We start from the raw sequence: 252,922 nt of genomic DNA on the forward strand, positions 1-252,922 counted from the left end.
TAAAAGTCCCTGTCTTAGGTCAGTTAGGATCACCACTTATTTTAAGAATGTGAAAAGTCAGAAAATAGTGATTTATTAAGAGTGATTTATTTCAGCTCTGATTTCTTTCATCATATTCCCAGTGGATCAGAAGTTTACATACACTCAATTAGTATTTGGTAGTATTGCCTATAAATTGTTTAACTTGGGTCAAACGTTTCGGGTAGCCTTCCACAAGCTTCCCACAATAGGTGGGGGAATTTGGCCCATTCCTCCTGACAGAGCTGGTGTAACTGAGCCAGGTTCGTAGGCCTCCTTGCTCGCACACACTTTTTCAGTTCTGCCCACAAATATTCGATAGGATTGAGGTCAGGGTTTTGTGATGGCCTCTCCAATACCTTGACTTTGTTGTCCTTAAGCCATTTTGCTAAAACTTTGGAAGTATGCTTGGGGTCATTGTCCATTTAGAAAACCCATTTGCCACCAAGCTTAAACTGATGTCTAGATGTGGCTTCAATATATCCACATAATTTTCCTCCCTCATGATGCCATCTATTTTGTGAAGTGCACCAGTCCCTCCTGCAGCAAAGCACCCCCACAACATGATGCTGCCACCCCTATGCTTCACGGTTGGGATTGTGTTCTTCAGCTTGCAGGGCTCCCCCTTTTTCCTCCAAACATAACAATGGTCATTATGGCCAAACAGTTCTACTTTTGTTTCATCAGACCAGAAGACATTTCTCCAAAAAGTACAATCTTTGTCCCCAATACTTATTTTCCACCATAATTTGCAAATAAATTCATTAAAAATCCTACAATGTGATTTTCTGGATTTGTTTCTCTCATTTTGTCTGTCATAGTTGAAGTGTACCTATGATGAAAATTACAGGCCTCTCTCATCTTTTTAAGTGGAAGAACTTGCACAATTGGTGGCTGACTAAATACTTTTTTGCCCCACTGTACTGTATCTGCTGTCCTGCTCCTGACTCCTCTACACCAGCTACACACAGACCATATTACAATATATATATATTTTGTACCTATTTCCTCCAGCATCTTCCCAAGGTCCTTTGCTGTTGTTCTGTTATTGATTTGCACTTTTTGCACCAAAGTATGTTCATCTCTAGGAGACAGAACGTGTCTCCTTCCTGAGCGGTATGACAGCCGTGTGATCCCATGGTGTTTATACTTGCGTACTATTGTTTGTACAGATTAATTTGTACAGATGAATTTGGTACCTTCAGGCATTTGGAAATTGCTCCCAAGAATGAACCTGACTTGTGGAGGTATTGGCTGATTTCTTTTGATTTCCCCATGATGTCAAGCAAAGAGGCACTACGTTTGAAGGTAGGCCTTGGAATACATCCACAGCTACACCTCCAATTGACTCAAATGATGTCAATTAGCCTATCAGAAGCTTCTAAAGCCATGACATCATTTTCTGGAATTTTCCAAGCTGTTTAAAGGCACAGTCAACTTAGTGCATGTAAACTCCTGACCCACCGAAATTGTGATATAAGTTAAATAATCTGTCATTAAACAATTGAAAATTATTACTTGTGTCATGCACAAAGTAGATGTCCTAACCAACTTGCCAAAACTATAGTTTGTTAAGAAGACATTTGTGGAGTGGTTGAAAAACGAGTTTTAAGGATTCCAACCTAAGTGTATGTAAACTTCCAACTTCAACTGTACATGATTTCATATGTGTTATTTCATAGTTTTTATGTCTTTACTATTGTTCTACAATGCAGAAAATAGTAAAAATAAAGAAAAACCTTTGAATGAGTAGGTGCTTCAAAACTTTTGTCTGATACTGTGAGGTCATCTTTCATACATTGTACAGAGGCTTGAGCAAAGAAATTTAATGAAAAAAGGCAAATACGCTACTTACTGTTTAAGAAAGATACATAGCCAGAATAGTGGTGTTTCATTGTGAAGCTACAATAATATTAATATTGCATTGCATTATGATTGCTCATGTTTAATTTTCAATGGGCAAGCTTGAATTGTCATAAATTCATACAACTATTATACCCATGCATATTATTCAATTAAACTGATGTTCAAGAAAGCTTGGTTTGAATATGCTATGATAATAGTATTAATGCATTTCTCTCTTCTTGCAGGGGATTATATTGGTGAACTCTAGCCCCCAGATGCCCAAGCCTCAAATCCAGAACTGTGGGGAGACATCAACACTTGTTATTTATTTTAATACATTTGAACCCTTTTATTGGTTTTCCTGTATCTGTGCATGAATCCTTACAACACAGTCAATGCAACAACAATACGAAATGAAAGATAATATGAACATAAAGTAAATTAATAAACATTTTAGCATCCCCAAGTGTGGGACATCAACGAGATTAACATTGAAGAGCTTGTTCAGTACATGAGGGAAAACTATGTCATGACAGCCACAGGTTTTTTTATACGCAGGACAGGAGTTCACAGGTTTTTGATCCAGCCTTTAACACCTCATTAAACTAATTGTGGTCCAAATTGAAGATGATGAATAGTTGAACATGGGGTTTGCTGGGCAGGTATAAAGAACTCGCACAGTGCAGTAACCTGGGGCAGAAATCACTCACGTCTATATTTTTAGAATGCGCTTCATGTGTTACAATGAGGTGACAATTCTGCATGGTAGAGAATAATGTGTGGATCTACTTCTAACATAGTGATGTTTCACACTGCTGAATAAGCTCCTGGATAGGGTGATTTTTCTGGTGGACGGGAGGTTCCCAAGTTCTTTGCATCTGTCTGGGTAATGGGGTGGGATGTGCTTCAATCTGAGGAGAACTGAGCAGAAACATAATGCCAAGGGAGGAGAAATTAACCTCACTGATCAAAAAAGAACCTAAACTACCTTTGTTCATGTGCAATGGTTTTGGTTTTTTGTTTGCATATTTATAGGCTTGATCAAGTTGCCACCTATTTATTTTTAATTTATCATTTCATTATTCAAATTAGTTTCTTTACATGCAATGGTGAAACACAGGGGGAAAGTGACAAGAAGATAGTTAGCTAATGTTCGGTAAAAAGATCGCGTCCGAAGAGCCTGACTAGCGGGCTGATAAACAGCAGTGACTCAACATTTTAATTCAAAATTCATATGAAAAGTAATTTGAACATCTTAACATCACTTGGAGAATAAACACACCTAACACTTACATTTACCGAAATGATTCCTTATTCCTCTAAAACATTGTCTCCCAAGCGGGGACTTCAGTCCGTCATTATTTCAGAGGTTTTTGGGAATTTTCGATGTGTCGCTAGGTGTCATGGGAAAGCCTCCCTGGTGAAGGGAATGAAGAAGTATGCTCCCACGCTTCCCTTTTCGCGTTCTTATGTTTGGAATCACACTTGAGAAATGACAGTTGACTTCGGTACTCGCGATACGCTCTACGTAGAACACAAGTACGCATTTAGGAACACAGCCATGGTTGAATCTTTCATTTTTTAACATACTGTACATGTTTCTTTTTCAAACAGGGAGGCTTCTTTGATCACCACTCCTCAAAGTATTCAGCAACTGCAATCTGTCCCTGGGATGGGGGTTTTCTTTTATTATTGCAGATAAGCACACATGTTGTAGTGTTTTTAGACAAGAACAGACACGTGTGAAGTGTTGGTCAGAATAGAATAGAAATGTTCAAGAATCAGTTGAATTAATGAAATTAATCTTTACAAAACACACTCAGTTGTGTATGATTACTTTGGAGAATGTTCACATGGTGCATTGCACTGTCATACATCATTTTGCTAAGCTGACTTTAATACTTATTTTTAGTTCCATTCATTTGCAAATGACAGTGTTGTAGCCAAAACCACATGGAGATGTCACAGTGAATATACATGGCAAGACTCACTGTGTGTCAGGATTTGACCAGGGTTGTTCCGGTTTTTGGTCACTAGATGCCCCCATTGTGCCTTTTGACCTTTTGTTTTCCCTTGATCCCCATTATTATTTGCACCTGTGCCTCGTTTCCGCTGATTGTATTTAAACCCTTTGTTTTCCTCTGTTCTTTGCTCTATGTTTGTATGTTAGCACCCAGCCCTAGTACTCTGAGAACTCTTGTTGATCCCGGTGGACTCTCTTGTGGAATTCTGTTTTTTGTTCTTGTTTGTTTGTTTGTTTTTTGAGTATCTTTTGAGGCTTTTTGTGCTTTACCTTCCACCTTGTGGATTTACCTTTTTTGTCTTGGAGGATTACCTTTGTTCTTGTAGGATTCCTTTTGAGGTTGTGGAGTTACATGTTTTCCTGAAGAACTTCACTTTTTACTTCATTAAATACACCGTCTCAAGTACTGCTGTGTCTGCCTCATCTTCTGGGTTCTGCCGACTATTCGTGGCTCAGTTGGTTAAGTGACTGTTTCTCACTCCGGAGACCCGGGTTCGTAACCGGGTCCTGACAGAAACACAGAGCCAAAAATGAACCCAGAGGCAGCCAGTTCCCAGGACCTTGTTGCTATGCTGTCCCACCACCAGGAGACTGTCCAACGCCACGAAGCCGCCCTGGTTCAGCAAGAGGCCTTAATGGCTAGACATTCTCATCTTCTGTTGGAGATGCTGACTTCCATAAAGCAGATATCTGATCGACTTACCCCGGCAACAGTTCCCGTCCCAGTACCTCAGATTCACGTACCCATGGCAGTTAACCCTCTGGCTGAACCTCGTCTTCCACCTCCCCAACGGTTCTCAGGTGATCCAAGTGCTTGTAAAGGGTTTTTCACCCAATGTTCTCTCTCCTTCGAGCTGCAACCCACGTCGTTCCCCACCGATCGGTCTAAGATCGCATATATCATCACCCTGCTGTCGGAAAAAGCCCTGGCCTGGGCTACTGCTGTGTGGGATGCCCATAGTTCCTGCTGTGCCAGCTACTCTGCCTTTGCTGAGGAATTCAAACGAGTGTTTCAAGGCCCAAGCATTGGTCCTGACTCAGCCAAATAGCTCCTGACTCTCCACCAAGGTCGGCGCAGCGTGACGGACTATGCCATCCAGTTCCGCATGGTGGCAGCAGCGAGTGGCTGGAACAAAGAGGCGCTCACGGTGTGCTTTCTGAAAGGCCTTTCCAACACTATCCAAGATGAACTGGCCACTCGGGAACCACTGGACAATCTCGAGTCCCTGATCAAGTTGGCCTCACGCATTGACCAGCGTCTGAGAGAGAGAGAACTCAACCGTAGACCTCTAGCCCCTATCAGTCCCAGCTGGTTCTGCCGACTATTCGTGGCTCAGTTGGTTAAGTGACTGTTTCTCACTCCGGAGACCCGGGTTCGTAACCAGGTCCTGACACTGTGTACACTCACTGTACACTGCACATTTCTCTTAAGCAGGCCTTGGTGGTTAGTGATGTTTTATCAAACCTTTGGGGTGCATATGGCTGCTAATAGTGACGCTGTAATTTAGGGAACGCATACTGTAATTGATGACCCATTAATAAGAGGGAGGGGTTAGTTACGCTTTCAATAGTAGCCAAATTGAGTAAATCAGTCCAATTCGATTTTTTAAAATGCAGGACAAAACACTGTGGATCATTAAATTCAGGCACAGGCCATCCAGCGCTGGTTGTCTTCGCCAGGAATCCTCTTGGGAATTACAGAGCTAATTATAGAGAGTAATGGAGAGGGAGTGTATTGTGTGTGACAAACCAAGCTTCTTTTGTGGGGTTGGTCAGCAGTCGGTGGCAACAGCAAGTTATGTGTGAGAGAGAGAGAGATCAACACAAGTTAGTATTCCTCTATAGAGAAATACTGGGCTGATTTCAATGTTATTCAACATAATAGAATTTTCAATATATACATAATTTATGTAGAACAGACATGCTTCTAGAATCTAATGTCATATACCGTAGAAGTCTGCTACCCAGCATTCCTACCTACAGTGTACATAACGTTGCACCCTCCTGAACACAAACCTGGTCTGCTCTGCTACAGTTATCTGCACATCTAAGTGTTCCTTCTACAGCCTCAATCTCAGGGGAGAAAAGGTCTGTGGCTCTCTGTCACAGTTATTAAGACTCATTGTGTGCTGTACCCTGTGACTTAATAAGCATTCCTAACCCTTACCAGAGATGAATTCACACACACCGATCAATAAGGAGACCATACGATTTATAAAAAATTCAAGATCCTGCTCATTCCGTACGAGCTGGGAGGAGTTGTTACTCTCATCAGTTGGTTCACTCATCCTCCCCCTTAACCCATAAACAGCTAGGAAATACAAAACTGACTGGGCTTGTCACACATGTTTAAAATGATACGCTGTAAATCCTGTTTCCATAGCTTTGTATGAATTTGAGAGCAGTTACATATCCCCAAGCCCATCTGTTTACCAAACAAAGTGGCAAGGTCAGCTGTTGAAATGGCAGATTGTGGTCTTAACGCTTTGAAAATGTCAAGTATAACTTGCCAACAAAAGTAGCATATGCCAGTGAACAGGTAGTGACAACCTGTGGTAGAGCATAAATAAGCAATCTGTGACTTTCTGGCAAAAGTGTCCTTTTACTAATTTGAGCAAAATCATCCTTCATTTTGAGACATGGCATACTTGTGAGAATGTGACAGTTCACCCCAAACTGAGCTTTCCTACTTTTCTTTAAACTACTGAATGTGAATTCATTGGATGTGGCATTTTGGGTTAACATTTAAACAACAAATGAAGACAAATCTTCAGTAATATACCGTTGAAGTTGTACATTTGCATACACCTTTGCCAAATACATTTAAACTCAGTTTTTCACAATTCCTGACATTTATTCCTAGTAAAAATTATCTATGTTAGGTCAGTTAGGATCACCATTTTATTTTAGGAATGTGAAATGTCAGAATAATAGTAGAGAGAATTATTTATTTCAGCTTTTATTTCTTTCATCACATTCCCAGAGGCTAATAAGTTTACATACACTCAAATAGTATTTGGTAGCATTGCCTGCAAATTGTTTAACTTGGGTCAAATGTTTCAGGTAGCCTTCCACAAACTTCCCACAAAAAGTTGGGTGAATGTGGGCCCATCCTGCTAGAGTGTGTAACTGAGTCAGGTTTGGTGTAACTGAGTCAGGTTTGTAGGCCTCCTCGCTCGCACATGCTTTTTCAGTTCTGCCCACACATTTTTGATAGAATTTAGTTCAGTGCTTTGTGATGGCTACTCCAATACCTTGGCTTTGTTGTCCATTTAGAAGACCCATTTGCGGCCAAGTTTTAACTTCCTGACTGACGTCTTGCGATGTTGCTTCAATATATCCACCACATTTTCCTTCCTTATGATGCCATCTATTTTGTGAAGTGCACCAGTCCCTCCTGCAGCAAAGCACCCCCACAACATGATGCTGCCACCCCCGTGCTTCACGGTTGGGATGGTGTTCTTCGGCTTGGAAGCCTCCCCCTTTTTCCTCCAAACATAACAATGGTCATTAAGGCCAAACAGTTATACTTTTGTTTCATCAGGCCAAAGGACATTTCTCCCAAAAGTACGATCTTCATCCCCATTTGCAGATGCAAACCGTAGTCTGGCTTTTTCATGGTGGTTTTGGAGCAGTGGCTTCTTCCTTGCTGAGCGGCCTTTCAGGTTATGTCAATATAGGACTCGTTTTACTGTGAATATAGATACTTTGTACCCTTTTCCTCCATAGTACAAACATACTATTGTTTGTACAGATGAAAGTGGTACCTTCAGGTGTTTGGAAATTGGTCTAAAAACCAAGGACTTGGCTGATTTCTTTTGATTTTCCCATGATGTCAAGCACTGAGTTTTTCAGGTAGGCCTTGAAATACATCCACAGGTACACCTACAATTGACACAAATCATGTCAATTAGCCAACCAGAAGCTTCTAACGCCATGACATCATTTTCTGGAATGTTCCAAGCTGTTTAAAGGCACAGTCAACTTAGTATATGTAAACTTCTGACCCACTGGAATTGTGATACAGTGAATTATAAGTAAAATAATCTGTCTGTAAACAAAAATGACTTAATTAAGTAGATGTCCTAACTGACTTGCCAAAACTATATTTTGTTGACAAGAAATTTGTGGAGTGGTTGAAAAACTATTTTTAATGACTCCAACCTAAGTGTATGTAAACTGTATAATCGTTTGTTACAGTAAATATGTGAGAGATAGTTCCATTGAAGCATAAGCAATTAGGTTTTGTCCTGATGGTGTCTGTCACGTTTTGTCTTATATTGTCTTGTCATTATGCTTTCCCTTCTGTTCGTTTCCCCCTGCTGGTCTTATTAGGTTCGTTCCCTTTTTCTATCCCTCTCTCTCCCCCTCCCTCTCTCTCCTCTCTCTATCGTTCCGTTCCTGCTCCCAGCTGTTCCTCATTCTCCTAAACTCACTCATTTAGTCTTTTCACACCTGTCCCCTATTTTGTCGTCTGATTAGAGTCCCTATTTCTCCCCTTGTTTTCCGCTTCTGTCCTTGTCGGATCCTTATATGATGTTCGCTGTGCTGTGTCATTGTCTCGCCCTGTCGTGTCTTGTCTCCTTCAGATGCTGCGTGTGAGCAGGTGTCTAAGTCTGCTACGGTCGGTGCCTTCCCGAGGCAACCTGCAGTCAATGGTCGAGTCTCCAGTCTGTCCTCGTCACTACGAGTGGATTTTAGTTTTTCATGTTTTGTTTTCTTCTTATATTGTCCAGGAGTATACTTTTGCCAGTTACTGGAATAAAGACTCTGTTTTCGCTAAGTCGCTTTTGGGTCCTCATTCACCTGCATAACAGTGTCAACTAGTGAAAAGTCTAATCATTCCTTCCCCGTTTTTACACTGCGCAAGACCTGCAGAGTAGGGATTAGTATTTTCCCCAAAATCTTTCAAGATTCAGAATCAGGAATAATTCATATTTAACCCGAGAGTCCCGGAAATATAGCAAAAATCTGAAGTGCCCATTTAAAGCGTTTAATACCAAGATATGGTCACTATGCCATGGTTATACCCAAATAAGGGCGCTGCGCTACATTGTCAGCACTGCTACGTAGGCTAACGATTTCACAGCTAATTAACTTGATATTACTTAATGATAGAGTAACTAGTTATCATTCTCCTCAATTCTTCAGTGCATTTCAGCAATAGGCTTAGGCCTATTTCGACAGAGAGCGCGCACAGGACACACCCCAAGAAGTCTATAGCATTGTCCAATCATACAAACATTGTAATGGCAGTCAAACAAAATATAAAATTACCAAAGTTTGCAAAGCTTGCTAGATAACTTATAATGAATGACAGAATCTCCTATTTGGCAAAATCAAGTTGATGATTATAACAGATCAGCTCATGAATAACTTGGAGATGGAAAGGACATTTTTCAAATAACAAGCTATCTTAACAGGGACTAACTCCGGGGGCCCAACTCCAATCTCAAACCGTTTGTTGATCACATTCTCTGTAAAAACTCTCATATGGGCAGCAATACGCGACAGAGCAGAGAAGCAGGGGGAAACCACAAATGTCACTCAACTAACAGAGAGTCACTGACCAACAACCAAAATGAAACAGGTGGGGGTTTTTGCCCAAGAAGAAGTAAAAAAAAAACACACACCAAACTTAGACAGGATTCAAACCAAAAAGGTGGAGCACAACAAAATCAGATCACAGATTGTTTTTCTAGAAATCAAAATGAGGCATGCCACATCACATCACTCTAGACAACTGGAGTGCTGAGCCAGCCACGCTTAAATAGCAAGATTGCAGAGGTGTAACAAATACTGACCAACAAGGTGACGCCAATCGGTGCTCCCTATGTGCTAACGAGCTATGTGTGCTGAAGTCCAACCCCAAAACGTAAATGGGAAAAACCAAAGCCTGTAACACTAGACAGCACAGAGAAACAGGATAAATGTTATAGTGGTATTATGACATACACAGGCAAGACTTGCTTTGATAATGCAACCTATGGGTTAAAGAATGAAGTTAGACATTTTCATGCGAGACAGGAGTCAGGATTCTGGGTTTCAGTGGGATTAGGTCGATAGGAAAATAGCCTGGGCTCGATATAAGACTGTTTCAGACTTCTATGTGAGTCCATAGATAAATAGTACACTTGATTTAGTCTACATTATTGCATGCTAAATGTTTCTGATCAGTGATAGATGAGCAAATGAATAGATGAGCTATACCACTTATACCACTTAACCAGCCAGAGATCAATTAACCAAATACACAGACAGAGATTCAGTGAAACAAAATCCCATTGATTGATTATCAGACAGATCATAGGCTTTTGGTCCGCAGTAGGACAGGCTACTATGCGAGTGCAATGCAAAATCTACTTGTATAACACGCTTGCAAAATGTTCTGATAAGCTAATATATGAGCAAACTAGAATAAAGATGATCATCACCACTCACCTCAAGTTAGCTAACGTTTCCTCAGCCTAAGTTTGACAACAAAAAAATTCAAACGGAGATTCAGTGAGAACAAAAATTTGACATTGATTGATTTATCTGTAGAAGTCCCCCACACGTGTCTCAAAGCAGACTAATGGCTATTTCCTTCCTTCCTCACTCCGCTGGCACCTGCCTTTTTGTTCTCGACACCAGTTTAAATGAATATGACCTACTGTTTTCTAGAAATCTGTCTTTTTTTCAGGTTTGGGCTCATTTATTTTCTGTGACTTCGGACCAGGCCTGGGCTCAGGCTTCAGCTCACCGTGCTTGTGTCGGACCGTGATCGAGTTTTCAGTTCTGATGAGCACTCTAAACTGCATTCAAGTCCCCTGTGCAGCCCAGCAGTGTCAATTATGCGTGTGATTTGAATTTTTTGGCAACTTTGTGTGAAGTAAATACACTAGGCTAAAGGCTTCCAAGTGACAACCTGCTTGGATAATATGCCATTACATTTTTTGCCAATCTGCTGCTGCGCTTGTGTATTTGTGGAATCGCATCATTGGTGGAAAATGTAATTTCCGGGGTCTTATAAGTTTTTTTGAGGGGGTGAAGAGTGCTTGCAGAACAATCTCGGGATCCCGGTTACCGGTGTTAATCCCTACTGCAGAGGCTGCATTGTTAGTTATTGTGGATATCATTGTGAATTAGCCCAATGCATCATAGCCATCCTGAGGTTTAACCCCATTTAACTCAAATTTCAACCCATCAATTCAAACCCATCAGGAGAAAAAAGCAAAGGTCTGAATCGAAGTAAGAATGTACCATTATGAGAGGGCCATGTTTGGTGTTTGAGATAAAATTGAGAATGCCCAACCTTTTCCAGCCAAGCACCACACTATCAGTCACGGTGCAGCAAAGAGGCCATCTGGGATTTACTTGGCCTGATGGCTGCTCAGCCAATTGATCAATTGGCAATTCAAAGAGAGGCTGTGACCCTTCCCCAGCCTCCCTTCTCAATCCGGGCTCAGACATGAAAGAGGTGTGCTCCAAAGGACTGTTGCCAGAGTCCACCATAAATCGATAACTCAGAATAATCGGCAGAACTTCAAAAATAAACTTCCATTGTATTAAAGTCAACCTTGGTTGGCATGACGAAACGTATGTTTCTAATGACGGCATAGAAAGACCTGGGGTTCTTCTTATAAAACTTGGAAAGCTAATGTTGACCCATTAGAATTATACAACAGTTGACAGGGGTAGTTTTACTGGATAAAATGCATTTGTGGCTTGAATATTGTTTTATAATTAAGTTGACGGTTACAGAACTTGATAGACAGCTTGGGGCTGCAATGTTTAGCGAATGCTAAGAACATCCTTTCAATTTCTTATTTATTGGCATTGGAACTGAAGGCTACAGTGTCAGGAGATTTTGCATCAGTTCATTTATGTAAAGTTCTTTTTGATGTTTAAAAAAATATATAATCTCTATTCAACAACCCCGGACTCACAAGATGCCCCTTTACCAGGAACTGCTCGTTTTCTCAACTCACAGTAGGTTCTATGTTACAAAATGGATGCAATGTATGAAATATCTACAGGAGGAAATGCCCGTTTTTAGGAAAGGTTGAAATGTATGTCTAATTGATCTCTATTCACCCAGATCTCCATACTCCCAAGAGTGACACACAGTGTCGTTAGAGTAGTGTAAGCTCTCAGTGTTTAATTGGCTGAGTGGACACCCATGCAGGAACATGGAGGAAGTGCTTAGTAGCAGAAACCTCCAGTATGTCTGTCAAAGAGCCAATTAAGCTTATGGTGCAGGATCCTCTGTCTTCCTCACTAAAAGAGCTCACTAAAGGTAAAGAGAGGGACAAGAAGATTAATCCAAACACTGCACTTGTTAAGTGGCCCTCTATCTTACTGTAGGCATAACTACTTATGTGTTGTTGTCACTGGTATAAAATATCACTACAGGTAAGACCAATATGGGGGTAGTCTATATGTGGAGTTGGTTCCGCAAACACTACACAACCAAAAGTATGTGGACACCAGCATGTCGAATATCTCATTCCAAAATCATGGGAATTAATATGGAGTTGGTCCACCCTTTGCTGCTATAACAACCTCTACTCTTCTGGGAAGGCTTTCCACTAGATGTTGGAACATTGCTGTGGGGACATTCTTCCATTCAGTCACAAGAGCATTAGTGTGGCCGGGGAGTGATTTTGGCCGATTAGGCCTGGCTCGCAGTCGGCATTCCAATTCCAAGGTGTTAGATGGGATTGAGGTCAGGGCTCTGTGCAGGCCAGTCAAATTCTTCAAATGCGATCTCAACAAACCTCGCTTTGTTTTTGTTTTGACCTCGCTTTGTGCACTTGGGCATTGTCATGCTGAAATAGGAAAGTCCCCAAACTGTTGCACAGAACTGTCTAGAAATGTCATTGTATGTTGTAGAGTTCAGATTTCCCTTCACTGGAAATAAGGGGCCTAGCCCGAACCATGAAAAACAGTCCCAGACCATTAATCCTCCTCCACCAAACTTTACAGTTGTCACTATGTATTCGGGCAGGTAGCGTCCTCCTGGCATTCACCAATTGGCCCTCCTGGCATCCTCCTATTGGCATCCACCAATAAAGCTCGCGCCATTTGGCTCCTAGATGGTGAAGCATGATTCATCACTCTAGAGAACGCATGTCCACTGCTCCACAGTCCAATGGCACGAGCTTTACACCACACTAGCCGACACTTCGCATTGCATGTGGTGATCTTAGGCTTGTTTTTGGCTGCTGGGCCATGCTCTAGCAGGGCAGAAATTGGACAAACTGACTTGGAAAGGTCGCATCCATTGACGGTGCCATGTTGAAAGTCACTGAGCTCTTCAGTAAGACCATTCTACTGCCAATGTTTGTCTATGGAGATCGCATGGCTGTGTGCTGGATTTTATACACCTGTCAGCAATGGGTGTGGCTGAAATAGCCAAATCCACTATTTTGAAGGTACACATACTTTTGTATATATAGCGCAGTTCCCTGAGGAATAGTGTGCAAAAATAACAATATGCCGGGAGTATTTCTAAAAAGCAGTGATGATACTAGAGACTGCTTGGCTGTCGTAAGTCAGCCAAAACTCTAATATAGCAATTATTGAGCTGAAGAACAGTGTGCGTCCAAGGACAACCATCATCATAACCTGTAAACTTTACAGTGTGAGACATGTCCTTTGCTGTCAGTGCCAAAACTCTTTGAAATAATAAAGTGAGACTGAAGTTGACATGTTTAGTTAATGTGATATTCCAATCTACAGGTATCTGCCAAAATAAAGGAAACACCAATATAAAGTATTTTAATGGGGCGTTGGGCCACCACGAGACAGAACAGCTTCAATGCACCTTGGCATAGATTCTACAAGTGTCTGGAACTCTATTGGAGGGATGCAAAGCCATTCTTCCATGAGAAATTCCATAATTTGGGGTTTTGTTGATGGTGCGAGTAAACGCTGTCTCAAGCGCCGCTCCAGAATCTCCACAAATTATTCAATTGGGTTGCGATCTGGTGACCGAGACGGCTATGGCATATGGTTTACATCATTTTCATGCTCATCAAACCATTCATTGAACACATTTGCCCTATATATGGGGGCATTGTAATCCTTTGGGGGCAAAGCCATGGTAGCCAAAATAATGGCCAAAGTAGTGGCCTGCCCAGCATTTTTTTTTACATGACCCTAAGTATGATGGGATGTTAATCGATGAATTAACACAGGAACCACACCCGTGTTGAAACACCTGCTTTCAATACATACGTTATATCCCTCATTTACTCAAGTGTTTCCATTATTTTGGCAGTTACCTGTATCTCCTGTGACCACCGTCAATATACTGTACATCACCATTTATGAACATTTACTGATATGGAACAACTGTAGAGAGATAATTTGCAGTTAATGCAAACAGTTAGCAGCAAAATAATAGTGATAATATTTTAATAATACCCACAATGTGTGGGTATATGATAAAGATACGTTAAAGATACTGAGTATTTACAGCGCATTTGGAAAGTTTTCAGACCCCTTTACCTTTTCTACATTTTGTCACGTTGCAGCATAAAATGTATTTAAAAAATGTCTCTCCTTAATCTCAAAACAATACAACATAATGACAAAACAAAAACATCAGATTTACATAACTATTCAGACCCTTTACTCAGTACTTTGTTGAAGCACCTTTGTCAGCGATTACAGCCTTGAGTCTTCTTGGGTATGACGCTACAATTTTATTTGTCACAAGGGCCGAATACAATGCTTACTTACAAGCCCTTAACCAACAATGCAGTTTTCAGAAAAAAATAAATAAAATAAAAGTAACAAATGGTAAAATAACAATAGCGAGGCTATATACAGGGGAGTACAGGTACAAAGTCAATGTGCGGGTACACCGGTTAGTTGAGGTAATTGAGGTAATAGGTACATGTAGGTAGAGTTAAAGTGACTATTCATAGATGAAAAACAGAGACTAGCTGTTCAGGAGTCTTATGGCTTTGGGGTAGAAGTTGTTAGAAGTCTTTTGGACCTAGACTTGGTGCTCTGGTTTCACTTGCTGTGCGGTAGCAGAGAGAACAGTCTATGACTAAACTGGTTGGAGTCTTTGACAATTTTTAGGGCCTTCCTCTGACACTGCCTGATATAGAGGTCCTGGATGGCAGGAAGCTTGGCCCCCAGTGATGTACTGTGTGTTCCGCACTATCCTCTGTAGTGCCTTGCAGTCGAAGGCCGAGCAGTTGCCAGTCCAGGCAGTGATGCAACCAGTCAGGATAATCTCAATGGTGAAATTGTATAACTTTTGAGGATCTGAAGACCCATGCCAAATCTATTCAGTCTCCCGAGGTGGAATAGGCTTTGTCCTGTCCTCTTCACAACTGTCTTGGTGTGTTTGGACTGTGATAGTTTGTTGTTGATGTGGACACCAAGGAACTTGAAGCTCTCAACCTGCTCCACTACAGCCCCGTCGATGAGAATGGGGGCATGCTCAGTCCTCCTTTTCCTGTCATCCACAATCATCTTCTTTGTCTTGATCACGTTGAGGGAGAGGTTGTTGTCCTTGCACCACACGGCCAGGTCTCTGACCTCCTCCCTATAGGCTCTCTCATCGTTTTCGGTGATCAGGTCTACCACTGTTGTGTCGGCAAATGTGATGATGGAGTTGTAGTTGTGCCTGGCCATGAAGTCATGAGTGAACAGGGAGTAGAGGAGGGGACTGAGCGAGCATCCCCGTGGGGCCAAAATATACAAGATGGCACATCTGTATTTGGGGAGTTTATCCTATTATTCACTGCAGATCCTCTCAAGCTCTGTCAGGTTGGATGGGGAGTGTTGCTGCAAAGCTATTTTAATGTCTCTCCAGAGAAGTTCGATTGGGTTAAAGTCCGGGCTCTGGCTGGGACTTTGGGTTGTTGTCCTGTTGCAAGGTGAACCTTCACCTCAGTCTGAGGTCCTGAGCACTTTGGAGCAGGTTTTCATCAAGGATCTCTCTGTACTTTGCTCCGTTCATCTTTGCCTCGATCCTGACTAGTCTCCCAGTCCATGCTGCTGAAAACATCCCCACAGTATGATGCTGCCACCACCATGCTTCACCGTAGGGATGGTGCCAGGTTTTCTCCAGATGTAACGCATTCAGGCAAAAGAGTTCAATCCTGGTTTCATCAGACCAGAGAATCTTGTTTCTCATGGTCTGAGAGTCTTTAGGGGCCTTTTGCAAACTCCAAGCTGGCTGTCGTGTGCCTGTCAAGTGACTTCCGTCCGGCAACTATACCACAAAGGCCTACTTGGTGGTGTGCTGCAGAAATTTTCGTCCTTCTGGAAGGTTCTCCCATCTCCACAGAGAAACTCTCGATCTTTGTCAGAGTGACCATCGTGTTCTTGGTCACCTGCCTGACCAAGTCCCTTTTCCCCCGATTTCTCAGTTTGGCCAGGTGGCCAGTTCTAGGAGTGTTCGAGAGTTGGTGGTTCCAAACTTCTTCCATTATCGAATAATGGAGGTCACTGTGTTCCTGGGGACCTTCAATGCTGCAGAAATGCTTTGGTACTTTTTTTGTGCCTTGACACAATCCTGTCTCGGAGCTCAACAGACAATTTCTTCAACCTCATGACTTGGGTTTTGCTCTGAAATGCACTGTCAACTGTGGGACCTTTTATAGACAGATTTGTGCCTTTCCAAATCATGTCCAATCAATTCAATTTACCACAGGCGGATCAAGTTGTAGAAACATTTCAAGGGTGATCAATGGAAACAGGATCCACCAGAGCTCAATTTCGAGCCTCATAGCAAAGGATCTGAAAACTTATGTAAATGAGGTATTTCTGTTTTTTTAATGTTTAATTCATTAGCGAACATTTCTGAAAGCCAGTTTTTGCTTTGACATTATGGGGTAATGTGTGTAGATTGTTGGGGAAATGTTTTTATTTAAACAAGTTTAGAATAAGACATCACAAAATTAGGAAAAAGTCAAGGGGTATGAAAACTTTCCAAAAGCACTGTATGTTTGCATCTGTTTCTGAGGACAAGCACTCATGTTCTCTCAGCTTCATCTAGTGAAATTAGATCATCAACCAGGGAAAAGTATGCATCGAATGCCAATGGAATTAATCACTCAAACGTTATACCTAGCTTCCTTTCTTCAGTAGAAAACGCAGAAATATTCATTACATGGTTCAGAAGTTTTCACTTGTAGCTTTTATGGATCTTGCTACGCCTGTACCAATGGCTGTATTGATTCCCTTAATTGGTTTTCAAAATTCTGGCACATACGGCACCTTGCAAAAGTATTCATCCCCCTTGGCATTTTAACCAATTTTTCCTGCATTACAACCTGTAATTTAAATAGATTTTTATTTGGATTTCATGCAATAGACATACACAAAATAGTCAAAATTGGTGAAGTGAAATTACTTGTTAAAAAAATTCTGAAAAGAAAAACGGAAAAGTGGTGTGTGCATATGTATTCACCCCCTTTGCTATGAAGCCCCTAAATAAGATCTGGTGCAACCAATTACCTTCAGAAGTGACATAATTAGCTAAATAAAGTCCACCTGTGTGGAATCTAAGTGTCAAATGATCTGTCACATGATCTCAGTATATATACAGCTGTTCTAAAAGCCCCCAGAATCTGCAACACCATTAAGCAAGGGGCATCACCAAGCAACCGGCACCATGAAGACCAACGAGCTCTCCAAACAGGCCAGGGACAAAGTTGTGGTGAAGTACAGATCAGGGTTGGGTTATAAAAAAAATATCAGAAGCTTTGAACATCCCACGGAGCACCATTAAATCCATTATTACAAAATGGAAAGAATATGGCACCAAAACAAACCTGCCAAGAGAGGGACGCCCACCAAAACTCATAGACCAGGCAAGGAGGGCATTAATCAGAGAGGCAACAAAGAGGCCAAATATAACCCTGAAGGAGCTGCAAAGATCCACAGCGGTGATTGGCGTATCTGTCCATAGGACCACTTTAAGCAATCAACTCCATAGAGCTGGGCTTTATGAAAGAGTGTCCAGAGAAAAGCCATTGCTTAAACAACAAATAAGCAAAAATGTTTGGTGTTCGCCAAAAGGCTTGTGGGAGACTCCCCAAACACATGGAAGAAGGTACTCTGGTCAGATGAGATAAAAATGTAGTTTTTTGTCCAGTAAGGAAAACGCTATGTCTGGTGCAAACCCAACACCTCGCATCACCTCAAGAACACCATCCCCACAGTGAAGCACGGTGGTGGCAGCATCATGCTGTGGGGATGTTTTTCCTCGGCAGGGACTTGGAAACAGGTCAGAATTGAAGGAATGATGGATGGCACTAAATACAGGGAAATTCTTGAGGGAAACCTGTTTCAGTCTTCCAGATATTTGAGACTGGGACGGAGGCTCACCTTCCAGCAGGACAATGACCCCAAGCATACTGCTAAAGCAACACTGTGGTTTAAAGGGAAACATTTAAATGTCTTGGAATGGCTTAGTCAAAGCCCAGACCTCAATCCAATTGAGAATCTGTGGTATGAATTAAAGATTGCTGTACACCAACGGAACCCATCCAACTTGAAGGAGCTGGAGCTTTGACTTTGGGGGAGTGAATAGTTATCCACACTCAAGTTCAGATTTGTTTGTCTTATTTCTTGTTTGTTACACACAACAACAACAAAATTGCATCTTCAAAAAGTGGTTGGCATGTTGTTTAAATCAAATGATACAAACCCCCCTGAAATTATATTTTAATTCCAGGTTGTAAGGAAACTAAATAGGACAAATGCCAAGGGGGTGAATACTTTGGCAAGCCACTGTACTGTTTTTTGGCACTCATTCGTGCTATTTTGAACAGGACAAAAACATAATGAAACAAAAATGATATGAGAGAGAAGGAAATCCGAAACACACAAAAGTAGAAAATGTTGCAATGCAGTAGTAATTGCAATTGAATATTCAATTCAATTTCAATTACTACTGAGGCAATTTACGGTAGAGAAATTAATATTCAATTCTCTGGCAGTCCAAAAGTCAGTCCATCCCCATTTTTTTTTCTCAGGTTTAAGTAAAATGTTAAAACTAAACATTTGCATTATGTTCACAGTAATACTCAAATTATTTTGCCATGACTGTATATAGTTTGCTTCAGGGGAAATTCTACAGCAATATTGTTTGTTTTGTTTTGAGACCATGGAGTTTTTGGGTGCTCTAGATTATTTTTCATAGTTTGCTTTAAGGCTTCATACATTCTTAACATAATTTGCCTACTTACCATCCTGGTGTATTTTGGATGTGTGCTCAATTCAGGTCAAGGCCATCACACAACTGTTATGCCTTATGGATGATGCATTGGGTATCATTTCCATCTAAATTGAGGTAAACCACATACATCATATCCCACTCTCATATTTAACCTCATCCAACAATCCTAAACATTTCCAAAACATTCCTTTATTATAAATAAAGTATTTGTATAAAAATGTGCATGCTTAAACCATTGCATTTACAGATTTCACAACTCAAGGCTACAATTCAGTTAGCTGATACAGAGACAAACTCATCTCGCAATGTAGTTCAGACCACGTAAGACACGAATGAGAAATCTTCACAACCACAAATTACAGAAAATTAGAATAACAAACTAACTAACATGGTTGATCGCAACAATTTCTATTTAAATTCTCTTTTGCTTTCCTCTTCTATTCCCCACCCTCATTTTGTCAAGTCTCTTGAATTGTTTGTTTAGCGTTTTGTCTGCTTCCAGCAGGCCCATTAGCTCTGTCTGTGAACATGAAAGAGCAGACATATTTATGTTGACTGCCATGCTCTCAGTCGTTATTTGGACTCTGAGCAATATCAATGTCTCATGCTTGTTGTAACGCCCTGTCATTGGTGAATCTGACATATCCAAGTCTGCATGTGGAATTCCTCAGTAATTCTCTATTCAGTGCTTCTCTCTTCAGGTGGCATGATTGGTGTAGCTGACATACTTTGTTTTGGTTGATGGCACTATAAAGGCAAAAATAGAGAAGATGTTAGTTTCCTGGAGTGTAGTCCCTCTGTACTCAATTTACTGTTTCAGTCCTTCCCTTAATGCATTATCCCATGATCGAATAGTCTCGATGGAATGTTGAGGATACTAATGGCTTTCCACCATCAACGTAAACTAGAACAATTGGCTATGTGGACTAATCACTCACAATGAAATGACATTTTGAGATGTATTCATGTATTCATTTGTGAAATTATCCACAATTAGGCAAAAAGGCAACAAATTAGAAAGCAAATCAAATCTTATTGGTCACATATGCATGGTTAGCAGATGTTAATGCAAGTGCAGAGAAATGCTTGTTCTTCTAGTTCCAACAGTGCAATAATATCTAACAAGTAATCTAACAATTCCCCAACAAACACCCAATACACACAAATCTAACAAGTAAAATTTCTTCAGCCTCTTGAGGTTGAAGAGGCGCTGTTGCACCTTCTTCATCACACTGTCTGTGTGGTTGGACCATTTCAGTTTGTCTGTGATGTGTAAGCCTCAGAACTTAAAACATTCCACCTTCTCCACTGCTGTCCCTTCGATGTGGATAGGGGGTGCTCCCTCTGCTGTTTCCTGAAGTCCACGATCATCTCCTTTGTTTTGTTGACTTGTTAACAAGTGTAAATGTTCTACTCACGTCATCCACTGAGAAGGAGAGGAGGGGGCCGCAGTCTTTGTTGGCGATCCACAAAGGTGGCACTGTATTATCCGACTATCCTACCGATCCTTGACTTCGGCGATGTCATTTACAAAATAGCCTCCAACACTCTACTCAGCAAATTGGATGCAATCTATCACAGTGCCATCCGTTTTGTCTCCAAAGCCCCATATACCACCCTACACTGCGACCTGTATGCTCTCGTTGGCTGGCCCTCGCTTCATATTCGTCACCAAACCCACTGGCTCAGGGTAATCTATAAGTCTTTGCTAGGTAAAGCCCCGCCTTATCTCAGCTCACTGGTCACCATAGCAGCACCCACCCATAGCACGTGCTCCAGCAGGTATATTTCAGTGGTCACCCCCAAAGCCAATTCCTATTTTGGCCGCCTTTCCTTCCAGTTCTCTGCTGACAATGACTGGAACAAATTGCAAAAATCACTGAAGCTGGAGACTCATATCTCCCTCACTAACTTAGAGCATCAGCTCTCAGAGCAGCTCACAGATCATTGCACCTGTACATAGCCCATCTGTAAATAGCCCATCCAACTACCTACCTCATCCCCGTATTGTTTTTTTGCTCCTTTGCACCCCAGTATCTCGACCTGCACATTTATCTTCTGCACACCTTTCACTCCAGAGTTAATTTTTAAATTGTAATTACTTCACCACTACGGCCTATTTATTGCCTTATTATTTACCGCCCCAATCTTACCTCATTTGCACACTGTATATAGATGTGTTCTATTGTGTTATTGACTCTACATTTGTTTATTCCATGTGTAACTCTGTGTTGTTGTTTGTGTTGCTGTGACTATAACTGGTAGGTAGAATGGCCAACATTTGGTTGTAAGGAATTCTAGGTCGGGTGAGCAGACTTGATTCCTGTATGTTGTTATGATCCTTCTAGACCTATTGGCTGCCTTCGATACTGTGAACCATCAGATCCTCCTCTCCACCCTCCGCGCCGAGTTGGGCATCTCCGGCGCGGCCCACGCTTGGATTGCGTCCTACCTGACAGGTCGCTCCTACCAGGTGGCGTGGCGAGAATCTGTCTCCTCACCACGCGCTCTCACCACTGGTGTCCCCCAGGGCTCTGTTCTAGGCCCTCTCCTATTCTCGCTATACACCAAGTCACTTGGCTCTGTCATAACCTCACATGGTCTCTCCTATCATTGCTATGCAGACGACACACAATTAATCTTCTCCTTTCCCCCTTCTGATGACCAGGTGGCAAATCTCTGCATGTCTGGCAGACATATCAGTGTGGATGACGGATCACCACCTCAAGCTGAACCTCGGCAAGACGGAGCTGCTCTTCCTCCCGGGGAAGGACTGCCCGTTCCATGATCTCGCCATCACGGTTGACAACTCCATTGTGTCCTCCTCCCAGAGCGCTAAGAACCTTGGCGTGATCCTGGACAACACCCTGTCGTTCTCAACTAACATCAAGGCGGTGGCCCGTTCCTGTAGGTTCATGCTCTACAACATCCGCAGAGTACGACCCTGTCTCACACAGGAAGCGGCGCAGGTCCTAATCCAGGCACTTGTCATCTCCCGTCTGGATTACTGCAACTCGCTGTTGGCTGGGCTCCCTGCCTGTGCCATTAAACCCCTACAACTCATCCAGAACGCCGCAGCCCGTCTGGTGTTCAACCTTCCCAAGTTCTCTCACGTCACCCCGCTCCTCCGCTCTCTCCACTGGCTTCCAGTTGAAGCTCGCATCCACTACAAGACCATGGTGCTTGCCTACGGAGCTGTGAGGGGAACGGCACCTCAGTACCTCCAGGCTCTGATCAGGCCCTACACCCAAACAAGGGCACTGCGTTCATCCACCTCTGGCCTGCTCGCCTCCCTACCACTGAGGAAGTACAGTTCCCGCTCAGCCCAGTCAAAACTGTTCGCTGCTCTGGCCCCCCAATGGTGGAACAAACTCCCTCACGACGCCAGGACAGCGGAGTCAATCACCACCTTCCGGAGACACCTGAAACCCCACCTCTTTAAGGAATACCTAGGATAGGATAAGTAATCCTTCTCACCCCCCCTTTAAGATTTAGATGCACTATTGTAAAGTGACTGTTCCACTGGATGTCATAAGGTGAATGCACCAATTTGTAAGTCGCTCTGGATAAGAGCGTCTGCTAAATGACTTAAATGTAATGTAAATGCAACAGAGAACTAAATGAGGAGTTTGCGACGCAGAGCAATTATAATTTAACAGAGCACTTAACACGCCTGACCTACTTGACACACAGACACACTTTCAAAGAACAAAACCATTTATTTGAGTTGTTGAAGTGACCCACTAGTTCTGCATTATATCACATTGCAGTGGATCGTGTACCACTGCTTGGTGCATAAGTGTCAGTTGATCCTATGACTCTTTCCGTTTCCCAGTGGAGAACAGCTTTTGTACCATGACTTCTATGGCTTCAGTTCTGTATTTGTTGCTTCAAGGTAGGAGAAACTATAGAAACTATAGAGCTGAATGCACCAATTTGTAAGTCGCTCTGGATAAGAGCGTCTGCTAAATGACTTAAATGTAAATGTAAATGTAATGTAAATTACACCAAGAGTTGATAATCATAAAGCATACAACCCCTCCCTTCCTCTTCCCAGAGAGTTGTTTATCTCTGTCGGCGCACGGAGATGCCCGGTGGCTGAACCGTTTCCGACCACGTATCCCGAGAGAGCCATGTTTCCGTGAAACAGACAATGTTACAATCTCTGATGTCTCTCTGGAAGGCAACCTACGCTTCGCAACCTACGCTTCGAATTTCGTCTACCTTATTGTCAAGAGACTGGACATTGGCGAGTAGTATACTTGGGAGCGGAGATCGATGAGCCCATTTTCAAAACCTGACCAGAAGACCCCTCCGTCTGCCCCTTCTGTGTTGCCGTTGTTTTCGCTCAGCTGCTGGGATTAGATCCATTGTCCTGGGTGGTGGTCTGGAGAGAGGATCTGCTTCGGGAAAGTCGTATTCCTGGTCGTAATATTGGTAGGCTGACATTGCTCTTATATCTAATAGTTCTTCCCGGCTGAATGTACAGTGCCTTGCGAAAGTATTCGGCCCCCTTGAACTTTGCGACCTTTTGCCACATTTCAGGCTTCAAACATAAAGATATAAAACTGTATTTTTTGGGGAAGAATCAACAACAAGTGGGACACAATCATTAAGTGGAACGACATTTATTGCCCAATTTTTCAGTTTTTGATTTGTTAAAAAAGTTTGAAATATCCAATAAATGTCATTCCACTTCATGATTGCATACAAATTATTTTCTACAAGCTGATTTCAACAACGATATTTCAGATACTATAGATATAGCTGAGGAACTGTGGTTGATTTTACTGTGGTTGTACCTAACATAAGCTCAACCCTCTACAAAAAATTAACTTAAAGGTGAAAAAAATGGGGTCGGTGGAATAATATGTTACGAAGTAGGGGATCACGTCTTTATACTCACTACTGGCATCCATGCCCTCGCAGATTTCTGTCTTCACCTCTCCATTGGGTCGCTCGGAGGCCAGCTGGGACAGCTTGCTGGTCATGGTGGCGACGGTGACGATGGCCTTGAAGGTGCGCTTGCGCTTGGGAACATTCTGCTCCGGGTGGAAGATGATGATGTAAACCTTGGGCATGTAGAGCATCCCCAGAGAGACGGAGGCGCTCAGGCTGAGGGAGATGGTCAGCGTGGCTGTCTGGATGTACATCTGACGAGAGACAGATTGACAGAGAAAGAGTAAGAGAGAAAGAAGGAGAGATCAGTCAATGAGTCTGAGGTGCTTCAAAGAGAGTCCTGGGGAGATAAACGTGTGATCCCTGACACAACACATTTGGAAAAGAAGGTTCCAAAAGGGTTATTTGGCTGTCCGCGTATAACTCTTTTTGGATCCAGGTAGAAACCTTTTGGGTTCCATGTAGAATCCTCTTTGGAAAGGGCTCTAAACGCAACCTCAAAAGGTTCTACCTGGAGCCAAAAAGGGTTCTTCAAAGGGTTCTCCTATGGGGACAGCCAAAGAATCCTTTTAGGCTCCAGATAGCACCTTTTTTTCTAAAAAGCAGCTTGAATTAATCCAATCACATTGTAACACATTACATATTTTCTTTGTATTTGGCAATTGCTTTTTTCTGAGGACATAATAGTGAGGTCTATTGAGCGTACTGGGATTTAACTCAAAACACCAGTACACAACCTAGTTGCTGTCCACTTGTCATGCACATTGTGTTCCAACCTAGTATTACAGATTGTGAAATAAATATACATTTCTTATTGGAAATTCGTGACAGGCAAACAAACTTTTTTTGTGTGCAGTACACGAAGTTGTATTCAGTGCATTTCAATCCCAGATAAAAAAGAGTAGGTTACTTAAGCCCTTATGCCAGAGGTTGGTCGGGAAGAAATGGGTGGGAGTATAATGCAAGCTTCTATCAACCCAAACATTGTGTATTTGAATCACATCCTGGACAACTTTAGCATTTTAGCAACTTTGCAACCCTCACCCTAACCTAACCCTTTTACTACTTAGATAGCATGTTGCCTAACCCTAACCTTAACACGTAACCATAACCCCACCCCTAGTTTAGCTCAGTAGCCACCTAGCTAGCCTTTCTAACATTAGCCACTTAGCTAACATAGCTAAAATTTGCCACAACAAATTGGAATTTGTGTAATGTACTTGAATACGTTATGAAGAATGAAAATCATGTAATACATACGAAATGCGTTTTGAAGAAAAGTGTAATACACACAAAAAAGTGTGCCTGTCACAAATGTCCAATAAGTAATTTGTGTCTATTTCACAATAATCTGTGATAGTGTGTTCACATGGAACATTCAAACTTGCAGTACACTATTCAGGTTTCTTATAACCACTTAAATCAAACCCATCCAACCACTGACAACCCCGACTGCATGTACACAATTCTACTCTTCTCCCACCTGTTGAACTTAACCAAGCATTACAAGCTCATGTTTCATTGACTTATTTCCAATGTTACAGTACACCCCCAAGAGGCTGAGAGAAAATAACCGCTTATGCGAACACATCTGCACACATGCCAAACACTCCGGCTCCTGCTTAGACACCACCTGAGTAGTCATAGCAACAGCATTAAGAAAATTCAACACAACCAATGGCACTCTCATTGAGCAGTAAACTGACAAGTGAGAATTCTCAGAGGGTATTTGCTCAGCCATATCTGTACATTTGGTGTGGCAGAGAATGAAGAGGAACTGGCAACAGGTGGCACATCTCGCTTGAGTCTGAACATCTCCACAGTGGAAGCCATCCATCACACATCAAGGTATCATTCTGAGAATGTATGGTAGACATTCAAGCATAAAGCCATTTAGAGGGCCTCGAGACAAACATCTAGGAATGATTTATATTGTGAGAACAAAGCTTATATTACACACTCTGTCAGGCGTAGATTTCAAGGACAGCCATATTGGTGCACAAACATGAAGCCACACTTACATAGGTGATGCAATTAGTATCCCGTGGCTCAAACCCCTTAAGGTTATCTTACAAGGCCCAGTGCAGTCAAAAACACGATTTACCTGTGTTGTATTTATCTTTACACATTATGAGGTTGGAATAACAATAATAATAATACAATTATGATAATACCCTTTTAGTGTAAGAGTTGTTTGAAAAGGCCGTTTGAAATGTCAGCCTTTTTTTTGCGGGATGGAGTTTCTAAATTAGTTGGAGTTTCAATAAGACCAATAAGAAATAGAGTTCCAAATCTCTCTGCCATTAACAGCTAGTTTTCAGTTTACCCCACCCCACTCAGAACATTTAAATTGAAATAATCACAGTAAGGTACTTCATTGTTACCCAGAAATGATTTGATATTGAGATAAATTGGACCTTTAAGTTAATCTTTTGACTGCAGAGTGTTTTACAGTGGGTCTCCATTTGGGTATGGTTTGCAAGTCCTAGTTTGAACCAGCTCAGCAGCTTCTTTAGATCTATAATAAGAGTGATGGGGTCCGCTTCAAAAGGCAAGAACTGAGGAACAATCACCTTCTGTTTTAGGTCAGCCAGGAATCTGGGGCATGAAGCTCAGTGACATTTATCACCTGAACCTGCTGAGGTGGCTATTGCAGAGATAGGAGAGAATGACTAATAAACACGTCACAAGCACATGGTCATATGCACACTGTTTGGAATAGTAGTGGGGGGGTTAGCAGGAGTCTAATTGAATGTACAGGTAGGTAGAGATATACACTGAACAAAAATATAAATGTAACATGTAAGATGATGTTCCCATGTTTCATGAGCTGAAATAAAAGTTTCCCGAAATGTTCCATACACACAAAAAGCTTATTTCTCTAAAAGTTTGTGCACAAATTTGTTTAGATCCCTCTTTGTGAGCATTTCTCCTTTTCCAAGATAATCCGTCCACTTGAAAGGTGTGGCATATCAAGATTAAGTAACGTCCACCACAGCTGTTGAATATTCAATTGATGCCGCCATCAATGTCATTTCAGAGAATTTGTATGTACGTTCAACTGGCTTCACAACCACAGACCACGTGTACCCACTCCAACCTCAACATTCTGCTTTTTCACCTGCGGGATCGTCTGAGACCAGCCACCCGGACAGCTGATGAAACTCTGGGTTTGCACCACTGAAGAATGTCAGAAACCGTCTCAGGGAAGCTCAGCTGCGTGCTCGTCTTCCTGACCAGGGTCTTGCCCTGACTGCAATTCGGAGTCATAACCGACTTTATTGGGCAAATGTTCACCGTCAATAGCACACTGGAGAAGTGTGCTCTTCACGGATGAATCCCGGTTTCAACTGTACCAGGCAGATGGCAGACAGCGTGTACGGCGTCGTGTGGGTGAGCAGTTTGCCGATGTTAACATTGTGAACAGAGTGCCCCATGGTGGTGGTGGGGCTATGGTATGGGCAGGCATAAGCTTGGGACAATGAACAAAATTGTATTTTATCGATGGCAATTTGAATGCACAGAGATACCATGACGAGCTCCTGAAGCCCACTGTCGTACCATTCATCCGCTGGCATCACCTCATGTTTCAGCATGATAATGCACAGCCCAACCATCCTTAACTCCATGCAAACTCATGAAAAAAAGTACATTTAAAATATATTTTTAGATAATTATGATATGTGAAATATTTCAAAAATCTATATTTTATTTAATACATTTTAAATACATTCTAACATATATTACAGAATATATTGAAATTGTATTATAAAATGTATATGACAAAATATGTAAATTTCCTCAGAAAATGTATTTAATTAATTTTTAATAATATAAATCAATATATTTGGTGACTATATTTATAATATGTATTTTGAAATGTTTTGTAAAATATTAAATAATATTTGGATTTAAAAACAACATAAGACAATCTCGCACGACAATACATCTCGTGGGAGGCCAAAAAGCACGACAACAAAGCCACATCCTCAACAAGCCACAGCTCCAAGTCTTCCAATAGGCTGCCAAAACGACTATATATTTTGTCAAAATGCATTTTTATTGTACTTCAAACATACCAAAAGCATAACAATATTGAATATTAATGCTACACATACTCCAGATATCTCAACTAGTCTAAAGAAGGCCAGATTTATTGCTTCTTTAACCAGAACACAGTTTTCAGCTGTGCTAACATAATTGCAAAAGGGTTTGCTAATGATCAATTCTCTAACACAACGTGCAATTGGAACACAGGAGTGATGGTTGCTGATAGTGGGCCTCTGTACGCCTATGTAGATATTCCATATAAAATCTGCCGTTTCCAGCTACAATAGTCATTTACAACATTAACAACGTCTACACTGTATTTCTGATCAATTTGATGTTATTTTAATGGACAAAAAATATCAAAATTTTCTTTCAAAAACAAGGAAATGTTTAAGTGACCCAAAACTTTTGAACGGTAGTGTATATTTTTACCGCTTGCGATGGGATAACTTGTTTTTTATGAAGTTGAACATGTGCTTTTTATGACAGAATGTAAAAATTAGGTGAAATCAAAAGCATGACAATTTAACTTATAGCTAATTATTAACATTTTGGATTGTTGGCCTAACAAAAATACCTCCACTGTTCAATACTTAATCCTTAAGAGTCTATTGACGCACCCCGGTGGATGTCTAATTATCATAATAAAACAATACTCCATCAAAATCAGTTTAAGCTAGAGATATGTTTTTTTTTGCATGTGCTGCTTCTAAAGCCAACACGTCCATCTATGTCGGCCTTCTGCATCTGCTGTGTAAGGTGATCAAGCACAGCAGTGTTTGTCAGACCATGAGATATCCAGAAAATTGGTCTTCTCACAAAAACGTCTGTGGACAAACTAATATATATACAGAAGTGTGGAGGTAGTTTGTGCCAACAAAAAATGGGGGTAAATATGTGTAAAAAACAAAAATATTTCTTCAGCTTTCTTATATCTCCTAGATATAGGAAAGAGACTCAAAATCTTATTTCTTATGATTTATATTTTAACTGTCTGTTTTTCCATTTATGAATGTGTTTTTTAAATTGGATCTAAGTAGAGACTTCGAGCTAGACAATGGTATATCATACACTGCAGTTGGGAAACAATGGGAAAGTAATTCTGCTTTGAAAGTTGATAAACTTGTAACCTCACTTTTGAGAAACTGGGCTTTGAATGTTTTGGTACCTACTAGAGAGCTCTTTTTTGTCTGCACCTATTCAGCATTATTTTATTTTTTTACCCTCTTAAGCTTTAGCCCCATTCATCTCTTCGCATGTGAGCTCATGTACTAAACAACCAAAGATTGCCAGACCAAAGGCTGGTCTATACTACGGATGTGTTCGTAAATTTAATCTGGAGTGCCAGAGTATGGTCTGTGCATTTGTTTGTTTTGCCAACATTTACTGACACTGGCCATATTCAATGGGCGTTGAGCATTGAATATGTACTTTCTGCCCCAAAAAAGTTGAAACTTTACTTTCAGCCAACGTGCTCTTTCTAACAAATTTGAGGACAAAATGCAAGGAATACTAATGCCAAACATGATAGTTTATGATTAAATTAACTGAAAGGACAGTAGATCTCCAGGAAGAGGGTTGGACAGCCCTGGTTTAGAGAGGAGGAAACTCCACCCAAAGTGGGGTATTTAAACTACTACTGGTGTGAATATGTATTTTGTCTCATGCAGCTGTTTTAACCCAAAGGGTGAATAAAACTTGGTTTAAGCTTTACTAATCGTCCGTGAATTTTAATAGGTTCATTTAGAATCTAAAACGTAAAACCCTAGACTGTGTAAGACCTGGACATCTATTCTTGAGGCAAAATCATCAACTAGCAATCTATTGGTAAGTGGTTTCATACATCCTGTCCAGAGCGAGGATGTACAAGATGCTAGTAATGGAAACAAAGTTTTAGAACGGGTGATATTTCATTCATAAGTAAACTTACAATTGAATTCTGAATTATTCTCGACAGAATTCCAGTCAGTCATTGATTTTATATATTTGTCACCAAACCCACTGGCTCCAGGTCATCTATGTCTTTGCTAGGTAACGCTCCGCCTTATCTCAGCTCACTGGTCACCATAGCAACACCCACATGTGCACGCGCTCCAGCAGGTATATTTCACTGGTCATCCCCAAAGCCAACACCTTTGGCCACCTTTCTTTCCAGTTCTCTGCTGCCAATGACTGGAACGAAATACAAAAAAAATCACCTTAGTTGGAGACTTATATCTGTCAGAGCAGCTTACCGATCGCTGCAGCTGTACACAGCCCATCTGTAAATAGCCCATCCAACCAACTACCTCCCTCATCCCCATATTTGTTTTTTTCTGCTCTTTTGCACATCAGTATTTCTACTTGCACATCCTCATCTGCACATCTATCACTCCAGTGTTAATTGGTCAATTTTAATTACTTCGCCACTATGGCCTATTTATTGCCTTACCTCCTTACTTCATTTCCACACACTGTATACAGATTTTCTATTGTGTTATTGACAAAAAAGTAAATACCTTTAGCCATAGCTGTGTTTCTTATTTCAGAGATGAGCAGACACAACATATCACTCTGAATAATAAACCTGTTTGTCAGGTTTCTCATTCTCAGTAAACAACCCAGTCTTTGTTCACCACAGATTAGAAACAATTCCCTCTAGCTTGAAAAAACAACAACATTGACATATAATACTGGGTCAATATAAGAGACTAGCATCATATTTTAGACTACAGACTGCAACCAGCTCTACCAATAAAGAGAGAAAAATCAGGTATAATCACCATCTGGCAAAACAGTGATGGGTACACTTTTAATTATTTGGTCCCTAGTGAGTTGCTCTCGTGGAGTATAGTGTATAGAATAAGCTTACCATTGAACAGCAAGGTAATGAACAGTAACAATTATCAACCATTTCTATCTTACATTAAATTGGAACAATATTACAAAAATTGATTAGGACTACGTATGGCTTGGTTAGTAAGGACTTTCTATAACGCAATCATATTTTTGCAATATTTGTGACCTATGTAAGCCAATGTTCAGCTATCAAATGCCTGGCCACATCTACTCAAATCCAAGCTGTCATTTACTGCATTTGTTTCACGCCATCCAAAATCGGTAACGAAGTGAGAAGAGATTCCTAATGCACTGTACTGTACTAATGAGATCGGGTCCAAAAAAATTGTGGGGGAAGAAAACAAAGCCTTTCTTTGCTAAACCAGATACTCAACTCAGGGGCTCAATTTAATAGACTGAAGCAGCTTCCAGTAGAAAACTTAAATGGAAAAATCACTCTCTGAATTCATCCAGACTATTTACTGCAGCCTATGAAATAATTTGAAATCGTCCAGTATGCTGCAGTACTTGGACCAATTGAATGTTTTGTATTGCCATGTGATTTGCTCGAGGGATTTGCTCGATCATTATGTGTGGTATGACACTGACTGAAAATGTGCATTGCAATCCCATGGGAAGATCAAATAGGCAATATTAAGATTGAGGTAGAGTCTCCTCAGCTTATTCACAGATACCATGTACCTCCCGGAAAATCATATGCAGCATTCTAAAGGTGAAAATAGTTGAGAACAACCATATCATTAGCAATTTAATTCCACATGTCATTACATGGCCAACATTCAGTGCAGAGAACTGAAGTGATGGTACTTAATTAAGTTGATTGGCTAGTAAACAGCAGGGGTCAAAATAATTACTGACCTTAAAGTGTGATAAAACACAACACCAACACCTTGCCTACCACCTCTATCACCAAAGAGCCCCTGAGGTTCACAACATATTAGCCAAATGGGTGATGAATTCCGCACAATGGATTACTGACATTTACACTGTAGACAACACATGTTTGTGTTCCCATTAGTCATAGAACTGATGAGGATTACAACTGTCTGATGACAAGCCAAACCTCACACCTGAGCCAGCACGTAATATTATAGACCACATCTACGCATGAGTAAGCCATTCTTTTCTGTCCAATCAAGAGCTAAGAACCCTCACTAGCTCCTGGCTTAAGAGCAACTAGTCTCACTACAGCAAGGATCTCTAGATAAAAGAGTTGAAAATAATAATATTCAGCTTTACATTTGATCAGATTGATCAGATCTTATTCACTTGTGTAAGAGGTGGAGGTGCCAGTCAATGCATACAGAATAAGATGAACAGCATAACTGACTGTGTTACATAGCCAAATACAATCACACAATCAAAGCACACTCACCCTTTCTGCTGACTGTGCCGTCCCAAAGAAGATAGGTATAAAAGCTAACCAAATTATACAGGTAGTATACATAGTAAATCCAATAGGCTTTGCCTCGTTGAAGGTCTCTGGCACTCCCCTGGTCTTGATGGCGTAAACAGTGCATGTGACCATCAAGAGAATACTGTATCCAAGCGAGCAGATGAGTGAGAGGTCCGAGATGTCACACTTGAGCACCCCACGGGCGTTCTCAGGGTCCTGCGTGCGCTGCTCGCCATAGTCCACCACCATGTGTGGCGGGTCAGTGGCAAACCACACAAAAACACCCAGTAACTGAACTGAGATCAGGCTGAAGGTAATGACCAGCTGGGAGGCTGGGGAGATGAACCGTGGTGCAGTAACAGCCTTCTTGCCCTGCTCGAAGATGCGGTGGATGCGGTTTGTTTTGGTAAGCAAAGCTGCGTAGCTGAAGCACATTCCCAGGCCCAGGAAGATGCGCCTGATGGAGCAAACGGCAACGTCAGGAGCTGCGATCATGGGGAAGGTGATAGCATAGCACAGAAAGATACCCGTAAGCAAAACATAGCTCATCTCCCGGCCCGAGGCCCGGACAATGGGCGTGTCGTGGTAGCGCACAAAGGTGACAATGACGAAGGTGGTAACCAGAATGCCCAGGACAGAGATGAAGACAGGCACCACTGCCCAGGGTGAGTGCCACTCCAGCTTGATGATGGGGATAGGTTGGCACCCAGTGTGGTTCTGGTCGGGTCGTTGCTCATATGGGCACAGCTCGCAAATGAACTCACTGGCCTGGAAGTGGTAGCCCTCACAGCGCTCGCAGTGCCAGCAACATGGTACTCCCTTCACCACCTTCTTTCTCTCACCCATCTTGCAGGGCAGGCTGCACACAGAGGCAGGCACAGAGGGGTCTCCACTGGTCCACTGCATGGCATCCATCTGAGTGGGGCAGAACATGTGTTACATTGATCTTAAAGATGGGCAAGAACTACAAGAAGATGACTCATTAACATTGACATAATTTATCAACATCATCAGTTGGTAGTGCAACGCCAGGGTTGTGGGTTCGACTCCCACGGGGGACCAGTATGACAAAAATGTAAAAGAACGTAAATGTGTGCACTCACTACGTAAGTCGCTCATTTCAAATCTTATTTTTTCACTGTTGGCAAATAAGTTCAATTGATTGTTTGAAAGTTATTTAATAGGTATTGTAGAAAATGAGTCCCCATGGATGTTAATGTGATTTATCAACAAGTAACATTATTAAGACCTGCATACAATAACAAGACAAAGCCGTTACCAATTCGTCCTTACATTTAGGTGTAGCTGGTTGGTCCAGTGGCCGATGACCTTGTACTCTGCTGTTGACCTGTTGTTGATCTGGTACTGAAAGATATCATAGCGTCCTGGAGCATCGCCATTCTCGTTAAATGTGACAGGAGTCCCAGCACTTCCTGTAAAATAGGAAACACTTAACATTACTGAAAAATATACATACATTTGGAGAAAATATTACTGAAACAATAAACTTGGCTGGTGGTGCTATCACAACATAAAGTATCTTCAGTGTTTACCCATGGGTATGGTATCTAAAAATAAAAAATAATATGAAGACAAAATGTTTTGTGACAAAACAGATGAAGAATGCACTGCCATTGTAATATGTAAGTATCTCTCGAGGTTGTTTATCAGTGTACTTGTCAAAGATGCAGTCAACCAAATGGATTATCTGTAAGTATTTATTACAATCTACACTGACAAGTTTCAAATTCCTTTCAAGTAGCTCTCTTGTCTCTCAGATGACTTTCTTACAGTAACATTGCTCACACCTTGGCTCCTTAAAACCTGCAAAATCCAACACAGTTGAGAAGGAAGAGGAGAGACATATTAAAAATATGCATCTCAGGAAAGCCATGTATTGTTACATTTGCTGGAGAGAAGTTGAGAGGATTGGGCCTGAAGTAAAGAGATTTGACTTGTCTCCAAAACAGCACCCACAGCTCTGTTCAGATGTTTCGCTTCCTGTGTCTGTCTATGATAATTTCATCCATTCACACACTTTCCCACTGCACACACCTATCACCCACTTTCATTTGTGCAGTGGCTTGGCAGAGAGAAGCAAATTAAACAGGAAACATATTCCTGATTGTTTGGCTATGTACAGCACATCTAGCTGCCTTTCACTGCAGACCACAAGTCTGAGTTGCAAAGAAAAAGCCATATCTCAGACTCGCTTATAAAAATAAAAGATTAAGATGGGCAAAAGAACACAGACACTTGACAGAGGAACTCTGCCTAAAAGTCCAGCATCCCAGAGCCGTCTCCTCACTGTTGATGTTGAGACTGGCGTTTTGCGGGTACTATTTAAAGAAGCTGCCAGTTGAGGACTTGTGAGGTGTCTGTTTCTCAAACTAGACACTCTAACATACCTGTCCTCTTGCTCAGTTGTGCACCGGGGCCTCCCACTCCTCTTTCTATTCTGGTTAGTGCCAGTTGTCGCTCTTATGTGAAGGGAGTAGTAAACAGCGTTGTACGAGATCTTCAGTTTCTTGGCAATTTCTCAGAACAAGAATAGACTGCCGAGTTTCAGAAGAAAGTTATTTCTTTGCGGCCATTTTTAGCCTGTAATCGAACCCACAAACACAACGTGCCAGTGGAACACAGGAGTGATGGTTGCTGATAATGGCCCTCTGTATGCCTATGTATATATTCCATTAAAAAAACGGCAGTTTCCAGCTACAATAGTGATTTATAACATTAACAACGTCTACACTGTATTTCTGATCAATTTTATGCTATTTTAATGGACACATTTCTTTGCTTTTCTTTCAAAAACAAGGACATTTCTAAGTGACATGTACGTTGACTTAGTGTAAACATTTAGCTGACTGATTAACCAGCAACAATTAGCTTGAATTGTGTATCACTGCATTTGACATGATATACATTCATATATAAAGTTGATCAATATCTCGGGTTCAAGTGGTGTTGAAGAACGGAACCACCCGTGACTTAGACAATGACTCATAATGTCCCATTTTAAAAAACCAGGCATCCTCATTCATAACTGTTCTGCACTTCAATCAGCCCCTTGCCTGGAACTTGAACAAATGTGACTAAATTTCTTTATAGTGCGACTCTGGGGCTCTTGACATCGATGATTAGGTGATTGGGCGATGCGTTGATTGAACCAATCCCAGACATAATCACAGGTTGACCCACACTCAAGCCTCCAATTACCCACGCAGCCTCCGAAGTAGATTCCTTTAGAAACGAAATCCAGAGCAACAGCATATTGTAATAAAAGAGCAGACACCCTCTGTAATTATGATTAGTGGGTGGGCTCACGTTTGGATTATATTCAAGCCCTACTTGCTACAACATGAATAAATGCATGGAAAATCGCATCTGCACAGCGATGAATCACCGCACCATCCTCGGGATCCAGATCCCCCAAGCAAAATCATGTTGATATTCCCAAAATATATCTCTATATGATGATGGCACAGACAATCTGGTAGTATATTTGAGTATTTAGTATGATCCCTATTAGCTGCTGCGAAGGCAGCCCCTACTCTTCCTGGGGTCCAAACAGGAACAAAACATCACAACAAAACAATAGTCAACATCATAAATAAAACAATACATAACACAAGACATTGTACACTATAAAAATGTACACTGCTCTACCATGACAAATGTATGATATAAAATGTACAATATTACAACGATACATTATACAATGTCTGTGTTATTTTATGTTGCTTTTTTATTCGATTTTACAGCTAGCTTGAGTTACCTGATGTGGAAGAGACTTCCATGTGGCCATGGCTCTATGTAGTACTGTGCATTTTCCCATCCTCTGTTCTGGACTTAGGGACTGTGAAGAGTGGCATGTCTTGTGGGGTACGTATTGGTGTCTGAGCTATGTGAACAGACAGTTCTGTGCTTTCAACATTCAGCGTTGCAGTCAAATAAAATCAAATGCATTTATATAGCCCTTCGTACATCAGCTGATATCTCAAAGTGCTCTCCTCAACTTTGAGCCAGGAGAGATTGACATGCATGTTCTTGATAGTAGCCCTCTGTGTACATTTAAGGGCCAGCCATGCAGCGCTGTTCTGGGCCAACCGTAAAATGCTTATGTCCTTCTTTGCAGCACTTGACCATATTACTGGGTAGTAGTCCAGGTATGATCAAACTTCACTCTTAGAAAAAAGTGTTCTTTGGGGTTCTATTTAGAACCTTTTGGTACTTTGGATGAGAATAAATAACATTTTACTAAAAAGGTTATATATACAGTACCTAAAGAATCTTGAGAGTTCTATCCCTACCCCATGGTGTAATGGGGAATCGGATTTCAAGAAAACAACAGCTAACAAAGCTAACCCAGTCACATCAAACTCTGAAATGACAGCTAACATTCCCTTTAAATTTGTTACAGCTGTTTTACATTTATATGAATGTAGTTATATAAATAACACCATTAGCTATGTAAGGCAGGGGGGAGATCAAATTCCTATTTTGCAACATTGTTGCCAAGGTCTGAATGGCAAATAGCAAGGTTCATGCAAACCTGTGCTATTGCAAAGTAAATGTTTGCTAGAAGCAAGAGGAAATTGTGTGTTTAATAAAAGCATACATTTTTAGGGTGCATTTGTAAATTCACCCTGGCTATCTACTTCGATTTCAGAGCCCTCTCGTCTGAGTGTGCCAGAGCGCAGAAAAACTGATGAGTTTATGAAGGCTCAACACCAGTTGAATATGACCGGTGTCAGTAAACGTTGGCAAAAAAAAACATAATTAAATTGTTGGCAGCAGCAGTTAGAGTCACCAACGCTCTAGATAACATAAAACAGCCTATCCAGCTCTGGTAGGGTGAGTAAAATGGTCATGACACTCAAACAAAACTGTTTACTTCTGAATATCACATTAGCACTGTCCGAAAAACCTGATTCAAATTCGACACAAACCTTCAAATAGGTATGTAATCACACATGATATAAACTCTTTGTAGTGTTTTATTTACATTTTAGAGCCGATAAGGTGACACGTTGGACAGATTGAGTGAAAAAAAAAAGCTATTTTCCCACACAACATATCTCCTTCTCACTGTCACGCATTAGTTTGGCTTCCCCACCCTCCATTTTTTAAAACTTTTTTGGTGCGCTAAAATACGGTCAATAGTACGGACCGAGAAGATGTACAAAAGTAAGTGAGTTTACAGCTTGACTGCAGTTGTGAAGCCAGAACGCTCGGACCAAACCTACACTTCAGCCAGTGTCCAGTGAACGCTCTGAGAGCGAAACGTTCTGAATTTAAGAACTGACAATCTGACAACGCTCTGGATTTACAAATGCCCAGAGGGAACTCTGAGCACACTCTGGCACTCCAGATTGAATTTGACGAATGCACCCTTAGATTTAAAAAAAGGGCTTCTTTATAGAACCTTGTGTTCAATTCCAAATGTAACTGCCATTCCGAGTCAAAAACCAACTGCCATTCCAGAATAAAGATGCAAGAGGATGGTGGTTGAACCAACTTGCAAGTAGCCTACCAATAAGCACATTATTTTTCAATGTATTAAGGTAAGGAAAGTTGATTAATTAATTCAAATATATGAAGCCAAAGTCATATGATAAAGTGCAGGCTAGATAAATAAAATGTAAACATTTTTCGAATTTGAGCACATTTGTAAGCTAGCTAGGCTAAAGCTAGGCTACTTTAATTTGCCACTTTACAAGCTAGCCAGCCAACTCTTTCAAATAATGTTGTATTTATTATGGGATATGCCAAGGATATGGGATATGCCATTAATACAGGAAACGAGTTGAGGACAGAGGAGCCTCTTAAAGAAGAAGTTACAGGTCTGTGAGAGTCGGAAATCTTGCTTGTTTGTAGGTGACCAAATACTTATTTTCCACCATAATTTGCAAATAAATTCATGAAAAATCCAACAATGTGATTTTCAGGATTTGTTTTCTCATTTTGTCGGTCATAGTTGAAGTGTACCTATGATGAAATTTACAGGGCTCTCTCATCTTTTGGTGGCTGACTAAGTACTTTTTTGCCCCACTGTATGTATGAATTATTTAGAATAAATTATGTATAATAAGTCTTGGTGATTCAATAGCCTAGTTAATCGTTACATTACTTTTAACACACTATCTCTATGATTTGCTCAGTCTAGCTGTAACCCAGAAGTATTAGAGGCAGAGGATCTCTCTTTTGGCTGCTGCTGACAGCAACTTCATGTAAGTTGTTATTTTTATTTTTTCCATTTAACCTTTATTTAACTAGATCTTCCACATCATAATAATTATGTCTGCATAATATTTTCTTTTAATTTTGGCAGATTAACTCTTGCTTATTTCTAAAGATGGTGGTTTTGCTCCTTTTTTGTTCTTGTCTGGAACCAGTCAGGCAACAACACAACACTGTTTGGGTGGGTTGAGAACGGAGCAGTAGCCACATCTTTGTTGTTCGCTGTAACTAATGTATTGTATTGTATTGTAGAGAAGTCAGCAAGAGGAGATATGCGTCATCATTCAAACGAACAGATGCCTCCCTGGCCACCAGTGCACATTTCCAACAACGGTGTCACGCTCTGACCTTTATTTCCTTTGTTTTGTCATTATTTAGTATGGTCAGGGCGTGAGTTGGGGTGGGCAGTCTGTTTGTTTTTCTATGATTTGGGTATTTCTATGTTTCGGCCTAGTATGGTTCTCAATCAGAGGCAGGTGTCATTAGTTGTCTCTGATTGAGAATCATACTTAGGTAGCCTGAGTTTCACTGTGTGTTTGTGGGTGATTGTTCCTGTCTCTGTGTTTGCACCAGATAGGGCTGTTTTGGGTTATCATGTTTCTTGTTTTGTTTTGTTGTGTTCGTGTTTATCTTTGAATTAAACATGAATCAGAATAACCACGCTGTGCTTTGGTCCGCCTCTCCATCAATGGAAGAAATCCCTTAGAAATGGAAAATTCAAAGAACTATGCTGGTATTATTTTGTCCATTATCTAATTGTTTATTAATGTTATATTCTTAACAAAAAAATATTCCTATTCAATAGTGGTGGCCATAATTCATAAATGGCACCATGCAAGGTTCTACATGGAACCATTTTGGTTCAATGAAGAAGAACCTCTAGAGTTCTGATCAAAGAACCCTATAAAAGGGTTCTATACAGTATATAACTTTTAGGGGTTCCATATATGAAGCAAGCGATAGAACCCTTTTTGGTTCTATAAGGAATCTTTTTTTTCAAAGAATGTAGGATGTGTCTGGTTGATTGTGATGTCAAGAAAGCAGAGTGGCGCTTTATCACGGACAGACCTCTCCCCAACTTAGCAATCGTTGTTTCTTGACATGTTTCTTGATATCAGTCTTGATGATTGGAAACAAGCCCCAGTCACACTGAGATAACAAAGCTACAGCAGAATGAATGTCAGACACTTTTTCATGGAACCAGAATAGTGCTCTCAAGTGTGACCTTAGGTCCTCCAGGTAATGACTGATCCCTGTTGACAGACTGAACCTTGACATTGCAAAAAAAACACACAAATCTGTGTTCTCAGTGCTGGTATGAGAATGATAGGCCTATGGATGATAGTGGATGACAAAATAGTGAGGGATCCGCACATTGCTCTAATTCTTCTAAATCGTTTTTGTTACTGCTAACGTAAAACATGTTGATATACATTGCATACAGTATCTTTGCATTTAGCATGGGTGAAAATGTGTGCACCTCCCTTTCAGTTGAGTTTGAACGAAAACTAGCCAATGCATAAATCTCAAGGTAGACCTACTGGGGTGGCAACAGCAGTGTTGGAGAATGAAGGGATATGAATAGAGAAGCATGTGGAGGCGGCACAGAAATAATGTGAAATACTGCAAGGACTCTTTGTCTCGCATGTATGCACGCGCACACACTTTACCTATCCCTTCAAATTGCTGTCACAGCCATGGGTAATTGTTAAGCTAAGACTAGTGATGAGTGATTCACATGCCACATACAAGGGTTTTATGTTCAAGATCAACCTTGTTGTGGACCTTGATTTAAGCAACTCATCACAATCCAGCATGCTAAAAGCTTGACTTTATGGCAGGGTGGAAGGTAGCCTAGAGGTAGAGAGGCGAGGCAGCAACCGAAGGTTTGCCAGTTTGAATACTGGGTCAGACAGGAAATATCTGGTGGGAATTGAGCTGGCAACCGGAGGGCTGCTGGTTTCAAATCCTAGATGCCATTGCCTGCTGTTGTGCCCTTGAGCAATGCACTGAACCCCCCCACAACAACTGGGATAAAGTGGAAGTCAAATTTCGGTTGGACCTTACCTGAATAAAGTGATTTGAATCTTAATCTAAGGTTAGAAAAAGAGCTTTTGTAAAAGTAATGCGTTGACAGATGACACTGAACTGTAGGTGGGCTTGATGATCTGTAAAGAAAGAATAATAACACGTGCATGCTGTGAATGGTGTACTGTGTTGCTTCAGAAATGGGTTATTGTTACAAGGCCTTTCAAAACCATGGCAATCTGATTCGTGCAGCTATACGCTCCTTACAAAACTCTTCCGGATAACACTGTATGGAAACAATATTTTTTGTTTGGTGGAAGGAGCGCTACAGCCACATTGTCAATCAAAATGATGGACGAGTGTTATTGTACAGTAGGTCATGTAGACACTAGTAACTCTCTGACTCTGGGGACACGTCCACATTTCATGTACCTCCAATGGAGGTTGAATGTCCACACATATTTCATTTAATCTATTGGCAGTGCAAACATGCAATATACAATATATCCAAAGTAATGGGTGGGAAAAGTGTTTTCAAGTGTTCCCAAAATAATGGAAACACTTGAGAAAATGAGGGATGCAAAGTATATTGAAAGCAGGTGAGTTAATTAAGCAATTAAAATCCCATCATGCTTAGGGTCTTGTATAAAAATGCTGGGCAGGCCATTATTTTGGCTACCATGCCTATGCCCCCATAGGATGACAATGCCCCCATCCACATGGCACGACTGGTCACTGAATGGTTTGATGAGCATGAAAATAATGTAAACCATATGCCATGGCCAACTCATTCACCAAATCTCAACCCAACTGAACACTTCTGGGACATTCTGGAGCGGCACCTGAGACAGCTTTTCTATCTACAAAAAAAAATAAAAAATATGAAATGTCTTGTGGAAGAATGGTGTTTACATCCCTCCAATAGTGTTTCAGACCCTTGTGGAATCTATGCCAACGGGGAATTGAAGTTGTTTCTAGCTCGTGGGGGCCCAATGCCATATTAAGACACTTTATGTTGCCGTTTCCTTCATTTAGGCAGATACCTGTATATTATCAGCTACAATTTCCCTATTAAAGTGCCAACAGTGTCATGTATCTAATGCCAGCCCAGCTGTCAGCAAATAAGGTGAGAGTAGTCATTGCCAAGAGGCTTAATGTTCTATTAATTCACAGATGGTGATTTAATAGATGCCAGACTGAAGCAACATTCTTTAGGACATTGACAGGCAGCGGGCATTAGGAATGAGAAAAAGCAGTGGGAGATTTCTAGCTTATTGAATTCATCTCCCCACTATTGATTATGCCTTGGTTACACAGAGGGCTCGGGGATGGGAGAGTAAATGTGTTGTTCATTCTGCAACATGCTCCATAGGGCTAGCAATTTGTTTGTTTGTTTGTTTTCTCCAAAGGAAAGCGTGAATAATGTGATAAAGCAAAAACGCACCAAAACTGCAAATGGACTTTTTTCACTCTTTAGTTCAAATTCATGTAAACTAATGCAATAAATTACCCTGATGGCTATTCTGTTTTTATTTTCTCTAGTAGTCATATTCAAAACAATATTCCGTTTGTTTTATAACAGTGAATGTTAGCATTAGAAACAAATAGTCCCGTATGCTCATTCTCTATTAGCTTCTCAATGCTAATCTTAAAATAAGCGTATGCAAGAGGAAAGTTGTTGGGTTAGCAATTAGCCTCTGGCTATAGTCAAAGTCACAGTCAAAGTGTTGCTTTGATGTCCGATTTGGTACGTTTCAAACTCTGATTATGGGTAACCCTTATGCTCTGCTTACAGAAAACCAGTGTGGCAAAAAACCTCTGACGCTCATATGTGATGTGTGTGTTCATATGGCACTCATATAGGCTACATTAAGCGTGGAATACTCAGGCAGGAACAGATAGACAGATACAGACTATAAAATACCCAAAGGTTTCCTTCCTCCTGGAATATTTGATGTATTTCATACACTTAGGCACCCCTGCAGGCTCAATCAAGAGTAGCACACACAAACACACACTGTATTCCCACATCCCTTTCCCCTCTTCTCTTGAATTTATCAATCTGCATTATTTATTAAAAGATTCTCCGGCAAAACATTCATCCTACACGTAGAATTGAAAGTGCAAGCAAACATCACTTTTTCCTCTTTTTGTTTCCCTACTTCTCATTTAATTTAATGATCAAGGCACACACAAAAGATAGTGTTTCATCATTCAACGCAGCAGTAACGTGGGTTTGACTGAACACAGACATGCAATTTCAGCCCTGCGGTCATATTCATTGCTAATTCAATGTTTTTTCCCCCGAAAATAACACAGTACAGTTCCACATTCATCAAGCTTGGCAGAGATATGAATCCCTTCAAGGTTTGAAGATTGTTAAAAAAATCTCCTGAAGCTTTACTAGTTCTGCATGTTTGCCATGAAAAGCTAGTCAGCATGCCTATTTCCCCGCCCCATATCGTTCCCTAGCCCATTGCCTGAGAAGAAGATAACATAATTATTCAAATCTGCCATTCCCTCTCAGGTAGCGAGCTGGAAGGAGAGCCACTTGGAGATATATAGAAACTTTCCCGACTGAATTATTACAATTTTGAGGCAGATCAAGGCAAAGCGTGCCTAACAGGATACAACACAGTCTGGTCTTAGTTTAAGGACTGAGAAATATTCCCAAATTGGAGGTAGGGCCTTTGTCCTGAAAGGATGGGCCACATTCTTGAAAAAAAGTGAATAGTGCACGTAGATTAAATAACTGACTCATTCAGCACTACGAGTATAAAGAAATCCATTTTCAAAACCTTAGCTTCCACAGGGTCCGAGCATGGGGAGAGATATGCGAAGTGTGTATTATTTCTTTCTTCCTTTATCCAAGCAAGTCCATCTCACCACACGCTTGGAAAAGGATATCAACCTTGAAAATCTATGCAGAAATTATAGGCAAGAGATGAAGGTGTACCGGCTTTATCTAGCCTCTCATCAAACCCATTTAATAGGTACTTTGGTGTAGAATTACAAAAGTACTGGGCCAACATTAAATTAATCACACTGTTATCTCACACCACTGAACAGGAGCGGTCTTCAGCTCTGCATGTGTTCCAAGCTGGAGAGATAAGAGGGACATATAGACGACTGTATCTGTGTCGTACCTGTGAATCAACAATCTAGCACACATGACAAAAACACAATAGCAGGAGAAAGCCATTCCTACCTGCGCAATAGTTACTGTATAATCCAGTAACTATGTAGTATTAAGTAATGGCAACAGAGTGTGTTCTTAGCTTACAAACAATAAGTACCTTGTAAATAATACAATGTTTCCATAGAGGATTCGAATAATGGAACACCCAATACTGTCTATGGTAGGGATTGAAATAAATTAAAATACAACAATTGATAAAGAAATAAACTACATGGGCCTCCCGAGTGGCACAGCGGTTTAAGGCATGACTCGACCTTCGCCTCCCAAGCCCACTGGGGAGTTTCAGCGATGAGACAATATTGAAATTGGGAAGATAAATAAATAAATAAATAAACTACAACTACACTATACCATTGAAGATATGGAATGTTGTAAAATAATTTGTATTTGACTTTCTATTCATAGTATTCATACATTTATAAGAAGAAAGGATAATTATTGAAATGATACATCTTCAAATATAAGGAACTGGAACACAGAAGTACTTCAAACTGGAAATTAGGTAGTAATGAACATAGTAGGGTTAAAAACACAGCAAACAGAGAAAAATAGAAGGCACGGTATGTGGGTCTGTGATAGTGTACTATGATGGAAATTGGGGTGTGCGTTTTTGTGTTTGGAAAAGTGTGGAGTTAAGTGAATGAAAAAGAAAAATGGTTGCAAATGTCAGAGATATTTGATATACATTTTAAAATGAATTATAAATATTATCTATTTATTGTCCTATCATGATGGAACGGTCCCCAACCGTATACCCTAGACAACCACCTGAGTGACCAACACCCTAATGATAAGTCCTTATCTGTTTTATAGGCCTGCTACAAGTAGCCCAAACACAGCCAAGACAGAAAGATAAATGCGGTCAGAGATCCACTAAAGCAGCACAGTCCACTCAAGTGTCTGAGCCTGCCTGGCTGGGTTGGTCCAACAAAGCCAAAGCCCCCAGATGGGTGAGAATAATATACAAGGAGTTTCTCGAAGCTGCTAATGAGAACCTTGATGACCTTGTACCTAGCCGGTGGGAATTTCCGTGTGGTGCCCCCACCCAGGTAGTGGCAGTGCTGGCAACACTAGCTGCAGTGACCCATGGGGATAGGGCTCACAATCCGACAATCAGAGAAGGGGCAAATTATTGTAGCCCTGGTGGCACAAAATAATCAAAAAGTCTGACTGCACAGAGATGCTTGGGAAAATGTTCATAATGGGGGACCAGAGTTTGTATGTTTCAGGGTGGAGGTGGGTTGTAACGGGAGCTCCATCAGCCAGGACTTGACATTGGTTTATAAAATCTCCTTATTCTTGCTCAATTTTGCATGCCTTTTCAAACAGCTAAAACTGTATATGCATTCACACATGAAGTCTTCTCTTGAGTTGTGCTCTGGGAATTCAAGGCACACTCAACCAGCATGGCTACCACACCATTTTGCAGTGATATGCCATCCCATCTGGTTTGCGCTTAGTGGGAATATCATTTGTTTTTCAACAGGACAATGAACCAACACACCTCCAGGCTGTGTAAGGGCTATTTGACCAAGAATGAGAGTGATGGAGTGCTGCATCAGATGACCTGGCCTCCACAATCACCTGACCTCAACCCAATTGAGATGGTTTGCGACGAATTGGACCGCAGAGTGAAGGAAAAGCAGCCAACAAGTGCTCAGCATATGTGGGAACTCCTTCAAGACTGTTGGAAAGCATTCCAGGTAGAGTTGGTTGCAAGAATGCCAAACTGGGCAAAGCTGTCATAAAGGCAAAGGGTGGCTACTTTGAAAAATCTAAAATATATTTTGATTTGTTTAACACGTTCTTGGTTAGAACTTGTGGATATATGGAGGATTAAATATCCTGACCTAGTGAGATATACATGGCGGAGGTTCAATCAATCGAATCGTCTTGACTACTTTCTTATGTCATTCTCTCTGGCACCAAAAGTTTTAAAAAGTGTTGATAGGGGACAGAAAGTGGTCGGATCATCAAATAATTGGCATATACACTACTCTTACAGAATTTCCACGTTGGTGAGGATATTAAAAATGTAATCAAAGCCTATTGGATGAAAACTTGTTTTTAACCAGGACAGAAAAAATCATAACTGACTTTTCCCCCGAAATAATATAGGTACAACAGTAAAAAGACAGTGAAAATAACTTTAGCGAGGCTACATGCAGGCACCGGTTAGTCATGCTGATTGAGGTAGTATGTACATGTAAATATGGTTAAAGTGACTATTCATATATGATAAACAGAGAGTAGCAGTAGCGTAAAAGAAGGGTTGGTGGGACACAATGCAGATAGCCCGGTTAGCCAATGTGCGGGGGTACTGGTTGGTCGGGCTAATTGAGGTAGTATGTACATGAATGTATAGTTAAAGTGACTATACATATATGATAAACGGAGAGTAGCAGCACCGTTTTTTTTCTTTTAATAATGTCAAATTGTACAGCTGTACAGAAAGACTCATGCGAAGTGCAAATTACAAAGGATTAACCTCTTGATGCAATTGAAGCATTTAAGGCTGGGAAAACTCCAGGGCTGGATGGCATACCAGTGGAGGTATACCAAACCTTTTTTTGATGTACTCAGAGGACTGTTATTAGCATGTTTTAACCACTCCTATAAAATGGTAGATTATCAGATACTCAACAAGAAGGTCTGATTTCATTATTACTGAAACAGGACCCTAGTGGTGAATATAAAGCTCCAGTCCATTAAAAAAAATTGGAGGCCCCTTACACTTCAGTGTCGTGATGCAAAAATTCTAGCAAAATGCACAGCGCATAGAATTAAAGAGGTATTGTCTGATATTATTCATCCTAATCAGACAGGCTTTTTAAATGAACAATATATTGGAGATATTATAAGTACTGGAAACAACATAACACTATGAAAAATCGGGGAAACCATTCCTGAGATTGAAGAGTTTTTTGATCAAGTATGACTGGAATTTATATATACAGTGCATTCGGAAGTATTGTTACATGGCAGCCTTATTTCTAAAATATATATACTTTTTTAAACATCCCTCATCAATCTATACCCAAGATGAGAAAGTAAAGGAGCAAACGCATTAGTCAGTAATAGCAGACACTGTATGGAGAGTAAGGATGAAGAGGACGAGGAGGATGAAAAGGGGTAGAAAAAGATGAACTGATCGGAAGGTGGGTTAAAAAAAGAGTGACGGCCAGAAAAAGAGAGGAAAGGGGGAGTAAGGTGGATAATGAAGAGAGAAGAACAGAGGAGGAAAGGGGGAGTAAGGTGGATAATGAAGAGAGAAGAACAGAGGAGGAAAGGGGGAGTAAGGTGGATAATGAAGAGAGAAGAACAGAGGAGGAAAGGGGGAGTAAGGTGGATAATGAAGAGAGAAGAACAGAGGAGGAAAGTGTATATTACAGAAATTAAGAGGTCAAGGCTAAGAAATTGAATTCATGAACCGGTGCTTAAGGAAGAGGAATTGCAGTAATATCGAAGAAGTGGCTATGGAGGTACTGCATAACAACAATGAAGTGGAAACAAAGGGGGACAATAATGGAAATGTGGAGAGAGTTTACATAATAATCCTAGTGTGATGAGGAAGAATTAGAAAGTGTTTCAAAAGTTCAAAAACTGAAATTAAATAGTTGAACAAGTGTATGACACAAATGGCTGGGGAGGTATTATGATGATGTTGAAAATAGTCCTTACCATTGAAGTTTACTGCCCGGATGAAGGTCAGTAGTTCCTTGCCGTCAATGTTGTGCATGCGTGGGCACAGGCCTATGTTCCCTGAGCAGAGCTCGCGGTGCATGCGGTGTAGGGCGTGGGCCATGGCATAAACCGCGTCCATCACAAACTGTACCTTCCCCTCCTGTTCATAGGTTGAGTCACGACCCACCTTCTCCAGTCCTGGACAAGAGGAGAAAGACACCAACATAAATTCCACTGGTCAATAGACAGTCATGTTGTTGACTGTCAATTCCCAAGTATTCACACGTGTACCTAGTAGGTGTAAATTGAAGAGTAAGGCAGTCAAATACTTAAGACTCTCACGTTCGTGATCTAGTCAATATGAATATCCCTGACTTTTTCACACATTCCTTGTGTAAATGATTACATCTCACTTTGGAAAACAACATCTCACAATACATACAGTACATCTCACCATGGCCACAACACCAACCTCTGTAATTTGTTCTAATTACAACAATCGTATAAATAATAAAAACATGTGTTTTGTCCACAATAAGAAAATTAAATACAATATTTCTCCAGCATTGATCAAAGTTCAGAATACTTATATTATTGACCTGACTGACTATTATTTATTATTATTATTATTCTAATAGCACCTGCCTCTTTGCCAATGAGTGAGTGGAATCATGAACAGTGATTTGTTATGTGATTTGTTATGTTTGCTTGCGTCCTCCAGATTTGCCGCACAAATGTGTCTTTTAGCAGCACATTCACCGCTCTTTCGAATGGCTAACTCCGCCCTCTAGCGGCACAGGCTGGTGGCCTGACATGTGAAACGAACTAAACCAAACTCGTAGTCAGCTCACAAGAGAAAACGGCTAAACTAGACACGCTGCTGACCATGTGGTTGCGAGATGCAGGACAAAAAGCCATTTTAAAACTGTCCCGCGACACCTGCCATGTAGACAGACATTCCACAAACAAACAAAAAGCGACTTAGAGAATGAGCGCACAACTGGTAGTCGTTTATACAGTTGAAGTCGGAAGTTTACATGCACCTCAGCCAAATACATTTAAACTCATTTTCACAATTCCTGACGTTTAATCCTAGTAATAATTCCCACATCACGTCTTAGGTCAGTTAGGATCACCACTTGATTTTAAGAATGTGACATGTCAGAATAATAGTAGAGAGAATGTTTATTTAAGCTTTTATTTCTTTCATCACATTCCCAGTGGGTCAGAAGTTTACATACACTCAATTAGTATTTGGTTGCATTGCCTTTAAATTGTTTAGCTTGGGTCAAACGTTTCGGGTAGCCTTCCACAAGCTCCCCACAATATGTTGGGGGAATTTTGGCCCATTCCTCCTGACAGAGCTGGTGTAACTGAGTCAGGTTTGTAGGCCTCCTTGCTCGCACATGCCTTTTCACTTCTGCCCACAAATTTTCGATAGGATTGAGGTCAGGGCTTTGTGATGGCCACTCCAATACCTTGACTTTGTTGTCCTTAAGCCATTTTGCCACAACTTTGGAAGTTTGCTTGGGGTCATTGTCCATTTAGAAGACCCATTTGCGACCTAGATTTAACTTCCTGACTGATGTCTTGAGATGTTGCTTCAATATATCCACAACATTGATGGCACATAATGCCATCTATTTTGTGAAATGCACCAGTCCCTCCTGCAGCAAAGCACCTCCACAACATGTTGCTGCCTCCCCCGTGCTTCATGGTTGGGATGGTGTCTTCGGCTTGCAAGGCTCCCCTTTTTCCTCCAAACATAACAATGGTCATTATGACCAAACAGTTCTATTTTTGTTTCATCAGACCGGAGGAAATTTCTCCAAAAAGTACGATCTTTGTCCCCATGTGAGGTGTAAACCGTAGGCTGGCTTTTTTATGGCGGTTTTGGAACAGTGGCGTCTTCTTTGCTGAGTAGCCTTTCAGGTTCTGTCGCTATAGGACTCGTTTTACTGTGGATATAGATACTTTTGTACCTGTTTCATCCAGCATCTTCACAAGGTCCTTTGCTGTTGTTCTGGGATTGATTTGCAATTCTCGCACCAAAGTACGTTCATCTCTAGGAGACAGAACGCGTCTCCTTCCTGAGCGGTATGACAGCTGCGTGGTCCCATGGTGTTTATACTATTGTTTGTACAGATGAACGTGGGACCTTCAGGCATTTGGAAATTGCTCCCAAGGATGAACAAGACTTGTGGAAGTCTACAATTATTTTCTGAGGTCTTTGCTGATTTCTTTTGATTTTCCCATGATGTCAAGCAGAGGCACTGAGTTTGAAGGTAGGCTTTGAAATAAATCCACAGGTGCACATCCAATTGACTCAAATGATGTCAATTAGCCTATCAGAAGCTTTTAAAGCAATGACATCATTTTCTGGAATTTTCCAAGCTGTTTAAAGGCACAGTCAACTTAGAGTATGTAAACTATATCTGGCCATGTTTTTAAGGTAATTGTCCTGCTGAAAGGTGAATTTGTCTCCCAGTGTCTGTTGGAAAGCAGGTTGAAGTTTTCCTCTAGGATTTTGCCTGTGCTTAGCAATATTCCATTTACCCCCCCCAAAAAAAGACTATTTAGTCCTTAACGATGACAAGCATGCACCTAACATGATGCAGCCACTTCCATGTTTGAAAATATGAAGAGTGGTACTCAGTTATTTGTTGTGTTGGATATACCCCAAACATCACGCTTTGCTTTTTTTGTTTTGTTGCTGTATTACTTTAGTGCCTTTTTGCAAACAGGATCCATGTTTTTGGAATATGTTTATTGTGTACAGGCTTCCTTTTTACTCTGTAATTTCTGTTAGTAATGTGAAGTACCTACAATGTTGTTGGGTAATTATCATAGCCACAGCCATTATCACATTGTCACAGCCATTAAACTCTGTTTTAAAACCCCTATTAACCCCATGGTAAAATCCCTGAGTGGTTTCCTTCCTCTCCGGCAAAGGAGTTATCAAGGGAGCCTGTATCTTTGTAGTGGCTTGTAACGTAGATGCTGGAAGTCAAGAAGCAGGTGGTAAGTTTAATATAACAACGATTATGGACCTACACAAGTAGCATCCAGGCATGAACAAACAGATACAATACTGCCTGGGGAAGGAACCTAAGGGAGTGCCAGATAAAGGGGAGGTAATGAGTGAGGTAATGGTGAACAGGTGTGCGTGATGAAGCGCAGGTGTGCGTAATGATGAAAGCCAGGTTCGCATAATGATGATTCCCAGGACTGGTGGTTAGGTAAACCAGTGAAGTCGAATGCTGGAGAGGAGGAGCAGTAGTAGATGTGACATGACTGAGTGTATTCATACACCATCCAAAGTGTAATTAATAACTGCACCATGCTCCAATGGATAGTCAATGTCTGCTTTTTTTGTTACATACCAATAGGTGCCCTTTGCAAACCATTGGCAAACCTGGTCTTTGAATCTGTGCTTGAAATTCACTGCTCGACTGAGGGACCTTGAAGATAATTTTATGTGTGAGGTACAGAGATGGGGTAGTCATTTCAAATCATGCGTGAGGTGAGGTACAGAGATGGGGTAGTCATTTTGAATAATGTTAAACACTATTAATGCACACATACGAATCCAGAGTCCATACAAACTATTATGTGATTTGTTTTTACTGCTGAACTTAAGTTAAATAATTGACTCAAGACATTGCAGATTTTCATTTTGAATTTTTAAACATTTCTAAAAACATAATTCAACAACATTTCAATTTAATCCATATTAAATTCAGGCTGTAACAATAAAATGTGGAAAAAGTTAAGGAGTAATCATTTTGACACCACGGGGTGAGATCTTGCGTGGAGCCCCAGATCGAGGGAGATTATCAGTGGTCTTGTATGTCTTCCATTTCCTAATAATTGCTCCCACAGTTGATTTCTTCAAACCAAGCTGCTTACCTATTGCAGATTCAGTCTTCCCAGCCTGATGCAGGTCTACAATTTTGTTTCTGGTGTCCTTTGACAGCTCTTTGGTCTTGGCCATAGTGGAGTTTGTAGTGTGACTGTTTGAGGTTGTGGATAGGTGTCTTTTATAATGATAACAAGTTCAAACAGGTGCCATTAAAACAGGTAACGAGTGGAGGACAGATGAGCCTCTTGAAGAAGAAGTTACAGGTCTGTGAGAGCCAGAAATCTTGATTGTTTGCAGGTGACCAAGTACTTATTTTCCACCATAGTTTGCAAATAAATTCATTAAAAATCCTACAATGTGATTTTCTGGATATTTTTTTTCTCATTTTGTCTGTCATAGTTGAAGTGTACCTATGATGAAAATTACAGGCCTCTCTCATCTCTCTAAGTGGGAGAACTTGCACAATTGGTGGCTGACTAAATACTTTTTTGCCCCACTGTATATAGAAATGCATACTTTCTTACTCATAACTGGTTTGGTGTGCTATAACTTATTTTTATAGGAATCAGTATGCACATACTGTACTTGCACTGGCCAAGTTTGCTAGTCATTAGTTTGCCTTGAGGATATTACTTCAGAACACCTCAATAATTAGTTAAGTATGAGGAATTCAAAGCATTTGCAAATTACACTGGAAAATTAAAAAAGCCTGCATTATATAAGATGGGTCTCTCATCAAAAACCAATGAAAGATGATTTCTCATTACTCAAGAGGGGTTAACATACTTGTGCCCTCTAATAATAGAGTGAGGTATCCCACTATGGGATATACCCATTTTCTGGGGGAGAACACTAAACGCTCCAATCACACAACATCTGTCATAGACAGACAGGAAGTGTGGCGCCTAGTGGGGGACCCCGCTCTATAAAAGTTGCCACCATCCCGCCCTCTGACATGTTCTCAAGCATATCTTTCTTCCTTTGTGCTCTTGCGAACAGGGAAATGCGATGATATACCTAACTCTATTATCAGAGAACCGGGGTTGCGCTAGTAACCTTAAGATCTCTTTCAAAAATGTGTTTTGTTATCTCACTATGGGATATAGCCAACTCCTGTATCACCGATATGATCTCTGGAGCCAGGAAGTCCCGACGGACTCTTCCCTCTAGCTGAGGACTGTATGTGCCAAGCAGATGCAGTGATGTCCATTTTGTAAAAATCTCAAAAGTATGAGGTGTAGTCAATGTACCGAATAACAAATCTCTTGCACAGAGATGCCTAAAAGGAACAATCTTTTTTTCATCAGTCCACTGTTGGTACAGTCCGAAATGTGTGTGAATGTGGGACCTTTGTCTGTGAAAACTGTGAGCTAATCTTTTTACACAGCACATTCCCAGTCTACAGAACCCCTCTAGAAATTGTTGGCTGTGTTACATGAAATATAGAAAGGGGAACAGGGCCTGGTTTGTTTGTGTGGCAGCTGAATGCTAGGGCAAATGATTTTGCATCATAGATGAACAAACATGTTTAGGTTATGGCACTGTAGTGAGTGTGACTCATTGCAGAAATAGGCACTAGCAAAGGGACTCAGATGTAGCTCAGACTCAGAAATTTTACCTCTCTTGCATGTTTTCCTTTCCGGCATGTTCCCTCTCCCTTGTAGGTTTTCCCTTTCTTATCAAAGACATCCTGCGTGCCAGCCTCCTTTTATGTTTAATTCCTCGCTGTGGATGTTAAAGATTTTGGAAATGTTCTCGTTCCCGACTCTTTGTTTAATAGACCATATGTCAAGCCTGCTCTTGCTCCCCATCTCTTGCGCTCGAGGGTGCCAGGCGGCACATCATTACGCACACTTGTCACCATCGTTATGCGCACCAGTGCTTCTTTGGACTCACCTGAACTCCATTTCTTTGTTGATTGTACCTCCTATATCTGTCTGTTCCTCAATTTGATCCCTGTGTCACCATTGATGCCGTTATGTTTTCCCATGTCCTTGTTTCTTGTCTGTTATCCATTAAATGTTTACTCCCTGTACTTGCTTCTCGTCTCCCAACGTCTGTCCTTACAGAATGCTGACACCACAATTTGAAGCATCAGGGAGGTTTTTGTTGGTGACGTCAGGTTTGGTTGCCGCTGCCGGGGGAACCAGGAATACCTCAGCTGGCTCGAGAGGTTTCCTTCCCTTGGTTGGCTCAGCAGGCTCCCATCCCACGTCATGCCTCAGCCAGCTCGTCGGGCTCCCACGCCTCAGCTGGCTCATCAGGCTCCCATCCCACGTCATGCCTCAGCCAGCTCGTCGGGCTCCCACGCCTCAGCTGGCTCATCAGGCTCCCATCCCACGTCATGCCTCAGCCAGCTCGTCGGGCTCCCACGCCTCAGCTGGCTCATCAGGTTCCCATACCACGTCATGCCTCAGCCAGCTCGTCGGGCTCCCACGCCTCAGCTGGCTCATCAGGTTCCCATACCACTTGTCACCATTGTTACAGGCACCGGCGCTTCGTTGGACTCCATTACTTTGTTGATTCCTCCTCCTATATCTGTTTGTTCCTTGGTTTGATCCCCATGTCAGCATTGGTGTTGTTATGTTTCCCCTGTCCAGATGCTGCCGTTGTCTGTTTCTTGTCTGTTATCCATTAAATGTTCACTCCCTGTACTTGCTTCTCGTCTCCCAGTGTCTGTACTTACACTATATGCTAGTTGAATGGATAAACTGTAATTGTAAAAGCTAATAATTGTTATATGCCTTATTTGTTTCATATTTTGTCATTTCAGTTTGATTTGAATGTTGTATATGGTTGGCGATTTAAATGTCTTAATTTTCAGGTTTGAATGAGACAATGTATTCCCCTAAAATGTTTCTTTCAATAAAGTTCTTGTTTTATAAAAATTATATCTTTTCTTATCATATATATTCAACTAAATGTTATTTGTATTTTTTGTTTGTTATGTGTTTTATATACTATCCAGATAAAGTTTCTCATCACATAACTTTCCATAGAATTTGACAAAAATACCATCGGTCACTAAAACATCAGTAACGCATTCACATTAAAATATATTTCTCTTCTGATTTCAGATGATCAATCCTTACAAAATAAAGGAGACTCAATATGCTCCAAGTTGTTCTCTGTCGTCATGAGACATTTTTGTAAATGGCAGTTGTTTGGGAGAAAAGCATTGGTTTTCATATGAGATACACATGTTCACAGGTGTTTTTCTTGGCTGATTACAATTTGATGTGGTGCTATTGTATGTCATATCATTTAAAATAACTGTTTCTCAGCTTTTAAAATATGTATCATGTTTTCATGTAAGGTTTGACATCAGCTAGTTATTCCCATTTATGCACGACGATGTCATGGTCCAGTAAAAAAAAATGGTTTCCTGACTTTCCGAGCAGGAAAGGGTTAAATCGTTCAGTATTAGCAATAGTAAATAAGAGTCTGGTTGCAGCAGTTGTGAATCATGTGTAGCAAGAATGTATGTGTGCATGTGTTTGTGTGGTTGTTTGCGTGAGTGAGTGCATGTGTGCTAAGGTGCGGAGAGTCAGTGCAGTTGGTCAGTTGAGTTCAAGTGTTCAGCAGTCTGATGGCTTGTAGATATAAACTATATCTGAGCCTGTTGGTACCAGACATCTTGCTCTGATACCATCTGCCCCTCAGGCACCGTTTCAAATAATAGTCCCGGATGGGTGGGAACATCACCCCACTGATGTACTGGGCCGTCTTCACCATCGGCTGGATGGCCTTGTGGTCGTGGCAATGGAGCAATTCCCATACCAGGCCGTGATGTACCTATTCAGGACGCTCTTGATATTACATTGTGGCATGAATTTCTTCAGCTGCCTTAGGAAGAAGAGGTGCTGTTGCTCCCTCTTGACAATATCGGTGGTGTTGTTGGTTCATGTCTAGTCAACAGTGATGTGGACGCTGAGGAACTTAAAACTGCTAACTCTCTCTGCTTCAGTCCTGTTGATGTGGATCGGGGTGTGTTCCCTCTGCTGATTGAAGTCAACAATCAACTGCTTTGTTTTGCTGACCATGAGGGAAAGGTTGTCCTGGCAACACAATGCCAGGTCACTTACCTCCTCCCTATAGGCTGGCTCATCATTATCGGGCCTTCAACTGTGGTTATCAGGCCTTCAACCGTGAAATCATCAGCAAATGTGATGATGGAGTTGGTGTCGTGAAAAGTGCAAAGCCACACAGTTGTGGGTGAACAGGGAGTACAGCAGAGGGCTGAGTACACACCCATGGGGGGCCCCTATGTTAAGAGTCAGTGTGGAGGAGGTGCTTTTGCCAATCCTCAAAGCCTGTGATCTTCCTGTCAAGAAGTCCAGGATCCAGTTGCAGAGGGTAGTGTCCAGACCCAGGGCTCTGAGCTTGGAGGGAACAATAGTGTTGGATGCTGAACTGTAGTCAATGACCAGCATTCTCACATAGGTGTTCCCCTTGTCCAGATTTGTTAGGGCCATGTGAATAGTGATGGAAATGGCATCTTCTGTGGATCTGTTGGAGCAGTAGGCAAATTAGTGGGTCCAGTGTGCCTGGCATGCTGGCCTTGATGTGGGCCAGCTTCTTGTATTACTTAATGATGACGGGGTGATAGGGCGATGGGGCGATATTCATTTGGGTGACATCAATAAGGGATCATAGCTTTCACCTGGTCAGTCTATGTCATGTAAAGCACAGGGGTTCCTAATGTTTTGTACACTCTGTATATATACACACCTTCAAATTTGTGGATTCGGCTATTTAAGCCACACCCGTTTCTGACAAGTGTATGAAATCAAGCACAGAGCCATTCAATCTCCATTGACAAACATTGGTAGTAGAATGGCCTTACTGAATAGTTCAGTGACATTCAACGCGGCACCGGCATTTTATTCATTTTATTTAACTAGGCAAGTCAGTTAAGAACACAATCTTATTTTACAATGACGGCCTAATCATGTCATCCTTCCAACAATTCAGTTCATCAAAATTCTCCCCTGTTAGAGCTGCCCCAGTCAACTGTAAGCGCTGTTATTATGAAGTGGAAACATCTAAGAACAACAACGGCTCAACCACGAAGTTGTAGGCCACACAAGCTCCGAGAATGGAACTGCCAAGTGTCAAAGCGCGTAGAGCGTAAAATCAGGTGATTGCTACATGCCCTTTTGCATAATGCCAACTGCAACGTTTGGTGGAGGAGCAATAATGGTCTGGGGCTGTTTTTCATGGTTCGGGCTAGGCCCCTTTTTTATAAATTTTTATTTCACCTTTATTTAACCAGGTAGGCAAGTTGAGAACAAGTTCTCATTTACAATTGCGACCTGACCCCATAGCTCCAGTGAAGGAAAAGCTTGACGCTACAGTATACAATGACCTTCTAGACTATGCTTTGCTTCCAACTTTGTGGTAACAGTTTGAGGAAGGCCCTTTCCTGTTTCAGCATGACCTGTGCACGAAGCGAGGTCCATATGGAAATGGTTTGCCGAGATCTGTGTGGAAGAACTTAACTGGCCTGACCTCAACTCCATCGAAAACCTTTGGGATGAATTGGAACGCAGACTGTGAACCAGGGCTAATCTCCCAACATCAGTGCCCAACCACACTAATGCTCTTATGGCTGAATGGAAGCAAGTCCCTGCAGCAATGTTCTAACATCTAGTGGAAAGCCCTCCCAAAAGAGTTGAAGCTGTTATACCAGCAGAGGGGGGACCAACTCCATATTAATGCCCATGATTTTGGAATGAGATGTTCAACGAGTGCAAGTTGACACAATAACTGTTAGCAAAGGTGTTAGCTAGAGAAGACTTGCTGGATGTTGCAGGGATTTGTAGTTTTGCATGATGTCTACTACGATGCTAATTAGCATTTTTGAATCTGTTATGCTGGTGAATGAGGACCCAAAAGCGACTTAACGAAAACAGAGTCTTTATTCCAGTATATGACAAAAGTAGTTATCCTGGAAAAATCAAGTAGAAAACAAAACAGGAAAAAACTTAAATCCACTCGTAGTAACGAGGACAGACTGGAGACTCGACCATTGACTGCAGGTTGCTTCGGGAAGGCACCGACCGTAGCAGACTTAGACACCTGCTCACACGCAGCAACTGAAGGAGACAAAACACGACAGGGCGAGACAAGGACACAGAACAGCCAACATCATACAAGGATCCGACAAGGACAGAAGCGGAAAACAAGGGGAGAAATAGGGACGCTAATCAGAGGGCAAAATAGGGGACAGGTGTGAAAAGAGTAAATGAGTGAGTTAGGAGAATGAGGAACAGCTGGGAGCAGGAACGGAACGATAGAGAGAAGAGAGAGAGGGAGGGGGAGAGAGAGGGATAGAAAAAGGGAACGAACCTAATAAGACCAGCAGGGGGAAACGAACAGAAGGGAAAGCACAAAGACAAGACATGACAATATATGACAAAACATGACAGAATCTGTGAGTAAATAGAGCGGAATATATTGATTAAAGTCACCTTGTCCATAAGAGATCAAAATGGTTATAAAAATGTCACGCCAATGTAAGGCTACACAAAACATAGCCCTTATTTTAAGTGTTTCTAAAATCCCCTATGGGAAGACATTAATGGTGGAAAACCGATTGGAACCATTTCCATGTTTGAACACTAGGTTTTATGAGTATTATGACACCTCCACGTTGAGGCTCGACGCTCTCTACACTTGACAGACAACTTAATCACGGGTCCTGGCATTTCAATTAAACATCACTTACGAGGGCAAATGTATTACCTCTGTACAGGACAGACTAGTTTCTGTTTTCCATTTTCTATCATGCCCTGGGGTTCAATTAGATTAGAAAATTAGATAAATGAAAAACTATTTACAGAGATAGTCTTGTGTGATGAGATAAGTTGAAAAAGAATCAACAGCACTAATTTCAGCTAATATAAGGCTCTGACAAGCCTGAATATATTTACATTAATAGCTTATTGTTATACTCCCCATTGTTATTTACTAACATCAAAAATGTGTCAGATTCTGTCAACGTAGCAATAATAATGACATGCTTCTAGGTCTAGCATTGTTTCGCAAGATTTTTTATAGAATACATAGAAATACTAAGCAGACAACATTGAATGGATTGTGTAGGTACTGACATTACAGGTTAAATATGTCTCCTTCAATCGGTCTAGCCTTCAGTACTATGCTTCAATAGTATGCATTGAACTCAACTCAAAAGTAAACTATTAAAAGTATGTCGACACCTGCTCATTGAACATCAAATTCCAAGATCATGGGCATTAATATAGAGTTGGTCCCCTCTTTGCTGCTATAAAAGCGACCACTCTTCTGGGAAGGATTTCCACTAGATGTTGGAACATTGCTGGGAGACTTGCTTCTATTCTGCCATGAGCATTAGTGAGGTCGGGCACTGATGTTGGGCGGTGGAAGACGTGTCCCCTCTCTCTGGTCAGTCTCACCGGAGGAAAGGAAGGAGTGAGCTGGGACCGTGAGAAACGGTTGGGAAATAAATCGTTTTCAACGGTCGACCAACTCGGAATTCCAAGTCGGAAACTTGGGCATCTTTCTAGAGCTCCAACTTTTCGACCTGAAGATCACTGATGTCGTGATTTGACCTCGTTCACCATCAGATGCAGGTACCATCAGTCCAGTAAAATAAAAATGCTAATTGTTTCAATTCATGCTCCACAGTGCCTCACAAGTGCTAAACCAACTAATTTATTTTGTTATCGAAGCTGAAATATAAATGGTCTGATTAACAATATTGGCAGGCCAATCATATAGCCAATATGATGTGATTATGTATTAGGCCTACTGCCAAAACCTCATTCATACAGAACTGTTTGTGTGAGGTTAATGTACAAAAAAAATCTGAGCAGTAGATCTCAGCTTGCTTTTTGACTGCGAAAGTGATCTTGACTCAGAAAAGGTTGGTGACCACTGGTCTAGAATGTCATTGTATGCTGTAGCATTAAAATTTCCCTTCACTGGAACTAAGGGGCCTAGCCTGAACCATGAAAAACAGCCCCAGACCATCTTTCCTCCTCTACCAAACTGTACAGTTGGCACTAGGCATTGGGCAGGTAGTGTTCTCCTGGCATCCACAAAAATCAGATTAATCAGTCGGACGACCAGATGGTGAAGCGGGATTCATCACTCCAGAGAACGCGTTTATACTGTTCCAGAGTCCAATGGTGGAGAGCTTTACACCTCTCCAGCCGACGCTTGGCATTGCGCATGGTTATGTTTGGCTTGTGTGCAGCTGCTCGACAATGGAAACCCATTTCATGAAGCTCCCGACGAACAGTTTGTTTGCTGGCGGTGCTTCCAGAGGCAGTTTGGAACTCGGTAGTGAGTGTTGCAACCAAGGACAGATGATTTTTACGCGCTAAGCGCTTCACCATATGGCGGTCCCGTTCTCTGAGCTTTTGTGACCTCAAGTGGAGACTTTAGCATGTAAATTTTGGTGGAGCAAACACAAAAAAATGTGGGATGCATGCCAGAAAAGCCACTACACAACACAACACAACACTAAACAATACATTAATTGCACTATAACAGTGGTACCCACAAACTGTTAAGGCCTCCACAAAGCTGTCCCAACAGAATAGCTTTCTTTTCAGCACCATGGAGTGAATCCTTGTTACCGGTAAACATGGCTTTCAGCAGAGCCTTGTCTAGCAGCGAAACAGTAAATTCAGCTTAATTTACTGCCTTTAAAAAACAGCTGATATGGCTGATTTGCTTTAACAAATGTGGTTTCTACAACAATTGACATGTACAAACTATGCATAAGGGAACAACAAGAGGATAAGGGACAATCCAAAATGTTGAATAAAACATTAATCAGCGAGCTCGGACGGACAGCAACAGCATTCAGAACATGGGCCATTCTTACAGTATTCTCTCGGTACACAAAGTCAGAGCCGTAGGATAAGTATAGGGGGCATTTAAGTAGACAATGAACGCTCTTACAATATTCAATGAATACATTTCTCTAAAACAGGCTATAGGCTAGATATGCACCACAAAGTCAGAACAGTAGGCTACATTATGAGGGGGAAATGGACCAAATTATTAAGGTGAAGCACATGGGCTACTAACAGCTTACTTTCTTAGCTACAGTATAAATATCTCCCTGGCATATTACATAATTTATGCAGCAGCATACAATACATTTTTGGAGTCACCTTGTTCTGCTGTGCTCACTTAAACAGGAAGGTGGCGCGGCGGTCCTTCTTGTGAGTACATTTTGTCATCAAACTTTGTCATCAAAGTATGGCATTATCTGGATTTATGGAACTTTCAAGACAACTGGGAACTCTGAAAAAAACAAGGTTGAATCAGGTCGGAAAGTGATCTTCAGGTTGGAGCTCTAGAAAGAGGCCGGAGTTCCTGACTTGGAATTCCGAGTTGGATTACGTATTTTCCCAGTTGTCTTGAACTCACTAAAGTCTGAGATTCCCCAGTTTCCAGTTGTCTTGAACGTGGCAGAAGTCATGCTGGATTGACAGCATCGCCAATGTATTCAACCTTTTCTGGCCCAGGGTGTTGCATGTGAATGTTCATCCTTTTAATTAAGCTTGGAAAAAAACCAGACTAGGACCACACACCCACTCCACTGAATAGCATGCAAGTGATTGCTTTGAAAAGCTTGCAGTTAACCACTGATTCCTTCCAAACCACTCATTGTTAAATTGCGATTTCCAACTTGTTGTGTAATGTTTATGTCCAATGAACAATGAGCACCGATACATTTTATGTATAATTTCTCATCATCATTGAAAATAATTTGCAAGTAGATTATCGACTTGATTCATGATGAGGACAGCCTGTCTAGCTTCCTAGCTAAGATTTTGAAAGTATGATATTGACATTATCAATCCAATCAAAGCTTCGGTAGATACAGTGCATTCGGAACGAATTCAGACCTCTTGACCTTTTCCACATGTTGTTATATTAGACTTACTCTAAAACGGAATACATCATTTTTTTTCTTCATCAATCTACACACAAAACCCTATAATGACAAAGCAAAAACTGTTTTCTATCATTTTTAGCAAATGCATTAACAATAAAAAACTGAAATATAACATTTACATAAGTATTCAGACCCTTTACTCAGTACTTTATTGAAGCACCTTTGGCAGCGATTACAGCCTTGAGTCTTCTTGGGTATGACGCTACAAGCTTGGCAAACCTGTATTTGGGGAATTTCTCCCATTCTTCTCTGCAGATCCTCTCAAGCTCTGTCAGGTTGGATGGGGAGCGTCGCTGCACAGCTATTTGCAGGTCTCTTCAGACATGTTAGATCAGCATCAAGTCTGGGTTTTGGATAGGCCACTCAAGGACATTCAGAGACACTCCTACGTTGTCTTGGCTCTGTGCTTAGGGTCGTTGTCCCATTGGAAGGTAAACCTTCGCCCCAGTCTGAAGTCCATAGTGTTCTGAAACAGGTTTTCATCAAAGATCTCTATGTACTTTGCTCCATTTATCTTTCCCTCAATCCTGATTAGTCTCCCAGTCCCTACCACTGAAAAACATCCCCACAGTATGATGCTGCCACCTACATGCTTCACCGTAGGGATGGTGCCAGGTTTCCTCCAGACATGACACATGGCATTCATCAGTCTTGGTTTTATTAGACCAGAGAATCTTGTTTCTCATGGTCTGAGAGTCTAGGTGCCTTTTTGCAAACTCCAAGCGAGCTGTCATTGCCTTTTACTGAGGAGTGTCTTCCGTCTGGCCACTCTACCATAAAGGCCTGATTGGTGGAGAGCTACAGAGATGGTTGTCCTTCTGGAAGTTTCTCCCATCTCCAAAGAAGAACTCTGGAGCTCTGTCAGAGTCACCACCGGGTTCTTGTTCACCTCCCTGACCAAGGCACTTCCTCCCTCGATTTCAATAATGATCAATGGAAACAGGATCCACCTGAGCTCAATTTCAAGTCTCATAGCAAAGGGTCTGAATAATTATGTAAATAAGGTATTCTGTTTTTGTTTTTTAATAACTTTGTAAAAATGTCTAAAAACCTGTTTTCGCTTCATCATTATAGGACATTGTGTGTAGATTGCTGCGGAAATGGTTTTATGTAATCCATTTTAGAATAAGCCTGTAACTTAACAAAATGTGGAAAAAGTCAAGCGGTCTGAATACATTCCAAAGGCACTGTATATCATTCCATTCACAGGGGCTCTGCTAATGTCTTTCTGTTTTGCTCATTAAGATATTTAATATTTAGAATGCTTTTAAACTAGCAAATGTGCAATTACACACTGGCCCAGTGTATTTTGTTGCCTTGCACATGTCTCTATTTGAATTACAGCAGCCTGCTACGAATGCCGTGAAGGGAGGTGGGAGTTGTGTGTTTTTGTATTTTTTTTCTACATAGAAAATGTATACATTAGCAATTAAAGATATATACAATTCAGGCATGATATTTGCATATCCTTGTCAGATCTCCTGTTTATTGGCAAGGAGGAAGTAGCCCTAAGGAATTTTTCAGGATACTGGCAGAACACCGCTAATAAAAGTCCTCAGACTACCAGTGCCACTTATTTTCCACTCTTATCTGGGTTCATTGTTTTTATGACTGTATTCTGTCCAAGATGTTGAGATCTATTTCCTACAACCATCTGACTTTACTGAGTGCCTATACAAGGCCTATAAAAAAATATAAATGTAAGGCTATTCATTCCAAAGCCTTCAAAGCCCTATCGTCCTGTCTAATCCAGTAAACATAGACCAGTACTCTCCAAACCTGTTCCTGGAGCACTACTCTCCTGTAGGTTTTTACTCCAACCTCAGTTATAACTAATCTGATTCAGTTTATCAACCAGCTAATTATCAGAATCAGGTGCACTAGATTAGTGTTGGGCTGAAAATCAGGTAGGATGTTAATGGCCAGTGTACAGTCGAAGCAAAAAGTTTGAGAATGACACAAATATTAATTTCCACAAAGTTTGTTGCTTCAGTGTCTTTAGATATTTTTGTCAGATGTTACAATGGAATACTGCAGTATAATTACAAGAATTTCATAAGTGTCAAATGCTTTTATTGACAATTTCATGAAGTTGATGCAGAGTCAATATTTGCAGTGTTGACCCTTCTTTTTCAAGACCTCTGCAATCCGCCCTGGCATTCTGTCAATTAACTTCTGGGCCACATCATGTGTCATTCTCAAAACTTTTGGCCACGACTGTATTGTAAGTCAGACCTATATTCTGTCCGACCCACACTATCGCTCCTAAGAGATTGGCTGGTGTTAGAAACCCTTCGCATCAATTCACTTCAGCTTCGCCATTCCTTTCAAAGGGGAATGTCAAGAGCAGGCCTTTGATACTATAAAAAGCTTGGGAAGATGTCTGGCGGGAGATGTAACATATTAACCTATAAGACTCTTTGAAGAAAATCCCTAATCAAAAGTGTACGTTCCAAAATGTTCCTGAGCGCTGTGCACTTAGCTTCCATCTCCAACCTCCAATAGAAGGTGACTCCTCCCCTGACTGTCACTCTGCTTTCAAATCAAGAAGCCAAGTCATTAGAGGGAAGAGAACCAGTAGACAAAAATGGAGGGAAAGGGCGACAGACTGGGTTTTTGTCAAGATTACGTTTGATCTGGATATGTTTGGAATCAAGCACACAAGAGTGCAAAGATGTGGCATCAATGGGCAGGACAAAATGTCTGCCAAGAGTAAGCTTTCATGTGACTCCAACCTCTTTCAGGGAATTTGTTCAGTATTTTGTATCTTTGCATGCTTGAAGGGGGCTCCCAGGTGGCACAGCGGTCTTAAGGCACTGCCTCTCAGTGCTAGAGGCGTCATTACAGACCCTGGTTCAATACCAGCCTGTATCACAACTGGCCGTGATTGGGAGTCCCATAGGGCGGTGCACAATTAACCCAGTGTCATCTGGGTTTGGATGGGGTAGGCCGTCAATTGTAAATAAGAATTTGTTCTTAACTGACTTGCCTGGTTAAATCAAATTTAAAAAGGGGAAGAGAACAGTAGCAACCTTTTTCGAAAGAGGATACAAATTGGCTACTTTGCTCGGCTGAGGTAAAGTGCATCAAAGCAGAAATCTGTAATAAAATATTTATAATTAAGTCCAATTGACATCTGCCTGCTTTCTTTGTCTCCGGGCAGTCTGCATTGATTCTGATCCACATTGTTGGTTAAAGCTGCAATCGTACCAATCTTGCTCCGGTTTAGTTTTCTATTCTTACTGCCATTGTTCAAGGTTAGAATACATCAGAAACACATCACAAAGTCATAACTGAAGGCATGAAGTGATTGTGCCGTAAATATTGAAAGCTCAGGGCATCTGTGGACAAGTCTGTCTGTTGCATAATAGGAAAGCTAAATTGAAATATGTGGACATAAACAAGCTGTGGCCTAAAACAAGGGAAAATACTCCATCACATTACTGAGTTACTGTATGTAATCCTTGATGAGCAAAACATTTTTTATTAAAAAAATAATAACAATACTGAGCTATATTGCATGCATACAATATGCATATATACCACTAACCACTATTAGCTCAATAATGACAAAGTTCAAAACCACTGGAACAGTGGTAAACATGCCTGGTACAGGTCACATGCGTAACTTGTCAGATGTTCTAGAGGCAAAGAAGGGCCACAGTTGGAGAATTACAGAAATTGTTTGAATCTTTGGGTCACCAAGTCTCTTAATCTACAATTACTGTTGACGCCACTTACATGCCAATAGGCTCTTTGGAAAGGTTGCGAGAAAATAAACTTTAATGACAGTAACAAATGTAAATGCCTGGAGCTTGCTAACGGCATTAGTACTTGGATTGGAACCAGGTGCTATGCTCCTATGAGAAAAAATCACATCAAAATCCACAAATTGTAAATTGCCCAAAGATTAGCATTTTGCAATGGCCATCTCAGTCCCTGTACTTGAACCCTATTGAAAACCTGTGGTTTTGATTGAAGAGGGCAGTCCATAAGTGCAGACTGAAGGATATCAAGGACCTGGAAAGATTCTGTAATTCTGTATAGAGGAATGGTCTAAGAGACTTCCCAATGTGTTCTCCCATCTCATAAAACATTATAGAAAAAGGTTCAGTGTCGTTATCCATGCAAGGGGAGGGTGCAGAAGGTGACAACAATTATTTATACACATATTTTTGAGAAAAAAATCATTTACTTATTCAACAAAATTAGTATAATAAAACATAATTTTAACATTGTTTGGAGCTTAGCTCAGTATTAGTATGATTTATTTTATATAGTCTTTTTTTTGTTGCTCATCTTTAACAATTTTGGATGTGACTGTAGTAGGTATACCAGTATCTATACCAATATTTAATTGAAACACTAGTTATTTTTTTCTTCAATTGTTCATTTTGACTAAGTGCCTATGTGCTTAGTTCTAATGAAATCACATGACTATACGGGGGAAAGTATGATGACATTAACAGTAGGGACAAAGAGGAGGGGAAAAAACAATATGCAGTCATTGCATGGGATTTCCTTGCTTGGATGAGTGGTAGGAGTTATTGTATTGCTTTAAAAAACAATGGACACACTCATTTAGGGGTGGCAGGTAGCCTCGTGGTTAGAGCGTTGGACTAGTAACCGGAAGGTTGCAAGATCAAATCCCTGAGCTGATAAGATACAAATCTGTCATTCTGCCCCTGAACAAGGCAGTTAACCCACTGTTCCTAGGCTGTCATTGAAAATAAGATTTTTTTCTTAACTGACTTGCCTAGTTAAACAAAGCTAAAAAAATAAAAATAAAATTAGAGATGGGAAATGAGGTGCTTAGAGCTACTGTACAGACTGTGAACATGTCTACAGCTCATCACCAGAGACGAATGCTGACAATATCACCAGCAGCGCACGGACAGCATGATGGAATGTAGACACCGTTCCCTCTGACCTTAGGCCATTGTGTCAATAAAGATATTGAATTATCCTGATTAATTACCATCAATGATCAAGGCCCTTCAAGACCATCCCCACAAAGCCATAGAGCATGTTCAAATGTTTCCCTCAAGTGACTCTCTCTCTCTGTCTCCCCCCCTCTCTTTCTCTCCCCTCTCTTGCTACCCCCCCCCTCTCACTCTCTCTTTCAGACTCTAATACATGAAAATCAATAGGACCACAAAAGGGTGTTTACCCCTTATTTACTGTGATTTATGGACCAAAATGCCCACATAGCCTGAAGACAAGGAAATGTAACAAAACACTAGAAAGAATAAGGAACACAATACGGTAAGGGTTCATTGGAAATCATTATCACGGAATACAATTCACTACCATTTTGCCTGAGGATGAGGATGAGGATGAGATTGATGCTGGCCCCGGAGTTCTGTCAAGAAATAACAAAAAATGACAGTTTGTAATTTGAAGTGACAGCTATTTAATTGCGTGAAAACCTCCATTTAATATATGACGTGTCAAAACCAGAGAGCATTTGCACCATAGAGCTGAAGTATATCCCTTTCGATATTGAGTTCCTTTTGATTCCCTGTCCTCCGCTACTAAAGATAAGTGCTCACATAGTATTCAATGTTATCAACACCGCAAGATACTGAAAAACTGAGCAACAGAGAACTAAATGAGGAGTTTGCGACGCAGAGCAATTATAATTTAACAGAGCACTTAACACGCCTGACCTACTTGACACACAGACACACTTTCAAAGAACAAAACCATTTATTTGAGTTGTTGAAGTGACCCACTAGTTCTGCATTATATCACATTGCAGTGGATCGTGTACCACTGCTTGGTGCATAAGTGTCAGTTGATCCTATGACTCTTTCCGTTTCCCAGTGGAGAACAGCTTTTGTACCATGACTTCTATGGCTTCAGTTCTGTATTTGTTGCTTCAAGGTAGGAGAAACTATAGAGCTGTTCCACCAGTGATGTTGAGTGTGTGTTTGTGACTGAACATTCTGCCTTGGGGTATCTGGACAAGCCTTTGTTTCCTGGTGGGCAATTGAGGCTGGAAGTGGGTGGCGGCCAGGCGGGTTGCCCAACTTAATAGTGAAGAGGAAACACTGCAGGATAAGAACTACATAAGAAGCAAGTGGATACATCTGTGATTGTATAATGGCACTTTGCACTGCGGTATGACTAAACCTTAGCCTCACATAGGATGTAATGAGAGAAGAGAGCATAGCTGTGACGCAACGCTAAATCAAACATCATTGACATTTCACAGGATACAGTATCTGATGGTAATGTCTGAGAGCACTTACTGTATGACAACGAAGGTGCATCCATTTCACGGTTTCCTGTTTACTCCGTCTATGTGATGACACACAAGTCTGTGCACACATTTGCTTACATAGACAGATACACATACTGTAAGTACACACGCAAATGTTCATATACAGTACCAGTCAAAAGTTTGGACACACCTACTCAATCCATGGCTTTTCTTTCTTTTTACTATTTTATACATTGTAGAATAATAGTGAAGAATTCAAAACTATGAAATAACACATATGGAATCATGTAGTAACCAAAAAAGTGTTAAACAAATTTGTCACACCCTGATCTGTTTCACCTGTCCTTGTGATTGTCTTCACCCCCCTCCAGGTATCACCCATCTTCCCCATTACCCCCAATGTATTTATACCTGTGTTCTCTGTTTGTCTGTTGACAGTTCGTCCTGTCTTGCCAAGTCAACCAGCATTTTTCCAAGCTCCTGTTTTTCCTAGTCTATCTTTTCTAGTCCTCCCGGTTCTGACCTTTTGCCTGCCCTGACATCTAGCCCGCCTGCCTGACCATTCTGCCTAGGCCTGACCTCGAGCCTGCCTGACCATTCTGCCTAGACCTGACCTCGAGCCTGCCTGACCATTCTGCCTAGGCCTGACCTCGAGCCTGCCTGACCATTCTGCCTAGGCCTGACCTCGAGCCTGCCTGCCGCCCTGTACTGTTCAGACTCTGACCTGGTTATGAACTCTTGCCTGTCTTCGACCTGCCTCTTGCCTGCCCCTCGTCGTTCAATAAATATCAGAGACTCGAACCATCTGCATCTGGGTCTCGCCTTGTGTCTTTATAAAATCTAAATATATTTACAATTTGAGATTCTGCAAAGTAGCCACCCTTTGCCTTGATGGCAGCTTTGCACACTCTTGGCATATTTTGACTGGTACTGTATGTCTGCACCAAACACCTGGTTCTAAACACAAAATGCATTCTTCAGCATGTCAGCACTTTTCCTTTTCTTTATAGGTTTAAGAGAGGGATGGGGATATTGTGTGATATTGCAATGGCCACAAACAAAAAAATAAGCACACACACGTGCACACACACACACGCTCACACGCACCAACACACATATGGACAATGATCAGAGGTGGTGCTGATTCAGCCGTTTGTCTTGTTGCATGACTACTCTGCAGACAGCGACAGCTCCAGATAAAAGATGCCCATGCAGCTCCTCTCCTCACGGCACTAAAACTCAATCTCGAGTTGCTAATAAAATTTACTCAAGCTGCTCCCCTCGCTCCCACACCAGGGAAAGAATAGAGTGAAAAAGCCCGGAGTGCTTTTGACAGGGGCAAACAGATTTCAAACCATCTACCTTGCTCAGGCAAAATTACATGAGCTTTATAATGGAGAGAGATACGAACATGGGGGTATTTTTGGAAAGCTGAGATTGGTGTTTCTTTTTTCTTCTCCCCTCGGTCCTGTTGCTGCCTGGCTACTCTCACCGTGCGTTTACCAAATCCTGTTTGGTGTGTCTGCCAGGTCTCCAAAGGATTTGTCCCAAAGTGCCTGTGTTCCAGAAAAACTCCTCAAAATCATCAAGGATTACATTTTTTTTCGCCCACACAGTGGGGACATTGTCGTCAGCACAATGCGACTCTCAGTAGACAAGCGCTGTATATGCTAAGCTTAGTGATGTGGAATTCATTTTGGAACACCCTCGGGCTGATCTGGCTGTCTCCCTCAGTCGGCTTAAGTGCAAGACCTTTTTATAATTTTCTGCACACAATAGTTAGTATGTGCCACTTGCTTTCGCTTGATCATGGCGCATCCGCTTTGTTAATGACAGAATCCACTGCCTTTTTTGTCACGCTGTCGTGATTTGATGCCTTCCCTACTGAGTTAAAAAAAAGAAGATAATAACCAGGCGATCTGGCTGTGTTGTTAACAGACGAATCTATCAGCACTGCAGCGTTGTGTGCATCCTATTGCAGATAAGGAGAGAGAGGGGGGGGGGGGGGGGGGGGGGCGCGAGTGAGAGAGAGAGAGAGCACGGCGACAACAGCTCCATAATTATTCTCATTACTTCAAGTCACCGTGTCAGAACAATAAGTGTCGTCTGGGATATGGGCGACGGACAGCCGTCTGCCTCTGCATATCTCCAGTCACCAAAAAAAGCTCAAACACAGAAACATAATGAATTCAAACACTATGTAAAGTTTCCCTGCACACACACACTCAAAGAAATACATTTACACAGAATGTTTGGATCCGATGCCTTTGTCTCCAGAGGTCTTTAACACAAACACATGCATCCACATCTTCAGACATACAGCATGTCTCTGCAAAATGGCTGCTTGCGCCTGGGAGAGTTACTGTACATTCGCAGAGTGCTACATACGGATGTTTCCCATTTCAAGCTAGAGCAAACCCTTTCCACTACATATTCCCAGAGATATTGAAAGTGAAAATTCCAGTGGAATGAAATTACAGTGCCCTAACTGGAGTTATAAGTTATAATGATGGCTGGAACAGAGCTTATGGAATGGCATCAAACACATGGGAACCAGTCCATCTATTCCGCTCTGGCCATTACCATGAGCCCGTCCTTCCCAAGTAAGGTACCACCAACTTCCTGTGCCATCCATCCATCACCTCTTGGCTACCAAAAGCATGGCATTGATTGGCTGGGGTGTGAGATGGTCCAGACTATCATGGTTAGGGTCTGTATAGCATTGGGATGAATTTACACCCCAGCAACAGACTATTGCCTCTCTGTTGTTCACTGTCTAATCTCTGCAGTGCACTGTTTAAACAGTCAGGTTTGCACTGAGGGAACGCACAGACCTCTGCCGGAGGGTACTTCCTCTTCCTCGTCCCCAGATAATATGCTCTTCTCTCAGGGCTTAAGAAAGAACATGCTGTACCTGTGCATTTCTTGGGGCTCCCAGGTCGCTTGCCATGCATCCCTAACTTGCACGCAAAGTTTTCTTCCCAAAATTCCGCGAACCACGCGTTCCTTCTGTTGTTGGAGAGGGAGCGACTCCGGAAGTAACGGTCGAAGGCTGAGATAAGGATGAAAATTGAGGAGAACAATAAAAACAGAGACAAAATAAACTTATTTCAGCCTGAAGCCACATCCAATAACACAAAAGTGTTGTACATCTCACAGTGCTTCAAACACATGTATTATTTCCCATTGTTTGCTGAGTAGGGTCAATAAGGCTCAGTGTCTCCTGTTCTCTCACCGTCCACGGAGGCTCTCTTGGGGAGGATGGTGATAGCCCCCTCTGCCACTCTCTCCTGCTGGACCACAGGGGAGATCTTGGACCCCCAGCTGTCTGAGCCAACCCAAAGGAAGTGACCAGTCTCGTTGTTGCGTTTGGCCGCGTCCAGGATACGCCTGTGAGAAGAAGACAAAGTTGTTACATTCCGAATCAATTAATTTTGATTCACTGAATTTAAATGAACTTAATTCCGATTCACTTCTTGTATATGTTCGACCCCAACCGCAACATCATCCAACAGCATACCACCCTGCATCCCACCACTGGCTTGCCACTGATGCTAAGTAGGGTCGGTCCTGAATGGGAGATCAGATGCTGCTGGAAGTGTTGTGGAGAGCCAGTAGGAGGCACTCTTTCCTCTCGTCTAAAAAAAGATCCCAATTCCCCAGGGTGGTGAATGGGGATATTTCCCTGTGTAGGGTACTGTCTTTTTGATGAGAATTAAAGGGGTGGCCTGACTATCTGTGGTCACTAAAAGATCCCATGCCACTTAGCGTAAGAGTAGGGGTGTTAACCCTTTTTCCTGGCTAAATTGCCAATCTGGCCCTCATACTGTACCATCATGGCCACCTAACCGTCCCCAGCTTCCAATTGGCTCATTCATCCCCCCTCCTCTCCCCTATAACTATTCCCCAGGTCATTGCTGTAAATGAAAATGTGGTATAAAATAATGATGGTTAAATTAAATAATTAAATAAATTAAATAATGGTTATATAATGGTTCAATTAAAAAAATAATATATATATAAAATTATAAAGAGAGAGGGAAAGATATTCAACTGTCATTGTCCAAACTGAGATACGTATCCAATATCTCCAACGATCCAGCTAAGCTTTGCTAACCTGATGGCTTCCATATAGCTATTTAAAGAAATTGGTAAATGTGGAAGGAAACCATATTACAGTTTTGATTCCTGCAAAGCCACCCTCACCAGACGTTCTCAACTCCTCCTCAGTTCAACCTCAGGGAGATCCGGTCTAATATAACCATTTTAAGAAAGATCTGTGGCTCTACCCAGTCCTCTGGAGTTTGGGAAACTGAGTTTACTTATTACCCTCAGGTGCTGAGCTTTCGGTTGAGGAGCATTAGAAATATTGTTTTTTTCTCCATCTTTCGAGTTGCAGGTGTTCAGTGGAGACAGCTTTCATTCGAGTTCTAGTATTCAAATGTGCAGATGATCATTGCCACTTAATTCAATCTTATTCAGATCAAGGCGAGATAACCAGAGTTCTTTATGTGCTGAAAGGAACTGCAATACAATGCACTCCACCGCATAGACAGGTCGTCTTACCTATAGTGTCCCGGAGTTAATCGGAACATTGTTATCTCAATCCACAGTGAAGGGTTTGTGGATTAATTGATGGAGGATAAACACTGTTTTTAACTTGATGGCGACTAGAGTGCACTGACTGAAGGAGTGCACTGACTGTGTGTGTGTGTGTGTGTGTGTGTGTGTGTGTGTGTGTGTGTGTGTGTGTGTGTGTGTGTGTGTGTGTGTGTGTGTGTGTGTGTGTGTGTGTGTGTGTGTGTGTGTGTGTGTGTGTGTGTGTGTGTGTGTGTGTGTGTGTGTGTGTGTGTGTGTGTGTGTGTGTGTGTGTGTGTGTGTGTGTGTGTGTGTGTGTGTGTGTGTGTGACAGAGACACACACCTAATGTCGTCCTCATTGGCAAACATGATGACGGCTCGGGCGTTGGAGGTCTCAAGCAATCGCAGAATAAGCTTGTCAAACTCCCCCGGCTTGGGCTCCCTGGGGATCTTCAGAGACTGGGCAATGCACACACCACCTGTGGGGAGAGGAGGAGGGAGGGAATTAGAGAGAGGAGAGATGGACAAAGGGAAGGGATGAAAGAGAGAAGGAAGTGGAATGGTGGACGGGGAGGGGTAAAAGAGAGAGCAGTAGAGGTATGGAGGGGGGGGTGAGAGAAGGGGTTGAAGGCGTAGAGAGGGAAAGATGGTGAGAAAGAGAGAGGGGGAAGATAGAGGGTTGGAAAGAAAGAGAAGTGGAGGGGTTGCAAGAGAAGTAGTGAGGAGGGCGATGTGAGGGATGAGTGTGAAAGAGAGGAATGGAGGGGTGGAGATACGTAGGAGCAAGAGAGCGATAGGAGTGAAGATGGGAATGTGTTGAGGAGAGCAAGACAGAGAGCCAAAAAGAGTGGATGAGAGAGAGGTGAGGTAGATAAGAGAAGAAGGTGGGAATGAGAGAGCAAGTAGAGGGGGAGAGGAAATGAAAGTGAAGATGAGGACGTACAAGATGAAGGAGAGATGAGGGATGGATTTGAGGAGGAGAGAGGACAGAGTGGATAAGAAGAAAATGGAGAGGAGAGAAAATAGACAGGGAAAGACAGTGAAGGGTCATGGCAGAGAGAACAGGTATAGAGAGAGATGGAGGAAGGGAGGGAGACAGTGGGAGAGAAACAGACCATCACTATCTGATTCATTCATGTGGACAGTAGCAGAATACAGATGAGGGAGCCAGAGAAATCCTTCCTTCCATCCGTCCAGTCCCTCCATCCACTCTTGAGTGTGAGAACTGCATTACATTTCAGATGATATCAAATTGTATCACTTGGTTTTAGGTGTTTAAAAAACATTAGGTGGTGCCTGACAGACTGTATTATCGACTTATGTGCTTAGCTTGATTTGTTTGCACTCAAAAACCTCTGCCAGATGTGACGAATCCATCACAGGGAATATAAATAAACAGCACTTGATAAGGCGCGTCGGTGCATCAACAGGAGAAGTCCTCCCTCTTAAATTGGGTCCATAATAACCTTCCATAATTTTCAGACTTCTCTATTATATCATTAGGCTCTCTGCTCTGACTTAAGCGATGATCTCCCCTTGGAATCCAATCTCTTGTTACGGTCCGTCTGCAACAGTTCCATCTCTTTGTGTCTCTTCCAGCTCCACCAGGGGAGCCATCTCGCCACATTACTGTCCCAAACACAACTAGTTATTAACCCTAAATTGATACCTTTTTAAGGGTAATGGCCAATCTGCTTCCCCTGGTGTTCCCAACCTCCAAATTATTATGCTTAGCTGTTGTCATCTATATCATTGTTGGGTGTAATTAAGGGAGTTTGGGGGATGTTCGTGTGCGTCACTTCTCTGAGGGGCGCCATGATGGGATGTTGTCTGAAGGAAATCGCTGATAAAACTTCAAAATGAATGCGACATAATCTAGTAAACACTTCTGAAAGTTTAATTAAATGTATGACTAAATGTTGTCTCGGAGGGTACAGTAAACAAGGTTTAGAGCTAGCTGTTTCGTGACTTGCTGTGACCTTCCACCCTCAGCCACCTGCCAGCACACCATGCAGAGGGAACATTGTACACACATTAATCTATCGCTATCGCCTAGAAGGCTTGTTTTTCTTTGGAGGCCAAGAAGGAGCTGGTACGATGTACATTACTGCCGCTTTTAGATTTTAGTGATGTTATATATATGCAGGCCTCAACCACTACCCTGAGAGCACTTGATTCAGTGTATCATGCAGCCCTCAGGTTCATTACAAATCAAACACGTCTAACACATCCTAGTGATCTCTACAGCGCTGTTGGCTGGTCGTCATTGACCTTGCGTAGGCGTTAACACTGGTATACACTGATTTATAAGGCCATATTGGGTAAAATGCCATTTTATCTCTGTTCTTTTTTAGTCAGGTTGGTAAATAAATATCAATTATGGTCCCATTCTCATTTGCTTCTAACAGAACCAAACATTAGAACAGGTCATGGTAGAAATAGTTTTAGTTACTTAGCTCCGTGGTCCTGGAATTCTCTCCTGAACATTTTAAAATCTGATGATCTATTTTCGGTGGTGGAGTTTGAACACTTGATCGATGTACATATCATAGAAGAGTGTAACTGTCTTTAGGACGGCGGTTTTTAGTCAAGACTTTCTAGTTTTTAACGTAATGTGTAATTGTTGTACTGTATGCGTGTTTATCGTTTTGTTTAACGTTGTGTTGGTGTATGTAAGTTGTTTTGTCTGAAACGCTGTTTCCCCCTGCTGCTATTGGACCAGGTCTCTCTTGGAAAAGAGATGTTATCTCAATGAGGAAAAACCTGTATCAATTAAGGTCAAATAAAAAATACAAAAAAGGGCTGTCAGAAAATCACCAGCCTTTTACACCGTGGATTTATGAAACCTCTCACCAAATCTGTTCTGCTATGTTGCCATTTCCACTATATAGCCTTTCAAGTTGAAATACCATAGGACTCCCCAGTTAGAGTGCTCAGAGTAGATCTCCATCAAATCCATTTCAAGTACTGTGTACCTGTTCATGAAACGACACTCCTTTTAGCTTCAATATTTCCATTTTTATCTGTAACCTGTATTCAATCGACCATGCATGTTTTTATGTCAATGTCTTCAAATATCTATCTTGCAGGGTGGAAGTAGCATCTGTGTGTGAACACCCACTAAATCAAAAATCAATTCCAATTCCCAATTTGATTAATTGTTATCTAATGAATGGGCAGATTCCCCATGTCACTACATAGTAATTAAACCACTACATGATCGTGCCTCGCTCAGCGCTGCAAAGTGGGGAAAGGTCTTTTGCCTGATTAATATAAAATATTGATTACAATTTGTATGAAATAATTGGTCATTCATTACTTACATCACCTATTACAGCCCTGTGAAAACCACACGGCGAGGGGGTTGCCTCTAATGATGGCATGAAAATGTAGGAGTGTACCGGCTCTGTGTTAAGGAGAGTCTGATTCTCACAGTGTAATGTGTTCCTTTTGTAAGCTACCTATCCTCATGAAATATGAATGAAGGCTGCCGAGCTCGGCTAGTAGCAGTGGCTATCGGGGGATATCGCAGTACCCAGGCACTGCAGGAATCAGGACTCATTGCAGCCAATTGGGACTTGATGTGGAATATCAAATTATAGGGGGGAGGTGACAATATCAAGCCAGGCAGGGATTTCATGTGTTAATATCCCGTGTTCTGCTAACAAGTCTGTTCTGTATGGAATACGGCACGCCATACCCATGTTACGGTGTTGTATAGTTTTGATAAAGGTTGGAAAATCAAGCGATTTGCACACTGTTGTTGCTCATTAGGGGTAAAGGGGTTTGCAGCACTACAGGGAACATTATTATTCTGGTGGTATGAAATTGACATTCCTTCATGTAACAATACTATTTATATGTTGCTTGAAGATATTTCCTCAAGAAACAACACTTATGTGTTGTTTTTCACTGGGATCAAATTAATTCAGGCAGTATTATATGTTAAAGTGAAAAGGTGTTGTGCTGATACTGCTAATAACACCACTACGAATAAATATCATCAGAAAACCTCCAGTTTTCACTTTGTCAAGTGACAATAAAACCATGTAACCTATTAACATTATAGTAGTTACACGATGTACAGCTGAAGTCAGAAGTTTACAGACACTTAGGTTGGAGTCATTAAAACTCATTTTTCAACCACTCAACAAATGTCTTGTTAACAAACTAAAGTTTTGGCAAGTCGGTTAGGACATCTACCTTGTGTATGACACAAGTAATTTTTCCAACTATGGTTTACAGACAGATTATTTCACTTATAATTCACTGTATCACAATTCCAGTGGGTCAGAATTTTACATACACTAAGTTGACTGTGCCCATAGCTTGGAAAATTCCTAAAAATAATGTCATTGCTTTAGAAGCTTCAGATAGGCTAATTGACATAATTTGAGTCATTTGGAGGTGTACCTGTGGAGGTATTTCAAGGCCTACCTTCAAACTCAGTGCTTCTTTGCTTGACATCATGAGAAATTCAAAATAATTCAGCTAAGACCTCCACAAGTCTTGTTCATCCTTTGGAGCAATTTACAAATGCCTGAAGGTACCACGTTCATCTGTACAAACAATAGTACGCAAGTATAGACACCATGGGTCCACGCAGCCGTTATACCGCTCAGGAAGGAGACGGGTTCTGTCTCCTAGAGATTAACATTTGGTGCAAAGGGTAAAAATCAATCCCAGAACAACAGCAAAAGACCTTGTGAAGATGCTGGAATAAACAGGTATAAAGGTTTCTATATCCACAGTAAAACGTGTCCTATATCAACATAACCTGAAAGGCCACTCAGCAAGGAAGAAGCCACTGCTCCAAAACCGCCATAAAAAAAGCCAGACTATGATTTGCATCTGCACATGGGGACAAAGATTGTAATGTTGGAGAAATGTCCTCTGGTCTGATGAAACAAAAATAGAATTGTTTGGCTATAATGGCCATCGTTATGTTTGGAGGAAAAAGCAGGAGGCTTGCAAGCTGAAGAATGGCTAAGGACAAAAAATGGCTTAAGGACAACAAAGTCAAGGTATTGGAGTGGCCATCACAAAGCCCTGACCTCAATCCTATAACAAAACTATGAGCAGAACTGAAAAAGTGTGTGCGAGCAAGGAGGCCTACAAATCTGACTCAGTACCACCAGCTCTGTCAGGAGGAATGGGCCAAAATTCACCCAACTTTTTGTGGGAAGCTTGTGGAAGGCTCCACGAAACGTTTGACCCACGTTAACCAATTTAAAGGCAATGCTACCAAATACTATTTGAGTGTATGTAAACCTTTGACCCACTGGGAATATGAAAGCTTAAATAAATCACTCTCTACTATTATTCGGAAATGTCACGTTCTTAAAATAAAGTGGTGATCCTAACTGACCTAAAACAGGGCCTTTTTACTAGGATTAAATGTCAGGAATTGTGAAAAACTGAGTTTAAATGTATTTGGCTAAGGTGTATGTAAACTTCCAACTTCAACTGTAGTTACAGATAGGTTGGTGCAATAGCAGAGTACGTAGTTATGTATTCTCTGTACACCACAGGAGGTTGGTGGCACCTTAATAGGGGAGGACGGGCTCGTGGTAATGGCTGGAGCCGAATCAGTAGAATGGTATCAAATACATCAAACACATGGTTTTCATGTGTTTGATGACATTTCATTCGCTCCGTTCCTGCCATTATTATGAGCCATGCTCTCCTCAGCAGCCACCTGTGCTGTAAACCATTACACTTGCATCACAGTATATCAGACTTTTTTCTGCAAAGAAAAACATAAAGCAACATGGGTACTTCACCGACCTCTGCACAATTGACACTTCGTCTTCATTCTTTACAGAAATAGCATTTTACAACCCAGTAGCGTACTGCTAAGTCTTGCTCCTTGTCTCTTAACCCACATAAGAGGTCCATGTTTGCCTCTAAAAAAAGTTTACCGTTGTCATATCACTACTTCCAGTAGAGATAATCACAGGCCTTTGAAGTTTTTCTTTGAGTTTTTGCCTCGGACAAGGAAGTTACAGTACAGCAGTTGTCACCGACTGATCATTTGTGACCGACTGGTCGATCTCCAAGACATTTCTAGTCGATCACCAAACATTTCTGTAAAAAATCCAATGATCAAGCCTTGTGTTCCTATTTTTTATTTTATATTTGTCTCGCATTGTTGGAGGTAGGTGCACCTGATTCAGCTGGCTCTTCCTACTTCTACTCGCCTTACAACCAACACTGCAGCTGTAATGAGTGAGTAGGAAAGTGTACCGATAGACTTGCATTGTTATTATTAGAAGCTTGGGTCTTTTTTAATGTCAAGGAATATTTAACGATCTCTGTTCATAGGAGTAACATTCATTTGTGCATGAGGTAGAAATAATGATGTGCAACTCAAGTTTCGCCATCAGTTGGAAGACGGTGTCCCTTTTTGGTCAGTGTCAGCGAAGGTAAGGGAGAGCAGTGAGACTGACCGTCAGATGCAGGCACCACCAGCACAGTAATATTAAAAGCACATTATTTAAATGTATGGTCACTCAACTGTGCCTCACAAGTAATACAACAACTGATCTATTACCAGTGTTGAAATATATATATTTTTAAATGGTCAAAACAAAAATGCATTGGCAGGGCAATTCAAGCAAAGCTAATATGCGGTGATAATGTATTTGGCCTATAGCCTACTGCACAACTCTCATTAACGCAGTACTGTTTTTAATAGGTTAATGTTGCATAGGCGTATGTTTTCTAAGTGGTTTCGGAAAAAAATCTCAGCGGTAAATCTCGGCTTGCAATTTGCCTCAAAGTGATCTTGACTCACAAAAGGTTGATGACCACTGCAGTACAGCATCACAAGCTCTATGAGAGCGACTGTTCACAGTTCATTTCCACAGAAAGACTTGTCTGGCACGGAAAAGCAGGCACATTGACTGTAGTGGCGTCAGCCATTGAAAGACTCACAAATAATTGCTGCACTTGTGTTTGTGGTAGGTATTCAAATCTATTTATTGTGCAAATAACTTTTTGTCCAATTGATTTTCTACAGGCCAGATGGGTATGAAGCTAGCTGAAAGCAAATAAACCCTTCTTGCTCATGAGTATGTGATGAGACAATAGCACTCTGTGGCCTGAGTTTAGCTGAGGTGGGCTATAAGAGGCCTCTTGAAAAACATAGCCTGCAGATATAGGGGAACTTTTACGTCTGGCGTTTCTCTCTTTTTAAGAGGATGGTTACATCAGCCCCAAGAATATGCCATTTCAAGCACTCTGTGCAGACTGCGTGGTGAGAGATGCAGAATGCTGCAGTGATATCGAACCCCTCGAAACTCCTTCAGCCCAAACATTCTCAGATGTCGTGTCTGAGAGTGAGATGGCCCTCTAAACCCACTCTCTCAAACCCTGCCACAAGGCTGCCAGCACAGGCATTACATTATGTAAAATGAAAAACTTCTAGCCTCCACAGATTTACATGTAGTGGAAACCTGGAAATATCCACAAAGTCTATGCTCTTGGGTACCAAAACAACTTTGAAATTGAAAGGCGTTGTTCGCATTGCAACAAAAGGGTATCAAATGCTTTTATGGCACTAATGCTAAGATGATAAATGGCAAGACTATTAACTTATCTCTTGGTATGAAAAAGCATGTGACTATGACGATGTTAGTGGTGTGGTTATAGCCTCTTTACCTATTTTATCCCAGTCTGTCATTTGCATGTTTTGGGATTTCTCTTATTGGCACGTGTACCTTATTCTTCATAATATGACAGATTAAAATGTTGACATTTCATACTGTACGCTATATCCTACTCTGCTTCTGTGACTTCATTTGCATACAAATTACATTGCTTTACCTTGTGAGGCGCACAGATTTATACAATCCGGGAATGGATGCCAAAAAGGGGGGGTGGTCACATTGCCGAGATACTTTCAATTCAAAACCTCAATTCCGGAGCACTTATCAGGTGCTATGGAATACAGAGAGGGAATACAGAAAGCGTTGCATAAACACTCAGGCTTGACAAGGTCAGTGATGAGTCAGTAAAAGCAGGTTTGCACTGAATGAAATATCAGCCGTTCGCACCGAGCGCCTAGCTCTCTGGATCCACTGACAAATTGGAGACGGCAACAACTTTTGTGTCCCAATTAGGTAAGGGGATAGGTTATAATTTCTTAAAGCTTCCATTTTGCTCTGAAAAAGGGATGAATAGAGAGAGAGAGAGAGAGAGAGAGAGAGAGAGAGAGAGAGAGAGAGAGAGAGAGAGAGAGAGAGAGAGAGAGAGAGAGAGAGAGAGAGAGAGAGAGATCAATGGGTACTTATCAACAAAACATTTTATATTACTTGCACATTAAGCTAGGGATAACTATTGTTGTTTGACTTGTTCCATTGGGAAGAATGGCCTGTGTATATGTTAATCAATGGATTGGAGCAATGATACAGTAGCTGCTGCAAAGAGCTAAATGTTTCAGAGTTATGCTAGGTTTTGATCAAGTCTCTGTTCAGATTATTGGAATCTAGCTCCATCCCTTCAGTCTATGCTGATCTAAACATGCCAGCTAGAGGTCTTCATGGGTCCACCAGACCCGAAATTCCGAGATCCGACCGGGGCCCGAGCGGGTTCGGATCCTTAATTCAAACTTTTATCTTGGATCTGGGTCGGGTCTGACATATTGCCACAGGTTTCAGGTATGTGCAATTACACTTCATATACCCGTCCTTTGGACCCGTCCTTTTAGGTGTGAGGTGATAACTGTGCGAGTCTGTTACCAATTGAAACTCAATAAAACGTAGGCCTATACTGTATGTTAGAAATTGTTTCCAGATGCTCACCTTTACGTGTGCCTGCAGCTGAGGAGAGAGAGGGTGAGAGAGGCAAACTGACGGCCACAATCAACGACTGTGAGGTGGACAGTTATTGTTTTAGAAAAGTTCAAACCAAATAGGCTATACAGTTTAGCATATGCTACACATTGAATCGAGGAATATTTTTTGTTGTAATTTGTTATAAGCTGTTTTTAGGTAAATGTTTGGCCAATACCCCTAGTTTTTTTATGGCGCTGGCTTTCTTTTTCTCTCTCTGTCGTTCTACCCTCAGATCTGAACGAGTTTATCGGATCCGAAACAGGCACGGGTCTTTATGAGTCTGTTTTTTTCACAACCCGTTTCAGGAAGGAGTCCGGCTGTCCTCGGGTCCATTTGGAACAGTTATCTGTTTTTTGAAAATGTATTTATGCATATTGGGTCCAGGTGGGAAAGCCACCGGTCCATTTTAGAACGGGTCCAACTTCTTGGACCCATGAAGACCTTTACTGCCAGCACCTCCAGTTGCTTCAATGCAAGAGAAACAACTTCCATCTGATTTCTCTACTCCACTGACATAGTAAAATCCTTCAGACGTTCCATTATTTTGAGCACAAGTTGAGTCAATTATAGGGCTGGAAATTGACAATGCAATATTTATTGCAATTCTATATGTATCACACGATTCTATATTTATTGCGATTCAATAGTGAAGTGTTATTGCAATTCAATGTTTCAAACATACAGTGCATTCGGGAAACTATTCAGACCCCTTGACATTTTCCACATTTAGTTACCTTACAGCCTTATTCTAACATGGATGAAATTGTTTAATCCCTCCTCAATTTACACACAATAACCCATAATGACAAAGCAAAAACAGGTTTTTAAACTGAAATATCACATTTGCATAAGTATTCAGAACCTTTACTCAGTACTTTGTTGAAGCACCTTTGGTAGCAATTACAGCCTCGAATCTTCTTGGGTATAATGCTACAAGCTTGTCACACCTGTATTTGGAGAGTTTATCCCATTCTTCTCTGCAGATCCTCTCAAGCTCTGTCTGGTTGGATGGGAAGCGTCTATTTTCAGGTCTCTCCAGACATGTTAGATCGGGTTCAAGTCCAGGCTCTGACTGTGCCACTCAAGGACATTCAGAGACTTGTCCTGAAGCAACTCCTGCGTTGTCTTGGCTGTGTGCTTAGGGTTGTTGTCCTGTTGGAAGGTGAACCTTTGCCCCAGTCTAAGGTCCTGAGCATTCTGGAGCAGGTTTTCTGTACTTTACTGCGTTAATCTTTCCCTCAACCCTGACTAGTCTCCCAGTCCCTGACGCTGAAAAACATCAACACAGCATGATTCTGCCACCACCATGCATCACCGTGGGGATGGTTCCAGGTTTCCCCCAAACGTCACATTTGGCATTCAGGACAAATAGTTCAATCTTGGTTTCATCAGACCAGAGAATCTTGTTTCTCATGGTCTGACAGTCCTTTAGGTGCTTTTTGGCAAACTCCAAGTGGGCTGTCGTGCCTTTTACTGAGGAGTGGCTTCCATCTGGCCACTCTACCATAAAGGCCTGATTGGTGGAGTGCTGCATAAATTGTTGTCTTTCTGAAAGGTTCTCCCATCTCCACAGAGGATCTCTGGAGCTCTGTCAGAGTGACCATCAGGTTCTTGGTCACCTCCATGACCAAGGCCCTTCTCCCACGATTGCTTAAGAATGATGGAGACCACTGTGCTCTGGGGGACCTTCAATGCTGCAGAAATGTTTTGGTACCCTTCCCCAGATCTGTGCCTCGACACAATCCTGTCCCGGAGCTATACGGAGAATTCCTTTGGCTTCATGGCTTGGAAGGCCCAAAATCAGAGGAAGGCCCAAAAAATTGTTGAAGACTCCAGCTAACCAAGTCATTGACTGTTCTCTCTTTTACCGCATGGCAAGCGGTACGGGAGCACCAAGTCTAGACCAAAAGACCCCTGAACAGCTTCTATCCTGAGGCCTAAGACTGCTGAACAGCTCATCAAATGTCTATCCGGACAATTTACTATTTACATTGATCCCCTTTACTATGTATTTAGTTATTACATTTTTTTTGCACTGACTCTCTTGAACTGTCTTTATGCACACTCACTTGACTCTACCCACACACTCACACAAACTACACTGTCACTCCAACACACACGCGCGCACACACACACACACACACACACACACACACACACACACACACACACACACACACACACACACACACACACACACACACACACACACACACACACACACACACACACACACACACACACACACACACACACACACACACACACACACACACACACACACACACACACACTACATCAACTTACACACTAACACACACATATTGACGCCACACACATATTTGGAGTTGTATCTGCCAAGGCAGCAGCTACTCTTAATGGGGTCCAACAAAATTAAGGCAGTTATACCATTTTTTAAACATTACAATACATTCACAGATTTCACAACACATTGTGCCCTCAGGTCCCTACTCCACCACTACCACATATCTATAATACAAAATCCACGTGTACGTGTGTGTATAGTGCGTATGTTATCATTTGTGTGTATGTGAATGTGCCTATGTTTGTGTTGCTTCACAGTCCCGCTGTTCCATAAAGTGTATTTTTATCTATTTTGTTACTCAGGCCCAGAAGCTAGGATATGCATATAATTGGTAGTATTGGATAGAAAGCCCTCTAGTTTCCAAAACGGTTAAAATAATGTATGTGAGTATAACAGAACTGATATAGCAGGCGAAAACCTGAGGAGAATCCATCCGGGAAAGTTTTTTTGAGCTCACCACTCATCATAATGGCTGTCTATAGGAATATGAATGGAATTACCTCCCAGATTGCAGTTCCTAGGGCTTCCAGTAGATGTCAACAGTCTTTAGAAATAGTTTCACGCTTGTTTTTTGAAAAAGGAGCTAGAATTAGTCGTTTTTCCAAATGGCTCCCATTTTGGCCGTAGTGTTGTGGCACGGCGTGTCGGTGAGGGCGCGCACTTCGTTATTTATCTCCGGTAATGAACATACTATTCTCCGTCTTAAATTTGATCATTTATTTACATATTAGGGTACCTGAGGATTGATTAGAAACGCAGTTTGACTTGTTTGGACAAAGTTTATTGGTAACTTTCGGGATTCATTTGTATGTATTTTGAACGATGGAAACCGGTGGATTACTGAGTCAAGCGCACCAACTAAACAGACCTTTTTGGGATATAAAGAAGGACTGTGCTTTCACAGTAAAGCCTTTTGGAAATCTGACAAAGCAGCTGGATTAACAAGAAGTTAAGCTTTTAGACAATGTAAGACACTTGTATTTTCATGAATGTTAAATATTACAAATATTGTAATTTCGCGCTCTGCAATTTCACCGGATGTTGTCGAGGTGGGGCGCTAACGGTACACCACTTCTTTGTTAAGTGTTGCAGTCATGTCAGTCGCTGTCGTATCTGACGTGTATAGTGTTGAGTCATCCGCATTACTTAAAGCCGCTTTACTTAAAGCCAGTGGCATGCCGTTAGTAAAGATTGGGAAAAGTAAGGGTCCTTGAGAGCTTCCAGCAGCAGACTGTGATCGATATGTCAAGAGCGCCACTGAAGTCTAACAAAACAGCCCCCACAATCTTTCTATCATCAATTTCTCTCAGCCAATCAGTCATCAGTGCTTGTTGAATGTCCTTCCCTACAAGCTTGCTGAAGATCTGTTGTCAATTTGACTACTGTAAAATAGCACTGTAGTCAAATCCCTTTTTTCCCGAAAGTGGTAACAGGCTGATTGGACTGCTATTTGAGCCATTAAAGGGGGCTTTAATATTCTTAGGTTGCGGAATGACTTTTGGTTCCCGGCAGGCCTGGGGGCACATACTTGCTAGTAGGCTTAAATTATTACAATGTGGACAATGTAAATATTTATGTTAACAAGTTTTACCGAGCTCGCTAACTAGGGTACCTATTGTACCTTGGCAAAATCAAATCAAATCAAATTTTATTTGTCACATACACATGGTTAGCAGATGTTAATGCGAGTGTAGCGAAATGCTTGTGCTTCTAGTTCCGACAATGCAGTAATAACCAACAAGTAATCTAACTAACAATTCCAAAACTACTGTCTTATACACACAAGTGTAGGGGGATAAAGAATATGTACATAAAGATATATGAATGAGTGATGGTACAGAGCGGCATAGGCAAGATACAGTAGATGGTATCGAGTACAGTATATACATATGAGATGAGTATGTAAACAAAGTGGCATAGTTAAAGTGGCTAGTGATACATGTATTACATAAAGATGCAGTAGATGATATAGAGTACAGTATATACGTATACATATGAGATGAATAATGTAGGGTATGTAAACATTATATTAGGTAGCATTGTTTAAAGTGGCTAGTGATATATTTTACATCATTTCCCATCAATTCCCATTATTAAAGTGGCTGGAGTTGGGTCAATGACAGTGTGTTGGCAGCAGCCACTCAATGTTAGTGGTGGCTCTTTAACAGTCTGATGGCCTTGAGATAGAAGCTGTTTTTCAGTCTCTCGGTCCCAGCTTTGATGCACCTGTACTGACCTCGCCTTCTGGATGATAGCGGGGTGAACAGGCAGTGGCTCGGGTGATTGTTGTCCTTGATGATCTTTATGGCCTTCCTGTAACATCGGGTGGTGTAGGTGTCCTGGAGGGCAGGTAGTTTGCCCCCGGTGATGCGTTGTGCAGACCTCACTACCCTCTGGAGAGCCTTACGGTTGTGGGTGGAGCAGTTGCCGTACCAGGCGGGGATACAGCCCGCCAGGATGCTCTCGATTGTGCATCTGTAGAAGTTTGTGAGTGCATTTGGTGACAAGCCAAATTTCTTCAGCCTCCTGAGGTTGAAGAGGCACTGCTGCGCCTTCTTCACGATGCTGTCTGTGTGGGTGGACCAATTCAGTTTGTCTGTGATGTGTATGCCGAGGAACTTAAAACTTGCTACCCTCTCCACTACTGTTCCATCAATGTGGATAGGGGGGTGTTCCCTCTGCTGTTTCCTGAAGTCCACAATCATCTCCTTAGTTTTGTTGACGTTGAGTGTGAGGTTATTTTCCTGACACCACACTCCGAGGGCCCTCACCTCCTCCCTGTAGGCCCTCTCATCGTTGTTGGTAATCAAGCCTACCACTGTTGTGTCTTCCGCAAACTTGATGATTGAGTTGGAGGCGTGCGTGGCCACGCAGTCGTGGGTGAACAGGGAGTACAGGAGAGGGCTCAGAACGCACCCTTGTGGGGCCCCAGTGTTGAGGATCAGCGGGGTGGAGATGTTGTTGCCTACCCTCACCACCTGGGGTCGGCCTGTCAGGAAGTCCAGTACCCAGTTGCACAGGGCGGGGTCGAGACCCAGGGTCTCGAGATTGATGACGAGCTTGGAGGGTACTATGGTGTTAAATGCCGAGCTGTAGTCGATGAACAGCATTCTCACATAGGTATTCCTCTTGTCCAGATGGGTTAGGGCAGTGTGCAGTGTGGTTGAGATTACATCATCTGTGGACCTATTTGGGTGGTAAGCAAATTGGAGTGGGTCTAGGTTGTCAGGCAGGGTGGAGGTGATATGGTCCTTGACTAGTCTCTTAAAGCACTTCATGATGACGGAAGTCAGTGCTACGGGGCGGTAGTCGTTTAGCTCAGTTACCTTAGCTTTCTTGGGAACAATGGTGGGTCTCTTGAAGCACGTGGGAACAGCAGACTGGGATAAGGATCGATTGAATATGTCCGTAAACACACCAGCCAGCTGGTCTGCGCATGCTCTGAGGGCGCGGCTGGGGATGCCGTCTGGTCCTGCAGCCTTGCGAGGGATAACACGTTTAAATGTTTTACTCATCTCGGCTGCAGTGAAGGAGAGGCCACATGTTTTGGTTGCAGGCCGTGTCAGTGGCACTGTATTGTCCTGTATTGTCCTAAAAAGTTATTTAGTCTGCTTGGGAGCAAGACATCCTGGTCCGTGACGGGGCTGGTTTTGGGTACTTGGGACAGTGTTTGAGTGAGTTTTCATGTGCTCACACAGGTGCCTAAGAGCTGTGACTGTGCCAAGGGCTAACATATTGTGAGTTGTCTCTTTGTGAGCAGGTATGTCTTTCATTTTGTCCGAATTATGTTGTCTATCATTTTTATTGTGGTGTGTGCTGTTGTGCACTGAATGTGTGCACACAGCACCTGTTATTTATTTTGGGGCTCTCTTGCCTGACCTTTAGCTAGCGAGGTGCCTGAGAGCTGTGACTGTTCCAAGGACTAATATATTGTGCGTTGTCTCTTCATGCACAGGGCAAATAAAAATCCAACAAGCAGACCTCCAGTTGTGGCAGTGTCCTCATTAAACACAACGCAGAACAAACCACGCTACAAACTGGTGCCGCGACCTGCCGACTGGTCAGCTCAAGCCGACCACCGGAGCTGTGCATGTGGATGAGGTGCGTGATCTGTGCATGAGCACTTGTTGATGGTTTGCTATAAGTGAATATATACCGTACATATTGAAGGTGAATGTAGCATATTCACTAGATAAGGGTATTTCTATGTATTTCTATGTTTTGGAGGAATTTGTTCATTGCAATTCTTTTGTATTTGAGTGCTGTAAATTACATTGTATTTGAGTGTTCTGTTGAGCCATCAAATGAGTTATGATGGGCATTTTAGTGTGGGTTGAGGGAAGGGTGTCCTTGCATCCCACATCTGTCTTTTGATGTACCATCATCCCCAGACCTCAGTAATAATGGGACACCTCAGAGTCAGCTTAGTGACCTTATTAAGCAGATTGGGTCAGAGATAGGAGAATCTATCAGAGCAGGTTTTCTGCAGCCTGGGGCTTCAAGTCTTTCTCCTGCACATCCCCCTCACCAATCCCAGCAGTTTCCCTTGCCTGAGCAATGTCGGTCAACTTTTATTGATGCATTCAATCTGAATCTGGTTGTGAAGTCAGATGTTAGTGCTCTACCTTTCTTTGGGGATGATGGCTCTGATAAGTATTCTGTCCTGGAGTGGGAGGAGCTAATGGGAGTCTACCTAGAGAAGAGGGGTTATACTGGGTCTGGGCATGTCTGGGAGGTGATGTCTAGGCTCATGGGGAGGGCACAGGATGTCACCAAAGTCTGATTGCGTAACAACCCTGTTGTCACAGATGTTAAGGCAGTGTTCTCAAGCAACACTTTGGGGGGATACTGTCTGCTCAGGTATGCCATTAGCTGATTTCTATTCAATCTATTCATAGGCTAATGAGGGTCCATTAGATTTCTGGATTAGTTGCAGAGGCAGCTGAACAGTACCTTGTCAGCAAGGATAGGACCTTGCCCAATCAGTGCTCAGAGTTGGCAGTCATGTTTGTACGCAACTATCCTGATAAAGATTTGGCCCAAGTGTGAGAAGTGTGCCTGTGAGAAGTGTGCAGGAGGGCATGAGACAAAGGAATGTGTAGTTTTGGTGGAGACGTGTGTGTGGTAGTTGTGGGGGTGCCCATGGGGCTGGAGCACAGAGGTTATTTATTGAACCCTGATTTAACCCTCTCCCCTTATTCCAGGTAAGTTGACTGAGAACACATTCTCATTTACAGCACCGACCCAGGGATAGGAGGAGGATGAATGAGCCAATTGTAACTGGGGATGATTAGGCGACTGGGATGGTATGAGGGCCAGATTGGGAATTTAGGTGTCCGGTGAGAGAAAGGCAGGTTGAGGTTGCTATGGTCAGAGTAGCTGTATGCTGAAGCAGAGAAGAGAGTCGTAAAGGAAGATGGGTACAGGGTGAGGGATCCTTAGAGGATTCCTGTGAGTAGGAAGAGACTAATAGAGAGTCATGGGAAGAATATGTGCTTGAGTAAATTAGGTTTCTTGTCATTCATAGCTATGGCTGTTCATTGTACTGCAGAAATGGAAAGTCGCAGAAAATAGAGGTTGTGGTGGCAGCGGCAGAGAAATACTTGGGTTTGCGAGGTTTTACTGCAGAACATTTGCAGGGGGTGTTGAGTGGTAGTGTTCTGTCCTCCCAGACCATTGGTCTGGAGTAGGATTAGATAGGTTAAATAGTGGAATTGGGTGGTGTGTTTGTTGTTGTTTTAAAATGTTTTTTTTTTAAATGTTGTTGAGAGGGTTAATAGATGGCACGGTAATTTTTCCTTTCCCCCAATTCTATAGCACCATATCACAAGTAATCTTCAGTAGGTATGCCGTGAATGGCTACACACTCCAGTACTGTAGGTGGCAGTGTATGCACCTTAAATTGGATGTGATCCGTCAACACAATCCCAAAGAAGAAAAAGAAGAAGAAGTGGTAGTGTGACTCAAGTGATGTTTGTGCCTGTGAGATTGAGTCTGACTAGTAAAAACATTGTCTTCTCTTACCTAGCAATTTAAACTCAAACAGAAAACCAACCTAGCCTGTGCACAGCGCTTCTAAAAATGAATCTGTCACTCAGCTCTTCACATGCGCACAGCCCCACAGTGAAAATATCACTCTGTGGCGCCCTGACCACCCACCAACATGGCTGGTTAAATATACATCTTATCCACCAATGGGGCGGCAGGTAGCCTGGCGGATAGGAGCATTGGGCCAGTAACCGAAAGATTGCAGTTGCTGGATTGAATCCCAGAGTTGACAAGGTACAAATCTGTTGTCCTGCCCCTAAGCAAAGCAGTTAACCCACTGTTGCCTGGGCACTGATGATGTGGATGTCAATTAAGGGAGCCTCCCACACATCTCTGATTCAGAGGGGTTGTGTTAAATGCGGGAGACACATTTCAGTTGTATGCATTCAGTTGTACAACTGACTAGGTATTCCCCAATGCCTAAATCTACCCGCAGGTGGTAGGTGTTCATGGTAGGTCCTGCATTTGACCAATAAAATGTGAATGGGAGCATGTGTTGGTGCTTGTCCTAGCACTACACACATCTGATTCAAATAATAAGTAGGTTATTTGAATCAGCTATGACCATATTATCAAGTTGCATCTTGTTTAGTAGGGATGGCATTCTGTGCTGTACTCATCGTGTCACTCTCAAAGGAGTATAAACTACGGTGGTAATACCTGCAATAGCCTGCTGCTGTGTCAAGTCCCTTCCACTTGTGAGGTGTTGCGTGAGCGTTGTTGTTTCAGCCTTTACCCTCAAGCAGAGTGTTCCCTTTTCAAATTCAGCAGCCCATGACAAACACAGCATTTACACTACCACCATTCCGCATAAGACTCAATGCTGTTAAGATGACTGAAATCATTTTTCTTTTTAAATGTCATCAAAAATGGTGCAATGACAGAATTTTACATACAGTACACACACACACTTACAGACTGTTCGATGCTCTCAGGCCATGAGTGGATTTCAACAGTAGCTTTCATTGTTCAGTGGTATTCAAATCAGTCTCTCGGTCCGAAGAAACATGTCCACATCATATCTTTTATAAACTCTTCAAAGCCCAACAGCTGTGATGGAAATTGGGCGGTTCGGTGCAATTTTATAAATGCCAACAGATAAATGTTTTGTTAGACAAAGGTGAGATCTTTTTGTGTCTGTAAAATGTATTATGCGAGAAATGGCATTGGAAACATCTTTATGTGCAAATATTGATATAATATATATAAACTTTCATTCACTTGATGTTATGGTGTGTGGTCCTCCAACTATAATGCGGGAAACCATGCAGTTTATTAGACTACAAATAAAATAAGTTGTGATGAACTTCACCGGTTAGTGAACAGTGAACAGTGATGCTCCTTGCCAATAAATATTGTGGGTATTATTCTTTTGACATGATGATCGATGATTGACTGCCATTAGACAAGTAAAAATATTCTCATATTCTCACTCTTATCCATAATAATCTCATTATGTAGACCAGCCAACCCGAATAGCCTACCAGCACTGTATCTGCCAGCTGTCGGCTAGAGCAGAAGTGCCAAAACCAGAATAAGCACATTTGCTATTTATTTAACGCAACAGTTTTTGTGACAAAACTATCGGTAGAGTTAAAAATGCAATGGAAACACATTGAACTTTGTTCAGTACATGAAAACTATAGCGAAAAAAAATTATAAATTGTGCACTACGTCATCACGCACTGATTTATCAGCAACACCGCCATTTGGTGGAAGCACACCTCTGTTGGGAAAAATCACATATTTTCTTTGTGGATTGTACAAAATTCACATGAAAACCTGTTCCCAATTGGATGGAAATCTACAGTAGCTTGTGAGGCAAGTGTGTCATGCCTGCTCTCTCTTCCCCTCCCTGGCACTCGAGGGCGCCAGGCTACCCGTCATTATACGCACCTGTTACCATCATTACGCGCAGCTTCGCTCATTGGACTCACCTGGACTCCCTCAATTTATTGATTGCCCCTGCATATACAGTCTGTCTGCTCCGCTGTGTTGTTCAATGTAGTAACATTGTTTGTCGTGTCGTGTGTATGTTCTTGTTTTATTGCATGTCCGTCTATATTAAATGGTTCTCTCCCTGTACCTGCTTCTCATCTCCTGCTTTGGGCGGTATAAAGTGATTGTGTTGCTATGTCATATCTTTATACTACCAGCTCATTGCCAGCATGCACATAATTCATAAGTGTTCAGAAGTTACTAACATTGCTATGAAGGATTGAAAGAAATATGTCAACTAAATCTACCATCCATTAATATGTACAGTATAATGTGAGAGCAACCACACTGTTGACAGCAGTAATAAATAAGGTCAAACACTGGCTAGAGTCGTCATTACGGCTGTATGACAGACGTAAACAAACCGTCTTTTCTACATAGGCTATCATAAGGAATTGTAGTTTGGGTCCGAACACAGAAGTTGTTCAACAAATCCAAAATGTGCCTTCATTTCCTATTATATACAGTGCATTTGGAAAGTATTCAGAAACCTTGACCTTTTCCACATTTTGTTAAGTTACAGCCTTATTCTAAAATTGATTAAATGTATTTCTTTACTCATCAATCTACCACAGCAAAAACTGAAATATAACATTTACATAAGTATTCGGACCATTTACTCAGTACTTTGTTGAGGCGCCTTTGACGCTACAAGCTTGGCACACCTGTATTTGGGGAGTTTCTCTCACTCTTCTCTGCAGATCCTTTCAAGCTCTGTCAGGTTGAATGGGAAATGTCATTGCACAGCTATTTTCAGGTCTCTCAGAGATGTTCGATCGGGTTCAAGTCCGGGCTCTGGCTCGGCCACTCAGAGATTGTTCCAAAGCCACTCCTGCATTGTCTTGGCTGTGTGGCTAGGGTCGTTGTCCTGTTGGAAGGTGAACCTTCACCCCAGTCTGAGGTCTTGAGCGCTCTGGAGCAGGTTTTCATCGAGGATCTCTCTGTACTTAGCTCCGTTCATCCCTGCCTCGATCCTGACTAGTCTGTCAGTCCCTGCCACTGAAAAACATACCCACAGCATGATTCTTCCACCATCATGCAAAACTACCATGCTTCACCGTGGGGATGGTTCCAGCTTTCCTCCAGACGAGACGCTTGGCATTCAGGCCAAATAGTTCAAACCGTCTGGCCACTCTACCATAAAGGCCTGATTGGTGAAGTGCTGCAGAGAGGGTTGTCCTTCTGGAAGGTTTTCCCATCTCCACAGAGGAACTCTAGAGTTCTATCAGAGTGACTATCAGGTTCTTGGTCACCTGCCTGACCAAGGCCCTTCACCGCCGATTGCTCAGTTTGGCCGGGGAGCTAGCTGTAGGAAAAGTCTTGGTGGTTTCAAGATTCTTCCATTTAAGAATGATGGAGGCCACTATGTTCTTGGGGGATCTTCAATGCTGCAGAAATTTTTTGGTACCCTTCCCCAGATCTGTGCCTCAGCACAATCCTGTCTCGGCACTCTACGCAAAATTCATTCAACCTCGTGGCTTGGTTATTGATCTGACATGCACTGTCAACTGTGCCATTGCAAATCATGTCCAATTACTTGAATTTACCACAGGTGGTAAATCCGGTTGTAGAAACATCTCATGGGTGATCAATGGAAGCAGAATGCACCTAAGCTCAATGTCGAGTCTCAAAGCAAAGGGTCTGAATACTTAAATAAGGTATTTGTAACGTCATTCGTCTGTTGTAAGAAGAGAGTCAGACCGAAATGCAGCGTGTAGGTTACTCATGACTTTAATGAAGATAATCGCGGTACATGAAATAACTGAAAATACAAAAACAACAAACGGAACGTGAAACCTATTACAGCCTATCTGGTGATTACAACACAGAGACAGGAACAAACACCCACAAAATACAACGCGAAAGTCAGGCTGTCTAAATACGGTTCTCAATCAGAGACAACGACAAGCACCTGACTCTGATTGAGAATCGCCCCAGGCAGCCAAGCCTAACTAGACACACCCCTAATCATACACAATCCCAATTACTACAAACCCCAATACGAAACACAACATATAAACCCATGTCACACCCTGGCTTACCCAAACATATACCAAAAACACAAAATGCAATGACCAAGGCGTGACAGAACCCCCCCCCCCCCTAAGGTGCGGACTCCCGGACGCACCTCAAGAGCATAGGGAGGGTCCGGGGGGGTGTCTGTCCATGGTGGCGGTTCTGGCTCGGGACGTGGACCCCACTCCATAAATGTCCTAGTTCCTCCCCTTCGCGTCCTGGGATCATCCACCTTCTCCGCCGACCATGGCCTAATAGTCCTCACCCAGATCCCCACATAACTGAGGGGCAGCTCGGGACAGAGGGGCAGCTCAGGACAAAGGGGCATCTCGGGACAGAGGGGCAGCTCGGGACAGAGGGGCAGCTCAGGACAGAGGGGCAGCTCAGGACAGAGGGGCATCTCAGGACAGAGGGGCAGCTCGGGACAGAGGGGCAGCCCGGGACAGAGGGGCAGCCCGGGACCGAAGCAGCCCGGTACTGAGGGGAAGCCCGGTACTGAGAGGCAGCCCAGTACTCAGAGGAAGCTCAGGCAGGTAGTAGGCTCCGGTAAATCCTGGCTGGCTGGTGTAACTGGATGATTCAGGTTGTCTGGCCGATCTAGAAGATCTTGGCAGACTGGCACTTCTGCCGGATCTTGGCAGACTGGCACTTCTGGCGGATCCTGGCAGACTGGCGACGCTGGGCAGACTGGGAGCACTGGCGGCGCTGGGCAGACTGGCAGCGCTGGGCAGACTGGCGGCGCTGGGCAGACTGGCGACGCTGGGCCGGCTGGGAGCACTGGCGGCGCTGGGCAGACTGGGAGCACTGGCGAAGCTGGGCAGACTGGGAGCACTGGTGGAGCTGGGCAGACTGGGAGCACTGGCGGAGCTGGGCAGACTGGGAGCACTGGCCGCGCTGGGCAGACTGGGAGCACTGGCCGCGCTGAGCCGACTGGGAGCACTGGCCGCGCTGGGCCGACTGGGAGCACTGGCGGCACTGGGCAGACTGGGAGCACTGGCGGCGCTGGGCAGACTGGAGACTCCGGCAGAGCTGGGCAGACTGGGAGCACTGGCCGCGCTGGGCAGACTGGGAGCACTGGCCGCGCTGGGCAGACTGGGAGCACTGGCGGCGCTGGGCAGACTGGGAGCACTGGCCGCGCTGGGCAGACTGGGAGCACTGGCCATGCTGGGCCGACTGGGAGAACTGGCGGCGCTGGACAGACAGGAGACTACGGCAGCGCAGGAGAGGAGAAAGGCTCTGGCTGCGCTAAACAGGCGGGAGACTCCGGCAGCGCAGGAGAGGAGAAAAGCGCTGGCTGCGCTGAACAGGCGAGACGCACTGGAGGCCTGGTGCGTGGTGCTGGAACTGGTGGTACTGGCGCGAGGACACGCACAGGAAGCCTGGTGCGGGGAGCTGCTACCGGAGGACTGGTGTGTAGAGGTGGCTCTGGATAGACCGGACCGTGCAGGCGCACTGGAGCTCTTGAGCACCGAGCCTGCCCAAGCTTACCTGGCTCGATGCCCACTCTAGCCCGGCCAATAGGAAGGGCTGGTATGTGCCGCAGCTGGCTCTGCACCCGCACTGGAAACACCGTGCGCTCCATAGCATAACACGGTGTCTGCCCGGTCTCTCTAGCCCAACGGTGAGCACAGGGAGTATGCGCAGGTCTCCTACCTGGCATAACTATTCTCCCTTCTAGCCTCCCCCCCAATAATTTTTTTGGGCTGTTTTTCCGGTTTCCAACCGCGTCGCCGTGCTGCCTCCTCATACCTGCGCCTCTCCGCTTTAGCCACGTCTATTTCTTCCTTGGGACGGCGATATTCTCCCGGCTGCGCCCAGGGTCCTTTACCGTCTAATATCATCTCCCAAGACCAGAAGTCCTCATATTGCTGCTCCTCAAAATTAACAGGGAGAGTAGGCTCAGGTCTGACTCCTGACTCAGCCACTCTCTCTCTGCACTTTCCCCCGTTACTTTCGGTTTTCGCTCTGCGTCACCGTGCTTTCCATTTCGACTCCATACGTCTATAGCCCTCTTCGCATTGCTGTAGCGAATCCCAGGCGGGCTCCTGCACTCGCTCTGGGTCGGCCGCCCACCTGTCGATTTCTTCCCACATAGTATACTCCATGCTTCTGCTGTCCATAACGTCCTCCTTTAGATCCTGCCAGTTCACACGCTGCTCGGTCTGTGAGTGGTGGGTGTTTCTGTAACATCGTTCCTCTGTTGTAAGAAGAGAGTCAGACCGAAATGCCGCGTGTAGGTTACTCATGACTTTAATGAAGATAATCGCGGTACATGAAATAACTGAAAATACAAAAACAACAAACGGAACGTGAAACCTATTACAGCCTATCTGGTGATTACAACACAGAGACAGGAACAAACACCCACAAAATACAACGCGAAAGTCAGGCTGTCTAAATACGGTTCTCAATCAGAGACAACGACAAGCACCTGACTCTGATTGAGAATCGCCCCAGGCAGCCAAGCCTAACTAGACACACCCCTAATCATACACAATCCCAATTACTACAAACCCCAATACGAAACACAACATATAAACCCATGTCACACCCTGGCTTACCCAAACATATACCAAAAACACAAAATACAATGACCAAGGCGTGACAGTATTATTGTTTTGTCTTTTGATAAATTTGCAAAAATGTATTCAAAACTGTTTTCTAATTGTTATTACAGGGTATTGTGTGTAGATTGTGTTTAATCCATTTTAGAATAAGGCTTAAATTTAACATTTGGAAATAGTCTAGGGGTTTGAACATTTTCAAAGTCACTGTATCTGCTGTAGTAAAGACACAATTGATTGAGAGAAAAATGGTAGCCCTTTCACCAAGATCTCAAATTATACAGTAAACATACAATAGATTTGCATTTGTATTTATTATGGATCCCCATTAGCTGCTGCCAAGGCATTACAATACATTACAATACATTCACAGTTTTCACAACACACTGTGTGCCCTCAGGTCCCTACTCCACCACTACCACATATCTACAATACAAAATCCATGTGTACGTGTGTGCAGTGTGTCTGTGCCTAGTTTTTTTGCTTCACTGTCCCTGTTGTTCCATATGGTGTATTTTAATATTTTTTTAAATCTAATTTTACTGCTTGCATCAGTTAGTTAATGTGGAATATAGTTCCACGTAGTCATGGCTCTACATAGTGCTGTGCCCCTCCCATAGTCTGATCTGGAGTTGGGGACTGTGAAGAGACCTCTTGTGTCATGTGTCATGGGGTATCAAATCAAATCAAATCAAATCAAATTTTATTTGTCACATACACATGGTTAGCAGATGTTAATGCGAGTGTAGCGAAATGCATCGGCATCCGAGCTGTGCGCCAGTACTTCAGACAGACAGTTCAGTGCATTCAACATGTCAATACCTATCATAGATACAAGTAATGATGAAGTCAATTTCTCCTCCACTTTGAGCCAGGAGAGATTGACATTCATATGATTAGTGTTAGCTCTCTGTGTACATCCAAGTGCCAGCCGTGCTGCCCTATTCTGAGCCAATTGAAATTTTCCTTGTGGCACTTGACCACACGACTGAACAGTAGTCCAGGTGCAACAAAACTAGGGCCTGTAGGATCTGCCTTATTGATAGTGCTGTTAAGATGGTAGATTAACACTTTATTATGGACAGACTTTTCCCCATCTTAGCTACTGTTGTATCAATATGTTTTGTCCATGAAAGTTTACAATACATGGTTACTCTGAGCAGTTTAGTCACCTCGAGTTACTCAATTTCTACATTATATATTACAAGATTCAGTTAAGGTTTAGGGTTTAGTGAATGATTTGTCCCAAGTACAATGCTTTTAGTTATAGAAATATTTAGGACAAACTTATTCCTTGCTACATTTTGAAACAAACTGCAGCTCTTTGTTAAGTTTTGCAGTCATTTCAGTCGCTGTAGTAGCTGACGTGTATAGTGTTGAGACATCCGCATACATAGACACACTGGCTTTACTCAATTCCAGTGGCATGTCGTTAGTAAAGATAAAAGTAAGGGGCCTAGAGAGCTGCCCTGGGGAAATCCTGATTCTACCTGGATTATGTTGGAGAGGCTTCCATTAAAGAACACCCTTTGTGTTCTGTTAGACAGGTAACTCTTTTTCCAAAATATAGCAGTGGGTGTAAAGCCATAACATTTGTTTTTCCAGCAGCAGAATGAAAAAAGCTGCACTAAAGTCTAACAAAACAGATCCGACAATCTTTTTATCATCAATTTCTCTCAGCCAATCATCAGTCATTTGTGTAAGTGCTGTGCTTGTTGAATGTCCTCTCTTGTCAATTTGTTTACTGAAAAATAGCATTGTATCTGGTCAAATCCCCTTTTTTCTAAAAGTTTACTCAGGGTTGTTAAAAGGCTGATTGGTCAGCTATTTAATCAGGAAAGGGGGCTTTAATATTTATAGATAGCAGAATAACCATTGCTTCCCTACAGGCCTGGGGGCACACACTTTCTTGTAGGCTTAAATAGAAAAAATTGCAAATAGGAATGGCAACATCGTCCGCTATTATCCTCAGTAAATTTCCATCCAAGTTGTCAGACTCCGGTGGCTTGTCATTGTTGATAGACAATCATTTTTTTCACCTCTTCCACAATGCTTGTCTTTCATTATTTGGTCAGATATACTTGGATGGGTAGTGTCAGCGTTTGCCTAAGTTCTCTAAGCTTGCCAATGAAAAAAGCATTAAAGTAGTTGGCAATATGAGTTGGTTTTGTGATGAATGAGCCATCTGATTCAATGGATGGACCTGAGTATGCCTTTTTTCCCAAAATGTCATTTAAGATGCTCCAAAAGCTTTTCACTCTCATTCGTTATGTCATTTATCTTAATTTCATAGTGTAGTTTCTTATTCATTTATCTTTCTTTCATAGTGTAGTTTCTTATTCTTATTCCATTTAGTCAAATTATTTCACAACTTGCAAAAACATTGCCAATCGGTTGTGCAGCCAGCCTTTTTTGACATTCCTTTTGCCTCATCCCTCTCAACCATACAATTGTGTAATTCCTCATAGTGTAGGCTACCTCTCTCATCTCGTAACGTCTACATGTTCTTGATAATCATGTACAGTATACTGTAATAACTATGTGATCCCTTTTACAAGGCCATCAGCCTTTTCAGATGGACCTTTTTCTTCATAATTACCCCCTATTTTAAAGGATATCTGTGCTGCCTGCAATGCCGTACAGAACCGACTGGTGAATAGACCTTATCAAATAATTGTTTCAGCCGAGGACAATGCTTAAATCTAAGGGGTACAGAACTAGAGATATTAGGCTCGCTCTCCCCACCTTTGACTGTCATGAATTCAATTGACTCAACAAAAAACATTCTGATCATATCTTTTGCTTAACATTTCTCGGGCTCGTCTTCAAATCGCCACTGCCAAGACCTCTGGGTAATTGTCCAAGGCAGTGACCATAAAGAATACACACATGGTGGATGTGCCAATGAAACACATAGGAATGTGCTCCCAGCTAATATGAATAAGATTAGGATATGACCAGTGCCTCTCCTTGGCTGGGGATATCCATAGGCTACAGAATATTTCCAGCTGTAGCCTATATCCATAGGTTAGTCTCCATAAGCCACAGCTGGAAATGTAGTAGCCTTGCATCTAAAGCCAGCAATGTGTCTCTCCTCAAACACACAGCAAATTGGCCAGTGTGGATTTTTCATTTCTAGTGTTGATTCATGAGTTAAATTCACTCTGTTAGAGAATAACCACAGTGTTGGTGTTTGGGGTTCACGAGTGGCGCAGCGGTCTAAGGCACTGCATCTCAGTGATAGAGGTCTGCTACAGACCCAGGTTTGATTCCAGGTTGTATCACAACCAGCCGTGATTGGGAGTCCCATGGGGTAGTGCACAATTGGCCCAGCATCGTCCCAGTTACGGTTTGGCCAGGGTAGGCTGTCATTGTAAATAAGAATTTGTTCTTAACTGACTTGCCTAGAAGGTTAATAAAAAAAGGTTAAATAAAAAAATAATAACCAGAGTTATTGTTTTACACCAGGGCTCACCAACCCTGTTCCTTGAGAGCTGACCTCCTGTAGGTTTTCACTTCAACCCCAGTTGTACCAAACCTGATTCAGTGTATCAACCAGCTAACTATTAGAATCAGGTGCACTAGATTAGGGTTAGAGCAAAAATGTACTGGCTCTAATGGAACCGGGTTGGAGAGCCCTGTTTTCACTGTGGCGAGCAAAACACCACACCCATCATTATCATATTTCCCAGCATGTTATGCAGGTTGATTTTTTGAGGGATTTTCTTATTTTTATACCTGTGTTTTTGCATGTACACTGATTGGTTAATTAATAGTATGCTACACAAAGACAAATAACATACAACTAATACATATCAGTTAGTTCAATTTATTGGCACCCAGCACTGAAAAGGTTGTTCCGGTTTAAATGCTTTAAGTAGTCTCCTTTACCCTTCCAAATGCAGGTTGTTGGTGAATAAAAAGTCTAATTGTTTAATATCTGAACTCTGGCTGTATTCCGAAAGGAATTACACATCACCTAGCCAGCCATCATGTGATTTAGAGGCCTGATGTGGCCTGTAATATGTAATCAAGGATTTTGGTGCCAAGGTGCCATTTACTGAGGTGAAACATGAAAGAAGCCAACCACCTAACAAAGCTGTCAAGACTCAAATGGATGTATGAGAAAAAGCAACAACACTGAGCACAAATATGAACGCAACATGAAAAGTCTTGGTCTCATGTTTCATGAGCAGAAATAAAAGATCAAAGAAATGTTCTGTACACACAAAAAAAGCTTATTTCTCTTAAATGTGTTTACATCCCTGTTAGTGAGCATTTCTCCTTTGCCAAGATAATCCATCCACCTGACTGGTGTGGTATATCAACAAGCTGATTAAACAGCATGATCATTACACAGATGCACCTTGTGCTGGGGACAATAAAAGGCCACTCTAAAATGTGCAGTTTTGTAACACAACACAATGCCATAAATGTCTCAAGTGTTGAGAGAGCATGCAATTGGCATGCTGACTGCAGGAATGTCCACCAGAGAACATTCCTGCAGTCATCATATTGTCGGGAGCTGGAACAACACTTTACATTACACTTACATTACATGTACATTACACTTTACACGTTGCGTTTCTATTTTTGTTCAGTATAATTATGGGCAATAATGGAAAACATCAACGTGTCTTCATCTAAGCATGTAAATGACCTTTTCATTCAATTACTTTTGTCATGGCAACAGCAAATAAATAATGAATCTCTATCTTTTGTTCAAGGGAAATATTGCATCTGAAAAAGTGTCAATGGGAAGCACAAGCCCACTCATTTCTTTATTCCCTACGCTTTGAGACGTTGAACTTTGAGGCATGAAACTGAATGCACGAAACCGAATGCTATTCGGTGATATAAAGTAAAGCATTAATAATAGGCCCCTAAAAAGAAGAGTACAAAAGCATAAAGTAACATTCTCAATATTACACCACCATAACCTGCTGCACATTCCTGTTCTAATCAACTTCTGCACATGATGGGCCTATATGTCAGTAAGAGATAGTAGGAACATATCTCCTTTTGCATTTCCCTTCATTTCAGATGCATTCTGGGGAGATTTTCATTTTTGGCACTGAAACATAGATTTTCATAGGTTTTCAATTTTGGCACTTATACATTTCTATTATGAATCTTTTGAACATGGTAGAATATGTAAAAAAAAGTGGAACTGCGTTTTAATAGTGCCCTCACATCACTTGTGGAGACAAGAAGGGGAACATGAATGATTGTCTGCCTTGCTGTCCAGTGCTTCTGAAGATGGATTTACCCTTTAGTCAATGACTCAGAGTCCCAGATATGGTATTAGCCAGTTTTGAATAGATTTGAATAGATGTGATTGATTCAACCGGCATTTGTTGCTAACTAACAATTTGTTGCTGCTCTATCTGACGTGAGAAAATGTCGCAAATGTTGGTTACGGGTAATGACAGTTAATTTAGCGCTTCTACTTTCTGCTTTTTTAACAGGTCTTGTAAAAGAACCAGTCCCTTTCAGAGCATATTAATGGCTGCTTATCATATCGGTCAATATGCTAATGATAATCTCGGCTTGATTTACACACTAATAATTACCTCAAGATAAGACAGAACACTGTTTAAAATAAATGATGAGATGAAATTAAATACACTAGCATAATGGGAGACGATCAAGGTCATTCTACAGACCTGGGTTCAAATACTGTTTCAAACATCTCAATTACTTTCACATACATTTAAAAGTAAGAATTCAGATATTATTTTGATTTGAAAACACTAATTGAATATTGGAATGTATTTGGAAATACAGTGCCTTCGAAAATGATTTTTTAGACATATTCTAAAATTGAAGAACTTTTTTCCCCCTCATGAATATTACACCAAATACCCCATAATGACAAAGCAAAAACAGGTTATTAGGCATTTTTGCTAATTTCTAAAAAAGTTAAAAAGGGAAATATCACATTTACATAAATATTCAGACCCTTTACTCAGTACTTTGCTGAAGCATCTTTGGCAGCAATTACAGCATCAAGTCTTTTTGGGTATGACGCTACAAGCTTGGCACACCTGTATTTGGGGAGTTTCTCTCATTCTCCCACTCTGCAGATCCTCTCAAGCTCTGTCACGGTGGCTAGTTTTTCCTAGCCACCATGCTTCTACACCTGCATTGCTTGCTGTTTGGGGTTTTAGGCTGGGTTTCTCTACAGCACTTTGAGATATCAGCTGATGTAAGAAGGGCTATATAAATACATTTGATATGATTTGATTGGTGAAGAGGGCATGACAAAACCTATTCCCCCTCAGGAGACTGAAAAGATTTGGCATAGGTCCTCAGATCCTCAAAAGGTTTTACAGCTGCACCATCAGGAGTAGCCTGATGGTTGCATCACCGACTGGTATGGCAACTGCTCGGCCTCCGACCGCAAGGCACAACAGAGGGTAGTGCGTACGGCCCAGTACATCACCGGGGCCAAGCTTCCTACAATCCAGGACCTCTACACCAGGCTGTGTCAGAGGAAGGCCCTAAAAATGTTCAAAGACTCCAGCCACCCTGTCATAATCTGTTCTCTCTGCTACCGCACGGCAAGCGGTACCGGAGCACCAAGTTTTGGTCCAAGAGGCTTCTAAACAGATTCTACCCCCCAAGCCATAAGACTCATGAACAGCTAATCAAATATCTACCCAAAATATTTGCACCCCCCCCCCCCACACACATTATTATCTATGCATAGCCACTTTAATAGTGCTACCTACATGTACATAATTAACTCAATTACCTCGATATTGGTCCCCCCCCCCACATTGACACATTGATTGTGTACCGGTACCCTCTGTATATAGCCCCGCTATTGTTATTCTCTGCTGCTCTTTAATTATTTGTTATTCTCAAGAATCTCTTACTTTTTCTTAAAACTGCATTGTTGGTTAGGGCTTGTAAGTAAGCATTTCATGTGTTGTATTTGGTGCATGTGACGAATAAGATTTGATTTGAAATTTTGATTTGATTTTCAAATTTCAAGGACGTATGGGAATCCGTATCACCAACCAACATAGATAAAGCCTCTTTTACAGTGAAAAAACTTGTCTGCTTCGGCGCTGTCATTTTGGGGTAATAAAGTTTTTTTTTTAAAGTCAAATGACAATACACACACACAGCCATTTTGTCACAGATATTATTGTAAGAAAAATAAGGCCTTTCGCGACCACTATAGTAATTTAAAGAAAGACCGTTGACAACCGCTATGGGTTCTGAAAGGGTTTTAAAATGTAAAAAAATATTCAGATTTTTCAGAGGGTGCTACAGGACCCTCAGCACACATACTTCCCACGGCTATGTACACATAAAGCTTCAAGTGACCTACATGATTCTTCATCGAGTTTTGTTGTTTTTCACTTTTCAGTGCCTTGTTTAGGAGAAGTTCTGAATAAAATGTCACTGTGTGTGTGGTTGGATAAAATCTGCTTTCTATGAAAGATTTGTTGTTTATGAATGAGTGTCTGGGACTACCAGATAGTTTTGTAGTATCAACATTACTGTAAATTGAAGAGACTATTTTCCTTTCACATACTCGTCCTCCCCTCAATGTTCCTTATCTCCCTCCGAGACCAGCATTGCTTCTGCGATGTATTTTAAACATGGTATTTTCACTCTATTTTAATGACGCTTTACAGTAAAACCAAAAACCATTGAAGCAAAACATCGCCTCCAGAGAGGTATTCTCAAAGTACACTGCCGAAATGAAGAGGGTGCGTTGTCTGGATTACTCCAATTTACCAAATGTACCGTGTTTTTAGTCATTAGTGCACTGTTCCATATGCTCAACATCATCTAGACTAAAAAGCTACTTTCAATTTTTTATCCACTCATTCATGCATTAATTTCATCATCCATTCAGCTATAAACTCAGGTATTCAGCAAACAATAACACAGCCTCAACTGCCGGTACATATAGTATACACAGATAGTCAAGAGGAATGTTGTGTGTGCATAGGGGGGAAAAATCAATTGGTAAATGGCTCTTTGGATGAATAGAATACACATACACATCGATCACAGTGTTTATAGAAGAAGGACACTATCACCTTGAGACCAGAACTGCTCTGTTAACACGCGAGGAATGCTGAGTTTAATGTACTTTTGTTTCAACATACAGCATGTGTGGCAAGGGAGTTGATGAATGGCAGCCATCAACAGCATTGAGTCTGGGAATTGAATAACTTTGCTCAAGGTAATCTCTTGTGGATAGACTACGTAAGCATAAATCGTAAATGATGCTAGATTTTAGTTCGGGGTTAAGCAAAATTAGTTCTAGGGAAAGGTTTGGCTCTAAAGAACCTACAAGCCAAAATGAAAAGCTTATAGCAAAAACTTGAAAGAATCAAAAGAAAGATCTAGACAGATTAATACAAATCCCCAGGTGGTCTTCCATCATATAGCTTTCACTTCTCCTGTCTAAATGGATCAGTGCAGATGAGAGAGATGTGACAGAGAGAGGAGGAAAGGATGGAAGCCACTTTAGACTATTTAGATGCACCTGGGACCTACTGATCTGATTGACCTCACACTTCTACTACCACAAGCACTACTGCCAACCCCAGGTGGGCAAAGTGTAAGCACAGGTTAGGAGCAGGAGCTAATGGCAAACATACATTTCAAACTTCAAATGTAAACCAGGAGAACATCTATTTAATCTAACCCTAATAGGATTACCAGGCCTTAGACATTTTTATTTAAAGGCATTTTGATATTTTTACATGGGTGTTAGTGATTCTGCAGTTGAAAAATGAATGGTAATTCAAACGAGTTGGTCCTGGGCAAGAGACTAAATTCCATTTTCCATGATATTATGTAAATGGATTCCTAGTCCATGACAATTTATCCATGCCAATGAGGTCAGAAACTCTGTGCCTTGTGAAAGTTTTCCGTCATTTCAACCAGCCTGGCAGCGAGACACATTTACGGTTACTCGGGTAGCAGTTGGCATCTTTATTTATCCTCTGGGAGGTTATTTTCCCGTGTAATAGTGATGGAGTCGTTGCTGACTTTTAACATGAGGAAATACGCTTTTCCTCCCAGGCCCTCAGGTCTGGAGAGAAGCCTATGGAATCTTTCAGTTATGTTACAAGTGTAGATAATTGATTCTGAGCCCAATTGATTAGAGACAGCTAGCTCAGCAATGCTAACATGCTCACCTCTCACCATGACCAATAACAGGGGAGGTTATCATGTCTTGGGCGTGTGATCTTTGGCCCTCTGTTACTTTCTCACTCATCATTAGTCACGATTCTTTCAGGATTATCCATAATCATGGTAGCATCCACATTAATGTAGAAGTGTTTCGAAACATATTCTATTCTTATTTATGGTAAAAGTGACTCCACACAATACATTATTTACCATTGTTTACAAAACGAAACAATCTGAAACACAACTGAAACTAACTGCAAATGCATCCAATACGTTTGGAGAGTCACAAGCTTGATGTAATCATTGTGTGCTTGGAATATGGGACCAAAAACAACATTTTAGATGTGTCAATGATTTTGACCCCTACCTTTTTGAGGAAAAAAAGTATTACCTGTTAAACAAAATCTCTTTCTCTGAGCCATTGTATTAGTATACTGTAAAATAAAATCATTTCCCCATTTTTTGGAGCATAGCTCAGTATTTTAATGGTTTATTTTATACAGTCATTATTGCTCATCTTTATCAAGGGTGTCAATCATTTCAGGCCCCACTGTGCACGTTACAGCTGATTCGTTTTAATTCAGCAATGACAATATAATGAATATGTGGCCTTATGTCCACACTGGCTGAAAGCTGCAATAATAATTTAATCAGAGGGCTCAGAGAGAACGGAGTTGTACTATGAGAGAGCCCCTAGAAAGAAATACAGCTGTGCCCTTACTTGCGATATGGAGAATCAATTACACTGACTATTGCTATTAGGTCTGGGCGATCGCAACCTTCTCCTATCGAGATTATGTACCCATAAGACATTGTGGTATACATCGCCTTCAGAAGATATTCATACCCTTAGACTTATGGATCATTTTGATTAATTTAAAATGGATTAAATGTATGTTTTTCCCACCTATATACAATATATACCCCATAATGACAAAGTGAAAAGTGAAAACATGTTTTTTAATAACTGTAGCGTATTTATAAAATAATGAAAATATTCCAAACCTGAGTCGATACTTTGTAGAAGCACCTTTTATCATGATTATAGCTTTGAGTTGTCTTCTATGTCTGTATCCGCTTTGCACATCTGGATATGGGGATTTTTCCTAATTCTTCCTTACAGATTCTTCTCAAACTCTGCTAACTTAGATGGGGAGCAGCGGGTTGAACAGCAATCTTCATGTCTTTCCACAGATTTTCAATGGGATTCAAGTCCGGGCATTGGCTGGGCCACTCAATGACTTTCACATTCTTGGTCAAAAGCCATTCCAGCTTTGTTTTGGCTGTAGTATGCTTGGGGTCATTGTACATTTTCACCCCATTTCTAAGGTCGTTTGCACTCTGAAGCAAGTTCTCATCAAGGATTTGACTGTATTTAGGCCTCATTCATTGTTCCCTCTATTCCTACCAGTCTCCCAGTATGTGCCGCTGAAAAGCATCCCCCATAGCACGATGCTGCCACCACCATGCTCCACAGTAGGGATGGTGTTAGACAGGTGATGACCTGTGCCTGGTTTTCTCCCGACATAGCGCTTTTCATTCAGGCTATAGAGTAACATTTTTTGTCTCATCAGACCACATATTCTTTTGCATTATGATCTTAGTTTTTCACATGCCTTTTTGCGAACTCTAGGTGTGCTGTCATATGCCTTTTTCTCATGAGTGGCTTCCATCTGGCCACTGTCCAATAAAGCCCAGATTGGTGAAGTGCTGTATACATTTGTTTCTGGCAAGTTCTCACATCTCAGTCAAAGAACCCTGTAGTTATGTCAGAGTGGTCATTGGGTTCTGGGTCACCACCCTGACCAAGGTCCTTCTTGCTCAGATTGATCAGATGGCTAGCTCTAGGCAAATCTGGGTAGCTCCATATTTTTTCAATTTCCCAATGATGGAGACCACTGTGCTCTTGGAAGGTTAACACATAAATTATTTTATATCCTCCCCAGATACACTACATGACCAAAATATGTAGACACCTACTTGTCAAAAATCTCATTCCAAAATCATGGGCATTAATATGGAGTTTGTGCTCCCTTTGCTGCTATAACAGTTAAATAAAGGTTAAAAAATTAAGAATTAAAATATAAAAAAGCCTCCACACTTCGGGGAAGGCTTTCCACTAGATGTTGGAACATTGCTGCGGGGACTTGCTTCCATTCAGCCACAAAAATATTAGTAATGTCGAACACTGATGTTGGGCGATTTGGCCTGGCTCGCAGTCAGTGTTCCAATTCATCTAAAAGTTGTTTGTTGGAGTTGATGTCAGGACTCTGTGCAGGCCAGTCATGTTCTTCCCCGATCTAGACAAACCATATCTGTATGGACCTCGCTTTGTACACTGGGTATTGTCATGCTGAAACAGGTAAGGGCTTTTCCCAAACTGTTGCACAAAGTTGGAAACACAGAATCGTCTAGAATGTATGCTGTAGTGCTCAGGCAATGATTCGACTCGCCCTCCCGAGGGAGTACGATGGGACGGCGGCCGGGTGCCAGGGGTTCTTACTTATAATGGACCTATACATGGCGACCGTTCATCCGGCTCCTTCGGGGAGTGAGAGCGTGAACGCCCTCGTCTCCTGCCTCTCAGGTAAAGCCCTGGAGTGGGCCAACGCGGTATGGAACGATCCTGACTCGGCGAGGGACTTAAGATTTCCCTTCACTGGATCTAAGGGGCCTAGCCCGAACCATGAAAAACAGCCCCAGACAATTATTCCTCCTCCACCAAACTTTGCAGTGGGCAATATGCATTTTGTCATGGAGCGCTCTCCTGGCATCTGACAAACCCAAATTCATCGGACTGCCAGATGGTGAAGCGTGATTCATCACTCCAGAGAAAGTGTTTCTACTGCTCCAGAGTCCAATGGCGGTGAGCCTCACATCACTCCAGTCGATGATTGGCATTGCGCATTGTAATTTTATGTTTGTGTGCAGCTGCTCGGCAATGGAAACCCATTTCATGAAGCTCCCAACAAACAGTTATTGTACTGACGTTGCTTCCAGAGGCAGTTTGGAACTCGAGTAGTGAGTGTTGCAACAGAGGACAGATGATTTTTACGCGCTATGTGCTTCAACACTCAGCGGCCCCGTTCTGTGCGCTTGTGTGGCCTACCACTCGTGGCTGAGCCGTTGTTACTCCTAGATGTTTCCACTTTACAATAACAGCACTTACTCTTGACTGGGGCCGCTCTATCAGGGCAGAAATCTAACAAACTGATTCGTTGGAAAGGTGGCATCCTATGACGGTGCCACGTTAAAAGTCACTGAGCTCTTCGGTAAGGCTATTCTACTGCCACTGTTTGTCTATGGAGATTCTGTGGCTGTGTGCTCGGTTTTATACACCTGTCAGCAATGGGTGTGGCTGAAATAGCCTAATCCACTAATTTGAGGGGATATCCACATACTTTTGGATATATAGTGTACATGCCTCGACACAATACTATCTCAGAGATCTATGGATAGTTCCTTGGACTTCATGTTATTGTTTCTGCTGAATTGACCACAGGTGGACTCCAATCAAGTTGTAGCAACATCTCAAGGATGATCAAAGGAAATTGGATGCACCTGAGCTCCATTTGAAGTGTCATAGCAATGGAGTGTGAATACTTATGTACATTTGATATTTATGTATTTTGTTTTCAATATATTTGCAAACATTTAAAAACATTTTTTTTACTTTGACATTGTGAGGGTGTTGTGTATAGATGGGCTCCCCCAAAAAATAATGTAATCCATTTTTAATTCAGGCTGTAACACAAAACATTTTGAATAAGTCAAGGGTTATGACTATGAATACTTACTGAAGGCATAGTATAGCCCACTATTCCCCCCCCCCTCACTAAATATGGTTGTAATAAACAAAGTGTTTTCTGTTGTCTTCCTAGACATTTAGCTCTAACTTTAAAAAAGTTTAAGGTAGAAAATATTATGACCCCATCACTGAAAGCTAAGATTCTCAGGAACAAATATGTGTCCTATGTGGAGTAATCAACTATTCTGGTGCATAATGTAACAACGTTTTAAACATTTCTAGCTGTAAATATATTTGGATGGGTGAATGTGGAAGGAAGGGGCTAAACACTTACCGTAGTAGTCTTTCTAAGCAAATAGTCCAAACATCACTGTGCCTTTCACATTAATCAACCGTCTTTGTGTCGCCTATTTTATTTGTCTTGCCAACGTAGAGGTGCAAATGATGTGGCACAGAAGGGGAGTCACAAGATTCTTCACTTAATCGTGAGGATTCCCGATACCACGCTGTCTTACGAAAACAATGATGTGATGTGATTAGATTGTCAGAGTAGTTAGAATGAGCTGTGGCTCCAAAACCTTTTCAGTCAGACTTCACGCTTGCCATAAAGAGCTGAAATATCTAGCTAATATGTTTTGAATTAAATAACATGAACTTCTGATCTGTAATGATTTGACACTTCGGCAAGTACAAAAGCATATTACCAGTAGTCCTGCTCAAGTCTACACATTCAGGGTGATGTGATCATCTCACTGGCTTCTTCTCTGGTGAGCTCTCATTGCCTATTTCCATTCTCAAAATGTGTCTTTGCACATCTCACACTACAAGAGCACTGCAGATTTTGTGCCAATAAAATCAAACATGTTTGAAAATATCTGGACGTCTAGGATGGCATAGGTAGACCTCCGTGCTCCCGAGTAGGCAACGACGTGGGGATTTTGACGCCGATCTCTGTCTGGGACAGCGAAATCGGTGCCGAAATCATGTGGTGTACATAAGAGAGCGAGAAGAAATTATCTTAGCGTTTTTTTGTCTTAGACCTTCCTGAATTCTGGCATACAACGACTTGACGCATGACCTTTCAAGGTGTCCCCTGCTGTTGAAACACTCTAATTTTCTTGCCTGACAGACACGCACCTCAATGTGAGTGTGTTGTTGACGAAACATGTTTTACGAGCCTGAGTTACAATACTCTACACCTCTATTCATTTTTCTCATCGTGAATTTTATAAAAATTTGAATTAATTCTGTGTTTTCTTGGCCTGATGTTTTTGATAGCCATGTATTTCTCTCTCGGACAAATTGAGAATTTCTTGTCAAGAAGAGACACACAGAAGCCTCACTAGATTAGCTAGCTTAGCTAGCCTGTAGCCTCAAATGGAGGATGCTAAAAACCGTTTTCAACGCTGCAGGTGCTGTGTTTATTTTGCTTAATTCCAGGAAAATGTGGACCACCCCGACTTTCAATATAGCAACTGTTTGCTTGCAGAGGACGACAGGGGTGAAGTGGCTACTCTTAGCAAATAAGTAGCAAACTTACACAAGCTACTGGGGAATCCACATCCGCCTAGTTTTTCTTTCTCTTCTACTTCAGTAGCCAGACGCCGCTTTGGCCTGGTGGAAGTGCTGCCTCTGAGTCGTTCAACTGGTCGGTACTCTGCAGCGATTCCTCCCCAAAGGGATCTCCCCCTTCCCTGGAGAATAGAGTTAGTAGATTTTTCCTGGATGACTTGGTGGATGTTCTTGTTCTCAATCCTACCAATCAGCCATGGAGATATATAATTCGCCGTGGAAGTCTAAAACAGTGACCACTGGCAACAGGGGCCTCCTTGGCGAAAGTAAGCCCGGACTGAACACATACTAGAAACAGCTTCGCAACCCTGGATCCAGAGGTTCCGGCACCTTCTTCCCTGGGGGCTTCCGATTCGAGATCAGGTACGGATGTACCTGTGCCTTCATCTTCTGTTCTGTCTCCAGTGGCTTTTTAACTCAGGTTTAAATCATCTTGGTTGCTGGACTCGCATTTCAAGGATGCATTGAGACAATGACTTACCAATGACCCAAGCCCTCCTTAGATAATCCCTACCATTGTGTCGCTGAGTTGCCATAATGCTGCAGCAAATGTACATTATCCCAGGGGCGCTGGAAGTCAAAAAGTATACTACCAGTTAAAAGTTTTAGAACACCTACTTATTCAAGGATTTTTCTTTATTTTTTTACTATTTTCTACATTGTAGAATAATAGTGAAGACATCAAAACTATGAAAACACATATAGAATCATGCAGTAACCAAGCTAGTGTTACACAAATCAAAATATATTTTATATTTCAGATTCTTCAAATAGCCACCCTTTTCCATGGTTTAAAAACAAAAAACAGATTTTGAGGTCCCAGGCTCTTAAATGAAAAGCTATTTTTCCTATGTAATTCCGTCTCCCAAATTGCAATTCCTATAGCTTCCACTAGATGTCAACAGTCATTATTCAAGGTTTCAGGCTTGTTTTTTGAAAAACAAGCAAGAATTTGGAGTTTTGGTTATGAAAGCACCGGAGCAATATCAGTCTTTCGGCGCATGAGGGAGAGGGCGCATGCTTACTAATTTTGCTTTCCTATTGAACATACTACTTTCTGTATCAAATATTATAGTTTATTTACATTTTAGAGTACCTGAGGATTAAATAGAAACGTTGTTTAACTTTTTTGGATGGAGTTTAGCGGTAGCTTTTGGGACTACTTTGTCTGCATGTTGAACGAGTGGATTACTGAAATCGATGGAGCCAACTAAACTGACGTTTTGGGATTTAAAGAAGGATTTTATCTAACAAAACGACCATTCATGTTGTAGCTGCGACCCTTGGAATTGCAAACAGAGGAAGATCTTCAAAAGTAAGTGATTTATTTAATCGCTATTTGTGATTTTATGAAGCCTCTGCTGGTTGAAAAATATGATGATGTGGGGCGCCGTCCTCAGACAATCGCATGGTATGCTTTCACCGTACAGCCTATTGTAAATCGGACAAAGCAATAAACAATAATTAAAGCTTTTAAATTATATAAAATACTTGTATGTTCATGAATGTTTAATATTCCGATTATTTATTTGAATTGCGCGCCCTCCAATTTCACCGGATGTTGTCGGCTGGTGTCCCGCTAGCGGGACGCCTACCCGAAGAATAAAAGCCTTGCTGTGTATTAAGAGAGATACACACTTTTGGATTCAATCACATTTCTTTAAACTCCATCATGGCGTCACAAAGACAGCTCACATTCAGTAGCCATATCTATAAAAAGTTTCAATAAAAACCTCATTGAGCAGCCATTTTGTGCCAGTAAAAAGAGCCCCATCCCACTTACCAGACTCTCTGGAGATCTGGACGAAAGCCTCCACGCCACTTTCACCGTAATTCCCCTCCGAGGCCAGGGTCGACACATAGTTCCAGCCCATCGCTGTTACGATGTCCAGCATGGCCTGAGCTTGGTAGGAGTCCGGTGGCACCACACGGGAGAAGAAATCGTAGCGTGTGTTGTCACTCAGCTCGGGCGCTGTGGATGCATAGCTGATCTGAGGGATCTGTGCAGACAAGGAAGACATAGTGTAAGTATTTATTGAAAAAATAGTAATTTATCAATTCCACAATGGAAACTACTCCCCAGATATCTACTATATGTTACACATGAGAAAAGCAATGGAAAGACAAATCCCTGCGACGTCGTCAGAACTTTAAGAACTACCTGACTTAAAACTTAATTTCATCCTGTTTAAGGAGCACATTCACCCCAAAAGAACTTCAAAACCAAAGGGAACCACAATTTCACATTTCTCAGCTGGACACAGCGTCATGGAGAAGAGAGGGGAAACTGTAAGGTGGAATTAGACAGACAGACGGACAGTCGGACAGATAGGGAGAACTGGCATAGCCAGGGAAGGTTGGAGAGTGATTGAAGGACTGATTGATTTCACTTCAGTCAAAGGCCAGGGTGCGCGGGCAGGCCCTACAGGCTAGACCCATTGGCATTCAAAGAGAGGGGGAATGGAAGAAAGAAAGACAGACAGGCAAAGGCCTGCCAGCAATACAAATGCCACTCATTGGCTGGCAGCTTGAGCCGATCTCAGCTCATTCACAGACTGCAACAAATTAAACCGGCTGTAAATACAAATGCATCTGGTGGCTTTGACATGATTGAAATCACCTGTAAAATGCCAACGTTCTGTCAGTCCCAGAAGGTTAACCCTTGAACTGGGATTGAACTGGGATTTCAGAGCCATATAACAATAGCTAAATGAATACCAGAGGCAATAAGTGATTTACTCTCAACATTAATGAACTTATGCCATTAAGTGATTAAGATCTGGGTTGAAACAAATACAATTCGTATTGTCTTTTGTCCTTATATGAACAACTTACTTTCCAGGGACCAAAGAGCCTGCTTGTGGTTGTCCTTATCTTTCCATTAGCACATAATTGAAAAAGAGGGACGTTTGTAACCCCTAAAGTTAATATATAGCTTTAATTTATCAGTTAATGAGAGACTCAACCAGAATATACTGTGGCTTCAAAGAACTAGCTCTGTCCGTACACTCTAAAAAATGTTGGGTCGTTCGGGTGACCCAAATGTTGGGATGCAGGCATTGGTTCACTTAGTTGGGTTGTTATTTTTAAAAAGAGAAGGTTGGGTTGTTGATGCTGGGTTACTGATGCTGGGTTATTGAGCTATGACCCAGTCGGTCGGATCAGAAGGCTAGAGAGGCGTGGCTTATTAGGGATGTGGCTTTCAGATAGTTATTTTTGGCCACTCGTGAGATTATATGTAATTCCAGTTAATCTGTCCTGTTGTATTGTTATCACATGTTAAGTATTTACATTTACATTTACATTTAAGTCATTTAGCAGACGCTCTTATCCAGAGCGACTTACAAATTGGTGCATTCACCTTATGACATCCAGTGGAACAGCCACTTTACAATAGTGCATCTAAATCTTTTAAGGGGGGGGGTGAGAAGGATTACTTTATCCTATCCTAGGTATTCCTTAAAGAGGTGGGGTTTAAGTTTGAACACTTACATTTTTATAGCTATAATGACAATCCAAATGTATTAGTTCCTTAAGAGCCTATGCAAAACCCAACGTTGGGATAGTTACTACAATATGTAAATATTATCATTATTATTATTATATATTAGAATATGTCATGTGCAAAAAAAATTCCGAAAGAAAGTTACAGACACACATATATCAGACCCCCAATACCATTAATTTCTATCGGCCACAAAATAATCTGAAATACAACCAAAACAAACAGCAAATGCATCCAACAAAGTCACAAGCTTGATGTAGTCATTGCGTACTATGACTATGGGAACAAGTACTGAATTTTGTTATGACATTAATGCACATATAAGTGAATTAGTCCCAAAAGATTTGCTCCCCTAAAATGGGGGAACTATGTACAAAAGGTATTGTAATTTCTAAATGGTTCACCCGGTATGGATGGAAATACCCTCAAATTAAAGGTGACAGTGCCCTTTAACCCGTTAGTCATTGTTTGATTTCAAATACAAATGCTTCACTGTCCCAATAATTAAGGAGGGCACTGTAGCTGCTCTACTAATACCAAAATGTGTTAGCAAATGTAATTAAAAGTTGAACCTATTCATCTATGGCAAGGATACATACAGTGCCTTCAGAAAGTATTCACAACCCTTGACTTTTTCTTATAAATTAATTAAAAATGAAAATCTGAAATGTCTTGAGTCAATAAGTGTTCAACCCCTTTGTTATGGCAAGCCTAAATACGTTCAGAAGTATAAATGTGCTTAAGTCACATAATAAATAGCATGGATTCCCTCTGCTTGCAATAATAGTTTATAACATGATTTTAGAATGACTACTTCATCTCTGTACCCCACACATACAATCATCTTTAGGGCCCCTCAGTCGAGCTGTGAATTTCAAACACAGATTCAACCACATAACCACGGAGGTTTTCCAATGCCTCGCCAAGAAGGGCACCTATTGGTAGATGGGTAAAAGTAAAGAAAGCAAACATTGAATATTCCTTTGAACATGGTGAAGTTATTAATTACACTTTGGATGTTGTATCAATACACCCTGTCACTACAAAGCCTCAAATGTTGTGCACAAATCTGTTTACATCCCTATTATTGAGCATTCAAAATGTACAGTTTAGACACACAACACAAAGCAACACATTTCTCAAGTTCTGAGGGAGCGTGCAATTGGTATGCTGACTGCAGGAATGTCCACCATTGCTGTTGCCAAATAATTAAATTTGAATTTCTCTACTATAAGCCGTTTTAGAGAATTTAGCAGTACGGTCAACCAGCCTCGCAAATGCAGAACACATGTAAACATGCCGGCTCAGAAACCGACTCAGGGAAGCTCATCTGCGTGCTTGTCTTTCTCAGCAGGATCTTTGACCTGACTGTAGTTCGGCATCATAACCAAATTCAGTGCTCACCAGCACGCTGGAGAAGTGGGCTCTTCACAGATAAATCACCGTTTTAACTGTACTGGGCAGATGGCAGAGAGCGTGTATGGCGTCGTGAGGGTGAGTGGTTTGCTGACGTCAATGTTGTGAACAGAGTACCCCATGTTGGGTGGTGGGTTAATGGTACGGGACATTGCTATGGACAACAAACACAATTTGATTTTATCGATGGCAATTATAATTGACAGAGATACCGTGACGAGATCCTGAGGCCCATTGTCGTGCCATTCATCCACTGCCATCACCTCATGTTTCAGCATGATAATGGATAGCCCTATGTCGCAAGGATCTGTACACAACCCCTGGAAGCGGAAAATGTCCCAGTTCTTCCATGGCCTTCATACTCACCAGACATTCCTGTGCTGTTCGTAACTAGCCTGGTAGGTTGACTGACAACCTGAACCAGGTTGCAGGCACTGGTTACAGTTTGAATATTTTTTATTGAGTGGGCAGTGTGATGAAAGCCAGTCAATATTTAAATCACCCACAAAATATACTTCTCTGTTGATATCACATAAAATATCAAGCATTTCACACATATTCTCCAGATATTGACTGTTAGCACTTGGTGGTCTATAGCAGTTCCCCACAAGAATGGGCTTTAGGTGAGGCAGATGAACCTGTAGCCATATTACTTCAACAGTATTTAACATGAGATGTTTACAGAAATGTGGTTCTGAATATAAACTGCAACACCGCCCTCGTTGGAATTTCTGCTTTTTTTTCAGTAGACTTCATAACCATATATTGCTACCACTGTATCATCAAAGGTATTATCAGAGTGAACTTCAGAGATAAATGTAATCTGTTACAACTAAGTTATTGACTTCTCAAGCATTATTTCTTAGGCTACATATGTTAATACAGGCTATTTTTTAGCATATTTTTAATGCTTTACTGGGAAGCTAATCAGAAGTAGACTTGCTCATGTTATTTATATTGGAGCTGATAATGCACAGTGAGCTGCACACAGTGGACTTCCTACTAGGGCACACCGCCCCAGTGCTAACAGTGTAACCCTGTTTATAGGCAGATGATTACTGCAAACAATAGCTGTAGGATCGAAAGAGGTATTCAAGACAGTTAGGGGGACATACATTACATTGTGTCTGCCAACGCCCCTGGGATAATGTACATTAGATGCAGCAGGTCTGTGCCCAAACAATTCAAGCTTCTACTTTTAAAAATTCACCTTTCCAGAAATGTCTCTCACCATTGTCGCTTGTTATAGACCGCCCTCAGCCCCCAGCTGTGCCCTGAACACCATATGTGAACTGATTGCCCCCCATTTATCTTCAGAGTTCGTACAGTTAGGTGACCGAAACTGGGATATGCTTTACACCCCGGCCGTCCTACAATCTAAGCTAGATAACTTCAATCTCACACAAATTATCAAGGAACCTACACCAGGTACAACCCTAAATCTGTAACCATGGGCACCCTCATAGATATCATCCTGACCAACCTGCCCTCTAAATACACCTCTGCTGTCTTCAACCAAGATCTCAGCGATCACTGCCTCATTGCCTGCATCCGTAAAGGGTCCACGGTCAAACGACCACCCCTCATCACTGTCAAACGCTCCCTTAACCACTTCAGCGAGCAGGCCTTTCAAATCGACCTGGCCAGGGTATCCTGGAAGGATATTGTCCTCGTCAGTAGAGGATGCCTGGTTGCTCTTTAAAAGTGCTTTCTTCACCATCTTAAATGCACATGCCCCATTCAAAAAATGTAGAACTAAGGACAGATATAGCCCTTGGTTCACCCCAGACTTGACTGCCCTTGACAAGCACAAAAAACATCCTGTGGTGTACTGCATTAGCATCGAATAGCCCCAGTGGTATGTAACTTTTCAGGGACCAATTTACACAGTCAGTTAGGAAAGCTAAGGCTAGCTTTTTCAAGCATAAATTTGCATCCTGTAGCACTAATTCCAAAAAGTTTTGGGACACTGTAAAGTCCATAGAGAATAAGAGCACCTTCTCCCAGCTGCCCACTGCACTGAGGCTAGGAAACACTGTCACCACCGATAAATCTTTGATAATCGATCATTTTAATAAGCATTGGTTTTAACAACATGTACTTTTTAACTAATTTAAATGTAACATTGAAATGCTGTGTTTTATGCTTTTATGCTTTTTTAAATTTTATCTTTATTTAACTAGGCAAGTCAGTTAAGAACAAATTCTTATTTTCAATGATGGCCTAGGAACAGTGGGTTAACTGCCTGTTCAGGAGCAGAACGACATATTTGTACCATGTCAGCTCAGGGATTTGAAAATGCAACCTTTCGGTTACTAGTCCAACGCTCTAACCACTAGGCTACCCTGCCGTTATGCTGTTTTTATGTGTATAAAATGATGTGCAAAAATATATGAGCTGTTTTAAAGGAAATGTAACAATAAAACTTTTTTAAAATTAAATAATTTAATCTGCAATCTGCTGGTAGCGAAATGAGTAGAGACCACCCCCCAGGCAGTGGCCATGGTAGCCACGGAAGCCCTGGGGTGGTACAAAAGAAAGGGGGCCTCGACCCCAGGCGAAGGGTCCCCCACAACACCCAAGGTCCCGGCGGCCATGGACTGACAGCGCCGCGGCGCCTAGGGGAGGGATCTCTTATGGGCCCCGACGGACAGGATGGAAATTGAGTCGGAGGAGCAGGAGGAGGCGAGTTTGATAAGGAATAACCCCATTCATGTACAAAGGACCAAAGTGACTTTTTAACATGTTTTTCATGTCTTAAAAATGTTTTACTTTTGTTAAATAATTTATACACATGTTAAATGGCTTTTACAGAATTGGATGTTTTACATAAAAAAAGTACTTTTATTTATGGTTGTTTTTATTGGTTTTAACAACATGTACTTTTTAACAAACTTAATTGTAATATTCAAATGCTGTGCATTATGCTTTTATGCCATTTTTATGTGTATAAAAGGATGTGCAAAAATATATGAGCTGTTTTAAAGGAAATGCAACAATAAAACTTTTCCAAAATAAAAAATGTCTTCCATATTTAACCCAACACCTCTGAATCAGAAAGGTGTCGGGGGCTCTGTAATTGAAGTCACCGTGGACTTCAGTCGGTGCCCACCTCATTTTAGGTAGTTTGATAAATCCTTCAGCATGGCAGTCATTCTGGTTGCAGGTTGTGGGTGATTATCCTCACTCTGGCTGGATTCTAATAGGAATTAGTAGCCACTTCACAAACCAGCATATTATGATTTGCAGGTCTGATGTGGCCCATCATCCAGGATTTTCAGCTCACACTGTTGAGGATAACTGGGCCATAATATGATATATGTTCATAAAGGGTTTATTTTTAATTGAAGCACATTCACTTAGGCAGTCTCTTGGTGAAGGCTTCAAGAATGTATATATATTTTTTAATGCAAAAACCATCTCTCTCACTAACAAACTCAGTCATGTGTGGGCATCTCTCACATTCGCTCAAAAGGCATGCTGGGAAATATGCAAACACAGCACAACACCCCCAGTGTTTAGTCTTTAAAACCTAAACAATGTGTGCTGAATAAACATTTTCATGTGTTTAAAATGTCTTACGGCGATTAAATATTTTCTAGTGTTTACAATCTAAACACCGTGATGCATTTTCATTGACATTTTAAATGCCTTGATGCGTTTTAAAAGGGTTTAGTTACTTACTGTACAGTATGTGTTTAAATCCTGAACACCTGGTTTTACAGTGTATTTAGAAGCTCATTTAAAGCCATAATTCGTAGGCTAAACATAATGCCTGCACTGAATGTACCACTCATGCTTTGGAAGACAGAACAAATGTGTTTCGGTTTCCAGTTTACGCACTCTAATGAAAATGTCATGTCAGCATTGACCACCACCTGCTTCACTAAAATTGATCACTGGTTAATCATTACGTCGGTGACAGGTTGCATGTAATTTCTATTTTCCCAATGGTTGTCAATTTCATCAGCATCACACTGCCATACTAGCCGTAGGTCTACATTTCTCCTTTAAACTCTCCCACCAATGTATTTAATACATTGTGTTTTTCCATTATCCTACACAGACAATTACAGTTATTTTTGATATTTTGCATGGAGTTTTTAAAGCAGTACATAGCTGTGCCAGCAAATTTCACTGTGCAAGAAACAAATAACAGATGTTGGAATGACAGGGGCTGTTATGATATTTTCATCTCAAAACACACCAACGCCTTCATTTTGATCATCATCATCATCATTATATTTTAGAGTCATAGTACAACAACAGCAAGCTCGTCATAAGTCTCAGACCTCTTGGCAAAATGCCCAAAACCAATGATGGTTAGAGTACTTCCAGTGGATATGTGTTTTTTTGTTAATTATTGTTTTATTTTGTAATATATATACTATTTTATTATTAAATTAATGGAATATGTTTAAATACCCATAAAAGTGTGGTTAATTTGAGTACATTTTACTGTTTCAAAAACAAGCTGTTCAGTCCCAACTCGGCTTCAAGCAGCAGTTCTGGGCATTCGGCCTGCCACCCAGTGCTTGGATTGCATTGCTGGTTATTATTACATTGCCTGCTAACGGGTGGGACTGCATCAATGAGATTGCAGGATTTCATCACATGATTTTAACAGCACGAAGTAAATGGCAGCTAAAATGAGCACCCAGGCCTTCTGCAAATGCTCTTTCGGGTACAAAACAGATTGTGCTAAAAAGCTAATTGTAAGGAACCTGTAAATAAACAATCATGACCGTCATTGGGAGACTGGGTCCTGATCCATCGACAGTCAAAGGACAGACGGATACACTAGCCAGATCCTTCTTGTGGATCTGGTAGGACAAAAGAATGGCTCTATGCCCAATTTGCCACACTGTTTTTTGTTTCCCCTGAAATTCATCAGATGCTAGCTAGTGGGTAAGCTAGCCACCGGTAGCTTGCTAGCTCACATAAAAATGTCAAGTTTAACTAAAGGTAACTGGCAAGCTTATCATGCGTGCGTGTGATCAAATTAATCACACGCACACACACAAAATCCCCACCGTTTGCACCATTCACTTCCATATTGATAGTATCCTTCTGGCTGACCAGTGATGATAATTGATTGAAAAAAGACTGAGGGAGAAATGCTAATTTGGAATGACATGACAGCCAGGTCTCTTCTTTCTATGTTTTTTAAAAAGAAATGTAGCTCTCATGTACTTTCCCTGGCTGTGTATCTCTCTCCTTCCTCTCTCTCTCATTTACTCCACTATTAGTGTGTTCGAGTTTTGGGAGCTTTCTGACAAGGTCTCTTCCTAACCAGATGCTGGCCACAGGAACATTCATAGGTGACATGATCTGATGTGACTTCATTATTCCTACCCTTCTACAGTAGATGACAGTGGCATCCTGGGACCAATCTGACTTCCATTATTTGACCGCTTGACTGCACTGTAAGGTTACTGTCCCTCCTTGTTATGTTTTTAAGATATTGCTTGTTATGTAAAACTATTCCGCATTGCAACCCAAATACAATGAGCAAAATGTTTTACATGTTATCGCGCAGTTGAAAGGAGGTAGATGTAAAGGAAACATGTCAAGCATGCAGAATATTGGAAGCCAAACTTTCCATTGGGCTTTATATATCTTCACATTGTTTACTCATTGTGCTTACATGTGGAAATCCCCTGAGGTTACATATACACGGCCTTCAGAAAGTATTCATACCCCTTGACTTAATCCACATTTTGTTGTGTTACAGCCTGAATCCAAAATGGATGAAACAGATTTTGTTTCTCACCCATCGACACGCAATACCCCATAACGACGAAGTGAAAACATGTTTTCCTCTGTCCAGTATCTGTGTTATTTTGTGTTATTCTGTGTTATCTTACTCTTTTTTTATTGGCCAGTCTGAGATATGGCTTTTTCATTGCAACTATGCCTAGAAGGCCAACATCCCGGAGTCGTCTCTTCACTGTTGACGTTGAGACTGGTGTTTTGCGGGTACTATTTAATGAAGCTGCCAGTTGAGGACTTGTGAGGCGTCTGTTTCTCAAACTAGGCTCTATAATGTACTTGTCCTCTTGCTCTGTTGTGCACCGGGGCCTCCCACTCCTCTTTCTATTCTGGTTAGTGCCAGTTGTCGCTGTTATGTGAAGGGAGTAGTACAGAGCGTTGTACGAGATCTTCAGTTTCTTGACAATTTTTAGTATGGAATAGCCTTAATTTTTCAGAACAAGAATAGACCGACAAGTTTCAGAAGAAAGTTGTTTGCTTCTGGCCATTTTGAGCCTGTAATCAAACCCACAAATGCTGATGCTCCAGATACTGAACTAGTCTAAAGAAGGCCCGTTTTTTTGCTTCTTATTCAGGACAACAGTTTTCAGCTGTGCTAACATAATTGCAAAAGGGTTTTCTAATGATCAATTAGCATTTTAAATTTATAAACTTGGATTGCTGATAATAGGACTCTGTATGCCTATGTAGATATTCCATAGAAAATCTGAAGTTTCCAGCTACAATAGTCATTTACGACATTAACAATGTCTACACTGTATTTCTGATCAATGTGATGAGTTTTTAATGGACAAAAATGTGCTTTTCTTACAAAAACAAGGACATTTCTAAGTGACCCCAATCTTTTGAACGGTAGTGTAAGTATTCACACCGAGTCAATACTTTGTAGAAGCACCTTTGGTGGCGATTGCAGCTTTGAGGCGTCTTATGTATGTTTGTTTCAGCTTAGCACATATGGATTTGTGGATTTTCTCCCACTCTTCCTTGCAGACATTCTCAAGCTATCTTAAATTAGATGGGGAGCGGAGGTAAACAGAAATCTTCAAGACTTTCCACACATTTTCAATGGTATTCAAGTCTGGGCGTTGGCTGAGCCACTCCAGGATTTTCAAATTCTTGTTCTGAAGCCATTCCAAATTAATTTTGGATGTATACTTGGGGTCATTGTCCTGTTGGAATGTAAATATGCGCCCCAGTCTAAGGTCCTTTGTACTCTGAAGCAGGTTCTCAACAAGGATTTGCCTGTATTTGGCTCCATTGATTGTTACCTCTATCCTTACCAGTCTTCTAGTCCCTGCTCCTGAAACACATCCCCATATCATGATACTGCCACCACCAGGCTTCATGGTATGGATGATGTTAGACGACTGATAAGCTGTGCTTAGTTCTCTCCAGCCATAGCGCATTCCATTCTGACCAAAGAGTTCATTTTTGTCTCATCAGACCATCGAATCATTTGCCTTATGCTCTAAGAGTGTTTCATGTGCCTTTTTGCAAACTCCAGGTGTGCTGTCATGTGCCTTTTTCTCAGGAATGGCTTCTGTCTGGCCACTGTCCCATAACGCCCAGATTGGTGAAGTGCTGTTCTTCTGGCCCAATGTTTTACAACCTTCCCCAGATATTTGCCTCATCACAATCTCTGAGATCTATGGGCAGTTCCTTGGACTTCTGCCCTGACATGCACTGTCAACTGTGGGACCTTATACACTGATTGTATAAAACATTAAGAACACCTTAATATTGAGCTGCACCCCACCTTTAGCACTCAAACAGCCTCACTTTATCAGGACTGGATGTCCTTTGGGTGGTGTACCATGGGAAACTGTTGAAAAACCCAGCAGGGTTGCAGTTGTTGACACAAACCGGTGCGCCTGGCACTTACTAACATACCCTGTTAAAAGGCAATTCAATATTTTTGTCTTAGCCATTCACCCTTTGAATGGCAGACAATCCATGTCTCAAGGCTTAAAAATCCTACTTTAACCCATCTCCTCCCCTTCATCTAGGGGCGCCAGGGTAGCCTAGTGGTTAGAGCGTTGGACTAGTAACCGAAAGGTTGCAAGTTCAAATCCCCGAGCTGACCAGGTACAAACCTGTCGTTCTGCCCCTGAACAGGCAGTTAACCCACTGTTCCTAGGCCATCATTGAAAATAAGAATTTGTTCTTAACTGACTTGCCTAGTAAAATAAAGGAATAATAAAAAAATCTACACTGATTGAAGTGGATTTAGTCATTAATAAGTGATAAGTGATTTTGTTGCACAAAATGTGGAGTAAGCCAAATGGTATGAATACTTTATGAAGGCTCTGTATAAATGAATCTATTGCCGATGTGACCTGGTTCTATCTGAGATACTCCTCTCAGATGTGAATTTTCCCTTGCTTCTTTATGTGAATTTCAGTGTGAGAGACGGAACACATGTACTCTGTTTTTCTGCTTCAATCCAACTCTATTTTCTGATGTTGACAGTATTTCAGAGGTATGTAGACGATACAACTTAAAACCAGGATTACGTCCTGGAAGAAACTCCTCTTCATTTTCTGTATTCTAATGAAGAAATATAACCTATTGCAATATTATTTGACGATATCAATTCAAATCAAATCATATTAGTCACATGTGCCGAAAACGACATGTTTTCACCTTACAGTGAAATGCTTACTTACGAGACCCTAAGCAACAATGCAGTTTAAAAAAATAAAAAATAAATAACAATAGCGAGACTATATACAGGGGGGTACCGTTACAGAGTCAATGTGCGTGGTTAGTTGAGGTAATATGTACATGAATGTAGAGTTATAGAGTTAAGGTAGGTAGAGTAGAAAGTAGAGTTATTAAAGTGACTATGCATAGATGATAACAACAGAGAGTAGCAGCGGTGTAAAAGGGGGTGAGGGTGGGTGTAGGGGGGGGGGCAATGCAAATAGTCTTTGACAATTTTTAGGGTGTTCCTCTGACACCGCCTGGTATAGAGGTCCTGGATGGCAGGAAGCTTGGCCCGGGTGATGTACTGGGCCGTACGCAGTACCCTCGGTAGTGCCTTGCACTCGGAGGCCGAGCAGTTGCCATACCAGTCGGTGATGCAACCCGTCAGGATGCTCTCGATGGTGCAGCGGTAAAAACTTTTGAGGATCTGAGAACCCATGCCAAATCTTTTCAGTCTCCTGAGGGGGAATAGGATTTGTCGTGCCCTCTTCACGACTGTCTTGGTGTGTTTTGACCATGTTTGTCGGTGATGTGGACACCAAGGAACTTGAAGCTCTCAACCAGCTCCACTACAGCCCCGTCGATGACAATGGGGATGTGCTCTGTCCTCCTTTTCCTGTAGTCCACAATCATCTCCTTTGTCTTGATTACGTTGAGGGAGAGGTAGTTGTCCTGACACCACACAGCCATGTCTCTGACCTCCTCCCTCTAGGCTGTCTCATCGTTGTCGGTGATCAGGCCTACAACTGTTGTGTCATCGGCAAACTTAATGATGGTGTTGGAGTCGTGCCTGGCCGTGCAGTCATGAGTGAACAGGGAGTACAGGAGGGGACTGAGCACGCACCCCTGAGGGGCCCCTGTGTTGAGGATCAGCGTAGCGGATGTGTTCTTATCTACCCTTACCACCTGGGTGCGGCCCGTCAGGAAGTCCAGGATCTAGTTGCAGAGGGAGGTGTTTAGTCCCAGGGTACTTAGCTTAGTGATTAGCTTTGAGGGCACTATGGTGTTGAACGTTGAGCTGTAGTCAATGAATAGCATTCTCACATAGATGTTCCTTTTGTCCAGGTGGCAAAGGGCAGTGTGGATTGGATTGCAAAATAGATTGCATCATCTGTGGATCTGTTGGGGTGGTATGCAAATTGGAGTGGGTCTAGGGTTTCTGGCATAATGGTGTTGATGTGAGCCATGACCAGCCTTTCAAAGCACTTCATGGCTACAGATGTGAGTGCTACTGGTCGGTCGTCATTTAGGGAGGTTACCTTAGTGTTCTCGGGCACAGGCACTATGGTGGTATTACAGACTCGGACAGGGAGAGGTTGAAAATGTCAGTGAAGACACTTGCCAGTTGGTTTGTGCATGCTCACAGCATATATCCTAGTAGTCCATCTGGCCCTACGTCCTTGTGAATGTTGACCTGTTTAAAGGTCTTACTCGAATCGGCTGCGGAGAGCGTGATAACACGGTCTTCCGGAACAGCTAATGTGTTCTCATGCTTGTTTCAGTGTTATTTGCCTCGAAGCGAACATTGAAGTAATTTAGCTCGTCCGGTAGGCTCGTGTCACTGGGCAGCTCTCGGCTGTGTTCCCTTTGTAGTCTGTAATAGTTTGCAAGCCCTGCCACATCCGACGAGCGTCAGAGCCGGTGTAGTATGATTCAATCTTAGTCCTGTACTGATGCTTTGCCTGTTTGATGGTTCGTCGGAGGGCATAGAGGGATTTCTTATAAGCTTCCAGGTTAGTGTCCCGCTTCTTGAAAGCAGCAGCTCTAGCCTTTAGTTCAGTGCGGATGTTGCCTGTAATCCATGGCTTCTGGTTGGGGTATGTACATACGGTCACTGTGGGAATGACGGCATCGATGCACTTATTGATGAAGCCAATGACTGATGTGGTGTACTCCTCAATGCTATCGGAGGAATCCAGGAACATATTCCAGTCTGTGCTAGAAAAACAGTCCTGTAGCTTAGCATCTTAGCAGGAGTAATCACAGTCTTGATGTCCAGAAGTTATTTTCGGTCATAAGAGACGATGGCGGCAACATTATGTACAAAATAAGTTTAAATGAAAGTTAGAAATGGACAAAAAAATCAATCGGTTGGGGGCACGTAAAACATCTGCCGCCATATACACTATCCAGACAATGTAAAATCATAGAGTATTTTTGATAAAACTTAATATTGTAAAAGCCTTATAGCACTGAATGAACAGATACTTGGCAATATACAGTATATTACATTACATTTACATTTAAGTCATTTAGCAGACGCTCTTATCCAGAGCGACTTACAAATTGTAGATCTGTCTAATTTGGATGACCAAGAAATACCTAAGAACATTTAAGTCAGCTTTAGTTAGGTTTAAAACACTCCAGTCACTTTCCGATAATTTCTGGCACAGACAGACAGAAGTCAGGGCTTCATCTGTGGGACCTTATATAGACAGGTGTGTATAGAAACAGGATGCACCTGAGCTCAATTTCGAGTCTCAAAGCAAAGGCTCTGAATACTTATGTAAATAAGATATTTCAGTTTTTTTAATTTGTATACATTTGCAAAAATGTATAAAACCTGTTTTCGCTTCGTCATTATGGGGTATTGTGTATAGATTGCTGAGGATTTGTTATATTTAATTCATTTTAGAATAAGGCTGAAATGTAACAAAATATGGAATAAGTCAAGGGGTCTGAATACTTTCCCGAAGGCGCTGTATATATTACCATTGGTATATTACCATAAGTATTTATATATTCCTTCGACCAGTCACTTTTTAGACCTGTTTACATGTATATCCTACGGCCAGTTACTTTTTTTATGTATAAACCTACCTCAACCACTCCAATACCCCTGCAGACTGAATAAGGTACTGGCACTGACCTGTATATACTTGCATTCTCGTGTTTCTTCAACTTATATCGTACAGTTGTGTGTTTTTTTATTATATCTTCCATTATTATCTATATTATTATCACTGCACTGTACTAAAACCTAATTATGATAAGTGTACCATATTACTTTTACATTACCCTGCAGTTTATCTATAAATTGGCTGACGGTGAAGTAGACATAGTTGGTATTCAGCTGACAAAATATATAAATGTGCTCTCCACATTGAATTTGAGTAGAAAAATAATAAAAATAGACAAGATCCTGCAACCATGGAGATAATTGTCCATTTACGGAAAATGGCACTGATTAACTCCATTGGTCATATATCAGTTTACTCACTTACTTATGGCGCTGCCTAATCCTTATGATTCGTCTTTCAAATCATATGAGCAATTTTGTTTTTGCTTTATCTGGGATTCTAAACCAGACAAGATAAAGGGTGCCTATCTACATAATGAATATGATCAAAGCTTCAGTTTTACTCAGGTTTTACTGTAACCCAAAATGGTTTTCAAGTAGATTGCTAAGAAAGCTCATCCCTTGTTTACAAATGGCATTTTTGCCCTTGTGCAGATTGCCATTTCTCATTTTCGATTAATTGAAATGAAACCTTGTTCAAAGTATCTATCAGTGCAGAGCTGGTTACAATATACATTTCATCCCCCAGAAAAGATAGAACACGTTTTTTTCAGGGGGACTGAGGGGAGAGGGGGGTGAGGGGTAGCTCTTGAGAGGAACTGTGGGGGGGATCTTGGATGGTTGGTTGCCTGGCGGTTGGGAGCATGGGCCGGTGGCCGATAGGTCGCTGGTTCAGGTCCCTGATTCGACTGGGTGAGGGACCTGTCCTTATGCCCTTGGGTGGGGGGCTTGACCCTGGTTGCCGCTGTGGGTCGCTTTGGATGGGGGTGTCTGCTGGATGACTGAATCTAATGTTAATGTTGAGCGGCTTCACTGCGGGTAAACTAATGTTTCATTTTATTTTTTTAAATAAGTTAAACTGACACAAAAGAGGAACATTGTTACATCTAATGCTTGTTTGCCTGAAGCTGATTCCATGCATGCATACACGCACACACACACTCGCATTTAAGCGCACACACAGACACACACACACAGAGAGAAATATTGCCACAAATGCATTTGTCCTTGTTGTTTAGATTGTTCTTGTACTTGATGTCTTTTGTTTTTACATTGTTGTTTTCTGTTGTTATTTTCCTTTGTTTTTCTCTTCATTCTCTTTTGTTCTTTTCGTTGGTTTTTGTCACATTGGTTAGGTGGTGGTTTAAGTGGGTTTGGAGGGGTAAGGTGGCTTGCGAGGGGTGGACATGGGGCGAGGTACGTTGGGGGTGGGGTGTGGAGGGGGAGGTCTCTTTTCAGTGCTAGCCTACACACTTCAATGCAAAACAACAACTTTCAATCTGTTAAATTCTACCGCGGTCCCTGTCGGCTGCATATAGGCTAGAGCAAAAACTTCAAATTATATTGGGCTAATATATAACACTACGACTGGGCACGCACTGGTTGAATCAATGTTGTTCAATGTAATTTGTCAACATATTGTGACCTGGAATTGTGACCATTGGATTTGAAAAAAAATCATCCACCAGTAGTATTTTCATCTAATTTCAACCAGTGTTTTAAACACTGAAATTAGGCTAAAACTTCAACTTAAATACATTATCTTAACCTGAATAACATGTAGTTACACCAATGTAATTCCAACATAATCATCAGAACTGTGTATACGTTGAAATTGCGTTGGAAATTCCACATAGAAACATACAAATTTTTCAGCCTATATTCAATATATTTTCGGTGGTTCAAATTATGTCGAATTTCATATTTGATTAGACATATTTTATTTGACCTTGTTTCAATGTTGATAGTAAAATGGAATGTTTGAGTCAACGTCATTGTTTCAACGTAATGCTATCAATCTAAATAAAGAGGTTCAGTTCATTGAAATAAAATGCAAAGCCACAGTCCATTGATTTCTGCCTGAACAGTGACTCCTACTTGTTCGCTGCCCTGGCCCCCCAATGGTGGAACAAACTCCCTCACGACGCCAGGACAGCGGAGTCAATCACCACCTTCCGGAGACACCTGAAACCCCACCTCTTTAAGGAATACCTAGGATAGGTTAAGTAATCCCTCTCACCCCACCCCCCCTAAGTTTTAGATGCTCTATTGTTAAGTGACTGTCCCACTGGATGTCATAAGGTGAATGCACCAATTTGTAAGTCGCTCTGGATAAGAGCGTCTGCTAAATGACTTAAATGTAAATGTATATGAGGTGTAATGCACTTCAGTGAGAACTCTACCATCTAGATCTTTATGTACCCTGTTAAGCTTAGGAAACAAGCAGTGTGCGATTCAGCTGAGCAATCATGTCAACACATTTAGACATTGATCAGCTCCTATAGTCATTTACTACCTAAACTACCTGAATAACATTGCATCATTGAAAGTAACTTCTGTAGTGAGGTTGGGTTTATGTAGACTACATTGACATCGGATTTGCCCAAAGGACACCGTCATTTAAACATGTAGGTAAGTATACTATCATTCGTCCATAATTGATTGGGTCTTTGGAAGTAGTTACCATTAGCCTTATAAATGGGATGTCAAATTCATGATATTAATAATACACATATCACCCTCGCCTCTGACAAAGAACCCCTCAATAACCTTAAAAATAAAATAAAAAGTGTATTACATGTATCTACACGTTGGGTGCAGTCTTACATTATAGTAGCATGTTAGTGTTTCTCAAGGCTAACACTATATTTAGCATTGTCCAATAGGATGAGAATATCATGTATTGGGTCAACCATGTCGGGATGCCGTTTTTCTTCTGAATGAGCTGTAGCCAACAGTATGTTCCAATTTGAAACATCAGTGGTTAATTACAGTAGCCTAAGTTGGACACAGAGACAGGTGATTTTTCTCTGCACCGTCTTGGCAGGGGCAAAGAAAGCGATGCATGTTGTTTTAATTAGTGACTAGCCAACAGTCACAAATTGGCGCTTGTGTTCTCTCCTCTCACCCACACATTCCCCCACCACGTCTCTTTCTCTCTCTGAATGTGAGGACTCTCTAAGGTAAACCAGTTCACAAATGGCGAAAGCCTGTGTAGCCCAGAAAATAAAATACAAAACTGGGGGGGGTGTAAATAAAGACAATGCGGCGTCTTTATTTACATCGCATTTATTCTGGACTTCCTACATAACTGCATTTAAAATACATGCAGCGATCCACTTGCTGGGCACAGCTGGATTATATACTTTTCTGTCCACTTTCAGTTAATATTTATGTACAGTATTTCCCCAAAGAGGAAATAATATCAACTCCAACTCTTCCCAGGTATGTCTTTCTCTTCGGTATCTACACATCCGTCATTTACTTAATCATTCCAAAGGTTTATCCAAATGTCATCCTTATTCTCAGGGGATTAGTTCCACAACAGCATGGTGATCGCATTTAACAATGTCATGTTTTCAAACTGTCCACCCAGCTGTGCTCAGGGCTGCCGTGGTGTCTGAATCTGTCCTGAGCATAAACCTCCACTGCCCACAGCATGGAGTTACAAGGCCTTCTGAAAACACCTCCAACACAAGGTTGGACTGAAAGACAGGGCTTCTGCTTCTTGAACCCCCCCCCCCCCCTGAACCCTCAGTTGTTATGTCTACGGTACTCCGTCAAAAACATAAACAACACATGGCAGTAATAATGATCAATGTCACGTTGGGAAAAATGATCCTAAACTGCCTTACTAGTTTCCAACACACAAAAATACACCCGTGAGAAGTGGCACTGTGCACTGACGCAAAAAGTGATGTCATGGGTGTCTGCTGATGGGCTAAGAGTGTTTCATCAAATATTTTTAGCTCACATGTGATACATACAGTATAGCAACCCAGCAGGCATTCTGTCATCCTTTTTCACACACCGTGACAGAGAAAACAAGTCTAGCGTGTGCAGGATGAAATGCAAACATTAGCGAAGTAATCAGGGCAAGCTTTAGCGTATACTCTATGTCACTGAACATAATGGCTATGACCCAAGCACACAGAGGCTGTTCTGTTCTCAGTGGTTACTGCAGCCAATGGTCATTTCAGAGCAGATTTAACTGGAAAAAATAAGGGCGTCTTTAATATCTATCCTCCACTCATTGCCATCCATCTGTGAAGTTTGGATGGCAGCTATGATCTCAGTCATCCTTTAATGTGTCTTTTATTTATTTATCCTTTGCATCATGCTTTTTTTTGTTACATACTCTTAATTTTCTTTTTGAATTCACAAAAGCTCTTCCATTCCTCTGAAACTTTTTTTTAAACCAAAGCTCATACTCTCCCTTCCTTTAATCCCCTCAATCGTTTTGCTTCTTCCCCCTGGTGCCAAGGAAGGCCTCCCCAGAAGCTGATGACAATTCCTTCTACAACCCTTCCCATCACCCTCGTTCCCTCTAATGGCCTTAATAACCCTTTTTCAGGGGGATTTCTGTCCCTGCTCACCTCTCAATTGCTTTTGCTCAGTGCTCTGGAACAGCATAACAGTTTAGATTCAATTGGTGACAGATATTCTAAAATATGTGAATATTCTCAAATATGCATGAGGAAAAATACTAATTTCCATCAGACGGACTTGTTGCAGAGAAAAATCAGTGCGTGATTACATAGTGCACATAAAATGTACTTTTTTTTGCTTAGGTTTTCATGTAACATAAAAATCTCAAGTTCAATGTGTTTCCATTGTAGAGATTTTTGTCACAAAAACTGTTGCGTTATTTAGCAAATGTGCTTACTCTGGTCAACAGCTCACAGACCCAGTGTGGGTAGGCTGTGTGGGGTAGGATAGTCTACGTGATGAGATTATTATGGATAAGAGTGAGAATATGTTTCGCATCAATCATATTGTCACCAGATTAAGACCATCAATATTTATTGGAAAGTAGCATCAAGATCACTGTGTACTTTCATCGCCCTGTGAAGATCATCATCATTTATATCATCTGTATCCTAAGAAACTGCATAGAAACTGCAAGTCATAGTGGGAAGACCACACACCATATCATCGTGAGACTCCAACTTTACTTCAATGTGGTGGTTATTATATCAATATATGTGCCATTTCCCGCATAATTAATTTTACAGACACAAAAAGATCCCACCATGTCGAACGAACAAATTATCTGTCGGCATTTATAACAAGCCCACCTGTGGAGAAACGCAATGAAAGAGAGATTGGAAATGATATCTGTATGGTGACTCCATTCCTTAACATGTTGCCAATAAAAATATTAGTAATTGTATTAATCATCGCTGATTAAAATCATTCACACATCTTAACCTCTCATGAGATCCTCCAGAGATGAATTCCCCAAAATTGGCCCATCATAACTTTGTTTCAATATCCCAAAATCAACAACCACTACAATGACATACAGGTTCATTCTCTCTTTATAACAATGACTTTCAGCTGTAATCTCTACCTGGACAGTTTATATTGGATTGAATATTGATTAGAGCTGCAGTGAGAACTCAAATTACGGAAAGGTGGGAAATAAGTGGATAGCCTGGAGAGGGGAGGATTACATCGAGCAAACAGGATTTATTCTGTTGAAGGCAAGGCTGATGATTCAGAGACGTAATTAGCATAAGTCACCCTGTGGGTACACTGGGAAAGAACTACTTAGCTGCATTTGTCAAAGTTTATTTAACTGACATGAACAAACACATGAAGTGTGTGTGTGTGTGTGTGTGTGTGTGTGTGTGTGTGTGTGTGTGTGTGTGTGTGTGTGTGTGTGTGTGTGTGTGTGTGTGTGTGTGTGTGTGTGTGTGTGTGTGTGTGTGTGTGTGTGTGTGTGTGTGTGTGTGTGTGTGTGTGTGTGTGTGTGTGTGTGTGTGTGTGTGTGTGGTTTCCAGAGATCGAAGCATATACACAAGCATATACACAAGCAACCTTCAGCTCCTCAGGGTCCTTGATGTGGAAATCCACAGTGTAGAAAAACACAACCATATTAGCGGGATTAGCAATCGAAGTGATCTAAACATCAATAGAATGTCTAAAGAATATCTTGTGAGAACAATCCATTCATATTTCATGATGAACAAGTTACTCTACTGTGACTGTGTATCAGATTTCAAACTTTATAAAAATTCCCTGAATGTGAATGAGAGATATTGCTTTTCTTGAAAATATTCAACGTGAATGCTATGTTATCAACAAAAATACATAAATGTTTATGCAACCTGCATTTTCTCTGCCAGATTTCATTAAATCATTGCGGCGTATTGTGTGTACGTACGTACTGGTGTTTTTTTTTTCTAGAGTTGAACATGATTTCCCAGAAACCACAACTCTCATTGATTGTCGCCGCCAGAGATATGGGGCAGATTCGATTATGTTGTCCCGTGACGTGAATGGGCAAAAGCAGTGAGGGAGGAGGGCCTTTCTCAAACCGAACAGTGATCTGCGCTGCTCCGTCATGCTGTCAACAAGACAGCATGGTGCATCGTCCAGAAACATACATCATCTCTTTTCCATAAAATATATGTTTGAAGTTTCTGTGGCGGGCTGTCAAGCTCCCGCCTATTACTCTCTTTGGATTGGTAGATGCACCTTTGATTTTTGTTGTTGTTATCTGTTCTATAAGGGGGGTTGATGTCAATCGGCCTGTATTCAATGGAGAGTGAGATGCTATGCTAGCCTCATGAATATGCATAGACCGTCTTGAATTTCAACAGGGACAATGAAGATATAAAGTGTTTTCTATCAAAGCTGCCGGGATGTCATGTGCATCACAGTTATATCAGTACACTCCAATAACCTAAGCATTACGGAACTTCTGTTTGATCAAACAAGCCTCGCATATCAAAATAGCAATTCATGTTTATCTTCTCATTGCCCCCCATACAAAAACTCCTCTCCTACTTAATAATTAAGGATCTGCTTAATACCGTGTACAGATTTTGGGCAATCGCTCTTACTTCGCATCTCTCTGTCACAAGCTGCCTAGGACATTCCTCATTTTGTGAAGGGGGTCGGCAAGGTTGGCAGTGGCATTGTTCCCAAAGTGGAGCACTCTCAGCAAGACAAGGAAGCATTCCTGGGAGAAAAGGGTTGGGAAAAAAGGGGTCTGCAGCATGGGGTCAGTGGTCCAGTAGTCCCTCACAGAGCCCTTCTTCACTAGCCCTATCAGCACCACCATGACCAGGAGCTATACCTTTCCCTGATGGTAGCGTTCAACCATTCCCTTTTACACCAGGGCCAGTCGTCTTCTCTTTCAGTTCATGAGAATACCTGCAAACAAATATGCATGTTTAGTAGACTAAAGGCATTCTTAATTTTGATACATTTGAAGAGAGGCTTGGGTTTTTCTGTAATATGATAATGGACATACTGTACCTGTTGCCTTCCTGCACCACATCATCAAGGAACAATTTAAAACACTCTGCCGACGAGGAGGTAGGCAGGGTGCTTTGTACGCCAGACAGGGTGAAGTTGAAGTCTATCTCTGATGCAGTGTGGACCATCCTCCTCAACTTCAACCTCTTCTCAATCACAGCCTACAAGGTTGGCAGCAGGGGTGGGCATCATTGTCCACAGACATCTCACGCTCACAGTCCAGAAGTTTGGGAGGCAGATATTCCTTGTCACTATCTGATTGATCCGGCTCACTCTCGTACGCAGATTATTCATCAGAATGATGTATTGTTTCTCCTCATCAGTGAGACGTTTCCTTTTGAATCCGGACATATGCTCTATACTCAATGGCTATCAGTGTCTGACAAGAGTTAAGTTGTTCTGTCAGGACTGACTTAAATTTTAACTGTGGATTATGTAACTCAGGGTTGCCAGCTCAGACCCCCCTTTCCAGAGGTTTTATTCTTATTAATTTTATAAAGTTATTCTGTGTTTGTCCCCCATCATAGTAATATTTCCTCCATCATATCCCACCACGATACCTTACCCCATTTCTACCCCCATGGACTTGAAAGCGATAATCTGTGAGATGATAACATTTGCTTTGTGATTTGTTGAAAACTGTAAACGACTTGTCAAGTCATGTGCTCCAGTTCTTGTATACAAGCACATCAAACATGTGCAATATACTGAAAAGTGGCCAAACTAAGTTAATCTTATTCAGGCAATGGGCGCAGCCATCTTTGACTTTGATTATTTCCGTCTTATAATGAATAGGGAGTTTTCACTTCTCAAACATAAACAAACATGGCTGCCATCATAAAGAATTTAGCTGCTGTTAGCTTAGCTGACACGTATCTCTCTTCTAAACAATATTACATTTCTCCATTGTGCTAAACAGAGATGAGGTACCATGTAAACAAGTCTCACAGTTAGGTAGTTTGTTTTGATGATGTTTTGATGATTGAGAAAGTTACAGAAACATTAATATCATACCTCCACACACGGGGTTAGCATGTCTTGGGAGTATGTTATTTGTGCGTCTAACTTTCTCACTTATCATTATTTGCGATTCATTCTGGATAATCCTTAATCATGGTAGCATCCACATTAATGTAGAAGTGTTTAGAAACATATTCTATTCTTATTTACAGTAAAAGTGACTCCCCAATAACACAATACATTATTTACCATTAATTTATATTGGGCACAAAACTATCTAAAACATAACCAAAATAAACAGCAAATACATTCATCAAGTTTGTAGCCTAGTAAGGTTGATGTGATCATTGCATGCTAGGAAAATGGGACCAAATATTTAAATTTTGACTACTGTAATACACATATAAGTGAATTAGAATGTCTGCCTCTCACTGGCCCTAGTGTGGACTATATTAAAATGCACAGAAAACTTGTTCTTGTCATTACATTCACTAGTGCCGGGGCAACAATCTTAAATACACTTTTCTTTGACAAAACCAAAGGCTATTTTAAGAGCCAAATCATTCATAATAAAGGGCTAATTTACATTGTATGTGTGTGTGTGTGTTACATTTGAGATATTACACAGATACAGAAATAGTGTAGTATTTTAACATATTGCTGTGAATTAATATAATGAGGAATCATGTTTATTATTACCTGTTTTGAAACTATACCTGATTACTTTTTCAATAATGATTGTCAATAATCCTGAACATTAATAAAGTCACCTCTGTTAAAGAAAAAGTATTTTCCTAGTTACTACATCCACTGTCAGATTCATCAACCAGGTACTGCTATTCTCAATTATACCAAAAGGTGGCAACATGACCACCAATTACATTTTCCTTGAGATTGACTTGGTGTCTGTCCTGCTACTGACAATAGAGTGCTGATATCTCATCTATCTCATTTACATATTTCACTTTATATGTCAATAACATTGAAATGGTGTGCCATTGCCTGAAAAATGTCAGGCAAAGGCTTACAAAATGTAAAAGCAATCTTGCTACATGCAAGGTTCAAAATCATGATGTAAGTGTGCAAATTTGCTATGCACCAATATTACCTCTGCACTAATGTTCAGGCCACTCATATTATTGACACTTTTAAGAGGGAATGCTCTGCCTTTTCGCGCAAGTAGCCAAATCAAGCAGCCCCGCCACAAGCTTGTGCTGCCAGCAGTGAGCACTCTAGTCAAGTGAAGGACTTGTTGCTATCCACAAGGGTTGCATGATGTAATCTCTTGGCGGACTGGAAGATGCACTCTCTTGAGTCGTTTCTACTTTCCATATCTTGAAAGAAACCCAGGGACATGCGTTTTGATAAAGTTACACACATTTTTCTGAAAGAAAAAACTGTTAACCATGACCTGGAAACTTTTCACTTTTGATGGATAGTCGCCAGCCAATTTAGGAACTCTGGGTTACAATAATGTGTACCGGAGGGTAACAGTGAGATAGTGTATAAATTAGCTCTAACTGTGTTAATGAGATGTTGCCTGAGGAAAGCCCATAAGTTGTAAGCAGGTAGATCACATTGCTATCAACAGTGGACCTAGCATTGTGATTATACCCCTTACAAAAATGTTTTTTTTTGCTTGTGGTAAATGTCCTGCAAATTTGCTACAAACTAAATAATGTGCAACAAAATGTTGGCAGAAGTTTGCCACTAGTGGTGAATCTGCATCAAATATGCAGCAAACAACTAGTGGCAAACAGTTGACCAGAAGCCGTTTCTGGTGAACACATGAGTTGCAAGACCAGTAACCGTTGATGACCAATCAGGGGGATTAGAAAAATATATTTGAAAATGGAAACCAAGCTATCTAGCTAGTTACCTACCAAAGTGAACTTCCTAATGAACTAAAATGTTATTAGCTAAGTGCCATGCTTTATGGGATAGAGTGAAACACATTGTGTTGATTGCAGTTTCAATCTGTTAACGCCACTGACCAGCTAAAGCTTAGCAAGCTAACATTAGCCATCACATTTAAAAAAAAATAATACAGGTTGAGGCCTTCCCTTGAAGGGAAGACAGAGAAATGTGTATACCAGATATGTCAAGTCTTCTTGCATGCATGGCTTTGGGATGTAAGTTACACTATTTTCTATAAAAACAGCAAGGTTGAAGTCTACCAAAATGTGAGCAAGTGTCGAGACGTGGCAACTTGCAATTCTTCTAGTTCTAGAGTGACTGACTAAAAAACAGCTAATGTTATTTCGACAGAAGGGTGTTTTGGCTGCCTTAAAATTGTGAAAACGGTAAGTAACAAATGTTACAAATTATGAATTTGATTGTCATTCAGGTTAAATGGGTTGTCATATCATAATTAGGTAGCTAGTTAACATTATCATAAGCATTCACTAATGACCGTAGCAGACTAGCCATGTTCTGTGCTAATATCTCTGGCTGTGGTAATGTTAGTATCGCGACCATGCTCACAATGCTAACTTACTGAAGTGTTGTCGCAGAATGTAGCTACATTGTTTTTTTTTTGTCGACATTTGGCCAGCTCGCTAGCTAACTATGTCAATGTATTGTAATGAAACAGGCAGGGAGCAGGTCTCGAACCCTCGACCTTCTAGCCCGAGGTCCGGCGCGCTATCGACTGTGCCGCAAAAGCATGCCCATGCGGCAGAGTCGGATTTCCGCGCTTATAAACCCAGGGTCGTTACAGTATGTTATGGTAGTTGGCTAGCTAACTAAGTCGGACACTTCTTCTGGACTGTCTTGGACATGGTTTCCCTCATTAACTAACATTAGCTGGCTAGCTAAAATACCATAGCTAGATTGTATTCTCCATCTGGTTTCATTTATCCAAGTGATTTGGCAGGATTATCTCATGTTTGCATGGTGATTGATTGTTACTGTACTGTCCTTACTGGTTTTCAATGGTTTCTGACAGTGGCAGCTTTAGTTGGAAGTTCAGAGATCGATGCAAATTCGGTTAGCTAGCTAAACTTAGTGTACTTTAAATTTGATGTAGCCAAGTAGGTTTAACATTTCTTTATTTCTGTAGATCAATGCTGAGGTCCTGGCCAATGGTTAGCTTTGTAAAGGATGCTGAATGAGTGGAACTTGGCCTCTTTGATTACAAAGTTTGAGGGTAAGTAAAACTAAAAATTCTTTTTTTGAGAGTGGTGACAGAGCTTTGGGGGGAAGAAACACAGATTTTAATTGATCCTGTGTAAAACAGCGTCTACATATTCCACATTGTCATTGATAACTAATACTACAACCTTAATGGATACTTGAAAAACATAACTTCACCAGAGCCTCTTAGAACCATGCAGCCACTTTGGGACTAGGTGCATTACATGCAAAGCTACCATAGATAGTCTGGCCTTCATTTGACCATACTTGCTTTATTGGTTATTTGCACAGCTATTGTCACAGTGACCAACCGGTCACACAACACACTCATTACAGGCTGGGGTTGGGTTAAATTTGGAAGACACATTTCGGGTGAATGCATTCAGTTGTGCAACTGACTAGGTATCCCCTTCCCCTTCATATTCCAATGTTAATATGCTCTTAAGGCACTATTTATAGCCCTGTTAATTTGAATTTTTGTTTGTTTTCATTACTTTTGGCCTGCTTTTTGCCTACTGTATGGTACATTTTTGTTTGCCTTTAGCTCAACTAAAAAAAATACTTTAAAGTACTACTTATGTGTTGTTTGGGGGTATCTGTACTTTACTTTACAATTGACATTTTTTGCCAACTTTTACTTCTACTTCAACATGTTCCTAAAGAAATAATGTTACTTTTTACTCCATACATTTTCCCTGGAAGTACTTTTTATATTTTTACAGGAAAATGGTCCAATTCATGCACTTATCAGGAGAACATTCCAGGTCATCTCTACTGCCTCTGATCTGTTCGGACTCACTAAACATAAATGCTTTGTTTGTAAATTGTGTTGGAAAGTGCCCCTGGCTATCTGTAAATAAAAAAAATACAATATAAAAATTGTGCCATCTGGTTTGCTTAATATAAGAAATTTGAAATGATTTATACTTTTACTTTTAATACTATATAAAGTATATATTTAAAACAAAATACTTTTACTCAAGTAGTATTTTACTGGGTACATTTTACTTGAGTCATTTTTATTAAGGTATCTGTACTTTTACTCAAGTATGACAATTGAGGTCTTTTCCCACCACTGCTTAATAATAGAGTGAAACTCTAACGTAATATTTCACACTTCTCTGTGTAACAATGTTTTGACTCTAACCAAATGCCGACCAGTATTGTATAGCAAAACAGCATGATGTGAGTAATGTTGCCTAAGATAGCTGCAATGTGCCAGTGAATGTGCTAATTAATCTATTGATTAGATCTGGTACTGTCTGATTGAAAGATCTGTGTTAATATCACTTAAGACAGACTTGTCTCACGCACGCATTTCTTTGTTATTCTCAGATTACAATCTGAGTGTGCACATCAAGTTCAGCTGAGGCTTTAGACAATAGGGCTTTGTTTCAATTTGCTATTTAAAACATCTATATATTATTGTACATTGTGGAAAATTGTCTGACGTGCTCTAATTTATGTTCTGAAATGCAGGCAATACAAATGAATTATTAGACATTCAACATTGTTTCTTGATTGTGTGTAGACAAAATGGGGAGTGGTAAAGAGGTCAAAAATATAATTAGGATTACACTAAAAATAACCCAAGGATTAGATAAAAAATGTGCCAGCTGCTGGGTCAATCCCACAACCCAATGTGCTGGGTTTATGTCATAACCCAACACACTGGGTTGAGTTATGACATAAAATAAATAGTCTCATTTATCCAGCAGCTGGGTCTGTTATGCAGGTGAATGAGGACCCAAAAGCGACTTGGCGAAAACAGTCTTTAATCCAGTTAAAGGAAATAGCAATACTCCTAGACAAATCGGAGCGGTAAATAAAGCATAAAAAACAATTCCACTCGTAATCACGAGAACTGACTGGAGACTCGATAATAAACTGCAGGTTGCCTCGGGAAGGCACTTGACCGTAGCAGACTCAGACACCTGCTCACCACGCAGCATCTGAGGGAAACACGACACGACAGGGCGATACAAAGACACAGCACGGTGAACAATATACAAGGATCCGACAGGGCAGAAACTGAAAACAAGGGGAGAAATAGGGACTCTAATCAGGGGAAAAGATAGGGAACAGGTGTGGGAAGACTAAATGATTGATTAGGGGAATAGGAACAGCTGGGAGCAGGAACGGAACGATAGAGAGAAGAGAGAGAGGGAGGGAGAGAGAAAAAGGGGAACGAACCTAAAAAGACCAGCAGGGGGAAAACGAACAGAAGGAAAAGCAAAATGACAAGACAATATAAGACAAAACATAACAGTACCCCCCCCACTCACCGAGCGCCTCCTGGCGCACTCGAGGAGGAATCCTGGTGGCAACGGAGGAAATCATCAATCAGTGAACGGTCCAGCACGTCCCGAGACGGAACCCAACTCCTCTCCTCAGGACCGTAACCCTCCCAATCCACTAAATATTGGTGACCCCGTCCCCGAGAACGCATGTCCATGATCCTACGTACCTTGTAAATAGGTGCGCTCTCGACAAGGACGGGAGGGGGGGGGAGGGAAGACGAACGGGGGTGCGAAGAAAGGGCTTGACACAGGAGACATGGAAGACAGGATGGACGCGACGAAGATGTCGCGGAAGAAGCAGTCGCACAGCGACAGGATTGACGACCTGGGAGACACGGAACGGACCAATGAACCGCGGAGTCAACTTACGAGAAGCTGTCGTAAGAGGAAGGTTGCGAGTGGAAAGCCACACTCTCTGGCCGCAACAATACCTTGGACTCTTAATCCTACGTTTATTGGCGGCTCTCACAGTCTGTGCCCTGTAACGGCAAAGTGCAGACCTCACCCTCCTCCAGGTGCGCTCACAACGTTGGACAAACGCTTGAGCGGAGGGAACGCTGGACTCGGCAAGCTGGGATGAGAACAGAGGAGGCTGGTAACCCAGACTACTCTGAAACGGAGATAACCCGGTAGCAGACGAAGGAAGCGAGTTGTGAGCGTATTCTGCCCAGGGAGCTGTTCTGCCCAAGACGCAGGGTTTCTGAAAGAAAGGCTGCGTAGTATGCGACCAATCGTCTGATTGGCCCTCTCTGCTTGACCGTTAGACTGGGGATGAAACCCAGAAGAGAGACTGACGGACGCACCAATCAAACGACAGAACTCCCTCCAAAACTGTGACGTGAATTGCGGACCTCTGTCTGAAACGGCGTCTAACGGGAGGCCATGAATTCTGAACACATTCTCGATGATGATTTGTGCCGTCTCCTTAGCGGAAGGAAGTTTAGCGAGAGGAATGAAATGTGCCGCCTTAGAGAACCTATCGACAACCGTAAGAATCACAGTCTTCCCCGCAGACAAAGGCAGACCGGTAATGAAGTCTAGGGCGATGTGAGACCATGGTCGAGAAGGAATGGGGAGCGGTCTGAGACGACCGGCAGGAGGAGAGTTACCTGACTTAGTCTGCGCGCAGTCCGAACAAGCAGCCACGAAACGGCGCGTGTCACGCTCCTGAGTCGGCCACCAAAAGCGCTGGCGAATAGAAGCAAGAGTGCCTCGAACACCGGGATGACCAGCTAACTTGGCAGAGTGAGCCCACTGAAGAACAGCCAGACGAGTGGAAACAGGAACGAAAAGAAGGTTACTAGGACAAGCGCGCGGCGACGCAGTGTGCGTGAGTGCTTGCTTAACCTGTCTTTCAATTCCCCAGACTGTCAACCCGACAACACGCCCATAAGGAAGAATCCCCTCGGGATCAGTAGAAGCCACAGAAGAACTAAAAAGACGGGATAAGGCATCAGGCTTGGTGTTCTTGCTACCCGGACGGTAAGAAATCACAAACTCGAAACGAGCGAAAAATAACGCCCAACGAGCTTGACGAGCATTAAGTCGTTTGGCAGAATGGATGTACTCAAGGTTCTTATGGTCTGTCCAAACGACAAAAGGAACGGTCGCCCCCTCCAACCACTGTCGCCATTCGCCTAGGGCTAAGCGGATGGCGAGCAGTTCGCGGTTACCCACATCATAGTTGCGTTCAGATGGCGACAGGCGATGAGAAAAATAAGCGCAAGGATGAACCTTATCGTCAGACTGGAAGCGCTGGGATAGAATGGCTCCCACGCCTACCTCTGAAGCGTCAACCTCGACAATGAATTGTCTAGTGACGTCAGGAGTAACGAGGATAGGAGCGGACGTAAAACGTTCTTTTAGAAGATCAAAAGCTCCCTGGGCGGAACCGGACCACTTAAAACACGTCTTGACAGAAGTAAGAGCTGTGAGAGGGGCAGCAACTTGACCGAAATTACGAATGAAACGCCGATAGAAATTAGCGAAACCTAGAAAGCGCTGCAACTCGACACGTGACCTTGGAACGGGCCACTCACTGACAGCTTGGACCTTAGCGGAATCCATCTGAATGCCTTCAGCGGAAATAACGGAACCGAGAAAAGTAACGGAGGAGACATGAAAAGAGCACTTCTCAGCCTTCACGTAGAGACAATTCTCTAAAAGGCGCTGGAGAACACGTCGAACGTGCTGAACATGAATCTCGAGTGACGGTGAAAAAATCAGGATATCGTCAAGGTAGACAAAAACAAAGATGTTCAGCATGTCTCTCAGAACATCATTAACTAATGCCTGAAAAACAGCTGGCGCATTGGCGAGACCAAACGGCAGAACCCGGTACTCAAAATGCCCTAACGGAGTGTTAAACGCCGTTTTCCACTCGTCCCCCTCTCTGATGCGCACGAGATGGTAAGCGTTACGAAGGTCCAACTTAGTAAAGCACCTGGCTCCCTGCAGAATCTCGAAGGCTGATGACATAAGGGGAAGCGGATAACGATTCTTAACCGTTATGTCATTCAGCCCTCGATAATCCACGCAGGGGCGCAGAGTACCGTCCTTTTTCTTAACAAAAAAAACCCCGCCCCGGCCGGAGAGGAAGAAGGCACTATGGTACCGGCGTCAAGAGACACAGACAAATAATCCTCGAGAGCCTTACGTTCGGGAGCCGACAGAGAGTATAGTCTACCCCGAGGAGGAGTGGTCCCCGGAAGGAGATCAATACTACAATCATACGACCGGTGAGGAGGAAGGGAGTTGGCTCGGGACCGACTGAAGACCGTGCGCAGATCATGATATTCCTCCGGCACTCCTGTCAAATCGCCAGGTTCCTCCTGAGAAGTGGGGACAGAAGAAATGGGAGGGATGGCAGACATTAAACACTTCACATGACAAGAAACGTTCCAGGATAGGATAGAATTACTAGACCAATTAATAGAAGGATTATGACATACTAGCCAGGAATGACCCAAAACAACAGGTGTAAAAGGTGAACGAAAAATCAAAAAAGAAATAGTCTCACTGTGGTTACCAGATACTGTGAGGGTTAAAGGTAGTGTCTCAAATCTGATACTGGGAAGATGACTACCATCTAAGGCGAACATGGGCGTAGGCTTGTCTAACTGTCTGAAAGGAATGTCATGTTTCCGAGCCCATGCTTCGTCCATGAAACAACCCTCAGCCCCAGAGTCTATCAAGGCACTGCATGTAGCACCCGAACCGGTCCAGCGTAGATGGACCGACATAGTAGTACAGGATCTAGATGGAGAGACCTGAGTAGTAGCGCTCACCAGTAGCCCTCCGCTTACTGATGAGCTCTGGCTTTTACTGGACATGAATTGACAAAATGTCCATCAAATCCGCAATAGAGGCACAGGCGGTTGGTGATCTTCCGTTCCCTCTCCTTAGTCGAGATGCGAAATACCTCCCAGCTGCATGGGCTCAGTCTCTGAGCCAGAGGAGGGAGATGGTTGCGATGCGGAGCAGGGAAACACCGTTGACGCGAGCTCTCTTCCACGAGCTTGGTGACGAAGATCTACCCGTCGTTCTATGCGGATGGCGAGAGCAATCAAAGAGTCCACACTGGAAGGAACCTCCCGGGAGAGAATCTCATCTTTAACCACTGCATGGAGTCCCTCCAGAAAACGAGCGAGCAGCGCCGGCTCGTTCCAGTCACTAGAGGCAGCAAGAGTGCGAAACTCAATAGAGTAATCCGTTATGGATCGATCACCTTGGCATAGGGAAGCCAGGGCCCTAGAAGCCTCCCTACCAAAAACTGAACGGTCAAAAACCTGAATCATCTCCTCTTTAAAGTTCTGGTAATTGTTTGAACAATCAGCCCTTGCCTCCCAGATAGCTGTGCCCCACTCTCGAGCCCGGCCAGTAAGGAGTGAAATGACGTAAGCAACCCGAGCTCTCTCTCTAGAGTATGTGTTGGGTTGGAGAGAGAACACAATATCACACTGGGTGAGAAAGGAGCGGCACTCCTTGGGCTGCCCGGAGTAGCAAGGTGGGTTATTAACCCTAGGTTCCGGAGGCTCGGCAGACCAGGAAGTAACAGGTGGCACGAAACGAAGACTCTGGAACTGTCCAGAGAGGTCGGAAACCTGAGCGGCCAGGTTCTCCATGGCATGACGAGCAGCAGACAATTCCTGCTCGTGTCTGCCGAGCATGGCTCCTTGGATCTCGACGGCAGTGTTACGAGCGTCTGTAGTCGCTGGGTCCATTCTTTGGTCGGATCCTTCTGTTATGCAGGTGAATGAGGACCCAAAAGCGACTTGGCGAAAACAGAGTCTTTAATCCAGTTAAAGGAAATAGCAATACTCCTAGACAAATCGGAGCGGTAAATAAAGCATAAAAAACAATTCCACTCGTAATCACGAGAACTGACTGGAGACTCGATAATAAACTGCAGGTTGCCTCGGGAAGGCACTTGACCGTAGCAGACTCAGACACCTGCTCACCACGCAGCATCTGAGGGAAACACGACACGACAGGGCGATACAAAGACACAGCACGGTGAACAATATACAAGGATCCGACAGGGCAGAAACGGAAAACAAGGGGAGAAATAGGGACTCTAATCAGGGGAAAAGATAGGGAACAGGTGTGGGAAGACTAAATGATTGATTAGGGGAATAGGAACAGCTGGGAGCAGGAACGGAACGATAGAGAGAAGAGAGAGAGGGAGGGAGAGAGAAAAAGGGGAACGAACCTAAAAAGACCAGCAGCGGGAAAACGAACAGAAGGAAAAGCAAAAAGACAAGACAATATAAGACAAAACATAACAGGGTCAAACGCTCAACCCAAGATGCTGCATTAGAAGCACTATCCCAATGCTCTGTTTGTCCAATATTGACCAAGCTGTGAGTTGTCAAAATGAACAAAATTTGGCATTTTTTAGTGTAAGAATAATTCATTTTGTAAACATAATATAAATTGCCATATTAGGCTAAATTCAATTTCTACCTTTTTAAGATGCCAAAATAAAATGTTTTCAGTATTTTCTGATTGTTTCAGTGCATGCATTCAACAAGTTTTGGATGAAGGATTTCTACAGATCTCCAAAGCTCACTCAAAAAGGCAATAGTTCTGAACTGGGTTTGATTTAGTTTTGTTTTAATCATACACATTTTGTTAATTATCTTTTAAACTACTATTGGTTTAAACTACTATTGGTTCAACCAACTACTATTGGTTGAAATCTATTGCTCAATCTATTGCTATTGCTCAGTTATCACTTGACTGATGTAAAAATGTATGTAGGTCCCCCTTTAACTTCTTTGAGATAGGGGGCGCTCTTTTAATTTTTGGATAAAAAACGTTCCCGTTTTAAACAAGATATTTTGTCACGAAAAGATGCTCGACTATGCATGTAATTGACAGCTTTGGAAAGAAAAAACTCTGATGCTACAGGCGAAACCAAGATGAAGTTTCATACAGGAAATGCCCCAGATTCTGAAGGCTCTGTGTTCCAATGTCTCCTTATATGGCTGTGAATGCGCCAGGAATGAGCCTGCCCTTTCTGTTGTTTACCCAAGGTGTCTGCAGCATTGTGGCGTATTTGTAGGCATATCATTTGAAGATTGACCATAAGAGACTACATTTACCAGGTGTCCGCCCGGTGTCCTGTGTCGAAATTATTGCATAATCTCTTGGTCCATGCGCGTTCCATTTCTTCAGAGGAGAAAGTCAACTGCCACGAAGGATTTATCATCGATAGATATGTGAAAAACACCTTGAGGATTGATTCTAAACATCGTTTGCCATATTTCTGTCGATATTATGGAGTTAATTTGGAAAAAAGTTTGCGTTTTAATGACTTAATTTTCGTTTTTTTTCTTACCCAAACGTGATGAAGAAAACAGAGCGATTTGTCAACACAAATAATCTTTTTGTAAAAACTGAACATTTGCTATCTAACTGAGAGTCTCCTCATTGAAAACATCTGAAGTTCTTCAAAGGTAAATTATTTTATTTGAATGCTTTTCTGGTTTTTGTGAAAATGTTGCATGCTGAATGCCAGGCATAATCCTATGCTAGGCTATCAATACTGTTACACAAATGCTTGTTGTTCAAAAGCATCTTTTGAAAATCTGAGATGACAGTGTGGTTAACAAAAGGCTAAGCTTGAGAGCAAATAGATTTCATTTCATTTAATTTGCGATTTGCATGAATAGTTAACGTTGCGTTATGCTAATGAGCTTGCGGATAGATTTACCCAATCCTGGATACAGGTTTGTTTCGTATCTAAACGTGACGCAGAAAACGGAGCAATTTGTCCTAAACAAATAATCTTTCAGGAAAACTGAACATTTGCTATCTAACTGAGAGTCTCCTCATTGAAAACATCCGAATTTCTTCAAAGGTAAATTATTTTATTTGAATGCTTTTCTGGTTTTTGTGAAAATGTTGCCTGCTGAATGCTAACGCTAAATGCTACGCTAGCTATCAATAGCTATCAATACACAAATGCTTGTTTTGCTATGGTTGAGAAGCATATTTTTGAAAATTTGAGATGACAGTGTTGTTAACATAAGGCTAAGCTTGAGAGCTAGGATATTCATTTTTTTTTTTGTCCTTTCTTTAGAACAAAATGCAATTTGCCACTTGGCTGCCTATTATATAATCTTGTCACAGGCTCTCTCTCAACACCACCTCATAAGATTGCCTGCTCCAGTTGTTCGAGAGATTTCCAGTTTGCAGCCGAACATGCAGCATATAGACCAGCAAGTGGGCCCTCATCAGCATCGTTTGTGTGTGCCGCAGAATTCTATGGCACGTTATTGAAGTGTCAGCCATTGTTGCCATTAATGCTAGTTTGACCACCAGAGGGCATCTTTGAGAAGCATTTGACAGTCTTTGGCTGTAAAAGATCATTTAAAACCTTTTTTTGTAAGAACGTAGTATATGGGATTGATTTAAAGAAATTTTGCTTCATTCATTTGATTGATATTATGGTGTTTCTATTCCAAACACCTCTGGGTTTCCATTAGGAAAATATCTTGGGAGTAGGCTACAGTACTAAGAGCAAAATAATTTAACATTTCCACACCCTAATTGTAGTCTAACCACTACCCAAACGGAGATTCAGTGAAAATAATATCATTTATTTATAAAGACCAGTCCCCATGCTTGTCTCAGAGCAGCACGAAACACTGTTGAAAAGTTGACCACATGCGGGTAGGCTGTTGCTTCAAATATTATTGCTTCTATCTTCAATATACTTTAAATGCCACAATGTCAGTAGAGTCACAATTCAACGGCTCAGACACAAGAGGTATGTGGCAGGGTCTACAGTCAATCACGGATTACAAAAAGAAAACCAGCCCCGTCACGGACCAGGATGTCTTGCTCCCAGGCAGACTAAATAACTTTTTTGCCCACTTTGAAGACAATACAGTGCCACTGACACGGCCTGCAACCAAAACATGCAGACTCTCCTTCACTGCAGCCGACGTGAGTAAAACATTTAAACGTGTTAAGCCTCGCAAGGCTGCAGGCCCAGACGGCATCCCCAGCCGCACCCTCAGAGCATGCGCAGACCAGCTGGCTGGTGTGTTTACGGACATATTCAATCGATCCTTATCCCAGTCTGCTGTTCCCACATTCTTCAAGAGGGCCACCATTGTTCCTGTTCCCAAGAAAGCTAAGGTAACTGAGCGAAACGACTACTGCCCCGTAGCACTCACTTCCGTCATCATGAAGTGCTTTGAGAGACTAGTCAAGGACCATATCACCTCCACCCTACCTGACACCCTAGACCCACTCCAATTTGCTTACCGCCCAAATAGGTCCACAGACGATGCAATCTCAACCCCACTGCACACTGCCCTAACCCAACTAGACAAGAGGAATACCTATGTGAGAATGCTGTTCATTGACTACAGCTCAGCATTTAACACCATAGTACCGAGACCCTGGGTCTCGACCCCGCCCTGTGCAACTGGGTACAGGACTTCCTGACGGGCCGCCCCCAGGTGGTGAGGGTAGGTAACAACATCTCTACCCCGCTGATCCTCAACACTGGGGCCCCACAAGGGTGCGTTCTGAGCCCTCTCCTGTACTCTCTGTTCACCCACGACTGCGTGGCCACGCACGCCTCCAACTCAATCATCAAGTTTGCGGATGACACAACAGTGGTAGGCTTGATTACCAACAACGACGAGACGGCCTACAGGGAGGAGGTGAGGGCCCTCGGAGTGTGGTGTCAGGAAAATAACCTCACACTCAACGTCAACAAAACTAAGGAGATGATTGTGGACTTCAGGAAACAGCAGAGGGAGCACCCCCCTATCCACATCGATGGGACAGTAGTGGAGAGAGTAGTAAGTTTTAAGTTCCTCGGCGTATACATCACAGACAAACTGAATTGGTCCACCCACACAGACAGCATCGTGAAGAAGGCGCAGCAGCGCCTCTTCAACCTCAGGAGTCTGAAGAAATGTGGCTTGTCACCAAAAAACACTCACAAATTTCTACAGATGCATAATCGAGAGCATCCTGTCGGGCTGTATCACCGCCTGGTACAGCAACTGCTCTGTCCACAACCGTAAGGCTCTCCAGAGGGTAGTGAGGTCTGCACAACGCATCACCGGAAGCAAACTACCTGCCCTCCAGGACACCTACACCACCTGATGTCACAGTAAGGCCATAAAGATCATCAAGGACAACAACCACCCGAGCCACTGCCTGTTCACCCCGCTATCATCCAGAAGGCGAGGTCAGTACAGGTGCATCAAAGCTTCTATCAAAACAGCTTCTATCTCAAGGCCATCAGACTGTTAAACAGCCACCACTAACATCGAGTGGCTGCTGCCAACACACTGACTCAACCCCAGCCACTTTAATAATGGGAATTGATGGGAAATTGATGTAAAATATATCACTAGCCACTTTAAACAATGCTACTTATCATTCCTCATGTGTATATGTATATACTGTACTCTATATCATCTACTGCATCTTTATGTAATACATGTATCACTAGCCACTTTAAACTATGCCACTTTGTTTACATACCCTACATTACTCATCTCATATGTATATACTGTCCTCGATACCGTCTACTGCATCTTGCCTATGCCGTTCTGTACCATCACTCATTCATATATCTTTATATACATATTCTTTATCCCTTTACCCTTGTGTGTATAAGGTAGTAGTTTTAGAATTGTTAGGTTAGATTACTCGTTGGTTATTACTGCATTGTCGGAACTGGAAGCACAAGCATTTCGCTACACTCGCATTAACATCTGCTAACCATGTGTATGTGACAAATACATTTGATTTGATATCACAAATAATTGAACACACACAATTCTTAAACTCTGAGAAGGGTAATAGGAGGTGATCTGCACATTAAACTGACATTCTTATTGCTATATTCCACGCATTGCTGTGTGTTTTGATCCTCTTTCTCCCTCGCACACTCACACACACTTGCTGTCTCGGCTATGAAAAGCCAACTGGCATTTACTCCCAAGATGCTTACCGGGTTGCACCCTCTAAAACCACTGTTTATATTATTGACCCTGCTGGTCATCTATGAATGTTTGAACAACTTGAAAACTTATCTAGGCTTTATGGCCATGTCCTCTTATCTCCAACCAGTTTGGATTTAAGTGTAACTTTGTAGGACTGGCACCTTCAGTGAGAGGTCTAATGCTTTAATATTGAATCATTTCTGCCTTCCGAATTCATATTCATTATATAAATAGGCCCATGTGCACCTTGATATTGGGGGTGCGCCATGCGGCCCTGCCTAATGGGGAAAGGGGGTGCTAACATGCGGCCGTGCCTAATGGGGAAAGGGGGTGCTAACATGCGGCCATGCCTAATGGGGAAAGGGGGTGCTAACATGTGGCCATGCCTAACGGGGAAAGGGGGTGCTAACATGTGGCCATGCCTAACGGGGAAAGGGGGTGCTAACATGCGGCCATGCCTAATGGGGAAAGGGGGTGCTAACATGTGGCCATGCCTAATGGGGAAAGGGGGTGCTAACATGTGGCCATGCCTAACGGGGAAAGGGGGTGCTAACATGCGGCCGTGCCTAACGGGGAAAGAGTGTTTTTCGACATGCGGCCGTGCCTAACGGGGAAAGAGTGTTTTTCGACATGCGGCCGTGCCTAACGGGGAAAGAGTGTTTTTCGACATGCGGCCGTGCCTAACGGGGAACGGGGAGTTGAAGCCTGATAGGCACAACCCAGGCAACATGGAGATGTGATGATCCGAGCTTAGACAAAAGCCGAAGCCACCTTCCCGGCCTAGAACCACACGGCGAGGGAAGGGAGAAGCGGAGGGCGTGGGCCTCCTACCCTACCCAGTCCTCAGAGAGTCGTAGAAACTCCCTCCGTGTACCCACGCTTCTATTGGTCTGTTTCGCTTGGCGGCCCTCCGATCTGCACCTTTTAGATGGACCTCCTACCTGAAACCGTTTTCTACAGTTAGATATGTGTTCCCTTTCTTGTAGTGTATATTATTTCCTGTTTTACTATCGTCCTGGGTTTATAGTTTATAGATCGAGTCAATCCTTCATGAGATGAACCACAACATGTCGGCTAAAGTGATTTAATTTTTATTTATTTATTTATTTTTTTTTAACCTTTATTTAACCAGGTAAGTCAGTTAAGAACACATGCTTATTTTCAATGACGGCCTGGGAACAGCAGGTTAACTGCCTGTTCAGGGGCAGAACGACAGATTTGTACCTTGTCAGCTCGGGGGTTTGAACTCGCAACCTTCCAGTTACTAGTTCAACGCTCTAACCACTAGGCTACGCTGCCGCCCCAATTCATGAATGCATTTGAAAGTTTTTAATATTGTGAGTGCAAAATTCTTCAAGAAAATGAACATTAGTTACACCAACTGGTAGGCTAATCACACAATTGTACAAAATATTAAGATAATTGGTGAAGAAAGTTAACCCTCTACATACACATTTCTTTACCGGAATCTCTAAATGAAAATACTAGCAGATCCATACATTTTTGTACAGTAGTAGATCTAATAACATTTTGAGAATTCTAAATGAATATCTAATGGGCCTTTATACAATTATAATGCAGGGTTAATTTAAAATAAATGTTTTAAAACATAGCGTTGAAGTCAGAGGTTTACATACACCTTAGCCAAATACACTCAGTTTTTCACAATTCCTGACATTTAATCCTATTAAAAATTCTGTCTTAGGTCAGTCAAGATCACCAGTTTATTTTAAGAATGTGAAATGTCAGAATAATAATAGAGAATTATTTATTTAATCTTTTACTTCTTTCATCATATTCCCAGTGGGTCGGAAGTTTACATACACTCAATTAGTATTTGGTAGCATTGCTTTTAAATAGTTTCAGGTAGCCTTCCACAAGCTTCCCACAATAAGGTGGGTGAATTTTGGCCCATTCCTCCTGACAGAGCTGGTGTAACCGAGTCAGGTTTGTAGGCCTCCTTGCTCGCACACGCTTTCATTCCGCTCAGGAAGGCGACGCTTTGTGTCCAAGAGATGAACGTATTTTGGTGCGAAATGTGCAAATCAATCCCATTACAACAGCAAAGGACCTTGTGAAGATGCTTGAGGAAACGGGTACAAAAGTATCTACAGTGGGGCAAAAAAAAGTATTTAGTCAGCCACCAATTGTGCAAGTTCTCCCACTTAAAAAGATGAGAGAGGCCTGTAATTGTCATCATAGGTACACTTCAACTATGACAGACAAAATGAGGGAAAGAAATCCAGAAAATCACATTGTAGGATTTTTTATTCATTTATTTGCAAATTATGGTGGAAAATAAGTATTTGGTCACCTACAAACAAGCAAGATTTCTGGCTCTCACAGACCTGTAACTTCTTCTTTAAGAGGCTCCTCTGTCCTCCACTCGTTACCTGTATTAATGGCACCTGTTTGATCTTGTTATCAGTATAAAAGATTTTTACCTGTCCACAACCTCAAACAGATACACTCCAAACTCCACTATGGCCAAGACCAAAGATCTGTCAAAGGACACCAAAAACAAAATTGTAGACCTGCACCAGGCTGGAAAGAATGAAACTGCAATAGGTAAGCAGCTTGGTTTGAAGAAATCAACTGTGGGAGCAATTATTAGGAAATGGAAGACATACAAGACCACTGATAATCTCCCTCGATCTGGGGCTCCACGCAAGATCTCACCCTGTGGGGTCAAAATGATCACAAGAACGGTGAGCAAAAATCCCAGAATCACACGGGGGGACCTAGTGAATGACCTGCAGAGAGCTGGGACCAAAGTAACAAAGCCTACCATCAGTAACACACTACGCCGCCAGGTACTCAAATCCTGCAGTGCCAGACGTGTCCCCCTGCTTAAGCCAGTACATGTCCAGGCCCGTCTGAAGTTTGCTCGAGAGCATTTGGATGATCCAGAAGAAGATTGGGAGAATGTCATATGGTTAGATGAAACCAAAATATAACTTTTTGGTAAAAACTCAACTCGTCGTGTTTGGAGGACAAAGAATGCTGAGTTGCATCCAAAGAACACCATACCTACTGTGAAGCATGGGGGTGGAAACATCATGCTCTTTTTCTGCAAAGGGACCAGGACGACTGATCCGTGTAAAGGAAAGAATGAATGGGGCCATGTATCGTGAGATTTTGAGTGAAAACCTCCTTCCATCAGCAAGGGCATTGAAGATGAAACGTGGCCGGGTCTTTCAGCATGACAATGATCCCAAACACACCGCCAGGGCAACGAAGGAGTGGCTTCGTAAGAAGCATTTCAAGGCCCTGGAGTGGCCTAGCCAGTCTCCAGATCTCAACCCCATAGAAAATCTTTGGAGGGAGTTGAAAGTCCATGTTGCCCAGCAACAGCCCCAAAACATCACTGCTCTAGAGGAGATCTGCATGGAGGAATGGGCCAAAATACCAGCAACAGAGTGAAAACCTTGTGAAGACTTACAGAAAACGTTTGACCTCTGTCATTGCCAACAATAGGGTATTGAGATAAACGTTTGTTATTGACCAAATACTTATTTTCCACCATAATTTGCAAATAAATTCATAAAAAATCCTAGAATGTGATTTTCTGGATTTTATTCCCTCATTTTGTCTGTCATAGTTGAAGTGTACCTATGTTGAAAATTATAGGCCTCTCTCATCTTTTTAAGTGGGAGAACTTGCACAATTGGTGGCTGACTGACTACTTTTTTGCCCCACTGTATATACACTGCTCAAAAAAATAAAGGGAACACTGAAACAACAGTGAAATCAAACTGTCCACTTAGGAAGCAACACTGATTGACAATACATTTCACATGCTGTTGTGCAAATGGAATATACAACAGGTGGAGATTATAGGCAATTAGCAAAACACCCCCAATAAAGGAGTTGTTCTGCAGGTGGTGACCACAGACCACTTATCAGTTCCTGTGCTTCATAGCTGATGTTTTGGTCACTTTTTAATTCTGCCGGTGCATTCACTCTAGTGGTAGCATGAGACGGAGTCTCAACCCACACAAGTGGCTCAGGTAGTGCAGCTCATCCAGGATGGCACATCAATGTGAGCTGTGGCAAGAAGGTTTGCTGTGTCTGTCAGCGTAGTGTCCAGAGCATGGAGGCGCTACCAGGAGACAGGCCAGTACATCAGGAGACATGGAGGAGGACGTAGGAGGGCAACAACCCAGCAGCAGGACCGCTACCTCCTCCTTTGTGCAAGGGGGAACAGGAGGAGCACTGCCAGAGCCCTGCAAAATGACCTCCATTATGCCACAAATGTGCATGTGTCTGCTCAAACGGTCAGAAACAGACTCCATGAGGGTGGTATGAGGGCCCAACGTCCACAGGTGGCGTTTGCCAGAGAACACCAAGATGGGCAAATTCGCCACTCTGCTCTTCACAAATGAAAGCAGGTTCACACTGAGCACATGTGACAGCCCTCCATGTGCTCGCCAGAGGTAGCCTAACTGCCATTAGGTACCGAGATGAGATCCTCAGATCCCTTGTGAGACCAAATGCTGGTGCGGTTGGCCCTGTGTTCCTCCTAATGCAAGACAATGCTAGACCTCATGTGGCTGGAGTGTGTCAGCAGTTCCTGCAAGAGGAAGGCATTGATGCTATGGACTGGCCTGCCCGTTCCCCAGACCTGAATCCAATTGAGCACATCTGGGACATCATGTCTCGCTCCATCCACCAACGCCACGTTGCACCACAGACTGTCCAGGAGTTGGCGGATGCTTTAGTCCAGGTCTGGGAGGAAATCCCTCAGGAGACCATCCGCCACCTCATCAGGAGCATGCCTAGGCGTTGTAGGGAGGTCATACAGGCACGTGAAGGCCACACACACTATTGAGCCTCGTTTTGACTTGTTTAATGACATTACATCAAAGTTGGATCAGCCTGTAATGTGGTTTTCCACTTTAATTTTGAGTGTGACTCCAAATCCAGACCTCCATGGGTTGATAAATTTGATTTCCATTGATAATTTTTGTGTGTTTTGTTGTCAGCACATTCAACTATGTAAAGTAAAAGGTATTTAATAAGAATATTTCATTCATTCAGATCTAGGATGTGTTATTTTAGTGTTCCCTTAATTTTTTTGAGCAGTGTATATATATATATTTTTTCAGACCATTAACCATGTGTTCTCTTGTTTTGTACTGTTCTGTAGTTTCTAACCCAATGAGTTGTCTGACAAAAGAACTTTGTGTCCTGCAGGCCCAGGCATGGATCAAAGCTAGCAAGACTTTCAATGACACCATTTTCACAGAAGAATCAACCGTGGCCCTTGAGCAATTTGCACAAAATTGCTACAGAATAAAAAGGAAGATAAAGCAAGCCGAGACCCAAGCATCCCCTCGAACTCCATGTGTTGGGGCAATTTCTCGCCAGGGACCAGGCACATATTTGATGGTAATTTAGCAATTTATAAAGCAAAAGGTACATCAAATGTTGTAGAGTACACCCCATGGACTGCTATGTGTTCCACAATAATTCAATGTTGCCTTCTTTTTCAGGTATCATGGCTCGAGATTTCTTTGAGGAAGAATTCATCAAGAGATATGCTGGACCCTATGTCAGAGAGGTGTTTCTGGGTACACATCGTTTCTTTCAATGTAGGATTATAGCAATATTTTGCTATGTTTAGGCCTATTTACATGTATATTTCTCATATTGTGGCTAAATGTGTTTTTTTCTTCTTCTCCAAATGCAGACAATGACCCTAAACACACCGCAGCCCGGGTTTGCATTGCAAATGAGGGTATAAACTGGGTCAAGACACCAGCAGAGTAAGTAGACCTTTATGTAGATTAAAAGACCTACAACACTTTCGGTATGGCCTACAGTAAATCTACAAACATTTGTATAATCTCTACATGTAGGTCTCCTGATATAAACCCAATCGAACTTGTTTGGCATCAACTGAAAACATTAATCCGTAACTCTACCAAGCTTACAAGCAAAGGTGAACTGGTGACGGCCATCAAGATGTTTTGGCGAGAGAAATTGACGATACAACAATGCAACAAATACTTTGATCATCTCAGCAAGGTTTTTACCTGTGGTCGTGGAGCTTGGGGAAGTGCAACTAAAATGTAGTTTACATAAACATCTGCATTTTGAATGTCTTTTTTCTCATTATTATATTAATGAAAGCATAAAGATGTTGATGTGGAACTGTTAGGGACAAATTGGGGGATTTTCACAACTACAATAGCTGGGCTATGAAGAGTTGCATGTCAATTCCTAAACCATGTGCCATGGAATCCCTTTCCAACTATTTTGCAATCTATATGGTTCTCCAACATTTCTGCGGTTGCATGAGGTCTTGAGTTAGAAATGTAACACTTTAGAGTACTTAAGCATCGAACACATGGCAAATTGAAGGATTTTTACACCTACAGTAGCCGGGCTATTATCTTGCTAATAGAAGACATTGTTTGCAAGATGGACTACACCAGGTGTACTACAGTACACTTGTGAAAAAAAACAAGTGTTTGAAAAGCTGTTTTCAAAATGACTCCAGCTGTCCATCACTACTTCCAATACTTTTAGAGTTTGGGATTTACAAATGTGCGCTTTTCATGTCATTTTTCGTTAAATCCAGTTTGGATTTAAGTATAACTTTTGTATGACTGACGCCTTCAGTGAGAGGTCTAATGCTTTCATATTGAATCATTTCTGCCCTCCAAATTCATACCGCATCTAAGGGGCATTTTTTGTTAGGGCTAATCTGCTCTGTGAGAACATCTAAAATAATCACTTTGTAAATAAGGATGCACTATGAAAGGAAAATGACATGCGCAAGAGACGGTGGTAATATTATTCCTTTTAGAGATGCATGGCATCCAGGTCATTTTCCTTTCTCTTAGAATAAATACTTAGAATAAATACCTAATACAACAGTTTTAGTAAGTAATATGTCACAGTTCAGTTACAGCTTGTTCTGACCAAGTATGCGCGCAGGACAGAGGAATAGCAATTCTTACACTATTGTCCTAAATTGAATCATCTTCTTCATCCTCATCATTCAGTTAATTGAAATTGAATATTGAAGTCGTGCACAATTATCAGTTTCTATTTGGTTTATATCGCCCATTCAATGTCAGGTAGAGACACATTTAGCATCTTGAGAGCCAAAAGCATAATCAGTGCTCTAACACCCCCTTGCGGTGGTCTGAAGCAATGAAGCAGTGACGCAGGGTAACGTATTCAACTACAAATGACCTCTTAGGAACCACTGTATCCCTAACTGCCATTGGTAATAGATCAAATCAAACTTTATTTGTCACATGCGCCGAATACAACCTTACCGTGAAATGCTTACTTACAAGCATTTAACCAACAATACAGTTCAAGAAAATATTTACAAAATAAACTAAAGAAAAAAATAAAAACACAATAAAATAGCAATAACGAGGCTATATACAAGGGGGTACTGGTACCAAGTCAATGTGCGGGGCTACAGTTTTAGTCGAGGTAATTTGTACATGTAGGTAGGGGCAAAGTGACTATGCATAGATAAACAGCGAGTAGCACTAGTGTAAAAACAAATGGGGGAGTGTCAATGCAAATAGTCCGGGTGGCCATTTGATTAATTGTTAAGTAGTCTTACAGTATGGCTTGGGGGTAGAAGATGTTAAGGAACCTTTTGGTCCTAGACTTGACACGTGGTAGCAGAGAGAACAGTCTATGACTTTGGTAACTGGAGTCTTTGACAATTTTTTGGGCTTTCCTCTGACACCGCCTAGTATGTAGGTCCTGGATGGAAGGAAGCTTGGTCCCAGTGACGTACTGAGCTGTACGCACTACCCTCTGTAGAGCCTCACGGCCAGATGCCGAGCAGTTGCCATACCAGGCGTTGTTGCAACCGGTCAGGATGCTCTCGGTGGTGCAGCTGTATAACTTTTTGAGGATCTGGGGACCCATGCCAAATCATTTTCAGTCTCCTGAGGGAGAAAAGGTGTTGTCGTGACCTGTCCACGACTGTCTTGGTGTGTTTGGATATATCCTAACTGCCATTGGTAATAGGACAGTAACTGTGGATGTGTAAACAGAAACATGTATGAAGCTACTGTAGCACACGGAGACTCGAAAGATGATTTGATTAAGTCCAGACTGACAAACAGGCTTGGTAAAAATGTCTCTGAATTTGACTGGACACAACTTTTACTTTTTTATATTGAATTGAACATGGGGAGGGAGGAACCCTGTGTTTTCTTCACCAGGATCAGGGAACTCCTGTTGTATATGGGACACCACACAGGAAGAGAGTATGACCACTCTCACGTTTCCACGGTAGCCACATTACCACCAAACAAAATGCAGATAGTCACAGTATCTGTATCGGCTGGGAATGAGAGTTACACATTGTTATATTAGCATAACACTGCTTCTATGGTATTATGGAAAGTGTTGATTATTCTACATGGACTTGTTTCTACATTTTGAAAGTTATCAAAACACTTAGTTTACAATATCTACATAGATTCAGCAATTGCATTCTTGTCATATTACTCCGTAAGCTACTGATCGATTCAAAGCTGCCTCCGGCATCTCACCATACATCTGCCTATATTTATTGAACACAACCTGCAAGAGGTTTGTTTGTTGGGATTGCGTTGGGGGAAACTGCTGCTGTTTGAGCAGGTTTGAATCCTAAGCAACCTGCATACACATTGTTTGAAGTACAATAGACCGACATAGCTACTGTAGCAGGTCAAAGCTGTGTGCTGGAAAACCTTGCTGGAAAACCTTCTGTCAACAGACCTTTGTGAAAGACAATGTAACCTATCAATTTTATTGTGTCTATCTGAGCGGTGATTTAGCTACATTGGTTATCAAGATGTTATGTATTGATTGTGAAAGTGTAATACTTGAGCCTTCTGCATGAAAATCATTGACAGTTAGGTCTATAGCTACAAAATACCATGTTGGCCTACAGAACACATTCCTAACATATTTTTTTCTATAGGATTCCAGTTTTGAATAGGCACAGTCTTCATCTGCCGTGAAAAGAATTGGAGAGGAAGACCTCTCTAGTTGGGGCTGGCCAAGCAGAAGGTTAGTGAAAATCTTTCACCTGTGGTTCTGTTACCCATTTCGCAACATTCAAATCATACTACATAATATTTAACTGCATTCTGTAATTTCCTGTTGCTTTGTTCTTATTATCAATACAGACTAAATGGAATGTGCTGTCCTTTGAGGAAAGGGAAGAGGTACTAGTGCAGGTGTTTGTCCAGTCACCTAATGTTTGGCATCATGTAATTGAGGAAAGCTATCCAGGAACTCCAGATATCCCAGACTGAGGAGTGGACCTGCCTGAATTGCCGGGACACCAATTGGCCACTGACCTTGAGAGGAAGTGCTGCTGTCAGGGCCAGGACGGATGAGGATGAAAGGAGGCGTTGTCACAACAAAGTCAAATGTTCAAATCAAATTTTATTTGTCACATGCTCTGAATACAACAGGTGTAGACCTTAGAGAAATGCTTACTTATAAGACCTTAACCAAAAATACAGTTAAGAAAAATAAGTGTTAAGTAAAAAAGAATTGTCTATTTTGACTGATGGTAGATGCAGATTACCCACTTGCCGTCGGATCCTTACAGGGCACCCCGACCGACATCCCCGATATCTCTGTTTCTTTCTCATGCAAATGACAGGGATTTGGGCCTTGTCGGGTGTCTGAAGTAAATCCTTTGCATCCGACTCGTTGCCCACACAAACTTCCCTTATTTCATCTGATTTATATGTTTGTTTGTAGGCCCTTCTCTTTCAACAACATTTCTGAGTACTCTGTCGGTTTACAGTTCCAGTGAGCCACACAGACGGACAATAATAAGGAAAGCTCAGGTCCTTCCTCGCGCGAAGGTTTGCTAACTGCATCCTGTGTTGCGTGGCGACTCCTCAAAGTTGTAGCAGCTCGGTCGTTGTTGGTGACACTTCAGGGAGTCTTCTTATGTAGGTTCCTTATGTAGAGTCTCCTATAGCTGAAAGAGAATAATATTTGGTGAGTATTTTGACTAAGAATTTAATTGTTAGCCGTGCAGAACTCTAATGTTGACAACCATTAAATATAACAGCGACAACATTTATTATATTGTAATGAGATCTAATAATGGACATTTTTCATTTGACATCATACAAGTATTTGACTTGCATTTTGTTGCCCTCCATGTTCTCCAAGGCTGGATGATAGTTACAAGGGTTATATTAAATTGCTGTGGAGACCTAGATGGACAACAATTCAAACATGCTCCATCCATTCCAATCCGGAATACGGTTTTACCATTTGGCAACTATGAAAGAATTGCCTTTCACGAATACAGTGGGGCAAAAAAGTATTTAGTCAGCCACCAATTGTGCAAGTTCTCCCACTTAAAAAGATGAGTGAGGCATGTAATTTTCATCATAGGTACACTTCAACTATGACAGACAAAATGAGAAAAAAAATCCAGAAAATCACATTGTAGGATTTTTAATGAATTTATTTGCAAATGATGGTGGAAAATAAGTATTTGGTCACCTACAAACAAGCAAGATTTCTGGCTCTCACAGACCTATAACTTCTTCTTTAAGAGGCTCCTCTGTCCTCTACTCGTTACCTGTATTAATGGCACCTGTTATCAGTATAAAAGACACATGTCCACAACCTCAAACAGTCACACTCCAAACTCCACTATGGCCAAGACCAAAGAGATGTCAATGGACACCAGAAACAAAATTGTAGACCTGCACCAGGCTGGGAAGACTGCATCTGCAATAGGTAAGCAGCTTGGTTTGAAGTAATCAACTGTGGGAGCAATTATTAGGAAATGGAAGACATTCAAGACCACTGATAATCTCCCTCGATCTGGGGCTCCACGCAAGATCTCACCCCGTGGGGTCAAAATGATCACAAGAACGGTGAGCAAAAATCCCAGAATCACACGGGGGGACCTAGTGAATGACCTGCAGAGAGCTGGGACCAAAGTAACAAAGCCTACCATCAGTAACACACTACGCCGCCAGGGACTCAAATCCTGCAGTGCCAGACCTGCTTAAGCCAGTACATTTCCAGGCCCATCAGAAGTTTGCTAGAGAGCATTTGGATGATCCAGAAGAAGATTGGGAGAATGTCATATGGTCAGATGAAACCAAAATAGAACTTTCTGGTAAAAACTAAACTCGTCATGTTTGGAGGACAAAGAATGCTGAGTTGCATACAAAGAACCCCATACCTACTGTGAAGCATGGGGGTGGAAACATCATGCCTTGGGGCTGTTTTTCTGCAAAGGGACCAGGACGACTGATCCGTGTAAAGGAAAGAATGAATGGGCCATGTATCGTGAGATTTTGAGTGAAAACCTCCTTCCGTCAGCAAGGGCATTGAAGATGAAACGTGGCTGGGTCTTTCAGCATGACAATGATCCCAAACACACCGCCCAGGCAACGAAGGAGTGGCTTCGTAAGAAGCATTTCAAGGTCCTGGAGTGGCCTCGCCAGTCTCCAGATCTCAATACCATAGAACATCTTTGGAGGGAGTTGAAAGTCCATGTTGCCCAGCAACAGCCCCAAAATATCACTGCTCTAGAGGAGATCTGCATGGAATGGGCCAAAATACCAGCAACAGTGTGTGAAAACCTTTGTCATTGCCAACAAAGGGTACTTATTTTCCACCATAATTTGCAAATAAATTCATAGAAAATCTTACAATTAGATTTTCTGTATTTTTTCCCCTCATTTTGTCTGTCATAGTTGAAGTGTACCTCTTTTTAAGTGGGAGAACTTGCACAATTGGTGGCTGACTAAATATTTTTTTTGCCCCACTGTATCAGTCATAGATTTCCAGGCTAAATACATTTAATTTATGACTAAGAGAGTTAGTATGTTTTGCACTCTTAGAAATAAGGGTACAGTATCCTTCCCTGGGGTACAGAAAGATCAAAATACACATGTACCTTCAGAAGTGCAACTAATTATCTCATGGTACTTTTCGGGACTTTTGGGGTAGATGTGTGAATACTGAGTATTTACATTTTTGTACCCCATATTTTGAATATAAAGGTACAATCACCACACTCACTCAAAAAAATGGGTACAAACATATTTTGTGTATTCTATAACTTTGGCAAAAAGCCCTTTTATCTACTTCCCCAAAGTCCGATGAGATTGTGGATACAATTTTTATGTGTCTGTGTCCAGTATGAAGGAAGTTAGAGGTAGTTTCGCGAGCCGATATTAACTAGCGTTAGCGCATTGCTAGTAGATACCCATAGACTTCCAGTCATTGCGCAAATTTTTGTCTTACAAAGAACAAATGGCTTTGCCACCGTGGTGGTACTATATAAAGGCAAACGGCATGATTTTGTACCTGTAGAGAAAGCTACTATCTGAGATATGAAATGGGTTACAATTTTGTACCTATAACTAATAGGAGAACCTTACAGGGTACCATCCCAGTGACAAGTAGTGATGTTAAGTTTAATACTGGGACTCCGAGGCATGCGTCAAAATCACAAAGGACTCCGAAGCAGTGTGCCAGTGCCTGTATCACTATATCAAAAGCAGGTGATCAATGACGTCCAAAGCTTTGTTTCGTCGAACAACCACCTGATTGATTTAGTATTGGTTTAAAAGAAAAAAAGGCTACGCTGCACATGTGCTACAGAGTGTGGGACCTCATCTATAATAATTTGACAACTCTAAATTCTTCAGACCAGCAGGTGCCACTAGTGTACACTGTGTTAAAAAGTTTTAAATTAAGTAATTCACCTATTTTGACACAATTTGTCTGGAAAACATCAATGCTTCATTAAGCTTTGTTTCCCCATCACTAGCGAGAAGCGGAACAAATCTTAACCTTTATTTCTGAGAGTGTTGTTAATGTCCAGTCATTCAATATAACGTTATGTTACGGTTTTATTCTTATTGTCTATATCTTGGCCAGATAGCTCAAGTAGGGAAAAACCTAGTAATATATCTGTGTAGTAGTCTAATTGATTGGGATATTATGTCATCAATACTCAAAGTTTCTTAAGTTTATTAGGTAAGTCAGTTAAGAACAATTTCTTATTTTCAATGACAAGCCTAGGTACAGTGGGTTAACTGTCTGTTCAGGGGCAGAACGATAGATTTGTACCTTGTCAGCTCAGGGATTTGAACTTGCAACCTTCCGGTTACTAGTCCAATGCTCTAACCACTAGGCTACCCTGCTGCCGTAAACAGGGTACCCAAAGTAAATCCTGGGTAGTTAATTTTCCTAAACGGCTTGTGTACATAAATGCCTAGCATTAGGAGATGTCTAGTTTACTATTAGGTAAATTCTTGGCCAGCCAGGGGAAATAAAATTATGGAACCGACTGTTGTCCTTGCTAACGTTTGTGCTTATGGATCTGATCCTTCACAAACATCCCAACTGCCTCATGTTTTGCGTGGCTACATTTCCGCAAATATGTAGAAGTTGTAGAAGCACTGAAAAATAAGCAATATATTGTTCAAAGATATTTTCTAGCTAGAGCTTTGTCGTCAAATAAGACCATGGCTATTCTGTGCCACAAGTGTGAAGTAGTTAGCTAATTAGCTAACTTGACTTTTAGACCACATGAACATATACATACGTACATACACTCGGTGGCCAGTTTATTAGGTACACCTAGTATCTAGTACCGGGTTGGACACCCTTTTGCCTCGAGAACAGCCTGATATTCTTTGGGGTATGTAAACGTGGCTCAATTGGTATCAAGGGACCTAAGGTATGCCAGGAAAACATTCCCCACACCACCTCCACCACCCTGTACTGTTGACACAAGGCAGGATCGGGTCATGGACTGATGCTGCATACGCCAAATCCTGACTCTGCCATCAGCATGACATTATTTGCCTGTTTGTGGCCCGCCTGTTTGTTAGCTTGCACGATTCTTGCCATTTTCTTTCGATCTTTCATCAACAAGCTGTTTTTGCTCACAGGACACTGACTGGATGTTCTTTGTTTGTTGCACCGTTCTCTGTCAACCCTAAACACTGTCGTGTGTGAAAATCCCAGGAAGATGGCTGTTTCAGAGCATCTGGCACTGACGATCATACCACCCTCAGTCGCTTAGGTCACTCATTTTTCCCCATTCTAACAGTCAATTGAAATGTCACTGCATAACTTGATGCCTATCTTCCTGCATTATATAGCAAGCCACGACCACGTGACTCACTGCCTGTAGGAGCTAACCATTTTCATGAACGGGGTAGTGTACCCAATAAACTGGCCAGTAAGTGTATATAGTCATAGCATGTTACAAATAACTGCAAGAGGCAAAATTTTACATTCAGATGAAACAAACTTATGGCGCAGTCAAGTCAGCTCAATGCAGCTATATATCTAGGAAGATATATTAGCTATGTCTTACCTTTTTCAGCAGAAAAAAGGCCAAATCTTGGTCAGTTTTGAATCCCTAAGCTAGCTCACGCAAATTGGAGGTTGGCTCAAGCTTCATAGTTCCCTGTTTCTTTGGTTTTGTTGTAGAAGCTGCTGGTATCTGGCATAACTGTAATAGCTAAAGTGAAGATGTCTCTTGTCCCAGTCGTATCGATTAGAACTCAGTCAGCCACTCAGCTCATGGTGGAAACTCGTCATTCATTACACGTGGCACTAAATCTGGTGGGAAATTCCAACCCGTCATGGAAAATGAATACAGCTGTTTCCAGGCAGGCTGGCTGGAGGCGCAATATTGTCACGGATGAATCACATTGGACTGGTTAGATCTTTTGGACATACAAAAAATACAACAAGTTAAACATTAACGCCGTGAGGTTGGAATAATACTGTGAAATTGTGAAAAATATGATAATGCCCTTTTTAGAGTTTGAGCTGTTTGAAAAGGCAGCCAGAAATTTCAGCCTGTTTTGGTGGGATGCAGTTTTGAGCTAAAAACGGCTTTATTGAACCTTTAAAAGTTGTTTCGGCAGAAATGTATTTTATTATTTATAAAATGAATAAAAATCTATGGAGTTGCAATTGAGCAATGGTTGTACGTCTCTGCTAAATGAATATAGGGGAAACACTGGATAGAAGAAAAAAAACTTCCTTGTCAAGATTTGTGGGTTCCAGACAACCATTCCTTCTAACTCTAACCATCATAGTCTCAAGGCAGACTTTCTTGTTCAGCTCAAATACCTTGAACTGCTAATATCATGGTCCCCGAAGGAATATTGTGGTTCTTTAGAGAGTTTAGGCAATTGCTCATTTGCTAATTACTGACTATCCTTTATATAAAAGCAAACAGTAACTGCAGTAATGTAATTGTTGGGTTAGGGGGAACAAAATTCTAACCTACAGACTCATTAACCCTCCTGCTATGTTCCGGTCGAATTGGACAAATTTGATTTATTTGACCTTTATTTAATTAGGCACATCAGTTAAGAACAAATTGTTATTTACCATGACGGCCTGGGAACAGTGGGATTTTTACCTTGTCAGCTCGGGGATTCAATCTAGCAACCTTTCGGTTACTGGTACAATGCTCTAACCACCTTTTGGTTACTGGTACAACACTCTAACCACTAGGCTACCTTCCGCCCCACAAGTTCTCTCTCTGAAAAACGTAGTTCATTTAATCTGATTGTCATAAGGTTCCAAGACTTTGTCCACATCTGAACACACAAAATACATTCTGATGATTTTCATTACATTTGATGTTTTCTTTAACTTTTGTACACCTGTGGTGTTCCCGGTCAGAAATGACTGGTCATTAGAAATGAATGGGTGAGACTACAATTAGTGTATAAAATTGAGTACAGGCACATGCCAATTCATCAGCATGTGTGTTTGAGCGTGCGCGCACACACTAACCCACCTCACTCTCCTTGGCTGCCATGAAAACCTCCACAGGAACCTTTCCCCAATAGAATCTTTCCTCCACCGGAACCACACCTGTTGGCATTCTCACAAACAATCGCAACATTGTTTCAATAACATAGAACTTTTCTCGCAGCTCTAGTATATAAAGCTTTTTTGAGGCCTTTCTCACAATTCGTTCTGTGACAGCACAATGACCAAACGATATACTGTATGTGAGGCTCTTGATCATATCTTTGAGGAGGATAGAGTCCTTGTTAAAAATTTGACACAATGTAGTATGTGATAAATATCCCGATATGTTTCATCTGAGTATTTGTTATCGTCAAAATAATATTTTTTTTAAAACTAAAAAACAAGTTGTATGAGCTCAGGTCAATGAGGCCTACAGGCCATAAATAGCAAATAGAAGTTCAAAACTTGTAATGTTCACAAGAACTTAAGTTGATAAAAAGATCTAACACAACATTAGGTGATAATATATGTATTATTATGGATTTATAATCAGCTATATTAGTGCGGTCATTATGAGGATGATGACGATCTCACTTGAACTATCCTATCAGATTTCAAACCCGGTACAGCTCTTACACAGATGGTAAATTAAACATAATTTTGGTGATGTATTGAATTTAGATAAAGCACTGTGTCTCCCTAGTGCCATTCTCAATGTAATGTTATGCCCCCTATTGCCTTAAGGGAAGTAATGTAGTAGGATTTATGCGAACCTCTGTTCCACCCCAAAATTTGTGGTGTGCTCAATGGCTCACTAAACTCTGGCCTCTTCTTAGCGGCAAATTTATACGGCAGCACATTTGGAAAAATGTATCCCTCTATGCTCTCAATCACTTTCCAATTATAATTGTAGTGGTCTGTGCTACTACCTGGGTGGAGAGTGAAAAAACTGCGCGCACTCGATGTAACATACAGGGAGAGGTAAAACACTGGAATAGACGGAGAGGGGATGTCAAGGTAGCTGTGAGCTGGAGCTCATTTGTGAGTGAGATTAAAAATACAAATGTTTGAAAGATTGCTTGTGACCATAATTGCAAGCAAAACACCGGGGCGTACACACTTAGGATACTGGTGTTGCGGTCAAAGGGTCTAAAGGCCTGTCTGCTAACAACCAATCAATATTGGATCACAGCATAATGTAACGTATACGATTAGCCTTATCAGGAGCAAGATCGTTTCAAGGTCCTTGTCTTATGCAACCCTGCAGTTACCTGTCTAAACACAAGCCACTGTCCTTGTTTGTACACAGTAACTGACAGATATTGGGCTCTGTTGTTTGAACCTTGCCTGGGTTACAGTCTATGTTTAGAGTATCCTCATGTTTGAAGTGATTCTGTTTTTCTCAAGAGTCAGCTGGGTGCTGGGGTTAGCATACAAACAAGACATGGATACAGGTGCCGTTAGAGAAAGAGAGAAGTCTGTTTTTCACCAGAATGGTGACACCCAGGATCAAACAAAATGGGAGCCAGACCAACATTTTCTGGGATTGCGCTTGTTACGCTCACTGGATTGACACTACAACTTGTTAGTTAAAGAAGAGACGTAGAGATGTAGTGATGCGTAGATGTAAAACACTGCGCTCGTTTAAATATCAAAGGAGGAGCTGTGATCTATTGACTGGGTTGTACGATGGTCCACTGAGTGCCAGATTGTTATGAAAGTTCAGCTAGATGGACACCTGTGGCATTTCACTGGCATTTACCATTTCTCCCTTGAGGGAGCAGAAACACATTCACTTGTGTCATGAAGCAGAACTACTTCTCTCCATATTGCCTCAATTAGAACAGGGAATGAGACTCACTCGCCGAACAATTTGAGGTTGGATCTGTCATAGTGACATGGTGGGTAATTCTGCTGGATATTGACAGGCCTCTTACAGAGTTTGCCTCCGTCACACACAGTGTAATTGGAGAATATCAAACTGCTGCACAGTTTGCTGATTCTGGATCAGTGGAATCAGTGGGTCTCTCACTCACACTGAGACACTTAGGGGTATGGGTCGTCACTTACACAGACAACCTCTTCTGCAGCTTGAAAATCTTTGCTGTTCATTTTCCTTGTTGTAGTCACACAGCTCACACAGAGATATACTCTCACATGTATAGCCACTCACACACAGCAAACACACCTACTTACAAGACAAGATATCATTACAAGTTGACACATAGACTCTCAGGCACACTTGCTCTTGGACACACACTGTACAGCACACCCCCCCCCCCACATCCCTCCGATCACTCACACAATTATCACACAGTGGGATGACAGGAAGCAGGTCCTCAGCTGATCTAATTTAGTTTATTTGGATCCCCATTATCTGTTGCATATCCCGCAGCTATTCTTCATGGGGTCCACAAACATAACAAAAAAATACAAAAGCACAACATAATACACGACAGAAGAAAAATTATAGAATTGAATAGAACATAATCATTTACATTTACATTTAAGTCATTTAGCAGACGCTCTTATCCAGAGCAACTTACAAATTGGTGCATTCACCTTATGACATCCAGTGGAACAGTCACTTTACAATAGTGCATCTAAATCTTAAAGGGGGGATACTTATCCTATCCTAGGTATTCCTTAAAGAGGTGGGGTTTCAGGTGTCTCCGGAAGGTGGTGATTGACTCCGCTGTCCTGGCGTCATGAGGGAGTTTGTTCCACCATTGGGGGGCCAGAGCAGCGAACAGTTTTGACTGGGCTGAGCGGGAGCTGTACTTCCTCAGTGGTAGGGAGGCGAGCAGGCCAGAGGTGGATGAACGCAGTGCCCTTGTTTGGGTGTAGGGCCTGATCAGAGCCTGGAGGTACTGAGGTGCCGTTCCCCTCACAGCTCCGTAGGCAAGCACCATGGTCTTGTAGCGGATGCGAGCTTCAACTGGAAGCCAGTGGAGAGAACGGAGGAGCGGGGTGACGTGAGAGAACTTGGGAAGGTTGAACACCAGACGGGCTGCGGCGTTCTGGATGAGTTGAAGGGGTTTAATGGCACAGGCAGGGAGCCCAGCCAACAGCGAGTTGCAGTAATCCAGACGGGAGATGACAAGTGCCTGGATTAGGACCTGCGCCGCTTCCTGTGTGAGGCAGGGTCGTACTCTACGGATGTTGTAGAGCATGAACCTACAGGAACGGGCCACCGCCTTGATGTTGGTTGAGAACGACAGGGTGTTGTCCAGGATCACGCCAAGGTTCTTAGCGCTCTGGGAGGAGGACACAATGGAGTTGTCAACCGTGATGGCGAGATCATGGAACGGGCAGTCCTTCCCCGGGAGGAAGAGCAGCTCCATCTTCCCGAGGTTCAGCTTGAGGTGGTGATCCGTCATCCACACTGATATGTCTGCCAGACATGCAGAGAATCAATTACATATACTACATACTGTACAAATCCATGTACGCCCGGGTGAACCAGGGCCCAAGGGGTTGGCCAATCAACCACAGAGGTGTCAGGACACATGAGTACATTGGGATGAGTGGAAAGTAAAATCGTCTGAGGAATGGAACAAGAAGACACTGTGTGTGACAACAGTGCTTGTGGTCTGTGTGTGTGAGTGGGTAGACCCTGGAGATACTATGGAGCTAAAAACATGGAACATATGGAAGATGTCAGTCAAAGTATGAAACCAACTGTAATAGTAGAATAACATGAGTAAAGGGAGGAATACCAAACTTTAGGAACACCTTCCTAGTATTGAGTTGCAACCGTTTTGCCCTAAGATCAACCTCATCTTGTAGAGTCCATGCCCCGACAAGATGTCAAACGCATTCCACAGGGATGCTGGCCATGTTAACTCCAACGCTTCCCACAATTGTGTCAAGTTGGCTGGATGTCCTTTGGGTGGTTGACCATTCTTGATATACACAGGAAACTGTTGAGCATGAAAAATCCAGCAGTGTTGCAGTTCTTGGCACAAACCGATGCGCCTGGCACCTACTACAATATTCCGTTCAAAGGCACTTAAATATTTTGTCTTGCCCAGTCACCCACACATACACAACACATTTCTCAATTGTCTCGAGGCCTAAAAATCCTTATTTAACCTGTCTCCTCCCCTTCATCAACACTGATTTAAGTGACATCAATAAGGGATCATAGCTTGCACCTGGATTCACCTGATCAGTTTATGTCATGGAAAGAGTAGGTCAAATCAAACTTTATTTGTCACATGTGCTGAATACAGCAAGTGTAGACCTTACCGTGAAATGCTTACTTACAAGCTCTTAACCAACAGTCCAGTCCAAGACGAAGAAAATATTTACCAAGTAGATAAAAATGATAAGTAAGAATAACAATAACGAGGCTATATACAGGGGGCACCGGTACCGAGTCAGTGTGCGGGTGTACAGGCTAGTTGAGGTAGTCTGTACATGTAGACGGGGGCGAAGTGACTATGCATAGGTAACAAACAAACAGTGAATGTGCAAAAGGGAGCAGGGGGTCAATGTTAATTTCTATTGATTTTTAAGGGCTTTGCATTGAGTCTCTTCATCCACCAGCAATGTGTGGTATTCTTCAGACCACAGCAGAATGACTGAACTAGCCCATACAATCACACTAGGGTTGCAAAGGGAGGGCATATTACTGGAAACTACCCGAATTTGGGTAACTTTCCATATTTTTTTATATTTTTAAATGACGATATCTAGTGGCTGTGTGTGAAATTATCACATGTAAAATATAATAAACAACAATCAGTAGAGCATTTAAAAACATATTTTAATGAAATAAAACAGTAAATAATTATCCTAAATATAAACCATCAACTTAGTAAATACCATTGGAATTTAATGTAAGGGTTTCAGCATGAAATATACTTTATATTTATACACTTATTATTTGACTATGTCCATGTGTCTTTGTTGTAAATGTTTTGACGCAAAACTGGTTTTGACACAGTTCAGAAAAAAGCCAATAGTTGAAAGAGTTGCAGAGTTAATTGAAAATAATGCCATTGATAATTAAATTATTTTTCAAATTGAATTAGGCTATTTTCTTTACAACCATCTGGTCAATCCACAAGAAACTCAAGGAGAATATGGACACAGGTATAAAAAAATATATACTATATATGAATACATTTTACAAGTTATTCAAGTGTAAATGATTAAAGTTACCATAGATTTACCAAAGAGTCCGGTAAATTACCGGTAGCTTTCCAACCCGAGACCACACCCAAGACAGCACAGTTTCCCTATTATAACCGTATTACCCCAAAACAAACTGCAGCTCGCCTTTTTAATCGCCAAGTACAGTGGCTTGCGAAAGTATTCATCCCCCTTGTCATTTTTCCTATTTTGTTGCCTTGCAACCTGGAATTAAAATATAATTTCGGGGCTTTGTATCATTTGATTTACACACATGCCTACCACTTTGAAGATGCAAAATATTTTTTTGTGAAACAAACAAAAAATAAGACAAACAAACAGAAAACATGAGCGTGCATAACTCTTCACCACCCCAAAGTCAATACTTTGTAGAGCCACCTTTTGTCTCTATAAACTTGGCACATCTAGCCACTGGGATTTTTGCCCATTCTTCAAGGCGAAACTGCTCCAGCTCCTTCAAGTCGGATGGGTTCCACTGGTGTAAAGCAATCTTTAAGTCATACCACAGATTCTCAATTGGATTGAGGTCTGGGCTTTGAAAAGGCCATTCCAAGACATTTACATGTTTCCCCTTAAACCACTCAAGTGTTGCTTCAGCAGTATGCTTAGGGTCATTGTCCTACTGGAAGGTGAACCTTCGTCCCAGTCTCATATCTGGAAGATTGAAACAGGTTTCCCTCAAGAATTTCCCTGTATTTAGCGCCATCCATCAATCCCTCAATTCTGACCAGTTTCCCAGTCCCTGCCGATTAAAAAAAAAAAGACATCCCCACAGCATGATGCTGACACAACCATGCTTCACTGTGGGAATGAAGTTCTCAGGGTGATGAGAGGTGTTGGGTTTGCACCAGACATAGCATTTTCCTTGATGGCGAAAAAGCAACATTTTAGTCTCATCTTCCATATGTTTGGAAAGACATCCACATGCCATTTGGTGAACACCAAACGTGTTTGCTTACTTTTTTCTTTAAACAATGGCTTTTTTTTCTGATCACTCTTCCATAAAGCCCAGCTCTGTGGAGTGTACGGCTTAAAGTGGTCCTATGGACAGATACTCCAATCTCCGCTGTGGAGCGTTGCAGCTCCTTCAGGGTTATCTTTGGTCTCTTTGTTGCCTCTGATCAATGCCCTCCTTGCCTGGTCTGTGAGTTTTGGTGGGTGGTCCTCTCTTGGCATGTTTGTTGTAGTACCATATTCTTTCAATTTTTCAATAATGGATTTAGATGGTACTCTGTGGGATGTTTAAAGTCTTGGATATTTTTTTATAACCCAACCCTGATCTGTACTTCTCCACAACTTTATCCCTGACCTGTTTGGAGAGCTCATTGGTCTTCATTGTGCCACTTGCTTGGTGGTGCCCCTTGCTTAGCGGTGTTGCAGACTCTGGGGCCTTTCAGAACAGGTGTATATACATACTGAGATCATGTGGCAGATCATGTGATACTTAGACTGCACACAGGTGGACTTTATTTAACTAATGATGTGACTTCTAAAGGTAATTGGTTGCACCAGATCTTATTTAGGGGCTTCATAGCAAAGGGGGTGTATACATATGCACGCACCAATTTTCTGTGTAAAAATGTTCTTTGAATTATCTCAAACAAGTTATTTTTTACATTTTACTTCACAAATGTGGACTATTTTGTGTATGTCCATTACATGAAACCCCCCCCCCCCCCCAAAAAAAATCAATTTCAATTACAGGTTGTAAAGCATTAAACTAGGAAAAACTTTAAGGGGGATGAATACTTTTGCCTGGCACTGTGTTCTCTTATCCATGTCTTAATCATTTCCCAACAAAGAGGTGCAGGGTGGTATGGCTGCTGGCTTACCTAGATTTGTGATTAAGACAAACAAGTGAGTCAGCATTCCTCCAGAGAAAAATTCTAATGTCACAGGGTTAATTGTGGTTATCACTAGGAGGGCTACTTCTGGATGTTAAAGAAAACCTGTCAGCACATATTACCCTATGTGTGCATCGAGTGCAACACTCCCTTAGGTAGCTCTAAAATGTCAAACGGCACATGGTTACTTCAGAGAAACGTTAGCTAAAACAGCTACAAGAGGGATCTCAAATATTTCAGGGAAACGACAAAAGAAGTCCTTTATTCAAACTGGTCTCAGAGCATTTCATATTATTCTGTATGTAAATCCAAGACACTACATTGAGTATGCTATGTCACGTTTCATATGGTATGTATTCATTTGTGCATGTCCATCACCCATTTCGTATGATATGTTACAGATTACAATTTGTGTTTTATGTAACAAATTTTGAAAATATGCAACATGTTATGAATTTGCTAAATGTATGATATGTTATGAATTCTAGCTAGCTGGCTAACGTTAGGGGTTAGGATTAAGATTCAATTCAGCAGTTAGGTTGGGGAAGGGTTAGCTAAAAGGGTGATGGTTAGGGTTAGCTAACATGCTATGTAGTTGCAAAATAGCTCAAAAAAAATCTAAGTAGTTGAAAAGTTGGATATTAGCTCAAATGCAACAGTTGTCCATGATGAGATTTGAACTTGCAACCTTTGGTTGGTAGACATTTGCATTATACACCCACACATCCACCCTGACCACCCTACTTTAGTTTTTGCCTTAAGTAACCATCTCTCTTATGTAACCATACCAAACCTAACATATCATACTCATTTGAGTGTCAGGATTTACATTTGCTATGTTACGTTTAGTCTATGAGACCAGGCTGCTTTACTAGACAGCACATTTTTGATCTGTACTAAATCACCTCTCTAAATTAAGAGGTTGTTTCGGGGACAGCAGTGCAAAACAAAGAATTTACCTACTGTATGTACATTTTAGTCATTTAGCAGACTCTTATCCAGGCACATCGACAGATTTTTCACTTAGTTGGCTCAGGGATTCAAACCAGCAGCCTTTCAGTTATTGGTCCAATGCTTTTAACCAATAAGCTACCTGCCACCACACAACAAGCCCAATGACAAACCTTTACCAACAGAAACTGGAAGAATAGTGAAAGTTATAGGCTGTGTTTACACAGGCAGCCCAACTCTGATGCCCTTTCCACCAATTGGTATTCTGACCAATCAGACCAACTCAGAAAAAGACTGATCAACTAGCGGAAAAAATATCAGAATTGGGCTGCCTGTGCAAACACAGCCGTATATTAATGTACATAAAATAGGATAGGTGACCATAGACTTCTACCACCTCCAGACTGTCACGGATATTACCGAAGGTGACTCCCCTTCTTGTTCGGGTGGCGCTCGAACTTGGCCGCTGGAGCAGGGTGGAACGACAGGGCCCTGATAGACCATTACAGGTGTAGCCTGAGAGACGACGTCCGTAGGGAGCTGGCCTGTCGGGATACTACACTTAGCCTGGATGGACTGATAGACCTGTCGATCCGGTTGGACCATCTGCTAGCTGCTCGTGGACGTTCTGAAAGGGTCCTGTCAGTTCTACCTCCTGACCCTCCTGCTCCTATCCCGATGGAGCTAGGAGGGACCGTGTCAAGGGAGATCGGAGGAGGAAGCTCCTCCTGTACCAGTTGTGGCCGGAGAGGGCACACATCTGGTCGGTGCTGGAGGAATTCACCTGGGAATCGAGAAGGCAGGCAGAACACTCATCGGTCACCCCAGGTGAGTAAGCACCACACTCTCCCAGAGTTTCCTGTTGGTCACATGTTCCAATTAATTTGTTTCCTTAATTATTCTCCTTCTCTCCAGCATAAGGCACTGGTAGATTCAGGCGCAGCTGGAAACTTTATAGATCGCGGACTCGCTCAGAGGTTGAGGATTCGGTTAGTAAAAGTAGAACCCCCTTTTACCGTGCACTCTTTAGAAAGTCGACCATTAGGGTCAGGGCTGGTGAAGAAAGCCACAATTTCGTTGGAGATGATTACGCAGGGGAATCACAAGGAGCGAATTAGTTTGTTCCTTATCGATTCACCTGCGTTTCCAGTTGTACTTGGGATTCCCTGGCTAGCTATTCATAATCCTACGATTTCGTGGAAACAGGGAACTCTACAGGGGTGGTCTGATGAGTGTTCAGGCAGGTGTGTAGGGGTTTCCATCGTTGCGACAACGGTGGAGAGTTCAGACCAGGTTTCCACCGTGCGCATTCCAGCTGAGTATGACGATTTGGCTATCGTTTTCAGTAAAAAGGAGGCGACCCAATTACCACCCCATAGGCAGGGGGATTGCGTGATAAACCTCCAGGGTAACGCTGCACTCCCCAGGAGTCATGTGTATCCTTTGTCCCAGGAGGAGAAGGTGGCTATGGAAACTTATATCACCGAGGCTCTGGGACAGGGGTACATTCGGCCCTCCATGTCACCTGTCTCTTCGAGTTTCTTTTTTGTGAAGAAAAAAGATGGTGGTTTACGTCCGTGTATTGATTCTAGAGGTCTAAATTCCATCACAGTGGGTTTTAGTTACCCACTACCTCTCATTGCTACAGCAGTGAAATCATTTCACAGAGCGCAGTTCTTCACTAAACTGGATCTCAGGAGTGCTTATAATCTGGTGCGTATTCGGGAGGGAGATGAGTGGAAAACTGCATTTAGCACTACTTCTGGCCATTATGAGTACCTCGACATGCCATACGGTTTAAAGAATGCTCCAGCTATATTTCAATCCTTCGTGGATGAGATTATCAGAGACCTGCACGGACAGGGTGCAGTGGTGTATATTGACGATATTTTGATCTACTCCGCTACACGCACTGCGCATGTACCTCTTGTGCGCAAGGTTCTTAGACGACTGCTGGAGCATGACCTGTATGTGAAGGCGGAGAAATGTGAGTTTTCCAAACAATCAGTTTCCTTCCTGGGTTATCGCATTTCCAGCTTTGGGTTGGTAATGGAGGGTGACCGAGTAAAGGCCGTGCTTAATTGGCCGACTCCGACCACGGTAAAGGAGGTGCAGCGGTTCTTGGGGTTTGCCAATTACTACCGGAGGTTTATCCGGGGTTTTGGTCAGGTAGCTGCCCCTATTACCTCATTGCTGAAGGGGGGGCCGGTGCGTTTACAGTGGTCAGCAGAGGCGAACGGAGCTTTTCATAAGTTGAAGGCGATGTTTACTGAGGCGCCGGTGTTGGCGCATCCGGACCCTTCTTTGGTGTTTATAGTAGAGGTGGACGCATCCGAGGCTGGGGTTGGAGCGGTGCTCTCACAGCGTTCGGGTGCACCACCGAAGCTCCGCCCCTGTGCCTTTTTTTTCGAAGAAACTCCGGCCAGCGGAGCGGAATTATGATGTGGGGGATAGGGAGTTGTTGGCTATGGTTAAGGCCCTGAAGGTGTGGAGACACTGGCTTGAGGGGGCTAAGCACCCTTTCCTTATCTGGACTGACCACCGTAACCTGGAGTATATCCGATCAGCTAGGAGACTGAATCCTCGTCAGGCAAGGTTGGCCATGTTTTTCACTAGATTTCGTTTCACTATCTCGTATAGACCAGGTTCCCTCAACACTAAGGTTGACGCGCTGTCAAGACTCTATGACACTGAGGACAGGTCCATCGATCCTACTCCCATCATTCCGGCAGCTAAGCTGGTGGCACCAGTAGTATGGCATGTGGACGCGGACATCGAGCGGGCTCTAAGGGAGGAACCTGCGCCTCCACAGTGTCCGGAGGGTCGTAGGTACGTGCCGCTGGCTGTTCGTGATCAATTGATTCGATGGGCTCATTGTCTACCCTCGTCGGGTCACCCAGGTATTTTTAGGACAGTGAGAGGTCTTGAGAGGAAGTACTGGTGGCCCACTTTGAGGAGGGATGTGCGATTCTATGTTTCCTCCTGTTCGGTGTGCGCCCAGAGTAAGGCTCCTATACACATCTGCCAAGAGGTAAATTACAACCTCTTCCCGTTCCACAACGGCCGTGGACCCATCTATCGGTGGATTTTCTTAATGACCTTCCCCCCTCTCAGGGTAACACAACGATCCTGGTCGTTGTGGATTGGTTCTCTAAGTCCTGCCGTCTTATCCCATTGCCCGGTCTCCCTACGGCCCTACAGACTGCAGAAGCTCTTTTCACCCATGTCTTCCGGCACTACGGGGTGCCCGAGGATATAGTTTCTGATTGGGGCCCCCAATTTATAGAGTTAACCAGGAGGTGGGTAGGTTTCTGCGGTCGTATTGCCAGGACCGGCCAGGGGAGTGGGCGAGATATATTCCCTGGGCAGAAATAGCCCAGAACTCACTAAGCCACTCCTCTACCAACATGTCACCATTTGAGTGTGTGTTGGGGTACCAGCCAGTCCTGGCACCGTGGCATCAGAGCCAGACTGAGGCTCCTGCGGTGGAGGAGTGGGTACAGCGCTCTAAGGAGACCTGGAGGGCTGTCCAAGAGTCATTATGCCAAGCGAGTATAAGGCAGACGAAGAGCGCTGACCGTCACCGCAGTGAGGCCCCCGTGTTTGCACCTGGGGACAGGGTCTGACTCTCGACCCGAAACCTGCCCCTCCACTTGCCCTGCCGGAAGCTAGGACCGCAGTGTATAGGGCCATTTAAAGTCCTGATGAGAATAAATAAGGTTTGTTATCGATTATTACTTCCTTCGTATTATCGTATTAACCCCCGTTTCATGTGTCTCTTCTCAGGCCGGTGGTAGCTGGTCCCATGCAGGAAGATGAGGTTCCGGAGGTTCCTCCGCCCCCTCTGGACATCAAGGGGTCCCCGGTGTACAAGATACGAGATATTCTGGACTCGAGACGCCGGGTGAGGGGCTTGCAGTACCTCGTTGACTGGGAGGGGTACGGTCCGAAGGAGAGGTGCTGGGTTCCGGTGAGGGATATTCTAAATCCATCTATGTTGAGTGAGTTCCATCGCCTCCGTCCGGATCACCCAGCGCCTTGGCCCCCGGGTCGTCCCCGAGGCCAGCGTCGGCGCGTTGCGGGAGCTGCGCATCAGGGGGGGGGGTACTGTCACGAATATTACCGAAGGTGACACCCCTTCTTGTGCGGGTGGCGCTCGGCGGTCGTCTTCGCCGGTCTACTAGCTATCGCAGATCCGTTGTTCTGTGTTCCTTTAGTTCTGTCTAATTGGTAGCACCTGTTTCTTGTTTGGTTGTTAGGGTAGGGTTATATATAGTCTGTTCAGCTCGCTTTGTTTCGTGTGGGCTTGTTCGTCTGTTTGTTGTTTGAGTGTATTTTTGTTTGCATTTGGGTTTCACGCTGTCCGTTTATATTTCTGTTCATTTGTTTTTCCACTTTTGTTCATGTTATGTTTCCGGGACATTTAAAGCATGTTTTTTCCCACATCTTTTGCTCTCTGCGCCTGACTCCACACCTCATCACTCATTTATCGTAACACAGACTCACAAATGTATCTGATATGGGAACATGACTTGAACACTAAACTATTTAGAATGGTGTGTTTCTGTGACATTCATAGACAAATACAGAGACAGATAAAGCTTATAACTTTTGATGAAATGGAATGCTGCTTGGTGACAACTACAGTATGTCTTGGCATTGAAAGGACTAACAGCCCTTTTTGTCATGCATTACACCTGTATAACCACTTATTTACAAAATACATAGGAATTGGATACCCTACATGTCACAAACTAAACTGCTAAAATATTTGATAGTTTTTTTTAAATGAAGCAAAAAATTTTAAAGGACCAGAGAGACTTCTAAAGGCTATCACATGAAACGACTCACTAGAGGGATGACCGTTTGTTCATTCGTATCTCCCATCAGCTCACTGGTGACCTGCTACTCTCTGTTTATTATTTAAGCATAGTCACTTTAACTCTACCGACATGTACTGTGCATATTACCTCGACTAACCGGTGCCCCCACACATTGACCCTGTACCGGTACCCCCTGTGTATAGCCTCGCTATTGTTACTTTACTGCTGCTCTTTAATTATTTGTTACTTTTATTTTTTTTAAATGTACTTATCTATTTTTTTTTTACTTAACACTTATTTTTTTAAACTGCATTGTTGGTTAAGGGCTTGGAAGTAAGCATTTCACTGTAAATTCTACAAATGAACCGAGAAGGCCTTTGGATGGTTTAGGTCTCTGAAGTGTTCTGTGGCAACGACTTGTGCCTCTTCTTCTGCCCATGCATTCCTGTCCTCTGTGATCTACAGAGAATTGTTGACTTAATGTCATACAAGGCACCTTGACTGTTGCAAAACTATAATTGGACAAATCACACTCCGCTGCTAAGAGGACACAACACCATAGTGATCCAACCGGTAGTCTTCACTCAGAGAAACCTGTCCATTACACAAATAGTTTATCAGTGCTTAGACGCCCAGAAATGTGAGAAGCATATACAGTACTTGGTCCCGAGATACATGCATATGTGTTTTCTGGTGAGGGTGAAAACAATTTTCCATTTGTACAAGGTGTTAGGATCTTAATTGTGTCACCCTGTTTGCAGGAGAACTTTCCTGCAATGCAGGAGAGAAAAGAATGTGTGGTGTATTTGAGGTTTAAAAAGGCTTCTGAAGTTTGTATTTTTCACTTTGAAATTTTAAACTTGATTTTCCCTTACAGAAAATGTATTACCCCCTTACAAAAATGGCCTATAATATAGGATCAGTGTCCCTATACCGGGACGGTTGATGCTAATGTGCGCTAATGTGACTAGATTGACATTGTAAGTCTTAGCAAACTTTCCAGGACTTAGACATGTCTTATATGGGCAGAAAGCTTCAATTCTTGTTAATCTAACTGCACTGTCCCATTTACAGTAGCTATTACAGTGATAAAATATCATGCTATTGTTTGAGGAGAGTGCACAACAACAAAAAACTATCACGGCAACTGGTTTGATACATTCACGTCTGAAGGTAAATAATGTGCTTCATTCAGTAATCTTGCTCTGATTTGTCGTTCTGAGTGTCCCAGAGATAAAATGGAGCATAGTTTTGTTTGATAAAATACATGTTTTATGTTCAAATGTAGGAACTTGGGTCTACAATTTGACCGCACTGCTGTTTCTGGCTCCACACCCACCCCACCCGGCAAGCTAGATGTGTGAAAGTTAGTGTATAAGCTAATGATCCATCATGTTTGACATTCTTGTGAGTGTTTAAACTTACATTTTGGATTATCGTATCATTTTTTGTATTTTCTCTATAGTTTTGTATTTGAAAATGTATTAATTGACCAATTCGGCACATTTGGGCAGATTTGATACAAAATATTGTGCAGTATTGCAATGCTTCCCTGGTTCAATCTGAAACTTTGCACACACACTGGTAAACTGCAATATTATATTATGGCATTTCTCTTGCATTTCAAAAAATAAAAATAATAAAACAATTGAAAACCCATTTTTTTGGTTTATATTATCTTTTACCTGATCTAATGTGTTATATTCTCCCACATGAACTTCACATTTCCACAAACTTGTGTTTCCATTCAAATGGTGTCAATAATATGAATATCCTTGCTCCAGGTCCTGAACTACAGGCAGTTAGATTTGGGTGTCATTTTGGGCGGGAAAAAAGAAAAAGAAAAAAATATATTAAAAAAAAAAGGGCCCGATCCTTAATAATTATAATGCACATAAATATTCCTGCAGCAACAGGAAGTTTCCTGCAGGAATATTTTCCTGCCATAGCAAATTGGCTCAAATCCTACATCTGTTCCAGGTCTATGGTCCATCATGACCCCTCATGATAATATTTCATTTCTCGAGAGCTCAGTCCAAGAAAGAAGACCCTATAACTTACCGTGTGTAACCGGTCCGGGATATGATCTAATTGACAGCAATGGCTTTGTAACATCTCTAATGCCAGCAAATGGACTCCAAAACACACGCTACAGATCTATATAATGGATGAGATGGCCTGTAATGGATTTGCTCGTGGCAATGATGAATGATTTGCAGCCTGGACAGACTTTCCCAAGGGTGTTGAGTCAAAACACGCTGTAGCTCAGATTACAGGAGATGGTTATCTCTATACTCCCCTGTGTAGCTCAGCTGGTAGAGTGTGATGTTTACAATGCCAGAGTTGTGGGTTCAACTCCCACGGAGAACCTGTATGAAAACGTATGTAAGCTGCTCTGGATAAGAGTGTGTGCTAAAGTAATTAAAGAGAGGCAAAGAACCTGACTGCAATATGATGCTATTCAAAGCGGCAGTGCCGGGTGACTGAATTGATGGTGACCACAGAGCCAGTATCTGTCAGGAAATGTGCTGGGTGACTGAATTGATGGTGACCACAGAGCCAGTATCTGTCAGGAAATGTGCTGGGCTTTAAAACTATTTGCCAGGCTAAACATCTCTGTGAGTCACCAGCTGTTTCCACAGATCCTTTAAATTAAACTAAAACCATGGGTACCACTAAGCGACGTCAAATGTGAGTAACTCAAGGTGATGGTGTTATTTTACGCTGATTATAACTTTTTTTTGTACATAATGTCTCAGCCACTAACCTCGATTTGGAAGAACATTTCTACTTCAACAAGCCTAATCTCCGGGTCTCGAAAGAGGAAGCAGTGAGGCAGGCGAGGCAGCATCTGGACGAGAATACGTCAGTATGCGTCATTCAATGTGTATTTATTCCTTGTGTCACTTTATTTTTTTCTTTATTTTTAACTCTGCATTGTTGGAAAAGGACAAGTAAGTAAGCATTTCATTGTTAGTCTACAGCTATTGTTTACGAATCATGTGACAAATAAGATGGGATTTGATTTGATTCCCTGTGGAGAGTTTCGCCAAAGCATGACCTAGTGAAATACGACTACAGTGACAGTGAGGAGAAGGGTCAAAACGCAGTTACACAACCCCCATGCCTCTGGGTGGTGGCTAGCCCTCTGCTACTCCAAAAGGGTATCTAAGGAGCTTCCAGCATTAATGCAGACAGCAGCCCATCATGCTTCCCATCTATGAGCTGGTACTGTACCACCAGTGCCCTACTGGAGGTATGGACTGGAGTTACCAGGGGCAGGAGCATTCAACCAGCTGTATGGCCCTTGTAATGCTTCCTCTGAAGCTGCTCTAGGTTACAGCAGGGTTATTGGACTGTGAGAAATATCCCAGACTGAGGGAGGACTGGGAAATACTTAGCCGTCTTGAAGGCTAAATATCCCTTCTGGCCAAATGTCACAATAAAAGACTCCTCGGAGAGACTTATTAGGGCTCTTAAATGGACTCTTCAGTGATTAAATGACTATGTTAGCACATGAAACCAAAGGTGGTAGTGACATGAGATCTGCATGCAAGTCGCACAAAATCCATGATTATGTGATTATGTGAAAAATCACACCCACAAACTTCTGAACTCTCAAGCCAAAAGCATATGAAGGCTATACAATTAAAACTGAGATTAAAACTACAAGAAATTGCACGTATAACAGCTAATGCATTTAAAAATATAAAAAAACACTGCTGGTGAATTCTAACTGCTTCATCCTTGACCAGTGTTTTCCTTCTCAGCAAGTCTTGGGGATAAAAGAAGAAAGAGGGCATGTGTACTATTCATTGAAGCCGTCTTTGAATAAAGGATGTTATATTCACAACTCATGAAATGAGATATCCGAACACTTATCTAAAAGCTATCTGATGAGAAGATGAGATAGACAGGAGAGGGGGGAAAAGAAAGAGAGCGGGAGAAACATCTCCATGTCAAGTCGGGTTACTAAGTGGTGATGACAACCTTTTACAAGGTATGACTCAGACCCCATTTTGTGTCCACTCAGTGAATTGGGTTTGATGGGGCTTTAGTAGCTGGTTATTTATTATAGGCCTGCCGCCCGAGAGGCTTGTCCATGTGGATGGTCGTAATCGAATCAGTTTGAACCCAGAGGCAGATCACTGCATTGAGGGGTATAAACCTATGGGAAAATGTTTTACTTGAACGCACTGTGGGGGCTTGATGAAAAGGTGGGTCCACTGTCAAATACCTGCAAGCATACATTATACCAGCAATCACTCTAACATAAACACCATATTTATTGTTCAGAAACACATACGGGTACAGAACGGGCTCTCTCTCTCTCATTCTCCCCACCCCTCTCTCTCAAACATCCACACAAGTGTAAACAGACAGGTAAATCCATGTATTGACATCACAATTTCCTTGTTCTAATAAGCCTTTCAAAAGTAATTCCATCATGGCACCTTGGAATTGTACACATGAAATTACCCATCTGTCTTGTGCAAGAACATCAGCCTGACTGGTCCACTAATCAACACTTGCGTCAAAGCCTCATTTCCACCCCTTCTGAACATGTAGCTGCTACAGTAAGGCGACAGGCCATGAGTGAATCAGAGGACCTGACCCATGATGTCATGCCAAATGCAGCTTCATTCCTCAGCTGAACCCAATTTCATAATCTCCAATTCAGTCTCTTCTGAAATGTGAATGATCAAATGCCAAGAGGGAATGATGAGGGTAAGTCTTCAGGCAACATTTCATGAAATATTGTTAAATTATTTACTTGGGCTACCGAGTGGCACAAAGGACTAAGGCACTGCATCTCAGTGCAAGAGGTGATACTACCAGTCCTTGGTTTGAATCCAGGCTGAATCACATCCGGCTGTAATTGGCCGGGGTAGGTCGTCATTGTAAATAAGAATTTGTTCTTAACTGACTTGCCTAGTTACATTAAAACATTTAAAATAAAAAATAATAATCTACTATGAGGTCGAAATTATGATAATGCCCTTTTTGTGTAAGAGCAGTGTCTTTCCTCCTAGTTTTGGTGTTAGTCCTGCCCGAAAGCATGAGCGATTGTGCAGTATGGCTGCCTTGCACTGTATTCAATCAAAACAACCACTTCATCTTATTTGGCTGCGATTTATTTTTCAGAATCAACTGTCGGAGAAGTTCAGATGAACCTCCTGCACAGCACACTTTGCATCGGACTACATTGCAAATCAGGCTAAGTACACGTGGATTTCCCAGCATCCTGAAATAGGCAGCAACAGCAACCATTCATGAAGTGTCTAGATAGTTATTTTTCTATTATAAGTAGAGGACATGCTATTCATGGGCTGCATGCTTTGTCACAATATTGTTTTGAACGGTCTTGAGGACGATGCCTGAAAACTTTTGTCGCCAGATTGATTTTAGATGGAGCATAACTTTAATTACAGTAGCTAAGATTAAGGTACAAAACAGGATTTTAGCTAGCTATTTTTGACAAACTTTTCTAGCTATGGCAAAGTTGTTTCCTACAAATTACTATCCTACTTTAGCAATGTCATCATATTTCCAGGCCACTATAGTGTCTCCTCAGATAATTGTTAGCTAGATTGTTAGCTACCAAAGACTGTGAGCTATCTAATGGTAGTTAGCCTGTTGACTGTTGCTCAAGCTGCAGTCAGATTCAGTCATCCAAAACAGACCAATGTAGCCTACTTGATTTAGCTTGTGTCTTTTTTTTTTGTTCTCTTTGATGACTATACAAAATAAAATGCTCAAATGGACAATTTGTCATTAAGTATTAGAGCTAAAACGAACTGGCTTGTGATTGGATTTGTAGCTACTAGCCTACCAGCCAGAAGAAAGAGAGGGTAGCAATTATTATTAGCTAGCTAGATATCTCGTATGTTTAACTGTGATATGATTCCTAAAGAAAATAGTAAGCCTTTTGAAATGCAATGAAAGATCATACAGTGCAAAAGTATTCACCCCTTTGGCATTTTTTCATATTCTGTTGCATATTTTGTTGTAAATATATTTTTATTTGGATTTCATGTAATCGACATACACAAAATAGTCCAAATTTGTGAAGTGAAATTTTTAAAAAGTACTTAAGTGTTGCGTGCATTTGTATTCACCCCCTTTGCTATGAAGCCCCTAAATAAGATCTGGTGCAACCAATTACCTTCAGAAGTCACATAAGTAGTTAAATAAAGTCCACCTGTGTGCAATCTAAGTGTCAAATTATCTGTCACATGATCTCAGTATGTATATACACCTGTTCTGAAAGGCCCCAGAGTCTGCAACACCACTAAGCTAGGGGTACCAGCAAGCAAGCGGCACCATGAAGACCAAGGAGCTCTCAAAACAGGTCAGGGACAGAGTCGTGGAGAAGTACAGATCAGGGTTAGAAAAGAATATCCAAAACTTTGAACATCCCACGGGGCACCATTAAATCCATAATTTTAAATGGAAATAATATGGCACCACAACAAACCTGCCAAGAGAGGGCCACCCACCAAAACTCACGGACCAGGCAAGGAGGCATTAATCAGAGAGGCATCAAAGAGACCAAAGATAACCCTGAAGGAGCTGCAAAGCTCCACAGCGGAGATTGGAGTATCTGTCCATAGGACCACTTTAAGCAGAACACTCCACAGAGCTGGGCTTTACAGAAGAGTGGCCAGAAAAAAAGCCATTGCCTAAAGAAAAAAATAAGCAAACATATTTGGTGTTCGCCAAAAGGCATGTGGAAGACACCCCAAACATATGGAAGAAGGCACTCTGGTTAGATGAGACTAAAATTTAGCTTTTTGGCCCTTAAGGAAAACGCTATGTCAGGTGCAAACCCAACACCTCTCATCTCAGGGTGAAGATAGTGGTGGCAGCATCATGCTGTGGGGATGTTTTCCATCGGCAGGGACTGGGAAACTTGTCATAATTGAAGGAATGAGGAATGATGAATGGGCAAAAATCGCAGTGGATAGATGTGCCAAGCTTATAGAGACATACCCCAAGAGACTTGCAGCTGTAATTCCTGCAAAAGGTGGCTCTACAAAGTATTGACTTTGGGGGAGGTGAATAGTTATGCACGCACAAGTGTTTTTTTGTTTGTTGTTGTCTTATTTCTTGTTTGTTTCACAATTTAAAAAAAAATCTTCAAAGTGGTAGGCATGCTGTGTAAATCAAATGTTTTATGGCAACAAAATAGGAAAAATGGCAAGGGGTTGAATACTTTCCCATGCCACTGTTTGAATTCAGGCTGGAAGTCTAGCTGTTTGACTTTGCTACAGGCATACATGATCCTATTATTTCAGTTATGGACTATCAGATATGAAATTATGTTATGTTTTCTCAAATGTGAGAGTGAAAACCTTAAAATGTTACTTTGTCACCTTGTCAACAATTTGATAACTTGTATCTTCACGATTCCCTTCCATTCATGATCCCCTTTCTTATGTGCTAAAAGGTAATCGCTGAGGAAGGCCTGCAGGATGGGGAAGAGGCATGGACTTCTTGGAGGAAGATGCTTTTGATGAGGAGCAACTTGGTGAATACTAGGACAAAGAATATGACAGACAGACAGACAGACAGACAGACAGACAGACAGACAGACAGACAGACAGACAGACAGACAGACAGACAGACAGACAGACAGACAGACAGACAGACAGACAGACAGACAGACAGACAGACAGACAGACAGACAGACAGACAGACAGACAGACAGACAGACAGACAGACAGACAGACAGACAGACAGACAGACAGACAGGCAGGCAGGCAGACAGGCAGGCAGGCCCGCCCGCCTGCTAGGTGAACATTGACTGGCAGAGAAGTACTCACTTGTCATACTTGAGTAAAAGTAAAGATACTTTAGTCATTTTTTATTAAGGTAAAAGTAAAAGTCACCCAGTAAAATACTACTTGAGTAAAAGTAAAAAAATATTTGGTTTTAAATGTACTTAAGTACAGCAGTGGAAAAAGTACAACATTTTCATTCTTGAGTAAAGGTACGAAGTAAAAGTAAATGCTATGCATCAAAATCCTCATATTAAGCGAACTGGTAAAATGAAGAACAGAGTAGCTGCAGCACATGATGAGTGTAAAAGTGTGTGTGTATTGTATGTGAATGTGTGTGGGTTTTGTCAGTGTATGTGTGTGTGAGTGAGTGTGTATACAGTATAGTGTGCATATACACTGAGTGTACAACACATTAAGGACACCTGCTCTTTCCATGACAGTCTGACCAGGTAAATACAGGTGAATGCTATGATCCCTTATTAATGTCACTTGTCAAATCCACTTCAACCCAGTGTAGATGCAGGGAGGAGACAGGTTAAAGAAGGATTTTTAAGCCTTGAGACAACTAAGACATGTATTGAGTATGTGTGCCATTCAGAGGGTGAATGGACAAGACACAATATTTAAGTGCCTTTGGTAGTAGGTGCAAGGTGCACCAGTTTGCAGGGTTTTCACACTCAACAGTTTCCTGTGTGTATCAAGAATGGTTCACCACCCAAAGGACATCCAGCCAACATGACACAACAGTAGGAAGCATAGGATTCAACATGGGCCAGCATCCCTGTGTAATGCTTTTGTCACCTTGTAGAGTCCATGCCCCAACGAATTGAGGCTGTATAGTCTTGTGAGTGTGTATAAAGTCAGTGCAAGTGAGGATCAGTGCAGATTGTCCGGTAGCATAGTGAAAAGTCTATGGCTTGGGTGGCTGGAATCTTTGGCAACTGCCATACCAAGCGGTGATGCAACCAGTCAAGATGCTCTTGATGGTGCAGCTGTGGAACTTTTTGAGGATCCGAGACCAATTTTTTCAGCTTCCTGAGGGGGATGAGGTGTTGTCGTGCCCTTGGCATGACTGTGCGGGTGTGTGTGGAACATGTTAAGTCCATAGTGATGTGGATACCAAGGAACTGGAATCTCTCGACCCGCTACACTACAGCTGGTCGATGTGGATGGGGACATGCTCTCCCCTGTTTCTCCTGTAGTCCACAATCAGCTCCTTAGTCTTACTAATGTTGAGGGAGGGGTTGTTGTCCTGGCACCACACTGCCAAGTCTCTGAATTCCTCCAAGTAGGCTGACTCCCTCGTGTCGTCAGCAAAGTTGATGATGGTGTTAGAGTCGTGCGGTTTCACACAGTTGTGGGTGAACAGGGAGTACAGGAGGAGACCAAGCACACACCTCTGAGGGAATCCGTGTTGACGGTCAGCCTACCCTCACCATCTGGGCTGTCCAGGATCCAGTTGCAGAGGGAGGTGTTCAGTCTCAGGATCCCCAGCTTGGTGATGAGCTTGGAGGGGACTATGTTGTTGAAAACTGAGCTGTAGTCTTTGAACAGCATTCTCACATAGTTATTTACCCTCTTGTCCAGGTGGGAGAGGGCAGTGTGAAGTGCAATTGAGATTGCACCATCTGTGGATCGGTTCGGGTGGTATTCAAAATGAGTGGGTCCTGGGATGATGGTGTTGATGTGTGCCATGACCAGCCCCTGACTCATGTGGTAAACTCTTCAATGCTATTGGATGAATCCTGGAATATATCCCAGTATGCACTAGCAAAACAGTTATGTAGCCTCGCGTCTGCTTTATCAGACCACTTCCGTATTAAGCGAGTACTGGTACTTCTTGTTTGAGCTTTTGTTTGTAAAAAGGAAGCAGGAGAATGGAGTCATGGTACGATTTGCTGAAGGGAGGCCGAGGGAGGGCCTTATATGCCTTTCTGTGGGTAGAATAAAAGTGGTCTAGAGTTTCAGTGCCCCCTAGTGGCGCATGAGAAGTGTTGGTAGAAGTGAGGTAAAACAGTTTTAAGAGTCCGAACACCAGAAATGCTGCCACTGGGTGAGCGGGTTTCTTGTTATTTTATTGCCCCATACAGTTTGTTGCGTGCCAACATGGTGTTGGCTTGTGGAGGGATGTATACAACCGTGATAACTCTCTTGGTAGATAAAAGGGTCTGCAGCAACGCACCAGTTGTTGTTTATGAAGAGGCACACCCCTCCCCCTTTGGACTTGTCTGAGGTCGCCTTCGTCCGATCGTGCTGCTGCATGGAGAAACACTGAGTTCTACGTACATAGAATAATCCAGCCACGTCTCTGCAAGGCATAGAACATTGCAGCTTTTCATCTCTCTGATAGGAGACTCTCGAACCAAGCTCATCCATCTTATTCTGGAGTGACTGGAAATTTCCCAATGGAACGAAGGGGAGTGCCGGTTAGGGCTGTTAAGGTGACCATATTACCACCACACCACGGTTATGATTCATGACCGCAGTCAAATTCCACATAAACCATTTAGTCATGGTAACTAGGCTTCTCCAAGCTCTAATGCTGCTGAACTTAATATATAATAATAATATATGCCATTTAGCAGACACTTTTATCCAAAGCGACTTACAGTCATGTGTGCATACATTCTACGTATGGGTGGTCCTGGGGATCGAACCCACTACCCTGGCGTTACAAGCGCCATGCTCTACCAACTGAGCTACAGAAGGACCAAACTTGCCAATTGCCTGGTACTCAGCACTCTATTGTCCCTCTTATCACTCTGAAATCAATGCAAATGTTATCAAAAATCAAAATCAAACACTTCATGAGAGCCCATGGGCTCATGTTGCACAACATTTCTATAGGGTATGCAATTCCGTGAGAAAAGCAGAGTTTTGATGTCCTCTATTAAAAAGAGGAGAATCCCATCAGCTTTCTATAGGCTTACTATGTTAATTTCTCACCTTTCCTAATATTAAGTACATTGCTTCGCTTTACAGTATAGTATAGCCTACCAGGCTGGCATGAAAATTAACCATGGGAAAAACTTCCCACATTCACTATGTGAGTGCATAGATGACATGCATTTTTTCCCCCTGCCCTGTTCCGAGATAAGAGCATGATAAATGGTCCATTGTAAATCAAAACTAATTTTACACATATATTATTTAGTATATGTAAGACTAAAATAAGAATAGTCCGAATGGTGACAATATTAGCCATTGACTTGTGAATGATGTGTTATCACTTCAAATCAAATCAAATCAAATTGTATTTGTCACATACACATGGTTAGCAGATGTTAATGCGAGTGTAGCGAAATGCTTGTGCTTCTAGTTCCGACAATGCAGTGATAACCAACAAGTAATCTAACTAACAATTCCAAAACTACTGTCTTATACACAGTGTAAGGGGATAAAGAATATGTACATAAGGATATATGAATGAGTGATGGTACAGAGCAGCATACAGTAGATGGTATCGAGTACAGTATATACATATGAGATGAGTATGTAGACAAAGTAAACAAAGTGGCATAGTTAAAGTGGCTAGTGATACATGTATTACATAAGGATGCAGTCGATGATGTAGAGTACAGTATATACGTATGCATATGAGATGAATAATGTAGGGTAAGTAACATTATATAAGGTAGCATTGTTTAAAGTGGCTAGTGATATATTTACATCATTTCCCATCAATTCCCATTATTAGAGTGGCTGGAGTTGGGTCAATGACAGTGTGTTGGCAGCAGCCACTCAATGTTAGTGGTGGCTGTTTAACAGTCTGATGGCCTTGAGATAGAAGCTGTTTTTCAGTCTCTCGGTCCCAGCTTTGATGCACCTGTACTGACCTCGCCTTCTGGATGATAGCGGGGTGAACAGGCAGTGGCTCGGGTGGTTGATGTCCTTGATGATCTTTATGGCCTTCCTGTAACATCGGGTGGTGTAGGTGTCCTGGAGGGCAGGTAGTTTGCCCCCGGTGATGCGTTGTGCAGACCTCACTACCCTCTGGAGAGCCTTACGGTTGAGGGCGGAGCAGTTGCCGTACCAGGCGGTGATACAGCCCACGAGGATGCTCTCGATTGTGCATCTGTAGAAGTTTGTGAGTGCTTTTGGTGACAAGCCAAATTTCTTCAGCCTCCTGAGGTTGAATAGGCGCTGCTGCGCCTTCTTCACGACGCTGTCAGTGTGAGTGGACCAATTCAGTTTGTCTGTGATATGTATGCCGAGGAACTTAAAACTTGCTACCCTCTCCACTACTGTTCCATCGATGTGGATAGGGGGGTGTTCCCTCTGCTGTTTCCTGAAGTCCACAATCATCTCCTTAGTTTTGTTGACGTTGAGTGTGAGGTTATTTTCCTGACACCACACTCCGAGGGCCCTCACCTCCTCCCTGTAGGCCGTCTCGTCGTTGTTGGTAATCAAGCCTACCCCTGTTGTGTCGTCCGCAAACTTGATGATTGAGTTTGAGGCGTGCGTGGCCACGCAGTCGTGGGTGAACAGGGAGTACAGGAGAGGTCTCAGAACGCACCCTTGTGGGGCCCCCGTGTTGAGGATCAGTGGGGAGGAGATGTTGTTGCCTACCCTCACCACCTGGGGGCGGACCGTCAGGAAGTCCAGTACCCAGTTGCACAGGGCGGGGTCGAGACCCAGGGTCTCGAGCTTGATGACGAGCTTGGAGGGTACTATGGTGTTGAATGCCGAGCTGTAGTCGATGAACAGCATTCTCACATAGGTATTCCTCTTGTCCAGGTGGGTTAGGGCAGTGTGCAGTCTGGTTGAGATTGCATCGTCTGTGGACCTATTTGGGCGGTAAGCAAATTGGAGTGGGTTTAGGGTGTCAGGTAGGGTGGAGGTGATATGGTCCTTGACTAGTCTCTCAAAGCACCTCATGATGACGGAAGTGAGTGCTACGGGGCGGTAGTCGTTTAGCCCAGTTACCTTAGCTTTCTTGGGAACAGGAACAATGGTGGCCCTCTTGAAGCATGTGGGAACAGCAGACTGGTATAGGGATTGATTGTGAATGTTGCCCAGCGTGTGCAGTAAGGCAAGAAACAGTGCAAGCCTTTTTTTAAATATAGTCGCACACCTCATGTAGCCAGGCCCAAGGTTCGTATTAAAGTGGCCAAATAACTTCTTAAAATGAACCACATGAATCGGTTTAGAGTCTAACTGTCATACATAGGCGGCGCGTGAATTTCAAATTGTTTGGAAAATGTATTTCTCGCACAGACAGACAAGTTGACCAATAGAATAGGTCAACTTTTGTACCATGGGGGGATAGTAGATTGACACAGGTTAGTGATTTTACTGTTCGTTAGGCCTACTCATCTTGTCGGCTGACGAAAAGTAAATGTGGACAGTTCTTATAACCTCTCCAAAATGCGCTCGGAATTCGATAACAAGGGCACGTGCAGTTGAGTCCCCAATGTGTCTGTCTTCACTTGTAGCCTCCTTTGGAGCTGAGAAGCCTGTGATAAGGACCTGATCAGGTGACGGGCATTGGCTAATAAGAATTGAGATATCTGAGAGAGCCATGTGAGTGAGAGGTGCTTTAAAGCATGCGATTGGCAGCCGGGAGAAGAGAATCATAATTATTATATTCTGCCCAAGGGCTCAACGGCCACTTAAACCATAAAAGGTTTTTAGGGGGCATTACGGCCACACAAGGGGGATGCTGCCGGGAAATTTGAGGCCTGGTGAGTATATTATCAAGTACATGCCAAATTGTGAATGAGAGACGTGTGAAGTGATGACGTGTGTGCAGCCTGCACAAGAAACAAAGCAGAGCTCATGACTTTCATGCAACTTTTTTCAAATCATCATTAGAGTTGCATCATGCAGCCCTACACAATGTATTAAAAATCAAAACATATAGCCCAACGTTTGTATCACAACTAAAGTTGCATAAATAAGTCCAAATTAAGCATTCAGGAGGACCTGTTTCTTTGTTAACTGCTCAACACTGAATAGTCGCATGTGCGCACTCCCTAACGAAATCATTTGGAGAAAATATCCTTTATTTTTTATTCAGCTATGTTCAATTGTATTCTTCATACTATAAAATAATATAAAATAATGGCATATAATTCTATGCAAATCTTGTCTGCTAAATGAACTAGTGTAGCCCAAAGCAATATGGCATAGCCAGATCAGGGCCAAACATAAGGAAAACTCACGAGTATGCTACTCTGTTCTTCAGAAATAGACTACATTTAATTCATATCATGTTTTTTAGACATGTCTAAAATAAATCATGGATTTATTGTGATGGTGTAGGCTATATTAAATGGTCTGCATCAGTGGCTTGCAGGCAATGCTAGATGCTAAATGTGTTTATGTTCATTAACGGTCAATTACTACCAGCAGTTATTTGCTTGACAATCACCAGCTGACAAAATGTAATGACCGCAACAGCCCTAGTGCCAGTCGATATTCTCTGTCTTAATCTCACCAGGATGCCGCCTTGTCTACCGGGTCTACACCTGCTGCATTTTGGTAGCCTGTGAAATAAAAGAATGACCACGGGAACAGCTGAGTTGAATTCGAAAGTCGCGGTTAGTAACTGTCGATCCGATGTCCAGAAGTACTTGGCGGTCATATGTGATAATAGTATGAACTTTTCTGTACACTAAAAGTTAATATATGGAAATGTCGGGTTGGATCTCAGAACCTTTATAATCAGAATATTTTACTTAGCGAATCCAACCCAAATAAAGGCTAAACGTCTCAGAACAGCCGTACATGAGAGCGGTGGCGGGTGCATACATAATTGAATATGAATGTATAATAACTGTAATACATCTGTAATTGGCCCTGACTTACAGGCTAGGGGTCCAGCACAGTGTCATTCCATTGACTAGCTGGGTTCAGAGACCCTGACAGCATTCCTCCCACATTTCTCCACCACCATCGTCCCAGGCTGGAACCAGCACTTAATATGGACTTGGCAATGTGGTGATGATTTACCAGAGAATGTAATAATGTCTTCAGACAGATTTCGCTAGAGTGGTTGGGTCAGCCTCTAATAATATGTTGCCGTCTGCGATCTCCTCATCTACTGCACCTGTCACACCTACTCTGTGGAGGGCGGTAGGTAGCCTAGCGGTTCAGAACATTGGGCCGGTAACAGAAAGTTTGCCGGTTTGAATTCCCAATGTGGAAAAATCTGCCGTTCTGATCATGGCAGTTAACCCCCAACAACAACTGCTCCGAGGATGTTGATTAAAGCACCCCCCTGCACCTCCCTGATTCAGAGGGGATGGGTTAAATGGGGGAAGACATCTTTTGGCTGAATGCATTCAGTTGTGCAACTGACTAGGTATCCCCTTTCTTTTGAACTGTGACACCTTCTGTTTACTTACCTGTAGCATTTATTAAATGTGACACATCCAGTTACGTTAATTACTTTAGGTGTGGCATCTACTATCATTTACTTGTGACATCAACTTCCACTGTGTCCTCTACTGCAGTGTGCATCTGCTGACATAGTCATGTTACATCTACTACTATAGTTACTTGTGACATCCCCTATCCCCTCTGAGATAGTAATCTCCAAAGGGCTTTCTGCAACAGTGCTGATACAGTATGTAATATATTACAGGATGGGAGTGCTCAATCTAGAATTATTGTCCTAACAAAAGTGTATTGCTGTTGGAACAGAATCCTAATTCCCCCAAAAAAGTAGGGAAGAGAAAAGTTCCTGTTTGTTCAATTGAATTTCAAGCTTCATTTATGGTTAGCAAATCCCTCATTCACAGCCCATCACCCCTTTGCAAACACATAATATAATTCTGTCTGTGATTTAAGATATTGCGGTCTCAGTGTCGAGGAGATTGCAAACAATGTGCAGCAACATGGGATCTCTCTGTCTCCATCATCACGTGTAGGTGATGATTCTACTGATACTGCATATTGTTTTTATAATCTGGTTTCTAATGCCCTTCATTTTGACACAAAACAGAGTTGTCATACAAGTAAAATAGACTTCTCCCCTTATATGTGTGTCTTTTGGGTAGCCCAGGCCAGTTACTTTGATGAACAGAAATGCTCTATAACTTCTTTCCCAAATAAAGAAAATAGACTTTGGAAAAGGAATGCATGTGATACATCTAGAGTAAGGTGTCGTTTTATCAGAACCTAAATCTTCCGTTCAATCAAATTATCCACCAACAATCTCCCACTTTCATTCAACAATTAAACAGAATATTTTATCCAACAGCGAAATAATTTTGACTGAATTAACACAAAAGATGTGCAATGGAAAGCAGTGATTTATTTTTGAGAACAAAAAAGGTAGGGAGCATAGTATTCACATTCAGATAAATGGCACAGCATAAGCCTGGTCTCCACATTGTTAGCTTTAACTACATGACTGGCTCAGGTGTCTGCCCTATCTTCTTCCTTCTAAATACAGTGCATTTGGAAACTATTCAGACCCCTTGACTTTTTCCACATTTTGTTACGTTACAGGTTTATTCTAAAACTGATTAAATTAATGTTTTTCCTCATCAATCTACACACAATACCCCATAATGACAAAGGGGAAACAGGTTTTTAGAAATGTTTGATTATGCATTAAAAGTTAAAAACGGAAATATAACATTTGCATAAGTATTCAGAACCTTTGCTATGAGACTTGAAATTGAGCTCAGGTGCATCCTGTTTCCATTGATCATCCTTGAGATGTTTCTACAACTTGATTGGAGTCCACCTGTGGTAAATCCAATTGATTAGACCTTATTTGGAAAGGCACACACCTGTCTATATAAAAGGTCCCACAGTTGACAGTGCATGTCAGAGCAAAAACCAAGACATGAGGTCGAAGGAATTGTCTATAGAGCTCCGAGACAGGATTTTGTCAAGACACAGATCTAGGGAATGGTAACAAAAATATTCTGCAGCATTGAAGGTCCCCAAGAACACAGTGGCCTCCATAAATGACACCTCGCTTGGAGTTTGCCAACAGGCACCTAAAGGACTCAGACCATGAGAAACAAGATTCTCTGGTCTGATGACACCAAGATTGAACTCTTTGGCCTGAATGCCAAGGGTCATGTCTGGAGGAAACCTGGTACCATCCCTACGGTGACGCATGGTGCAGGCAGCATCATGCTGTGGGGATGCTTTTCAGCGGCAAGGACTGGGAGACTAGACAGGATTGAGGGAAAGTTTAACAGAGCAAAGCACAGAGAGATCCTTGATGAACACCTCAGGTTTGGAGCACTAAGGACCTCAAAATGGGGCAATGTTCACCTTCACACAGGACAACGACCCTGTGAGTGGCCCAGCCAGAGCCCAGACTTGAACCCGATCTAACAAATCTGGAGAGATCTGAAATTAGCAGTGCAGCGATGCTCCACATCCAGTCTGACAGAGCTTGAGAGGATCTGCAGAGAAGAATGGGATAAACTTCCCAAATACAGGTGTGCCAAGCTTGTAGTGTCAACGCAATAACACTCACGGCTGTAATCACTGCCAAAGGTGCTTCAACAAAGTACTGAGTAAAGGGTCTGAATACTTATGTAAAATGTGATATTTCATTTTTTTTTTTAAACCTGTTTTTGCTTTGTCATTATTGGGTATTGTGTGTAGATTGATGAGGAAAAAAACGAACAATTCAATCAATTTTAGAATATGGCTATAACGTAACAAAATGTGGAAAATCTGAATATTTTCCAAATGCACTGTATGTGCTATGCTTGTTGGTAATGTGTTTATAGTGTTGTTAACCCTGAGTATAAGGTCCTCACCACTCGCACAGATTATTATATGCTCTTACAAAATTCTGCACAATAAAATAAAAAGGGCTAAAAATGTATTTTGTTTAGCTGACAGCAGATAGGAAAGGCTGCACATATTGTTGTGTTCATGGACAGGTTCTCAAGACATGCGTAAGATTTGCACATACATATGCAAAAGATCGCATTGGCAGGGTGCATTCCATCATGGGGTTATCTGCAACATTGCATTTCTATATCTCCCGTACACCCGCTGCTGTGTGGGAGAGAGCGAGTGACAGAGCTTATGTTTATGTACTTTCTGCAGCCTAGGCAAAAAAAAGATGGAAAATACCACATAGAAAAGCAGAAAGAAGCATTGTTTGTCATTTCACATAAACTGTCATTCTAAGGCTAGAATTCAACAAGGGGGCGAAGCCGTATAAATTCCACACAGCTGTTGATCTGTGTTTGGCACACTTGACCGTAGCTCCTAATATGACCTCTAGAGGGGGTTAACCTGAAAGCGATTGTCCTATGGGGAATTATTTATTCACCATGCTAATCCAGACATTAGAACTGTTTTCAACTCCAAACCCACTGCTGGTGTAAATGGCCAAAGGACTCTATCTTCATGTCATCTGACTGACCATAACACCGCGTGGAGTTTGATAACGGCATTGGCACTTGAATTGGAACCGGTGCTATGGTCAGATGAGATGAAAATAGAGCTATTTGGCCAAGCACACCAAATCAAATCAAATTGTATTTGTTACATGTGAAGAATACAACAGGTATCTTACAGTTAAATGCTTACTTAAAAGCCCTCAACCAACAATTCAGTTTCAAGAAAATACCTACAAAAAAGTAAGAGATAAGAAAAATAAATAATTGAGGGGCATCAGTAAATAGCAACAGCGGGGCTATATACAGGGGGTACCGGTTCAGAGTCAATGTGCAGGGGCATCAGTAAATAACAATAGCGGGGCTATATACAGGGGGTACCGGTTCAGAGTCAATGTGCAGGGGCATCAGTAAATAGCAATAGCGGGGCTATATACAGGGGGTACCGGTTCAGAGTCAATGTGCAGGGGCATCAGTAAATAACAATAGCGGGGCTATATACAGGGGGTACCGGTTCAGAGTCAATGTGCAGGGGCACCAGTAAATAACAATAGCGGGGCTATATACAGGGGGTGCCGGTTCAGAGTCAATGTGCAGGGGCACAAGTGTCGGGGTAATTATGTACATGCAGGTAGGGTTATTAAAGTGGCTATGCATAGATGATAACAGAGAGAAGTAGCAGCAGCATGGGGGGGGGCAAATGGTCTACATAGCCATTTGATTAGATGTTCGGGAGTCTTATGGCTTGGGGGTGGAAACCTTTTGGACCTAGCCTTGGCACTCCGGTACCGCTTGCCGTGTGGTAGCAGAGAGAACAGTCTGTGACTTGGGTGGCTGGAGTCTGACACTTTTTAAGACCTTCCTCTGACACCGCCTGGTATAGAGGTCCGGGATGGAAGGAAGTTTGGCCCCAGTGATGTACTGGGCCATAAGCACTACTATAGTGCCTTGCGGTCGGAGGCTGAGCAGTTGCCACGCCAGGCAGTGAAACAAACCCTTTCAGGATGCTCTCGATGGTGAAGCTATAAAACCTTTTGAGGATCTGAGGACCCATGACAAATCTTTTCAGTCTCCTGAGGGGGAATAGGTTTTGTCGTGCCCTATTCACGACTGTCTTGATGTGCTTGGACCATGATAATTTGTTGGTGATATGGACGCCAAGGAACTTGAAGCTCTCAACCTGCTCCACTACAGCACCGTCGATGAGAATAGGGGTGTGCTCGGTCCTCATTTCCCTGTAGTCCACAATCATCTCCTTTGTCTTGATGACGTTGAGGGAGAGGTTGTTGTCCTTGCACCACACGGCCAGGTCTCTGACCTCCTCCCTATAGGCTGTCTCATCGTTGTTGGTGATCAGGCCTACAACTGTTGTGTCATCAGCTAACTTAATGATGGTGTTGGGAGTTGTACCTGGCCATGCAGTCATGAGTGAACTGCAATGAATAGCATTCTCACATAGGTGTTCCTTTTGTCCAGGTGGGAAATATGGTGGTGGATCTTTGATGTTATTTGGCTATTTTGCTTCCACTGGTCCTGGAGCCCTTGGTAGCCCTTTACACTCGTACCCATATACTGGTTGAAAATGGCAGATTTGGACACTGATAAGTGCCTAACTTGGAACGCAGTGCTTGTACAGTAACTTAAGGCTCCAAAGTGGCACAGCGGTCAAAGGCACTGCATCACAGTGCTAGAGGAGTCACTATAGACCCTGGTTCAATCCTGGGCTGTATCACAACTGGCCATGATCGGGAGTCCCATAGGCCGGCGCTCAATTGGCCCAGCGTCTTCCGGATTAGAGGAGGGTTTGACCAGGGTAGGCTGTCATTGTAAAATAAGAATTTGATCTTAACTGACTTGCCTAGTTAAATAAAGATACAATTTAAAACGTTCTATGTGTCAGAGCTCAGGGTCTTCTTCACAGCTCTGTACGGGTTTTGACTGACAGACGTTCTGAACTTGAACTTGAGCACCATGTGTGACAAGAAGTTGCCCCCATAATCATAAAACTTTTGCAAATGTTTTATTGTCCGAGTGTGGGAAATTCTGTAAACTACAAGGATACAATGTATTTTGAAAGATGAAACGTTGAGGATTAAAATAAACACTGCTTTCCAAATGTGCACATGATATTTTCATAACATAAATCGAAATGTAATATACAGTGTCAATGTTTATGATCACTATGTTTGATTTACAGTTACAGGATGAAATGGTGGTATACCCTCTGTGGTCCTGAACAGAAGGAGCATATGTTTGTTGAATTGTGAAGAATATCTATTTTTGTAAAAGCGTGGTTGCAGGGCTGTGTTCTAAAACAAATAACAATGTGTGCTTGCTCTAGTTTCTCAACAGCACAGCTAGGAAAGCTCACAAAAGCACCTTATGTGTGACCCATTTAGGAAACTAGGCGTATGTCGCAAGTCGACTTCAAAGACGAACCGTTTAAACGTAAAAAATATATTTTTGTCAAAATGCGTTTTTTGGGGCAGAAATGCCTTCCCGAACTTGTGAATTTTCATGTGCCGTAATGTCAAACGTGTATGTCATCTGTAAATACAAATAAAATGGTTAAATTACGAGCCTACTTGGTTATAGTCACAGAGAAAGACAGCAACCTTCCCGCTGGCCATGATTGGCTGATATGGCTGATTGGCTGATATGAGTGGGCTGGACATGCCGAGAGATGAATTTGGATTGGTCTGCGGTGTTGCATCTTGTGTCTATAAAATGAGCTGCTCATAATACCTAGATAAAAAAAACTGCAATAGAAAGGATTAAGAAATAAGGTTAGCCATGGAGAACTGCCAATATGTTGCTACTGCTCTCAATAACATTGCTGCCCTGAATTTATCAGGCGCTATCGGCAAAGGTGAGTGTAAGTTGGACTACTTTCTGGATGACGAACTCTGAAAAAAAACATGTTTTGAAATCAGTGGAACACAATGGGCCAAATAAGCTGTGTAAACTAAATAGAAACAACACACAATGTCTTATAAAAGGGGTTACAGTCTGCTGTGAAGCTTTCATCCATGTAATACAGGTAAGAATCTAACTACAGATTTACATGGTTCTAATTTTGTCAGAAAGTGTTTTCCAAAACACGCTAAAGCTTGCTGTTAGCTAGCCAGCTGGAGTACAATGGCTGGCTTACTAACTAACATTAAACCTAACTTTAGCTTGCTATGACAATCGGTTTGTGTTGCTAGTGATGCTACTCTATGGATCGGAATTATAGTTAATGTTTTAGCTAGTTAACATTAACATGACATGTCTAAACAAAATATCCCAAGTTAAAGCTTTCTGTTAGCTAGCTAACATTAGCTCAGGTTAGGTGGCTGGCTTGCTAACTAACATTAACTTGTGTATGATGTGTGTGTAACGTCAGTGATGTTTTCTCAGAATGCCATTTCGCATTGCTAGTCATAGCCTAATGTTAGGTAGCTAACATTGAACCTATAGATTAACTTTAGCTAGCTATGACAAATCGGTTTGTATTGCTAGTTAAAGCTTGCTGTTAGCTATCCAGCTGACGTTAGGTGGCTGGCTAGCTACAGTAGCTAATATTACCTGTATGAACTGTTTAGTGATATCTCAGAATGCCATTTCACATCTATTGTAAAATAATGCACAAATATTTATATCTGGAATTTGTCTCTCAGCATCAATCAGTAGAACACGCCTGACTCTAATCCGCCAGTCATACAGAGAGCTAATCTGCCTCTGACCTGGCAATCACTAAACACAAATGCTTCGTTTGTAAATTATGTCTGAGATTTGGAGTGTGCACCTGGCTCTATTTATTAAAAATAATAATATTGTGCCGTCTGGTTTGCTTAATAAAAGGAATTTGAAATGGTTTATATTTTTACTTTTGATAGTTAAGTACATAGTGCACCTGGCTCTACGTCAAATAAATATGAATACAATTGTGCCGCCTGGTTTGCTTAATGTAAGGAATTTCAAATGATTTATACGTTTACTCAAGCCTGATAATTTACAACTTTTTCCACCATTGGATGTGGCTGGGGATTAAAGCATTTATTTCACGTGACCCATCATTTTAGACAAGTGTGTCTGGATAAGCGTCATCTAATATAAAATATTTTCATCTGGATACTTTCTGTTTACCTTGGAATTTTTCTTTACTGTAGGCTACTACCAATTTTAGTCTTTACTACACTACTCAATGTTTAGCACATGTGAATCCTAAAAGAGATGGGTGGGGCTGGCTTAAAAGGGTGTGAACAATGCTGAATCGGTGTAGAGAAGGGAGAGCTCTCTAGTAGGTACCAAAACATTCAAAGTCCCCTTTCTCAAAAGTGAGTTTACAAGTGTATCAACATTCAAAGTAGAAAAACCTTCCCAATGTTCCTCAAAAATGCCATGTATGATATTCAATTTTGTAGCTCTGTCTCTGCTTTTGTAAAAACAATATATATATAAATTTAAAATAAATAAAAAATTATACATAAGACTGAATCGAGGAGGTGAGTAACATATTTGAAGACTCTTCGAGTCAAAAGTTCATTTAAATTACTTAGGAATTATCTACACTTTGGAGAGGTAGGTGGCAATTTAACACCAGTTAGACCTCTCACTCAAACCCATGTATTTTTCTGTCTTATGTTGCTCCTACCCCAAACTTTCCAATAATATTTGTCAGGTTACTGAATGTACGTATTTTCTGGTTTCATTGTCACAAATATGGTGAAAAGTAAATGGAAAAAGCATGTAAAATCAGTGTAATAATTGGATTAAATCTTATCAGGTGAACTCAGATTTCCCATAATCTCCAAACTGTTCTCTTTTAATTGCTACCATGGTTATGCATATGTTTTCCATATTCCTTCTGTAAGAAATAGGCCAATTATCACGAGTGTAAGGTGTTAAGGTCAATGGCATCATGAACTTTAATCAAATCAAATTACATTTGTCACATGCTTCTTAAACAACAGGTATAGACTAATAGTGAAATGCTTACTTACGGGCCCTTCCCAACAATGCAGAAAGAAAAATATAATAACATAAGGAATAAATACACAATAAGTAACGATTACTTGGCTATTGTAACGATGTGCGCTGAGAGTCAGGAAGCAAGTTCAGGGAGTGAGTGTTTTAATAAAGAAACGCAACATAAAAAAAACAAGAAATACAAACAACACACAGACCTGAAACAGAAACAATGACACCTGAGGAAGGAAGCAAAGGGAGTGACATATATAGGGAAGGTCATCAGGGAAGTGATGCAGTCCAGGTGAGTCTGATGACACGCAGGTGGACGTAACGAAGGTAACAGGTGTGCGCATTAATGAGCAGCCTGGTGACCTAGAGGCCAGAGAGGGAGCACACGTGACAGCTATATACACGCGGTACCAGTACCGAGTCGGGGTACAAGGTAATTTAGGTAGATACAACATATACAGTTGAAGTCAGAAGTTTACATACACCTTAAACAAATAAATGTAAACATTTTCACAATTCCTGACATTTAATCCTAGTAAAAATTCCCTGGCTTAGGTCATTAAGGATCACCACTTTATTTTAAGGATGTGAAATGCTAGAATAATAGTAGAGAGACTTATTTATTTCAGCTTGTATATCTTTCATCACAATGCCAGTGGGTCAGAAGTTTACATACACTCAATTAGTATTTGGTAGCATTGGCTTTAAATTGTTTAACTTGGGTCAAATGTTTCAGGGAGCCTTCCACAAGCTTCCCACAATAAGTTGGGTGAATTTTGGCCCCTTCCTCCTGACAGAGCTGGTGTAACTGACTCAGGATTGTAGGCCTCCTTGCTCGCAAACGCTATTTCAGTTCTGCCCACAAATGTTCTATAGGATTGAGGTTAGGGCTTTGTGATGGCCACTCCACTCCAATAGCTTGACTTTGTCCTTAAGCCATTTTGCCACAACTTTGGAAGTGTGCTTGGGGTCATTGTCCATTTGAAAGACCCATTTGCGACCAAGCTTTAACTTCCTGACTGATGTCTTGAGATGTTGCTTCAATATAGCCACATAAGTTTCCTCCCTCATGATGCCATCTATTTTGTGAAGTGCAGCAAAGCACCCCCACAACATGATTCTGCCACCCCTGTGCTTCACGGTTGGGATGGTGTTCTTCGGCTTCCCAGCCTAATCCTTTTTCCTCCAAACATAACAATGGTCATTATGGCCAAACAGTTCAATTTTAGTTTCATCAGACCAGAGGACATTTCTCCAAAAAGTATGATCTTTTTCCCCATGTGCAGTTACAAACCGTAGTCTGGCATTTTATGGAGGTTTTGGAACAGTGGCTTCTTCCTTGCTGAGCGGCCTTTCAGGTTATGTCGATATAGGACTAATTTAACTGTGGATTTAGATACATTTGTACCTGTTTCCTCCAGCATATTCACAAGGTCCTTTGCAGTTCTGGGAATGATTTCCACTTTTCGCAACAAAATACGTTCATCTCTAGGTGACAGAATGAGTCTCCTTCCTGAGCGGTATGACGGCTGTGTGGTCCCATGGTGTTTATACTTGCATACTATTGTTTGTACAGATGAACATGGTACCTTCAGGCATTTACAAATTTCTCCCAAGGAGGTCTGATTTCTTTAGATTTTCCCATGATGTCAAGCAAAGAAGCACTGAGTTTAAAGGTATGCCTTGAAATACATCCACAGGTACACCTCCAATTGACTCAAATTATGTCTATAATCCTATCAGAAGCTTCTAAAGCCATGACATAGTTTTCTGGAATTTTCCAAGCTGTTTTATAGGCAGTCAACTTAGTGTATGTAAACTTCTGACCCACTGGAATTGTGATACAGTGAATCATAAGTGAAATAATCTGTCTCTAAACAATTGTTGGAAAAATTACTTGTGTCATGCACAAAGTAGATGCCCTAACCGACTTGCCAAAACTATAGTTTGTTCACAAGACATTTGTGGAGTGGTTGAAAAATGCGTTTTAATGACTCCAACCTATATGCATGTACACTCCCGACTTCAACTGGAGGTTGGGTAAAGTGACTAGGTAACAGGATCGATAATGAAGGGTAGCAGCAGGTTATGTGATGAGTCAAAGGAGTTTAAAAAAACCCACAAAGAAATGGATAATTGACCACAAAATCTACATTTTGCAATGTTCATCTCAGTCTCCGGACTTGAACCCCATTGAAAACCTGTGATTTGAATTGTAAAGGGCAGTCCATAAGAGCAGACGAAGGATATCAAGCATCTGGAAAGATTTTATACAAAGGAATGGTCTAGGATCCCTCCAAAGGTGTTCTCCAATCTCATATAACATTTTAGGAAAAGGCTGTGTCGTTATCCTCGCAAAGGGGTGCCAATCATTTTGACCCCTGTCTTTTTTCAATTTATTTGTATTACTTTTTTTACTATTATCTGTGCAATTGTATAAGGTAATATAAATTCTCCATTCTTTTGAGTGTACAATATATCTCACTATTTGCATTATAATTTATACAGTCTTTTTGCTCATCTTTATCAAGTGTGCCAATAATGATGGACCTGACTCTACCTTTCCTTGGTTTATTGGCGAGGGAAGAGAAACTCCAGGGGAACCCTCTCTGTGTTGTTGGGTGCAGTCTTGACAAATACAGTTTTGACCTTAGGAATTGCTTAGTCAAGTGCAAACTAACCCTCATCAGAATCATTTTATTTGCCTAGTACACTTAAACATACCCGGAATGTTACTTACTGAAAATGTGCTGCCAGCAATAGACAATGTACAAACAGAATAGAAACAGAAAGTCAACATAGTCAACATACAAAATATACAATATTCTGAGGTTCTCCCACAGAAAATAAGAACCTTAGGCAGAAAACCAAACCTACACATAATAAACCCATTTGCTACCATCCACTCAGAGATGGATAAGCAAAGGAGACATCTGCACAGTATACTATTTGAACTTGGAGATCTCTTAATTAAACAGGCACCATGCAACCTATTTCAACACTCACCCAAAATGAGAAGGGAGAGCCATTTACATTCAGAAATGTCTCCCCTTTTGAGATGGGATAGTGAATTAGGAGGGTATGGCACAACCTCAAATAGAAGACCCCCCCCCCCACACACACACACACACACACACTGGAGGCTCTGGGAGGGTGTATTGATTAAGACTGCAGTGCGACACCTCTGGCAATCTAATTCTATAATGGAAATCAAGGGGTGGCCGTCACACATTATGCTACAGGATTAGTTATGCGGCACATCCATACACACACAGGCATGCGCACGCACACATATGCACATACACGTACAAGCGCACACACACACACACACGCATAGTACATGAACAAAGACTTACTCACATACATACATAAAATAACACAGGTTTTAACAAAATCCTCTATACACTTTGCCATTATTTGTGTGTACCAAAGTTTCCCCGCTTTGTATCCAGGCCCAAGTCTTCTGCACTGTTAGGGTAGCTCAAAGGACAACCAGCGTGAAAGGAGGAAGCGCTGATAAAGGTGGCAACCCTGCAGAAAGCCGTTTTGCTGCAGTAACCACCAGAAACATTCATTAGCTAAAACGAATCACAGCTAATCTTTTCCCCCATGGTCATGAATGAATCAATAAAGTTATTACTGCTTTCCCAAAAGGATATGTTCTTTCCAAAATCACAAGGGCAAACAATGACACAGTAATGATGAAGCATCTCTATTGCTCAGTTAGGTCTCTTCAATGCAGAGTTTCATTTGTGGGAGTCTACTACCATCATTTCCTGTGAGGATATGCATTCAGCAAAACAGAATATCATCAGAGGTGAAGTATAATGGTGACAGGGAGAGAAAGATTTCATTAACATGTTATTACTGAGGCAGATAAATTAATGCAGAGAGGAACAATGCATCAATTCTATGCACCACCACTCCACTGATCCTCTTATAATTCATTTTATATGTCCTTAATTTAGCACAAAATCTACTCCAGTCTCTGTTTAGCTAATACTGCGACCACGGAGCCATGTGCTGAGAGAGCTTGGTCATTGTGATTTAAACTAAAAGGCATTGTTGTGCTCTTAAATGATATCACATGATTCACTGGCAGCCATGTTGACATCTAAAGGTCAATATTAACCCATAAATTCAGTCCTGACGCATCAACGAACCAAGGAGAATGTACTGTAAATATGAAGCTTACACTACAGGTGACATACAGTGCATTTGGAAAGTATTCAGACCCCTTCACTTTTTCCACATTTTGTTACAGCCTAATTCTAAAATGTATTAAATAAAGCATTTTCCTTATCGATCTACACACAATACCCCATGTTGACAAAACGAAAACAGTCCACTTGTGGAAAATCCAATTGATTGGACCTGATTTGGAAAGGCACATACATACCTGTCTATGTAAGGTCCCACAGTTGACAGTGCATGTCAGAGCAAAAACCAAGCCATGTGGAATTGGACGTAGAGCTCCAAGACAGGATTGTGTCGAGGCACAGATCTGGGGAAGAGTACCAAAACATTTCTGCAGCATTGAAGGTACCCAAGAACACAGTGTCTTCCATAATTCTTAAACGGATTAAGTTTGGAACCACCAAGACCCTTCCTAGAGCTTGCTGCCTGGCCAAACTGAGCAATCGGGGGAGAAGGGCCTTGGTCAGGGAGGTGACCAAGAGTTACACTGTGGTTATGAGAAAACCTTCCAGAAGGACAGCCATCTCTGCAGCACTCCACCAATCAGGCCTTTATGGTAGAGTGGCAAGATGGAAGCCACTCTACTGTAAAAGGCACATCCAAAAGGCACCTAAAGGACTCTCAAACCATGATCTCAAACCATGATTTGGTCTGAATGCCAAGTGTCACATCTGGAGGAAACCTGGCACCATCCCTACAGTGTAACATGGTGGTGGCAGCATCATGTTGTGGGGATATTTTTCAGTGGACAGAGACTGAGAGATTAGTCCGGATTGGATTAAAGGGAAAGATGAACAGAGCAAAGTACAGAGAGATCATTGATGAAAACCTGCTCCAGAGCGCTCAGGACCTCAGACTGGGGCGAAGGTTCACCTTCCAAGAGGACAACGACCCTAAGCACACAGCCATGACAGCACAGGAGTGGCTTTGGGACGTCTTTGAATGGCCCAGCCAGACTCCGGACTTGAACCTGATCTAACATCTCTGGAAAGACCTGAAAATAGCTGTGCAGTGATACTCCCCATACAACCTGACAGATCTTGAGAGGATCCGCAGAGAAGAATGGGAGAAACTCCCCAAATACAGGTGTGCCAAACTTGTAGCATCATGCACAAGAAGACTCAAGGCTGTAATCCCTGCCAAAGGTGCTTTAACAAAGTATTGATTAAAGAGTCTGAATAGTTATGTAAATGTGATATTATTTTTTATACATTTGTAAAGATGTATAAAACCTGTTTTTGATTTGTTATCATGGGGTATTGTGTGTTGATTGAGGAGGGAAAAAAACTATTTAGTCAATTTTAGAATAAGGCTGTAACTTAACAAAATGTGGAAAAAGTCAATGTTTCTGAATACTTTCCGAATGCACTGTACATTTTGGGGTGTTGCTATCTTTGGCATTAATTTCCTTGCTCCCTCTCACTGACAGAAAATCAGGTTAAAAATATTGTATGGTGAATACTCATGAGAGATCTAACACAGTGAAATCTGTTTGCGCACCAGAAATACATTGCCTCACACTTCCACTGTTAAATACTGTGACAGCATCGGTAGGTGGATGAGAACTCAGCATCGGCACATTCTAACTCACTCCTCCCCGGAGTCATTTAGAGCTAATTTTAGATAACTCATGTTGGTAACCCCTTCTCTCTTCATTAGCCATGTATGACTTCAACAAACATGGGCTCGGAGGCTTTTCAGTTAAACTCATTACAGATTTAATGCAGGATATGAAGAAAAATATACATTTTTAAACACTTTATGTTCCCTTGGGTGTTAAAGGGAAAGGGGGATACATAGTCAGTTGTTACTTATGCACATTCAGGACTTGTTGCAATATTTTTTTTTTTAATTGGACTATTATTTGATTATTATATTTACCTCCAAAAGACATAATTCAGTTGCAACCATGAATGTTTTGGAAAATAATAACCCATATTCTAGGAAGTCAACACTATGATGATCTATGAGAATGTGTGAACTGCTTTTGTTTTGTAAAGTGCCATATTTACTGAATTTATTGAATTTGTTGACTATAGGGCAGAACAAAAGAAATACTTCAAAATATATGTAAAAAAAGAAAAAAGGAAACACTGGTTGTACTGAATGATCATAGCTGGTTGTGCTGAATGAATATCATGGTGTCATTTTTTGGGGTCCAATCTCTTCTTCCCTCTTACTCAGACACACACACACACACACATAGTAAGGGCACCTATTGAATCAGTTCCACTTTAGTCGACATCTGCATAGCTGTTGTTTTGGCGGTGTCAGAGGTGGAACTGCTGTAGAGCTGTCAAATCCACAAGCAGCTCCTGGCATTATACCTAAAGCGGACATTGCAATTGGCTGCACAGATTCACATTAAGAGAAATCCCAAGCAGCCTTGTTTACAAGTTCAAACACTGTAATGTGAGATGTAATCTACATGTCGATTAGGCTGATAGAAATCCTCATTATTTTGTTAATTGATTTTCAATTTGAGCGTCATTATTTTTATGCAGCCTACACTTTTTAGCTCTGAACTTCTAACCCAAGTGGGATGGGTGTGGCTTTGTGACAATGATGAAGAGCAGCTCACCAATTTGACAACTCCAACACCGTTGCAACCTTTGACACTGCCAAAGCAACAGCTATGCGGGTGATGGCAATCGCCAGTTAACGCTTGATCTGATTGAATCAAAGGCTTTGGTCTGCCATGTAGTAGGCTTCTGTCTATAACATGAGCTGCTCAGTATGTGTAGATAATCCTTGCTACCCCGGCTTTTTTGAAATATAACGTTAGCCATGGACAACTACAAAAGTGTTTCTACTGCACTCAACAACATTGCTGCCCTGCATTTAGCAGAAGCTATCAACGAAGATCTGTGGGAAAAAGTTGATGGACTACTTTGTGCACATGGTTAGTGTGAACTGGAGTGACTTGACACAACGGGCCAAACAAGCTGTAGCTACAAACAAAACGGAAACGATAGAGGTCGTCTTACCCTAGTTAAAGAGTTCCAGTCTGCTGTGAAAGGTTCATCCATGTATATGGGTAAGATTCTTGCTACATTTTCAGATATTATACATTTCTAATTTTGTCAGAAAGTATTTTCATTGCAAGTTAAAGCGAACTGTTCGTTAGCTAGCAAACGTTAGCTTGGTAGCTTGCTAGCTAATGTTACGGCGTCTGCTAAATGACTTAAATGTAAATGTAAATGTTACGTGTATGATCGGTGTAGAAATATTATTTGTATCTCAGAAATCCATTTGCATTGCTTGTTATAGTCTAATGTTAGCTAGCTAGCTAACATTGAACGTAGTTGGTTAGCTTTAACTACCTACAGATTCATACTACAGCATTTCATGCATGGTGGCTAGCTATAACAAAATCTGTTTGTACTGTATGGGTTGGGATTATGGTTCATTGTTTAGCTAGCTAGCTACATGTCTAAACAACAGACTCCACTTTGCCAGATGATTACATGACCTATCAAGTTAACCAGGTATATCTGGGGTGATTACTGTCATCTATTGCATTCCATGTCTGAAATATGTATAAATTGTCATGATGTGACTTTCATTAACGTGATGACTGTTATTTATCGAATAATTACCTACTATGTTTAATTGTTGCCTGATTAAATTAATCATGTAACAATGAACTCATTAGGAATTTGGTGCACCATGGAAGAAGTTGTTATTTAACGAGTTACCATCTCCCGAAAGAAACTCTAGAATATATAAATTGTATATCGATAACAGTCACTTATTAATCATTACCTCATATCAGTCTCATTCTGATCGGTCGCAAACTTCCTGGATCCGCAAGAACCCCAGCCTAGCTCAGTATTCAGTATTACACACATTTATTTAATTATTAATTCACTAGCTAACTAAATAACACAGAATAACATACACACTTACAAGAGACAAAGGTGGACTGACAAGATTTGCCAGCTTAACAAAACATAAAGTTAGATGGAGAGGGGGAAAGAGAAGTAGAAAGGAAAAGGACACTTACCATGGACACATTCCTAGACTGCTCTCACATTAATCACATACCTTGCACACGAACCACCGCCCGTTCGGGATAAGAAATCATGAATGTATTTACGTTTAGATGTCTTTGTTTGTCGTTTCTCTCTTTTGAAACCAATCAATCCTTCTATGGGAAGTTGTAATGTCCCACTACTTCGGTGGAAGGCTCTGATTGTCCACCAGAGGTCATTCTTCTTAGTTGCCTGTGGCTTCAATGACTCACCAGTGATTGTCTGAGGAGAGCTTCTCCTCTCTTCCTTGGGTAGATAGTTAAGTTCCAAACTCACTTTACACTCGTAGCTGCAGACTGGCGTGGTCCTGGTCTGGTAGGTTCATTTTCTTCACCTCGTGTTGTGAGTTGCAGAGTTTCTAACCCTTTCAACACGTGGACCTCGGTCTCACGATTTTTTAGTCTCGTATGTTAATTCTTAGTGAGTCTCTGGTCGGAAAGGGCAGTTCCATCACACTGATATGCTCTTCTGACCTCATTCGGGGTGTGGCTACTTAATGTGCAAAGGATATAATTAGTAGTTATCTCTTATGACTCCTAAAATAACATTCCAATGTTAACTAAAATAGTTTAAACCTCTTTGGGCTAGAGGGCAGTATTCGGAAGTTCGGATGACTGACGTGCCAAAAGTAAACTTCCTGTTACTCAGGCCCAGAAGCTAGGATCTGCATATAATTTGTAGCGTTGTATAGATAACACTCTGAAGTTTCTAAAACTGGTATATAATATCTGTGAGTATAACAAAACTGATATGGAAGGGAAAAACCCAAGGAAAATCCAACAAGATTTCATTTTTGAGGTCACAGGTTAGTTCAATGCTGGTCTATGGGATATTCAAAATAATTCCTCCCAGATTGCAGTTCCTATGGCTTCCACTAGATGTCAGTCTTTAGGAAGGGTTTCAGGCTTGTATCTCAAAATATCTCAAAAGTTACCTGTAAACTTTGCCAAAACATTTCAAACTACTTTTGTAATACAACTGTATGTATTTCTAAACGTATATAATCAAACCAAATGAAGACGGGGTGATCTGTGTTCAATACAGGAGCAAAACAAACTGACACTACTTTTCTGGTTACACGCCTCTATCAAAAGGTACACATGAAGTGATGTTTGTTCTGAGCTATGGTACTTCTGCATTACACAAAAGAAAAACCTCAACCAATTTCTACAAACTGGTGACATCCAGTGGAAGCTGTAGGAACTGCAGTAAAGTCGATTCGAATTCTGGATTCCCCATGAAAACTTATTGAAAAGAAAGTAACTTAAAATAAAAAATAAGAATGGTTTGTCTTCGGGGTTTCGCCTGCTAAATAAGTTATGTTATACCCACAGACATGATTCAAAAAGTTTTAGAAACTTCAGAGTGTTTTCAATCCAATACTAAAAATAATATCCATATATTAGGAACTGTGACAGAGTAGGAGGCAGCTCAGTTTGGGCACACTATTTATCCAAAAGTGAAAATGCTGCCCCCTACCCAAACAGTTATTATGGCTGCAATCCCATTAACGGGAACGATATGACAACATCCAGTGAAAGTGCAGGGCGCCAATTTCAAAACATCAGAAATCTCAGAATTAAAATTCTTCAGACATGTATCTCAAACCATTTTAAAGCTAATCTTGTTGTTAATCCCACCACAGTGTCCGATTTCAAATATGCGTTACAGCAAAAGCACCACAAACGATTATGTTAGGTCAACACATAGCCACAGAAAAACACAGCCATTTTTCCAGCAAAAGATTTTCCAGACAGTCACAAAAACCACAAATAGAGATAAAATGAATCACTAACCTTTGATCATCTTCATCAGATGACACTCATAGGACTTCATGTTACACAATACATGTGTGTTTTGTTTGATAAAGTTCATATTTATCAAAATATGAGTTTACATTGGCACGGTACATTCACTAGTTCCAAAAACATCCAGTGATTTTGCATAGCCACATCATTCAACAGAAATAATCATCATAAATGTAGATGATAAAAGTAATAATCATACACATGATAATAAGTAATAATCATACACATGGAATTATAGTTATACCTCTCCTTAATGCAACCGCTGTCAGATTTGTTTTTTAAACCTTACGGAAAAAGAACCCATGGAATAATCTGAGACGGCGCTCAGAAGTAAACGTCACAATAGCCACAATGATGGCGTCAACATAACAAGAAATTACATGATAAATATTCCCTTACCTTTGATCTACATCAGAAACCACTCCAGGAATCCCAGGTCCACAATAAATGTTTGTTTTGTTCGATTATGTCTGTTATTTATGTCCAAATACCTTCTTTTGTTAGCGCGTTTGGTATACATGTCCAAACGCTTATTCTGGTCAGCGTTATATCTGACAAAAACTTCAAAAAGTTATATTACAGGTCGAAGAAACATTTCAAACTAAGTATAGAATCAATCATTAGGATGTTTTTAACATATAGCTTCAATAAAGTCCCAACCGGAGTATTCCTGCGTGTCTTCCTGAGCAAGTGGATACCATGAGGAATAAGCGTGATCAGAAAATGGCTGACTGCCAGACACCTGTTAGATTCTACTCCCAGACACCTGTTAGATTCTACTCCCACAACACCGTAGAAGTCTCATTCAAATTTCTATTGATGGTTGACATCTAGTGGAACCCCTAGCCATTGCAACAGCATTAATATCTCAATGGGATTTCATTGGGGACTCTGCTGAATACATACAAAGCTCAGATTTCTCCCTTCCTGTTTTTGTCATGTTTTGTCTTATTTTGTCTTGTCATTTTGCTTTTCCCTCTGTTCTTTTCCCCCTCCCTCTTTCTCTTCCCTCTATCGCTCCGTTCCTGCTCCCAGCTGTTCCTATTCCCCTAATCAATCATTTAGTCTTCCCACACCTGTTCCCTATCTTTCCCCCTGATTAGAGTCCCTATTTCTCCCCTTGTTTTCCGTTTCTGCCCTGTCGGATCCTTGTCTATTGTTCACCGTGCTGTGTCTGTGTATCGCCCTGTCGTGTCGTGTTTCCCTCAGATGCTGCGTGGTGAGCAGGTGTCTGAGTCTGCTACGTTCAAGTGCCTTCCCGAGGCAACCTGCAGTTCAAGATCGAGTCTCCAGTCTGTTCTCGTCATTACGAGTGGAATTGTGCTTTATGATTGTATTTTTACTTTACTGGATTAAAGACTCTGTTTTCGCCAAGTCGCTTTTGGGTCCTCATTCACCTGCATAACAGAAGGATCCGACCAAGAATGGACCCAGCGACTATGGATTCTCTCTACTCTACTCTCGAGTTCCAGGGAGCGATGCTCGGCAGACACGAGCAGGAATTGTCTGCTGCTCGGCATGCCGTTGAGACCCTGGCCGCTCAGGTCTCCGACCTCTCAGGACAGTATCAGAGTCTTCGTCTCGTGCCACCAGCTACTTCCGGGTCTTCCGAGCCTCCGGAACCTAGGGTTAATAACCCACCATGTTATTCTGGGCAGCCCACTGAGTGCCGCTCCTTTCTCACCCAGTGTGATATAGTGTTCTCTCTCCAACCCAACACATACTCAAGAGAGAGAGCTCGGATTGCCTACGTCATATCACTCCTTACTGGTCGGGCTCGGCAGTGGGGCACAGCTATCTGGGAGGCAAGCGCTGAGTGTACTAACAATTATCTGAACTTTAAAGAGGAGATGATAAGAGTTTTTGATCGTTCAGTTTTTGGGAAAGAAGCTTCCTGGTCCCTGTCTTCCCTATGTCAAGGTAATCGATCCATAACGGATTACTCTATAGAGTTTCGCACTCTTGCTGCCTCCAGTAACTGGAACGAGCAGGCGTTGCTCGCTCGTTTTCTGGAGGGACTCCACGCTAAGGTTAAGGATGAGATTCTCTCTCGGGAGGTTCCATCCAGCGTGGATTCTTTGATTGAACTCGGTATTCGCATTGAACGACGGGTAGATCTTCGTCACCGAGCTCATAGAAGAGAGCTCGCGTTAACTGTGTCCCCCCCTCTCCCGACACTACCATCTTTCCCCACTGACTCAGGTGTTGAGCCCATGCAGCTGGGGGGTATTCGCATCTCGACTAAGGAGAGGGAACGGAGAATCACCAACCGCCTCTGTCTCTATTGCGGTTCCGCTGGTCATTTTGTCATTTCATGTCCAGTTAAAGGCCAGAGCTCATCAGTAAGCGGAGGGCGACTGATAAGCGCTACTAGACGGTCCTCTCCGTCAAGTACCTGTACTACTTTACCGGTCCATCTACGCTGGACCGGATCGGCAGCTTCCTGCAGTGCATTAATAGACTCTGGGGCGGAGGGCTGTTTTATGGACGAAGCCTGGGCTCGGGAACATGACATTCCTCTCAGACAGTTAGGGGGAGCCCACGGTCATGTTCACCTTGGATGGTAGTCCTCTCCCCAGTATATTATGTGAAACACTACCTTTAACCCTCACTGTATCTGGTAACCATAGTGAGACCATTTCTTTTTTGATTTTTTGTTCACCTTTTACACCTGTTGTTTTGGGTCATCCCTGGCTAGTGTGTCATAATCCTTCTTTTGATTGGTCTAGTAATTCTATCCTTTCCTGGAACGTTTCTTGTCATGTGAAGTGTTTAATGTCTGCTATTTCTCCTGTTTGTTCTGTCCCCTCTTCTCAGGAGGAACCTGGTGATTTGACAGGAGTGCCGGAGGAGTATCATGGTCTGCGCACGGTCTTCAGTCGGTCCAGAACCAACTCCCTTCCTCCTCACCGGTCGTATGATTGTTGTCCTGTTCTCTTCAAGAAGTGTTTTGCATCCGCTCCTATCCTTGTTGCACCTGACGTCACTAAACCGTTTATTGTTGAGGTTGACGCGTCGGGGTGGGCGTGGGAGCCATTCTGTCCCAGCGCTCCGATACTGACGATGGGGTCCACCCTTGTGCGTATTTTTCTCATCGCCTGTCACCGTCGGAACGTAACTATGATGTGGCTAACCGCGAACTGCTCGCCATCCGTTTAGCCCTAGGCAAATGGCGACAGTGGTTGGAGGGGGCGACCGTTCCTTTTGTCGTTTGGACTGACCAAAAGAACCTTGAGTACATCCGTTCTGCCAAACGACTGAATGCGCGTCATGCTCGTTGGGCGTTGTTTTTCACTCGTTTCGAATTCGTTATTTCTTATTGCCCGGGTACTAAGAACACCAAGCCTCATGCTTTATCCCGTCTCTTTAGTTCTTCTGTGGCTTCTACCGATCCCGAGGGGATCCTTCCTGTTGGGCGTGTTGTCGGGTTGACTGTCTGGGGAATTGAGAGACAGGTTAAGCAAGCACTCACGCACACTGCGTCGCCGCGCGCTTGCCCTAGTAACCTTCTTTTCGTTCCTGTTTCTACTCGTCTGGCTGTTCTTCAGTGGGCTCACTCTGCCAAGTTAGCTGGCCATCCCGGCGTTCGGGGGTACGCTTGCTTCTATTCGCCAGCGGTTTTGGTGGCCTACTCAGGAGCGTGACACGCGCCGTTTCGTGGCTGCGTGTTCGGACTGCGCGCAGAAGAAGTCTGGTAATTTTTTTCTGCTTCTGCTCCTGGTCTTGCTGGGTCTCAGTCTGTTCCCTGCCATCGCATCTCTCCTGTTCTTGTTCCTGCCCTTGCTGTGTCTCAGTCTGTCCCTAGTTGTTACTCTCCTGGCCTGTTTGGTCCTGTTTGCTCTAAAGCTTTCAGTTCTCTACCCGTGTCTCATTTTTTTTTTTTGAGTAGTACCCTAGTTTCCCTTTTTATCGTTTTTCGTTACGGTCCTGAGGAGAGGAGTTGGGTTCTTTCTCGGGACGTGCTGGACCGTTTGTGATCTATGATTTCCTCCGTTGCCGCCAGTGTTCCTCCTCGAGAGCGCCAGGAGGCGCTCGGTGAGTGGGGGGGTACTGTCATGTTTTGTCTTATTTTGTCTTGTCATTTTGCTTTTCCCTCTGTTCGTTTTCCCCCTGCTGGTCTTTTTAGGTTCGTTCCCCTCTTTCTCTCTTCCTCCCTCTCTCTCTTCTCTCTATCGCTCCGTTCCTGCTCCCAGCTGTTCCTATTCCCCTAATCAATCATTTAGTCTTCCCACACCTGTTCCCTATCTTTCCCCCTGATTAGAGTCCCTATTTCTCCCCTTGTTTTCCGTTTCTGCCCTGTCGGATCCTTGTCTATTGTTCACCGTGCTGTGTCTGTGTATCGCCCTGTCGTGTCGTGTTTCCCTCAGATGCTGCGTGGTGAGCAGGTGTCTGAGTCTGCTACGTTCAAGTGCCTTCCCGAGGCAACCTGCAGTTCAAGATCGAGTCTCCAGTCTGTTCTCGTCATTACGAGTGTAATTGTGCTTTATGATTGTATTTTTACTTTACTGGATTAAAGACTCTGTTTTCGCCAAGTCGCTTTTGGGTCCTCATTCACCTGCATAACAGTTTTGATTACTCCTCAGGATTTTGCCTGCCATATGAGTTCTGTTATACTCACAGACATCATTCAAACAGTTTTAGAAACTTTAGAGTGTTTTCTATCCAATAATAATATGCATATATTAGCAACTGTGACTGAGGAGCAGGCCGTTTACTTTGAGCAACTTATTCATCCAAGGTACTCAATACTGCACGCCAGCCATAAGAAGTTAGGCTGGCGGGCAGTATGTCCCATGGGATAAATGTTGTGGATGTCTTTCCTCATAATCCTGGACTATCGGACCACCATTTTATTACGTTTGAAAAATGCAACAAATAATCTGCTCAGACCCCAACCAAGGAGCATCAAAAGTCGTGCTATTAATTCACAGACAACACAAAGATTCCTTTATGTCCTTCCAGACTCCCTCTGACTACACAAGGACGTCAGAGGACAAAAATTAGTTAACCACCTGACTGAGGAACTCAACTTAACCTTGCGCAATACCTTAGATGCAGTTGCACCCCTAAACTAAAAACATTTATCATAAGAAACTAGCTCCCTGGTATACAGAAAATACCTGAGCTCTGAAGCAAGCTTCCAGAAAATTGGAACGAAATGGTGCCACACCAAAATGGGAGTCTTCCGACTAGCTTGGAAAGACAGTACCATGCAGTATCGAAGAGCCCTTACTGATGCTTGATCATCCTACTTTTCCAACTTAATTGAGGAAAATAAGAATAATCCTAAATGTATTTTTGATACTGTCTCACGCAAAGCTAACTAAAAAGCAGCATTCCCCAAGTGAGGATGACTTTCACTTAAGCAGTGATAAATTCATTAACTTCTTTGAGGAAATGATCATGATTATTAGAAAGCAAATTACGGACTCCTCTTTAAATCTGCGTATTCCTTCAAAGCTCAATTGTCCTGCACAACTCTGCCAGGACCTAGGATCAATTGAGACACTCTATTGTTTTAGTACTATATCTCTTGACACAACGCTGGAAATAATCATGGCCTCTTAAACCATCAAGCTACATACTGGACCCTATTCCAACTAAACTACTGAAAGAGCTGCTTCCTGTGGTTGGCCCTCCTATGATGAACATAATAAATGGCTCTCTATTCACCGGATGCGTACCAAACTCACTAAAAGTGGCAGTAATAAAGCTTCTCTTGAAAAAGCCAAACCTTGACCCAGAAAATATTTTAAAACTATCGGCCTATTTCGAATCTTCCATTCCTCTCAAAATGTTTACAAAAGACTGTTGCGCAGCAACTCCCTGCCTTTCTGAAGACAAACAATGTATACGAAATGCTTCAGTCTGGTTTTAGACCTAATCATAGCACTGAGACTGCACTTGTGAAGGTGGTAAATGACCTTTTAATGGCATCAGACTGAGGCTCTGCATTTGTCCTCGTGCTCCTAGACCTTAGTGCTGCTTTTGATACCATCGATCACCACATTATTTTGGAGAGATTGGAAACCCAAATTGGTCTACACGGACAAGTTCTAGCCTGGTTTAGATATTATCTGTCAGAAAGATATCAGTTTGTCTATGTGAATGGTCAGTCCTCTGTGAATGGTTTGTCATCTGTAAATTTCGGTGTTCCTCAAGGTTCCGTTTTAGGACCACTATTGTTTTCACTATATATTTTACCTCTTGGGGATGACATTCGAAAACATAATGTTAACTTTCACTGCTATGCGGATGACACGCAGCTGTACGTTTCAATGAAACATGGTGAAGCCCCAAAATTGCCCTCGCTAGAAGCCTGTGTTTCAGACATAAGGAAGTTTACTGCTAAACTACAAAGCATTACATGGGCTTGCTCCTACCTATCTCTCTGATTTGGTCCTGCCGTACATCCTTATATGTACGCTACGGTCACAAGACGCAGGCCTCCTAATTGTCCCTAGAATTTCTAAGCAAACAGCTGGAGGCAGGGCTTTCTCCTATGGAGCTCCATTATTATGGAATGGTCTGCCTACCCATGTGAGAGATGCAAACTCGGTCTCAACCTTTAAGTCTTTACTGAAGAATCATCCCTTCAGTGGGTAATATGATTGAGTGTAGTCTGGCCCAGGAGTTTGAAGGTGAACGGAAAGGCTCTGGAGCAACGAACCGCCCTTGCTGTCTCTGCCTGGCCAGTTCCCCTCTTTCCACTGGGGTTCTCTGCCTCTAACCCTATTACAGGGGCTGAGTCACTGGCTTACTGGTGCTCTTTAATGCCGTCCATAGGAGGGGTGCGTCACTTGAGTGGGTTAAGTCACTGATGTGATCTTCCTGTCTGGGTTGGCACCCCCCCTTGGGTTGTGCCGTGGCGGAGATCTTTGTGGGCTATACTCGGCCTTGTCTCAGGAAGGTAAGTTGGTGGTTGAATGTATCCCTTAGTGGTGTGGGGGCTGTGCTTGGTGTTATATCCTTACTGTTTGGCCCTGTCCGGGGGTATCATCGGATGGGACCACAGTGTCTCCTGACCCCACCTGTCTCAGCCTCCAGTATTTATGCTGCAGTAGTTTGTGTCGGGGGGCTAGGGTCAGTTTGTTATATCTGGAGTACTTCTCCTGTCTTATCTGGTGTCCTGTGTGAATTTAAGTATGCTCTCTCTAATTCTCTCTTTCTTTCTCTCTCTCGGAGGACCTGAGCACTAGGACCATGCCTCGGGACTACCTGGCATGATGACTCCTTGCTGTCCCCAGTCCACCTGGCCGTGCTGCTGCTCCAGTTTCAACTGTTCTACCTGCGGCTATGGAATCCTGACCTGTTCCCTGGACGTGCTACCTGTCACAGACCTGCTGTTTTCAACTCTCTGGAGACAGCAGGAGTGATAGAGATACATTTAATGATCGGCTATGAAAAGCCAACTGACATTTAATCCTGAGGTGCTGACTTGCTGCACCCTCGACAACTACTGTGATTATTATTATTTGACCATGCTTGTCATTTATGAACATTTGGACATCTTGGCCATGTTCTGTTATAATCTCCACCCAGCACAGCCAGATGAGGACTGGCCACCCCTCATAGCCTGGTTCCTCTCTAGGTTTCTTCCTAGGTTTTGGCCTTGCTAGGGAGTTTTTCCTAGCCACCATGCTTCTACACCTGCATTGCTTGCTGTTTGGGGTTTGAGGCTGGGTTTCTGTACAGCACTTTGAGATATCAGCTGATGTACGAAGGGCTATATAAATCAATTTGATTTGATCAAAAGTTTGTGGTTCATTTTATCTCTATTTCTGCTTTTTGTGACTCCTCTCTTTGGCTGGAAAAATGGCTGTGTTTTTCTGTGACTAGGTGTTGACCTAACATAATCATATGGTGTGCTTTTGCTGTAAAGCCTTTTTGAAATCGGACACTGTGGTGGGATTAACAACAAGTTTATATTTAAAATGGTTGTATGTTTGAGGAATTTTAATTATGAGATTTCTGTTTAAAATTTGGCACCCTGCATTTTCACTGGCTGTTGTCAAATCGATCCCTTTAACGGGATTTCAGCCGTAAGAAGTTAAATAACGTGCCATAGAATTCTGTAGCACCATGCAATCTGTGCTGCAGTACGCTGCAACCTTTAAAGGACGAACCACTGTAGTTTTGATGTCTTCACTATTATTCTACAATGTAGAAAATAGCAAAAATAAATAAAAACCCTTGAATGAGTAGGTGTTCTAAAACCTTTGACCGGTAGTGTATGCTTATACACGCAAATATATTTATAACCTCCATTTGTACCCTCTTCCCAGACAAGCCCTTCCCCCTCCTAAGTCTAGGATGTACAATGAATCTCTATGGCTAGGCAGGTGGTGTTATCTTCCCATCCCGAATCCGGAACCTTTGGTACTCCTCCACACATCTCCCGGTCTTCTTTACGGTCAGGAGAGGCTTTGAGACTAGAGAGTATACATTCTGGCAGCTTGCCTCAGTCCCTTGTTAATTTTCCGGACTCATACACAAAGGGCTATTTGAGAATAAACGACCCATTCATACTCAAGTGAATATATTGATGCAAAAAATATTGAGAGAAAAAAATGATATATAACAGTGAAGCTATAACATACTGAGAGACGAATAATGATATAAAAATATGATATTAGACAACGTCATAGGGCAGTAGTTTACAATCTATTAAATCTAACACATGCCTCCGATCTCACCCTTACGAAAACCTTCTGTCTCAGAGACAGGCCCTCTTTGTTATATGATTATAAACATACTAAAACATTGCCAAGTCCATAGCCTCGGGGGTAGGGGTGCAGCACCCACTCAATTTTTTGAAATTAAATTAAAATTGAAATATTTTTTTTCACAAAAGTAGTGCACTGGGACTTTATTACTATTACTACTAAAAACATTATTTCAGCATCTCCACTTTGGCAAAAAAGATAGTTGTATAATCAACCTTTTTATGCGTGAGTTCCAAATATCTCTAACAGTCACCCCAGTGTGAGTTCTTTTATGCACATGATGTCAGAATGCACTCACTGCTTCAAAACGTGATTGACACAACAGGACAGTTAACCCGCACTGCCTGCTAATTATCTATAGGCTATGTTTCAACTTGTCAATTTGAAATTATTTTCTAACAACATTTCTTTTCGAACAACCGTTTGAATTGAGGAGTGTTCCACCTCCTAATTAATTCACATAGAAGTAGCCCATTTCATTGTTGCGGACAATTTATGTTTGAGGCTTTAAAACATCTTAGGGCTGCAATCCCGTTAACGGGATGATATGACAACAGCCAGTGAAAGTGCAGGGCACCAAATTCAAAACAGAAATCTCATAATTAAAATTCCTCAAACATAGATACATGTATCTATCTATAATTCCACCACAGTGTTCGATTTCAAATAGGCTTTACAGCGAAAGCACCACAAACGATTATGTTAGGTCACCACCAAGCCAAAGAAAAATGCAGCCATTTTGCAAGCCAAAGAGAGGAGTCACAAAAAGCACAAATAGAGATAAAATTAATCACTAACCTTTGATGATCTTCATCAGATGACACTCCTAGGACTTCATGTTACACAATAAAGGTATGTTTTGTTCGATAAAGTTCATATTTATACAAAACATCTTAGTTTATATTGGCGCGTTACGTTCACTTGTTCCAAAAACATCCAGTGATTTTGCATAGCCACATCGATTTAACAGAAATACTCATCATAAATGTAGATGATAATACAAGTTATACACATGGAATTATAGATTACCCTCTCCTTAATGCAACCGCTGTGTCAGATTTTTTTTAAAGCAAACCATGCAATAATTTGAGATGGCGCTCAGAAAATAAGTACAATTTTCCGCCATGTTGGAGTCAACAGAAACCAGAAATCATATTATAAATATTCCCTTATCTTTGATGATCTTCATCAGAATGCACTCCAAGGAATCCTAGTTCCACAATAAATGCTTGATTTGTTCTATAATGTCCATTATTTATTTCCAAGTAGCTACTTTTGTTAGCGCGTTAGGTACATATATCCAAACGCTAGTGCAGGTCACGCATAACTTCGGACAAAAACTTCAAAAAGTTATATTACAGGTCGAAGAAACATTTCAACTAAGTATAGAATTAATCTTTACGGTGTTATCATAAATCTTCATTAAATTTCCAACCAGAGAATTCCTTTGTGTCTAGAGAAGCAATGGAACGCAGGTCGATATCAAGTGGAATGCGTTTTACCAGGAAATGGCTCTCTGCCAGTAACCGGACTCATTCAGCTCTTATTCAGGCCCACAACACAGTAGAAGCCTCATTCAAGATTCTAAAGATGGTTGACATCTAGTGGAAGCCCTAGGAAGTGCAATTTCATCCATATCCCACTGTAAATTCAATAGGGCCTGGGTTGGAAATCGACCAACCTCAGATTTCTCACCTCCTGTTTGGATTTCTTCTCAGGTTTTCGCCTGCCATATGAGTTCTGTTATACTCACAGACATCATTCAAACAGTTTTAGAAATGTCAGCGTGTTTTCTATCCAATACTACTAATAATATGCATATATTAGCAACTGAAACTGAGGAGCAGGCTGTTTACTCTGGGCACCTTTCATCCAAGCTACTCAATACTGCCCCAGCAGGCATAAGAAGTTAACAAACTTCTCTTTTCGATCAAGTATGCAGACATTTCTGCAGTCTTGCACTAACTTTTTCCCCGTGGCATATTATCTGGCTGGCGCTTGCATTGCCTTCATTGTTGTTTTACTTTCAAATAATAACTTTGGACATGTGTACGTTCCTATCAAAGTAAGTGCTTTATTTTCTGTATATCGTGTTGTTGTTTCTATTCATATAGTATGTATGTATGTATGAAGCACAATGTATTTACAGTTTTATTCACATGTTTGTAAGTTCTGGTGACAAATAATTCATTCTGAAATTTGCATCGATTTTAACGGACACCTATGAAGTGTGTAAAATACGTTTTTTAAGGTTGTACTGATTATGATGAGCTAAAGCTAAGCTTTTTGCAAGCTATGTCTGGCGCCATGTTTGTTGACATAATACAATGCATTCTGAGTGTCACATAAATGTCTGTCAGACCAAAGATGTTAGAGGTGACGGAATGGTTCAATCATATTTTTAAAGTAAACTTCCGTAAGTGAATGATTGTAGACAACATCCATACTGCAAACAGTCCAAACTCATCTTGCCTCTTCTTATTATCTTTGGTTGACGCGAAAAAACAAACATGGTGTCACGCAAAAACTACCCATCGTCGGATTACTTTCGATTTTTAGAAAGTGATTTACTCAATTAATTCGATCAATGGTGAGCTCACCTGTGATGTGATGAATTGTAAATAGTAATTGCTATTAGCTAAGTTATATTGTGGTTTCTGTCAGCCGAGAGTTAGCTAAATATGACTGCTTGTGTTACGTCAATCTTAGCGTAAGAACTAATATAGCCTACATTTTCAGGTTTGGATGATTGCGTTACGCTGTCGCTACTGCTGTGAATGTCTGAACATTGCATCCAAAAATAAACTGGTCACATTCAAGATATAACTTTGTAAGGACTGTATTTGTGAAAAATGTTCCTGTGAAAAAAGTCACCAGCTCAAACGCTGACTGTTGCGTCAATCGAAACTGGACGGTCTAAATAAGCGTTCTAATCACACAGGTTTGAGCGTTACATTGCAAGGACCACTGTAGAATGATCACACCAGTTTGTTAATACGTGTCAAATCGTTAAGAAGTGCAAGATTCAACAATTGGAATTGTAAGAAGATGTTGCCCTGTCCCTTTCTCTGTGATTGTCATTCATTGGAATCCAGAAAGAACAAAACCCTGTCCTCAAACTTTAACATTAAAAAGTGCATAACTACGTGAAAGACACACATCTGCATTATGTAAAACATTTTCCTACATCAAATGACAGCTACCTTTTGTGCAGTATTAATTTAACATCCTTACAAACCACTTAATGTAAATGTACATTACTGTATTGTACATAGGCTGGTCACCGCTAGCTGCTAGCTTTCTGGAGCATATTGGACTGTTAGCTGAATAGATCCATTGGCCAATTTCTTGGGCCATGATACCTATTTTGCCAATTGGACTTGGACCTCTCTGCTACTCGGTACCCTACTAATCCATCACGACTGGTCATCACGACACCGCACACGGACACTAAAACTGACTTTCCTCTGTTGAGACGTCCCTCTAAGGCCCTTCTGCTTGCTTGCTAGCCCCGGCACCCAGCTGTGCCCTGGACACCATATGTGAATTGATTACCCCCCCATCTATCTTCAGAGCTCATGCTGCTAGGTAATCTAAACTGGGACATGCTTAACACCCCGGCCATCCTACAATCTAAGCTTGATGCCCTCAATCTCACACAAATTATCAATGAACCCACCAGGTACAACCCCAAATCCGTAAACACGGGCACCCTCATACATATCATTCTAACCAACTTGCCCTCCAAACACACCTCTGCTGTTTTCAACCAAGATGTCAGCGATCACTGCGTCATTGCCTGCATCTGTAATGGGTCTGCAGTCAAATGACCACTTCTCATCGCGATCAAACGACTACCCCTCATCACTGTCAAAAGCTCCCTAAAACACTTCAGCGAGCAGGCCTTTCAAATCGACCTGGCCCGGGTATCCTGGAAGGATATTGATCATCCCTTCAGTAGAGGATGCCTGGTTATTCTTTAAAAGTGCCTTCCTCGCCATCTTAAATAAACATGCCCCATTCAAAAAATGTAGAACAGGAACAGATATAGCCCTTGGTTCTCTCCAGACCTGACTGCCCTTGACCAGCACAAAAACATCCTGTGGCGTTCTGCATTAGCATCTAATAGACCTCATGATATGCAACTTTTCAGGGAAGCTAGGAACCAATATACACAGGCAGTTAGGAAAGCTAAGGCTAGCTTTTCAAACAGAAATGTGCATCCTGTAGCACAAACTCAAAAAAGTTCTGGGACACTGTAAAGTACATGGAGAATAAGAGCACCTCCTCCCAGCTGCCCACTGCACTGAAGCTAGGAAACACTAGGAAACACTGTATCCACTGATAAATCCACTATAATTGAGAATATCAATAAGCATTTCTCTACTGCTTTCCACCTAGCTACCCCTACCCCGATCAACAGCCCTCCACCCCCCACAGCAAATTGCCCAAGCCTCCGCCATTTCTCCTTCACTCAAATCTAGATAGCTGATGTTCTGAAAGAGCTGCGAAAACTGGACCCCTACAAATCAGCCGGGCTAGACAATCTGGACCCTCTCTTTCTAAAATGATCTGCCGAAATTGTTGCAACCCCTATTACTAGCCTACTGTAGGTTGCTTTGTATAAGAGGGTCTACTAAAATTGAAAAGGAATGAATAAACCATATCAGAATTCACATAGAAATAAGTTGTATTTCAAGAACCTGGAAAACAATTGCAGCACCCCCACCCCCAAACTACTTCTCGTGGCTAACACTAGTCAGTTTCTAACACTGTTGTCCCAAAATCTAATTACAGCAAATTACACATACAGTGCACAGTAATACTGAATGTGTGTAAATTATGGATGATCAAATCCATATGGTTTTGTACACTTTGGATGGGAATTAATGGATTTCGGAACTCTATAGGGAGCCATTTCGAACTTCAAACATGGTTTTATCCTGCACAGACTTGTTGTGACTTGGAACCTGAACATAATTGAGGAAACCCAGTTTGGAATGACAGGTCAATGGGATCGCCCCGAGGTCTACATCCATTTAAACTGCAACTACATCACCACTAACCCCAATTGTTAAAGGTTGGGATTGGGTGAAAGAGAAAGCTGATCACGGAACAGCACTTAGGGGAAAACAATTCAGAGTTCCTCTTGTCTTGAGGATGAAGCTGTACATATCCACTCCATTACTAAAACTGTAATTGGGCCAGCCCCTCAGCACGTGGATCGATAGTGACGAAAGCACAGTTTGTTTATGGGAGTCAATCACAGGTGACAGGTTGCTCCTTAATTGGGAAGGACGGGCTCATAGTAATGGCTGGAAAGGAATAAATGGAATGGTATCAAACATCAAACGCATCTCTTCCACTCCACTCCAGCCATTCTTATGAGACATCCTCCTCCCCTCAGCAGCCTCCTGTGGAGTCAATGGAGTGTAAAATCTGAGCTTTTGTGTCCAGGATGTAATGTATCCTTCACCAGACATTGATATGTTGTTTTTTCTGAGACCGGGAGGTGTCAAATGGAGGGGGGTGGGTGTGGGGAGGTCTGAACTAAGAACTGGGAGAAATCATTTAATTGTGTTCAAAACAATGGGTTGTAGTTCATAATGTACTGCACCTAGCAGATAGTTTACATTATCCACTTTGTTAGGGCAGCATCTATCAGCCTGTCAGGCCCTTCCTCTCCCTTGGTCTGACCTCTGATGCTACCTGCTATTCCATCAGTATTTAATTCACAGTCAAGACATTGCTCATGCCGCTGCTTTAGGCTGGAGATTCAACCTGTCGGGTCATTCTCCACTTTCACCTTTTCTCCTCAAGCAGATCACTGAATATTTATACTCTCCTCCATGTTGGGTAAGTAATATCTGTGCTGACCATGAAAATGATAATGGCTGTATTAGATTAATGCAACATATCAATGCAGGTCTATCACATTTCCCACATTGTATTTTTAGATCCAGAACAGTTGCTTTCTGTATTACAAAGAAGGGAGACAAAGGATGCTGTTTTGAGAGCAATATGCTGCAATATCACGATCAAGGTCAATTAAATCACAGAAATACTGGGCATGGTATATGTTTCCTTTTGGACAGTTCACTTAGTTAGCCCAGACAAAATAATGGGACTAATGCATAGCTATTGAGAACAATACACCTTGTCAGGCTGACACTACATATTCCAACAACTATGTGCTAAAATACATCTCATTCACTTCCCTCTGGGAACCAAAACTCCATACCGTAGTCAGTCATTTCACATCACTGGTTTGACCTTTTCGTGTGTCTACCACTGGTCAGCTGCTGACATCAGACCTGATTGGCATGCAAGAACTGTTATAAGCTATCATTGATAGTTTACAGCCCTCTGGGGTTAGAAGTAAAACCTATTTTAATAACGCTGACTATATTCTAATGGGGTATCGGGTAACTGAGCTTAATCTGCTTCAATAGCGAACATGCCAAGCACACAGGACAAACATCTCAATGCCAGAGCAATATTGTCAACCCATAACCTTGCTAATACCCATTGGCAACAGGACAGGACAGGATGATGATGGTTGTGTCTAGAAAATCTCTCAATTTTTTAACAAAGGCCCAGCCACTAGCTTGGGAGAGGAAAATAGTTATCTAAATAAAGGCCGTTTTGTAATGTTTTTATGATGACACCCCACCAAGCCTATGGAAGCGCCATCTGCATTCTAATGTCCAAGACAGCGGAACAAAGCCTGCTACGCTAACCAACTGAACCTTGAAGGGATGACTCGTCATAAATCTTTGACCTTTTCACAGACTTCAGAGTAGACTAGACCTTAGCCTGAGTCAAACCTAAGCTTAAATAATATTGAGAACATGGACTATGGGAAAAAATAAACACTATCCCAATTTCAAATAGCGGAAACAGAATCCTCACCTTGAAGAGCCGCAGGATGTTGGCCACCATGATGGACACCGAGCTAGCCGCTGCCCCTATGACCCCCACCACCTTATCCGGCTTGGCAAAGATGGGTGCGTCCCCATTGGCGCAGCGCACGTCTGAGCCATCCCTCTCGATGAGTGCCTGAACAAAGGTCAGTGACTGCTCCAGGGCATAGGTGTCTCTGGAACACGTGTCCAGGATGCGCGCCCCCAGGGTCACGTTTGGTAGCAGCTCTGGGTCCTTGTTGATCAGGTCAATGGCAAACAGCATGGCCTCCAGCCTATGAATGCCCTTCTCTTTCTTCAGCTCCCCGCAGGGCACTCCTCTCTCTCCACGGGAGTGCACAGGGAATAGGCCACCCAGCATGATGTCACCGTCCAGCCGGATAGAGTGGGCGTACTCCTGCAGAGGCAGCTGCGGGTCTGAGACCTTCTGAGTGGCAGAGACCAACAGCCAGTAGCATTTGGTAGTCAGTAGGAAGAGGAAGCAGTAACGGGAGAGGGAGGGGTGTTTGGACTCCCTGGCCATGGTGGTAGCAGTGCGGGTGAGTGGGATAGTGGGTCAGGGGAGGGATGGTGTAGCACTGGAAGATCGGAGCAGCAGGCAGCTGGTGGTGGGTGCACAGGGTGGGGCGTACCATGGGTGCCCCTCTCTAAATCAGGGTAGGGTTAGGGATGATTACCTCTTGGTTTCAAAGAGCTGCTGATGCATGTTCCTGGCATCCCTGGGAAGGGGGTGCAGTTTGAGTGATATAAGAGAGCTGGAGAGAAGAGAGGCTGAGTTTCTCACACTGGCTGGACAGTGGTGATTTCTCTCTGCAATCCTTGGCATCACATGCTCAAAAGACCCTGTTTGTGATGTGAGACAAAGGGAAATACAATTAATCTGTTACACAATGTAGGGTTGAGCTCTCTATTAGACACAGGCACATAAGTCATTAAACATATACAGAGAGGTCCGGAATTACTGGATCCCTTGATAAAGAAGACAGTATGAAATAAATAAGTACAGAGGTATATTGTGTGCAAAGAAAATGCAACAATTGTATTATCTTATGATAATGCAATTGTCCAGAGAAAGATTTTTCAGTACTCCAGCACCCTCCCTTTGCAAGATATCGCCACTGATCCTCTTTCTAAAATGTTTTATGAGATTGGAGAACACATTGGGAGGGACCTTACACCATTCCTCCATACAAAATATTTCTCAATCCTTGATATGCTTAAACTGAGTTTATGGACTGCCCTCTTTATTTCAAACCACATGTTTTTAATAAGGTTCCAGTCTGGAGACTGAGATGGCCACTGCAAAATGTTGATTTTTCTTTGAGGATTTAAATGTGTGCTTGGGGATATTATCTTGCTTGAAGATCCACTTGCGGCCAAGACTCCTGGTAGAGGCAACCAGGTTTTTGGCTAGAATATTCTAGTACTCTGTAAAGTTCATGATGCCATTGACCTTAACAAGGGCCCCAGGACCAGTGGAAGAAAAATACCCCATAATATCAAGATCCACAACCATATTTTACAGTATGGATTAGGTATCTTCTGCATGAGCATTGTTCTTTCTAAGACCAAACCCACGTACCATATGACCATAACACCGGTTCCAATCCAAGTGTCAATGCCGTTTAGCAAATTCCAGGCGGTGCTATGGTCAGATGACATGAAAATAGAGCTCTTTGGCCCAGACACCAATGGTGGATTACTTGTTAAACAAAATCTCTATCTCTGAGCAATTGTATTAGTATAAAATCATTTTAAAAATTGGAGCATAGCTCAGTATTTATTTTATAGGTGTTTTTTGCTCATCTGTATCAAGGGATCCAATAAATCCGTACCCCGCTCTATAAGAAAGGCATACGACCACACGCAAAGTCACATATGCTGTTTCTCCCCGCTCTTTCTCAAACACATACACTATATATATATACACCAAAGTATGTGGACACCCCTTAAAATATATATATATATATATATAACACAAAAGTATGTGGAGACCCCTTCAAATTAGTGGATTTGGCTATTTCAGCCACACCTATTGCTGATAGGTCTATAAAATTGAGCACACAGCCATGCAATCTCCATAGGGAAAGATTGGCAGTAGAATGGCCTTCCTGAAGAGCTCAGTGACGTTCAACATGGCACCGCCATAGGAGGCCACCTTTCCAACAAGTCCGTTCGTGGAATTTCTGCTCTGCTAGAGCTGCCCCGGTCAACTGTAAGTACTGTTATTGTGAAGTGGAAAAGTCTAGGAGCAATAACAGCCCAACCACAAAGTGGTAGGCCACATAAGCTCACAGAGCGGGACTACCGAGTGCTGAAGCATGTAGCAGGTAAACATTGTCTGTCCTCAGTTGCAACACTCACTACAGAGTTCCAAACTGTATCTGGTAGCAATGTCAGCACAATAACTGTTTTCAGGAGCTTCATGAAATGGGTTTCCATGGCCGAGCAGCCGCACACAAGCCTAAGATCACCATGTGCAATGCCAAGTGTTGGTGGGAGTGGTGTAAAGCAGTGGAAATTAGTTCTCTGAAATGATGAATCACACTTCACCATCTGGCATTCCGACAGACAAATCTGGGTTTGGTGGATGCCAGGAGAACGCTACCTGCCCCAAAGCATAGCACCAACTGTAAAGTTTGGTGGAGGAGGAATAATGGTTGGGGCTGATTTTCATGGTTTGGGCTAGGCCCCTTAGTTCCAGTAAAGGGAAATCTTAATGCTACAGCATACAATGACATTCTAAATCATTCTGTGCTTCCAACTTAGTGGGAACAGTTTGGGGAAAACCCTTTCCTGTTTCAGCATGACAATGCCCTCGTGCACAAAGCGAGGACCATACAGAAATGGTTTGTCGAGATCAGTGTAGAATAACTTGACTGGCCTGAACAGAGCCCTGACCTCAACCCCATCGAACACCTTTGGGAGGAATTGTAACGCCGACTGAGATCCAGGCCTAATCGCCCAACATCAGTGCCTGACCTCACTAATGTTCATGGCTGAATAGAAGCAAGTTCCCGCAGCAATGTTCCAAAATCTAGTGGAACACCTTCCCAGAAGAGTGGAGGCTGTTATAGCAGCAAAGGAGGGACCAACTCCAAATTAATGCCCATGATTTTGGAATGAGATGGTAGGCAAGAAGGTGTCCACAAACCTTTGGTCATGTGGTGTATGTGCACACGACACACTAAAGGCATCAAATTCAAATCTGGATCTCGAAGTCAGTTCTAATGCTTTTTTCATTCTTCCCCTCTAATCAGGGACTGTTTTAGACCTGGGACACCAAGTGGATACAATGAATTATTAGGTAGAATAGAAAACCAGCAGTATGCCAGACCTCCAGGGAATGATTTTAATGCCTCTGCACATAAGCATGCACCCATGCACAGACACACACACACACACACACAAAGGGGCAGACACAACAAACATCCACATGACACAGCAAGGAATCTCTCCTTAAACTGTGAACTCCTCAAACATACGCACATCTGCAAAAACTCTGTCTACAAAGCTGAGACTGTGCTTGATAAAAACATCAAAGAAGTGTATTATCATGTAGTAAGCTATTGCATTTGCAATGACTCTTATCCTTACCCTGATGTGAATTTAAATTGCTGTGATGTTTTTTACATAATCCATAGATATGTGTTTTACATAATCCATAGATATACAGTAAACTACATAAGAATCGACCCAGCAACATACCCTACAGCCTTACAGATATATTGCCGCACAATAGCATCGATGACAATGACAGAAACAGTGTGTGTGTGTGCGCACGCTGGCTGCTAGCCTGTAAAATGAAAACATGCCCGTCCTTTCTTCCGGAACTGAGAGGTTGGCTTACTGTCTTTTGTTTCATTGTTGCCTACATAAAAACTCATTATCCACACTTATTTACGATACTTTTTGGTACAAATGACAATTCTCTTTAGAGTGCCCCTCGTGATTACAGAATCATACAAATGTTGCGCCTGATCAATGGAGGCTTCATGTGCACATTACAATTGTGTGACATAGCTGTCAGACAGCTCCGGCCCTTACTCTAATCGTTCTTACCTTTTAACCAGATACTGATTGCTACCTGGGAAAACAGTGTGTGCCCTCCCCAGCCAGTCACTCTCATCCCAAAGAGTAACATGGCAGTGAGAGAAAAATGTGCAAGATGTGCATTGTGCACTCCTACATTGGTCTAAATACTTGTTTTTCTTTAGAAAATATCAAATGTAAAAATACCAAACAATAATGTTTTTTTACAGTTATAAAACAATTGATCTGTAACTCTTTAAAAGAACCCATCGCTGCACAAATGAAGCATGTCGATAACAACCATATGTAGCATAGCATGAATAGGCCTAAGAATGCATGCACCTGTGCTGCACGTTCCCTTCTGTGGTGAACGGCGCAAAATTATTAACCACCTCCTAAACTCCAGATGGGCATGCAAACATTTCCATCATAAATGGTTGAGTTGTTCTAGCCTCACAAAAGGTATTGTTCTATGCTAGTAGCCGACTAATTTATGATGGATATTCTGAGTATTGAGAACATGACACATTTCTTGAACTAAAACTTTTGAACGTAATGAGAAAATGTCGATTTTCGCCTAAATGATACCCCAAAGTTTAAAAAAATCTCACTTTTGAGGACACAAGATCAAGTACATAGTAGATATATTACTAAAATATTGTTTTCCTATTCAACAAAAGTGTGGTAAGTGACTGAAATGCTTCCTTGGGTAAAGGACAAATGCTTTCCAAATACAGTAACAATCAAATTATAAACAACATTACATTTTTTTTCATGTTGAGAGTTTAAAATCTGTCTGAATAATCACAACTGTTGGATTGGTTAGACTGTCCCCTTTAATATGCTATCTCCAAGGCTGGGCTTCGTCCTTCAGAGGTAGATTAAATCTATTATTTGTCTGGAAAGGGAGTGACGTGTCACATTTTCTGGCCTATGCAAATGTGTGTGTGGGGGGGGGGGTAAGCCCATTCAAGTCAGCTCCACTGACAGAGTGGTAGAAGAAAGCAGACAGATGGGGCTTGCTGGCACTATAAGGCACTGCAATGTTTACAGAGCTCTTTGTACACCAAAAGGTCAGTCGGAACCGGTCCAGAACCACTCAAAGTCCTAAATAGGGGACTTAACTTCTAAGAGGTTGGCATGGCAGGCAATATACCAGTGGTACTCATTGCTCGGACAGTGGGCCGCATTTGTGGCTCACAGTGATTTTCTTTTTTTCATAATACATAACAATGATACAATTTCAATTCAATGTGTTTAATGCAGGCCTGAATCACTTCATTTAATGTATCTATTGTTCCCTGGACGGCAGATAGATGGGAGTATAGCGCTGCTGTTGAACAGAAACGCCGAAATAGAACGTTTGCCGAAATAGAACGCAACTGCCAGCGACCAATACATATCAGTTTGCAACTAGCTAATTTTGCAGTCTGGTAGACATGGATTGATTTATTGTAAAAAAGGAACGTAAATCTACTGACAATGAAAATGAGGGGGGAGAGTTGGAAAACAACTTGACAGCTATGAACGAACAACCACCGGAGAACCAGGAAAATCAGGAAGATGGCGGCTGGGAAATGCAGCTAGCTAACGTAGCTAACGTGGCTCCGGTGGTTAAGAGAAGGATACGGTCGATTCAAGAAGAACACAGAAAGCTCCAAGAGAAATGTACAGACAAGTAATTTTTAGAATGCATAATGGGACTAGCCCATTTTGTTTTCATTGCCAGCAGGCAGTCAATTGTTTTAAACAAGCAAATTTAGAGCAACGTTTCCAGTCACACCATGCCCACTTTGACGAAACATATCCAACTCAAAGGACAGCTCAAAGGACAACAACAAATAATGGACAGATCTAACATTGTTGCAGAGAAAACGACAGAAGCAACATATAAGATTGCTTGGATACTCGCAAGAAACAAGAAGGCCTTCACAGATGCAGAGATTGTCAAATGTTTTTTGGCCTCAGTGGAAATATTTTATGCTAATTTCACAAACAAGGAAAATATTTTAAAGAAAATGAATTAAAGGACTGCAACTCTCAGACTCGACCACAACAAGACGCATAGAAGACATCAGCGAGGACATCGCTAAGCAACTGATTACTGACATATTGTGGCGCTGTGTTTTAGTATTGCGCTTGACGAAAGCATTGATGTAAGTGACATTGCCCAATTATGTGTTCCCTCAAAACAAGTCGTTCAGAGAGGAAATGTTATGTTTACCACCCCTTCAGGGACAAACACGAGGAGAAGATATTCTGAAAGCCCTTGTTACATTTTTTGTTGATAATAATATTGACTGGTCAAATCTGGCAACTGTGTGCACTGACAGCGCCCCAAACATGTGAGGGAAGGAGAAGGGACTCAACAATGAACATTGTGAAACAGAAACAGAGAAACAGACATACCAATGCACACCTGGATTGCCTCACAAGGATAGCAACAACAGATTATACATTTTGAATGAATTCAATCAAGGAGCAGAAAGGACATTTTTGCTCATCCAACTACCGAGGTAACCCTTAATATGGGTCTTATACATGTGATGTAGCCTATTTGATGTGTGTATGTATATTTTTGTGATGTGCTGTACATCAAATCAATTGCATGTGCTCTTTTGCTATGAATCTGCTCTCAATTGATAATTGATCATATTTGAAGAAAAAGTACAATGGTGAATGATTGTCTCAACCCAAAGTGCCCCTCTTACAAAAATGGTGAGTAACACTGCTATATACCAACAGGCTTATTTGTAGACTACCGTAATGACATGCAGCATCAACCCATAACCCAGCGAGTCCATAACGTTTTCTTCAACCCAACAATTGGGACCCACTCATCAACTACAATATCTAAGTGCAGAGCATATATTATCTTTAAATGACTACACACAAAAAGCAACAACTTGGCAACAGCCAGTCAAAATGTTAAAAGGCTTTGACTTGAAGATTTGACCCACAGGTGACGATTAAGCAGCCTCCTCCCACTTTGATTCAACACACTGGTTGAATCAACAGCAACATGTTGTCTCAGCCTCATGGCAAAAGGTGTAGAATAGCATGAGATTAGCTATAAAAGTCTAATTTTTCTATTTTCCTATGGAATTGTTTTTAGAATTGTAGGAAGTTATTTGAGTCATTGCTCAGACCTTGTGGGCTGTGAAAATGTGGTGTGCCCCTGCTCATTCACCCATCACTGCAAACAAAAGCTATATCAATCAAATGTAGGCATAATAGTTTTTGCAATTAATAGGCCTAATTTTTTTTTAATTAATGCATTTTATAAAGTTATCAAAATGAATTATTTTTATTGTTGAAGACTTGATTGCACCCTATTTTCAAAATAAAAAATGTACACTTGTGATGAAGGTGCAATATGATCAATGAGCATGATGATTGAAAGGTGAGAATTTCACTCTGGGATTGTTTTATCAGATAGTATATTCAGTGGTTTGCATTGTACATTTCTTAACTTTTACTCTCTCTCCCTTTCGATCGATTTGGACTCTGATGATGACAGAAATGCGCTGGAAACATGCATAACGACACAAAATGAACATGCATTTTTTTGCATCAGTGTTTCCTTCAATGGGGCCACTTTTTTGACCATGTTTTTGAGTACCTACCAGAAAGACATATCACAAGCATACCCTGTGTTAACAGGTCAAAATGTGACTTTGGGTGAATGACTGTAAGCGTGAGTGTCGAAAACTGATATTCTTAATTTCAAGTCTGTAGGCTATCGCTAAAGTAGAAGATAAAAACAAAAAAATCTAAACACATAAAAAAAAGAACATGATTCATATCGCAGAATAAATAGTTATTAGAAATTCAACAATTAAGTAGGACTTACCTGCGGGTTACTGAGATCAGGTCCTTCGCGCTCTCACTGCCACACCAATGCGGCGCAAGCTTTTGCTCATAGTGCTGAAAAAACACCACAGGAAGCCCGAGCGCGTTTCTTGTCTCATGGAATCACCCAGTACTCCCACACGACGGTGATTGGTTTTTCAACTCTGTGCTACCTAATGCTTCTCTGATGGTTGTTAGTTGTTGCTGTACAAACTGAACAGTTTATTTCAATTGACTGTTTCAAATCACCATAACCCGTGACCACACATGAAAACGCGTGCAGGGACTATTTAGGACGAATTCATATAATTCATGCTCAGAGTGTTTGCCTAGTCCAAAAGTGCAAGGTGGCATGTTCCTTCCCTCAAGACATGCATAGCCAGGCTGGTCTCATACACTATACGTAACATAGTCAACATAAATAGGTAAATATTTTTATGATATGTTATGTTTGGTTTGGTTACATAAGACAGATGGTTACTTAAGGAAAAAATGAAAGTGGGATGGTTGGTTGGGTTGTATGGGTTGGCGTACAACACAAAGTCTAGCAACCGAGAGGATGAGAGTTTAAATCTCGTCATGGACAACTTGAGCTTTTTAGCTACTGTGAAACTACTTAGCATGTTAGTTAATTAACCCTTCCCCTAACCTTAACCCCTTTAGCTAACCCTTCCCCTAAACCCAATCATTTTAGTTAACCCTTCCTCTAACCCTAACTCTTTAACCTAACTCATAAACTTAACCGTAACCTTAACCCCAAGCCTAGCTAACGTTAGCCAGCTAGCCACCTAGCTAGAATTTGTACACATCATACATTTCAAATTCTTAACATATTGCACAAAACTTTCAAATTTGTAACATATAATACGAATGTTAATGCATAATATATCAGAAGAAATGGGTGGTGGACATCCACAAATCAATACATACCATATGAAAAATAACAGAACCACACATTTAGTTTGCTCGGTTTACGTACATAATAATACAAAATTCTCTGACATCAGGTTGCAGCCAGCATCCGATTTTATTTGGTGTGTTACAATTTCAAACTGGCAATTGTACGGCACTGATAGCCTACTGTGGGTTGGACATGCCACACCATGACAGCCTACATAAATACGATGTAGCCTAGGCTAGTCTTATCTGTAGTTTTCAAAGGACATTACTTTCAAAGACTACAGGCTAGAATATTATAAACTATCTCAAAGATGCTTGCGAATTATACCAGGGAGATAATTCAGATCATTCAAAATTAGTTCGGAAATACTAAGAGAAAACATAACCATATTTCTTCCTTACACTCTTAGAGACAAACGGACATGTATTTGTATCAGTAGGATAAGATGCCTACGGCTCTCATCAAGCAATATTCCCAGTGGGAAAACATTTGCACAGTGGATGTTGAAACGGGAGTTTTCGTTGACGACACCGTTAGGAAATGCAGTCCCATTGCGCCATCGTGTGCGTGTAAAATAGTCTAGTCAAGTGTAGCAGAGCTTGTCTGGGTAAAATATCAACGCAAACCCAACACCTGAAGTAGAAAAATAAGGCCATATCCTGATTATTGTACGCTTATACAGTAGGCCAGGGTCTGTAGTTATTATATAAGGAATACAATGTGTTGCCCTGACAGTGAATGTAGCTGGCTTGCGCATGTGCCTTAAGGAAACAGGCCTGGATGCAGGCAGACAATAATTCTATATATTTTTTCTGGACTACCTGCTTCCTATTTCGAAAACTGTCTGTGTACATTTTACAATAAATAATTACTGCCATTTGTATTTGCTGTGCATTACAGGTCAAATATGCCACATTGATGAAAGTACAAATGTGAATGGTCTCAACCCACTGGGCAAAAACGCATTGGAATCAATGTTGATTCCACGACATTTCAGCAAAAAAAAGTATATATCCCAGCTAACAATGATCTGTCGGTTCGCCAGCGTTTTTTGGGTGGCATGCCGTCAGCGGCTTGCCGTGGTCGTGCCTCTGGCTGCAGACTGGCAATCGGCCCACTAGCGTTTCTTGAGCGGCAGGCATCTATGCAAGGTGGAGGTCTTACCTTCAGTGGAGGAACTTCGGCATGTCGAAATGCAGACCAATGTGTGCGACCCTCTGTAACACCTTCTCTTGAATTGAATAAGTACTGCTACTATTGCTGAAAACAATACATATATATTTTAATATAAACCACACGGATTTGACAAGAATTGAACTGTACCATTCAGCTTTGTCTGGTTCCACATTTTGTAATCATAATGCAATTTCAATGGTATAGCAAGTTCCACTACTTTTGTGTGTTCTTACAAGTAGATAGCTTGCATACTTTCACTTTTAAGTAACCTATTCGGTAATCTTGGGTATTGTGGAGGAGAGTTTTAGTGAATATAGAACAAAAATGACAGGAAATGCATCTTTATTTCACAACAATACACACATTAAGATATGGTATCAGGTATAGGTCAGTGGTGGGCCGTCAGGGCCAGCAAGGCCTTCTCTGCTGGCCTAAACATAATCAGAATATCATTTTTTTTTAAATATATTTTCCCACAAATATGTATTAAATTATTCCCCAGAGTAAGAGTTACACTCTTCATTTCATAGCGTTCCTCTTGGTTGCACTGCTTCCAGCCCCAGGTTGAGTTTTGGAGGGCTGGTCTTTATGTTAGATCTTTTATCCAATCATGTTCAGCCATCATGTGTTGCCAGGGGTCTAAAATCTGCCCTCAGGCCTTCAGAATCAACAGTGCGGGCGCTTGTAGCTTAAAGTGAATGGAAATTCAAATTTAGTGTCAACCAATCAGCTTTAGAGTTGGCTATTGTACGCCTGCTGGCTGGCTCCAGTGTTACACAGGAGCCAGCTAGCAGGCGTAGTGCGTGCACATCTTTTGATTGGATTATCAATATTGAGAGGCAGGTCCTATATGGGCAGGTCTCAGAACTAGGAAACTGAAATTGATCAACGAATTAATTCGCGTACTACTAAGCTGTTTTTTCAACCCACAATGGCGGAAGGAGAAGATATCGATTTGGTCGAGGATATAATTATAATGCCATTCTCAAGACAAACTTTTCAAGAAAAGTTAGACATTGTCAGGAGAGGTAGACGCCGACGCTACAAAGCCTGCCACAGGCGGGAAAGGGGTTCGTTCGCCACTTTCAACTATAAATGACTCACAGAGAGAAGCACTGCAAACTGTACTGCTGGGAATGCCTATTATTTGCAAGTGATCGATTTGGTGTTTGGAGCCACACTGGCTTTGCAAACCTGAGTTGTCTAACCAAGGCAGCAACGAGACACCAAAATATGGCTGGGCACTTACAAACAATGGTGCTTTTGAAAACTTTTGGGGACACCCGAGTGGATCTACAGCTCAACGAATAAGCGCACAGGGCAATTAAGCTGCACAATGAAAAGGTATTGTACTCTTCCCCTGCAATTCTCTGAATAAAAATTTCAATTTCAAGGTGACGCAACGCCTGGTTATACTGCGTTTCTGTCTAACTGTATAGTGTCTAGAGCCATGGCATCATAATGATGGTAATAAGAGGTGGATTAATTCAGGTGGGACTGTGTAGGACTTCACTGAAGGCCCAGGCCCCAGAACCACGGCACACTACTGGTATAGGTTAACAATACTACATCCAACCAGTCTTGATTTCTAGCATGACTCTGAGGAAATGCAGCAGCTATAAACTTTTTTTTGGAGACAGAAATCTTAAAGTCCAAATCTCTGCCATTACATGTGGCGCACCAGCAAGGGCCTTTGTCAGAAATGCAAAAGGTACATACTACTATGGCTGTCAAAAGGGAGCCTACTACCTGAATTGTATTACCTTCCCAGAAATAACTGCTCCTCTGAGGTCCAACCACAACACTTTTGATGATTTGACTGATGACTCTCATTTCATTGGGACAACAACTTTGGGATCATTGTCAATTGGTTTGGTGACACCGTTTCCTCTTGACTACATGCACCTGGTATGTTTGGGAGTTACACGGAATCTAATAACTCTATGGCAGAAAGGGCCACTGAAAACACGTTTAGGTCCAGCTGTTGTCAGAAATGTATCTTCACAGTTGACTGACCTAAGACCTCACACTCCACCAGAAATCAATAGAAAACCCAGATCACTGAATGAGTCTGACCGTTGGAAGGCAACGGAGTTTAGTACATTTCTCTTGTACACTGGGCCTGTCTGTTTAAAAGGGAATATTCCAAGGGTGATGTATGAAAACTTCATGTTGCTTGCAGTTCCCATGACCTTCTTCCTAAGTGTATCCTTGTGTGCAGACCACACAGACTATGCTGGAAACCTCCTGGTTTTGTTTGTGGACCACTGCAGCTGCCTGTATGTGAAGGAAAACATAAAATATAACATATATTGCCTGACCCATGTCAGTCTCGGAAGCACAAGCATTTGGTGATCCTGACAATATCTCTTGCTTGCCCTTCCATCATTTTCTTGGCCAGTTAAAAAGAATTCTAAGAAAACAAAACAAGCCTTTTAGAGCAGGTTATATGGAGGCTGATAGAAAGAGAGGCCATGAGAGCAACACTGTCAGATGCTGAGAAAACACTACAAAAGCAGCATGACAATGGCCCAGTTCCAAATGGTCTAACAGTGAAAGAGCAGTATTAAAATAAGGCAGTTCACTCATTTCTCTGTGCAGATGTCCACTGGGAATAACTGTGTCCAGTTGAGGAACAAGGAAGTTGTCCTAGTGCAAAACCTGCTGGTGGAGGAAAACTTTGATTGTGTACAAAACATTTAGGAACAAGACAGACCTTTCCCATAAACCCTGTCATCATCATTGCTTGATATTTTCCAACTCTCTGGATTGAAGGATTAACTTCTTTTCACTTGAGCCACAAACGTGCTACGGAAGTGTAATCTACTCCCGTGCAAAGGAGGCTTTGCTGGGATGCCATTGCTCCATTTGTAGGATGCAAAGCAGCAATATATATTTTTTAAATGTTTTCCCGTTATCTCTTTCAAGGTAAATTGTCAGTAAAAGACATTACAGAAAATGTATTATTTACCTGAAGGGATTTTCTTAAACTAATTAGATTTTCTTAAACTTAATTAGATGTAACAAATGTAAACTAATCTAATTGAGAGCCCTTATTTGCTTTTTTGTTCACAGTACCATATTTGCTGTGGTTAATTTCCTGAACGAAGATGACAGTTTAGCTGTCATCTCAAAAACCTGATGCACCAAGGACAAATGTTATTGGCCTCCATACAAGAGCCAAGAAAGGTTCATTCTTCAGGCTAGGGTCTATTTCTCTCCATTTCCGCCTGACTTGACATGCCCAAAGTAAACTGCCTGTTGCTCAGGCCCTGAAGCCAGGATATGCATATACTTGGTACCATTGGAAGACAACACTCTGAAGTTTGTAGAAATGTTAAAATAATGTAGAAAACTATACACAATAGATATGGTAGGAGATAATCCAAAGAAAAACCAACCAGAATTGTTTTTTGAGAGCCCATGCTCTTCCATTAGAACGTAAAGGGAAAAAATATAATTCAGCTCCCAGTATGCAATTCCTATGGCTTCCACTGGATGTCAGTAGTTTTTGTTCAAGGTTTCAGGCTTGTTTCTTCCCAAACGAGGAATAATTATGTTTTAGTACTGGGATACAGACTTGGAAATCAGTCTGTGCATGCGCGACGAAGAGGATGCGCACCTGCTAATATTGTTTTCCTATTGAACATACTTCTTTCCATTTGAAATATTATAGTTTAATTACATTTTAGGGTACCTGAGGATTAAATAGAAACGTATTTTTACTTATTTGAACAAAGTTTAGAGGGAGCTTTTTGGATTCCTTTATCTGCATGTTGAACGAGTGGATTACTCAAAATGATGGCGACAACTAAACAGACTTTTTGAGATATAGAGGATTTTATCTAACAAAACAACACTACATTTTATAGCTGGGACCCTTTATATAAGAAATCAGAGGAAGATTTTCAAAAAGTAAGTGAATATTTAATCGCTATTTGTGAATTTATGAAACCTGTGCTGGTGGAAAAATATTTTGATGTGGGGCACCGTCCTCAAACAATCGCATGGCATGCTTTCGCTGTAATTGCTACTGTAAATCATACAGTGCAGTTAGATTAACAAGAATTTAAGCTTGCAATCGATATAAGACACTTGTATGTACCTACATGTTTAATATCCGTAATTTGTATGATTATTTATTTGAATTGCGCGCCCTCCAGTTTCACCGGAAGTTGTCCCGCTAGCGGTACGCCTAGCTCTAACATCCGGAATCTGTGTGAACTAGTTAAGACCATTGACGATATAGTTTTAGATAGTAAGGTGCACCTGTAATTGTTTTAAACCTGTCCCCCATTTTAGAAGTATTGAAAGATGTAAATGTATGAGTTGCATTATCTAAGGAACTAACCATGAGATAGAAATTAGAAAATATTCCTGCCGGTTACAATATTGTCGAAAAAAAAATAATTGTTTATGTATGTTTAGGAATGGCAATGTGTAACTATGATATGAGAGTTGTGGAGATGAGTCCTAATCTGAAGTTTGGATAGTAACATATAGAAATAATCAGATGACTGAAATTTCGATGATAAGCTTCGATATAATGTTATCTTGGAGTTATGTTCCTTCACTGCCCATCATAGAATATCACAAAATGGTATTGAGAGCAGTATGATTGTTTTTAGAAAACAGCGGAAGGTCTATAGTTCCAAGGAGGCTCGATTTTGCCATGTTCTCTGGAAGGTTTTCTTTTGTGTAACCAGCTGTCATATCTGTTACGCCTGCAAGGGACGTTTTCCTTTATGACGTAATTTGTAATCAAGTTATGATATAATTATTTGTATGTGTAATTCTGTGTGATTAGTTAGCTTTTAGTAAATAAATGATTAAAACCTATTTTCTATTGCTGATTCAAATTGTTAGCCAGGGTTCGTGCAGATAACTAAGAATTTACCATTTTCAGATGAGACTGAATTAAGAGGACGATTAATGTTTACTGCTATTGATGTAAAATATTACTAGGTCTTTAAGAGTTTATTCGGAAGATAACAGCTCTATGAATATTATTTTGTGGTGCCTGATTCTCTAGTTAATTACATTCACATGATTAGCCCAATCAGGTGATATTAATTACGGAGAAATTATTTTATAGAATAGCATGTCATATCACTTAATCCGGCATAGCCAAAGACATGACACTAGCGTCCCACCTCACCAACAGCCAGTGAAATTGCAGGGTGCCAAATTCAAAACAACAGAAATCTCGTAATTAAAATTCCTCAACCATACAAGTATTTTACACCATTTTAAAGATACACTTCTCGTTAATCCAACCACAGTGTCCGATTTCAAAAAGGCTTTTCGGCGAAAGCAGAACATATTATTTTGTTAGATCAGCAACTAGTTACAGAAAGCATTCAGCCATTTTCCAACCAAAGAGAGGTGTCACAAAAAGCAGAAATACAGATACAATGAATGACTAACCTTTGACAATCTTCATCAGATGACACTCCCAGGACTCAATGTTACACAATACATGTACGTTTTGTTCGATCAAGTTCATATTTATATCCAAAAACCTCTGTTTACATTGGCGCCATGTTAAGAAATGCCTCCAAAACATCCTGAAAAATTGCAGAGAACCACTTCAAATAACAGAAATACTCATCATAAACTTTGATGAAAGATGTATGTTTTACATAGAATTAAAGATAAACTTGTTCTTAATGCAACCGCTGTGTCAGATTTCAAAAAAGCTTTACGGCAAATGCACAATATTCAATAATCTGAGAACAGCATTCAGCCACAAAAGCAAGCCATACAGTTACCCGCCAAAATGTGGAGTCAAAAAGTCATAAATAGCATTAGAAATCTTCCCTTACCTTTGCTGATCTTCGTCGGAATGTACTCCCAGGACTCCCACAAGAAATTTTTGTTTTGTTCGATTACGTCCATATTTATGTCCAAATACCTCCGTTTTGTTTGCGCGTTTAGTTCACTATTCCAAAGGCACAATGCGGGAGCGCAATATCCAGACAAAAAGTCTAAATAGTTCCATTACAGTTTGTAGAAACATGTCAAACTATGTTTACAATCAATCCTTTTTATAATAAATCTTCAATAATATTCCAACTGGACAATAGCGTATTCATTACAGAGGAAAAAGACGGAACGTCGCACCCGCGTGACCGTGCAGTAAACAACTGATTGGCCAAAGCATAGTCCACTTGTTGAAACAGCTCTTATTCGACACCCTTCCACAATAGAAGCCTCAAACAACTTTCTAAAGACATCTGCTGGAAGCGTTGGGAAATGCAATCTGGACCCATAGACACAGCATATTGGATAGGCAATCATTTAAATAAAATTACAAACCTTAGATTTCCCACTTCCTGGTTGGATTTGTCTCAGGTTTTCACCTGCCATATGAGTTATGTTATACTCACAGACATTCAAACAGTTTTAGAAACTTCAGAGTGTTTTCTATGCAATACTACTAATAATATGCACATATAAGCATCTGGGACAGAGTAGCAGGCAGTTTACTCTGGGCACCTTATTCATTCAAGCTACTCAATACTGCCCCCCTGTCACTAAGAAGTTAAAACCTCTTGATTCACCCATCCCGTTACCGGGATCATTTTCATCAACATCTGCTGAATTGCAGAGCGCCAAATTTTCATGAAATCTCAAGTGCAATATAGCAAAACACAGCATAGCTTAATCCACCTGCCGTGTCAGATTTTAAAAAAGCTTTTCGGCGAAAGCATACCAAGCGTTTATGTAAGGACATCTCTCTCAGTAGACAAAACATTACAAACAGCTAGCAGCCAAGTAGATTGGGATTGAAAGTCAGAAAAGCAATAAAATAAATCGCTTACCTTTGATGATCTTCAGATGTTTGCACTCACGAGACTCCCAGTTACACAATAAATGTTCCTTTTGTTCCATAAAGATTATTTTTTATATCCAAAACACTTCCATTTGGTTGGCGCGTTATGTTCAAAAATCCACAGGCTCGAGCGGTCACGACAGATCAGACGAAAATTCCAAATAGTATCCGTAAAGTTCGTAGAAACATGTAAAACGTTTTTTATAATCAATCCTCAGGTTGTTTTTACAAAATATAATCAATAATACTTCAACCGGGACTGTAGCTTCTTCAATAGGAGAGAGAGAGAAAATGTTTGTTCCAAGCTGTTGCGCATGCAAAACGCTGCTGGCACCCAGCCATACAATTACGCAATGTGATCTTTCTCACTTATTTTTTTAAATAAAAGCCTGAAACTATGTCTAAAGACTGGTCACACCATGGGGAAGCCATAGGAAAAGGAATCTGGTTGATATCCCTTTAAATGGAGCGAAGGCAGGCAATAGAACAGGGAGCTTTCAGGAAAAACACCACTTCCGGGTTGGATTTTCCTCAGGTTTTCGCCTGCAATATCAGTTCTGTTATACTCACAGACAATATTTTGACAGTTTTGGAAACTTTAGAGTGTTTTCAATCATAATCTGACAATTATATGCATATTGTGTTTCATGTTTCATTTGGGTATGTTTTTCATCCAAACATCAAAATACTGCCCCCTACACTCTAGAGGTATTAAAGTCTTGGACATTTCATACGTGTGAATCTGAAAAAGAAGAGAAAGTTGCCAAGTTTGTTTTTAACCTTACGATAGAGGTAAGTGCAGAACGTTAATTGAGAATGGATTATATTTTTGTCCTACTGGTAAGAATAGAAGAGTTAGTCGTGCTTGCTGGGCTATATCGGGCTGTAAGGGATTCAGTGGGACATTTGCAGTAGAGATCTGCATAGTTGAATCTGAAACATTCTGTGATAATTTCTGATTACTGTTGTTGGGTTTCATAGTTTAGGTAACACCAGTGAATGTGAGCAGGAAGTTAATGTATTCTGACATTATAATCTGTTTCCATTACGTGGAAAATTGAACAAAGTGGATTACAGTTTGAGTTTGAGTTTATTTGTATTTTTACAGGGACAGTAATCATTAACCAGTTCATCCTAGGGGGGCGCTGTGTCATTATTGGATAAAAAGACGTGCCCGTTTTAAGCACAATATTTTGTCACAAAAAGATGCTTGACTATGATATTCACTGTGAGTGCCCTAGAACAGAAGCTTCAGGCAAGACCAAGATGAAACTGCAACCAGGAAATGAGCATGATTTCTGAGGCTCTGTTTTTCATTATCTCCTTATATGGCTGTGAATGCGACAGGAATGAGCCTGCCCTTTCTATCGTTTCCCCAAGGTGTCTGCAGCATTGTGACGTATTTGTAGGCATATCATTGGAAGATTGACCATAAGAGACTACATTTGCCAAGTGTCCACACGGTGCATGAAACAACCATTTGATGCAATAAAAGTATTGTAACATAATCTTGCAATTTTGCTCTCACAGCCTGCTCTAAGGTTTGTCCTTCATCCCCCTGCAGGACCGGAGCAGATCAACGACCAGACAACTTCAAGACCAAAACCACCACCACCCGCCCATCTGAATAAGATGACCGGGATGAACCTAGAAGGGATTTGCCACTAAAACACGTGATGCTGAAGTTAATTCTCAACGAGGAGGCTGATAGGGACAGTGCTGCCAAACACCAGGGAGCAGCCACCAGACCAGAAACCATGACCTGCCTGGAATTCAGCAGGGCAGTTCTACAGAGAGTTATGGTCTTTGTGCAGTCTGACCTGCACTGCCTGGTGAAATCCCAAGGGCCCAGGATTCATTTGAAGCCCCCCAGTTATTAGAACAGTTTTGGTTAAAACAAAGATACTGCCCCGTTATAATCATTACAAATGTTCCTTTTATTCGATGAATTCTGTCGTGATATCCCCAAAATGTCAATTTATTTGGCGCGTTTGATTCAGAAAATACACCGGTTCCAACTCACGCAACATGACTACAAAGTATCTAATTAGTTACCTGTGAACTTGATCCAAACATTTCAAACAACTTTCCTAATCCAACTTTAGGTATTTTTAAATGTCAATAATCGATAAAATTTAAGACGGAATAAACTGTGTTTATTGAAAACAATGTGGAGCAAGCTTTCAGGTCGTGCGTCCCAACCACAACAATACACTTGGCTATCCACCCAGATAGGAAATGGCTACTTCTTCATTTCTCAAAAGAAAAACATCAACCAATTTCTAAAACTGTTGACATCTAGTGGAAGCAATAGGAACTGCAAGCAAGTGCCTTAAAAATCTAGATCCGCATAGAAAACACATTGAAAAGAGAGTGACTTAAAAAAAAATCCTGGATGGGTTTCGCATGCCAAATCATTTCTGTTTTACTCACAGATATAATTTTAACAGTTTTAGAAACTTTAGAGTGTTTTCTATCCAAATCTACCAATTATATGCATATCCTTCTGGGCCTGAGTAGCAGGCTGTTTACTTTGGGCACACTTTTCTTCCGGACGTGAAAATAGTGCCCCCTAGCCTTAAGAAGTTTAAGAAGCTCACATGGTGCCACCTACAGTACAGAGCCAGATCCGCAGCTAATATCACATTTTGTTACAGCCTTACTCACAAATGTATTAAATTGTTTTTTTTTCGCTCATCAATCAAGACACAATACCCCATAATGACAAAGCAAAAACAGGTTTTTAGATATTTTTGCAAATGTTTTTTATTTCTATTCAGTACTTTGTTGAAGCACCTTTGACAGTGATTACAGCCTCATGATTTCTTGGGTATGGCACTACAAGTTTGGCACACCTGTATTCGGGGAGTTTCCCACATTCTTCTCTGCAGAGAGAAGCTCTGTCAGGTTGGATGGGGATCGTTGCTGCACAGCTATTTTCAGGTCTCTCCAGAGATGTTAGATGGGTTCAAGTCCCGAAGCCACTCTTGCATTGTCTTGGCTGTGTGCTTAGGGTCATTGTACGGTTGGAAGATGAACCTTTGGCCAAGTCTGAGGTCCTAAGCAGGTTTTCATCAAGGATCTCTCTTTACTTTGCTTCGTTCATCTTTCCATTGATCCTGACTAGTATCCCAGTCCTGGCGCTGAGAAACATCATCTCAGCATGATGCTGCCATCATCATGCCTCACTGTAGGGATGGTGCCAGGTTTCCTCCAGATGTGATGCTTGGCATTCAGGCCAAAGAGATCATTCTTGAATTCATCAGACCAGAGAATCTTGTTTCTCGTGGTCTGTCCTTTAGGTGCCTTGAGGCAAACTCCAGACTCCAAATTAAGTCAAATTTGTCACATGCACCGAATACGACAGGTGTAAACCCTTCAGTGAAATTCTTACTTACAAGCCCTTAACCAACAATGCAGTTTTAAGAAAATACAACAAAAAAAGTAAGAGATAAGAATAACAAATAATTAAAGATCAGCAGTAAATAACAATAGCGGGGCTATATACAGGGGGTACCGGTACAGAGTCAATGTCAATGTGCGGTGGCACCAGTGTCAAGGTAATTTAGGTAATATGTAGATACATGTAGGTAGAGTTACTAATGTGACTATGCATAGATAATAACAGAGTAGCAGCAGCGTTCCATGAGGGGGGCGGCAATGCAAATAGTCTGGGTAGCCATTTAATTAGCTGTTCAGGAGTCTTATGGGTTGGAAGCTATTTTGGAGACTCTTGGACCTAGACTTGGCGCTCCGGTACCACTTGCTATGCGGTAGCAGAGTGAACAGTCTATGGCTAGGGTGGTTGGAGTCTTTGACCATTTTTAGGGCCTTCCTCTGGCACCGCCTGGTATAGAGGTCCTGGATGGCAGGAAGCTTGGCCCCGGTGATGCACTGGGCCTTGCGGTCGGAGCCCGAGCAGTTGTCATACCAGGCATTGATGCAACCCGTCAGGATGTTCTCGATGGTGCAGCGTAAAACCTTTTGAGGATCTGAGGACCCATGCCAAAACTTTTCAGTCTCCTGAGGGGGAATAGGTTTTGTTGTTCCCTCTTCACGAATGTCCTGGTGTGCTTGGACAATGTTTGTTGGTGATGTGGACGCCAAGGAACTTAAAGCTCTCAACCTGCTCCACTACAGCCCCGTCGATGATAATGAAGGCGTGCTCCCTATAGACTGTCTCATCGTCATCGGTGATCAGGCCTACCACTGTTGTGTCATCAGCAGACTTAATGATGGTGTTGGGAGTCGTGCCTGGCCATGCAGTCATGAGTGAACAGGGAGTAAAGGAGGAATTCTGTTTTTTTTTGTTCTTGTTTGTTTGTTTTTGAGTATCTTTTGAGGCTTTTTGTGCTTTACCTACCACCTTGTGGATTTACCTTTTTTTGTCTTGGAGGATTACCTTTGTTCTTGTGGAATTCCTTTTGAGGTTGTGGAGTTACATGTTTTCCTGAAGAACTTCACTTTTTACTTCATTAAATACACCGTCTCAAGTACTGCTGTGTCTGCCTCATCTTCTGGGTTCTGCCGACTATTCGTGGCTCAGTTGGTTAAGTGACTGTTTCTCACTCTGGAGACCCGGGTTTGTAACTGGGTCCTGACACTGATAGAGACATACCCCAAACGACTTACAGCTGTAATTGCAGCAAAAGGTGACGCTACAAAGTATTAACTTAAGGGGGCTGAATAATTTTGCACGCCAAATTTTTCAGTTTTTGATTTGTTCAAAAAGTTTGAAATATCCAATAAATGTCGTTCCACTTCATGATTGTGTCCCTCTTGTTGTTGATTCTTCACAAAAAAATACAGTTTTATATCTTTATGTTTGAAGTCTGAAATGTGGCAAAACGTTGCAAAGTTCAAGGGGGCCGAATACTTTCGCAAGGCACTGTATATAGACATTATGGTTTGGAAGGAACCAGTGGCTAACTGCAAGCGTTGCAAAGCAATCACTAGCCTGCTATTCAGTGGAGTGGATGTGTGGTCCAAGTCTGGGTTTAATGGGCTCTTTTCTAAACTTAAAATACAAACATTCATGCTGTCAATCTGACTTCTGCCGCTTTCAAAACAACTGAAAACTCGTAACTAGGAAATCTCAGACTTCAGTGAATTCAAGACAACTGGGACCTCGAGGAAAAAACGAGCCCCAGACTGGGAAAATACATTTTGAACCCTAATCCAACTCGCAATTCCAAGTCGGGAATTCCAAGCTCTTTCTAAAGCTCTGATTCAACCTTGTTTTTTTGAGTTCACAGTTGTCTTGAAAGCACCATAAGTCCAGAGGTGATGTCAACATTTGCCCACAAGGACTGCCGTGCCACATTCCTGTTAAAGTGAGCACAGCACAACAAGGTGAGTTCAAAAATGTATTGTATGCTGCTGCATAAATTATGTAATATGCCAGGGAGATATTTATACTGTAGCTAAGAAAGCAATACTAAGTGTATCTTGTGTAGTAAGCTGTTAGTAGCCCATGTACCTCACCCTAATAATTTACTTCCTTTTCACCTCATAATTTAGCCTACTGTTCTGACTTGGTGGTGCACATTTAGCCTATAGCCTGTTTAAGAGAAATGTCTTTCATTGTCTGCTGATATGCCCCCTTTATTTATCCTATGGATCTGACTTGGTATACAGGGAGTATACTGTAAAAAATGGCCCATGTTCTGAATTCTATGTCCGTCCTAGCTTGCTCATGAATTTCTTAATCGAAATTACAGATTACCTATTTTCTGCTCGTCGTCCCCATATGCCATAGTTTGTACATCTCAACTATCAGTAGAAACCACATTTGTTTAAGCAAGTCACGCATATCAGCTATGTTTAATTTAAAAGGCAGTGAACGAGGCTGAATGAACTGATTCGCTGCTAGACAAGGCTCCGCTGATAGCCAGGTGTAGCAGTAGTAAGAATTTACTCCACGGTGCTGAAAAGACAGCTCTGCTGTTTGGACAGCTTAATGTAGGCCCTGACAGTTTGTGGGCAACTGTTTGTCACTGTTATAGTGCAATTAATGTGTTGGTTAGTGTTGTGTTGTGGCTTTGCTGGCATGCATCCCCGCAAAACGTGGGGCAAAGCCATCTGTCCATATGGTCTTGAACTGACAGTACTTTCTGTATAGTCATTATGGATATATTCTGAGCCTGCTGGTCATTTAATACTGGTATTGCCCTTTCCTTATTGAAATAGTGAATGAAGGAAGACGGCTTCATTTTCAATTAAAATGCAATGAAGACATTGTGAGATTGAATGTATGCTTTTACACGTTATCTCTGTATTACAGCAAATAAAAAAAAGATTTGTGCAAACTGGAAGTGTGACTTCTTTCCCCAATGATTTCCCTATGGCTGAGGTACTTTCTCAGTCATTTTTGACATTTTTATTTATTAGGATCCCCATTAGCTGAAGCCAATGGCGACAGCTAGTCTTACTGGGTTCTGACATAAAACAAAAATACATTACAGACAAAAGACTTTACAATTTACATACATTTAAAAACATTAACATGTAGTGTGTGTGTACATATATCAGTTACACATATACAGCGGGGCAAAAAAACATTTTGTCAGCCAACAATTGTGCAAGTTCTCCCACTTAAAAATATGAGAGAGCCCTGTAATTTTCATCATAGGTACACTTCAACTATGACTAAAATGAAAAAAAAATCCAGAAAATCACGTTGTAGGATTTTTTATGAATTTATTTGCAAATTATGGTCGAAAATAAGTATTTGGTCACCTACAAACAAGCAAGATTTCTGGCTCTCACAGACCTGTAACTTCTTCTTTAAGAGGCTCCTCTGTCCTCCACTCGTTACCTTTATTAATGGCACCTGTTTGAACTTGTTATCAGTATAAAAGACACCTGTCCACAACCTTAAACAGTCACACTCCAAACTCCACTATGGCCAAGTCCAAAGAGCTGTCAAACGACACCAGAAACAAAATTGTAGACATGCACCAGGCTGGGAAGACTGAATCTAGGTAAGCAGCTTGGTTTGAAGAAATCAACTATGGGAGCAATTATTAGGAAATGGAAGACATACAAGACCACTGATAATCTCCCTCAATCTGGGGCTCCACGCAAGATCTCACCCCGTGGGGTCAAAATGATCACAAGAACGGTAAGCAAAAATTCCAGAACCACACGGGGGGACCTAGTGAATGACCTGCAGAGAGCTGGGACCAAAGTAACAAAGCCTACCATCAGTAACACACTACGCCGCCAGGGACTCAAATCCTGCAGTGCCAGACGTGTCCCCCTGCTTAAGCCAGTACATTTCCAGGCCCATCTGAAGTGTGTGAAAACCTTGTGAAGACTTACAGAAAATGTTTGACCTCTGCCATTGCCAACAAAGGGTATATAACAAAGTATTGAGTTAAACTTTTGTTATTGACCAATTCATTAAAAATCCTACAATGTGATTTTTCTGGAATTCTTTTCCTCCTTTTGTCTGTCATAGTTGAAGTGTACCTATGATGAAAATTACAGGGCTCTCATCTTTTTAAGTGGGAGAACTTGCACAATTGGTGGCTGACTAACTACTTTTTTGCCCCACTGTATGTCAGTACATACACTCAACAAGTAGGTCAGATAGGGGAATGGCGTTGTGCCGTGAGGTGTTTATTTAAACCAGGTTTGCTGTTCACTTGCGCTATATAAGATGGAAGGGAGTTCCAAGCACTTTTTGTTCTGTATAATACTTTACGTTTCCATGAATTTGTTCTGGAACTGGGGACTGTGAAAAGACCCCTGGTGGCATGTCTGGTGGGGTAAGTGTGTTTGTGTAAGTTGACGATGCAAACAATTTGGAATTTTCAAACCAATGTTTCTTTTATAAATAAGAAGTGACTGTCTTCCTCAACTCTTAGCCAAGAGGGACTGCCATGCACGTATTAATATTAGTCCTCTGAATACAATGAAGAGCAAGACGTGCGACTCTGTTCTTGACCAGCTGCAGCTTAACTCGGTCTTTCTTCGCAGCACTTGACCATCTGACTGGACAATAATCAAGAATAGAACTAGAGCCTGCAGGACTTTCTTTGGGGAGTGTGGTGCAAAAAGCAGAGCATCTCTTTATTACAGACAAACCGCTCCATCTTTACAACCATAGAATCTATATGAACATTACAGTTTACAATCTAAGGTAGTCTCAACTTGTTCAACAGCCATACTGTCCAGGTGTCCGGCCAGGGTTTACTCAGTCGCAGTCCAATAGCATCAGAGGGCACACCTGTTTGATCTCACTGTGATACTGTAGGCCTACTTATGTTACTTTTCTGAGCCAATTCAGTTATCATTAAATGTCCAGCGTCTTTCGTAAGAAACACAATTTATTTAAATCTCTAGTTGAGTACAAAAAAAATGGTTTTGTTCTGGTCACAAAACAATCCAGAGAATTGCAGTAAACAGCGCCACACTCAGGCACAAAACTGAATGTTCAATTCTCAGCCAGGCCATCTTTTAAAAAAAAACACAATTTATATCTCTGTTTGAGCAAAATAAGTATTTTTGTTGTGATCACAAGAACATCTTAATAATTCAGGTAAAGAGCCCCACCGTCAGGCAGACAAATCTGAAGGTTCTATTACAAAGTGAGAACCATTAGTTTCACTGGCTGATATGGCTTCTCCTTATAAATGCTATAAATGATATGTTATAAAACATTAATAGATGACATTCGATTCTATAATCCAGTCTAAAAAATAATCGCACAATTCAGACCCACCGCGGAACTGTGAAAACTGTGAAAATGCGTCCCCATTGGCTCTTGTCAACGAGTTCAATGTATTCCAAACACTTGTGGTAACCAATTATTTAGGTTGCCTAGTAAACTAAGCCCCTTCTGGTATGTTCTATTGCGAACTGTCTGGGACTCGTTGTTGGTTCCCTGTTTACTACTCAAATATATTTTACTTAGTAAGTCAAAGACGAAA

General features: G+C 41.9%; 1 protein-coding gene across 1 annotated transcript; it reads right to left on the minus strand.

Annotated features, from left to right (window-relative positions):
- Positions 1 to 19,093: 19,093 nt before the first annotated feature.
- LOC124010467 (metabotropic glutamate receptor 8-like) lies at positions 19,094 to 235,284 on the minus strand. The gene is made up of 11 exons (XM_046322956.1): positions 235,076 to 235,284; positions 227,180 to 228,033; positions 112,105 to 112,321; positions 72,388 to 72,523; positions 70,701 to 70,855; positions 70,380 to 70,517; positions 47,414 to 47,614; positions 33,556 to 33,695; positions 32,242 to 33,177; positions 23,986 to 24,232; positions 19,094 to 19,826 (listed from the first exon to the last, which is right to left on the minus strand). The coding sequence occupies exons 2-11, from the start codon at positions 227,711 to 227,713 to the stop codon at positions 19,777 to 19,779; spliced, it is 2,754 nt and encodes a 917-aa protein (XP_046178912.1). The 5' UTR covers positions 227,714 to 228,033; positions 235,076 to 235,284; the 3' UTR covers positions 19,094 to 19,776.
- Between the last annotated feature and the right edge of the window lie 17,638 nt (positions 235,285 to 252,922).

The sequence above is a fragment of the Oncorhynchus gorbuscha genome, linkage group LG01 (assembly GCF_021184085.1).
Source record: "Oncorhynchus gorbuscha isolate QuinsamMale2020 ecotype Even-year linkage group LG01, OgorEven_v1.0, whole genome shotgun sequence".
Classification (NCBI taxonomy): domain Eukaryota; kingdom Metazoa; phylum Chordata; class Actinopteri; order Salmoniformes; family Salmonidae; genus Oncorhynchus; species Oncorhynchus gorbuscha.

Excerpts from the sequence above, each read along its gene's own strand:
- LOC124010467 (XM_046322956.1), bottom strand. The coding sequence starts at position 227,713 with ATGGCCAGGGAGTCCAAACACCCCTCCCTCTCCCGTTACTGCTTCCTC. Across the intron at positions 70,856-72,387 it reads GCCAATGAGGACGACATTAG|GCGTATCCTGGACGCGGCCA; the intron begins GTGTGTGTCTCT and ends TTCTTCTCACAG. Across the intron at positions 47,615-70,379 it reads GAGCCCCAAGAAATGCACAG|GACTGGAGAAGGTGGGTCGT; the intron begins GTACAGCATGTT and ends CCTCTTGTCCAG.